This window comes from Pleurodeles waltl, chromosome 7 (genome assembly GCF_031143425.1).
Source record: "Pleurodeles waltl isolate 20211129_DDA chromosome 7, aPleWal1.hap1.20221129, whole genome shotgun sequence".
In the NCBI taxonomy this organism is placed as follows: Eukaryota; Metazoa; Chordata; class Amphibia; order Caudata; family Salamandridae; genus Pleurodeles; species Pleurodeles waltl.
The window spans coordinates 45,453,267-45,741,624 of NC_090446.1; the positions used below are offsets into that span (position 1 = coordinate 45,453,267).

Below are 288,358 nucleotides of genomic sequence, written 5' to 3' on the forward strand. Positions count from 1 at the left end.
GACTTCCTAAATTCATAGCAACTTACATTACTGGTGGTGAATTAAAAATTAAAACATCATTCAGAAAGGTATTTGGTTTTGATTGAGAACTGACTTCTTTAGCTGTTTGAAAGGGTGATAGACTGGACTTGTGAACACTATGCTCTTCAAAAATAGGACATTATTTTGGTTTTGCCACTCCTTCAACGGCTTTAATGCTATTATTTGACTTTAACTTTTTACTCGATTTCCTCAGCATTCTTAATCTTCTTTTACTCATATTTGGCTAAAAACCTTCCATTTGCTCACTGGTGCTGGCTCATTTTTAATTGCATCTGGTACATTCACAGTGGGAGCTATTTCAGAAGTTGGAAACAGTTTGCAGAGAGAGGGCACTTTTTAAAGACGCTTTGCTAGCTGATTTCGACAGATCATTGCTGTCCCTTCCATTCAACTGTTTAATTTCCTTAACAGGGGATGAGTTAAAGAGGAAAAACAACTGTTACTGCTGTTATCCAGAAGCTGTACAGGGGTTACTGCAACAGCATTGTTGATACCCTGAAAGGACTCCTTTTTATTCTGTTTAATATTCACGTTTTAAAAAACTGCGATTTATTGAGGCAACAGTTGTAGAAAGCCAACAAAATCATAAACTCAAGACAAGACTATGGCCCTCATTACAACCCCAACAGCATACACACAAACAGATGCAACAACATTACACATCCACCCCGTACCCCTCAGGAATAATGCAAGAACAAAAGGAAGTGATTGAAGTGAGTGTAATAAGATAAAATACTAGAAATATGTCCTCAAAAATCAAATCAGTATTTACATATATACAAATGGAGGGACACTGCCCAGTCCATAATGTCCGTGGGCCACTGGGCCACATCACATAAGTCAAGGCCCCACCTCACTTCTGCATCAACATGGAGAGAACACTGCTGGGGCATCAGGTCGAAAATACACAGGCACCTCAGGGGGACAGGGAATGGGGGGCACCTCAGCCGGAAGATGGTACACCACCACTTGTCCTGGAGGGGGCAACATGCCCTGTGCTCTGTCCTGGGGAGTGCAAGGCCGCAGTCTCTCTAGTGGGTGGTTTGCCCACTGCTTGGTCCTGGGGAGTGCAAAGCCACAGTCTCTCAAGTGGGTGGTTTGCCCACTGTTTGCTCCTGGGGAGTGCAAAGCCACAGTCTCTCTAGTGGGCGGTTTGTCCACTGCTTGGTCCTGGGGAGTGCAAAGCCACAGTCTCTCAAGTGGGTGGTTTGCCCACTGGTTCTGGAGGGGGCCTTGTGCCCAGTGTGCTTCATCCTGGCAAGGAAGGGTGAGTGGCTGCCTTCTTCCACTGGTTCTGGAGGGGGCTTTGTGCCTTGTGATGCAGCACATGAGAAGTGAAAGGTCACAGTCAGACACCTGGGTGTCAGACCAACACAATTTGCAGTGGTCAGGATGCATTACAGTCCATGGAGGCAGGACTACACACTGCCCGCCGGCGGCGACAGCTGCTCAGTGGTGGCAGTGCGAGTGCTGGTGTCAGTGATGCCAGTGGTGGGGGGAGGCTCCAGCCCTTTCCCTGCAGCCTCGGACGGCTGCCCACTGGGGCTGCTGCTGCTGGCAGTGGTGTTGGTGGCGGTGCTGGTGTTGGTGCTGCCAGTGGTGGGGGGAGGCTCCAGCCCTTCCCCTGCAACCTCGGACGGGTGAATCGCCATGGTTGGTGTTGGGGGCTCAGATTTAGTCCCATCACCAGGCCTCCTGTCTTTCCTGCCTGCAGGGGCAGGCCCTTGCCATCTGGTGGTGCCTCCTTCTCCTTGCCATCTGGTGGTGCGTGGTGGTGCCTCCTTGCCCTTGCCATCTGGTGGTGCCTCCTTGCCCTTGACCTTGCCAGCTGGTGGTGCCTCCTTGCCCTTCCCCTTGTAAGCTGGTGGTGCCTCCTTGCCCCTGCCAGCTGGTGGCACATCCCTTGCCCTTCCCCTTGGCAGCTGGTGGTACATCCTTGCCCTTCCCCTTGGCAACTGGTGCCGACAAACTGCCAGTGCTGATGGGTGTTTCCTTGAAGCCTCTCACACCTGCAGTAGCTGCCGAAACTACTGCGGCAGCGGACTGGGTGGCTGAGGTGCGAGCCTGGGTTCTGCCCACTCTGGCCCGACGTGAAGGATGGAGGGAAGTTGGGAGGGGTAGGAAAGAGGTCAACAGCGGAGAGGAAAAGCTTAGGGACACTGGGGCGGGAAGAGGGTGAAGGTTTGGGAGTGGAGGAAGAGGGAGTGGTAGTTGGAGGTGTCTGTCTGCTGTGTTTGGGTGCAGGTGCGTGGGCTGGATGCTGTTGTGAGGTGGATGGCTGTTGGGTGTCTGAGTGCTTGCGTTTGTGTACTTTGGGATGAGGGGCACAGACACAGTGCGAGAGGACACAGGGGACGTGTGCATGGATGTGGAGGTGGTGACTGCAAGTGAAGGGCGTGTAGTGATAGGCGTGATGGTGATGGAGGTAGTGGGTGTGTATGTAGTGCATGCAGGTGTGAGCAGAGATGCTACTGGGAGGGGGTGGATGACAAGGAGGAGGGGGACACAGTGGAGGCAGTGGATCTTGGTGTGTCTGCATCTGGATGGTGTTTGTGTGAGTGCCTGTGGGATGATGTGTGGTGCTTGTGTTTGCCTGAGCCACTCCTGTGTGTTGTCTTGGGTGCACGCTGGTCTGAAGGTGTGCTTGGGATAGGTTGGGGTTCAGGGGAATGAGACTGGGCAGAGGAAGTTGGAGGGGGGAGGCTAGAGACCGGAACAATGGCTGCCATTAGGGAGGAGGCCATAGACTGGCATGATCTCTGTTGGGCCACCATGCCAGAGTGAATGCCCTCCAGGAATGCATTTGTTTGTTGCAAATTCCCTGCCAGCCCCTGATTGGCATTCACTATGGTTGACTGCCCAACAGCCTCCTCACTCAGAGCAGCAGGGCTAACTGGGGCAGGGCCTGAGGTGCCTGGGGCGAAGGAGGAGCCCACCCTCCTGGGTGAGCGGGCACGGGAAACTCGCTGAGGGGCTGCTGAGAGGGCGGTGCTGGTACGGTGTGGCGGCTGTACCTGTAGTTGGGGTGGCCACAGAGCTGTCTGCCACCACTAGGGAGCTTCCATCGGAGGAGGTATCACTCTCAGAACTGTCCCCTCCTGTCTCTGCCGTGGTGCTCCCCTCACAGTCCGTCCCACTGGTGCCCTCACCGTCAATGGATTCGGCCTCATGGGCCCTGTGGGATGCAGCTGCCTCCGTCGCCGGTGCCTCTGCTCCTCCGCCAGATGATGCTAATGCACATAAGGGCAGGATGAAAAAAACAAAAAGGGGGGGGAAGAGACAGAGGATACACTTGGTCAATGGCAGCAACACCACCACCATTGGCATACACAACACACAGAGAACAGACCTACGCACTAGGCAATGCACTATCAGTCACAATGCTAGTCACCATGCCAAGGACAGTAATACCTAATGCCAATTGCAGCATACCCGAGACCCAAAGAGCCCTGCCCAGTAGTAGATGCCCACCAGCTTGGTTGGAGGTGAGGTTTATCAGACCCTGACCAACATGGAACCTGCCCTGCAATGTCCGGCCTGGCCTAGGGGCACCAACAGGCCCACATCCCCCACCCGGAGACCACCCCACCACGTGCAAGTAGTATATTGGGAAACTGTACTCACCCCCTTGTGGCTGCTGTGATGCCCTCAAGCGCCCATCCAGCTCCGGAGAGGCCACCGCCAGTATGCAGAACATCAGGGGGGTCAGGGTTTGACAGGCACCCCTTCCTCGTTGGGAGGCCACCCCCAGCTGGGCCTCCGCCGTCTTCTGTGCCCAGCATCTCCGGTCCTCCCACCATTTGAGACAGTGGGCGCTCCGTCTGCCGTAGACCCCCAGGGTCCGCACATCCTTGCCGATGGTACGCCATATACCCTTTTTCTGATGGGCTCTGACCTGCAGAGGAAATACACATAGCAAAAAGGGGATCAGTCATACCGTCCGGCCTGTTACACTAATGGCCCACAATATCCCTACCATTCCCTTACGCACATACATTGCCCACCATACATGCAGCACGCTGCCCAGGTCCCTTCAACCCCCCCTTACACGAGGCCCTCACATACAGCACTCCATGCATTCATGCCCCATGCATCGTGCTCACAGTGTACTAACCTGTTGGTCTGGAGGCCCATACAGCATTCGCTACCATCCACCAGTCTATCCAACTCCGCAACGGTGAAGGCATTGGCCCTTTCCCCAGTCACACTAGCCAGGTTCGGTTCCAGACACAGGTCACAGCAGCACATGCAGTGTAGGTCCTCTCCTGTTGAAGGTCAGGTAGCAAGTGAGAGAACAGATAGAAAATGGCAGTAAGGTCTGCGGCGATGCGTACCGTCACAGCCACCACACATCACAATTTGCTACTGTAACCCATAGAGCCCAATGACAACCAATGAGGAGTTGCACGGCGGTACTCGACCGCCTCCCGCAACAACGCACAACATCAGTGGCATTACCTCATTCCCACATGTCCATCCACACAGGACAGGCGGGCGCCATTTGGGGGGGGGGGGGTGGTGGGGGGGCAGGCCATGGCACCTAACTGCGTCACAGCACACATAGGCACTATTTGGGCCTATATAACAACATACTGTTTCTGTCACAACATGCAATGCACTGTACATTTTGGAAATGTTGAATACTGACCAGATGCTCATCGTTTTGCTCCCTAGATTACAACCGCTGGGAATGGGACATATCATTGGGGCAATTGATTGTACACATATTGCATCTGTACCCCCTGGAGAAATTAACAGGTGTTCAGAAATCAAAAGAGCTTTCACTCGATGAATGTGCAGATAGTGCCCCTGGTGGACCAGTACATCTCCCATGTCAATACAAAGTATCCTGGGTCTGTGCATGATGCTTTTATCCTGAGGAATAGCAGCATCCCATATGTGATGGCTCAACTCCAGAGGCACAGGGTGTGGCTAATAGTTAAGCCCATGTTCCCCACCCAGTATATGTTGGTGTATAGGTATAGGGTTGGCCCTAAGGATTAGTGTCTGGCTAACAGGTATGCTTCGGTATTTGCAGGTGACTCTGGTTACCCCAACCTCTCGTGGCTACTGACCCCAGTGAGGAATCCCAGGACAATGGCAGAGGAGCGTTACAATGAGGCACATGGGCAAACAAGAAGAATTTTAGAGCGAACCTTCAGCCTTCTGAAGGACAGGTTTCAGTGCCTCCATCTAACAGGTGGTTACCTTTGCTACTCACCCAAGAAGGTGTGCCAGATCATCGTGGCATGTTGCATGTTGCATGTTGCACAACCTTGCCTTACGTCGCCAGGTGCCTTTTCTGCAGGAGGATGAGGCTAGAGATGAGCGTGTGTCAGCGGTGGAGCCTGTGGACAGTGATGAAGATGAGGCAGAGGAGGGGGACAATAGAACATCAATCATGCTACAGTACTTCCAGTGACACACAGGTAAGAAATTGTAACCTCACCTTGCATTGCAGTTTTGTATTGTATATTTTCACTGGCAAGCTGATATTCCCACTACTATGGCCACTTACTGTACCCTTTGACATGTCTATTTACACATATCTGTGCCCCACTCTGGCTCCTGGTGTATTGGCTGCAGCAAAATACAGGTCATACCTATGTATACATTACTGTACAGTTGAATTGCAATGTCTACAGATTGTTAAACGAACGCATAGTTCAAACACTTGACAGACTCAATACTTGTATTTTTTACAAGGAGGTTTATGTGCTAATAAGTGAATGGGGTATTGCTATAGGCTGAGGGGGGGGGGGGGCATGGGGGGGGGAGGAGAGTCCAGGTAAGAGTTCCATTCTATTTGTATCACAGGTGCATTGTCCAAGGGGGCATGGGAAGTGGAGCAATGGCAGTTCAAGGTGGATAGGGTGACAGGGTGGGACACAAGGGTGACAATCAGGAGAGTCTTATTTCTTGGCGGGGGTCTTGGCAATATTCTCTGGCTTCTGCCTGGATCGCAAGTACCGTTTGCGGGGTGGTTCTGCTTCTGCAAGGGGTGGGGTGCTGGTGGCATATTGTTCCTGTGGCGGGCCTCCTGGTCACTAGCGTCAGCGGAGGTGGAGGCTGTTCATCGGTGTGGCTAGTGTCAGCGGCCCAGTGGTGTGCCACTGCCTCCCTCATGGTGTTGGTCATGTCTGCCAGCACCCCTGCAATGGTGACCAGGGTGGTGTTGATGTCCTTCAAGTCCTTCCTGATCCCCAGGTACTGTCCCTCCTGCAGCTGCTGGGTCTCCTGCAACTTGGCCAGTATCTGGCCCATCCTCTCCTGGGAATGGTGGAATGCTCCCAGGATGTTGGTGAGTGCCTCGTGGAGAGTCGGTTCCCTGGGCCTGTCCTCCCCCTGTCGCAGAGCAGTCCTCCCAGCTTCCCTGTTGTACTGTGACTCTGTCCCCTGAACCGTGTTCCCACTGCCACTGACCCCAGGTCCCTGATCGTCCTGTGTTTGTGGTGTGGCCTGGGGTCTGTGTAGCGGTGGACACACTTCTGATTTACGTCTCCTGGGACAGAGGTATGGGTCCGCTGGGTGGGTGCTGTGCTGGTGTTTCCTGAGGGGGAGGCTCTGTGGTGGTATGGGACTGTGCCTGGGTAACCAACTGTCTGAAGGTCCCTGATGGGCCAGGTTGGTCATCCTGATCCAGGAGTGCAGAGCTGCTGTCATCACTGTGGGCCTCTTCTGTGGGGGGACTTGATGTTGCTGGCACCTCCTCTCCGGTGACGTTGTGTGGGGGACTTGTGGGGATGTAAATGCAGTGTTATTGTTTCTGCCTGTGACATATTGTGCATGGGTGTGTTGCCCTGTAAGGTTGTGATTGCCCTGGCAGCTTAGGCTTGTGTGAGAGGTGATTTGGTTGGCTAGGTGATTGTCTCAAGTTTGCATGCTTTGGTGATGGGTGTCCATGCATTGGTGTTGCATGCAGGGCTTGGTAGTGGGAGGGGTGGGTTGTGATGGTGGGGTGTATGTGAGGTGGTGGAGTGATGGGAGTGAGGGTGCGGGTGGGGGTATGTGATGACATGCAGGTAGGGGGGTGATAGTAATAGAGATTTGACTTACCGCAGTCCAGTCCTCCTGCTACTCCTGCCGGGCCCTCAGGATGCAGTACTGCCAAGACTTGCTCCTCCCATATTGTTAGTTGTGGGGGAGGAGGTGGGGGTCCACTGCCATTCCTCTGTACTGCTATCTGATGTCTTGCAACCACGGAACGCACCTTCCCTCGTAGGTCGTTCCACCTCTTCCTGTCATCCCTTATTCTGGGGTGCTGTCCCACGGCGTTGACCCTGTCCATGATTCTCCACCATAGCTCCATCTTCCTAGCGATGGATGTCTGCTGCACCTGTGATCCAAATAGCTGTGGCTCTACCCGGATGATTTCCTCCACCATGACCCTTAGCTCCTCCTCTGAGAACCTAGGGTGTCTTTGTGGTGCCATGGGTGTTGTGTGAGTGATGTGTGTGAGGGTGTGTGGGGTGATGTGTTGGGGTGTGTGCTGTGAGGTGTGTGGATGATGTATGGGTGATGGTGTTCTGTGGCTCAGGTTGTGTGGGTGCCCTTGCTGTATCTCTCTCTAGAGTCGTAAAGGGTTGTGGGCAATGTGTGTGTGTTTTATAGTGGTGTGGGTGTGTATTGGTGTCAGGTGTGTTATTCCAATTGTCCAATGTAGGGTTGTTTTGTATGTGTGTGTGTATTTTGAGCAAAGCGGTATGTACCGCCAATGGTTTACCACGGTTGAATGTCCGCTGCGGTGATTCGTGGGTCATAATGGTGTGGGCATAGTTCTGTTGGCGTAACAGTGTGGGTTTTGCTACTGCCATTTTATCACTGACCTTTGGGCTTTCTGACTTATGTGTGTGTCTGTATAGTGACGGATTGCTATGTGTGTGTCATAATATGGGTAGCGGTAAACCGCTGCGGCGGCGGTATGTTGGCGGCAGTCAGCATGGCAGTAAGCGGGACTTACCGCCAATGTCATAATGAGGGCCTATGAACCTTAGTCTCAAGGAAAGATGAAGTATTAGCCACAGACAAGAATTCTTTGAAATCATTGTGCATTGATTTGATCTCCTTTGAAGTATTTGAAACTACAGTTTACATACACACATTTTTTACTTCTACTTCATGAAAACCTGTTTGAGAGGAGACCTAGAGCATCAAATAACATTATTACTTACTCAACCTGCTGGTCTACTGAAATTTGTTGACTACTGAAACCCTGCACAAAGAGTGTCCTTTGCCCTCTAGTATAATAGCCCTTTTTTAGTTCAGCTTCTGGAATAACTCTGGATCCTGTCTTGTGCAGTGTTGCTGTACAGTCTTTTTCTTTCTGATACAATTATATATTTATATCTCAAACAATGTCATCATATTATACTTCTAGATTCAATGTGTTTCTAGTTTCCTATAGTTTGTACCAATATTAAAGGGTTAGTCTATTCCGGGTGACGTTACTGTCCTCATCATGGTGAGCGAAAGAAAAGGTACTTCCTCAGATCATCATGGTGGGTTTGCATCAACCTCCCTTGGCCACTTCTCTGATTCGCCTTTTGTTTCCATGAATATTCCACACACCTCTAACACCTCTCCTCACCCCTGGACTTGGATGTGAAAGACAAAACACAGGGCGTCATCCCAGATTTGCAATTTGCTCTCTCATGTACCTTAAAAAGGCCTTTCTAAAGGTTTGCCCTCTTTTATGATTGGCCCCTTTAGGGATTCCACCTTTTCCCCTCATTTTTTGCCTTTTGCTGTACCATATATTTTTGCTGGATTTAAAACTCTATGCACTTTACTCTTGCTAACCAGCAGTAAAATGCATGTGCTCCCCCTATGGATTGGCCTATTCCTAGCTGGCATTTATAACTTGCCTATAGTTCCCTAGTATAGCTCACAAAGTGAATCTAGGGCCTGAGAATTGAATGTCACCAGTGGACTTCAGTATCTGTTGTGCCATCTACTAAAGTGGAAGTGCAACCATGGCCTCAGGCCTACCCTGTGTAACCTGGCTATTGCAGTGTAGCAACTGCAAAGCAACCTGTCAAAATAAACTCTTTCCAAAAATCCTTTCAAACATTAACATGCCACCCCTGTTTAAACCTTGTAGCCTACAAGACATGGTGCATGGTATTTAAAAGTAGAATTTAATGTTAGCATGTACTTATTGTGACTAGCAAAAGACTATTTTTACAGAGGCAGGTCTACCTGTCCTTTGTAGAAAACAGAGTACAGATTAAAACCCTATTACTGTACACTAGGAAAGGGAAAAGCTAAAAAGATAATTAAACAATAATGTTTAACAGGTATTTAAAACCCAATTCAATGGTGAATTTTGATTTTTAGTAACCATTAAGGAAGAGTAACTCTTAGAAAGTTACATTTTCCCTGCCAGAGGTTTGTGGAGGAATTTATAGCCACAATATTATCCATACTCGAACAACCTGCATTTGATCTCCAACTTCCAGCTGGTGTTTTAGCATTTGAATAGGTGTGATTGAGGTGTGAAATTCTTCCCAGTAGCTACACAACAGATTACAGTGATAGACAGGTTGATGCGAATAAGCAGAGAGGACTTCTCTGAGCAATTTACTAATGAAGTATAGAGTACATATTTATGTATTAGAGAAAACACCTGTGTTTCATTCCCTTTCCAATTCAATCTTGGGTGGTAATTGTGCACCTGCAAAATACCAGTATCACTTGGTATGGTGCTGTGTGAGCAATTACCGCACTATTCTGCATTTCAACCCTTGTAATGAGAAATAACAAGCTAATAACATGTTGTTAGAAATGGGGTCTCTAGTTGGCACCCTTGTCCAAGTAGGGAAGTCAATCCTAGTCAGCGTAAGTCACACACAATCCAAATTATCCTGTGCCCAGCTTCTGGTAGCTTGGTACTGAACAGTCAGGCTTAACTTAGAAAGCAATGTGCAAAGTATTTGTATAATAAATCATACAGTAACACAGTGAAAACACCACAAAAATACACCCCACCGTTTTAGAAAAATATAGATTTATCTGGTTAAATGAAGGTCAAAATGATAAAGATTCAATAAGCACAAGTTGAGATATCACTTTTGCGAGATTAAAAAAGTCTTAAAACTTAGAAATTAATAGTTGTCTCTTGTTTGCACGAAATACCTGGTTTACGTCAAAAATAACATGCAGAGACCGCAGAGGAGGAGATGCGTGGAAAAAAGGGTGTGCGTCGGATTTTCCTGCGCTGCACAGACAATGCGTTGTTTCTTTCCACACTGCAAGGGGCTTTTTGTCGATTTCCGGAGTTTGAAATGTAAGTGTCAGGCCCTTTTCCCTCCCAGGCCAGGAAGACCCTTTCAGTATGCAGAGGAATGCAGGTGTGACTGAGTATCCTGTGTTTGTGGTTGTCTGGGTGAAATGCACAAGGGAGCTGTCAACCAGCCCAGCGCAGATGTGGAGTGGAGACAGTAAGGCACAAATGAAATTTAAGTGCAGAGAAATGCTCACTTTCTTAAAGTGCCATTTCTAAAATAGTAATATAAAATCCAACCTCACCAATTAGCAGGATTTTCTATTCCCATTCTGGCCATACTAAATATGACCTGGTTACCCCTTTCTGAACAGAATCTACCACTCAAAAAGTATAAGAAGGTAGCCCTAATACTATCCTATGAAAGGAGCAGGCCCCACAGTAGTGGAAAACGAATTTAAGAGTTTTCCACCACCAGGACATATAACACACACATGTACATGTCCTGCCTTTTATCTACATAGCACCCTGCCCTATGGGTTATCTAGGGCCTAACTTAGGGGTGACACATATGTAGAAAAAGGGAGATTAAGGCCTGGCAAGTACTTGCAAATGCAAAGTCGCAGTGGCAGTGAAACTGCACACACAGACCTGGCAATGGCAGACCTGAGACACGGTTAAGGGCTATTTACGTGGGTGGCACAACCAGTGTTGCAGCCCCACTAGTAGCATTCAATTTACAGGCCCTGGACACAGGTAGTGCACTTTACTGAGGACTTATAAGTAAATCAAATATGCCAATTGGGTATGAACCAATGTTGCCATGTTTAAGGGAGAGAGCATATACACTTTAGCTCTGGTTAGCAGTGGTAAAATGCACAGAGTCCTAAAACCAGCAATAACAGTGTCAGAAAAGTGTAGGGAGGCAGGCAAAAAGTTGAGGGATGACCACCCTAAGGCTGTCAGGTCTAATGCATGTGTTTTCCTCATCTGTGGTGCGCAAACTTAAAGTGTGCACACACTGGCTGCATGATTTGTGTACCTGGTATAAATCATGCTGGAAAAAATTCCGGGTGCTAATATGTGCAGAATCTAAATTATTTGAACCTGGATTTGAGTGGGTCCTAGAATAAAGGGTTTGCTCTTCATTGAAATTCAGTCACATGTCATACCAGGTACTGAAAGATTAGAAGTCTTAAGCACAGTCAGTCACATCAATATCACCACAGTAACAACATGTTAAAAGGTGCATTTAAAAAGGCTTTAGACTTGGGCCAACTTTGTCTCACCCAAGCACCCTCATATAAGTGACAAATGCTGATACAGCATCACTGCATTACATGATAAAATGTAGTGAAGTGTTGATTTTATGGGTTGAGTATATATTTTTAAGTTACCCAACCTAAGGGTTTAATAGCAATCTCTTTTTGCAGGCCCCTCCAAAATGTGATTATAACCATTTTAACCCACTCCTGATTCAACGCCTTGAATTACGTCCACATCCTTTATCAAGCAGTACCACAGTCAACCAGTATAAATCGTACGTACCCTATAGGCGTTAGTTTGAAGACCGTCTGCTTGAAGAGCTGGATCTGTCCATGACATGCACCTTTTGAATTTCTTCAGAACCCAAGTAACTTGCTTCAGAATCCCTCTCTTGATGAGCAGCTGCAGAAGTGATCTCTGCTGGGCTGCATTCCGGGGGGGTCTCCAAAATGTTCTTTAACAAGTGCTACTTCTGATTGATGAGAACAGATCTGAGCTACTAATGATTTTGTCTATTGTTGCAGTAATGACCACATCAGAGCTAATTACAATGGTGACCACATGTTGCAGAATTACCAGTGGTGACCTTCTAGCTATCACAATATTAAGATGATGCTAAAATATCGTATCCAGAATACTGACTAATAAAATATCATGAAGGTACACATACAGCTATAGATTTAATATTCTAAACTCCACATCTGCGTACCTTCAAGATGTATATATCTTCAAGCTAAACCAGTGTGGAGTTAAGAATGTAAATAAAACTCAAGTAAAACATATAAGATTACCTATATTTGCTTACCTTCATGAAAGTATGGTAGTCTATATTCTGAATACTATGCTTTGGCTGGGCAATATTCAAAATTTGATATTGTAGTAGAACACCAACCGCCCTAACGCATAGGATGGTGTTACTAACAGCAATGTCAGAAAACGTTTTATCAAAATAAAATCCTTCCACATGACTATTAAGGTAACAGTCAGAGCAGTAAGTGATCTCAGACACAAGGGAATTATTAAAAGCTGTACATCTTGGCAAATCAGTATGAACTATCGTTCAAAGAGCAGCCTAAAATATTTTGGATTTTCATTTTGCTTTCAAACATCAGCATAAACATTTCTATAAATAAATGGTCTTCTATCAAATATGTACTTACCATTACCACACCACACTCAAAGAAAATCTTATCTTTGTCTCCAAATAATGTCATTTTTGCTTCAAAAATCAGATTTCATGCATGATCTCTAAATGTCAGCACATGATTACGCATCACATAGATTCTACCCCACCTGTCCACGTTTTATCCTCATGTGCCAGCTGTGCCCACAATGTCAAAGATGCATACCGTATTCCAAGACTGCCCATTGTTCTGTCAGAGCCACTCTGGTGAACTCCATCCGGTCACAACTTGCCCTCCACTCTATCATTCTGCACCCTGTTGTCATCCTCATTTGAAGATAAGAAATCATCCATTAAGGTGAACAACAGATATCCTCTGCAGATGGCTGAACCTGTAACCCAGGTCTATTTCCTAATCTCTTACTTGGAGGGTCCACCACCTTTCAGACTGACTGTTATCAAGTGTCTAGGACACAAGGGACCTGCTTTCCTGCTAACTTCAACCTTTACTTTCTACCATCTCACTTTCTTCTCTCTTTACCTCATCCTACACTCTCTCCACCTGTTTCCCTGCTGTGCCACTCCCTTTCTCCACTTTACCCTCAGATTTCCCTCACCTCACCCTCCTCTCATTCCACTTTATCCTACTTTCACTCTCTCCTAATCTTGTCACATTCTCACTGTGCGTCAACTTCCTCTCATTCTACTTGACTTTTCTATTTCCACTTCACCAGACCAAACAGATGACTCATTCATTAGGAAATTGATAGAATGGATTTAGCACGGATAATTTAACTATTCAAATTGTGAAGCAGCACTTCTCCTCTCAAGAGAGTTTCAGGATGTAAATCTGATGCATTCTCCCATAAACTATTACAAAATACAAGGAAAATGGATGATATTCTTACCATGCCCAGAACATCTTGTACAATCGAATACCAAGCAGAGGTCATGGGTCATCACAAACTCAAGAACCCAATAGATGGATATTTTTATTGATTACAGAAGCCTAGAGAGACTGTCCAGACCAGACCTAAAAAGTAGGTTTTAGGGACTCTCACAACGTTGTAAAACTTGTCTTGAATTATGATGATACCATGTCCTGCATTTATCGACTACTGAACAATCCCACTGCTAACGAGAAACTTCATGGGGATATAAGAATGTTGACACATTGGCTATAATCATGTCCAGACTTGGTGTGATTCTGTAAGGAAGTGTTGAAGAAAACTGAGAGGCCACCGGCTCAAGAGACGCGGAATGCCCACAGATAATACTCTGTGCAGCCCTTCAGAGTCAATCTACCCATAATGCTCAAAAAATGAAAATCATAACCCATATGCTCTTAGCAGTGAAACAATACATATTTGCAATGAAGTGGCTTTCCTCAATCACCACTCAGAGGTCATACGGCTGGAGAAATTATGGTGAACACTGGCATTGGAAAAATTTTTGAAAACAGAACAGGTAAGAGAGGGGTTTTAGAAAAAACTAGTGCCCCACCTCGACTACCTATGTGAGGAATTCAAAGAACTGCACTGTCCAATAAGGCTGTACGTTCTGATTATCAGGAAAACTGTTGTCTGGATTACTAGTAAGGAACAAAGAGAGAAGATGCCTCTTTCTAGCTGCAGTGAGGATGGAGCTTATAGTCTCACTGGTAAGTGAGCATTAACCTCTCGGGTGCCCAGGACGTAACCGTTACGTGTTGCTATGGGCCCTCAGGTGGAGCGCTAGCGCCCCCTCCGATGGCCAAGCACCCGCCTCCCCTGGGTAGGGATGGAAGGGAAATCGCTTCCCTAATTGTTATTAGGCCAATCTGCCCCCTGGGGGGTAGGAAACCTCTAGACGCAAGGGATCATTTATCTTTTGTTTTCTGTTTTTTAGACATGGGGAGCGAACCCTTAGGCAAGGGTCGCTCTCCATGTGGGCGGGTGGGGGTGGGGGGAGGGGGGTGTGGGCTTAACAAAATGTCTTTAGGCCATTAGGCAGATCGTCCTATTTTTATTAGGCCAATCTGCCACCAAGCAGACAGCAGGGATTTGTTTTTGTCAATTTCACGGAGGGGGAGCGACCCCTTAGGTAAGGGTTGCTCCCCTGGGGGGGTAAAATCTTTTTTGGCCATTTCTGCCCCCCCCCACCCACCCCTGGGGGCGGATCGGTCTATTTTTACTAGGCCAAACCACTAGACACCAGGGATTTTCTTTTGTCAATTGCATGCAAGGGGAGCGACCCCTTAGGCAAGGGTCACTCCCCTGGGGAGCAAATTTGTTTTAGGCCGTTTATGCCACCCCTTGGTGGCAGAAACCAATAGGCATCAGGGATTTTCTTTTTTTTTTTTTAACAGATGGGGAGTGCCCCTTAGGCAAGGGTCGCTGCCCTGGGGGACAATTATATTTTAGGCCATTTCTATTCCCTTTGGGGGCAGATAGGCCTATTTTTGTAGGCCAATCTGCCCCCAAGGGGCACCAGGGATTTATTTTTTGCGACAATTTCACGCAAGGGGACCGACTCCTTCGGCAAGGGTCGCTCCCCATGGGGTCACATTACTGTTGGCCATATCTGCCTCCCTTGGGAGCAGATCAGCGTATTTTTGGAAGGCCTATCTGCCCCTAAGGGGGGCAGAAAGCCCATCAGAGACCAGGGAAGATTTTTGTTTTAAAAAAAAGGGGGTGGGGGTAATCACACATTTTCCCCACATTTTTGTGATGGAACCTTCTGGAATAGGCAGGAATCCACAAAATTCCTACCACCCAGCATTGTTGCACCTATACCGATAAATATTCTGCCCCACTTGTCAGCCTAAAAATGTTTTTTTTCAAACTACCCTTTTGGACCCGCTTTGGTTCCCCCTCAATTTCAACATTGTTTTGGCTCTTCCCTGTCACAGGCACTTGGCCCACCTACATAAGTGAGGTATAATTTTTTACGGGATACTGAGGGGCACATTGGGTGGTAGGAAATGTGTCCCGGTGGGGTGATCCCACACAGAAATGTGGAGAATATTTGATTTTGTAGCTAAGTTTGAGGTTTGCTGAGGATTCTGGATAAGAAAACACTGAGGGATCCACACAAGTCCCACCTCTCTGGACTCCCTCGGGTGTCTAGTTTTCAGAAATGTTTGGGTTTGGTAGGTTTCCCTATATGGCTGCTGAGCCCAGGACCAAAAACGCAGGTGCTCCCCTCCCCCGCAAAAAGAGGTAGTTTTGTATTTGATAATATTGATGTGTCCACGTAGTGTTTTGGGGCATTTCCTTTTGTGGTTACTAGGCCTTCCCACACAAGTGAGGTACTTATTGGGAGTCTTAGGGGAATGCTGGGTGGAAGGAAATTTGTGGCTCCTCTCAGATTCCAGAACTTTCTGAAACCGAAATGTGAGGAAAAAGTGTTTTTTGGCCAAATTTTAAGGTTTGCAAAGGATTCTGGGTAACAGAACCTGGTGAGAGCCCCACAAGTCACTCCATCCTGGATTCCCCTAGGGGTCTAGTTTTAAAAAAATGCACAGGTTTGGTAGGATTTCTTTCGGTGATGGCTGAGCTAGAGGCCAAAATCCACAGATAGGCACTTTGCAAAAAACACATCAGATTGCATTGTAAAAATGTGATGTGTCAAAGTTGTGTTTCCTTTTGCAGGCACTAGGCATACCCACACAAGTGAGGTACCATTTTTATTGAGAGACTTGGGGGAACACAGAATAGAAGAACAAGCGTTATTGCCCCTTGTCTTTCCCTACATTTTTTCCTTCCAAATGTAAGACAGTGTGTAAAAAAGACGTCTATTTGAGAAATGCACTGTAATTCACATGCTAATATGGGGACACCTTGTCTTGTGCCCATTTTGGAAATACAAAGGTCTCCTCTATACTTATTTTTCACTCTTTATATTTCAGCAAATGAATGGCTGTATACCTGGTATAGAATGAAAACCCATTGCAAGGTGCAGCTCATTTATTGGCTCTGGGTACCTAGGGTTCTTGATGAACCTACACGCCCTGTATATCTCAGCAACCAGAAGAGTTCAGCAGACGTAACAGTGTACTACTTTCAAAAATCTGGCATCGCAGGAAAAGGTTACAAAGTAAACCGTGGAGAAAAATGGTTGTTTTTTTCACCTCAATTTCAATATTTTTTTTATTTCAGCTGTTATCTTCTGTAGGAAAACTTGTAGGATCTACACAAATGACCAGTTGCTGAATTCAGAATTTTGTCTACTCTTCAGAAATGTTTAGCTGTCCAGGATCAAGCATTGATTTCATACCTATTTCTGTCACTAACTGGAAGGAGGCTGAAAGCACATAAAATAGTAAAAATGGGGTATGTCCCAGTAAAATGCCAAAATTGTGTTAAAAATGGGGTTTTCTGATTAAGGTCTGCCTGAAAGTTGGGAACACAGTGATTTTAGCACTTTTAACTCTTTATTGATGCCATTTTCAGAGAAAAAAACACAAGCTTTCTTTTCCCATTTAAAAAAAACAAAAAACGAATTTTGTGCTGTATTTTGGCTAATTTCTTGGTCTCCTTCAGGGGAACCCACAAACTCTGGGTACCTCTAGAATCCCTACGATGTTGAAAAAAAACGATTCAAATTTGGCGTGGGTAGCTTATGTGACCAAAAAAGGCCTGGCACCTGAGGGGGAAATTGCCTGGCAGCGAAGGGATTAATTTGATAAGAAGAGACTTATTATCACTATTACAGTGAAACTCTGAGGGAGAGGCAGGAGTGAAGAGTCTCAGGCATGTGAAAAGGGGGTGGGGAGGGAAGGTGGGTGCTGAATGGCAACTGGAAATAAATGGAGAACAAAAACAACCAGGGAAGAAAAACTAGGAAAAATATCATCTAAAAAAGCCATTAAAAGGTCAGGAGTCCATAAAATATGGAGAGAGCAACAAAAAGAGATCTTTCCAAATCTGATTTTGAAAAGTCAAGAAAGCCCCCAAAGCTCCGCCTAACCTTTAATGATCGTTGCTCCAAAAGAAACAAAACATGAACTAAGGTGTTAACTGGCATGACTATAGGGCACATGGCTAAGATGGCAGCCAAGTGAGTTCCATTTAAGCAAGCTCTTTCTGGACCGCTTGTACTTTGACATCCTGAGGACTAGGACCTTCTCCCTCAGGAGTGTCACTGTGTGAGGGACCATCCTGAACACTCCGAAAGCCTGGAGGAGGCACACAGGGTGCTGTGAAGCTAGCAAATCTGCAACAGCATGGTCTGTACGTCTTTCAGGGCTGTGATACATGGCTTGTGCCGGACATTGCCGGGTGAAGGACTTTGACACCGAAGCCTCGTACAGAGGATGCGCAGCAGAGGAATTGCAGGGCTCCTCCTGGTGCATCATGCTTGGAAAGGGGGTGGACTGATCAGTGCCAAGTTGCTCAAGACTGGTGTCTTGGAAACCTGGGACGGGGCATCGAGGGATCAACAACCGATGGACTACTTTTCAACAGGGACATCGTTTGCAGACGATGTGGGTGCCAGAGCTTCTGGTGGCCCAGTAATAACTGAAAAGCATGGGTTTGTGCTACTAAGTCAAAAAAGGAACTGAGGCAAGCTGAGCTGGATTGCTTTGATGGATCTTGTCACTAGTTGATGAGGTTGTGGGTGGAGACTCCCCCAGGAGGAGCTGAGGGCGCTGCAATCACTAAGACGAGTCACAACCGTTAACTTTAAACTGAATTATGCACAAGCTCTGCTCAGTGACCAGGGACCCATGGAGATCATTTCCAGTCTAATTGTACACGAACTCTGAAGTTACTGCCTGCGGAGCAGAGTTTGGGGCTCAGCCAGCTCATGCTAGTGTTGACAGCACTGACCCCCTTGATTCTAGCTCACCATTTCTAACTGATCTAAGTCAAGTTTCAGCTGACCAAGGACAGGGGGCCCCTAAACTCATTACAGATTAATATTTTCTGAAGGATAAAAGCAAAAGTAAGAACACACACAGAAGTACAAAGGGGGTCACAAAAGGAGATCCTCCCTGCAGCGTGCAAGAGTGAAACACATAAGAAATTTATCGACTTTTACATTGAGGAAACCTAAAAGAACAACAAGCTAAGTAGGGCAAGCTCTAGTCTAATGACAGAAATTACTTCATGACTTGAATTATGTGAACACGAATTGGGATTGGCACAGCGATAACCTTGCTAAAACAGCCTTGGGAGAATAAAACAGTGGCGACTTTTTTTAAGGAAAATATTCTGATGACTGGTGCAAGTTCCTCTTTTATCCATGACTATACTCTCCCAGATATATCAGTAGTTTTTAAAGAAACAGATCTCCTTGGCAGTTGCAACATTGAAGTCACTGCAAACAACCAGATGGTTAGCCAGAGGAGTAGTCTATCTCCTGGTACCTAAACGTCCCTATGAGAACTATAGCCATCTGTAGGAAGTTGGCTCTGTATATACTATTTCAAAGTAAGAAATAGAGTGCACAGTGTCTAAGATAGTGGCAAAGGTAGATAATTCTAATGCTCTATTTTGTGGTAGTGTGGTCGAGCAGTAGGCTTATTAGAGGGTAGTGTTAAGCATTTGTTGTACACACACAGCCAATAAATGAGGAACACACACTCAAAGACTTACTCCAGGCCAATAGTTTTTTATATTGAAAAATATATTTTCTTAGTTTATTTTAAGAACCACAGGTTCAAGATTTACGTCAAACACTTTAAATGTAAGGTACTTCACTTAGATACTTTAGGAACTTTGAATGAAAACAATATCATGTACAGTCTTTGTAAAAATGGCAATAAGTTATTTTCAAAGTGGACACTGCAAAAATCAACAGTTCCTGGGGGAGGTAAGTAAAGGTTAGATTAGGAGGTAAGTAAAACACTTACAAGTCTCCGTTCTGGGGCATAGGCAGAAAACCGTTGGGGGTTCAAGACAACCCCAAAGTTACCACACCAGCAGCTCAGGGCCGGTCAGGTGCAGAGGTCAAAGAGGTGCCCAAAAGACATAGACACCTATGGAGAACAGGGGGTGCTCTCGTTCCAGTCTGCCAGCAGATAAGTACCTGCGTCCTCGGGGGGCAGATCAGGGGTTTTTTGTACAGCACTGCGGGGGGGGATGGGGTGGGGGGAACACAAGTAGGCACACAAAACACACCCTCAGTGGCACAGTGGCGGCCGGGTGCAGTGTGTAAAGCAGGCGTCGGGTTTCAGGTAGGAAACAATGGAGGAACCCAGGGGTCACTCTAGTGGTGCAGGCAAGCACAGGGGGGGCTTCTCGGGACAGCCACCACCTGGGCAAGGTAGAGGGTCGCCTGGGGGTCACTCCTGCATTGAAGTTCGGTTCCTTCAGGTCCTGGGGGCTGCGGGTGCAGTGTTGGTTCCAGGCGTCGGGTCCCTTGTGACAGGCAGTCGTAGTCAGGGGGAACCTCTGGATTCTCTCTGCAGGCGTCGCTGTGGGAGCTCAGGGGGGTCGTCTCTGGTTACTCACGGGCTCGCAGTCGCCGGGGAGTCCTCCCTGAGGTGTTGGTTCTCTGAATCTCGAGCCGGGGGTGTTGGGTGCAGAGTGAGAAGTCTCACGCCTCCGGCAGGAAACGTGCAGTCTTTGGAAGTTTCTTCTTTGTTGCAAAGAAGTAGCTGGTTTTGAACAGGGCCACTGTTCACGGGAGTTTTTTGGTCCTTTAGTCCAGGGCAGTCCTCTGAGGCTTCAGAGGTCGCTGGTCCCTGTCAGATGCGTCGCTGGAGCAGGTTTTCGAAGTTGGAGACAGGCCAGTAGGGCTGGGGCCAAAGCAGTTGTTGTCTTCCTCCTTCTCTGCAGGCTTGTAGGTCAGCAGTCCTTCTTGTTTTTTCAGGTTGCAGGAATCTAGTTTCCTAGGTTCTGGGGTTCCCCTAAATACTGAATTTAGGGGGGTGTTTAGGTCTGGGAGGGCAGTAGCCAATGGCTACTGTCCTTGACGGTGGCTCTTTGTGCCTCCTCCCTGAAGGGAGGGGGACACATCCCTAATCCTATTGTGGGAATCCTCCAAAATCAAGATGGAGGATTTCTAAAAGCAGGGGTCACCTCAGCTCAGGACACCTTAGGGGCTGTCCTGACTGATGGGTGACTCCTTGTTTTTATCATTATCTCCCCTGGACTTGCCACCAAAAGTGGGGGCTGTGTCCAGGGGGCAGGCATCTCTACTAGCTGGAGTGCCCTGGGGCATTATAACACAAAGCTTGAGCCTTTGAGGCTCACTGCTAGGTGTTACAGTTCCTGCAGGGGGGAGGTGTTAAGCATCTCCACCGTGCTTGCTTTGTTTCTGGCCTCAGAGGGCACAAAGGCCCTCACCTTAGGGGGTCAGAAACTCGTCTCTCGGCAGCAGGCTGGCACAGACCAGTCAGTCCTGCACTGAAGGATTGGGTAAAATACAGGGGGCTTCTCTAAGATGCCCACTGTGTGCATTTTTAAATAAATCCAACACTGGCATCAGTGTGAGTTTATTATTCTGAGAAGTTTGATACCAAACTTCCCAGTATTTAGTGTTGCCATTATGGAGCTGTGGAGTTCGTTTGTGACAGACTCCCAGACCATATACTTAATATGGCCACACTGTACTTACAATTTCTAAGAATAGACTTATACATTGTAGGGGCATATTGCTCATACTGCTATGCCCTCACCTGTGGTATAGTGCACCCTGCTTAAGGCTGTAAGGCCTGCTAGAGGGGTGACTTACCTATGTCACAGGCACTATTTTGTAGGCATGGCATCCTGAGGATGCCATGTCGACTTTGCCTTTTACTCCCCACGGACACGCACAATCTACAATGGCAGTGTGCATGTGTTAGGTGAGGGGTCCCTTAGGGTGGCACAACATATGCTGCAGCCCTTAGGGACCTTCCCTGGTCACAGGGCCCTTGGTACCACTGGCACCTTTTAGAAGGGACTTATCTGTGTGCCAGGGGTGTGCCAATTGTGGAAACAATGGCACATTTTAGCTGAAAGAACACTGGTGCTGGGGCCTGGTTAGCAGGGTCCCAGCACACTTTTCAGTCAAGTCAGTATCAGTATCAGGCAAAACGTTGGGGGTAACTGCACAGGGAGCCATTTTCCTACACTAGCCAAAAAAGAGAGGAAATTCTACTGCCCGATAGCTTGACTGCATTACAGAGGGTACTGAGCTCTATATTGGCCCTTCTCGAGAAATCAATAACAGGAATAGATCACAATTCATCTCTACTAATGCCAATCTTGTGTGCTTTAACCAGTACAGCAAATAAAGCAAGCAATTGCAATGCAATGGGTCTCGCATCTGCTTGAGGTAGAGCTATTAGCGTTGTAAACTCCTAACCGGTCTTTTCTTGCCACATAAATTGAAAATGAAAAGTAAAGCAGTTTCACATAAGCAAGCTGATTCAAAGCGCCATGGCCGCCATGAGCATCAGCCTGAAGAGACACACAAAAGGAAAAACAAGTTTGCTCACAGTCAAACGTATCAGCAAAAGAGCAATTAGCCATGTAACAGAGGTGATGACCAAGGTGGTAAGTAAACCTCCCCAAGGAGGGACAAACCGAAAGCATTTACCAATGTCATCAAAGGATTTTTGAAGGGCAGCCTACTAACGAGTGATAGTGATGAGCGTGCAGTGGGCGTGGTTAAAAGCCCAGATACATCCTAACACGTCAGAAAGGCAGCACTTATGCTCGACCTAAAAAGGAGCCGGCCATATGAGAAAGCGAGAGAGGTGTCCACTCTGCCTTTGAACGAAATTAGTAAGGATACTTTTTCCATTACAAATGCAAGACCACAAGTTCTAGCACCCGATGAGCTACTTATTCGCGAGTTGGGACAACTTAGATTTCTGGATTAGCAAGAGACAGTATGGGCGGGTGCACTCTATGGAGATCCATCCATCACAGTGTGTAAGTCCCTGGTTAATTCATAATGAATGGCCCAGCAGGCTCTTCATAACTGTTAGATTTATACTGGCACTCACATCATTATATACTACGTTCACAAGACACACTGTAGCCTTATCTCCATCCACTACACATGGCTTTGTTTATCTGTGGCAGGGGGTGAACGAACTGACTGGCACAAAACATGGGATTCAGAAGTCCCTTGGCAGAGCAGTGCAGCCACCTAAGGGGTGGACACACCATGCACAATGTGTAATTATTTACCTTTTTTTTGTATAAAATCAATGAGGTTTCATGTTATGACTGCCATGTATGAAAGTGTTGGCTAAGATTTAAGAACAGCTGCTTGCTGGTAGGTAAAAATGCGCATGTAGGGAGAGTTTTTTCTTTTTTGAAATTTAGAATCAACAAAAGGTATCTAAATAAAACAAATGCACCTTAGGAACTGGTACAGGGTGTGCCACTGCTGCAGGTTTCGCCACTTCATGCCATCGAAAATACTCACTGGTTCTACCAATTAACTCAGTGGCACTCATTTTATCAAATGGGGAGGGATGAAAAGCTGAGAAAAATAACCAAGATTTTAACATGCTATTTACACACTGTAAAATCACACAGTTTGGGGAATTACCCGCTTAAATGTTTTACCTGCCCTGGAACCTGCGTCCGAAAGTCTTAACGAAGACACCTGTATCAGGCGCACAGGGCTACACATATTTTACTGGGGTTTGAGCTGGGAGCTTTCACAAAGTACTGATCTATGCAGTGGCGTATCACATCTCTGAACTACACAGATGATATTCGTCTAAGGAGGCATTGCAGATAAAATGTGAAAACCATGCCTGCTCCTTGGAAGACACACATCCCTCCCACAATGAGTGTTCCGGAGCGCATGGTCTGTGCCCATAAATCCTTTGGCGTTTCCACCATACAGTGCATCCAAAAAATACAAGCATTTGCAATGCAACGGGGCTCTCATTTGTTCGAGTTAGAGCTATTAGCGTTGTAAACTCCTAACCTGACTTTTTTTGCCACATAAATTGAAAGGCAAAAAACAAGGGCGATTGTGCTACGTAAAACCCAGCGCAATCGCACTGCGTGGAAAATAAAAAGATAAAGTAGTGCAGAAACCAGGCTGGAAACATGGAGCCTGGTACGTTTTCAGTAGTTGGTCTGTGCGCTCGAGGCGGGCTAAACACCAGAAAAGGCATGACGTATGCATGCATACCTTTTACTAATGAAATCAAGCATATTTTAAAAGGCAAGCCCACAAACCACTGAAGGTGTTGGGTGTGACATAGGCGTGGCTAAAAGCCCAAAGAGAGATTACAACAGGCACGGAGCGCTTGTGTGCTCAACCCTAGCAAAGATTTTGCAGAACGAGAATCTGTTTTATGCTGAACCCTCTGAATGACAAGGTGAAATCAGAGTTAGCTGTACATTGGCAACACAGACCATAGCAATTTATTTGGCTCATTCCTCATGCAATACAGAAATGTCAAACTTTAATGAGGTGCAACATTCTGAAATGGGAGAAGCTCCAGATGAACTGGAAAAAGCTGACAACAGAAAGTGCCATGAGCCAAGTGCTGCAAACAATTACTGTAAGCCTGGCATGACAATAGAGAAGGGGGACATACTGGCTATGGTGACATGTGGGTGAAGGTGGCAAGAAAAAGAAAATCGGCCAACAGAACCACGTGAAGAAAACCCAACACTATCTACTCACTTAAGGGTTTGTTCAAAGAGCCAATGTCAGACAATGGCAATACTGAAGAACTACTCTGGCTACCTGAACAATGAGACAAATCAGAGGAACACGGGCATATATCCAATCTTTACAGAGGAAAGCCCAGTTTGTAGCAATAATCAAGCAACAGTAACCTCTACAATGCCAAGGAAGATGAGCAGGAAGAAAAGAGAGTTGTAAAAGTGTTATATATTATGTATAAATAAAAGAGCCCGGAGATGCCACAAAGGCTTTGAAGTCCTGCAAGATACAGCTTCAGTGAAGGCCAGCCTCCCTCAACAAGCATAAAAACGAGCTACATTGGTAACTGATCAGATTAATACAACAACTGGAATTGCACAGCCAAATAATCCAGCCGCTCCAGTATTCACCCAGATCTATAATCTCTTGGCAAACGCCCAGACCAACATACCAAATGAAATAGTAAATGCACGGGTTTATAATCCACGAGTACCTTTTCCGAGCACAAGGATGTAAGAGCCACCGCAGACTATTCATAATACAAAGGATGGACGGTATTTACCAGGAAGTAGTCCAAACATCGATAACTTGCTAAAATTGTATTGCTCTCACCCGATGTACAATCCTCGTGGCCTCTGAACAGGACAAGGTTGTTAAGCTTGTTTGAATCAATACCATTGCTGAGAACTATTACCAGTGAGGATATAAAAAGTGTGGAGCCAAATCTTATGGCATGTGATTGGCTACCACAAAGGGCAAGAGTGGACTTCTACTCACACAGGATCTGCCAACTGATCCTCAGGAGTGTAGGTCACTTTCAGATCTTGGGACTGGATGTGGTACTTCACAAGCCCTGTCCTCCTGCGTAGCAGCCTGGCAAGCAGTGTACAGCCGGCAATGAATTAAAGCAGAGTGAGCCTTCTGCAAATGCACTGCTGTACAAAAAGGAATCCTTAAATAAAAATATGAACTCAAGGAGAGATGATACCAGATTGGTTAAGATAACCTATCCCCCTACAACTAAGAGTAGAGAAATTCATTATGAAGAACTGGATCTGGCTGCCTGCTCTTCTGGATAGTACAAAAAGTAAGAAAACACCCTTGCCGTCCATGAATTATATTTAACAGTCCGACACCCAACGTCATGCAACACTGGGCATGCAAATCTATGCATATTATCATGAAACTTCGCTGGCCTGGCAGGCAATGTGGACGATCTAGATTCAGTAGGGTTTATCAATGGGGGAGATATATGTTGTTCCAAGGAGACATGGGCACATGCAAAAGTGGTCTTAGACAGGGAAACGGATTACCACATTACATCAAAGAAATAAAAGAGTGGATGCTCAATGGCTGGGCTAGCAATGCATATTTCAACTGAACTACAGGTATCAGCACACCTCCTCCCAGTCAACGTCCTCCCATGGACCACCCAACACGTACAGTAAACAAGAGAATATACATCCTGAATGTGTATATACCACCTGGCATAATAGCAAGGTCAACTGGCCACTTTTGGCACTGAAGAGCATCATTAGTAATGCCCACAATGATAAAGAGCCTCGGACGGGTAATGTGCTGATGGTGTGAGGCAATCTCAACAACTGGCCTCTAGCTAGTGGCTTGGTGAGCTGGTATAAAGAAAAGGATGAAGGCTGGGAAGTACCAAGTCCAATTATCCCAGAAGAAAGAACAATCAAAGAAGGGGATAGTTTTACCTTTGTTTTATTTTGTTGAGTACAGGCATGCGCTTTCTGGATGGGCACACACAGTCTGACAGCCCAGCAAACTGCTCCTATGGACAGAGGTGCACGGAAAGTCTACTGGACTACGTGCTTATTAACATCGAGGAGTGGCACAGAATGACTGTTCTGAAGATCAGCCCCAGAACAGAATGTGATCATGTCTCCCTACTTGGAGATATATTAGTAGGGAGCACAAAGATGACATCTATTCACAACAAGAACTTACTCTAACCAATGGCTCTGCAAAAATCTATCAATGTAAGGTCAGTATGATGGTCTTGACCAATATTTGAGACTACCTTCATGAACGTCATAACATCTGATTTAAGCTAGAGAGCATGCTATGAGCTAGGTTTGGAATCATCAACCCTTGAAGCCTACGATGAAACAATCCTCTGGACTAAAATGCGCAGCTCTCCTTGGGCTTGACAATGCATAAAACTTCTGTATCAGACGCACTCTTCCTGGATCTAAGAAGAACATACAAAACAACTGCTCATGCAAAAAAGCAGAGGTCATGCAAAAGCATGAAACATCCTACTAATTACAATGAGAAAATTACACCAAGCAGTTTTGGAAGATGGTGTAGTTCGAGTGTAATGAGAGTGGTCAAAAGGTCAAACATTTTAACGTGGCCAATATGAGGCTGCCCATTTTACAAAACTGTATACTCCAGAACCTGATTCTTTTGAGAGAGCACATTAAGTTCCTGATGTTGGTAGTACCAAAAGTTTACACCTTCTTCGCCCTAAGGTAGTGAGATCTATAAGGCAGTAAAAGTCTAAGAAAGCGCATACCTCTGATATGCTCCCTGTGGAGCAGACCCAGACTTCTGGGCTGGCATCTTGGTAAAGGATTATAATGCTGCGCTCTGGTTAGGTTGCATCTCACAATTCAGGCATTCTGCTATATTGCCCCCCTTGCATAAGAAAGCTAGCCGTACTGATCCCGCAAACTACAGACCCATACCTCAGATAGGGCGGGAAAATGTTTGGACGGACACTCATTTGCAGGGTTAGGCTCTTGCTTAAAAAGTGATTTATAAACGATGTTGCTGCTTCCCTGATGGAAATGGGCATAGACTGCCCTGAGCTACTGGGTGAGAAGGTACCAATGTTGCTATTTGTGGATGACACAGTATTGCTATATGTAACTGAATACTCCATCCATTCTATGATCGATACATTTCTTGGGTCTTATAGAGCAAAATGTCTACTTATTATTGTGCAGAAAACGAAGGTCATAGTGATGAAAACAGGGTTGCACTTGAGATCTTTTAAGATTGATGGAGAATCATTAGGAAAGGTTGATCAGTTTGACTACCAGGGCTTGTGTTTTTATCGCTCACTCAGCTGGAAGCCCCTTAAGGAGAAACCCCCAGTCAAACTCAGGGCATGCTGTAATGCGGTTTTAGATTTTGCCAAAAATATAAGCTGCTAGCTGTCACCTTGAAGGTCTATAATCAAAAGGCTGTTGCAGCTGCTCCCAATGGCACAGAGATTTGGGGCTATAACAAAGCCAGACACAGTGCTTGATTTGAGCCTGTGGTTTTCGGTGGGGGGCATTAGCACCTGTTTTTGGGGACCTCCACTTAATTTTCTGCATCAGGCATTTATTGCGAGCAAAAGACACATATGGGAATGATGGAGGAAAAGAAAGATGGAACAGCGTCACAAAGGGAGAAAGCAGAAAGCTGCAGGAGTGAGCTTAAGGTGCAGGGAGTGGCTGTAAATGGATTATAGAGGCCCGAGATGGCTTCAGGATCGCGCTGTCTCAGTATTCTGTGCTTGCACATTTAGGAAAATGATGGAGCATGATGCTGCGCCAAAATTTGCAGTGCAGCACTCCGTCATTTTCACAACGCAGGGATGCGCGTATTTAATTGAACAAGGCGCACCGTTTGTTGTCCCAGGCGCTGGCGCTAAATTTAGCTGTCAACGCAGGCATCCTTGCACCATCGTGCAAGGATGTGTGCTTTGAGGGGTGTGATTGTTTATGCGAGGGAAGGTGTCTGGCATAGCTGGGGAAACATGTAAGCAAAGTACTTGATGAGTTAGGCCGGAGCTATCTCTGGCGGGACCCTAGTCGAATAAACTGTGAGCGCATTGCAGCTGTCAAGGAGCCATAATGGTACATAAAATGTATGGCTGCTAGTAGCAACATGAACACTCTAACTGCTAACACATATGGGCAAACCTCATTTTTAGATTTGATACACCTGGGACAGAAATGCACATTAGAGTCAGGTTTAGGGTAGGAATATTTCCAACTAGAGTGTCCTGTTCCAAATGGGTGCCAGACTTCTCCCAAGATACATATGCACTTTACGGGGCGAGGATACAATAGTACTATTTTTGCTCAAACACTGCCAGCAAAACAGAACTGGCTCCGCCCTTTGTTTAATGATTGTGAATAAGGTCTTATCATGATGCCTTATCACTGTGCAGGACAGATGGCACTGGGATAGTTTGCACTGTCGCCTCTTGCACATGGTCTGCAACTTTTTACATGAGAAAGGAACAAAGAGGCCTGATTTTATTTATAGATCCGATTCATGGAGCGTTTTATGTACTACGAATATAATGAACTTTCTGTAGGGTTTTATCGTTCTTATTGTGATTTTTATTTAGCTATACTTCGTACTTATCTCTGAATTTTGCTCGTTTACTCTTGATAGTTTTAACTTTCTTTATCCGGCTGCACTTTGTGTTTGTATGTTAAGGCTATATGCTAAAACACTTATAATAAAAAAATTAAAAAGTGCAACACAAAATCCAATTAATTAAAATGGGGTATACGTCCAAAATACAATTCAAATTTGTATTTCTGGCCACGGCATTAGCATGATGACATATAGCCCAACACTGGAAAGACCCTACTAATCCTGATATACAAATTTGGTACAAGAAATGTTGGACATGTATGCATTTGAAAAGTGGCAGGCGGGGATTATTCAATGCTATTATGTTTGTCACAGGACTACACATTGACAGCAACAGATAAAATGAGACATATTCCTGCATATTAATAAATGGACAATGATGATTAGGATTATTTAAGAATTTTTCACTTGATCTCAGTAACTATACAGCATAGAGACAAACAAAAAATTAAAAAAATGGTTGAGAAATAGCACAATCGTGAATTTAAGTAGCTTTAGCACTATAATTGGCTTTAAATTCCAAATACAGACAGAAAGGCTAATTCCTTCATTTTTAAAAAATTGAGTATCTAGTTCTCAGATCCAATGCGCACGCAGAGATAGTCGGTGCTTTGAAACATCAGTAAGTATCTCGGATTCCAAACAAGTACCAACAGGACTGAGATACACAGGGTACAAGGCTGGAAAACAAATCACAAATGGGCTACAAAAGTGTAGAATACTCATTTATTCCCAAAGGAAACATTTTTATCGATTTGCTATGTGAGTCACAACTGAGATATTTTAATAACTTGCACAACAGTAAAATGAAACTGAACATGAAATAACAGAAAAACCTCCTAAAACCTAAATAGACATTTAAACTATGGATTTTAGAGACATTTTTTTAGCACGAGCTCTGATAGTTGAAACACTTTATTCACAGCGCCCCAAAACACATTTCTGAATAAATAGTTTACTTTTTCGACACGCCCTATACGTTTCTCTAAAACATGAGGCACGAAATAATAGTCAACAAATGAACAGAAAACTTCCTGTTTTCTTCTACTGAAGCAGTTCTTCAGCATTCTACATTTCCTGATCCCACCTGTGCACTCCCTCTTTCACCCTTCCACCACTTCAACGCATGCTTTCAACATTCACTCCGTTTCAGTGGGCGTCTGAACCCCATCTATTCCGGTCTCCCTTTTGGGCTTCTCTTGCAAATGTTTCTGATTCCATGGTGGGACCAGTCCCAGGACAGGCTTAAAAACCCTTTCCAGGTGTGACCTAAAGATGTCCCTATCACCTTCTCTTACTCGTACTGGTACATCACGTGTCAATTCCGGGGCCCTCATTTAGAGTGAGCTGGGAAATGGCCTGTCTATTCTCTCCCCGCCCCACCACCCCCACTCCAAGAATTACAGCTGGCAGGGTGCCAGTAATTCCGGTGATGGACACCATCCACCGCTTGAGTTTGACCTTGATGGTCTAATTCGAAGTCAGGAGTTACCTGGGAAATTGGTGATTCCGGGTAAGATTTCCACAGTAACAGCTCATTTTGGCCCACACTTTCACGAGGAAATTTTTGCTGCTTTCTGCAGCTGAAATCTCCAGGTGATAATAATCAAATCTTCTGTGTAATACCTGTTACTGGCCCCATCAGAATTAAGAAGCCACTGGCAATGCAGGTGCAAGAAGCACAACACAATCACTTGTGCCTTTTCTCACAATAAGTATCTCGTTCTGCACCATTTAGTGATTATTTCACAGTGTAAGAGCTATCCTCACTCATATTGCATTTACCAAGGGTTCATACTGGTGACTCCTACAATGCCAGATCCTTTGCACATTAACACAATCAGCCCACATTACCTTTACTAAAACTGCATTACAATTAGACATTGCATGGCACCCTTTTACAACACATTTAGGTTATGTATGCAATTTAATTTTACAAACAACGTACATTCAAAGGTTTTTGCTGGTGTGAAATCAACCATAACATGTAACAAATAATATAAAGAAAGATATAAGATACACCTAAATGTAAAAAGAATTGATTCAGGAAAGCAGTAGTGAAACTTGAAAGCCAGCATAAATACAAAGAGTTTAAGTAAACAAACAACCTTGCCAACTGCCTTCTCTCCCAGGGGAGTGAAGAAGGCTTCTGGTCAAGTTGTGCAGAAAATCCTAAATTATCAATTTATTATCATTTTACAATTGTTTTGGGAAAACTCTTCGTGCATATCCACGGGTGCTGTGATTTGCAGTCCAAATAGGTGATGTTGTAAACATTCACAGCGGCACAAGCTTTGGATACCTTCTTATTGTCCTTCTTAAATGTTGGACTAGGAAGAAAACAGAAGTTAAAGATTTGTTTATCATTCTTTAGAAATAATTTTCCATTCTGCCAAAACCTCCATAAATTAAAATACTCCCATACTTTCTGTTATTTTCAGCTCATTTGGGAACTGCTGTGATTAATAAGAAACAAGGTAGTTCATGCTCCCAAAATCAAAAACCGACTTCTTTGGCTTTCCTTTCCCCTTCAAATCACTGTAATCCTTAAAAAAATTGCTCAACCAGAAAGACATAGCTGCACCAGCTGGCTGACACCTGCAGTAAGGAATAGTTTCTTACCTGTGACTCCAGTTCTTACATAGGGGTATTTCCATGATAGTCATAAGCGTAGAATAGTTCTGCCCACCTGCGGGGACCCCGGAGCACTTTTTCCAATGTAACTTCTTAAGTGTTGATGATCGCCTTACTTCCAGGAAGGCCTGCAAAGTCACTTAAGAATGCCAATATGCAGCCTAAAGGAAAGGCTTCGGTGTCTGAAATTCTTCATCTTGTTTGCTTTAAAAGGGACAAATAGCTAGGGCGCATGCATTCAAATGCATGAAGAAGTTAAACATTTTAGCAGAAAAACCTTTTTGTAATGCAAAATAAAAATGAAGGAGTACAGGGCAGTGTAGCCCATAGGCTATAAATGAAGGAAAAGGAGACTCTGGGGGTCATTCTGACCCTGGCGGTCATCGACCGCCAGGGCCAACGACCACGGAAGCACCGCCAACAGGCTGGCGGTGCTTCCTGGGCCATTTTGACCGCGGCGGTAAAGCCGCGGTCAGAAAAGGGGAACCAGCGGTTTCCCGCCGGTTTTCCCCTGGCCCAGGGAATCCTCCATGGCGGCGCTGCTTGCAGTGCCGCCATGGGGATTCCGACCCCCTTCCCGCCACCCTGTTCCTGGCGGTTTTTACCGCCAGGAACAGGATGGCGGGAACGGGAGTCGTGGGGCCCCTGGGGGCCCCTGCACTGCCCATGCCCCTGTATGGGCAGTGCAGGGGCCCCCTAACAGGGCCCTGCAAAGATTTTCAGTGTCTGCTTTGCAGACACTGAAAATCGCGACGGGTGCCACTGCACCCGTCGCACCCCTGCAAATCCGCCGGCTCCATTCGGAGCCGGCTTCTTCTTTGCAGGGGCTTTCCCGCTGGGCCGGCGGGCGATCTTTTGGAGATTGCCCGCCGGCCCAGCGGGAAAGTTGTAATGACCCCCGCGGTTATTTGACCGCAGTGAGGTCTTTTGGCGGCTTCCGCCTGGCGGGCCGGGGTCGGAATGACCCCCTCTGTCTTTAAGAACTGCTAGTCCTCCAGTATCCCATCATGCCTAAAGAGAGGTAATTACCACAGTTCTTTTTGTAGGCAGCCCTAGCTGAGCTAATGATATACCTGAGATATTATTGTGTCTACTCCTCAAGGGAGGGGGGGAGGGTTGCTTATGACTATCATGGAAATACCCCTACGAGAGAACTGGAGTTACAGTTAAGAAACTATTCCCTCTCTCATAGATTTCCATTTATAGTCATAAGCGTAGAACAGAATAGCAAGCCCATCCCCCAGACGGGGAGGGTGGAGTAGACAGAACAATAATGAAAATGTGCTATCATCACAGCAGTCGTGGCAGACTTGCCTCTGGTAGAGTGTGATCTTGGTCTGCCAGCTGGGGTTTTGTTAGCTAGCTGGTAGCAAAACAGCATACAGGAGACAATCCACCTAGAGATTGATCGTTTGGAGGTGGCCATGCCGGTGCAAACCGTCCCATAATTAACAAACAATTTTTGAGATTTTTGAAAAGATTTGGATTTATCTAAGTAGAATTTAAAAATCCTCTTTACGTCTAGAGAGTCGAGAGCCCTCTCAGCTGGAGTAGATGGGTTTTGAAAGAAAGTTGGCAAGGAAATCGACTGGTTGACATGAAAGTCAGAGATAACCTTATGCAGGAATTTAGGATGTGTTTGCATCACTACTTTGGAGGAGTGGAATACTGTGTAAGGTTCGTGAGCACAGAGAGAATGAATCTCGCTAACACTACATGTTGGTGTAATTGCCACAAGGAAAGCAGTTTTCCAAGTAAGTTGTTGGAGAGATGATTTGTGAATGGGATCAAATGGATGTTGCATGAGGCGGGAAAAGACCACATTAAGCTCTCATAATGGAGAAGGGTGCCTAACTGGATGAAAAACCTTCTTTAACCCCTCTAGGAAATCTTTTATGACTGGTATACTAAAGAAAGAGGTTTGCAAAGGACCTTTTTTGTATGCAGTCAGAGCTGCCAGATGGACTATAATAGAAGAGAATTGCAGACCAAATTTAGCCAGGTATAACAAATATGGTAGAATGGCATTCTCCTGGCAAGACGTAGGGTCTATCTTTTTGGAGGAACACAAGATGCAGAATCTCTTCCATTTGAAGGCATATGCCGTTCGGGTGGATGGCCGTTTTACCTCTTTTAGGGTCTCCATACAATCCTGTGGAAGATGTAAGTGCCCATACTGTACTAGCTCAGGAGCGATGCTGCCAAACTCAAGGAGAGGATGGTGTGGTGTCTCATTTGTCCTCTGAATTTCGTCAGGAGGTCTAGCTTGCATGGGAGCCTGAGATGTGGTCAGAACAACCAGTGAAGGAAGTTCAGGAACCACAACCACCATCTGGTGCAATGAGGATCATTCTGGCTGATGTTGTTGAGTTTGATTAGGACTGCTGGTATCAGGGGAATTGGTGGAATGGCATAGAGAAATTTGTTGGACCAGTCTATCCACAGAGCATTTCCCAACAATTCTGGATGATAAAATCTGGCAACAAAGCTGCATCATTTTCTGTCTTCAGCTGTGGCAAAGAGGTCGATACGAAGGTGTGCCCCACAAACGGAAGATATCTTGAAGTCTTCGTTCAGTACCCACTTGTGGTTCTTTCTAGAACCCTGCTGAGAGCATCCGCTTGGACATTTTGAACGCCTGGAAGGTGAGTTGCTGCTATTTTCAAATTCCTGGCAAGGAGCCATGGCCATATCATCTGGGCCTCTTGAGACAAGACTCTGGATTCGGCCCTCCCGCTTGTTCAGGTAGTAGATGGTGGTTGTATTGTCCGCCTGGACAAGCAGGGTGTCTGTGTTGAATGATGGGAGCAACACTATCAGATCTAGGTGCACTGCACAGAGCTCGAAGAGATTGATGTGATTTGATGTCTACCTTGGAGACCAGAGGCCTTGCAGGTGATCCATAGGAGTTCTCCCTTCCGAGGAAAGAGGCATCCGTCAAGATGGTCGGCATTGGAGCCTGTGGACGAAATGCCATCCCTTGTAGGACATTGGTTGGAGAGCACCACCAACTGAGGGATCTGATTGAATGGGTTGATAGAATGATCCTCCTTTCCAGTTTCCCGACAGTTGATTCCATTGGTCCTCTAGGCACTCCTGGAGAGGCTGCATGTGTAAGCGAGCGTTTGGAGCCCAAAAGATGCAGGAGGCCATGGAGCCTAGAAGTGAGGAGGCTGTGCGCACTGTTGGGTGATGCATTGTTTTAAGCGCACTACACTGCTGGAGAATAGATAAGCATAGTTCCTCAGAAGGACACACTTTTCCCTGCAGATGGCTATGGTAGCTCCAAAGTAGTGAACCTTCTGGACGGGTGTTGTCGTGGGCATGAGAAAGCTGACATAAAGCCCTAGCTGATAAAGGAGATTGAATGTCCTTTTTAAGTGCAGCTGGGCTTCTGGAAAGGTGGATGCCTTGATTAGCCAGTTGACCAGATACAGGAAGACAAAGATTTGGTGCCTCCGAAGATATGCTGCCACCACAGCCATGCACTTGGAGAAAGTTTTGGGTGCTGACTTGAGACCAAATGGTAGGACGGTATATTGGGAGTGTTGTTGTCCTACAACAAATCTCAGTAACTTTCGATGTTTTTTCACGATGGGGATATGAAAGTAGGCATCGTGTAGGTCGACTGGTCAAAGCCAGTCCCCTTGGTGAATCTGGGGATATATTTGGTGTAAGGCCAGCATCCTGAACCTTTCCTGTTGGATCTATTTTTTGGCAACCTTTAGGTCTAGGATGGGTCTGAACTCTTTTTTGTCCTTTTTTGGGACGAGGAAGTACCATGAGTCCATGCCTTTTCCCCGCTGGTTATGGGGAACAGGTTCTACTGCTTTCTTTTTCAGCATGATGGAGACTTCCACCTTTCGAAGGTAGAGATGAGAAGTGGTTCACATTGGCGGAATACTCAGTGATGGGGTGGAAAATTTGAGACAATACCCATTCTGCACAATGTTCAAGACCCAGGTGTCTGTTGTAATTCATGGCACTCTGCCAGGTAATTGGTGACGTTTCCCCCACAGGAGTGGTTAACGGACGCGGGGAAGAACGTTTTCAGGGTTTTGAGGCTGGCTGTTGTTGAGTACCCTGAATGGGCTGGTGTGCCGCCGTCCTCTTTGTTGCTTCCACTGAGGCTGGTAGGTTCTTTGGAAATGCTGCTGTGATCTTTCAGGCAGCCACTGAGCGGTTTGAACCCTCTATGAAGTATAGCGACGCTGGAAGGACAGAAGGATCTTCGTTGCTCTTTAGATTTTTCAAGGCCTACTGCTTTCAATGTGTCTACTTTAGCCTTTAATCTTGCCATTTCATCGTCGGCATGAGAGCCGAACAGCGTGGATCCTGAGAATGGCCAGTTCTAAATGCGCTACTAAGCGTCCGGTTTCAGGGACATTAGAAGCATCCAGGCCTGCCTCCTTAAGGTTATCCCATGGCTGTATGCGTGTGCTGAGAGGAAGGACGAGTCCGCGCTGCACTAATTATTTAGTTAGAGACCATGGTACCTTCTTGGACGACCTCCAAAAAATCCTGCTTCTGATCTCTCGGAAGGTGGTCAGCAAAATGGAGTAGGGAGTCCCACAGAACCCTATCGTATTTGCCCAAAAGGGCCTTTGCGCTTGCTGCCTTCATGGATGTTGCCACCGAACTACAGTCTTTGTGGCCTGTCGGATCCACCTTTCTACTCTCTTTATCAGGAGGAGAGGTAGCAGACGAAGATGCGGAATGAGATTTGCAGGCAGCCAGGATTACAACCGAATCAGGAGGAGGATCAGAACGCAGAAACAAAGGCCCATATTTATACTTCTTTAGGGCCGAATTTGCATCGTTTTTCTATGCAAAATCAGCACTAACTTACAAAATACAATTGTATTTTGTAAGTTTGTGCTGCTTTTGCGGCAAAAAATGACACAAATGTGGCGCTAAAAAAGTATAAATATGGGCCAAAGTGTCTTGTTCTGGAGGCCGATACTTTTTTAGTAGCCTGGAAGGTGCAGATTTAGTTGTGACCGGCGTAAGAAAGACTTCCATGGCGGGTTCCAGAAGGCCCAGCATTAGAAGTAGCAAAGGTCTGGAGGCTATGCGCTGCTGGAGTGTTTCGAGTATGACTGAAGCGGATGGATTTGGAACAGTCATAGGAATGTTTAGTGTTGCTGCATCTCAAACTAAAACTTCCTGAAAGGTGTTGATATCGTCCACCGGCGAGGTACGAGGTTGAGGTGAGTCTGATAGTGTGGGTAAATAGCTTCTGGTGGACAATGAAGAATCTCTGCGGTGGCGTCGGTAGGAATGCAATCTTGATCTTTGTCACAGTCTGTGATGGGAGTGTCTTGACCATGTTGATGAACGGCCAGATGCATGTTGGCCATGACGGGAAAGGTGGTGCGATCTTGAGTGCGGACTGGGAGCTGGTGCGGTGCTAGGCACTTGCGGCACCGGGAGGTGGCGGTACAGGTGCTGCGAGAACCAGAGAGCTGGCAGCACCGGAGACAGACTTTGAGGTGGAGGCTGAGGAGATGGCATTACAGCCGGTGGAGGATAGGTGCTGGTGGGAGGTGGAGAAAGCGATGAAAGAAGGAGCACCAGCGAAGGAGAAACATCTCTGGAATGCTGAGACTCTGATGAGGAATAGATCCTTCTTTGTTTTGCAAATTTCTACCTCCTCGATGTCGATGGACTCTTTGACATCCGTCTCTCTCTCCGTTGTCTAGGAATCAACGTTGAGTGGAACCTCGTCGTCGAACTGTGACAATGGTGCTTCCTTCGCCTCAATGGCAAGTCCAATGACGTTGACACACTCCTCAACGTTGTATGCCGAGTAGCAGGAGCCCTCGATGTCGTGTGGCGTTTTGACGTCGAGCGGCGACGTTTGTGTGACGTCAAGCCAGTCTTCGACGGTGAACATGGCCCAAACCTCCTCTTAACGTCAATCTCCTCACGTCGACCGGGACCAAAAGCATTTTCTCCAGAAAAACGCCTCTCAGACCTTCCACATCCACTAGAGGGTGAGGGAAGATCTCCGGTGGAAGACTGACTTTCCCCTCCCTCACTGACTTCTTGCTGGCGTCGTCTCTCTGCTCTCCATTGAAGGCGAATCTGCTCCCCGTCCCGCAGGGTACACCTGGAAAATGACTTGCAGATGTTACAGGAGGCAGGAAGGTGTGAAGATGGCAGGCATATGAAACAGACATCATGAGTCTGTTTTGGCCTTTTTCTGCCACATCGTGGGCATTAGACAGAGAAGGAGAAGGAATTTCTTTCAGGGAAAAATGCCTTCATTCCTGTCAGAAAAAGACACAAATCAAGAAAGAAAGTCAAAAGACGTTGAGTGAAACTTGTCACAGAGGTTTTCACTCAGTTTTTGAAGAAAACACCTAAAAAGGTTGAGCTCAATGCTCCAGGGTCCTGTCAGCAGGAGTCGGAAAAAAGAATTGAAGTAACTGCCTCTCCTTAGGCATGACGAAATACTAGAGGACTAGCTGTTCTTAAAGACAAAGCCTCCTTTTAATGGCAACCTATGGGCTACGCTGCCCTGCACTCGTTTATCCTTATTTTGCAATACAGAAAGGTTTGTGAAGGATTTTTTCAGCTAAATTTTTCAACTTATTCATGCATTTGAATGCATGTGCCTTAGCTATTTGTCCTTTTTAAAGCAAGCAAAATGAAGAATTTCAGACGCTGTAGCCTATTGACATTCTTAAGTGGCTTTGCAGGCCTTCCGGAAGTATGGCAAACATCAACACTTAGGAAGTTATATTGAAAAAAGTGCTCCGGCATCCCCGTAAGCGGGCGGAACTATTCTACGCTTATAACTATACATGGAAATACCCTACAAGAGAACAACATCTCTGTTATACACCCAGAACAAACTATAGGGTTTGTATTTTAATGAGCAAATGAACCAAACAGATTTCAGTCCAACCCATGAACAATGCTCAAACTCGTCTGACCACATCATTATCATATCAATATTGTCGCTGATTAGGCTTAACATTATTGTGCTCTTGCTGTTTTGTTTGCTCTGGACACTTTACTACTGCTAAAGTGTAAGTGTTCCCTCTATAAATTGATTGTGTACATTGGCTTATCCATGATTGGCTTATCTGATTTACTAGTAAGTCCCTAGTAGAGTGCACTAGAGGTGCCCAGGACCTGTAAATCAAATGCTACTAGTGGGCCTGCAGCACTGGTTGTGCACCCACATTAGTGGCCCTGTAAACCTGGCTCAGACCTATCACTGCATTGTCTGTGTGTGCAGTTTTAAACTGCCAATTTTACTTGGCAAGTGTATCCACTTGCCAGGCCTAAACCTTCCCATTTTATACATGTAAGGCACGCCTAAGGTAGGCCCTAAATAGCCCCATGGGCAGGGTGCAGTGTATGTTAAAGGTGGGACATGTACTTATGTGTTTTATATGTCCCGACAATGAAATACTGCCAAATTCGATTTTCACTGTTGCAAGGCCTACCTCTCATAGGTTAACACGGGGGATGCCTTTATATATGATTAAAGCGCAGATTCCCTTTGGGAGCAGATAGACATGTGGAGTTTGAGGTCTCTGAACTCACAATTTAAAAATACATCTTTTAGTGAAGTTGGTTTTTAGATTGTGTGTTTGAGAATGCCACTTTTAGAAAGTAGGCATTTTCTTGCTTAAACCATTTTGTGACTCTGCTTGTTTATGGATTCCCTGTCTAGGTCAGTTTGAGAGTTGGGCTGTTGGCACCCCTCCTCTAGACAGTGACACAAAGGGAGTCTTGAGTGTAGCCTGCATATCCTGATGGGCCATCTGGGCTGAGGGGAGGAGTGGTCACTTACACCTGAAAGGACTGTGGTCAAAAGTTTACCTTAGGACATAGTTGTTTTTCTGGAGATTTGCATCAGCGAGACCAAGTCGCCAGTCCAATCCGACCTCCTGGAACCCTTCCTCGGATATGCATCATTGGAGCCCTCGGTGGAGATTTATACCTTCGGACTTGGACGATTTTTCGAGACTAAAATCCCATGACCGGGGGTAACCTGAATCGTGATCCGACGTCCTTGGAGCCCTCTTCGGATACACTACCTGGGAGGTCCCGGTCAACTTTCTACGTTCGGACTTAAATCACTTTTTCAGGGATTTCCTTCACCGGGACAAACCTGCAAGTCAGGCCGGGTCAGGGATTGAGGCAAGCCGGCTAGAGCTGTCGCAGTGGGTCGGTCCCTTTATGGAGCTTTTTTTTTTTTCAAAAGTTCTCCAAACTTCTGGATCTTCTTCCAGATGTTCTTTTAAGGTTCTTTTGAGGTCCACAGCTCACCCCAAGGTTCCAGAAGCTCTGAGATGCTCCTTGAGGGTGCGGCTTACAGCTCCCAGAATGCAACTGACGCAAACTTCAAAATGGCCACTCGACAGTGGTCAGCTGGTCAGTTTCTTCAGGAGTTGGTGCAGGGGATTCTGGTTAGCAATTCTTCACCTGTAGCAAACAGGGAGTCCCTCCTTGAACCAGTTGAAGCCAGTCAAAGTCCTTTGTGTGGTGAAAGCCCAAGTGTGCAGCTTGTGCAATCCTCCAGAGTGAAGTGTCCAGGTGCAGGTTTGGGGTCCAGCAGGGCAGTCCTTCTTCTCCTGTAGTTCATCCTTGTTGGAATCTGCCAATTTTACCCTTGCTCCTGGGTGAAAAACAGGGGGTGGGGGGTTCCTGGTTCTCCAATCAGGTGCAGGGCCCTTCCCCCTGTGATGACCACTTCCTAGGAAGTGTGGCAAAAATCAATCTCAGGGAGCAACATTCCTCAAACATCCATCATGGCTGAAAGTGATTTTTGGAGGTTAGACCTGGCTGAGCCCACCCACTGGTGTGGCTAAAAAGTTTAAACACACCCTTCTCCTGCCCTCTCCTAATCTAATCAGGGGGCACCTAATTGTCTGGGTTTGCAGGATGTGAAGACCAGTTTGGCAGCCCTCCCCACTTCCTGCCTCTCGATCTGCTGAGGGAAGTTCTCCTCTCGCAGGCACATTTCTTTGGGCTCAGCCCAGGCTACTTCACACCTCATCAAGGCAGCCTGGCCAGACTGCCAGAGGCTGGTCAATCAGAGCAGAGCACTACAGGGCTGAAGTTGGCAACTTTTTAGGTAGAGTTTAAAATTATTTATCTGAACAAGTTATATTAAATCCAACAATTGTATGTTGTGGGATTTATTATAACAAATAATTTGATACCAAACTTAATGTATCTGACACTTAAGGGGACTTTGTAAATTAAAATAAAATCTTCCCATTCTAGTATATAGAGGTAATTCACTACAATGAGGGAAAACTAATTTGGCTGTTTTACCTCACCAGGGCGTATACAACTATTTTTATAAGGTCCCTGCTTATAGTTACATGGCACCCAGCCATAGGGGCACATATAGGACACCTTAGGGGTGACCTATATGTAAAAATAAAGTAGTTTAAGACTTTGGAACTACTTTTAATTCCAAAGTCGAATATGCATTTAACTTTAATTTAAAAGCAGCCAGCAAGGCAGGCCTGCCTTTAAAATTGCACTGGGCACCCTAGCAGTGCACCTATAGGTGCACCACCTATGCTGGGGTCCCTAAACCTACATGCCCTACCATATTCTAGGGACTTACAGGTAGTTTGACAATTATAATTAGCCTAATTTGCATATCTATTTTATACAGAGTACAGGCCCTGGGACTGGTTAGCAGTACGGAGGGCACCATCAGAGTCAGGAAAACACCAGCAAATGGGGTAAAAAAGTTAGGGGGCCTCTGCAATCAGCCCCGTTTTCTCACAGCTGGGTTAGCCTGCAGTAGCTGCTTCTGCCTGAGAGAGGTGAGAGAGGGCAAAGACTGACTTTAGTATGACTTCCCACTGGTGAAGAATCTCCAAGGGCTTGAACCAAGCTTGCCTCCTGTTGTTGAAGTCTCAGGGACAACAAAGACTTCTCTCTGCCAGCACTTGGGCTTTCTGCTGAGAGTCCTGCCAGCCAAGTGGTGCCCTAACCTGTCTCTGGGCCCTTGAATGGAGCAGCTGGTGGAAAAGGACAGAAATCCACGCAAAGACCGCCGTGCAAGGAAACTTTTGACGCACCACCCGCCTTGCGACTGAAACGACATGCCACCGTCCTCATAGCTAAAATCGACGCTCCACCTGTGTTGCAGCTGGGAAATTGACGCAACGCGGCTGGAGAAACGATACACAACACCCGCAGCGGCTGATGTTAATGACGCAAGCCCCCGCGCAGCACGGTTTCTTGAACCCTGCAACCAGATTTCAACGCAACATTGCTGGGTGCGGAAAATCAACAGAAAGCCTGCCTGGACCTGATGCCCATCTGGATCGACGCATCGCTCTCTTGAGGGAGAGAAGAAACGACGCACACTGACCTGACCAGAGGAGGAATGACACATGCTCTCGCTTGCGAGTGAGAAATCGACGCATCGCTGGCCTTTTCCGACACACACTCGCCTGTGTGGCTTTATTTTTACACTGCACAGGTACTTTTGTCCGCTAAGAGCGTTCTCACTGTTTTCTAAAGGATTTAAGACTCTTTTGCTTTTTAAATTCACAACTTGACTTGTGTATGCTGGATTTTTGTCATTGTAGTCTTGATTTGTTTAGATAAATATTTTATATTTTTCTAAACCTGTGTTGTGCCATTCTGTAGTGTTTTCACTGAGTTACTGTGTGTTTTGGTACAAATACTTTACACATCACTTCTGAAGTTAAGCCTGCCTGCTTGTGCCAAGCTACCAAGCGGGTGAGCGGGGTTAACTGAGGGTGATTCTCCTTCACCCTGACTAGAGTGAGGGTCCTTGCTTGGACAGGGGGTAACCTGACTGCCAACCAAAGACCCCATTTCTAACAAGCCTTAAACAGAGGAATTCTTACAGACCACAATATTCGATCAGCTTCTGTGTGACCACTATGTCTCAACACATACACACAAACACGGAAACCTTTCTCCTCATTTGCACCCTGCTGACTCATTGTGCCCAAACCAACAAGCCCACTTAATGACTCCCTGTTCTACATGCCTAGGGTGAAGTTGGGACTCCTGCAGATTTGGAGTATGGACTGAGCTGGAATTGCACAGATGCCAGCCTCCTTTTGTACATTGCAATAATGCTAACCATTACCTCTCCTGATTTAACAACCCAAGAACTTCATTTACCATAGCATAGTATGCCACAAACATGCATTATACAAACAATAAAAATTTGAACATGATGTAAGAATATAAATGTATAAGAAAACACGATAAAAGGTTTGCAAGGTACACACAGATTTTCAAAGATCTGTTCAAGAAGGAAAATGTCACTTACCCAGTGTACATCTGTTCGTGGCATTAGTCGCTGTAGATTCACATGCTGTGCATAGTCCGCCGTCTGGTGTTGGGTCGGAGTGTTACAAGTTGTTTTTCTTCGAAGAAGTCTTTTCGAGTCACGAGACCGAGGGACTCCTCCTCTTTGTTTCCATTGCGCATGGGCGTCGACTCCATCTTCGATTGTTTTCCCCGCAGAGGGTGAGGTAGGAGTTGTGTATGTTAGTAATAGTGCCCATGCAATGGAATGAATAAGAATGTACAGAATAAAGGTTAAGGTAATATATTTACAAATGTACAAATGTTGAATACTACTTCCAAACGGCTACAGGCTCCCGGGGAGGCAGGTGGGCGCATGTGAATCTGCAGCGACTAATGCCACGAACAGATGTACACTGGGTAAGTGACATTTTCCGTTCGGTGGCATGTGTACCTGCAGATACACATGCTGTGCATAGACTAGTAAGCAGTTATCTCCCCAAAAGCGGTGGTTCAGCCTGTAGGAGTGGAAGTAGTTTGAAATAAAGTTCTTAGTACAGCTTGACCTACTGTGGCTTGTTGTGCAGATAGCACGTCTACACAGTAGTGCTTAGTAAATGTGTGAGGCGTAGACCATGTTGCTGCCTTACATATTTCGTTCATTGGAATATTTCCTAAGAAGGCCATGGTAGCGCCTTTCTTTCTGGTTGAGTGTGCCTTTGGTGTAATGGGCAGCTCTCTTTTTGCTTTAAGGTAGCAGGTTTGGATGCACTTAACTATCCATCTGGCTATACCTTGTTTTGATATTGGGTTTCCTGTATGAGGTTTTTGGAATGCAATAAATAGTTGTTTTCCTAATTAGTTTTGTTCTGTCAATGTAGTACATTAGTGCTCTTTTAATGTCTAATGTATGTAGCGCCCTTTCAGCTATTGAGTCTGGCTGTGGAAAGAACACTGGTAGTTCTACTGTTTGATTTAAGTGGAACGGTGAGATTACTTTTGGTAAAAATTTTGGATTGGTTCTTAGAACTACCTTATTTTTGTGTATTTGAATAAATGGTTCTTGTATAGTAAACGCCTGAATTTCACTTACTCTTCTTAGAGATGTAATGGCAATGAGAAATGCAACCTTCCACGTTAGGTATTGTATTTCGCAAGAATGCATGGGTTCGAAAGGTGGACCCATGAGTCTTGTTAAGACAATGTTGAGGTTCCATGAAGGAACAGGTGATGTTCTTGGTGGTATAATTCTCTTTAGGCCTTCCATAAACGCTTTAATGACAGGAATTCTAAACAGTGAGGCTGAATGGGTAATCTGTAGGTATGCAGATATTGCTGCGAGATGTATCTTTATGGAAGAGAAGGCCAGATTTGATTTCTGCAAATGTAGTAAGTATCCTACTACGTCCTTTGGAGATGCATGTAATGGTTGAACTTGATTATTATGGCAGTAGCAAACAAATCTTTTCCATTTGCTTGCATAGCAGTGTCTAGTGGATGGCCTTCTAGCTTGTTTTATGATCTCCATACATTCTTGTGTGAGGTTTAAGTGTCCAAACTCTAGGATTTCAGGAGCCAGATTGCTAGATTCAGCGATGCTGGGTTTGGATGCCTGATCTGTTGTTTGTGCTGTGTTAACAGATCTGGTCTGTTGGGTAGTTTGATATGAGGCACTACTGACAGGTCTACTAGTGTCGTATACCAAGGTTGTCTTGCCCATGTAGGTGCTATTAGTATGAGTTTGAGTTTGTTTTGACTCAATCTGTTTACTAGATATGGAAGGAGAGGGAGAGGGGGAAAAGCGTACGCAAATATCCCTGACCAATTCATCCATAGAGCATTGCCTTGAGACTGCCGGTGTGGGAACCTGGATGCGAAGTTTTGGCATTTTGCGTTCTCTTTTGTTGCAAATAGGTCTATTTGAGGTGTTCCCCAAATTTGGAAATAAGTGTTTAGAATTTGGGGGTGAATCTCCCATTCGTGTACCTGTTGATGATCTCGAGAGAGATTGTCTGCTAGTTGATTCTGGATCCCTGGAATAAACTGTGCTATTAGGCGAATGTGGTTGTGAATCGCCCACTGCCATATCTTTTGTGCTAGGAGACACAGCTGTGTTGAGTGTGTTCCCCCCTGTTTGTTTAGATAATACATTGTTGTCATGTTGTCTGTTTTGACAAGAATGTATTTGTGGATTATGATGGGTTGAAATGTTTTCAACGCTAGGAATACTGCTAACAATTCGAGGTGATTTATATGAAGCTTTCTTTGATGTACGTCCCATTGTCCTTGGATGCTGTGTTGATTGAGGTGTGCTCCCCACCCTGTCATGGAAGCATCTGTTGTTATCACGTATTGTGGCACTGGGTCTTGGAAAGGCCGCCCTTTGTTTAAATTTATACTGTTCCACCATAGAAGCGAGATGTATGTTTGGCGGTCTATCAACACCAGATCTAGAAGGTGACCCTGTGCATGTGACCACTGTGATGCTAGGCACTGTTGTAAGGGCCTCATGTGCAGTCTTGCGTTTGGGACAATGGCTATGCATGAGGACATCATGCCTAGGAGTTTTAACACCATCTTTGCATGTATCTTTTGTGTCGGATACATGGCCTGTAAAACTTTGTAAAAATGTTGAACCCTTTGTGGACTTGGAGTGGCTATCCCTTTTGTTGTGTTGATTGTCGCTCCTAAGTATTGCTGTGTTTGGCACGGCAGAATGTGTGATTTTGTATAGTTGATGGAGAAACACAGTTTGTAGAGGGTTTGTATGACATAATCTGTGTGTTGAGAACACCTTGTTAGGGAGGTGGTCTTGATTAGCCAATCGTCTAAGTAGGGGAACACGTGTATTTGCTGTCTTCTGATATGTGCAGCTACTACTGCTAGGCAGTTTGTAAAGACTCTTGGTGCGGTTGTTATACCGAACGGCAACACTTTGAATTGGTAATGTATTCCCTTGAATACGAACCTTAGGTATTTCCTGTGTGAGGGATGTACCGGTATGTGGAAATACGCGTCTTTTAGATCTAAGGTTGTCATGTAGTCTTGTTGTTTCATCAGTGGTAATACGTCTTGTAGCGTGACCATGTGAAAGTGTTCCGATTTGATGTAGGTGTTTAGTGTTCTGAGATCTAAGATTGGTCTCAGTGTTTTGTCTTTTTTTGGTATTAGAAAGTACAGTGAGTAAACTCCTGTGTTCATTTGTGTAGCTGGTACGAATTCTATTGCGTCCTTTTGCAGTAATGCTTGAACTTCCAGTTCTAGAAGGTCTAAATGCTGTTTTGACATATTCTGTGTTTTTGGTGGGACATTTGGAGGGAGTTGGAGAAATTCTATGCAATAACCATGTCGGATAATTGCTAAGACCCAAGTGTCTGTTGTTATCTCCTCCCAAGATTTGTAGAACTGGCTTAGTCTTCCCCCCACTGGTGTTGTGTGAAGGGGTTGAGTGACTTGTAAGTCACTGTTTTGTCTGAGGGGTCTTTGAACTTTGAAATTTTGCCCGGTTTCTAGGGAATTGTCCCCCTCTGTATTGGCCCCGAAAGCCTCCCCTTTGGTACTGTCCCTGATAGGTAGACGGTGTTGTTTGTGAGGTACTGGCTTGTGTGGCTTGACCTCGAAACCCCCCTCTGAAGGTTGTTTTACGAAAGTTCCCGAAAGTGCCTCTGCCCTGCGGGGAATAGAGTGCGCCCATGGCCTTGGCTGTGTCCGTGTCTTTTTTTTTAATTTCTCAATTGCCGTGTCAACTTCGGGTCCAAACAATTGTTGTTCATTGAACGGCATATTGAGCACTGCCTGTTGTATCTCAGGCTTGAAGCCGGATGTGCGCAACCATGCATGCCTCCTTATGGTTACCGCGGTATTGATTGTTCTTGCAGCTGTATCCGCTGCATCCATAGAGGAACGTATTTGGTTGTTGGAGATATTTTGTCCCTCCTCAACCACTTGTTTTGCCCGTTTCTGGAGTTCTTTGGGTAGATGCTCGATGAGATGCTGCATCTCGTCCCAATGGGCTCTGTCATAACGCGCTAGGAGCGCCTGCGAGTTAGCGATGCGCCACTGGTTTGCAGCTTGTACTGCAACCCTTTTGCCAGCTGCGTCGAACTTGCGGCTCTCTTTGTCCGGTGGTGGTGCGTCGCCTGATGTGTGCGAGTTGGCCCTTTTACGAGCTGCTCCTACTACAACTGAATCTGGTGGCAGTTGTGATGTGATAAAAGCAGGGTCCGTGGGTGGTGCTTTATAGTTCTTCTCCACCCTTGGAGTTATCGCTCTGCTTTTGACAGGTTCTTTAAAGATCTGTTTTGCGTGCCTTAGCATTCCTGGGAGCATAGGAAGGCTTTGGTAATTGCTATGGGTGGAGGAGAGGGTGTTGAAAAGGAAGTCATCCTCGACAGGCTCTGAGTGTAACAACACGTTATGGAACTCTGCTGCCCTAGCTATCACCTGTGCATACGCTGTACTGTCCTCAGGTGGTGAGGGCTTGGTAGGGTACGCCTCAGGGCTATTGTCTGATACTGGGGCGTCATAGAGATCCCACGAGTGGAAACTGATTTTGTTTCGCCAGGGTGGGTGCTATATGGCTTTGGAGTCATTATCAGACATCACTTCTGGCATCAGCCAAAGCGAGAACCCCCTACCTACGACATTAGAGATTTGACGCTTCCGGATCCAGTCTGACACTGGGATTGTTCTACAGGTGAGGAATCTGTGATACAGGTCAGGAATCAGCAGGTTGATAGATAGGTACCGGCACCGGTGTTAAGTCACTTTTTCTTCTTTCATTTTCCTTACTTGGTAATTCACTGTGCTTTTTCAATGCAGAGATTGTTGATATTCTTCTTTTTTTAAAGGTATTCCTGTTTTTTTTTCTCCCTCTGCAAAATAGTAAGTAGGACTGTGAGGTGTTGAAGAAATGTAATTTGGTTTCTTGCCAAAAAAATTATATTTTCTGAAAAATGTACTACTAAGTTATTTTCAATGTATTTTTTGGAAATGTTCCTGTATTTTTTCTATACGTTGAAGGAAAAACGTTTGGTTTTCCCTTATTGGTAGTAGTACCAGTTGAATTTTAAATGAAAAAGGAATCATTTAGCAAGGTAGTTTTTTTCTTTTGCCATGTATTGTAAACAAAGGTGTGTTTTTAATTCTTTCATACCTTTCAATAGTTGTGATCAAGCAGGTAGCGGCATCTCTGATATTTCTCTTCGGTGCTCTGATCAGAGAACGCTTTATTCGTCTCAGTGCAAAATCCATATAAGCACGCATATAGATTCATACTCAAAACATAAAACATAGCTTAAACAGTTCATAAAACGTATCAGATAATCATTAAAAAACAGTGCATAAAATCACTTACTACATAAAAATTACAGTATAATCTGTATTCTATCCAAGTTGTGCTCTGCACAGTTTGACTGCCTATCTCAAACCCACAGCCATGCTAAGTATGCACATGTGCAATAAAAGCAAGGTAACATGAAATACACTTACGTTAATTCTCATGATATTCGTGCACTGCTATACCTTCACTTACCAATAATTCTCCTGCTTCTGACTACAGAAGCGAGAAAGCTATGCACGGTGTGGCACACAAGATTGGTTTGGCATAGCTGTAGATACTCTAGTGCTTTTTTATAGCTTTGTATGTTTAAGCTGCGCAATAAAGGTCTCAAAATACCGCTACATTGGTCCCTTTATAGTTCACAAAAGAAAAACAAGTGGAGTTGTGACTACTGTGACAAGGAGTCACAAGGACACGGGGACAAGTCCTTGCTTTTGTATACTCTAGAGGGGTAAGATACTAAAAGATGGGATAGAATCTTTGGTTACATGATGTGTTAAGTAAATAGCTTTCAATAGCTGCGGTAGTACTTAATGGAAGATAGAATTCTACAGACTTCTTGATTTCAACCTCCCATCTCTTTTCAATTAGCACCTTTTCTAGTTCACTTTTCACCTTAATTTTGTCGGACTCGGGAATCACTGATGGTTGGCGATACAGATTTCTTCTTTCAATCAAGTATCAATTTTCTCTTATGTAAGATACCCATACCATTTTGGAGACTTTCAAGTTTAAGACAATCTGTGATTACAGGATGTGTTAGGGCCACTTCCATGCTACATCATATAGACAGCCATAACAGAACAGGTGCCAACCTCCGTTTATCTCACAAATACTGCAGGTCAATACCTTGCAAATACATTTGTCTTTGCAAGGTTGCAGTTGTAGGATGTTGCCATAACCCCACACACACCCTTGTTCTATAGGTAACAAATTAGTACAGGTCTGGATTTATATATTGTGGTGGTAGCTGGCGGGGGTATAGATCCTAGTTTTGATGCAAACTTGAAAACAGTGGCTGTCGCTTGCTCATGCTGATTTGCTCACACATTCTTCAAGTGCCTCCAAGTAATCTTATTGTCAAACAGGATCCCCAAATATGAGAAGGTGGTCACACATTTAGGAGTGTTCCATTCATGTGAAAGCAAGTTAGTCTGCTTTTGGGGCACCCACAAACCATAGCATATGTTTTGGTTTTATTTGTAGTAAGTCCCAGATCGGACATAAAACTAACAAATGCGTCTAGGGGTTTTTGGAGCCCCAGACCCCTTCTGCCCATAAGTACACAATCATATTGTTTTCATTTACTGAGTGCTCAAGCTGGTCCAGTAAGAGTTTCCCCAGTATCTTGGCAGAAGAATCGATCAAAGAGGTCATTGTAGCACATGAGATCACTCTCCTCACTACCGATGCCTGGGCGTCATGGTATTGCCTTGTAGAGGATTTTTAGCAGTTCACTGTTTTATCTGTCAATTGTTGTGCTCCGAATAGTTTGGTTACCATATTGGAGTGCAGGTTTCTCCAGCAGCTCAATCGCAAACTGCCAGTAGCTTGCAGGCACTCTGAGTAGCCTGCAGCCTGTCAGTTGGATTTGTGGCTTTGCAGATTCCCTGTCTTCCAGACCTGCACTGCAGTGCTGAATTTGAGCCGGTGGTTTCCAGTGCGGGGCACCTGCACCTATTTTTGAGGGCTGGTACTTAGTTTTCTGCATCAGGCATTTGCTGCCTGCAAAAGACACATACGGGGAAGGCAGAGGAAGAGAAAAACGAAAAAGCGACACAAACTGAGAAAGCAGAAAGCTGCAAGAGTGAGTTGAAGGGCATGGAGTGGCTGCAAATGGATTAAAGAGGACCGAGATGTCTTTAGGATTATGCTGCTTCAGCATTCAGTGCTCACACATTTAAATGCAGCAGCTGCGTGTTTCAAAGGAGACCTTTGGGCACCGGCACGTTTTTATTTACAAATTAAGCACTGCTGCACTGCAATACAGTGTGTACCCGGATCTTCGAGGCCAGGAATCTCACAGTGCAGGAGCAGCAGGCAGCACACTATTGTCGAAAATGTTATGTTATTAAGAAGCCTTAAAAATGCATTGGCTTTGAGGACCTGCTTGAAAACGATCACCATGAAAAAATAGCTATTTTATGATTTTTTTGACTTCACAGTTTGTTATGGCAGTTCCACTATGATTAAATTTGTCGTTTTAGTCTTCTTTCTCTTTAATGCATGCTTTCTGTTTCCTTTCATTCTCTCTTTCTTCCTCCTTTTTAGCCTTATCTCCATTTACTTCCTTCCTTCAAGGTTTCAGTTTTTTCAGTTTTTTTCTATTTCTATTTCTTTCTCTTTCACTTCTATTTCTTTTCACAACCTTTGTCTCATCTCCATTCTCTTTCTTTATCTCATTTTATTTCTTTCTCTCACCACCATTCCTTATTTTTCCATTTAATTTTCATCTTTCTTCTTTTCTGTTTCTTTATTCTTTCTCATATTGTATTTCCTACCTTTATTCTGACTTTTTCCTCCCTTTCATGTTTCCCACTTTCTCTTTGCTAGTCCGTTTCTCTAAATTTCTTTCTTCTTCTTTCACTTCTTTCTTCTTCTTTCACTTCTTTCACTTCTTTCACTTCTTTCTTTCTTTCTTTCTTTCTTTCACTTCTTTCTTTCTTTCTTTCTTTCTTTCTTTCTTTCTTTCTTTCTGTTTCTCACTTCCTGCCTTCCTATATCCCCTCCTTGTATCTTCATGTCCTCCATTCGCGAAACCCCTCCTTCCTTCTTCCCTCCTGACCTTCCATTCCACCTTCCTCTTTCTCCATTCAATCCTTGCTTTCTATCTATTTCTCCCTGCTCTTTCTTTCCTTCCTTTCTTTCATGGGGTTTAGCTTTTTTACAGCACTCTTCAGTGACTTCAGCGATCTATATGTTCGGTGGCATGTGTAGCTGCAGATACACATGCTGTGCATAGTCCGCCGTCTGGTGTTGGGTCGGAGTGTTACAAGTTGTTTTTCTTCGAAGAAGTCTTTTCGAGTCACGAGACCGAGGGACTCCTCCTCTTTGTTTCCATTGCGCATGGGCGTCGACTCCATCTTCGATTGTTTTTTTTCCGCCATCGGGTTCGGACGTGTTCCTTTTCGCTCCGTGTTTCGGGACGGAAAAAATAGTCAGAACTTCGGAAAACTACGTCGGTATTGTTTCGCTCGGTATCGGGTTAGATAGAATCGACACCGAATCGTGAAGAGCTCCGGAAGCCCTTCGGGGTAATTTCGATCCCCCGTCGGGGCCTGGTCGGCCCGACCGCGTGTAACATCGAGGCTGATGGAACGGACCCCTTTCCGATTCTGTCCTAAATGCCACAATAGATATCCATATACAGACCAACATTTGGTCTGTAACTTGTGCCTGTCGCCCGAGCACAAGGAAGACACGTGTGAGGCCTGTCGAGCGTTTCGGTCGAGGAAAACGCTCCGTGACCGAAGAGCCAGAAGATTGCAGATGGCGTCCGCGCCGACAGAACGACGAGGGTTCGAGGAACAGGGAGAAGAAGAAGAAGCCTTCTCCATCCATGAATCGGACTCTGAAGAATTCGACGTCGAGGAAACCGTGAGTAAAACGTCGAAGCAAGCACCACACGGAAAAACAAGGGCCAGGGGACGCCACTGCCGGCAGGCCATGGCACAACCCATAAAGTAGGTGACCGTCCATCGGCACCGAAAAAGGCCGAACTGGTGCCGAGGTTGTCCGACTCGGGTTGAGACACAAGCAAGCAGCACTCTCGGGACCGAGAAAGTGCTGCTGAAAAAAGTCGGCACCGAGACAGCGAAACCCAGGCTGCTCGGCCCAGAGACAGCAGCACCGAGGATGGTCGACGCTGAGAAAGTTCGACGCCGAGAAAGTTCGACACCGAAAAAGAGAAAATTCTCCTCGGAGCCGAAAACAACCAAAGAGACAGTTTCGGTGCCAAAACGCCCAGCAACCGAACCAACAGCCAGTTCGTACTCAGAGGAACAATCACTGTCCTCCCAAATGCGCAAACATAGGTTTGAAGAAGAGTTACAAACCACAGATGTAGACCATACCCAAAAACGGATCTTCATACAAAGTGGTACAGGGAAGATCAGCACTCTTCCCCCAATCAGGAGAAAAAGGAAACTTGATTTCCAAACTCATGAAAAGACACCACAAGCAAAAGTGGTAAAGAAGGTAACTCCACCACCCTCTCCACCACAAATAACTCATACATCACCGGCACAGACTCCGTCACATTCACCGGCTCATACCACCATGAGCCAAGATGACCAAGATGCGAGTGGAGTGGAGAGACTCACCGAAAGGATGATGCAGTACCAAAAATGAATTGGGATCTTATTAACTTTCTCTATACCACATGCATTAAACTAGGAGGCGGGCGGAACTGCAGGAATATGCCATATGACCCAGTGACTTCAACTGAATCTTAGACAGTAACTAGGACTAGCACCCACGAAACAAGTCACTAAACCTCAAATGACCAACTCATTGGTTCAAGTAATGCAGAACCTGGAGATGCTTGATAGCTGGCGAATGTTACATCCTCAAACATGTGAAGATACATGTCATTCATTGACCCACTCTACATACAGCCGTCTTGATAGGATCCTTATCATAGGCCTCGACCTCAGGACATTACGGGAGGCAGAACACTTGGGTAGATATATGTCTGATCATGCTCCGGTGTTAATCTCCTTGGGTTGGGGAGGAGACTCATAACATTCATCTATTGTCAGCATCTGTACCACTTACAGATATCTGGTTAATCAAAGATTGCATCCAAAATCATATGCTGTATGATATTGACACCTTCTCCACACACTTGTTGTGTTGCTGTCTAAAAATGCATAAATAAAGATAAAAATAAATAAATATGCCAATTAGGTGATGGAGGTGAATTTGGAGACCAGAGAGGCGTTGAACGGCACCACAGGCTCTGGAGACTAAAAATTGAGAGAGGCCGTAGTGAGTGCAGGATGGGACCAAAAACGATGAGAGACTGAAGGGTCAAGGCCAAAAGATTATCATATTCCTAGGCATGTGGGAGCAGGTATGGGGTTCTGCCGGGGTTTAGACTGAGGCGAAGGGATTGAACTCAGGATCCACTGGTCCTTCACAGGTGGGATTTCCAAGAAAACTAAATGTATGTACCATTCAGGGATCTCGTTTTTAGTTTTGTTTTGTGCATCTACTATATTCGGAATTGAAGAGCAGATACTGTGTAAGAGCCAACATGATTCAATGTGATCATAGTCCCACGACAGTGGAGTAACTGTACCACAAATACTAATAAAATAATTGACAAAATATATATTTGCCAATTAGGAGTTTGTCAATTTCCACACTTTTTAGATGGTCAAAGAACATTCACTGGATCCTGGTTAGCAGGGTCCCGGGACACAGTCACAAAAATCCAGCAACATCAGGCCGACAAATTGACCTTGCAAAAAGAGGCAATTTCTCACAGGTCACCTGACTCTGAACTATAGGTGAGGAGCAACTGAGCCATTCCCTTGGCAGTTATATTCTAAGTGGATGAACCTGGAACGGCCATCTGCATTAGCCTGGCCAGTTCCAGGTTTCTGCTCCACTGTTATCATGCCCTGGCGGGAAATGGACAAGCTCAAAAGCTTTAGGTAAAATTCTTTCATCTGTATGTGCCATCAGAGAGGTCTATGGTATGTTTAAACTCAGAAGTGAGTCCCAAACAGGTAGGGACTTACTTTCTTTTGTGACCAACTACACCAAAGGCCTCTCTCTAAGTCACCTGCTGATAAAGGGGTTAGGGTCATCCTGACCCTCATCATTCAGCTTTGATAATACTGACCTAATACCATGTTCTGACGCATCTGTGTGGCCCACAAACTTTCATAATCAGGTGTCTTTAGGGCGTGCCTAATGCAGTGCACAACGCCCCCTACAGGGGGTCAAAGGCTTTCTGACACACCTAAGTCCTGGTGCCTTTCTTGAGCTGTTTCTTAGAAGTAAGCTCTGTCAAGGAGGCCACAATTGGGCCATGTCCCTTGACAAACCTGCTGTATTACCATTTGACCTAGGATAGCTCTGACCTGCGACTAGGTTTTGGGAGGCTTCCTAGTCATGATTATCTATATCTTGGGCCGGAGAGACTGCACATGGCTCCTGCCAACTAGGTGGTTCATATATATTACAAGTCCCTGCCCTATCTGGCACTTGCTGGCTTTGATAGGCAGCCCCACCTGGTGTAGGTCCTAATGCACTTCCCTGAGGTGGGTCAGGTACACCTGCCAGGTGGGGCTAAAGACAATAATGTCATCCAGATATGCCATTGGTCTAGCGCCCAGATAATTCCTTGATGGTGTAGAGCCCAGATAATTCCTTTTTGACCAGTTTCTGAAAGGAGGCAGGGGAATTCTTCAATTCAAAAGGCATTACATGGAATTGGAAGCGGACCTGAGGAATTGCAAATCCTGATCTTTTCTTGCTTCCTTCAGTTAGGTCAATCTGCCAGCACCCTGAGATTAAGTTAAAGCTACTGAAATATCTAACATCCCCTAATCAATAAATTAGCTCATCAGCTCGGGAATGGGGGTATACGTCAGTCTTGGAGAAGGCACTGAGGCTTGTGTAGTCCATACAGAACAGTACTTCTTGGGTCCCCCTATGGGGGCGTTCCATATGTGCCAGTACCACTGGGCTGCACAAAGAATTACTGGAAGGTTCAATCAACTTCAGCAATCCCATCATGGCCATTTACACCTGGCCTTTACCTTTAATATACAACCTGTAGATTTGATTTTTGACAGGTAAATTGCACCATGTCAGAGTAGTGATCCTTGCACAAGGTAGGTGCAGGTGAAAGGTAGAACAGTCCAGAAAACTGGCCCCTTAATTGATAACATTCTCTCAGTTGCTATCTGTCAGTGAAGAGGAAAGCATTTCTCCCATCACTGAACCATCCTCTGTATCGCGGGATAGGAAATCTGAGATAGGTTCACTTTCCTCCTCCTTCCTTGCATCATTGACCATCACTATTGTCATGTACGCTGGGTCAAAGTGGGGCTTCAGGCGGTAACATGGATCACCCCTGGTGGTGTGTGTGTAGGTACCAAGGTGCTTCAAGTCATTCATCTTCTCCAGTACTGCATAGGGCCCAATCCACTTTTCCCAGAGGGGCCTGGGAGCCTCAGGCTCCATAATCAATGCCTTTTTGCTGGGCTGGCATTGCACTAGGGTGGCCTTTTGGTCATACTAGTGCTTGATCAGCTCCAGGCTGCCCCTCATCATGTACTCAGCAATGTGGGAGCCCAGGCCAAGCACATAGTTCATTATGTTCTGCTTGGGTTCCCAGCTTGCGTTCCTTGAGAGATTTCTCCCACCCTTATTGGACAACACTTAAGGGATCTCTTACAGGATGCCCATACTTGTAGGCCATAGGTAAATGAAAAGGAATGGTAACATGACTTTCCACTTCTGTTTCTCAGATAAACCCCATAATCACGCAATTTAGAATCTTGTTCAATCTCTCCTCAAGCCCATTGGATTTGGGGTGATAAGGGGTATTGAATTTATAATTCATCCCACACTCATCCCACATAACCTTCAAATACACAGGTATGGATTTTATCTCCCTATCTGAGATGAGCTCTTTGGGAAACCCTGCACTGGTAAAGATATGAATGTCATGGACACCACAGACGCAGTAACCATCCTATGGGTATAGCTTCAGGGCACTTAGTGATCTGGCCTATCACTACCAAAAAGGGACCTGTTCTTCTCACAGTAAAGACTTCTTCTGGGCTGTGGAGGGTTTGAGGCAGGATTCCCATGCCCTTCCACTTCACTGTGGCCACTGACAAGGGCTACTGTTTCAGGCTCCAGGATCACTTGACTTACCTGATAGGCTGCTTGGGTCCTTGTGGCCAAGCACACCAACTTAGGCTGATGCAGGATTTCAGCATGGGTCTTCCTTTCCCCCTCTGCCCAAGCTATAGCTTCTAGGTCGTTTCCCCGTCACTCCCAGTTTCCCAGTCACTCCACTGGTATGGCAGTACTCACAGCTACCTTCCTACAGCCAGTAACCCCTCTCTACTACAAAGTGAACATTGCCATGGGATGGATTCTCACATCACGATTAGCATTTCTATGGAGAGCATGCCGGATGATCTACTCCAGGGGCACCAGCTGGTCCACCACTATGGTCATGCTGGCTTCTGTAGTCCTCAAAGAGGTGACCATTGCTATGGGATGGATTCTCAGTGTTAGCATTGACTTTCCTATAGACAGCATATGAGAGGATCTACTCTGGGGGCACCAGCTGGTACCACTATGGTCATGCTGGCTGCTGTATCCCTCAAAAACCCAACCTTGGTCCTGTTGATCATTTGACATCAGCTGCACTTCAACATTCTTGGAGTTAAGGTGGCCAGGGCTTCAACATCCTCCCCACTTACAGAGACTAAGACTCCTACTTACATTTTGTCAAAACCATTGTTTTTAGTATTACTTTAGATACATGCTTATTGTAAAACAAATGTATCAATCCAACATACCTAATGCCAAAGTTCATACAGTCTAACAACTGCTAAATGCACGGTATCCCTGAAGAGAAGTGCAAACTTCTTCTTTGAGTCTATTACATGAGCCAGTCTCCTCAGGTTTTGTTCTGCCTTTTGTTTGTTTCAAAAGCACATTATTCTTCGTGTACCAGACCAGTTTTTTTTTGGCTCAATCAAAAACCAACTCCTCCACCCTTGCGGCCTATAAACCTTTGTACATCCGATGGAACAGAGTATGATCCACTAATTTAACATAACAGAGTTCCACTAATTTAACATAACAGAGGGGCTCACAAACTTGGGACATCCCTCCCTATGGACTTAACTTTTCTGTTTTAACCAGTGTGAACTATTCATTCCTAAACATGCACCGGTGAAAAATCTCAAGGAAACATTACACTGGTTGCAGGAAACAACTCTTTTTAAGCATCCAACCCACATGCAAATAGGCACAGATACACATTACTGCAAATGGAAGGAGATATGCAAAGTTCGATTGAAGTGGCTGAAAAGAGTGTACTACTTACAACACTGAATTTCCATCCTTGCCGTCCACCCACTTCCATCTTTCTCCCCTAAAATGCAGTCCAATCCAGTATCTTCTTGGACCTGCCAGAGTTTTAACCATGTCCTAAAATTGGGGAAAGGTTAGACTATCATAAAAGTACAGGTTGTATCGAGCACTCAGCAAAAAGACATCAGTTGTGCAGGAACATAGTTCAACTGGAAGGTGCTTGCTAAATACACAACATAATGAGGGATCTAGCGCGCCATACAGATAACTTGATGCATAACTGATTATCAAACTATGCTTACTTCAGTACCTGATGGTTAAACAAACACTTTAGAAAAAACAAACTTCTATAAAAAAGAATTCACACATACACAAGTTTTCCATAACCAAATCAACTAATATTCACAGCAATCTTATGTGAAATAAGGTGTCTAGCGGGTGGTACTACAGTGAAAGCAAAACACTGTCTCTCTGCTGAACGAAGACACTACTTTTTTATAACTTAGAAGTGTTCTACTGAAAGACACAAAAAGCACGCATATTCATTTAAAAGGCTTGGTTTGAGCTATTTGCAGTTTTTACACCCCCTTACACAACTCCAGTTACTTAGGCAATCTGGAATATCCAGAGGGTTTTCATAAGCTCTCCATTTCACTACATATTCCCCAGGGCCAGATTTTTTTTTTGAAGCACATACTAGGTGTGTAATGTCTGCGCTTTGACTGCCTACCCTCTCCTGCATGTATGACCGCCTGCTGGAACCAAAAGAACCAAGTGTATGGGCATGTGTTACAAGCAGGATGTAGGAGGCCATAAGGCCCAAAAGCCTCAGGGTAAGTGTCACCAAAATCCTAGATAGAGACTGAAACATTAGTATGATAACCTGAATGTGTCCAGAATGGCTGCGATGAAATGGAGCACCTGAGAAGTCAGGAGCTGCGGCTGCTGGGGTGGTAGACTGGCCTGACCTCTGGCTACTTGTTCCATTTGGTCTGTGGAAACCCCATCCCTAGCCACAAAACGGCTGGGAAGCCCGTTGGCATGGTGTTTGGGTGGGTACGAAATGTGGTTAGCAACCCCTTACATGGCCACAAAAGTGGCAGAAGGCGGACTGGAGTTGGTGAAGGGCCATGGAGAGGCCTAAGGACCTGGCTGTGGCGCTGCTATCCTTAAAGCGCTCAAGGGCAGGGTCCACCTTCTCACCAAAACGAGAAGAGTCATCAAAGGACATGTCCATGATCAAGGCTTGGCTGAAAAGCCAGTGTTCTCAGCAGGTGTGCCACCTAAGGGCCACAGACCATGAAATTGCTGTCTGTCATGTCCAGTGCCTATCCTATGGTGAGCTTTGCTGTCTCTCTCTTGTCAGCAACAGCTTGGGTGAGTATTGTTCAGCCACCTCCGAGACCATAGGCAGCACTTGTGCAACCAAATCCCAGATCATATGGGCATATCGGCCCAAGAAGCATCAATCCAGCCGACCACAGTGCTAGGCTGGCAGAAGAGAACGTCCTCTTTCCAAAGGTATCCAAGCCTCTTGGTTTGCCTATTTGTGGAGTGGTAGGGAATGGGCAGGATTCATCCTAATGGTGGAGGCTTAGACAACCAAGCTCTCCGGTATGGGGTGCTGGGTAAGGAAACTGGGGTCCCCAGGAGTGGGGTGATGGTGGTGGGCAGTTGTCCTGTGCACAGGAACCACTATTGGGCATGAATCTGGTGCTGATAAGGGCTTCATTAAAGGGGAGTAAGGGTTCAGATGGGGCAACTCCCAGCTGAAGCACCTATTTCAAGACATTCATCTTCACTGCTACTGAGGATAACTGAAGGTCCAAGACCTCAGCCACCCTATGCACCACCATAGTGAATGAGACATCTTTCTTCCTGCAAAAACAACAAGTGATGGACGGAATGCTGAACATTGTCAAACATTCACCCCCAGTCACAGATCTGGGTTTAATCCATCGTTTTTTTGCTGCCCATGCCATTCCAGTTTGGACCCAGCCATATGCAAATCAGTCTTGACCCTGTTCCCCATGGGAACAGTCCAGCCCGAACTGCTAGGCCAGGTCTTCCCTGGACTGGAAACAAGCATCCTGGGACCGGTTTCGGGATGCTTGTTTCCGGTCCAGGGAGGACCTGGCCTGGCAGTTCGGGCTGGACTGTTCCCATGAGGGACAGGGTCAAGACTGATTTGCATATGGCTGGGTCCAAACTGGGGTGGCATGGTGAACAAAAGAACGATGGATTAAACCCAGATCTGTGACTGGGGGTGAGTGTTTGCATTGTCAGCACTCCGTCCATCATCCTTTTGTGTTGTTAACATTTTTCTTCCTGGCCATGGTAGGGGGAGAGACCGAGCTGGTGTCTGGTGAGTTGTCTTAACCCACTGGCATCTGCCAGTTTCTCATACCAGTCGTCCTCAGTATTGTGTCAGTGATGCCAGTATCCATAAGGGTCCTCAGACCCCTCCCATTTATATTCTTGTCCAGGCCTGTCAAATGTAAAAGGCACTGGCTCCAACCCGGAATGCATGGTCCCGGTTGGCACCGTCATCGGAGGACGCCCGACTGGCTCCGTATAGTAGTCAGGAATGACGATAGGGATGACGCCGCCATGGGGTGTTGGCAGTGCTGGGAGGGTTGGCACTGGAGCAGGAAGGTCTCAGTCACGCAGGCAGCACCGCTCTAGATCCAGCACTGGACCCAGGGGCCAAAGTGGTGCTGATGGCACACCTGCTGACAGGGATCCAGTGGGGGCCCCTCCCAAACTTGTGGGGCCAGGCTGCACAAATATGAGGTGCATGGCCTCATAACATTCTTTCAGTTAGGTGGGGGTCACTCCAGCTCAAGGAAAGTCAGGGAAGCGTGGAGTGAGCCCTGTCTCTGGCTCTGCCAAAGTGCAGGCCCAGAGTACTGACGCTCCCCTGTTTGTCCAAAGATTGACACGAACACAGTGAAGTCAAAGATCTCTGCAACTTCTTGCGGTGGGACTTACCTGATGATTTCGAATCAGATGACAACCGCAGGGTGCTGCTCCGCAAGCAGTCCCGGGCCCTTCCACGTGACTTGGGTTCTTCAACATTGTGGGGTCATCTGACGTTGGTCGTGCGAGGAGCTTTACAGAATGCTCCCTCAGAGCCTTTGGATGCATGGCGTGGCAGGTCTTCGAGTCCTGTTCACTCTCCCAGCACCACAGACAAACCAAGTATGGGGCTGTCATGGACATCTGTCTGTGACGGGTACCACATGGTTTGAAACCAGTAGGTTTCTTTGGGGACATCCATGTAACCCAGGGGAGAAATCTCTTGAAAAAAGCTTCACAAGTAGAAAAGAAAAGTCAAAAGGTGACTGAGGTCAGCTCTTCATGGATCAGTGCCATCTTGCATGGAAAGTAAAGATCTGACATCAGCACGCCGGGGTGGCTCCTATATAGGCACCATGCATGTCACTTCCAGCATGGATGTTGCTAACGCAGAGCCAAACAAAGCTATCTATCACACACTGGGGAGCTGCTTGAAAACTTCCAGATCCAGTCTAAGGTAAGGGATCTGCAGTTACAAGTCTTTATCAGACTCATTTTTTTCAAAGAGCTTTGTTTCACTAATATTCTATCATTATTAATGTGGCACAGGGTGATGCACAATTGGCGAACATGGTCGTGAACTGAGAGAGAATATATAGGGCCATATTTATACTTTTCGACGCACAACTGCGCCAACGCAGTTGTGCGTCAAAAAATTTAACGCCATTCTGAAGCGCCATGCGGGCGCCGTATTTATTCAATGACGTTAGCCGGCGTTAGCCGGCGCTGCGGAGTGGTGTGCGTAAAAAAAAATGACTTACACCAGGCAGCGCTGCCGTAGGGGAAAATGGAGTTTGGGCGTCAAAAAATGGGGCAAGTCAGGCTGAGGCAAATTTTTCACCTCAACCCGATTTGCGTCATTATTTTTCACTCCCAACCCCCATTGAAATGACTCCTGTCTTAGCAAAGATAGGAGTCATGCCCCCTTGCCCAATGACCATGCCCAGGGGACTTATGTCCCCTGGGCATGGTCATTGGGCATAGTGGCATGTAGGGGGGCACAAATCAGGCCCCCCTATGCCAACCAAAAAAAAAAAAAAATACCTACCTGAACTTACCTTAAGTTTCCTGGGATGGGTCCCTCAATCCTTGGGTGTCCTCCTGGGGTGGGCAAGGGTGGCAGGGGGTGTCCCTGGGGGCATGGGAGGGCACCTCTGGGCTCCTTCCGAGCCCACAGGTCCCTTAACGCCTGCCCTGAGCAGGCGTTAAAAAATGACGCTAACGAGGGTAGACGTCATTTTTTTTGACCCGCCCACTCCTGGGCGTCATTTTTGCCCGGGAGTATAAATACGACGCACATGCCTCTGAGTCATTTTTTTGTAGGGAACGCCTCCCTTGCATATCATTAACGCAAGGAAGGTGTCCACGCTAAAAAATTACGCAAACTCCACGAACTTTGACGCTCGACACGTCTAACGCCAAAGTATAAATATGGAGTTAGTTTTGCGTAAAAAAAAACGACGCAAATCCGGCGCAAACAGAGTATAAATATGCCCCATAGTGTTTGATTTCCTGCATGACATCTCCAGCGTTTTTGGCCCATCGTATTTCCATATGCTTAGAATTTTAAATATACAGAGGTCTCAGAATGCCTATTTTTATTAGCTCAAAGGCAGAAAACTCTGTCTAAAGGAATGAAAAGAGACAAGATAAATGTCGGCGAATGGGTGAAAAATTTAACAAAATACACCAACAATTTGCATAGTTTTGTTTTACTGAACATACAAACTTCCTCTTTATGGCAAAGACATTTTTCCAGCAAAAACTAATAAAAATAAATGAAGCAAGGCACCTGCCCAATTGCAAAGCCAGAAATTCTACTTCCCACCTTAAATAACACATTTATTACACTGGTATCTTGGAGATCTATTTAGAAATAGCCATAAATCAAACCGGAACGAATCAAATACAGGGTTAATACAGTGCTATCAGATAAGTATACTGACATTAGGTTTGGATTTGCGCAGACTAGACATTTCACCCGGGAATTCTCATATGACAGCAAAATATAGTGAATTAAAAACAGAACCAACTAATCGGGTAATGAAAATGTCACTTACCCAGTGTACATCTGTTCGTGGCATCAGTCGCTGTAGATTCGCATGTTTTGCATAGCTCGCCATCTGGTGTTGGGTCGGAGTGTTACAAGTTGTTTTTCTTCGAAGAAGTCTTTCGAGTCACGGGACCGAGTGACTCCTCCTTTTGTCTCCATTGCGCATGGGCGTCGACTCCATCTTCGATTGTTTTTCCCCGCAGAGGGTGAGGTAGGAGTTGTATTGTAGTAATAGTGGCCATGCAATGGAGTGACTAAGTATGTACCTATTTAAGGTTAAAATAATATATATACAAATAGTTGAAGGTACCTTCCGAACTGCTACAGGCTCCCGGGGAGGCGGGTGGGCACATGCGAATCTACAGCGACTGATGCCACGAACAGATGTACACTGGGTAAGTGACATTTTCAGTTCAATGGCATCTGTCGCTGTAGATACGCATGTTTTGCATAGACTAATAAGCAGTTATCTCCCCAAAGCGGTGGCTCAGCCTGTAGGAGTGGGAGTAGTCTGAAACAATGTTCTTAATACGGCTTAACCTACTGTGGCTTGTTGTGCGGATAACACGTCTACACAGTAGTGCTTGGTGAATGTGTGAGGCGTAGACCATGTGGCTGCCTTACATATTAATTGCATTGGGATGTTTCCTAGAAAGGCCATGGTAGCACCTTTCTTTCTGGTTGAGTGTGCCCTTGGTGTAATGGGCAGTTGTCGTTTAGCTTTAAGGTAGCAGATTTGGATGCATTTAACTATCCATCTGGCTATACCTTGTTTTGATATTGGGTTTCCTGCATGAGGTTTTTGGAATGCAATAAATAGCTGTTTAGTTTTCCTGATGCTCTATGTTCTGTCAATGTAATACATTAATGCTCTTTTGACATCTAAAGTATGTAGTGCCCTCTCAGCTACGGAATCTGGCTGTGGGAAGAACACTGGAAGTTCCACTGTTTGATTTAGATGGAACGGTGAAATAACTTTGGGTAGAAATTTAGGATTAGTCCTTAGGACGACCTTATTTTTGTGTAGTTGTATAAAAGGTTCTTGTATTGTAAACGCCTGAATCTCGCTTACTCTTCTTAGAGAAGTAATGGCGATGAGAAATGCAACCTTCCATGTTAGGAACTGTATTTCGCAGGAGTGCATGGGTTCAAAAGGTGGACCCATAAGTCTAGTTAAGACAACATTTAGGTTCCATGAAGGAACAGGTGGTGTTTCTTGGTGGAATAATTCTTTTAAGGCCCTCCATGAATGCTTTAATGACTGGTATCCTATATAGGGAAGTTGAATAGGTAGGCTGCAGGTATGCAGATATTGCTGCAAGGTGTATTTTAATGGAAGAGAAAGCCAGGTTAGATTTTTGTAAGTGAAGCAAGTAACCCACTACATGTTTTGGGGTTGCGTGTAATGGTTGGATTTGATTAATATGGCAGTAGCAAACAAACCTCTTCCATTTACTGGCATAGCAGTGCCTGGTGGATGGCCTTCTGGCTTGCTTTATGACTTCCATACATTCTTGGGTAAGTTGTAAGTGTCCGAATTCTAGGATTTCAGGAGCCAGATTGCTAGATTCAGCGATGCTGGATCTGGGTGTCTGATCGTTTGGTTGTGTTGTGTTAACAGATCCGGCCTGTTGGGCAGTTTGATGTGGGGTACTACTGATAGGTCTAGCAGCGTTGTGTACCAGGGTTGCCTTGCCCAAGTTGGTGCTATTAATATGAGTTTGAGTTTGTTTTGACTGAGTTTGTTTACTAGATAAGGAAGGAGAGGGAGAGGAGGAAAAGCGTAGGCAAATATCCCTGACCAGTTGATCCATAGGGCATTGCCGTGGGACTGCCTGTGTGGGTATCTGGATGCGAAGTTTTGGCATTTTGCGTTCTCTTTTGTCGCAAACAAGTCTATTTGAGGTGTTCCCCAGAGCGTGAAGTAAGTGTTCAGAAATTGGGGGTGAATCTCCCATTCGTGGACCTGTTGGTGATCTCGAGAGAGATTGTCTGCGAGTTGATTCTGAATTCCTGGGATAAATTGTGCTATTAGGCGAATTTGGTTGTGAATTGCCCAACGCCATATCTTTTGTGCCAGCAGGCTCAATTGCGTTGAGTGCGTCCCCCCTTGTTTGTTTAGATAATACATTGTTGTCATGTTGTCTGTTTTGACGAGAATGTATTTGTGAACTATTATTGGTTGAAAAGCCTTTAGTGCTTGAAAAACTGCTAGCAGTTCTAGGTGATTTATATGCAGTTTTGTTTGATGTACGTTCCATTGTCCTTGTATGCTGTGTTGATCGAGGTGTGCTCCCCACCCTGTCATGGAAGCATCTGTTGTTATTACGTATTGTGGCACTGGGTCTTGGAAAGGCCGCCCTTTGTTTAAATTTATATTGTTCCACCATAGAAGCGAGAGGTAAGTTTGGCGGTCTATTAACACCAGATCTGTAAGGTGACCCTGTGCTTGTGACCACTGTGATGCTAGGCACTGTTGTAAGGGCCTCATGTGCAGTCTTGCGTTTGGGACAATGGCTATGCATGAAGACATCATGCCTAGGAGTTGTAATATCATCTTTGCTTGTATTTTTTGTGTTGGATACATGCGTTGTATGATGTTGTTGAAATTTTGAATTCTTTGTGGACTTGGAGTGGCTACTCCTATTGTTGTGTTTATTATGGCTCCTAGGTATTGTTGTACCTTGCGTGGCAGAATGTTGGATTTTGCGAAGTTGACTGTGAACCCTAGTTTGTAGAGGGTTTGTATGATTTGATTTGTGTGGTGTGAGCACGTTATTAACGAATGGGTCTTGATTAGCCAGTCGTCTAGATACGGGAATACATGTATTTGCTGCCTTCTGATGTGTGCAGCGACTACTGCTAGACATTTGGTAAAGACTCTTGGTGCTGTTGTTAAACCGAAAGGCAGTACCTTGAATTGGTAGTGTATTCCTTTGAATACAAACCTTAGGTATTTCCTGTGCGATGGATGTATTGGTATATGGAAATACGCGTCTTTGAGGTCTAATGTTGTCATGTAGTCGTGTAGTTTCAGCAATGGTAACACTTCTTGTAGTGTGACCATGTGAAAGTGGTCTGATTTGATGAATGTCTTTAGTATTCTTAGGTCTAGGATTGGTCTTAGCGTTTTGTCCTTCTTTGGTATTAAGAAGTACAGTGAATAAACTCCTGTGTTTATTTGTGTGTTTGGTACTAACTCGATTGCGTTCTTTTGCAATAGTGCTTGAACTTCTATCTCCAGGAGCTCGGAATGATGTTTTGATAAATTTTGTGCTCTTGGTGGTATGTTTGGAGGGAATTGTAGAAATTCTATGCAATAACCATTTTGGATAATTGCTAGAACCCAAGTGTCTGTAGTGATTTCCTCCCATGCTTTGTAATAATGACCTATTCTTCCCCCCACTGGTGTTGTGTGGAGGGGGTGAGTGACATGTGAGTCACTGCTTAGTTGTAGGGGTTTTGGGGCTTTGAAATTTTCCCCTATTCCTAGGGAATTGCCCTCCTCTATATTGGCCCCGAAAGCCTCCCCTGTACTGTCCCTGGTAATTGGATGGTGTTGCCTGTGAGGTGCTGGCTTGTGTGGCCTGACCCCGAAACCCCCCTCTAAAGGGTGTTTTGCGGAAGGTGCTGTAATTTCCTCTGCTCTGCGGGGAGTAGAGTGCGCCCATGGCTTTAGCAGTGTCCGTGTCCTTTTTAAGTTTCTCAATCGCCGTGTCCACTTCTGGACCGAACAGTTCTTTTTCGTTGAATGGCATATTGAGAACTGCCTGCTGAATCTCTGGTTTAAACCCAGACGTTCGTAGCCATGCATGCCTTCCGATGGTCACAGATGTATTTATTGTTCTTGCAGCTGTGTCTGCTGCGTCCATGGAGGAGCGTATCTGGTTGTTTGAAATGTTCTGTCATTCCTCAACCACTAGCTTTGCCCTCTTTTGTAGGTCTTTGGGTAGATGTTCAATGAGATGTTGCATCTCATCCCAATGGTCTCTGTCATAGCGCGCAAGTAGTGCCTGTGAGTTAGCGATGCGCCACTGGTTTGCAGCTTGTGCTGCGACTCTCTTTCCAGCTGCATCGAACTTACGGCTTTCCTTATCTGGGGGTGGTGCATCCCCAGATGTGTGGGAGTTGGCCCTTTTCCTAGCTGCTCCTACAACGACAGAATCTGGTGGCAGCTGTGAAGTTATGAAAATAGGGTCTGTAGGAGGCGCTTTATACTTTTTTTCCACCCTTGGTGTGATTGCCCTACTTTTGACCGGCTCCTTAAAGATGTCTTTTGCGTGCCGAAGCATACCAGGGAGCATAGGCAGGCTTTGGTAGGAGCTGTGGGTGGCGGAGAGGGTGTTGAATAGAAAGTCATCCTCGACTTGTTCTGAGTGGAGGCTTACATTGTGGAATTGTGCTGCTCTAGCCACCACCTGAGAATATGCAGTACTGTCTTCTGGTGGTGATGGCTTTGTAGGGTATGCCTCCGGACTGTTATCTGACACAGGGGCGTCGTACAAGTCCCATGCGTCCTGATCCTGGTCACCTTGGCTCATGGTGGTGTGAGCCGGGGAATGTGATGGAGTTTGTGCTGGTGAGACGTGAATTATAGGTGGAGGAGAGGGTGGCGGAGTAACCTTTTTCACCATTTTTGTTTGTGGTGTTTGGTCAGTTTGAAATTCCAGTCTTCTCTTTCTCCTAATAGGGGGAAGGGTGCTTATCTTTCCTGTCCCCTGCTGTATAAAAATACGTTTCTGCGTATGGTCTACATCGGTGGATTGCAGGTCTTCCTCAAACCTATGCTTTCGCATTTGGGAGGTGATTGATTGCTCTTCTGTATAAGAGCCTGAAACTGGGTCGGTTGCAGGTTGTTTTGGCACCGAAATCCTGTCTGTATCTTTTTTCGGCTCCGAGGTGACTTTTTTCTTTTTCGGAGTCGAAACATCTCGGCGTCGATCTTCATCGGTGCCGCTGTCTCGGCGTCGAGCCGTGTCTACACCGCTATCTCGGTGTCGATGTATGTCTCCAGCACTTTCTCGGTCCCGAGAAGGCTGCGTGCCGGTGTCTCGACCGGAGTCGGACGGTCTCGGCACTGTTTGGCCCTTTTTCGGTGCCGACGGTCGGTCACCGAATTTATGGGTGGAGCCATGGCCTGGTGGCAGTGGCGTCCCCTGGGCCTTGACAATCTTCTTATGAGTGGTTTTCGACGTCTTACTCACGGTTCGTGGATCGTCGAATTCCTCGGAGTCCGATTCGTGTATCGAAAAGGTTTCTTCCTCTTCCTGTACCTCGAACTCTCGGTGGGCTGTCGGCGTGGACGCCATTTGAAGTCTTCTGGCTCGACGGTCTCGGAGTGTTTTTCGGGACCGGAACGCACGACAGGCCTCGCAAGTGTCTTCACTGTGCTCAGGTGACAGGCACAGGTTACAGACCAAGTGTTGGTCTGTATAGGGGTATTTTTTGTGGCATCTGGGACAGAAACGGAACGGGGTCCGTTCCATCGGCGTTCTTCTACACGCGGTCGGGCCGAGCAGGCCCCGACGGGGGATCGAAAACTACCCCGAAGGGCTCCGGAACTCTTCGATCTTCGATGCGGTGTTGACTCCAACTACGCCGATCCCGAACGCAACAATACCGACGAAAATCTTCCGAAATGTAGCTGTTTTTCTGTTCCGAAACTCGGAGCGACAGGAACACGTCCGAACCCGATGGCGGAAAAAAAACAATCGAAGATGGAGTCGACGCCCATGCGCAATGGAGACAAAAGGAGGAGTCACTCGGTCCCGTGACTCGAAAGACTTCTTCGAAGAAAAACAACTTGTAACACTCCGAGCCAACACCAGATGGCGAGCTATGCAAAACATGCGTATCTACAGCGACAGATGCCATCGAACATACATTTATCAAAATAAGAAAAACAGCAAACGAGAACATATTTTAAATGTCGTACCAGTGCCTCTGTATCATGGAAAATTGCTAGGGATGCATTCAAGTATTTGCAGTTTGCCAAGCTGGACTCCCAATTCAAGAAGTCGGAAAAGAAGAAGAAACAGTGTTTCCTGAACGATATCCACTTTTCAGGACATGTCTTGTTTGCTGTAGAAAAACGTGACAACATTAAATATTAAAGTTCTCTACTTAAAGCTCCCATTGCTTGCTAATACTGGCAACATCGTATAGCTTACATATGCACTTATTTGTACAAAGCAGACGTTTCTGGCTGGGTAGCGAAGTAAAGTGCTGAATTTAATGAAGGATGTAACTATCAGATGGCATAGCGATACAACTCACCTTTGAGCCTTTAATCACTAAAGACCCTTTAATTTGCCACCATAGGAAAATGTGCATTTTATCGCAAGACTGAAGGCTCCCTTACGCTGTATCTTACACTAACTGCTGCCAGAAAAGTGGGAGTCACAGGTTTATGATGAGAAGTTCTGAACAAAGACAGCAGGAAAACAGCAGATTTAGGAATGTCTTTTCACCCCAGCCCAAAATGCCTTAAAGGCCAATGCAGCCCTAGAGGATTAAACAATAAAAACAACTGTGCTAACTGTCAAAGCCATAACTCATTTAACCTGTCCCACCAGGGTAAGAGCAGCAACCGGGCATATTGTTTTTTAATAACAAAATATGAAATCAACAACTGAGAAGACATTGTCAAATTAGCTGTTTTTACCATACGTTCTGTAAGAATCTGCACAACACACAATTTTAGGTGTTAAGGAAAATTATCTATCTAGCTAGCTAGCTAGCTATCTAGCTACAGATCCACAGATAAAAACAAAGGTTAAAGTAACCTTATATTTTGGTATGATACAAAGATCTGTTTTTTTTTCTTGTTTTTTTTAAACCCTTAGAAATTCACTGAAAAGCCAAAGGTTGAAGGTAAAGTTAGGTGAATATGTCAGTGACAACTTTAACATTTTGAGCTAAAAAAAAGCCACAGAAATTCACAGTTATATTTAGCAGAGCTGGTCTCCGCCATACACTGCTTATGACCTCATGTATTGCATCACTTATGACATGTTCTACGACAACATTTATGACATCACTGATGACATCTCACATGACATCACTGATGACATCACTGATCATCCAAGCTTCTTTTGCATACATTGCTCTATAAACTAGTAATGCATTAAAGGGCTGAAAGTAAGTACACAATAGCTCAGAATATTATGAAACATCAGTGATGCCTCACAGATACAACTCCCTTAGGTGTAGCAAGCATACGTTACATGCAACATTGAACCTATACCATACACTACATAGGTAGCCTAGTTTACAACAACACTGCTAGCTTTTATCTGTATCAAACCCCTCACAGTCACCAAACGTACACTGAGAAATGAAGCTGATATGAGTAAAAAGGAATGGTTCCTTCCCTGTAATCCTAGTTCTCTCTCCAGGGAATCTCCATTAAAGTCATATCCGCTGAACAGTCCTGTCTACGTGCGGGGATACCGGAGTACTTTTCCATAATACACCCTAAGTGTGTAGATGTTCGCTTTTCTTCAGGAAAGGCCTGTAACAATACTTAAGACAATAACATTGTGCAGCCTATAAAGAAGGCTAAAATGGCCAACTTCTTCAGATTGCTTTTAAAAAAGAGTAATAAAACCTATGTATATGTAAAGCCAAGGACTTTGGTAGAATGCTTAAATCTCTTTCACAAACCCTTTTTTTTAAAAGAGATAGATAAAGGAAGAAAGGAAAGTGTAGCCCTATAGACTGCCATTATGTGAATGTAAAAACAACGTCTGCGCCTTTAAGGAGCCAGAGACTACCAATATCCCATCATGCCCAGGAGGTGACAGTTGTTTCAATCTTTTTTCATGAGATGTGGCAGTATCAGAAAGGTGCAATAATCGCCTCTGTCATCTCCACTGGGGAGGTGGGAGGGTTGCTTATGACCTCAATGGAGATTTCACTGACAGAGAAATGGGATTACAGGCAAGAAACCATTCCTTCTCTCTCAGGGGATCTCCACTGATTAGAGTGGCAAGCCCATCTCCACCAAGGACAGTAGTAAGGACAGAGTGAATGAACAATCAACTAAATTAGGCAAATAAGTTTCTCAGGGGGACCGGACCTACTTGAGCATCTGCTCTAACATCTGAATCCAAGCAGTAATGTTTAATAAACATGTGTACAGATCTCCCGGTCGCTGCTTTACAGATTTCAGCTATAGGGACATCTCTCATTAAAGCGGCAGTTGGCGGCGGCAGGAGGGGAGAGGGGGGAATCGCGGAGGGGGGAGGAAACTGGCATAGCTGGAAGCCCCCTCAATAGCCACCAAAGGAGTGAAAGGCAGATTAGAAAGACGGGGGCCGCCGCGAGGCCGAAGGACCTTGCCGTAGCCCGATAGTGCTTGAAGTGCATGAGCACCAAATGTGCCTTGGCTCCGAAGAGGTGGGTGCCATCAAAGGGCAAATTCATGAGGAAAGCTTTGACACACTGAAAAGTCAGACGTCCTCAGCCAGGCGTGGCACCTCAGGGCCACTGTCATAGAAACTGCTCTGCCTAGCAAGTCAGTCTTGTCAAAGTCTGCAACAAATTGTGAAGTTTGCTGCATCTCTCTCAACGGCAATAGCCTTAGAGAGTACAGTCCGGGCTTCCTCCAGAACCTGTAGCAGAACTTCGTCAACCGTGTCCCACAGAGTGTGGGACTAGTAGCCCAAAAGGCATGCAGTGTTCATGGACCGCAATGTCAGGCTGGTGGAAGAAAACATCTCCTTCCCAAATTAATACAGCCTCTTGCATTCCCTATCCGGGGGGAGCAGTAGGGAAAGCACCTTCGGAAGTTTAGGCATGGACCACCAAGCTCTCAAGAATAGGGTGTTGCGGTAGGAAGGCTGGGTCTCCAGGTGTGATCGAGGCAGGCAATTGTCCTATTCACAGGAGACCCTGTGCTGGGTTTTGACCTGGTACCCAAAAGGATGTCCGTGAGGGCATCAATGAATGGGAATAGGGGTTTAGATGTAGAGGCTCCCAGTTGCAGCATTTCTCTCGAGATTAGTATTAACTGCCACCATGGGTAGCTGGAGATCTAGGATCTCAGCTGCCCTCTGCACCACCATTACGTAGGGCATTCCTTCCTCCATAGCAATGGTAGGGGGAGAAAAAGTACCAGTGTCTGGAGAGGTATCCAGTCCACTCGCTTCATTTAGATTCTGACGCCAGTCCATTTCTTCCTCATAGGGCTGGTATTCTAAATTGTTCAGCAACCCCTCCCAGTCTTCCCTGAAGCCTATCCTAACAAAATAGGACTCAGACTTCCCCACCACCATCAGAGTTGAACAACACCCATTCGGCTCTCTGTCAGAGATGACTACAGGGATGGCGCTGCCTGTGGGGTCAGCAGGCGCCGGGAGCATCTGCATTGGGACCTGCGTCAGGGAAGGTTGCACTGTTATGACCGGAGCCAGACCAGATCCAGGATTGGATCCTCAGGGGCCCATCAGCGCTGAGGCCAAGGCTACCACTGCAGAAGACCCCTTCACAACCCGTGGGGCTTGAAGGCGCACCGACGCAGTGGGACTGCCCAAAAATAAGCAAAAAGAACAGATGATGGACAGAATGCTGAAGAATGTAAACATTCACCCCCAGTCACAAAGATCTGGGGTTAATCCATTTTTTTTTTTATCCCACCACGCCACCCCAGTTTGGACCCAGCCATATTCAAATCAGTCTTGACCCTGTTCCCCATATGAACAGTCTGGCCCGGACTGCCAGGCCAGGTCCTCCCAGAATTGGAAACAAGCATCCTGAGACCAGTTTCAGGGCATCACCCTTCGTCAGCCAGGCAAGCTTTAATCCAGTGGCGCAGTGAGCATGAGACCCATGTCTGGGCATACCCTTCCCACTTAGGGCCACAAAAGCAAAAAGAACAGATGATGGACGAAATGCTGAACAATGCAAACATTTACCCCCAGTCACAAAGATCTGGGTTTAATCCATCATTTTTTGCCCACCACAACACCCTGTCAACATATATGTTTGTTTGCTTTGTCACCCAAAAATAAGGCGCATGGCCTTACAGAACCTTTAAGTGGGGCAGAGGTCGCTCTGGCTCCCAGAAAATGGGGTAGGCGCAGAGCCAACCCAGGCACAGGTTCTGAGGAATGAGGCCTAGAATGACGATGCTGGCTGATGGACGAGAAGCTGAAGACCGCTTTGACTTCTTACTCTTCTTCGTGTACCTTAACTTACTCAATTGTCCCAAGGACTTGCAAAGGGACGAATATGACTTCAGGCTCTGGAACTGGTTCCAAGACCTTCTCCTCAACCGGGACATCGACCTGCTTGGACTAGCATGCTGGGCCACCATCCGCTTTAGGGACCGCTCTCTCAAAGCCTTCTGAAACATTGCCCAGCAATCAGAGAACGACGTTGGGTCGTAGTGGCTCTCCAAACACCACAGACAGACAAGGTGCAGATAAGTCACCAACATCGTCCGGTGAAAGGCTCTACAGAGCTTAAAGGCTGTCTTGCATGATGACGTCTTCAACACACCAGAAGGTAAACCTAAAAAATGGCCGAAAAATAGTCCAGTCAAAGAATGACTGTGGGTTAGCTCTTATCTCGGATAAGAGCTGGCTGGCGCAGAAAGAAAATAACTGATGTCAGTGAGCCTGGGTGGTGCCTATATAGTTACTGGGATGTTATTTCCGGCGCAGACAACAATGGACACGAAGCCAATCAACGCCACCTACCGTCTTGCAGGGTTACTGCTCAAGCAAAATCTTCCTGATTCAGTCGGACGCATAGAAAGAATTCAAAGGTAAGAAACCTGCAGCTGGAAGTCCCTACCAGACAGCAATAAATATGACCTACCATTGGACCAGTAAGTCCCATAATGTTTAGTAGAACAAATCAGTAGTTAACTTTTTATTTAGTAATCTTAACAATAATAATATTAATGTTTAGTGTTTCCTAAAACATACGGATCATCTACAGCACAATGAAACATTGTTGGTAGCACTCTGATTCATAAGCCATGCTGCTCTCTATTTGCTAACTTACCTTCCAAAATGTTTGGGTTTACAAATGGAAGTAAAGCTGCTTTTGCATCCTGAACACCTTCTGTGGGCAGAAACACACTGTTAGGAGTCTGGAATAAATAGGGTTTCTGAAAGCAATACCACGCCAAGTGCATAATTATAACATTTTTAAACATTGTAAGCTCTTTAATCCCCCAGATCACATTGCTGCTTCCAACAACTAAATAAACACATCGCTGGGTATTGAAGTCTGGTCAAAAAGTTTTTGGATTCATCAAATTATTGTTAAATAATACAAAATAGTTAGCTTGTATCACCCTATGCTTGAACTCATTTTTACAGTAGTTGTTAGAATGAAAAGTGCACACAGAGAAACAGTCTTACAGAAATGCAGTGTATCAACACCTCAAAAAGTTGCCCATGGTGAGCTAAAGCAAAAGGATTTATAGTGAGGCAAATGAAATGTATGACTATGCCCCCAACCAGTGACCAAAGAAGCTACTGTTAGTGCGTGGATTCTGGAAGATAGGACTGGTTCACTTTGAAACCGCCACTGAATTGGTGAACAAGTTACTTACCTCTGGTAGTGCTCTTTTTGGTAGAGACTTTGACCTGATTTAAATCTTGGCAGTAACGGTCCTGCCATCAACTTCGACTAAAAACCCGTCCGCCACCCTGCCGGTCTGCCATCCATATTTAGATTGGTGGTCCCACCGATGAAAGCCTGCACTCGAACCGCTGTCTTTGCCAAGAAACACCCCCGCGTAGATGGCAGGAGAGGGAAAAGTGGCTGATGGCGGCACCCCAGACACCTTTCCCGCCATGAAGATTTGGATGTGCCTTACCACCAAGAACAAAATGGCGGTCTGCCCTCCATGTTTGAGTTGAAGGATTGGGGGGAGGGGTGAAAACTCATCCTTTCTCCAGATTCCACCCAGACTTCGAATGGAATGGCTGGACAGCACCTGTCTAGGAAGCTGGCCTAGTGTGTGGTGGGTACCCTAAGTACTTACACTTGATACCATGTCCTGTTATCCCCTATTAGTGTAGTGTAGGCAGGTCTAAAAGCCAGGCACTCTAGAGGTAGCTGTGGATTAACAGCCAAGGCTTATCTAGGAGGCATGCAAAGCTCATGCAATACCACTGTAGTCATACAGCACTCACACACATGAAAGAAACTACACAGTATTACAAAAATAAAGGTACTTTATTATGATAACACAATACCAAAAATACTGTAGAGGCAATACTACCTTAGAAAGGGAGTAAACACTATATTATTATATATATATGTATATATATATAAGGAAAATGTCACTTACCCAGTGTACATCTGTTCGTGGCATGCAGTGCTGCAGATTTCTATGCCTATCTCTAATTGCTAGTGTGTTTATGTTTATATATATATATATATATATATATATATATATATATATATATATATATATATGTTCCATGGCATGTGTCGCTGCAGATACACATGCTATGCACATCCCTTCCGATATCTAGTGTTGGGCTCGGAGTGTTACAAGTTGTTTTTCTTCAAATAAGTCTTTTCGGAGTCACAGGATCGAGAGACTCCTCCTCTCGGTTCCATTGCGCATGGGCATCGACTCCACTGTTAGATTGTTTTCCCGCAGAGGTTGAAGAAAGGAGTGATAGAGTATAGAAATATAAAGAGATGTCCATGCAAATATAAATGTATATACATATGTACAAATGTTAGAAACTTAAACGACTACAGGCTTCCGCGGAGGAGGAAGGGTGCATCTGAATCTGCAGCACTACATGCCACAAACAGATGTAAACTGGGTAAGTGACATTTTCCGTTAGATGGCATGTGTAGCTGCAGATACACATGCTATGCATAGACTACAAAGTAGTTAGTCCTCCCAAAAAGCGGTGGCTAGCCTGTAGGAGTTGAAGTTGTTTGGAATAAAGGGGGTCATTCTGACCTCGGCGGTAAAAGCCGCTTACCGCCGGTCAGAAGGCCACCACAATACCGCCGCGGCTGCGGTCAGCCGCCACGGACATTCTGACCCACAACTGCAAAACCTCCAAAAATCCGCCCTCCACTGCAGTCCGCCACATCAGCGGCCAGCGGTAAACTGGAGAAGACCAAACCTCCACCGCCACGCCAACAGAAATACGCCCATCCCATTATGACCCGCAAATCCACGCGGCGGTCATTCAACCGCGGTATTCCATTGGCGGTACACACCGCCGCGGTCAAAATACACACACCTTTACAAACCCCTACCACATTGGACAATTTGAAAGGCACACACCTGAAACACATACACACACCACTCCCACACATCCAATACCATATAAAACACACACCCACATCACCCACAAACCCCTACCAACAAAAACCAGAGACGAAGGAGAGAGAGACACATCAGAGAATAGAGAGCCAGACACACAGAGGCACACCACAACATCACACACACCACATAGAAGCACAAAGCACCACACACCAACACACACATCATCACATACACCACCCCACACCTCATACACACCACCCCATGGCACCACAAAGGCACCCACGCTTTTCGGACCAAGAACTCCGGGTCATGGTAGAGGAAATCATAAGAGTGGAACCCCAGCTCTTCGGCTCACAGGGTCAGCACACCACCATAGCAAGGAAGGCGGAGCTCTGGCAGCGGATCGTGGACAGGGTCAACGCGGTGGGACAGCATCCCAGAAATCGAGAGGACATCCGCAAACGATGGAACGACCTACGGGGGAAGGTGCGCTCGATGGTCTCGCGACACAACATCGCAGTGCAGAAGACTGGCGGGGGACCCCCACCCACTCCACCCGAATTCACAACATGGGAGCAAGAGGTACTAAACATCCTGCATCCTGATGGCCTCGCTGGATTACACGGAGGAATGGACTCTGGTAAGTACAAGGCCAACCACTTCACCCCCCCCCAGCATGCTAACCCTCACCCCCAACCCCCCAGCACACATCCTCCCTGAGAATGTCTCTCCAGCACAACCCACCCAACACCAACCCCTGCATGCCATCCCCAAACTATGGACACCCATCACCTAAGCATGACCACTGCACATACCCATCCCCCCCCCCCCACAAAACACCCTCACAACACCTCCCCCAAGGGAATGCCAGCACTGGGGGACAAGGGCACCCATAAAACGCAAGCTAATGCACACACAGAAACAATAACCATACCCTCTTAACCCATGCAGGACCCGAACGACAACACACCGGTCAGGAGGGACCAGAAATGTCCATCCCACCCCCGGAACAGGCCCCTAGTGATGACAGCAGCTCTGTCGACCTGGAACCTGACGACCAGCCCGGACCATCGGGGACCTCTGGGCAGTCGGTTCCCCTCACCCAGACACAGGCCACTGCAGACCCAACCCCCTCTGAGAACAACAGCACAGCTCCCACCCAGCGGGCCCATGTCTCTGTCTCTAGGACAGGTCAAGCAGCGGTGTGTCTACCACTACAGGGCCCCCAGGGTAACCCACCAACCCAACAACAACAGGGACCTGGGGGCAGTGGGAGTGGGCACACCGTCCAGGGGACAGAGGCCCAGGGAAACAGGGCAACTCGGAGGGCTGCTGTCCGACAGGGGGGGGAGGAGAGGCCCAGGGAACCCACTCTCCAAGAGGCCCTCACCACCATCATGGCAGCCTACCACCACTCACAAGAGACGATGGCGATGGTACTGGCCAGGTTCCAGGAGATCCAGGCACAGCAGGAGCAACGCTACATGGGGTTCAGCGACCAACTCACCAACATCTCAACCGCTATTGGGAGCATAGTCCAGGCCCTGAACCGTATAGAGGACATGTTTCGGGACCATGTGGCATCACACAGGGCCCCTGTCACTAGCCAGGAACAGGAACAGCCAACCACCTCCGCCGGCGCTAGTGGACAGGAGGCCCCACCACAACGACAGCCCACCAGAACCCCACCTCCTGCTGAACAACAACCACCCCGCAAAAGGAGCCTGAGATAAAAAAAAACGACAGAGTAGGATGTCAAGACCCCCGCCAGCATCACATACCCCCTGAAGTCCTCCCACTGTTCCACATTGCCACCCTGTCAAACCTTGAACTGCCCCTGCTCCATCCTGCCACAGGCATATGGACAATGCACCTGTGAGACTGAGAACTGGACTCTGCCATGGACATTACTCCACCCCCACCCATCACTGTTTCACTATCATGTACCAATATCTATGCACTAATAATAAATCACACATTGCACTGAAATCAATCAGGACTCAGCCTGTCTTATTTACTAATGTATGACACATTACATATCAATTACGTATTTTTAACATTGTGAATTACACATACCGAGGTAACTTAGCATTAGTCCATGGGCCAACCAAGCCGAGGTCACGCAGTGGCTCATACAGCACAGAAAAGGGAAGGGAAAATCAAACATCATGTTTATAGTTCTGGGGGGAAATCGACAAAGTTGAGATGCAGGAGGCTTTCAGGAAATGTAAAATGGCATGGGTGATTATTACCTGTGTGCTACTGGAAATACTGTTCTATTACTCTGTCCCTGTTGTCTGTGTCGTCCTCTGAGTCTTCCTCCTCTTCACTCTCCGCAGGCTCCACAGCTGCTTCAACACCACCATCTGCACCATCCTCCTGCAGGAAAGTAACCTGACGTCGCAATGCCAGATTGTGAAGCATACAGCAGGCCACGATGATGTGGCACACCTTCTTTGGTGAGTACATCAGGGATCCCCCTGTCATATGCAGGCACCTAAACCTGGCCTTCAGGAGGCCAAAGGTCCTTTCGATGATCCTCCTAGTTCGCCCATGGGCCTCATTGTACCGTTCCTCTGCCCTGGTCCGGGGATTCCTCACTGGGGTCAGTAGCCAAGGCAGGTTGGGGTAACCAGAGTCACCTATTAGCCACACACGTTGTCTCTGTAGCTGCTCCATCACATAGGGGATGCTGCTATTTCGCATAACATACGCGTCATGCACTGACCCTGGGAACTTGGCATTTACATGGGAGATGTACTGGTCAGCCAAACAGACCACCTGGACATTCATCGAATGATAACTTTTTCTGTTTCTGTACACCTGCTCATCGTCTTTTGGGGGTACCAAAGCCACATGGGTCCCATCAATGGCACCAATGATGTTGGGGATATGTCCAAGGGCATAGAAATCACCCTTCACTGTAGGCAAGTCACCCTCCTCTGGGAAAATGATGTAGCTCCGCATGAGTTTCATCAGGGCAGACAACACTCTGCTTAAAACCTTAGAAAACATAAGCTGAGACATCCCTGATGACATGGCCACTGTTGTCTGAAAAGACCCACTTGCCAAAAAATGGAGGACTGACAAAACCTGCACCAGAGGGGGAATCCCTGTGGGTTGGCGGATGGGGGACATCAGGGCTGGCTCCAGCTGGGCACACAGTTCATGGATAGTGGCACGGTCAAGTCTGTATCGAAGTATTATATGGCGTTCTTCCATTGTCGACAGGTCCACCAGCGGTCGGTACACGCGAGGATTCGTCCTTCTCCTCGCAAGTCCCAGCGGACGGTGCCTAGGAAGGACAACATGGAGCACAGAGTCAGGCAAACCACAGGTACGTACAGACAGCTTGCACAGTTAAAGAATGGCAATGGGTTGAAAGGCGTGTATGTGTGGCAATGCAAGGCCTATGCCTGTGTGTCGCAGTCAAAATTAAGCCATGTAGGCCCTTGAAATGGCGGCTGCCTGACCTGTGAAGTGGGACAATGGGATGTGAGGTCAATGCGCTGGCGGGGCACACCGTGGCGGTAGGCGGTCGAAGACCGAGGCGCAAAGCCGCATTGGTTAACATTGAACCCTATGGGTTTCAGGAGCCAATGACGATGTGCGCCGGCGGTCGCGGTACGCACCGCCGCGGGCGTGACCGCCATTTCCTAGCTGATTGATCACTCGAGACCTGATCATCCACAGGAGAGGACCTATACTGCAAGTGCTGCTGTGACCTCGGTCTGGAAGTGACAATGGCTGCTGCGACTGGGGAAAGGGCCCCTGCCTTCACGTCTGAAGAGTTGGAGAAGCTCGTGGATGGGGTCCTCCCCCAGTATGCGCTACTCTACGGTCCTCCAGACCAACAAGTGAGTACACCGGGTGCACATGGAATGGGCTATGCCTGTGTGGATTGGGGTGGATGTAAGTTGGTGGGGTGGGGGGCGAATGAGGAGTGCAACGCACGACAGATGAGAGCATGTGCCATATGGCAAAGTTGGTGGGGGGGGGCCAATCACATCTAACATGCAGGTCATTGATGATTTCCTCCTTTCCACCCTGTACATGTCAAATAGGTCAGCGCCCATCAGAAGATCGAGATTTGGCGTGCCATCGCCAAGGAAGTCCGGAACTTGGGGGTCCACAACAGACGGGGCACCCACTGCCGCAAGAGGTGGGAGGACATCCGCCGCGGAACAAGGAAGACCGCAGAAACACTGCTGGGGATGGCCTCCCAACCTAAGAGGGGTGCCAGTCGCACCATGACCCCCCTGATGTCCCGGATCCTGGCGGTGGCCTACCCTGAATTGGATGGGCGCTTTAAGACATCACAGCAGACACAAGGGGGTGAGTATCAGCACATTCTCCTATCTTTCTGCGCAGTGGAGGCGTCTGGGTGGGGGAGGAGGGCTGTGGGTGACATTAGGCCAGGGCGCTTTCTGTAGTGTAGTCCTCTCCCTTAGGCATGGCCCTGTGCCCCCGGCCCCCACCTCTGTAGGGTGACAAGTACAGCCATTGATGGTCCAGCATCACCCATGTGCGCGTTTGACGTCTCTTGGCCTGTTGTCCTAGTCAGTAGTACTGAGTAGTGTACCCCAAATGCGCGTCTTAGTGCATGAGGCTCCTGTGTCTGTCCTCTCCGCCAACGGTGTTGACATTGCATGCACTCAACCTGGTCTTCTTTTTTCTCCCCCCACCCTTTCTCTTCATCTTCTTGTGCATGTGTGCATTAGCATCATCAGGCGGAGGAGATTTGGCATCGGAGCACGAGGGAGCTGCAGGACACAAGGCCCCGGTGGGCCCAGGAACAGACACCGAGGGCACCAGTGATCCGGAGGGCGAGGGGAGCACCACGACGGGGACCGCTGGTGAGTGCAGCGACAGCGACACGTCCTCGGATGGGAGCTCCCTAGCGGTGGCGGCAACATCCGGGCCCCCCGCCTCTACAGGTACAGCCGCCACCCAGCGCACCAGCACCGCCCTCCCAGCAGCCCCTCAGCCTACGCTCCGTGCCCGCTCGCCCAGGAAGGCGCGCGTCTCCTTCGCCCCAGGCACCTCAGCCCCTGCCCCTGTTGCCCCTGCTGCCCTCAGTGCGGAGCTCATTGACCTGGTGAGGAAGCTCATTGTTGGGCAGACGACCCTTTTGAATGCCATCCAGGGTGTGCAAAGGGAGGTGCAACAGAGCAATGCGTACCTGGAGGGCATTCATTCGGGTCAGGCTGCCCATCAACGAGCGTTCACTGCTCTGGCCTCAGCACTGACGGCAGCCATTGTCCCTGTCTCCAGTCTCCCTCTTCTAACTGCCTCCAGCCTTTCTCTGTCTCCTGTTCCTCTGCCTATCCCATCCACACCATCAGACCAGCCTGCACACACCTCAACACCCAAGAGCAGCTCATCCAGACACAAGCACCACAGATCCCACAAACACTCACCCAAGCAACACCCAGATGCAGACATTCCAGCAGTCACAACCACCTCTGTGTCCCCCTCCTCCTCGTCTCCCTCCTCCCTCCCTGTGACGTCTACACTCACACCTGCATGCACCCCAACATCAGCCAGTGCTTCCATCACCACCTCACCCTCCAGTACAGTCCACACTCGTGCAGTCACCACGCCCACTGCCATTTACACGTCCCCTGTGTCCTCTCCCACTGTGTCTGTCACCCCCTCTTCCAAGACACACAAACGCAGGCAGACACCCACCCAACAGCCATCCACCTCACGTCAGCCTACAGCACCAGCACCTTCACCCAATGACAGCACACCTGACTCTCCTACAACCACATCCTCTTCCTCCACTCCCATCACCACTTCTCCTACCCTTTACCTTGGACCTAAAAAGCTTTTCCTGGCTAATCTTGACCTCTTTCCCTCCGATGAGCTCCCCCCTCCATCTGCAAAGAGTCCCAAGAGCACCGCAGCCACCACCAGCCCAGCTTCGAGTGTCACTGTTGTGCATGGGTTCTGGAGTCCACCCTTTGCCAGCAGTGACACATCGATCAGCAGCAAGGACACGTCCAGCCCCCCCCCCCCCCCCCCCCCGGCAAGAGGACCCGCAAAAACAAGGGCCGCCGTGCGAGGACTGACAGGGCTGCCCCCAAGGAGCAATGTGCGGCCACTTCACCAGCCACACCATCTAGGGGAGGCAAGGGCCCGAGAGCCCCATCAAAGGAGCGGAAGGGCAGCAGGAGCGCGGAGAAGGTGGACCCCACATGTCACATCCCAGCTGGGAAGGAGGACACTAAAGAGGCCAGGAGTCCGTCCCCGAAGGGTCCAGAAACGTCACGGTCCGAGGGCGACTGAGCAGGGAGTCCAGGCCAGGTCTGGCTCCCTTGACCTGCTGGATGAGCACCGCTGAACAGGGCCCGCCGTGGAGAAGAGCACCGCTGAACAGGGCCCGCGGTGCAGAAGAGCACCGCTGAACAGGGCCCGCCGTGGAGAAGAGCACCGCTGAACAGGGCCCGCCGTGCAGAAGAGCACCGCTGAACAGGGCCCCGCCGTGAAGATAGGCACCGCTGAAGAGGGCCCCGCCATGCAGAAGAGCACCGCTGAACAGGGCCCGCCGTGGAGAAGAGCACCGCTGAACAGGGCCCGCCGTGGAGAAGAGCACCGCTGAACAGGGCCCGCCGTGAAGATAGGCACCGCTGAACAGGGCCCGCCGTGGAGAAGAGCACCGCTGAACAGGGCCCGCCGTGGAGAAGAGCACCGCTGAACAGGGCCCGCCGTGGAGAAGAGCACCGCTGAACAGGGCCCGCCGTGGAGAAGAGCACCACTGAACAGGGCCCCGCCGTGAAGATAGGCACCGCTGAAGAGGGCCCCGCCATCTCAAGGACCGCTCCGCTGGGCACCGCCATCTCAAGCACCGCTCCGCTGGGCCCTTCATCTCAAGCACCGCTCCGCTGGGCACCGCCGTCTCAAGCACCGCTCCGCTGGGCCCTTCATCTCAAGCACCGCTCCGCTGGGCACCGCCGTCTCCAGCACCGCTCCGCTGGGCCCTTCATCTCAAGCACCGCTCTGCTGGGCACCACCGTCTCAAGCACCGCTCCGCTGGGCCCTTCATCTCAAGCACCGCTCCGCTGGGCACCGCCGTCTCAAGCACCGCTCCGCTGGGCACCGCCGTCTCAAGCACCGCCGTCTCCAGCACCGCTCCGCTGGGCCCTTCATCTCAAGCACCGCTCCGCTGGGCACCGCCGTCTCAAGCACCGCTCCGCTGGGCACCGCCGTCTCAAGCACCGCTCCGCTGGGCACCGCCGTCTCAAGCACCGCTCTGCTGGGCACCGCCGTCTCAAGCACCGCTCCGCTGGGCCCTTCATCTCAAGCACCGCTCCGCTGGGCCCTTCATCTCAAGCACCGCTCTGCTGGGCCCTTCATCTCAAGCACCGCTCCGCTGGGCACCGCCGTCTCAAGCACCGCTCCGCTGGGCCCTTCATCTCAAGCACCGCTCCGCTGGGCACCGCCGTCTCAAGCACCGCTCCGCTGGGCCCTTCATCTCAAGCACCGCTCCGCTGGGCACCGCCGTCTCAAGCACCGCTCCGCTGGGCCCTTCATCTCAAGCACCGCTCCGCTGGGCCCTTCATCTCAAGCACCGCTCCGCTGGGCACCGCCGTCTCAAGCACCGCTCCGCTGGGCCCTTCATCTCAAGCACCGCTCCGCTGGGCCCTTCATCTCAAGCACCGCTCCGCTGGGCCCTTCATCTCAAGCACCGCTCCGCTGGGCACCGCCGTCTCAAGCACCGCTCCGCTGGGCCCTTCATCTCAAGCACCGCTCCGCTGGGCCCTTCATCTCAAGCACCGCTCCGCTGGGCACCGCCGTCTCAAGCACCGCTCCGCTGGGCACCGCCGTCTCAAGCACCGCTCCGCTGGGCACCGCCGTCTCAAGCACCGCTCCGCTGGGCACCGCCGTCTCAAGCACCGCTCCGCTGGGCCCTTCATCTCAAGCACCGCTCCGCTGGGCCCTTCATCTCAAGCACCGCTCCGCTGGGCACCGCCGTCTCAAGCACCGCTCCGCTGGGCACCGCCGTCTCAAGCACCGCTCCGCTGGGCCCTTCATCTCAAACACCGCTCCGCTGGGCCCTTCATCTCAAGCACCGCTCCGCTGGGCCCTTCATCTCAAGCACCGCTCCGCTGGGCACCGCCGTCTCAAGCACCGCTCCGCTGGGCCCTTCATCTCAAGCACCGCTCGGCTGGGCACCGCCGTCTCAAGCACCGCTCCGCTGGGCACCGCCGTCTCAAGCACCGCTCCGCTGGGCCCTTCATCTCAAGCACCGCTCCGCTGGGCACCGCCGTCTCAAGCACCGCTCCGCTGGGCCCTTCATCTCAAGCACCGCTCCGCTGGGCCCTTCATCTCAAGCACCGCTCCGCAGGGCCCGCCGTCTCAAGCACCGCTCCGCAGGGCACCGCCGTCTCAAGCACCGCTCCGCTGGGCCCTTCTTCTCAAGCACCGCTCCGCTGGGCACCGCCGTCTCAAGCACTGTTTATGGTTCACTGTGCCCACCATGCCTCCTCCTTGACCAGTGGAGACTGTCATCCACCTGATGGACTGTGGCTTTGCACTCCCCAGGATGGTACAGTGGGCAGCCCACCCACTGTAGAAACATTGAGAGACTGTGGCTTTGCACTCCCCAGGATGGTACAGTGGGCAGCCCACCCACTGTAGAGACATTGAGAGACTGTGGCTTTGCACTCCCCAGGATGGTACAGTGGGCATGGTGGCTCCTCGTGGATCTGGCGTCGTGGACTCATGTGGCTGTGGTGCCCCCCCCTTCCCTTCCCCCTGAGGTGCCTGTAGTTTTTACATCTGATGCCCCTGCAGTGTTCTCTCCAAAGGACTCAGGTCTCCTGTGTGGGCTTTGCCCTTGTTTCTCAAAACTTTGGCCCACGGACATGATGAATTCGTAGGATGTGCAGGACTTGTTACTTCAGTTATACACTGATGTGTATATCATTTGTTTTCTTGTAAATATCTTTCATGGTTGTACGATAATTTTCAAGAGCTTTTTGGTACATAAATATTTATTCCAAATTTGATTATGTCATAGCATTTTTCAGGGGTGTTTGGGTGGTGTCACTGTGACTTGTTGCTCTACATTGGTGTGTACATAGTTGGGGGGGGGGGGGGGGTCGCATATGTGTGTGCCCGTAACCTTTCGTCCTCCCCCCTCCCGTGTGTCGTAGGTGCAGTACTCACCGTTGTCGTCTGCGCCGGACTTCGTACTCGTGGTAGATGAGAAGGTAGACGAGAGCAGGTAGGATGTTTAATTCGGGTTCCATGCTGTCCTCCTTCCTCCTGGAGTGCGTAGTGGTGTGCGTTTTCCCGTTCGTAGTCTGTTTCCGCCGTGTTTTTATCGGCGGTGCTCCCGCCCCGGAAAAGGTGGCGGATTGGTGAGTTGTGATAGTGTGGGCGGTACATTGTCTGCCGCCTGGCTGTTGGCGGTGACCGCCGCGCTGTTTGTTTGTACCGCCGTGGCGGTCGGAGTGTTAAAGTGGCTGTCTGTGTTGGCGGTTCCCGCCAGGGTCAGAATTCCATTGTTTTGACCGCCAGCCTGTTGGCGGGTTGGCCACCGCTTTAGCACCGACCGCCAGGGTTAGAATCACCCCCAAAGTCTTTAATACAGTTTGGCCTACAGTGGCTTGTTGCTGTGAGAACACATCAACACAGTAGTGTTTTGTAAATGTATGAGGGGTTGACCATTTAGCTGCTTTGCATATATCAACCATTGGTATGTTTCCTAAAAAAACAATTGTTGCACCTTTCTTTCTTGTAGAATGTGCTTTAGGAGTGATCAAAAGATGTCTCTTTGCTTTAATATAACATGTTTGTATATATCTAACAATCCATCTTGCTAAACCTTGTTTTGATATAGGATTGCGTGTATGTGGTTGTTGGAAAGCAACAAAAAGTTGCTTTGCTTTCCTAAAATCTTTAGTTCTGTCTATGCAGTACATAAGAGCTCTTTTGAGATCTAATGTATGAAGAGCTCCTTCTGCCACAGAATCTGGCTGAGGAAAGAAGACTGGCAATTCCACTGTTTGACTGATGTGAAAAGGAGTAACTACTTTTGGTAGAAATTTGGGATTTGTTCTTAGTACAACCTTATGTTTGTGCACTTGGAAGAAAGGTTCTTCAAGAGTGAATGCTTGTATTTCACTAACTCTTCTTAAAGAAGCAATAGCCACAAGGAAGGCGACCTTCCATGTTAAAAATTGAATTTGGCAAGAGTGCATGGGTTCGAAAGGTGGTCCCATGAGTCTGGTAAGTACAATATTTAAATTCCATGATGGAACAGGTGGTGTTCTCGGTGGAATGATGCGTTTTAATCCTCCCATGAAGACTTTGATAACAGGAACTCTGAATAGAGAAGTATGTTGAATAGTTTGTAAGAATGCAGATATTGCAATAAAGTGTATTTTGATGGATGAAAATGCCAAATTAGATTTTTGTAAATGAAGTAAATAGCATACAATATCTTGTATAGATGCTCTAAGTGGATCTATGGTTTTAGATTGACAATAGTAGACAAATCTTTTCCACTTGTTCGCATAGCACTGTCTAGTAGTAGGTTTTTGCGCTTGTTTAATTACTTCCATACATTCTGATGGAAGATTTAAATAACCAAATTCTGTGACTTCAGGAGCCAAACGTCTAGATTGAGAGCATTGGCGTTTGGATGTCTGATTTGACCTTTGTTTTGTGTTAACAAATCTGATCTGTTTGGGAGTTTGGAGTGAGGTACTTCAGATAGGTCTAATAGTGTTTTGTACCAATGCTGACGTGCCCATGTTGGTGCTATGGGTCTCATGTTGAGTGATGTTTGACGTAATTTGTTGACTAGAGATGGAAGGAATGGGAGAGTGGGGAAAACGTAAGCAAACATCCCTGACCAATTGATCCATAGAGCATTGCCCATGGATAGGGGATGTGGGTGTCTGGATGCAAAGTTTTGCCATTTTGCGTTTTCGTTTGTTGCGAATAGATCTATGTCTGGTGTTCCCCACCTTTGAAAGTAAATTTGAAGTACTTGGGAGTGAATCTCCCATTTGTGTGTTTGTTGGTGATTTCTGCTGAGGAGATCTGCCAACTGATTGTCTATTCCTGGAATGTATTATATAAGTAGATGACTTTGTTTGTGAATTGCCCATTTCCAAATTGTTTGGGCTAGAAGGGACAGCTGAGATAAATGTGTCCTTCCCTGTTTGTTGAGATAATACATGGTTGTTATGTTGTCCTTTTTTATGAGAACATTCTTCTGTTTGAGAAGAGGTTGAAATACTTTTAGGGCAAGGAACACAGCTAATAATTCTAAGTGGTTTATGTGTAGCTGTTTCTGTTTGACATCTCATTGACCTTGAATGGTTTGACTGTTTAAGAGAGCTCCCCAACTGATCACTGATGCATCTGTTATAATTATTGTCTGAGGCACAGGGTCTTGAAACGACCGCCCCTTCATTAAATTGCTGCAATTCCACCATTGAAGGAACATATGTGTTTGGCGGTCCATCAACACTAGATCTTGAAGTTTACAGTGTGCTTGTGACCATTGTTGTGCAAGGCACTGCTGTAAAGGGCCTCATGTTTAATCTTGCATGTGGGACTATTGCTATGCAAGATGCCATCATTCCTAGAATCTTCATGATAAATCTTACAGTGTATTTTTGATTTGGCTGTATGAGTGATATGAAATTTTGGAAAGCTTGTATCCTTTGTATATTTGAATACGCTAGAGCTAGTTGAGTATTTAGGATAGCACCTAGATACGGTTGTACTTGTGCTGGTTGATATTTGGATACGCTAGAGCTAGTTGAGTATTTAGGATAGCACCTAGATACGGTTGTACTTGTGCTGGTTGAAGGTGTAACTTTTGGTAGTTTATAGAAAACCCTAGTGTGTGCAGAGTTTCTATCATGTAACGAGTATGTTTTTGGCATTGTGTAAGATTGCTTGATTTATTAGCCAATTGTCTAGGTATGGAAAGACATGGATGTGTTGTCTTCTTAAGTATGCTGCTACTACTGCTAGACACTTTGTGAACAGCCTTGGAGCTGTTGTTATGCCAAATGGCAACTCTTTGAACTGGTAGTGTTTTCCTGCTATGATAAACCTGAGGTATTTTCTGTGAGCTGGGTGGATGGGTATGTGGAAATACGCATCTTTGAGGTCTAGAGCATCTTGCAGAGTTAACATGTGAAAATGCTCTGACAAGATGTATAGATTGAGGGGCCTGAGGTCTAATATGGACCTGAGGGTGCCCTCTTGTTGGGGAATTAGAAACTATAGTGAGCATACTCCTGTTCCTTGTTGGGATTGTGGAACTAATTATATTGCTTGTTTGAACAGTAGAGATTGTACCTCTTGTTGTAACAGAACTGTATGTTCGGGGGACAACTTGTGATATCTTGGTGGAATGTTTGGAGGGGTTGTTATCAATTCTAGGCAATAGCCACTGTGGATAATTGATAATATCTAGTTGTATGTGGTGATATTTTGCCAATGAGAGTGGAACTGCTGTAGCCTTTCCCCCACAGGAAATGTGTGGAGTGGAAGGGAGGGAAGGAAGTCACTGTTCAGGTTGTGTTGTTTGTTTAGATGTTTGGAATTTACCTCTATTTCTAAAGTATTGGCCTCTATATGATCCTATAAACCCACCTCGTTGATACTGGGTTTGTTGTGGTTGCTTTGTTTGGGAGGTGGAAGCCTCTGTGGATTGTGGTTTAAAACCTCCTCAAAACTGTGGCCTGCGAAATGAACCTCTATATGGGGTGGTGTACAAAGCACCCATTGCTTTCACAGTATCTGAGTCCTTTCTCATTTTTCAATAGTGGTGTCCACTTCTGGGCCAAAGAGGTGCTTTTTTATCAAAAGGCATGTTAAGTATACCCTGTTGAATTTTTGGTTTAAAACCAGAGGAGCACAGCCATGCAGGTCTTCTGTTTCAGCAGCATCAAGGGCAGGTCTTATTTGATTATTACTAATCGCTTGCCCCTCTTCTACTACCTGCTGTGCCCTCTTTTGGTGTTCTTTTGGGAGATGCTGTATATTATCCTGCATTTCATCCCAAAGGGCCCTATCATGGCGGGCTAGAAGTGCCTGAGAATTTGCAATTCTCCACTGATTTGCTGTCTGTGTAGCAACTCTTTTTCCCGCTGCGTCACATTTTCTGCTTTCCTTATCAGGAGGAGGTGCATCTCCTGAAGACTGGCTATTTGCCCTCTTTCTTGCTGCACTGACTACCACTGAATCTGGAGGGACCTGGTGAATAATGTAATCTGGGTCAGAAAGTGCAGGTTTATACTTTTTATTAATTCTAAGTGTGATAATCCTAGATTTTACAGGATCGCTAAAAATTTGGTCTGCGTGTTTTACCATGCCTGGTAACATAGGGAGACCCTGGTACTTGGAATGTGTAGAAGATAGTGTATTAAATAAGAAATCTTCTTCCAAGGGCTCTGAATGCATGTTACCCCATAATAAGCTGCTGCCCTGGATATGACCTGGTTGTATGCAGTGGTATCTTCTGGTGGAGATGGTTTTGATGAGTAAGTATCTGGGTCATTATCTGGAATGGGATCAGGGTCATAAAGATCCCATGGGTCTGCTGTAGCTCCCTGTGAATATAATGAATGTGTTGGAGAAGGCATTGGTGGTGGGCTGGTGTGATGTGAGACAGATAATTGTGGAGAATGAGGAGGAGAAGTATGAAGAGGTATTGGCTTCTCCTTTAGTTTTTGCACCTTTGCTGGTGGCTGTACACAGTCCAGTTCCTCTTGGAAAGCCAGCTTTCTTTTTGTTTTTAAAGGAGGTGCAGTGACAATTCTTCCTGTCTCTTTATGGGTGTGTATTCTGGATTGTCTCTCATCCATGACTTGTAAAATGGGCTCAATGTCAGGCTCCTCCTCAGTGGTTTTATGGGTTTCTCTCAATTGTTTTGAAAGTCCTTGTTCCTCTGTATATGAGGATTTTTTCGGCTCCGAAGTTCGTTGTTATTTTAGGTCCTGAAAAAGTAGTGGAAGGTCTCGGCTCTGAAGCCGACTGCCGAATTTTCGACTTCGAAGAATGGGCTTTTTTACTGGAGTCCTTAACAGACCCTTTGCAAGATTTACTCGACTCCGAAGTAGACAGAGGAGTGGCCTTTTCCAGCGCCGACCTTGAAGGATGGTCGTCAACAGTCTTTTTTTTGGGCCGAACCATGGCCTTCCAGCAGTAGTGTACCCAAGGCCTTTAAATGTCTTTTGTGCAGGGGTGTAGGGGCAGAGGTATTCACATACTGTCCAGCTGTGATGGGTCTGTCATCCTCCAATTCCTGTTCAGAGTCTGTGTCTCGGATTGGGACTGCTGTCTGCGCCTGCTCTTCTTCAGCGACGTCGAGATGTTCACTGCTTTTTGACGCCATTTCGAGTCTTCTAGCTCTGCGATCTCTGAGACTCTTCTTTGAACAAAATGATCAACAGGCCTCACAATTTTCCTCCAGATGGTCTGGAAAAATGCACAAATTTCAAACTATGTGCTGGTCTGTATAGGGGTACTTCACGTGGCACCGAGGGCAGAATCGGAATGGAGTCCGATCCATCAGGCTTTCCAAGTGGTAGGCCCGAATAGGCCCGAGTTGGGTGCACGACCCCCGAAGGGAGAAAATGAAGGTTCCGACGGTACTACCGGTTCGATGCTAGATGGAACACACAATCAAAACAACACTGACATATAAGAAGGTTTTCTAAGGTTTTCTGAATCGAAATCTCAGAGCGAGAGGAAACACGTCCAAACCCGACAGCGGAAAGAAAACCATCTAACAATGGAGCCAATGCCCATGCGCAATGGAACCGGGAGGAGGAGTCACTCGATCCCGTGACTCAGAAAAGAGTTAATTGAAGAAAAACAACTTGCAACACTCCGAGCCCAACACTAGATGTCGGAAGGGATGTGCATAGCATGTGTATCTGCAGCTACACATGCCATTGAACATATATATATATATAAACACACTAGCAATTAGAGATAGGCATAGAAACCAGTGTAAAACCCAATAGTGAATAGTGACCCTGGGGGGAGCCCAAACCATATACTAAAAATATGAAATGCGAATATGGGACCCCCACTCAGGTAAGTGAAATGTGTAGAGGGGAGCTGGGGGTGCCAGGAAACTACAGAGGTAAGCACTACAACACCCCCCAGTGACCAGGAAGGAAGGAGTAAAACTGTGGATTTTACCCAAACTACCCACAAAGAAGAAATACAAGACCCAGAAGAGACTGCAAGACCCCAGCGGCGGATTCCTGTGAAGGAAGATCTGTGGAGAGAGGGGACCAGGTCCAGAAGGCACAACAGAACCACACTGAAGATGCAGGAGTTGGTCACCAGTGCACACAGGATGGCCGGGTAGAAGATTACAGACTGGGTTGCGTGTCCGTATTCCTCAAACAAACCTTGGCAAAGGCAATCTTCGCAGGTTGGAGAAAAGTGGAACTGCCGGGCACCAGCAAGGTGCAGGAGGACTAAACCCGGGAGGCGGAGTCACAGGGGGGCCCTCAGCGATCAAGTGAGCCCACAGAAGCCCAGGCAGTACCCACAGGAGTCCCATAGGACAAGGACAGAGAAGGTGCAGGAAGGAGCCCACGCAGTACTGCAAAGGAGATCCCACGCCGCAGGAGAACTACGCAGAGGGCTGTGCTTGCCAGGAAGGAATGCTGGGGGCTGGAGCTGCATGCTGCCTGAAGATTCTTTGGAGGAGATGCAAACAAGCTTTGGCAACTGCAAGAGACGCGGTGCAAGGGAGTACTGTCATACGTGGGAAGGCAAAGGCTTACTTCCACCCAAGTTGGACAGCTGGTAAAGAAGACCAAGGGGATCACTCCAGACCACCACCCATGATGCAGGATCCACGCGGCTCAGCAGGAGAGAGGACCCACGCAGCCGGTCATCATTGTAGAAGGTGCCTGCGGATGCAGGGGAGTGACTCCTTCACTCCAAGGGAGATTCCTTCTTCCTTCCTGTGTAGGTTGAAGAGTTGCTGTGTTCGGAGGATGCAAAGCAGAGGAAATGTTGCAGAGCTGGCAGGAGTCTTGGAAACAATGTTGCAGAAGAGTCTTCCTCGTGGAACTGCAGCTTTGTCGGTCCCTGGGGGGGGTCAAGTCGCAGTTCCAGTAGCCAGAAGTTGAAGTGGAAGTTGCAGAGGAGTCCTGCTGGAATCTTTTAAGTCAAATCTGAGGACCGACCCCAGAGGAAGACCCTAAATAGCCCTGAAAGGGGAACTGATCACCTAACCAGGTAAGCACCTATCAGGAGTGGGCTCTGACGTCACCTGCCTGGCCTGGCCACTCAGATGCTCTGAGAGTTCCCTGCCAAGCTTGGAATCAAAATGGCAGAACCCAGGGACCCTCTGGGCACCACCCTTGGGGAGGTGATGGACAGGGGAGTGGTCCCTCCACTTTCCATTGTCCAGTTTCGAGCCAGAGAAGGGACTGGGGGCCCCTTAACAGGTGTGGACTGGTTTATGCACGGAGGGCACCAAGGGCCATATGTATCATTCTTTACAATAGCGATTACGTAATTGCGATGTTTTGCGAATTACAATTAAGTAATCGCTATTGGAATGTATGAAACTCCAGGAGTTTCACACTGCGATTCGCAAGGGCTCACAAATGGACCTACCTCATTAATATGCAATTTGCGAGCCATTGCAAATGGCTACAATCACAGGGATGGTGGCCTGCCGGGCTCAGCAGACCACGATGTCTGTGATTGCTTTTCAATAAAGCAATCTTTTTTTCTTTAAATGCAGCCAGTTTTCCTTAAAGGAAAATGGGATGCGTTTAAAAATGTAAAATGAAAAGTTTCCTTTTTATTTTTTAAGAGTAGGCAGTGGTCCGAATGCATTCACAAAGGGGAAGGGGTTCCTTGCAGTTACCATCAATTTGAAATTGGTGGTAACTGCGATTGTTTGCGACCACATTCACGGTCACTAAACAATCATACATACCTCTGTGATACGGTATTAGGAAGGGACGCCCTTGACACGCCCCTTCCTAATACCGAATTGGTATGTAGTCGCAAATACAATTTGCGATTCGGTAACAAGTTACCGAATCGCAAAGTGGACTTGTTACATACCAAAATGCCTTTTTGTGATCGCAAACTGCCCAAAAATGTTTGATACACCTGGCCTCAAATGTGCCCTTCAAACCAAAACCAGTGGCTTGGAAAGGCTACCCCTCCCAAGCCAGGCACACCTATTTCCAAAGGGAGAGGGTGTTACCTCCCTCTCCAAAAGGCAAAAACCTGTCTGACGGGTGGCAGCAGCTTGGTCTGCCCGGAAAACCCTGTAAGACTGGCAGTATCAATGCTAGGGGTCCTCTAAGGAGCCTTACAGAGTGCATGGAATCATACTTCCAATCCTTGCAACAGTATTGGGGGTATGATTCTGGCATGTTTGTTACCATTATATATCTGGACATAGCTAGTGACCTATGTCCAATGCACGCATAAAATGGCATCCCTGCACTCACGAAGTCCAGGAAAATGGAGCTGGAGTTCGTGAGGGCACCTCTGCTAGTGCAGGGGTGCCCTCACACACAGGTATTTGCACCCTGCACCTCTGGGCTAGGAGGGCCTGCTATAGGGGTGTCTTACAGTGACCTGGTGCAGTGACCTGGTAGTGAAAGGGTGCATGCACCCTTTCACGCAGGCTGTTGTGGCAGGCCTGCTGAACAGTCTGCATAGGCTCTCTAGGGGTGGCATAATACATGCTATAGCCCATAGGGAACCCCTGATACCCCAATGCCCTGGGGCACCAGTATGCCAAATGTGGGATGAAATACAGACTTTGGGAGAGAGACAGAGAGAGAGAGAGAGAAAGAGAGAGAAAGAGAGAGAAAGAGAGAGAAAGAGAGAGAAAGAGAGAGAGAGAGAGAGAGAGAGAGAGAGAGAGAGAGAGAGAGAGAGAGAGAGAGAGAGAGAGAGAGAGAGAGAGAGAGAGAGAGAGAGAGCATAATCACTGGGGTCCTGGTTAGCAGGATCCCAGTGAACACAGTCAAACATACTGACATCAGGCAGAAAAAGGGGGTAACCAAACGAAGGACAAGAAGGCTAATCTTGCCCTGATGAGTCTTGATTGTCTAAGTGGAAATATCTGGAGAGTCCATCTGCATTAGATGGTTACTCCCATGTCTATGTTCCACTGTATAATCCATCTCCTGTAGGAAAAAGGGAGCACCTCAACAACTTGGGGTTTTCTCCTTTCATTTGTTTTAACCATGAGAGAGGTTTGTGGTCTGTTTGTACAATGAAGTGAGTACCAAAGAGATATGGTCTCAACTTCTTCAAGGCCCAGACCACAGCAAAGGAATCCCTCTCTATGGCTGACCAATGCTTTTCTCTGGGGCTCAACCTCCTGCTTACAAAAGCTACAGGTTGATCCTGGCCCTCTGTATTAAGTTGTGAGAGAACTGCCCCAACCCCTACCTCTGAAGAATCAGTCTGTACTATGAACGTCTTGGAGTAGTTAGGGCTTTTTAGAACAGGTGCAGAACACATGGCTTGTTTGAGATCCTCAAAAGTTTTTTGACAGCTGACTGTCCATAAGACTTTTTTTGGCATCTTTTTGGGTGAGGTCATTAAGAGGGGCTACACTGGAGCCATAGTTCTTAATGAACCTTCTGTAGTACCCAGTGAGGCCCCAGAAGGATCTTACCTGGGTTTGTGTGGTAGGGGGAGTCCAATCCAAAATGGTTTGGATATTCCCCAGTAGTGGCTGAATCTGTTCTCCACCTACCAGGTGGCCCAGATAAACCATTTTCCCTTGCCCTATCTGGCATTTTGAAGCCTTGATAGTGAGGCCTGCCTTTTGCAGGGCCTCCAAAACATGCCATAGGTGGACTGGGTGATCATCCCAGGTGGAGCTAAAGACAGCTATATCATCTAAATATGCTGCACTATAGGCTTCCTAACCTTGGATGACTGTTTTCACCAGCCTCTGGAATGTGGCAGGTGCATGTTTCAAACCAAAGGGCAATATTGTGAATTGGTGGTGCCCTCCAATGGTTGAAAATGCTGGACCCACACTTTCTGCCTTGGCTGGTAAACAGTCAGAACAGCCTTCTGGTCATGCCACTGCTTTTGCAGTTCCTGGCTGGCTGAAGGTTTTTAGTTGCCTTTTTCATGTACTCAGCCATCAGTGAATTGAGGCCAAGTACATAGTCCACTATGTCCTGTTTAGGGGGCTTGAGAGGTTGCTCCCAGTCCTCCTTTACAAGAGCAAGAGGACCCCTAACAGGGTGCCCGAACAGAAGCTCAAAGGGGCTGTAGCCCACTCCCTTCTGAGGGACCTTCCTATAGGCAAAAAGGAGGCTGGCAGTAAGACATCCTATCTCCTCCTGAGTTTTTCAGAGAGTCCCATTATCATGCTTTGAGAGTTTTGTTAAATCTCTCAACCAACCCATTTGTTTTGGGATGGTAAGGGGTGGTGAACTTGTAAGTTACACTACACTCTTTCCACATAGCTTTTAAGTATGCAGACGTGAAGTTGCTACCTCTGTCTGATACTACCTCTTTTGGGAGGCCCACTCTGGAGAAAATACCCAGGAGGGCTTTGGCCACTGCAGGAGCTGTAGTAGTCCTTAGAGGTATGGCTTCTGGATACCTGGTGGCATGTTCCACCACCACCAGTATAAATCTGTTTCCAGAAGCTGTGGGAGGATCTAGGGGGCCACCAATGTCAACCCTTACCCTCTCAAAGGGTACCCCAACCACTGGCAGTGGAATTAAGGGGGACTTTCGGGTGCCACCTGTCTTGCCACTAGACAGGTGACACAGGAGCAACAAAACTCCTTTGTGTCTTCAGACATATGGGGCCTGTAAAAGTGAGGGTTCTGGTCTGTCCCAAGTCCTGCTTTGCCCCAGGTGACCAGCTAGGGGAATGTCATGTGTCAGTGTTAACAACAATTTTCTGTATCGCAGAGGACTACCAATCTTCTGGTGGGACCAGGTTTGGGTTCCCTTGGCTCTGAATACAAGAGGTTGTCTTCCCAGTACACCTTGTGGGTGCCGCTGACATCCCCTGTCTCCTGTTGGAGAGCTTGCTGTCTCAAACCCTCTATTGTGGGATAAGTCTTTTGAGTCACACTTAACTCCTCCCTGGCAGGCCCCCCTGCACCTAAGAGCTCAGCTGTGTCAGCTTTGAGTTCTTCAGGTGTAGGTTCTGTCCAGGGAATGGATTCCCCCTGCTCAAAGGGGGAATCCTCAGTGTGGAGGGTGGGGTAGAGGACAATTTCTTACTCTTCCTACCCTTGCTTTGAGGAAGTTCTTGGGCCATTATTTCAGGCTCCAAGTTTCCCTGTTCTTTTTGCTTTCTGGCCTGAGCCCTTGTCAAAGCAAAAATATGCCCTGGAATGCCCACAGCATTGCTGCATGTTCTTCCAACTCCACTTCAGCCCTTGCTGAAGTTTCCAAGTCGTTCCATAGTAGACACTCTGCGGGTAGGTCTGTGGACACGACAGCTTTTTTAGGACCAGTAACACCCTCACCACCCTACCAGCTGAGATCAATAACTGCCATGGAGTGGCTCACAGGGTTGTTGTTGGCGTCAGTCACTTGGTACTGGTGACCAAGTAGGTGTTGCTCAGGAGACACCAGTTTTTCAGCCACCATGGTGAAACTGGCACCTGTATCCCTGTAGGCTTCTGCCTTAACACCATTTATCAAGGGCTGCTTACTGTACTTACCTATGTTAAGGGGACAGGCAGCAAGGATGGCAAAGTCAATGCCCCCATCAGAGACTAAAACAGCCTCAGTTGTTTTCCTAACTAGTCCAGCCCCCATCTACACATCCCAGAGTTAGCCCTGCTACACTCTTGGATTGGTTATTAATATTATTCCCACCACTACTGTCATTGCTAGGGGCACTAGAGGTAGGAGTAGGGGTTGTAGTGGTGGGAGGCTTGGTGTTTTATTTAGGACAGGAGCTTTCTCCTGGCCTATGACATTTGTTTCTACACAAACAACACCAAGGCTTTTTCACCTAATTGTTAGAGGAAGAGGTTTTAGACCCACCCCAGAGAATTTTGTGGGCCTGATGAAGACTCTTTTGTATCTTTATCCCCACCTTTGTCATGTGACTTACTTGCTTCCTTTTTCTTGTCTTTGTCACCCCTGTATGAGCTTTTCTGCTCACCCTAGTTCTGACCTTTTGTCTGCCTTCTTACCCAATTCCTGGGAATTGGCCATATCGGAGTTCACTAGATACCGGTGCAACAAATCAGACACACAATTATTAAGTATATGCTCTCTCAGAATAAGGTTGTATAAGCCCTCATAATCAGACACTTTGCTGCCATGTAACCAGCCTTCCAAAGCTTTAAAACACAGTCCCCAAAGTCTACCCAATCTTGTGGGGACTCTTTTCTGGTCTCCGTGAAGTTTATCCTGTACTGTTCAGTGGTGAGACCACAACCAACTAAGAGTGCAGACTTAAGGATATTGTAGTTATCTGCATCCTCTTCTCCGACAGTAAGAAGTCTATCCCTCCCCTTGTCAGAGAAAGACAACCAGAGGATAGCAGCCCACTGCCTTTGAGGGACCCTCTGAATTTTACAGCCCTCTCAAGTGCAGCAAACAACTTTTAAATATCACCCCCTACCTTGTAGGAGGAAAGAACTTTGTGCAAAGTCCTTCCTGACCCTGTGTTCCCCGCAACATTAGCTGCTGCCACTATGGGGTGTTAGCCCCAACCCCTGCCTTTCCCTCTCAACTGCCTAGGCCTCCCTATCTAGGGCTAACTGTTGCTGCTGCAGCCTCAGCCTGACCTCCTCCAGTCTCAGCTTCCTGAGTTACCTATCTAGAGAATCCTCTCCTGGAGTTGAGCAGTTTGTCCCCTCTGTCACTGAGCTGGCATGAGAGTTGGCAGAGGGGGATCTGCCTATAGGTTGACTAAACATCTCAACTAGTCCCCTGGGCACAAAGGGAGCCCTACTGGTATGATTACCCCTTGCACTTCCTGAAGTGCTCCCAGTGGTACTAGTGGGTCTGCTATGGACTTTGTGACCCTCTGAAGAACACTGCTGACCCCTCCCAATATGTAAATCTTCTTTTTCTAGCACTGGGGTTTAGAATATCCTCCTTCTTCCTCCTCCTCCTGGCTACCAGTTTTGTCCTGGTCATCCTGGAAGAGCAGGCCCAAGAGCAGACCCTGTAACTTCTTCTTCCTAGCAACACACACCTCTCTCAGTTCCCTGAAGGATAGATCCCCATAGGGGGAATCCATGGCCTGAGATGTGTATGTGCTAGGATGGTATAGGGTGTACCTAACCTACCTAACTTCTAGTCTCTCTAAAAGAGGTTTGGAGCAAGGTCTATGCCTAGACCCCTAACTTACCCAAACCTTAGTCACCAGGAGCCAGATGTACTAAAATTCCAAACTTCGACCCGCAAATTGCGAGTCAGACTGACTCGCAATTTGCGAGTCGCAATTCAGAATGTAGGATGGTGTCCCCGACACCATCTGCGACTCGCAAGGGGGTCGCAAAGGCCCACCTCATTAATATTAATGAGGTGGGTCCCAATTTGCGACCCCCTTGAGACTCACGGCACTCCCAGGGATGGGGGCCTGCTGGAGACAGCAGACCACCATGTCAGTGACTGCTTTTAAATAAAGCAGTTTTTTTTTTTTTTTTAATGCAGCCCTTTTTCCTTAAAGGAAAACGAGATGCATTACAAAACTAAAAAATGAAACGTTTTCGTTTCATTTTCTCAGAGCAGGCAGTGGTCCTATCTCTAATTGCTAGTGTGTGTATATATATACACACACACTAGCAATTAGAGATAGGCATAGAAAAAGTGAACAGTGACCCTAGGGGGAGCCGAAACCATATACTAAAAAAATGGAATGCAAATATGGAACTCCCACCAGGTAAGTGGAATGTGTAGAAGGGAGCTGGGGTACCAGGAAACCACAGAGGTAAGCACCACAACACACTTCAACAACCAGGAAGGAATGAGTAAACCAGTGGATTTTCCCCAAACTACTCACAAAGAAGAAAAGAGAAGAACCTGCCATTGCTGCTGCCACCGACCCACGGAGAAAACACAACACCCCTTCACCAGACTCGAAGGTATGGATGCCACATTGCCAGGGTACGTTGGGTGGGCATTGCACAGGAGGTTGGGGCCCTTGCAGGCATATACATGTCATAGTAATTTTATTTCATCACTGTGACATGCATATGTTGGGGACACAACTGTCACACATGGCTGGGAAAACACCAGTAAAACATGCATATCTCACACAAACAGAACTGTCATTGTGGTTTCATCATTCATTGTAAAATGAATGACAGCATCACAATGACGGTACACTTACACTGGACAATGGTGTCCATGTGTGCGCATTGCAAGGGGACCTGTAAGGGTAGGTTTGTGCTTTCTGTTGTGTATGTGACTAAGTATGTGTATGAATGTATGTGTGGATTGTCTGAGATGGAGGGAGCTGGCGTGGGTGGTGTGGTTTTGTCTGTATCTGTGTCACCTGCATGTGAGACTGCTGTTGTTGTATATGTTATGTCAACATGTGTCACATTCGGGTGAGTGGTGTTGGTGTGTTGCGGACGTTGTTTTGATGTGTGTAGTTGTGCTTGTGTGTGAGTGTGTTTGTGTAGCTGTCTGTGAAGTTGTGTTGGCTGTTGTGGTTGTGTCGTGTGTGGGTACAGTGTATATGCTGTATGTTGTGTCATGGATGTACGGCAATGGGCGTTTTCGGCATGTACGGGGTGTGTTGCACTTGAATTGCAATGGGTTATTGTGCATATGTGCAGTGTTCTGTAGGGCAGGGGGACACATGGTTAAGAGACAGTGTGTGTGTCACTTACCTCTCCTCCATAGTCCCTGCCATTTTACGAAGTCCATTGGGATCCGCCACCATCTTCCTTCATGAGCAATCTGTCGCCAGTCAATCCGCTTGCAGAACTGTAACATCTATATAAGTTGGGAAGAACACAGTTGGCCTGACGGTCTTTTTGGGTACGCGGCTTGGTGGTGCAACCGCCAAAATTTAAATCAAGCCCTTTATCTAGCCACAGAAGGGCTGCTTAATACAATTGTAGTAATCTAGGGCCAAAATGTGATTAGTCATGGCCTAAAATTCCACAGGGAAGCCGTCTGTGCTGGGCGCCTTACCCCTGACCATCTGTAGGATTGTCAGTTGGATCTCCTTGATATCCAGTGGTGTTTTTAATTCTGGGCACTGAAGGGGGGGGGGTGAATGTCGGTAAATGGAGGGCATCCAAATATGTCTCATTGTGGAGTACATCTACTGCCTCAAGGGCAGTGTATAACATGCAGTATGCGCTGTAGTACTCCCAGAATGTGTGATTGATTTCTCTATGTGCGTTTGCAATATGGCCCTATGAACTGTGGGTACTGCCATCATGATCTACGTACTTCAGAACGAAGCAGACCGGGAAAGAGGCTCCCTTCTTATGTTTACAGGTTAAGTCCAGTTAGCTCTTGGGCTAGCTGGGTAACAGAAAAAGGGTCAGAGACAGAGCACTTCTCGAGCTCTTGGACTATAAGGATGTCAATTCTCATTCTAACTGGATGACCTTCCTACAGACCTAGGTTGCCTTGATGGCCAGATCACAAAGAACCACTTTTGAAGCCTACCCCTCGACGGGAGTGGCAGTGTCTGTGTTTTTGTGAAAATAATTGTCCACAGCTTCCCCAAAAGTCGCACAATATGCTGGGTCCCGAAGCACTATAGATGTGAATTGCCAAATGTGTATAGATGAGACAGCTTCCAACCACCCCTATAGCGTGAAGAGTAAGGTGCTGTGCTCCACCAAAGTGTGTCCCAGGCACTCTGTCCTCTTTGCCTTAGGGACCAGAATATGATGTCTATTCCATTATGAATTCCATAAAGCCTGGAATAATGGGAGTATTCCCTGTCAGTCAGTTGGCCAAGGCGCCATATGTTAGAGACCTGCATGTTGGAGGCCCAGTGCTGGAGGTGCCTAATAGTCACAAAGGACTTGGGACAGGAGGGCCGGACCTATTCAGGTCAAGTTTAGGTACACTGTTGAAGTATCTGCAGCAGAAGCATGGCGCATGTGTGTTGGTCAGCAATGCATGTGTCAATTTATCAAAGAATGCCCCCGTGATTGGTGTTGGGGGCCTACAGTCAATAGTGATGACTGATCGAAAAGGCCTCAAAAACCACATAGCAGCTATCTAGATTGACCACAGAGTGCTGTAGTGTAAACAGTACCTTTGTGTGACCCATATCAGGAAACCACCCCTCGCCTCGTCCTGGCGTAACTGGAATATGTGGTTCCAGCTACGGTGCTTTGCCATTGTTTGAGTTCCTAGTAAAGTGAACTACATGTGCCAGGGCCTGTAAATTAAAAGCTACTGGTGGGTTTTCCACACAGACTTAACCTCCCACTCAAGTAGCCCTTTAACCATGCATCAGGCCTGCTGCTGCAGAGCCTGTATGTGCAGCTTTACACTGCCATGTCGACCTGGCAAAGTAGCGCTTTTGCCAAGCTCAAAGCTTTCCTTTTATAAATATACGTCACCCCTAAGCTAAGCCCCGGTCAACCCAGAGGGCAGGGTGCAATGTATTTAAAAGCCAGGACATGCACTTTTACATTTTATATGCTCTGGTAGTGAAAAACTCCCAAAGAAGTTTTACACTACAGCATGGCCCATGTCTCCTGTAGGATAACATTGGGATTACCTTGTTACATCTTCTAAGTGCAATTCACAATCGTTTCACGTTTGGTGTCTCTAGAATCACAATTTAAACTCACAACTTATGGTAAAGTCAGAATTGAAATTGCAATTCTGAAAAAGCCACTTTTAGAAAGCTTACATTTTCTTTCTATAGCCATTTGGTGCCTGCTGCCTGTCTCTGATCACTTGTCTGGGATGGGCGACAGCTGAGCTTGGTGTATTCCCGCTAGGCAGCCACACACAGTGGGAGTTTACGTGTGACCTGATGAGCCTTGATGGGCCATCCAGGAAGGACGGGAGAAAGGAGCTGGCCACAGCCTCACTTACACTTTCATAGGCTGTCACCTGTCTCCACACAAAGAGCTTCATAATCCACTGTAATGAGTCTGGAGCCAGGGCAGGAAGAGGCCCCACTTTAAAGGTCCAACTGGGTATAAGTACTGGACTTCTGACACCACCAACTCAGTACACTTCTGGACCTGTGAAGGCTCTGTCAGGAAGGATTACTGTGCTGCTGTAGGACTGCCACTCTGATGTGCTGTTGCTTTGCTGGACTCCTGCCTTGCTGTGCTGCCCTGCTGTTACCCTGTCTGGGTGAAAAGGACTGGACCTGCATAACTTGAACCCAGAGTGACTCCAAGGACAAGCTGGCTGACCTCCTGATCTGAAGTCTCAGGGACATAAAAGACTTCAAACAACCCTGGTCCTGCACATGGGTTCTGCCATCTGTGAGTCTACCTTGCCAAGTGGTGCCACTCCAGTACTGAACCCTCGGTGCAGCAGGAACCGACACCCGAACTCCGCTGCAACTCGGAACCGAGGCATTACTGCTGTTGCTTGTAGAAAATCGACGCATCACCTCTACTGTGTGGGTCAAAATCGACGCAAGGCTCCGCAACCAGGATTTAAGGTACCTTGTTTGGCAGGCTTAACGGGGTCCTAGTAGCTGGGCTGTGCTACAAAGCAATCAGCCTGAACTTTTGACTTTGTTCCAGTATGACGCGACCAGATATCTCCAGTTGTTGCTTTTTGCTACCGAGAGCTGTTTTACAGTTTATTCTTTAACAATTTGTAACTCAAGTTCTACTTATTCGATTTTTGACATTTTGGTCTTGATATATTTATTAAAATCAGAGTTATTTTTCTAACCTTGTGTGGAATCTCTCTGTGTTGTGTTTTCACTGTTTTACTGTTTGAAGTCTTACACAAATACTTTCCATACTGCCTCTAAGTTACGCCTGCTCCATGCCAAGCTAACAGGGGATTGAGCACAGGTTAATTTGGGGCTACTTGTGCCTTACCCTGAGTAGGATTGTGGTTGCTGCTTGACCAGGGCCACACACCCAGTCACCCAACAATCGTATTTCTAACAAGGGTCAATGTTTAAAAGTTTAAAGATGGCTTCCCCTTCACCTGTTTAAAAGTGTCTATTCCTTCTGCTCACATGTATTTTAATCCCATATTTATTGCCTCTTTATGACACAGGTCTCGGTTTGTTCTCTGTAAGAGACAACTATTTTTGAGATATCACTCTCAGAAAAGCCCATTTACAAGTAATCTGGTTGGAGCAAGGCACTCAACATTTTAAGGAAACATGGAGGCTAAATATGGGATTTTTTGAGACCCAGCAAACAAGGCAGGACTGGGAACGCCAATGTTTCGTACTCATCTTGTGGGCCGACGGCCAAGGAGAATTAGGAGAAGTCGAAGCACCTTTAGACTTCTTGTGCCTCTTTCCAGAGTGTTCTGAGGACTTCAAATGGGACGAAAACGACTTGGGACTCCTGAAGCCGGACCGACACATCCGAGGAGTCGTGCAACACTGTGTCATCTGCCGGGCAGCTAGCAGCTTCAGAAACTGCTCCTTCAAAGCCTTTGGCGCCATGGCCCTGCAGTCCGGGCACAACTTGAAGTACTGGTCGCGCTCAAGGCACTGTAAATATACAAAATAAGGGTCTGTAACCGATATGGCGCGGTGACAGACACCACACAATCTAAAATCTGTCTTTCTAGAAGACATCCTCGACACACTTGAAACTTACTTCAACAAAACGCCCAAAACATACTGTCAAAGAACTACAGGGGTAGCTCTTCCCAGATCGGTGCTAACTCGAGGGGAAAGAAAAGAACTGATGCCCACGTGCCGAGGTGGTACCTACATAGGTGACCACGACATCACTACAGTGCATATGATGCTGACGACGATGCGCAGAACCGAATAAAGCCACCCAATGGCACACATGGGTACTGCTCAAGAAACATTTTCCAAATCCAGTATAATGCCTGTGGAAAATCTAAAGTAAGGAATCTGCATCTAGATAGCTCTATCAGATACTTTACACATTGCCTCTAAGTAAAGCCTGACTGCTCTTTGCCAAACTACCAGAGGGTGAGCAGAGGTTAATTTAGGGTTTGCTTGACACTTAGCCTTACTACGATTGTGGTTGCTAATTTACCAAGGTTGACACACCAACCAATCAACAACCTAATTTCTAACAGTAGCAAAATACAGTGTGTGGATTGTCAAACGAAACAAACTTGTTAAGAATCAAATCCTGGAACGGGAACACCCCAACTCCCACTCCCTGGGTGGACCGCCAACAGGCAGCCAACCATTTGCAGCATGTGGCATAAATTTGTGCCTCCCTGCAATTGTGGGGAGGCACTAAGGGAGATGTTGCTGTGGCCGAAGAAGTACCCAGTTTGATGCAGAGTGGAGAGCACCATCTGCTTCCATAAAGGTCAACCTCCCAGTGAAATGTGTGAATTAGGTACGGGTGTGCCATGTTTGCGAGGGCCTCCATTTATGGGCATAATTCTAACTGTGCAAGGGTATTCCACTGTTGCTTGTGGGTTCAGGAGCAGAAAGAGTGTCACCAGCTGAACAGTATACAGTCTGATGTCACTGGTGTGATGTCTTAGTCTACTCCTAACATCCGGCCCACCACATCGTAGGACGTGGGTGGTTCTTCAGATTAGTTGGTGCGGTGGAGGATGCAGGAGACTGACTAAGGTGTTCAATCTCTGCCACTACTTGAGCTTTTTGCATTGCTGCTTGCACCTTGGTCAGGCCAGCATATTGCTTCATGGTCCTGTGGTACATAGTCAGAGCCTGAGTCCAACTGTCTCCGCAATCTCCCTTGGTGTAGGGTCTCTATTCCCCAGTAGGGACCTCTCCCCTGTCCTCCACCCAAGCATGGCCCTCCTCCAGCGTGGAGAAGAACAGGGTGGTGTCTCCCTGGATGACCTTGGGTTTGGCAGGATAAATAAGGGCATAGCACAGGCCCAGGTAGCACAATTCTTGCTTCACTCCATAGTAGGATGCTTTCTGTCTCTGGACCTCAACAGTGTAATCAGGATAATTGTTGACGCTGCTGTTCTCTATTTCCCAGAGACTTGTAGAGAGTGCCACCTGGAGGATGTGAACCCGATCTCTGTAATTAAAGAGTCAAGCTACCATAGGTCTTGGTGGCGACACGGGGCTAGTCATGGCCTGGTACCTTAAGTGCATGCTCCACAGAAAAGTACATGGATTGGCATCTCCCAAAACCAAATCCTATGTTATTCCCCAGCAACTCGTAATAGGGGGTATTTATTGCACTTGATAAATAAAGTAATCCATGGAATTGTTATTTATCGTGTGCGATAAATACCACATATACTCGTAATCAAGGCTAAAGTGTCTAAACTGTACCCTGGATGACAGAAAGAGACCCACCTTTTACATACCAAATCATATTGGCTACCTTCCCAAATAGCTCAAACTATGTACATGTTAAAAACGTACACAGAATCCCCAATGTGGAACTTAACTGAACAACATATTTTCAGGACTAAAGTATCTTGCCCTATTCTACACAGATCTCTTAGACTTCTCACAATGCCAGTCCTATATTAAGTACCACACAACACACTTGGAAAAGAACCCACACTCTGCTGTGGGCATTTGACTTGGTTCACTTACACACACCCATCTAAAGGAACGAGTGACTGCATATGGGAGGCTTTATGGGCTGGGTGTAGAGGTGGATTGGTTCCTTTGGAAATACAAGTGAATACAACATCTGGAAGATTTGTTACACAATGAGGCCATAATGCCATTTACCACACTAACATGGAAAAAGGAGTTACCTCCATCAAAGAATTACGCCCTAGAGTCAAACTAGCTCTTACAATACACCCTGGAATGAAAGGAACACAAAGGCTTTACCATATCAGGGCTATTCTCCACATTGATTGCTTTCCTTTTTCCCAACCAATGACAAAATCTCCCCGCCGATGATGGGATGTGGGCAGTGGGGATGAGGGATGGCTTTCCATTGTAGAAAACCTAAGTAAACACTGCATTATCTGGTAGAGACTGGATCTAGCAGTAGATTCCTTACTTTAGAATCTTCCCCCACATGCGAGACTGGATCCGGAAGCTTTTCCATAGCACATCAGTGTGTCGGTAAAGGGCGTCTCGTGACTCTGTATTGATGTTGTCCGTCGGATGTGAGGCCAGCAGAGTCCATATAATCCCCTCGCCAACACGCTGACATCAGTTTCTTCTGTGACTATTTTCTGGGCTCAAAACGTGAAGCCACATATAGGAACTGCCTATTGAAACAGTGTGCTAGAACAAAAAGACACTATTGTGTCAAATAATCCCAGAATTTTTAATTTAAGGTGTAGATTTCCATAGTGACATCTCTGAGACCAAAGAGGACTCAGTTTGCACAGCGGGGATCATTAAAGAATATGCAGCTAGATTCTGTCGCTACCAGATAATGTGTTACCGAAGGTAAGTAACTGGTTCATCTGATAGAGACATCTAGATGCAGATTCCTTACTTTAAAATCAAATGGAGGAGGGAATGGGAACTGAGACCTCTCACAAAAGTCTCTAAGTGTAACCAAACCGGTTTTGAACAAAAGAAAAAGACCGGACAATTAAAATAAATTAGGTGAGTAAAAATGAAATCTACCAAACAAACACCTGTGTAAGGGAACACAGGTAAATAAAAACAGTAAAACATTAAAAACATTGGACTAAGCTCAGCCATGTTAGCATATCAAATGTGTGTCAAAAGGGATCCTACAATATTGAGAGTCTCTAGCCAGCAGAAAAACGGTCTAGTATTAGAGAACTAGACCATGTATTCATAGGAATACCTATGAGGAATCCCATACTCTTTACCAATCAAAAGAAAGAGCGAGCTAGTACAAGAGAAACAGACAGTGATTCATATGAATGCCTATGAGTAATTAAACCTCTTTATTAAAAAGAACTATGTAAAAGGCCACAATTAGAAAAACTTATAAAAATTATAAGAGCAGGGAGATGTAGTCACAGAACAAAACTGGTCTAGATGAATTTGAAAAGACCGGGCATTCATAATAATGTAGGTGTCCTAACATATTACCATATTAAGACTCGATGAAGAAACCCATATAGATAGTCACAAACTTTCAAAAACATGGAATAAAGAAAATTATGGTAAAATGTGTTAAATGCAAAGTAACAGAATGAATATAAAACTATTCATTCTCCAAATGGGAAACAAACCCAGGCACAAAGACTCCAGCAGTGTTGTGGAAGGACCACAGCAATGATATCAAAGATATAAAGAATCATGAGCAAAAACACCAGCCATGACCGTAGGACAGTACTGCCAAGAGAGGTAGTTAATATAATTTTATTTTGTAGAACTAGTTTGCATGTTCTATCCGGTTGAAACACAGAATAGCATAACATGCTATTGAGCAATACCTCTTGTAATGTAGCTGTACATCAGACCTACACTATAAGACACACATTGAAAACATACAATTACCCACTTAAAAAAGAAGCTAAACACAAAAGAAGTTACCATTTGCCACATAATGAAAATGTCACTTACCCAGTGTACATCTGTTCGTGGCATTAGTCGCTGCAGATTCACATGTTTGGCACAGTCCGCTGCCTGGTGTTGGGCTCGGAGTATTACAAGTTGTTTTTCTTCGAAGAAGTCTTTTTTGGTCACAGGACCGAAGGACTCCTCCCTCTTCGGCTCCATTGCGCATGGGCGTCGACTCCATCTTAGATTGTTTTCCCCGCAGAGGGTGAGGATGGAGTTGTTTGCTATAAATAGTGCCCATGCAATGGAGTGAATATGTATGTACGTTAAGAGTTTATAATAATTATTTACAAATGTACAAATGCTTAAGATTTAAGATCTACTTCTAAACGGCTACAGGCTTCCCGGGGAGGCGGGAGGGTACATGTGAATCTGCAGCGACTAATGCCACGAACAGATGTACACTGGGTAAGTGACATTTTCAGTTCGATGGCATATGTTGCTGCAGATACACATGTTTGGCATAGACTATAAAGCAGTTACCTCCCCTAAAAGCGGTGGTTTAGCCTGTAGGAGTTGAAGTAGTTTGGAATAATGTTCTTAGTACAGCTTGGCCCACTGTAGCTTGTTGTGCATTTAGTACGTCTACACAGTAGTGTTTAGTAAACGTATGAGGCGTAGACCAGGTTGCAGCCTTACATATTTCGCTCATAGGAATGTTTCCTAGAAAGGCCATTGTAGCACCTTTCTTTCTGGTTGAGTGTGCCTTTGGTGTAATAGGCAATTCTCTATTGGCTTTAAGATAGCATGTTTGAATACATCTGACTATCCATCTAGCAATGCCTTGTTTAGAGATTGGATTTCCTATGTGTGGTTTTTGAAAAGCTATGAACAGTTGTTTTGTTTTCCTGATTAGCTTTGTTCTGTCAATGTAGTACATTAGTGCTCTTTTGATGTCTAATGTATGTAGTGCCCTTTCAGCCACGGAATTTGGTTGTGGGAAGAACACTGGCAATTCTACTGTTTGATTTAAATGGAATGGTGAGATTACTTTTGGCAGAAATTTTGGATTTGTTCTTAGAACTATTTTATTTTTGTGTATTTGAATAAATGGTTCTTGTATGGTAAATGCCTGTATTTCACTTACTCTTCTGAGGGATGTGATTGCAATGAGAAATGCGACTTTCCAGGTTAGATATTGCATTTCACAGGAATGCATGGGTTCGAAAGGTGGACCCATGAGTCTTGTTAAGACGATGTTAAGGTTCCATGAAGGAACTGGTGGTGTTCTTGGTGGTATAATTCTTTTTAGCCCTTCCATGAATCCTTTAAAAACTGGTATTCTAAATAGAGACGATGAATGAGTAGTTTGTAGGTAAGCAGATATTGCTGCGAGGTGTATTTTTATAGATGAAAAAGCGAGATTCGCTTTTTGCAAATGTAGTAAGTATCCTACTATGTCCTTTGTAGAGGCATGTAATGGTTGTATTTGATTGGTATGGCAGTAGTAAACAAATCTTTTCCACTTAGATGCATAGCAGTGTCTAGTGGAAGATTTTCTAGCTTGTTTTATGACCTCCATGCATTCTTGTGTGAGGTCTAAGTGTCCGAATTCTAGGATTTCAGGAGCCAAATTGCCAGATTCAATGATGCTGGGTTTGGATGCCTGATCTGTTGTTTGTGTTGTGTTAACAGATCTGGTCTGTTGGGTAGTTTGACATGCAGTACTAGTGAAAGGTCTAGTAGAGTTGTATACCAAGGTTGTCTTGCCCATGTGGGTGCTATCAGTATGAGTTTGAGTTGGTTTTGACTCAACTTGTTTACTAGATATGGAAGGAGAGGGAGAGGGGGAAAAGCGTATGCAAATATCCCTGACCAACTCATCCATAGAGCATTGCCTTGTGATTCGCGGTGTGGGTACCTGGATGCGAAGTTTTGGCATTTTGAGTTTTCTTTTGTTGCGAACAAATCTATCTGGGGTGTTCCCCAAATTTGAAAGTACTTGTTCAGAACTTGGGGGTGAATTTCCCATTCGTGGACTTGTTGGTGGTTTCGCGAAAGGTTGTCTGCTAGTTGGTTTTGTATTCCTGGAATAAATTGTGCTATTAGGCGAATGTTTTTGTGAATCGCCCACTGCCATATTTTTTGTGTTAGGAGGCACAATTGTGTTGAGTGTGTTCCTCCTTGTTTGTTTAAATAATACATTGTTGTCATGTTGTCTGTTTTGACAAGAATGTATTTGTGTGTTATTATGGGTTGAAAGGCTTTTAACGCTAGAAATACTGCTAACAGTTCTAGGTAATTGATATGAAATTTTGTTTGGTGTATTTCCCATTGTCCTTGAATGCTGTGGTGATTGAGGTGTGCTCCCCACCCTGTCATGGAAGCATCTGTTGTTATAACGTATTGAGGCACTGGGTCCTGAAATGTCCGCCCTTTGTTTACATTTTTGCTGTTCCACCATAGAAGCGAGAGGTATGTTTGGCAGTTTACCAACACCAGATCTTGAAGTTGACCCTGTGCCTGTGACCATTGTGATGCTAGGCACTGTTGTAAGGGTCGCATGTGTAGTCTTGCGTTTGGGACAATGGCTATGCATGATGACATCATGCCTAGAAGTTTTAGCACAAATTTTGCTTGTATCTTTTGGTTTGGAAACATAGCACTTATTACCTTGTGGAATGCCTGCACTCTTTGTGGACTTGGAGTGGCAATTCCCTTTGATGTGTTGATGGTTGCTCCTAGATATTGTTGTGTCTGACACGGTTCTAGGTGTGATTTTGTATAGTTGATGGAAAACCCCAGTTTGTGAAGGGTTTGTATGACATATGTGGTGTCGTTTGCGCATTTTTTTACTGTGTTGGTCTTGATTAGCCAATCGTCTAGGTAAGGGAACACATGTATCTGTTGTCTCCTGATGTGTGCTGCTACTACTGCTAGACATTTTGTGAACACTCTTGGTGCAGTTGTAATTCCGAATGGCAACACTTTGAATTGGTAATGTATTCCTTTGAATACGAACCTTAGGTACTTTCTGTGAGAAGGGTGTATTGGTATATGAAAGTACGCATCCTTTAGGTCTAATGTGGTCATGTAATCTTGCTGTTTGAGCAGTGGAATGATGTCTTGTAGTGTGACCATGTGAAAATGGTCCGATATGATGTAGGTATTTAGTGTCCTGAGATCTAATATTGGTCTTAATGTTTTGTCTTTTTTTGGAATTAGAAAGTACAGGGAGTAAACTCCTGTGTTTTTTTGTTGTACTGGTACTAACTCTATTGCATCCTTTTGCAGTAGTGCTTGAACTTCTAGTCCTAAAAGTTCTAAATGTTGTGGTGACATTTTGCGTGTTTTGGGAGGGATGTTTGGTGGGAATTTGTGGAATTCTATGCAATAGCCATGTTGGATTATTGCTAATACCCAATTGTCTGTTGTAATCTGTTGCCAAGATTGGTAGAATTGGCTTAGTCTTCCCCCCACTGGTGTTGAGTGAAGGGGTTGCGTGACTTGAAAGTCACTGTTTAGGTGGAGGTGTTTTTGGAGTCTGGAATCTTCCCCTACTCCTTGGGAATTGACCCCCTCTATATCCCCTGAAACCTCCCCTTTGGAATGAACCCTGATATGGTGTGGTTCTTGTTTGTTGGCTGGTGGTGTCTGTGGGTTGGCCACGAAACCCCCCTCTAAATGGAGTTTTTCTAAAAGAGCCTCTGCTGTGCGGGGAGTAGAGTGCGCCCATGGCTTTGGCCGTGTCTGTGTCCTTTTTAAGTTTTTCAATGGCTGTGTCCACTTCAGGGCCAAAAAGTTGTTTTTCGTTGAAGGGCATATTAAGGACAGCCTGCTGGATTTCAGGTTTGAAGCCTGAAGTGCGGAGCCAAGCGTGTCTCCTTATGGTGACAGCAGTGTTGACTGTTCTCGCTGCAGTATCGGCTGCGTCCAGTGAAGAGCGGATTTGATTGTTTGAGATCGTTTGTCCCTCTTCAACTATTTGCTGCGCCCTTTTTTGGTATTCTTGGGGAAGATGGTCTACGAGAAGTTGCATCTCATCCCAGTGTGCGCGGTCATATCTGGCCAGCAGCGCTTGAGAATTTGCGATGCGCCACTGGTTGGCTGCCTGTGATGCTACTCTTTTTCCTGCCGCATCAAATTTTCTGCTTTCTTTGTCCGGAGGTGGGGCGTCGCCAGATGTATGGGAATTTGCTCTTTTGCGAGCTGCCCCTACTACTACGGAGTCAGGTGGTAACTGCGAAGTAATAAACACTGGGTCTGTGGGTGGTGGTTTGTATTTTTTATCCACCCTTGGGGTGATGGCTCTTGATTTTACGGGCTCTTCAAAAATTTGTTTTGCGTGCCGTAACATCCCTGGTAGCATTGGGAGACATTGATATTGGCTATGTGTAGCCGAGAGGGTGTTAAATAAAAAATCATCCTCTATAGGATCGGAATGCAGTTGGACATTGTGGAATTCTGCAGCCCTAGCCACCAGTTGCGAGTATGAGGTACTGTCCTCTGGCGGTGACGGCTTTGTGGGGTATGAATCTGGATCATTGTCCGGCACTGGGGTGTCGTATAGGTCCCAAGCGTCTTGATCCTGATTATCTTGACTTATGGTAGTTTGCGCTGGTGAGTGCATTTGTGGCGGTGTTTGTGCCGGCGATGCCTGTTGTGGTGGAGAGGGCGGAGGCGTGACTTTTTTAACCACTTTGGCTTGTGGTTGTGCGTCATCCTTGAGGAGACCGATCCTTCTTTTCCTCATTATTGGGGGAAGGGTTGATATCTTCCCTGTGTCTTGCTGGATGTACAGTCTCTTTTGTGTGTAGTCTGATTCTACACTTTGGAGCTCTTGTCCAAATCTGTGCATCTGGCCACTTATTCCTTGTTCCTCTGTGTAGGATGAAGGTGTGGAAATTTTCGGCGCCGAGAGAGAATCTTTTTTCGGCTTCGGCACCGACAGAATTTTTGTTCCTTTCGGCATGGAGTCTCGGTGCCGATGTTTTTCGGTGCCGGTATCTTGTTTTTGTCTCTCGGAGCCGCTATCTCGGCTCCGAGGTTGCTCCATGGCGGTCCCTCGACCGGAGTCGGGTGTCTTCGCTATGGGCGTGCCCTTTTTCGGCGCCTTCGACAGGTCGCCTGTTTTATGGGTCGAGCCATGGCCTGTTGGCAGTGGCGTCCCCTGGGCTTTCGTTTTCTCGATGGTTTTACTTTTCGACGTCTTACTCACAGTTTGTTGCTGTTGTTTGACGTCGGAGTCTCCGGATTCTGAGTCCGGAACCGAGAATGTTTCCTCTTCGTCGTCGAAACGTTGTTTTGTCGGCGTGGACGCCATTTGTAGACGCCTGGCTCTTCGGTCCCGGAGTGTTTTTCTGGACCGGAAGGCTCGACAGGCCTCACAGGTATCCTCCTTGTGCTCGGGGGACAAGCACAAGTTACAGACCAAGTGCTGATCTGTATAAGGATACTTACTGTGACATTTTGGGCAGAAACGGAACGGGGTCCGTTCCATCGGCTTCGATGTCGCACGCGGTCGGGCCGACCAGGCCCCGATGGGGGAATCGAAGCTACCCCAAAGTCTTCCGATGATCGGTGTCGATGTACCTAACTATCCCGATACCGAACGGAACAATACCGACGCTTTCTTCCGAGATTCTGACTAACTTTCCGAACCGAAACACGGAGCGAAAAGGAATACGTCCGAACCCGACAGCGGAAAAAAAACAATCTAAGATGGAGTCGACGCCCATGCGCAATGGAGCCGAAGAGGGAGGAGTCCTTCGGTCCCGTGACCAAAAAAGACTTCTTCGAAGAAAAACAACTTGTAATACTCCGAGCCCAACACCAGGCAGCGGACTGTGCCAAACATGTGTATCTGCAGCAACATATGCCATCGAACTATGGTTTTCCCTAGGAAAAGTAGAGATGACAAAAACATCTTCAATCAACTTTTTTTATATATAAAGATATACCTAATGACATAGGAATATACCAACAAACACACAATTGCCCATGTAGTAACCAACAAAATATATATTTATATTATTTATTTATTTATCTTTAAAAAAAAAAAAAAAAGAGCTGAATAAATCAGCAAATAGGAAAAAGGGGAAATTGAACAAGTGCCAGAAACCAAGGTGAGGATGTGATTCTGATACTGAATAAGTCTCATCTACAGAGTAACTATAAAGTTGTTAGTGACACAAAAACTGAAAATTTACAAGATTCTTGAATAAAAAGCATCTGTCTGAGTTTTGTATATTCTGTTTTATGACAGTGCCTATTAAATTGTGAACCCAACCTACAGCAAGTAGAGTTATATTACGATGAAAACCGTTATAGCTAGAGATGATAAAAATAGCTATATTTTTAACAACAGTCTCAAATTGTAAACCCAACCTACAACAAGTAGAGTCAGGTCACAAAGAAAACAGTTTTGCCTAGATGAGGAATTAACCCCTAAATGCACACAGATATAAATATCTTCAAAGAGAAGAAACAGTACCACCAAAAAGGGTAAAACCCTTTCAAAAAGAAGATTTTAAGTACAAGTTACTTACCTTTGGTAACAATTTATCTGGTAGAGACACTTTCTAGTTACAGATTCCTTACCTTAGAATTTTCACCAGCGTCAGACTAGATCTGGACATTTTTCTTCAAGCAATACCCTTGCACATCATCAGGTGGCGTTGGTCGACTCCGTGGGATGACGATGGGAGCTGTATATAGATGCTGCCTCTGCGTGGTCAGTTTCTTTTCATGACTTTCCATGCCAAAGCGCAGAGCCATGAAGAACACGGAAAATGGTGTGCCAGAGCTATGGCCCTCAATGGGGAATCCCTGTCCCTAGAAATCAGTTCGCAAGCGGGGAGGATGGGTGGGTCTGTAAGGAAACTGCAACTGGAATATGTCTCTACCAGATAAATTGTTACCGAAGGTAAGTAACTTGTTCATCTGATAGAGACTTCTAGTTGCTGATTCCTTATCTTAGAATAGATACCGAAGCAATGCCATCCTCGGTGGTGTGCTGCAAACCAAGATCATGCTACAAAGTCCTGTGGGACCGAACGACCAAAGTAGCCGTCTCTGCAGACCTGACTGTCCATGCAGTAATGCTTTGTAAACGTGTGCAGGAATGCCCACGTTGCTGCCTGGCAGATATCCAGGACAGGATCTCTGTGTGCTAACGCTGTGGTTGCAGCAGTTGCTCTGGTGGATGAGCGTGCAAGCCCTCAGGGGGTTGCTTCTTTGCCAAAGCGTAGCACATTTCGATGCGAAGTAGTACCCATCGTGAGATGGTACGCTTTTGCACCGCTTTCCCTTTCTTTGACCCCACATATCCAACAAAGAGTTGATCATCCACCCGGAAATCTTTAGTACGATTGAGGTAGAACGCCAACACTCTTTTTGGATCCAGGGGGTGGAGTCTCTACTCTTCATGAGAAGGATGTGGAGGTGCGTAAAAAGTAGGCAAAGTGATGGGCTGGCCTACATGAAAAGGCGTAACTACTTTGGGAAGGAATGAGGTCCTTGTGCGTAATAGCACTTTGTCAGGGTGCACAGACAAAATTGGGGGCTTTGAAGAAAGAGCCAGAGGCTCACTCACTCTGTGAGCAGAAGTGATGGTGTAGGAAGTTGACTCTGTATGTGCTATTTCAAAGTAAGGAATAGCATGCACAGAGTCCAAGGGTTCCCCTTAGAGGTAAAATAGTGGTAAAAATAGATAATACTAATGCTCTATTTTGTGGTAGTGTGGTCGAGCAGTAGGCTTATCCAAGGAGTAGTGTTAAGCATTTGTTGTACATACACATAGACAATAAATGAGGTACACACACTCAGAGACAAATCCAGCCAATAGGTTTTGTTATAGAAAAATATCTTTTCTTAGTTTATTTTAAGAACCACAGGTTCAAATTTAACATGTAATATCTTGTTTGAAAGGTATTGCAGGTAAGTACATTAGGAACTTTAAATCATAAAAATTGCAGGTATACTTTTCAAGTTATTGACAAATAGCTGTTTTAAAAGTGGACACAGTGCAATTTTCACAGTTCCTAGGGGAGGTAAGTTTTGGTTAGTTTTACCAGGTAAGTAAGACACTTACAGGGTTCAGTTCTTGGTCCAAGGTAGCCCACCGTTGGGGGTTCAGAGCAACCCCAAAGTTACCACACCAGCAGCTCAGGGCCGGTCAGGTGCAGAGTTCAAAGTGGTGCCCAAAACACATAGGCTAGAATGGAGAGAAGGGGGTGCCCCGGTTCCGGTCTGCTTGCAGGTAAGTACCCGCGTCTTCGGAGGGCAGACCAGGGGGGTTTTGTAGGGCACCGGGGGGGACACAAGCCCACACAGAAATTTCACCCTCAGCAGCGTAGAAGTGCAGTAGGGTGCAGTGTAGAAACAAGCGTTGGGTTCGCAATGTTAGTCTATGAGAGATCTCGGGATCTCTTCAGCGCTGCAGGCAGGCAAGGGGGGGATTCCTCGGGGAAACCTCCACTTGGGCAAGGGAGAGGGACTCCTGGGGGTCACTTCTCCAGTGAAAGTTCGGTCCTTCAGGTCCTGGGGGCTGCGGGTGCAGGGTCTCTCCCAGGCGTCGGGACTTTGGATTCAAAGAGTCGCGGTCAGGGGAAGCCTCGGGATTCCCTCTGCAGGCGGCGCTGTGGGGGCTCAGGGGGGACAGGTTTTGGTACTCACAGTATCAGAGTAGTCCTGGGGTCCCTCCTGAGGTGTTGGATCTCCACCAGCCGAGTCGGGGTCGCCGGGTGCAGTGTTGCAAGTCTCACGCTTCTTGCGGGGAGCTTGCAGGGTTCTTTCAAAGCTGCTGGAAACAAAGTTGCAGCCTTTCTTGGAGCAGGTCCGCTGTCCTCGGGAGTTTCTTGTCTTTTCGAAGCAGGGGCCGTCCTCAGAGGATGTCGAGGTCGCTGGTCCCTTTGGAAGGCGTCGCTGGAGCAGGATCTTTGGAAGGCAGGAGACAGGCCGGTGAGTTTCTGGAGCCAAGGCAGTTGTCGTCTTCTGGTCTTCCTCTGCAGGGGTTTTCAGCTAGGCAGTCCTTCTTCTTGTAGTTGCAGGAATCTAATTTTCTAGGTTCAGGGAAGCCTTTAAATACTAAATTTAAGGGCGTGTTTAGGTCTGGGGGGTTAGTAGCCAATGGCTACTAGCCCTGAGGGTGGGTACACCCTCTTTGTGCCTCCTCCCAAGGGGAGGGGGTCACAATCCTAACCCTATTGGGGGAATCCTCCATCTGCAAGATGGAGGATTTCTAAAAGTTAGAGTCACCTCAGCTCAGGACACCTTAGGGGCTGTCCTGACTGGCCAGTGACTCCTCCTTGTTGCTTTCTTTGTTCCCTCCAGCCTTGCCGCCAAAAGTGGGGGCCGTGGCCGGAGGGGGCGGGCAACTCCACTAAGCTGGAGTGCCCTGCTGGGCTGTGACAAAGGGGTGAGCCTTTGAGGCTCACCGCCAGGTGTTACAGCTCCTGCCTGGGGGAGGTGTTAGCATCTCCACCCAGTGCAGGCTTTGTTACTGGCCTCAGAGTGACAAAGGCACTCTCCCCATGGGGCCAGCAACATGTCTCTAGTGTGGCAGGCTGCTGGAACTAGTCAGCCTACACAGACAGTCGGTTAAGTTTCAGGGGGCACCTCTAAGGTGCCCTCTGGGGTGTATTTTGCAATAAAATGTACACTGGCATCAGTGTGCATTTATTGTGCTGAGAAGTTTGATACCAAACTTCCCAGTTTTCAGTGTAGCCATTATGGTGCTGTGGAGTTCGTGTTTGACAGACTCCCAGACCATATACTCTTATGGCTATCCTGCACTTACAATGTCTAAGGTTTTGTTTAGACACTGTAGGGGTACCATGCTCATGCACTGGTACCCTCACCTATGGTATAGTGCACCCTGCCTTAGGGCTGTAAGGCCTGCTAGAGGGGTGTCTTACCTATACTGCATAGGCAGTGAGAGGCTGGCATGGCACCCTGAGGGGAGTGCCATGTCGACTTACTCGTTTTGTCCTCACTAGCACACACAAGCTGGCAAGCAGTGTGTCTGTGCTGAGTGAGAGGTCTCCAGGGTGGCATAAGACATGCTGCAGCCCTTAGAGACCTTCCTTGGCATCAGGGCCCTTGGTACTAGAAGTACCAGTTACAAGGGACTTATCTGGATGCCAGGGTCTGCCAATTGTGGATACAAAAGTACAGGTTAGGGAAAGAACACTGGTGCTGGGGCCTGGTTAGCAGGCCTCAGCACACTTTCAATTGTAAACATAGCATCAGCAAAGGCAAAAAGTCAGGGGGCAACCATGCCAAGGAGGCATTTCCTTACACAACCCCCCCCCCCAAACGAAAGAGGATGAGACTAACCTTTCCCAAGAGAGTCTTCATTTTCTAAGTGGAAGAACCTGGAAAGGCCATCTGCATTGGCATGGGCAGTCCCAGGTCTGTGTTCCACTATAAAGTCCATTCCCTGTAGGGAGATGGACCACCTCAACAGTTTAGGATTTTCACCTTTCATTTGCATCAGCCATTTGAGAGGTCTGTGGTCAGTTTGAACTAGGAAGTGAGTCCCAAAGAGGTATGGTCTCAGCTTCTTCAGGGACCAAACCACAGCAAAGGCCTCCCTCTCAATGGCACTCCAACGCTGCTCCCTGGGGAGTAACCTCCTGCTAATGAAAGCAACAGGCTGGTCAAGGCCATCATCATTTGTTTGGGACAAAACTGCCCCTATCCCATGTTCAGAGGCATCAGTCTGCACAATGAACTGCTTAGAGTAATCTGGAGCTTTTAGAACTGGTGCTGAGCACATTGCTTGTTTCAGGGTGTCAAAGGCCTGTTGGCATTCCACAGTCCAGTTCACTTTCTTGGGCATTTTCTTGGAGGTGAGTTCAGTGAGGGCTGTCACAATGGATCCATATCCCTTCACAAACCTCCTGTAATACCCAGTCAAGCCAAGGAATGCCCTGACTTGAGTCTGGGTTTTTGGAGCTACCCAGTCCAGAATAGTCTGGATCTTGGGTTGGAGTGGCTGCACTTGGCCTCCACCTACAAGGTGGCCCAAGTAAACCACAGTTCCCTGCCCTATCTGGCATTTGGATGCCTTGATAGAGAGGCCTGCAGATTGCAGAGCCTTCAAAACCTTCTTCAGGTGGACCAGGTGATCCTGCCAGGTGGAGCTAAAGACAGCAATATCATCAAGATAAGCTGTGCTAAAGGACTCCAAGCCAGCAAGGACTTGATTCACCAACCTTTGGAAGGTGGCAGGGGCATTCTTTAAACCAAAGGGCATAACAGTAAACTGATAATGCCCATCAGGTGTGGAGAATGCTGTTTTCTCTTTTGCTCCAGGTGCCATTTTTATTTGCCAGTACCCTGCTGTCAAGTCAAAGGTACTTAAGAATTTGGCCGCACCTAATTTGTCTATGAGCTCATCAGCTCTTGGAATTGGATGAGCATCTGTCTTGGTGACAGAATTGAGCCCTCTGTAGTCCACACAAAACCTCATCTCTTTCTTTCCATCTTTGGTGTGAGGTTTGGGGACTAAGACCACTGGGCTAGCCCAGGGGCTGTCAGAGCGCTCAATTACTCCCAATTCCAGCATCTTGTGGACTTCCACCTTGATGCTTTCCTTAACATGGTCAGACTGTCTAAAGATTTTGTTTTTGACAGGCATGCTGTCTCCTGTGTCCACATCATGGGTACACAGGTGTGTCTGACCAGGGGTTAAGGAGAAGAGTTCAGGAAACTGTTGTAGGACTCTCCTACAATCAGCTTGCTGTTGGCCAGAGAGGGTGTCTGAGTAGATCACTCCATCTACTGTGCCATCTTTTGGGTCTGATGACAGAAGATCAGGGAGAGGTTCACTCTCTGCCTCCTGATCCTCATCTGTTACCATCAACAGATTCACATCAGCCCTGTCATGGAAGAGCTTAAGGCGGTTCACATGGATCACCCTCTTGGGGCTCCTGCTTGTGCCCAGGTCCACCAGGTAGGTGACCTGACTCTTCCTTTCTAGCACTGGGTAAGGGCCACTCCATTTGTCCTGGAGTGCCCTGGGAGCCACAGGCTCCAGAACCCAGACTTTCTGCCCTGGTTGGAACTCAACCAGTGCAGCCTTTTGGTCATACCAAAACTTCTGGAGCTGTTGGCTGGCCTCAAGGTTTTTGCTTGCCTTTTCCATGTACTCTGCCATTCTAGAGCGAAGGCCAAGTACATAGTCCACTATGTCCTGTTTAGGCTCATGGAGAGGTCTCTCCCAGCCTTCTTTAACAAGGGCAAGTGGTCCCCTTACAGGATGACCAAACAGAAGTTCAAAGGGTGAGAATCCTACTCCCTTCTGTGGCACCTCTCTGTAAGCGAAAAGCAGACATGGCAAGAGGACATCCCATCTCCTTTTGAGTTTTTCTGGGAGCCCCATGATCATGCCTTTTAATGTCTTGTTGAATCTCTCAACCAAGCCATTAGTTTGTGGATGGTATGGTGTAGTGAATTTATAAGTCACTCCACACTCATTCCACATGTGCTTTAGGTATGCTGACATGAAGTTGGTACCTCTGTCAGACACCACCTCCTTAGGGAAACCCACTCTGGTAAAGATACCAATGAGGGCCTTGGCTACTGCAGGGGCAGTAGTCGACCTAAGGGGAATAGCTTCAGGATACCTGGTAGCATGATCCACTACTACCAGGATATACATATTTCCTGAGGCTGTGGGAGGTTCTAGTGGACCAACTATGTCCACACCCACTCTTTCAAAGGGGACCCCCACCACTGGAAGTGGAATGAGGGGGGCCTTTGGATGCCCACCTGTCTTACCACTGGCTTGACAGGTGGGGCAGGAGAGGCAAAACTCCTTAACCATGTTGGACATATTGGGCCAGTAGAAGTGGTTGACTAACCTCTCCCACGTCTTGGTTTGTCCCAAATGTCCAGCAAGGGGAATGTCATGGGCCAATGTTAGGATGAACTCTCTGAACAGCTGAGGCACTACCACTCTCCTAGTGGCACCAGGTTTGGGGTCTCTGGCCTCAGTGTACAGGAGTCCATCTTCCCAATAGACCCTATGTGTTCCATTTTTCTTGCCTTTGGACTCTTCAGCAGCTTGCTGCCTTAGGCCTTCAAGAGAGGGACAGGTTTCTTGTCCCTTACACAGCTCCTCCCTTGAGGGTCCCCCTGGGCCTAAGAGCTCAACCTGATAAGGTTCAAGCTCCAAAGGCTCAGTTCCCTCAGAGGGCAGAACTTCTTCCTGAGAAGAGAGGTTCCCTTTCTTTTGCTGTGTTGCAGTTGGTTTCCCAACTGACTTTCCTGTTCTCTTGGTAGGCTGGGCCATTTTTCCAGACTCCAGCTCTACTTTTTCACCCTGTGCCTTGCATTGTGCTCTTGTTTTCACACACACCAGTTCAGGGATACCCAGCATTGCTGCATGGGTTTTTAGTTCTACCTCAGCCCATGCTGAGGACTCCAGGTCATTTCCAAGCAGACAGTCCGCTGGGATATTTGAGGAGACCACCACCTGTTTCAGGCCATTGACCCCTCCCCATTCTAAAGTAACCATTGCCATGGGATGTACTTTTCTCTGATTGTCAGCGTTGGTGACTGTGTAAGTTTTTCCAGTCAGGTATTGGCCAGGGGAAACCAGTTTCTCTGTCACCATGGTGACACTGGCACCTGTATCCCTCAGGCCCTCTATTCTAGTCCCATTAATTAAGAGTTGCTGTCTGTATTTTTGCATGTTAGGCGGCCAGACAGCTAGTGTGGCTAAATCCACCCCACCCTCAGAAACTAGAGTAGCTTCAGTGTGGACCCTGATTTGCTCTGGGCACACTGTTGATCCCACTTGGAGACTAGCCATACCAGTGTTACCTGGATGGGAGTTTGGAGTGGAACCTTTCTTGGGACAGGCCTTGTCTCCAGTTTGGTGTCCATGCTGTTTACAGCTATGACACCAGGCCTTTTTGGGATCAAAGTTTTTACCCTTGTACCCATTGTTTTGTGAAGAGGCTCTGGGCCCACCCTCCTGTGCAGGTTTTTGGGGGCCTGTAGAAGACTCTTTACTATTTTTAGTTTTGGTTGTCTCATCACCCTTCCCCTGGGGATTCTTTGTGACCCCTTTCTTTTGGTCACCCCCTGTTGAAGTCTTGGACACCCATGTCTTGACCCAATGGTCCGCCTTCTTTCCCAATTCTTGGGGAGAAATTGGTCCTAGGTCTACCAGATGCTGATGCAGTTTATCATTGAAACAATTACTTAACAGGTGTTCTTTCACAAATAAATTGTACAGCCCATCATAATTACTTACACCACTGCCTTGAATCCAACCATCTAGTGTTTTCACTGAGTAGTCTACAAAGTCAACCCAGGTCTGGCTCGAGGATTTTTGAGCCCCCCTGAATCTAATCCTATACTCCTCAGTGGAGAATCCAAAGCCCTCAATCAGGGTACCCTTCATGAGGTCATAAGATTCTGCATCTTGTCCAGAGAGTGTGAGGAGTCTATCCCTACACTTTCCTGTGAACATTTCCCAAAGGAGAGCACCCCAGTGAGATCTGTTCACTTTTCTGGTTACACAAGCCCTCTCAAAAGCTGTGAACCATTTGGTGATGTCATCACCATCTTCATATTTAGTTACAATCCCTTTAGGGATTTTCAACATGTCAGGAGAATCTCTGACCCTATTTATGTTGCTGCCACCATTGATGGGTCCTAGGCCCATCTCTTGTCTTTCCCTCTCTATGGCTAGGATCTGTCTTTCCAAAGCCAATCTTTTGGCCATCCAGGCTAACTGGATGTCCTCTTCACTGGGGCTATCCTCAGTGATTTCAGAGGTGTTGGTCTCTCCTGTGAGGGAACCAGCATCTCTGACTATTATTTTTGGAGTCAGGGTTTGAGGGACCCTGTTCTCCCTAGATAGGATTGGTAGGGGGGAATTTTCCTCCAAGTCACTATCCTCTTCCTCTGAGTTGCCACCCTCAGAGGGGTTGGCCTTTTCAAACTCTGCCAAAAGCTCCTGGAGCTGTATTTTGGTAGGTTTGGGGCCCATTGTTATTTTCTTCAGTTTACAGAGTGACCTTAGCTCCCTCATCTTAAGATGGAGGTAAGGTGTGGTGTCGAGTTCCACCACAGTCACATCTGTGCTAGACATTTTGCTTCTAAAAGTTGGAATACTTTTTTTAAGAATCTACAACTGGTTCTAGAATCTAATTCAAACTTTTACAAACTTTTAAACTCTAAAAGAAATGCTAAACAGGATCTAACACAAGGCCCTAGCAGGTCTTTTAAGAATTTAGAAAACTTTTCAAATTGCAAAAATCAATTTCTAATGACAATTTTGGAATTTGTTGTGTGATCAGGTATTGGCTGAGTAGTCCAGCAAATGCAAAGTCTTGTACCCCACCGCTGATCCACCAATGTAGGAAGTTGACTCTGTATGTGCTATTTCAAAGTAAGGAATAGCATGCACAGAGTCCAAGGGTTCCCCTTAGAGGTAAAATAGTGGTAAAAATAGATAATACTAATGCTCTATTTTGTGGTAGTGTGGTCGAGCAGTAGGCTTATCCAAGGAGTAGTGTTAAGCATCTGTTGTACATACACATAGACAATAAATGAGGTACACACACTCAGAGACAAATCCAGCCAATAGGTTTTGTTATAGAAAAATATCTTTTCTTAGTTTATTTTAAGAACCACAGGTTCAAATTTAACATGTAATATCTTGTCTGAAAGGTATTGCAGGTAAGTACATTAGGAACTTTAAATCATAAAAATTGCAGGTATACTTTTCAAGTTATTGACAAATAGCTGTTTTAAAAGTGGACACTCAGTGCAATTTTCACAGTTCCTAGGGGAGGTAAGTTTTGGTTAGTTTTACCAGGTAAGTAAGACACTTACAGGGTTCAGTTCTTGGTCCAAGGTAGCCCACCGTTGGGGGTTCAGAGCAACCCCAAAGTTACCACACCAGCAGCTCAGGGCCGGTCAGGTGCAGAGTTCAAAGTGGTGCCCAAAACACATAGGCTAGAATGGAGAGAAGGGGGTGCCCCGGTTCCGGTCTACTTGCAGGTAAGTACCCGCGTCTTCGGAGGGCAGACCAGGGGGGTTTTGTAGGGCACCGGGGGGGACACAAGCCCACACAGAAATTTCACCCTCAGCAGCGCGGGGGCGGCCGGGTGCAGTGTAGAAACAAGCGTCGGGTTCGCAATGTTAGTCTATGAGAGATCTCGGGATCTCTTCAGCGCTGCAGGCAGGCAAGGGGGGGATTCCTCGGGGAAACCTCCACTTGGGCAAGGGAGAGGGACTCCTGGGGGTCACTTCTCCAGTGAAAGTTCGGTCCTTCAGGTCCTGGGGGCTGCGGGTGCAGGGTCTCTCCCAGGCGTCGGGACTTTGGATTCAAAGAGTCGCGGTCAGGGGAAGCCTCGGGATTCTGCAAGATGGAGGATTTCTAAAAGTTAGAGTCACCTCAGCTCAGGACACCTTAGGGGCTGTCCTGACTGGCCAGTGACTCCTCCTTGTTGCTTTCTTTGTTCCCTCCAGCCTTGCCGCCAAAAGTGGGGGCCGTGGCCGGAGGGGGCGGGCAACTCCACTAAGCTGGAGTGCCCTGCTGGGCTGTGACAAAGGGGTGAGCCTTTGAGGCTCACCGCCAGGTGTTACAGCTCCTGCCTGGGGGAGGTGTTAGCATCTCCACCCAGTGCAGGCTTTGTTACTGGCCTCAGAGTGACAAAGGCACTCTCCCCATGGGGCCAGCAACATGTCTCTAGTGTGGCAGGCTGCTGGAACTAGTCAGCCTACACAGACAGTCGGTTAAGTTTCAGGGGGCACCTCTAAGGTGCCCTCTGGGGTGTATTTTGCAATAAAATGTACACTGGCATCAGTGTGCATTTATTGTGCTGAGAAGTTTGATACCAAACTTCCCAGTTTTCAGTGTAGCCATTATGGTGCTGTGGAGTTCGTGTTTGACAGACTCCCAGACCATATACTCTTATGGCTATCCTGCACTTACAATGTCTAAGGTTTTGTTTAGACACTGTAGGGGTACCATGCTCATGCACTGGTACCCTCACCTATGGTATAGTGCACCCTGCCTTAGGGCTGTAAGGCCTGCTAGAGGGGTGTCTTACCTATACTGCATAGGCAGTGAGAGGCTGGCATGGCACCCTGAGGGGAGTGCCATGTCGACTTACTCGTTTTGTCCTCACTAGCACACACAAGCTGGCAAGCAGTGTGTCTGTGCTGAGTGAGAGGTCTCCAGGGTGGCATAAGACATGCTGCAGCCCTTAGAGACCTTCCTTGGCATCAGGGCCCTTGGTACTAGAAGTACCAGTTACAAGGGACTTATCCGGATGCCAGGGTCTGCCAATTGTGGATACAAAAGTACAGGTTAGGGAAAGAACACTGGTGCTGGGGCCTGGTTAGCAGGCCTCAGCACACTTTCAATTGTAAACATAGCATCAGCAAAGGCAAAAAGTCAGGGGGCAACCATGCCAAGGAGGCATTTCCTTACAGATGGCAACAAGAAAAACTGTTTTGAAAGTAAGGAGCCGTAAGGGACAACTGTGTAACGGCTCAAAAGGAGCACACATCAAGTAAGTAAAGACAAGACTGAGGCCCCACTGAGGCTTGATAAACGGAGTGGGAGGAAACAAATGGGTGAGTCCCTTAAGGAATCTATCAAAAATAGGAGATTTAAAAATGGAAAGTTAATCAGGAAATCTAAGAAAAGCTGAGATAGCCGATATGTAACCTTTAAAGGTGTCCAAAGCAGAGCACTGCTGGGATAAAGAAAGGATGAAAAAGAGGACCTCAGAGAGAGGAGCAGAGAGGGGGATCAACAGACTTGTTGGTACACCATGCCACAGATTTATGCCAACAATAGGTGTATATCGTTTTGGTGGCGGGACGCCTAGATGCCAAGACATCACAAAGTTCGGGTGGGAGATCAAAAGCCATCAACTGCTGCCACTAAATCTCTACACATGAAGGTGAAGATTGGACAGGTTCGGGTGGAGATCTGTTCCCTTTTGCTGCGACAGAAGATCCTCCCGAAGGGGCAGTCCTACTGGAGGATCTGTGGCCATGCTCAGTAGCTCTGGATACCAACCTTTCCGTGCCCAGTCCGGAGCCACCAGGATTACTTGGGCCTGGTCATTCTTGATCTTTTTCGGAACTCTGGACAGAAGTGGTATAGGCGAAAAGGAGGCCAGAGTTCCACTCAAGACGAAAAGCGTCGCCGAGCGAGTGCCGCCTTGGAAACTCCAACGTGCAAAACAGCTGACATTGCGCGTTCTCTGCAGAGGCAAACAGATCTAACCTAGGCTCTCCCCACTGCTGAAGGAACCCTTGCACCACCTCCTGATGGAGGTGCCATTCATAAATATGCATTGACAGCTGAGTTTGTTTGCTCTGATGTACAGAAAGCCCGCCTGATGTGCCAGCTATGTACAGAGGTGCAGAGCCTCCTAACAAGGGTCCAGGACCCTACTCCATGTTTGGTGCAGTACCACATGGCGGTTGTGTTGTTCGTGAACATCTGCACCACTTTCCCTTTGAGAGAGGGAAGCTCCAAAAGAGTGATGTGGAGTCCAGACTCCGCTGGAGACCAGAGACCTCTGATCTCCACCTCTCCCATGTGGCCGCCCTATTGCAGGAGTGATGCGCCTGCTACTAATGTCAGATCTGGTTGGGGAAGGGAGAGGGATCTGCCGTTGACCCAATCCTGATTCAAAAGCCACCACTGCAGATTTTTCGCTGTCCGCTCGGATACTTGAACCATGTTGGAGAGGTTCCCCTGATGCTGCGCCCACTGGAACTTCAAGTCCCACTGCAGAGCCTGCATATGCCATCTGGCATGTGTCACTAGCAGAATGCAAGAAGCCATGAGGCGCAGCAGCCTCAGAGTCATTCTCACCGAAACCCAGGATAGAGGCTAAAATATCGGAATCATAGCCTGAGTATCCTGGTCCGGCTTTTCGGGAGGATAGGCCCGAAACTGCACTGTGTCCAGAGCAGCTCAGATGAAGAGGAGTGTCTGAGAGGGAGTCAGGTGTGACTTCGGCACGTTTATAGTGAACCCCAGCGTGTGGAGGAGGTTTGCCGTAGCCTGAAGGTGGGAGACAACTATCTGTCTTAGAGACTCACAATTTGCTAGTCGCAAAACTGAATGTACAACAGTGTCAATGACACTGTCTGCGATTCGCAATGGGGTCGCAAATGACCTACCTCATGAATATTCACTCATCTGGGTCATAGTTGCCCTGGGGAGTAAAACACGGGGTTGACTCAGGCCTTGATTCCTCAGGCGAGGATTGGTGAGATGCCAAACGCGGCAAAGTCAGTAACTTTCTCGGCTTCGCCCGCTTACGTTGGGACTTATCTAATGACATCAAAGGAGAAGGACATCTACGAGAATGACTACTGTAAACAGACCTCAGTACGTCAAGGAGATCTCGACCGACGTGAAGAACGGGGCTGTTCAGACATCCGTGCCGCTAAAAGCTTCATATGGCGCTCCCGTAGACGTCAACAAGAGTTGCGCTGTACTGCGTCATGGTGCTCGCCCAGGCACCACACACAGAGTGGGGGTCTGTAGCCGACATTTGTCGCCTACAGGAACAATAGGGTTTGAACTCTGAAGACATGAAAAAGCACACTGTTCCCTCGACAGAAACGTAGAAGCAGGCTGAAAAATTGACTCTCCAACAGTTTAATGGATCTCCGTTGTAGGTGCATAAAAAAGAAACTGACATCGGCGTTATATGGACTCTGCTGACATCACATTCAGTGGCTGACGTTAATGGGGAGTTGTGCAACGCCCTCTACCGACACACTGCCGTGCTATGGAAAAGTTTCAGGATCCAGGCTGGCGCCTGGTGAAAGATTCTAAAGTAAGTAATCAGTGGCTAGATGTCGCTATCAGATATCCTTTCACCAGTGGCAACAGACCCCAGCTAAACTCCACAAAGCACATATGGCATATACTTTTATGTGCTGGTGATATTCCAGACTGTGACATACTGCATGTTTTAAAACACTGCACTGCACTACTAGCGCACAATGTGGGATTTGATCAAGACTGAGTTGTGGGTGGTCACCGCACTTACAAGTAGACTCTCATGCTAAGGCTTAGTTCTCCACAGTCTCAGCGGTTATATATAAATTGAATAAATGGCTGCTAATATTTGAGGATGTCAGAGATACATTTTTAAAGTAACTTTTGTTTTGAAATGTTGTTTCTTCGAAGTAATATTTTTTAAATAAATGAGGTCAAGGTATGGCTTAGATAACAGAGATGAAGAACTCCCACCCACGGAACTAGGACTACCTACTTTCCTGATCAAGCTCAGAATTGCTGCACGGTGTAGGAAAGTGCCCTCTTTTTGGCATGGTCACCCCCACTTTTTGCCTGCTGTCAGTATGCTTTGACTGCTTTCACTAGAATCCTGCTAACCAGGACCCCAGTAATTGTGCTCTCTCCCTCTAAAATGTGGTCGCCTAGGACTTTGCACACCCCACAACTGGCATACTGGTACCCCCTTATAACTCCCTAGTTTATGGTACTTAGATACCAAGGGCACTGGGGCACCAGGGGATCCCCATGGGCTGCAGCATGTGTTGTGCCACCCATGCAAGCCCTTGCAAAATGTGTCTGCAGGCCAGCCAACGCAGCCTGCATGAAAAGGTGCATACGCCCTTTCACAACAGGACACTGCACCAGGTCACGCTAAGTCACCCTATGGTAGGCCCTCATAGCCCAGAGGGCAGGGTGCAGGTCCCTGTGTGTGAGGACACCCCTGCATGAGCAGATGTGCCCCTACAAACTCCAGCTCCATTACACAGGACTTTGTAAGTATGGGGAAGCCATTTTACCCATGTACTGGACATAGGTCCAGTCACTACGTGTTTCCAGCTACATAATGGTAACTCCGAACCTGGGCAAGTTTGGTACCTAACATGTCAAAATCATACCCAAATACTGTTGCCAGTATTGGTTGTATGCTTCTATACAGTTAGAGGACCTCCAGTATTGCTCGTACCAGTCTTTTGGGGGTTTCTGAGCAACCCGCGATGCTGCTAGCCCTCAGACAGGTTTCTGCCTTTCTGCTGGTTGACCAGCTCAGGCAGAGGAAGGCAGATGAAAGGTTTCCTGTGGGAGAGGGATGTAACACCCCCTCCATTGGAAATAGGTATTACAAGGCTTGGGAGGGGTAGCCTTCCCAAGCCACTGGTTTGCTTTGAAGGGCACCTTTGGTGCCCTCCTAGCCTAAACCGGGTTGCACCAGTCCAGGGACCCTCATTCCTTGCTCTGGCACAAAAGTGGACAAAGAAAGGCGAGTGACCACTCCTCTGTCCATTATCACCCCAGGGGTGGTGCCCAAAGCTCCCTCAGGTGGCCCCCTGAATTCTGCCATCTTGAATCTAAGATGGGCAGAGGCCCCTTGGAGCATCTGAGTGGCCAGGTCAAGCATGTGATGTCACAGCCCTCTCCTGATAGGTGGTCATCTTGCAGGTGACCAAACCCACTTTTAGGGCTATTTAGGGTCTCCCTTCTTGGGTGGGTCCTCAGATTTGACGTGCAAGATTCCAGGACTCCTCTGCATCCTTTACTTCATTGTTCCGGCTATTGGAACAGCACCTGGACTCTTCAGGAACCAACAATCTGCAACTTCAGCAACGTCTCCGCTTTGCAACATTGTTTCTCTGGCTCCTTCCAGCAAAATTTCCCTGGCTGTGCATCCTCTGAGGTCAACATGACTCCAGCCTGCACCATGAAGTGAGAAGGAATCTCCCCAGGAGTGAAGGAGTCACTCCTCTGCATCTGCAGGCACCAACTGCAACGATGACCGGCTGCGTGGATCTGCTCTTCTCCGGAACTGTGTGGATCCTGCATCACAGGTGGTGGTCTGAAGTGGTCCCCTTGGTTCTCTCTGCCAGCTGTCCAACTTGGGAGATGGTAAGTGCTTGCCTCTCCTTGCAGGACAGTACCCCTGTGCACTGTGACTCTTACAGCCACCAAGGCTTGCTTGCTCCTGCTCCAAGGGATCTTCAGGCTCTGTGTAGCCCTGGCCCCCAGCACTTCTTCTTGCCAAGGATAGTTTACTCTCTGCTGCTCCAGTGACAGGACTCTTCTTCAGGTATGCTGACTGGGCCTCACTGCGGCTTGCTGTGCCTGCTGCCAGTGGGTTGCAACTGCTTCTGGTGACTCTCCCGACTGCTGAGGGTCACCTCGGACTCCCCTCCTTGGGTCGAGTCCCCTGGACCTTGCTGGTCCTCTTCAGCGCTGCAAAACATCCTTATCTTCTTTTGCATTTGCCAAGGCTTGCTGGTGATCTCTGGCACCACTGACCCACTGCAACCCAACAGCCGACATGGAACACCACATGCATCACTTCAGGGACTCCTCTTCATTTCCTACGCTGTGCAGCTGGTGGTCTTCTTTCCCCGTCGACCTGGTCCTGCATCCACAGCAGGGTGGGTAGTGGCTCCTGCTCCAACAGACACTCCATCCCCTTCCTTTGCATGTGCTCTTCTGACAGAATCTGCTTTTGAGTTCTTCCAGTCTGGTCTAGGTCTCGCACAATCCTTTTCCTAAGTTCTCCTGTTGGTTTTGGGGAAAACCAGGTACTTCCCTCTGCTTTCCTGGTCGCTGTGGGTCACCCTGGTACTCACCTCTTGGGGTTCCTAGTTCCTCCAGCTCCCCTCTAACGATGCCATATCCTTGGGTGGGGAACTGTATGTCGCATTCCACTTTTTTAGTATATGATTTGGCCCTCCCCTAGGGCCTACACTATTCTCTAATACTTTTGCCAATGCTTGCAATTTTTATGCTTCTTACTGATTGCTATTGTGTTTATAATTAATGTGTTTATTTACCTCCAGTTGGAGGGACTGCCTAATAGTATTCTAGTGTTTGTGTTACCATAATAAATTACCTTTATTTTTGTAACACTGTGTAGTTCTTTCATGTGTGATAGTGCTGTGTGACTATAGAGGCATTGCAAAATCTTTGCATGTCTCCTAGATAGGTCTTGGCTGCTCATCCTCGGCTACCTCTAGAGAGCCCTGGCTTCCTACACAATGCCTACACTTCACTAATAGGGGATACCTGGACCTGGTATAGGGTGATAATACCATAGGTGTCCACCACACTCCAGGCCAGCTGCCTACACATGGGATATGTGGCATGACTAACAGAGGATGTCAAACTTGCCCTTTGGTGTACTAGATTCATTTAGGGGTGTGCGAAGAGCAACGTTAACAATTAAATGAGAGCAGATGTTGTGCATATGTATGGTTACATTTCTCTATGGACTTTGTGACAGCTATTTTGATCTGTTTATGTCCACATTTTTGTTAACTTTTATGGAAATTCCCTACATTATGGATACTAATTTTACAGTTTATTATATATGCCTGAGAAATGGTGAAATGGGAAACATCAATAAATAATGGAAATACAATAAATGACATATGGCAACTGTATATGCCCTTTCTTTTTGTGTAGCTCAAGTTTTGATAGAAGTAGCGATCTGGTTTAGAATCAGTTACTTACTAAGGGACATTGCCTTGTTTAAGACTGGTCTTTTGACCTCAAGTGCTAACTGGCACCAGTGTACTCTGTTCTCATGTTTCTTATGTTACCTTCATTCTTTGTGCGCTGCGGAGAGGCTAAAGATTGTATGAGCATGTAATCAAAATCATATATGCCCCATTGGCATGTACTATGAGTAACTCACATTGCCCTCTGCCTCATTTCCAGAGCTCTCAATCATGCCCCATTAAGAACACCCTCCCACAACCTGAACAACTGGAAGTATGACAAAATATACAAAGAAAAGTGAAATGAAGCAAAGAAAGTTTACAAATGTTAACAAGGTCTTTACGTAAAAGAACAAGTTACTTACCTTCGGTGGATACAGTAGCTAACTGTGGATTCCTCACCTTATGAATTCTACCAATGCGCCTGCATTAGACGGAAATTATCTTCCTAGCTCTTCACGTCGACGTGGACGTCACATTAGCACAGCTCCACACGCAACTCCGTCTGATGTCATCAGAGCCATAAGAAGTCCTCGCCGGCGTGCTGACGTCAGTTTCACTGTTTTTTTACTGTGTGCCTTCGAGGCGAACAGGTGAATACCAACCTCACAAGCACAACATGTGCCAATCACCCCCAAAAAATGTGTATATATATATATATATATACACATATATATATATATATATATATATACATATACACATATATATATCCAGGTCCCCCAGATGAGCTTCCCACCCTAGAGTGGAAGCATCCGTTATAACCGTGGTCACCAGAGGTGGAAGACAAAACGGCCTTCCTTGAGAAAGGCTGCCGCCTATAGTCCACCATCGCAGATCCACTGCAGCCTCTCTGGAGATCGTTACTGACTCCTTGAGATCCCCTTTGTGTTGAAACCACTGCCAATGGAGACACCACTGGAGAACCTTCATGTGCCAAAGTGCTTGAGTGACCAACAGAATGCAGAAAGCGAACAGACCGAGCAGATGTAGGACCCTGAAGACTGGAACAGCCGCTCCCTTTTGAAACATTGGAATCATCGCATGAATGTCCTGAATCCTCTGTGGAGGAGGATACGCCTGATTCAATGTTGTGTCCAGTACTGCCCGTATGAGCAGGAAGCGCTGAGAGGGCTCCAGGTGATACTTGGGCACATTTACCGTAAAGCCCAGGTTGAACAACAACTGGGTTGTCAACTGCAAATGATGCAGCACAAGCTTTGGAGACCTGGCTTTGATCGGCCAATCGTCCAGATAAGGGAATACAGATATTCCCTTCCTTCTGAGGTCCGCTTCAACCATTGCCATCAACTTTGTGAAGACTCGAGGTGCAGAAGTAATACCAAAAGGAAGGACCGCAACCTGGTAGTGTTGCAACCCTACCATGAACCGGAGATACTTCCTGTGCGACTTCAGAATAGGGATATGAAAATAAGCATCCTGTAAGTCGATAGACACCATCCAGTTTTCCTTGTTCAACGCAAGAAGCACCTGTGCTAGGGTCAGCATTTTGAATTTTTCCAGTTCGAGAAACCAATTAAAAATCCTCAGATCCAGGATAGGCCTCAAACGACTATCCTTCTTGGGAATAAGGAAATAACATCCCTGACCCTTTTTCCTGCTCCGGAACCAACTCCACTGCACCTTTTAACAAAAGGGCATGCACCTCCTACTCAAGCAACAGGAGATGCTCTTCCATGTAAAATGAATGATGGGGAGGGAAAGGGGGAGGAAACTCCCGAAAAGGAAGGGCATAACCTTTTCCCACTATGCTCAGCACCCAAGAGTCTGATGTAATTAACTCCCATTTGGGGAGAAAAGGAAACAGCCTTGCCCCTATGGGTAGAACATGCTGGTATATGGAGTGAAAACTAGGGCTGCTTTCCTGGTTGGACTCTCCCAGAGGATGAGTATGAAGCGGAAGGCTGCTGTGCGGCTCCTCGCATCCTAACTCTCCCAGTGCCCCTATAGGACCTGTAGGGAGAGTTGGCAGGCTTTTGGACATTGGATTGTAGTCTTCCACGAAAAGATGACCCACGGCCAAATCCTCTGAATCTCCGAAAAGATCCGAAGGGCGCAGAAGATGAAGCCTGAAAGCCCAAAGATTTTGCAGTAGCCCTGCTATCTTTAAATCTTTCAAAGGCTGAGTCCGCCTTAGCCCCAAACAGTCTCCCGCCATCAAAAGGGAGATCCATCAACATAGCCAAAACATAAGAGGAGAAATCAGACCCTCTGAGCCAAGCATACCTTCAAGTTGCAACAGAAGTGCCCATGCCCCTAGCAACTGAGTCTGCAGTGTACAGACCTGAATGATTACCTCCTTTGCTGCCGCTTGTCTGTACTGCAAGAGTTCACTAAAGTGCCGCTGCACATCCTGGGGCAAAATTAGAACAACTGCTTTTTCTGTGTCCAATAAGGCATAAATATATCTCCCCAGCACACAGTAGCATTCAGAGATTTTAAGGCCATCCTGCATGAAAAGAAGCACTTCTTAGAAGTCTGCTCCATACGTTTCGATTCCCTATCAGATGGAGTCGCAGGAAATGATCCTGGAGCCGACCGTGCAGAACAAGAGGCTTACACCACCAAGCTCTCAGGTGTTGGATACTGGGACAGGAACTGGGGATCACCTGGAACAACCCTGCAACTTCTAGCCACAGTCTTAGAAACCGCTGGTGTCATGACTGGTTTCCTCCGTATATTCAATATGGGCTGTGTGAGGGCATCATTAAAAGGGAGGAGAGGCTCAGACGAAGAAGCTGATGGATGTAAAACCCCAGTCAAAATATTTGTTTTCAACTATGATGCAGGAAGTGGTAAGTCCAAAAATTCAGCTGCCTTCCTCATCACCCCATGGTAAGTAGTTGCTTCTGCCATGAGTTCACCTCCAAGGGATAAAAGCTCCTACTCAGGGGCCGTATCTAACCCACTAGCAGAACCTAGACCTAAAAATCTCCTGCAGGCTCCGGAATTTCTCCTTCATCCAATAGCTGTTCTTGATACTCTTGCTCCTCCAAAAGTCTCAAGGCCCTCCTTCTCGACCTCAGTCTGGACTCCAAACGCGGCGTTGACAGAGAGTTAACTGACATCGAAGACGCAGGCTTCAAAGTATAAGGTAGCACTGGTGGAGGAGGAAAGGGAGGTGAATCCACACTGCGCACTGATGGGGATCCATCTGGTGCCGGTATTGACTGCGTCGGCGCTGATGGTGCCATCATTCGGAGTAGAGGTGGTGACATCATCGGTGCCAAGCCAGTACCTTCACAAGGATTCGCTGGAAAAAAGGGCGCAAACAGGGCCTGCTTATACAGCACCGGCAACCCCAGGGTGAATGCCAACGGACCTGTGGGACCAGCAGGTGCACCATAGGGGACCCTCGCTCTGTTAAATATGCTAAACATAGCATGGAGGAATGATAAAGGTTCCGCTCCCGGAGCTGGTAAGGCAGGAAACCCTTGTTCCCCTGGAGGTGTCTGAGCTGAATCCGTTGCTCGAACACCAGACTCCTGACCATGAGAGGATGCAGGAGAAAAATCAGACATTGGGCTTGTTGGGGACTCAGAGATCTCAATCACGGTCGCTGCAGGAGAAGCCTGCGGGCTCTTAGGCTGAGGAGACACTGTGGAGCTGACCTCCCAGGCTGTGTGGCACCATCTCGGAGGAGACCGACACCGATCTCTGGATGAACGGCATTGTGACTCATGCTGTCGGTGTCGCTTCTTATGAGACCTCAAGGATCTATGCGACGAATTATCCCTTGTCTTCGATCTTCGGAGACCTCTCTCTTCTTTTTTAGCTTTTGCCAAGAGAAGCTTAGCCTCTCTCTCCTTCAAAGCCTTCGGGACTCAGGCACCAAAGGCAATTTCCATGCAGATCCGTCACCGACATGTGTCCTCTGCACTTGCTACAAGGTTTAAATCCGGATTTTTTAATTGGAGACATTGTAACACTACAAAACAGTTCCCTCGAAACAGTTTACTATGAAGAGGGAGAAAAAAAACGTTAGCAATGAAGGCATGGAAAAAAGGGAACTGACGTCAGCACGCTGGCAAGGACTTCTTATGGCTCCGGTGACGTCAGAGGGAGTCGCTTGCGGAGACCTGCTATTGTGACGTCTTCGTTGACGTGAAGAGCTCGGAAGAAAATTTCCATTAAATCCTGCCGCATTGTGAGAATTCATAAGGTAAAGAATCCACAGTAGGTAGTTGTATCCACCAGAATACGCAATGTATAAACAGTGTCATACAGTTTGCACTATTACTAATAAAAACTTGAGAAAGTCTCTACGCTCTACTTCTTAACAAACACCCAAAACTAAATGGCACTGACAATGTTTGTTCTGATCATTGAAGGGCATGCCTTAATGGAACAGGGGCACTATCACAAGAAAGATCAAGACGAACAACTTAACACAGATGGCGAAGGGGCACGTAGCAAGAGAAGAGCTGAACAGCATTAGTAAATATGGTATTAGGCCTCATGGTGTACTGGTGGTACCAACTCATACACCTTTGCACTGGGGTGCAATACGACCAGCCCAGCAAATGTGATTTTACAACTTGCAGGCACTGCAACTGCAATATACTTTTGTACATCAGGCCCTGAGTGTCTAGAGAGACCACTAATAAAGGCTAACGCTCTGCAGCATGCATCAGGAGAGTGACAACAGAAGTATGAAGTGCTTCTGAAAGTGAATGTAATTGCTTTTTTGAAAACAGTAGAACCTTATGGCTTTGCCAATACTTGTTAGTAATGCAGCCTAAGACCATGAAGCCATTTTCGAATATTTTAATGATACAAAAGCACTCCCATCCTATAATCACTCACCGTAATATCTGGCTGCGGGATTTGGTTCAGTAAAGTGCACACCCGCTGCAAGATAAAATAAAATGAGTTGTTAGGCGCTAGATGGAAACATGATTTGCAATAGTAATGTCAGAGTAATAAATACTTAAACACAAAAAGGCCAACGTTTTGTTATGTATGATGGCTGACCTTCAGTTTTTCAATTCCCAGTCGAACAGTGCCAAAATAATTAGTGCTAACCTGAATGTGGTTGTATGCAAGCTGACCAGCAGCAGCAGGCAGTCATTAATTCTGGTGAAACTTCAATTAAGGTTTATGAACCCGTGATGACCTACACTGGGAACACTGACTCCCTCACAATTAACAGTAGATGCTCATGTTTATCTATAGATATGCAAGAAACATGCTTCCACTGTTACTGTTGCCACAGCACAAAAAGAGACAAATAATAGGTTACCTTTTTTGGAAATAACGCTTCCAAGTGAGATTCTATCTACCTTTCACCTTCTGAATACCAGAAGCACCAGATTCAACAAGAAAAACTCTTGCAATAGCATCTGAGCATCAGTGATTCCATCTATCTCAGTCATGCTCCAGTCGTACCCCTGGCATCACAAACAAGCACTGTCAAATCCAGTAGAACTCGCCTATGCATATGATATTTACATTGTCAATTTGTTTTGGTCATGTTGTACAGCAGAGCGGCTGCTACGCAGCATGGCTGAAGGAAAACAATACTATAATACGGACAGTGCTGGCCACGTCATTGCACTTTTTTCTTTACTTTCAGCTATGCTGCACCACAGCTGCGGTACAAAATGTGTAATCAATATCTTAAAGTCAATAGCTTTTGCATAGGTTAGAGACCTATTGGGATTTCCAACGCTTGTACATCTCTCTCTCTCTATCTCTCTCTCTCTCTCTATATATATTTACTTACAAAAAACAAAGGTTACAGGGACGTTGGAGTTAGTATCATATTTTAACTGTACCAAACCACAGAAATTCACCTGTTAGAGTCATCTCAAGTAACAATAACTTGTGCCCTAAGATAAATATAACTTGCACACTTGCCATTCACTTCTAATTACCCCACAAATGACAGCACTCATGACATCTTTGATAACATCAATGTAATATTTGCAGGTCAAAGTTTACGAAAAAACTGTGCATGGCAGGAGCGCAAGGTATAGTTACCTTAGGGCACAAGTAATGGTTACTTGAGATAACTAACTAACAGGTGAGACTCTGTGGTTTTCTACATTTAAAATTTTCAGTGAAAAAAAAAAAAAAAAAAAAAAAAGAAATATATATATATATATATATATATATATATATATGCCCTACTGGCGGTCACCAGTAGGTAGTTATAGATAAGACATAATTCCCACAGACAAAGCATCTTTTGTTTTGCCAATAACTTTGGCGCAACTTCACAAGTCTTTGCAAAATTTTCAAAACTTGCATGCTAATCGGTTCAGCTGGTGTCTTGAAAGTTTTGTGATGACTCATCAAGCGGAGGCCAAAACACATATCCCCTGTGCAAATTCCCATAGGGGTTTTGAACACAACAGCTCGAACTGCAGGACGGAATTACACCAAATTTGGCAGAAAGGTTGTAGGAAGCTGGCCTGGCTTGTAGTGGGTACCAGAGGTACCTACACCTTGTGCCAGGTCCAGTTATCCCTTATTAGTGTAGAAGAGGTGTTTCTAGCAGCTTAGGCCGATAGAAGGTAGCTATGGCAAAGCAGCTTAGGCTGAACTAGGAGACATGTGAAGGTCCTACTATACCACTGGTGTCATATGCACAATATCATAAGAAAACACAATACACAGAAGTACAAAAAATAAAGGTTCTTTATTTTTATGAAAATATGTCAAAAGTATCTCAGTGAGTACCCTCAGTATGAGGATAAGATATATACACAAGATATATGTACACAAACCAAAATTATGCAGGTAATAGCAAGAAAAGTAATGCAAGCAGTGTAGAATTACAGTAGATTGCAATAGGAGCACATAGGTATAGGGGCAACACAAACCATATACTCCAAAAGTGGAATGCGAACCACGAATGGACCCCAAACCTATGTGAGCTTGTAGAGGATCGCTGGGACTGTAAGAAAACAGTGAGGGTTAGAAAAATAGCCCACCCCAAGACCCTGAAAAGTAGGTGTAAAGTGCACAGAAGTCGTGATAGGGGGATTCTGCAGGAAGAACAAACACCAGCAATGCAACAACAGTGGATTTCCGGACCTGATTACCTGTAAGACAAGGGGACCAAGTCCAATAGTCGCGACAGTGTTGAGAGTGGGCAAGAGCCCAGGAAATGCCAGCTGAGGGTGCAAGGAAGCTGCCACCGGATGGAAGAAGCTTGGAGTTCTGCAAGAAAGAAGAGAGCTAGGGACTTCTCCTTTGGAAGACGGATGTCCCACGTCGCGATGAAGCTTGCAAAGGTGTTCCCACGCAGAAAGACCGCAAACAAGCCTTGCTAGCTGCAAGGGTCGCGGTAGAGGTTTTTGGGTGCTGCTGTGGCCCAGGAGGGACCAGGAAGTCGCCACTTGGAGGAGGAGACAGAGGGGCGCCCAGCAACTCAGGGAGCCCTCACAGAAGCAGGCAGCACCCGCAGAAGTACCTGAACAGGCACTTGGAAGAAGAGTGAACCGGAGTCCACGCAAAGTCACAAAAGGGAGTCCCACGCCACCGGAGGACAACTCAGAAGGTTGTGCACTGCAGGTTAGAGTGTCAGGGACCCAGGCTTGGCTGTGCATGAAAGAAATCCTGGAAGAGTGCACAGGAGCTGGAGCAGCTGCAAATCACGCGGTACCCAGCAATGCAGTCTAGCGTGGGGAGGCAAGGACTTACCTCCACCAAACTTGGACTGAAGAGTCACTGGACTGTGGGAGTCACTTGGACAGAGTTGCTGAGTTCCAGGGACCACGCTCGTTGGGCTGAGAGGGGACCCAGAGGACCAGTGATGCAGTCTTTTGGTGCCTGCGGTTGCAGTGGGAAGATTCTGTCGACCCACGGGAGATTTCTTCAGGAGATGCAGAGGAACTCTGATGAGCTCTTTCATTCGTTCCAAAGCAGAGACCCTAAATAGCCAGAAAAGGAGGTTTGGCTACCTAGGAAGGAGGAATGGCTACCAAGAGAGGTAAGAGCCTATCAGAAGGAGCCTCTGACGTCACCTGCTGGCACTGGCCACTCAGAGCAGTCCAGTGTGCCACAGACACCTCTGTTTCCAAGATGGCAGAGGTATCGGACACACTGGAGGAGTTCTGGGCACCTCCCCTGGGAGGTGCAGGTCAGGGGAGTGGTCACTCCCCTTTCCTTTGTCCAGTTTCGCGCCAGAGCAGGGCTGGGGGATCCCTGAACCGTTGTAGACTGGCTTATGCAGAGATGGGCACCATCTGTGCCATCAAAGCATTTCCAGAGGCTGGGGAAGGCTACTTCTCCCCAGCCTTCACACCTATTTCCAAAGGGAGAGGGTGTTACACCCTCTCTCAGAGGAAGTCCTTTGTTCTGCCTTCCTGGGCCAAGGCTGCCTGGACCCCAGGAGGGCAGAAACCTGTCTGAGGGGTTGGCAGTAGCAGCAGCTGCAGTGGAGACCCCGGAAAGGTAATTTGTCAGTACCCGGGTTCTGTGCTAGAGACCCGGGGGATCATGGAATTGGCATTGGGGTGACAATTCCATGATCTTAGACATGTTACATGGCCATGTTCGGAGTTACCATTGTGACCCTGTACATAGGTAGTGACCTATGTATAATGCACGTGTGTAATGGTGTCCCCGCACTCACAAAGTCTGGGGAATTTGCTCTGAACGATTTGGGGGCACCTTGGCTAGTGCCAGGGTTCCCACACACTAAGTAATTTGCACCCAACCTTCACCAGGTGAAGGTTAGACATATAGGTGACTTATAAGTTACTTAAGTGCAGTGGTAAATGGCTGTGAAATAACATGGACGTTATTTCACGCAGGCTGCAATGGCAGGCCTGTGTAAGAATTGTCAGAGCTCCCTATGGGTGGCAAAAGAAATGCTGCAGCCCATAGGGATCTCCTGGAACCCCAATACTCTGGGTACCTCAGTACCATATACTAGGGAATTATATGGGTGTACCAGTATGCCAATATGAATTGGTAAATTTAGTCACTAGCCTGTTAGTGACAAATTTGGAAGTAAAGAGAGAGCATAACCACTGAGTTTCTGGTTAGCAGAGCCTTAGTGAGACAGTTAGGCATCCACACAGGGAACACATATAGGCCACAAACTTATGAGCACTGGGGTCCTGGCTAGCAGGGTCCCAGTGACACATAACAAACATACTGACAACATAGGCTTTTCACTATGAGCACTGGGCCCTGGCTAGCAGGATCCCAGTGAGACAGTGAAAACACCCTGACATATACTCACAAACAGGCCAAAAGTAGGGGTAACAAGGCTAGAAAGCGGCTACTTTCTCACAAAGGTCCAGACAGATCTCTTTTGATTTGGTGCAAATCCATCCAGTAGTTTGAGATATTCAATAGAAAAATAAAGATATCCAGGGATGCAGACCCTCTGCAGATCGAAACCTCTCATGCTGAGATCTGATTGGCTGCCAACACTTAATCCAGGAAGACGAGCACCAAAACAAAAGTTTAACAAAAGTTTTTTAAAAAAGGAGAAGAGAGCAGGGTAGTAATTCCCTGACCCCTTGTACCTGGTGGTGTGACACCACCGGGGCAAAAAAGCATTTAAAAAAAAAAATTGCAGCGAAAATCGCAGAGGATCTTTTTTCAACTTGGCCCCAAAGTGGTCAGGACATGGGGGCAATTTCGAAATAAAAATTTAGGGAGGGGGTGCAGGTGACATAGATATCTTGACCCCTAGGACCGCCACCTCCCCATGGCAGGTCAAAAGCATATGTGGTGGAGTGGGGGGCGCAGTCCCCTCCAAAGGTTGCTCACAGCCCCAGACAACCACCAGCTCCCCAGGTCGGGCCTGAAAATTGAGAGCAGTGCTATGCCGAACCCCCCCCCCCCCCTCATGGGCATATTGGTGCCCCAGGGACCACCACCTCCCCAGGGCTACGGAAATATTTTGTGGGGGAGGGGGTTCCCGAGCCTGAATTGACCCCCGGGACCACCACCTCCCAGGGGCTGGCCCTAAAACAAAGGAAGGGGGTCGTGCGGCCCCTCTCTGGGAGCCATAATTGGCCCTTGGGACCATACCCTCCCACCCCCAGGGCTGGCTCCCTATGTCCTGAGGTGCCCACCCTTGGGACACAGTTGTTTGCTGTTGCTTGGCGGGACCTTTGACAGCTCACCCCAAGTCAGAGCAAACAGTAAGTCCACCCCCAGTGGACATTAGCAGGAAAACTGCTGCCGCTCGCTGGGAATTTACTTTATCTGTTTTGACAGCTGACAGGAAAACAAATAAAACAATTGCTCCCGCACACAGGAGTCACTTTTCTTGCAGCTCCCTGTATGCGTGACCAATGGGCCTGCAGGGGAATTGAGGCTCCACCACGCAATCCACAAAATTGCACACTGGGTGCCCTGAGTGGTCGGGCCATGGGGGACGGGGTCCCCGGGGTCAAAATCATCCCGGAGAGGGGGACCACGCAGTCCCCCTCCCCTTCCAATAACTGTCCGGGCCCTAGGAGATGGGGTTCCGGGGGCCAAAATAGGCCTGGGGAAGGACCGTGTGGTCCCCCTCCTCTTTCTTTTTTGGATTGGCCAGGCCCCGGGGGATGAGGTCCCCGTGGCCAAATGTAGCCCAGTGGGTGTGTGAATTACAGTTACCTAACAACACAAGTTAACTATAATTGTTGAATTTCTATGGTTTTGTGCATGTAAAATCTGAACCTACCAACAGTGTCCCTCTAACCTTTGCTTTTTTTTGTGAATTTACAATTATTATTTTTTTTAATTTCTAACTAGAACATCCCTATAACCTTTGGTTTTGTGCACACATTGGTTAGCCCATTAAATTTCAGGAATGACCATCTCGTGAGCCCACCATACGTCGAGTCGCTGAATAATATTTAATACAGATATAGGGAAGATAAGCTTTGCAAAACACTCTTTTATTCACAGTTTAGGAAACGCTCAAACAAAAGCCAAAAACGACTAGCAATGGCAACTATTGGTTTTGTGCTTATTGTTTTATTAGTCCGTCTAGTTTACTATTATTGTAATATTTCTCAGATCCATTTTTTTTGTTAACACAGCACTGTGTGGCCTTCTAGTTTGTGTCCTTCCCATGCAACATTCTTCTTTGACCAGAGAGCAGAATGGCCCCTGGGCAGTTTGTTTAATTCTAATGACCAAAAAAAAACATCCTACGATTCGGGGCAAATCACTTAGGCCCCAACTACAACCCTGGCAGTTGGTGGAATAGTGGAGGTATTACCGCCAACAGGCTGGCGGTACCTACAACCACTATTATGACATTGGCGGTTTGGCCAAAGCCAAACCGCGAATATACCACACCGACCGCCACAGTGGTAACAACCGTTGGGCTGGAGACTACAATCTCCAGCCCGGCGGCCGTCACTAGGCCGCCCATGGCATTATGACCTTGCCCACCGCCATGGTTTCAGTGGTTTCTGAACCGCTACTGAAACCATGGAGGTAGGCACTATCAGTGCCAGGGAATTCCTTCCCTGGCATTGATAGGGGTCTCCCCCACCCGTCTCCCGCTCCCCAGAGTCCTCACCCACACTCCCTCTCCCGACCCCCGGCACATTTACACACATACATGCACATACATACACACCCACACACACATTCACCCACGCATTCATACACACTCAAAACAACACTCACGAACATACAGCCAGGCACACACGCAATTACACGACACAACATGCACGTACACTCACACCCTCTCAGGCACACATGCATTACACACGCATCCACGCATTTACCCACAGTCACCCCCACCCCCACACACGCACACAACACTCCCAACCCCCTCTCCTGTCGGAGAACCCTGCTTGCAGGGGGTTCTCCGGCCGGAGACGGGACACGGCGCTGCGTCCGCTAGCAAAACACCGCCAGGCCATATCATGGAACATGATACGGTAGGCTGTGTTTTGCTGATGTGGCAGCAGTGCCACCCTACCGCCGCCATGACCGTCAACAGAATTCTGCCAGATTTCTGGCAGTATTCCGTCTACAGTCATAATGGCATGGACAGTCGGTAGCGATGGTATGTTGGCGGCCATTGCATTGGTAGTAGGCGGCATTTGCCACCAATCTCATAATGAGGGCCTTAATCTTCCCGTGCCTGAAAAAAAAACACACAAAATTAATGTGTCCTTTTGTAATGGAACAGGTGCTCATCAGCTCATGTAAAGTGTTCCAATACCTTTGGGTTGAGTTTGTGCTATAAAAAAAAATCCAAAGCAAATAAATAAAAAGCAACAATAAGAACAAAAAGGGGATACTGGACAAAAAGAAATGGGCAGCAACGTGACAATGATTGCGCTATAAGTGTTTTCCTGGAAATGCAGACTCATTTTTCAGGTATCCTGCTTTGTGCCCCTCTCTGCAGGAAACCAGGCATGAGGTGCCTCGGGGGTTGGTAACACCCCCACAGAGACCATGGGACATGGAGGTGGGGCCTTTTACAGACGAGCGAAATAACAGCAGAGCGGCGATATTATACATATGAATCCCACTGCCCGGATTAAATGAAGCCTCTGGTATGCATAGCTGCTTCTCAGACAGCAGAGCAGCTCCCATGCTCCTCACAATGTGAGGGACTTGTGTATTTAGGAAGCAGCGCTTTCTGTAAGCTACATCACTGAGGCTCGGCCAAAGGAGGGACGCATCTGTTTAATTTAGCAATACATAACCCCGGATCTCTGGCTCTCAGAGCAACATTTCTGAAAATGAGTACTCCTGTCTCCAAACTGAGTGGAAAGACACAGATTCTACAACTACCTGCGAGAGTTACCCTGGCGTGTCCGACAGATGTAGCTGGGCAGGGGCACAAGGCCCAAAGATGACTGTTTGGAGCTGCTGGCTGTGACCTGGAAGCATGCAGCAGTGCAACTCGGGGAGCTCGACCGATCCTGCCTATCTGCTACATGTATTATTACCCCTGTGTACATCCCCATCTGAACCTTTTCACTGGGTATTCTGACAGGAAGATGGAGATAAAGTAACTTCCACTGCTTTTTCACTGGGTGAAGAAACTTGTCATATTGGGCTTTGAGTAAGACGAGGCAGGGTGACTAATTTTCACACAGGCCCGTCTCACTGTAATGGCTGGCACCGTATTACAGCGTATAACTCAGTGTAGTGGAAAGGTGTGTATTCTGCTCAGTGTACAAGTATCACCCTTTGGTAAGTGCAGAATTTGTATGCATGACACTGTTGTACACCTGTTGTCTTTGGCCAGCAAATGCAAGCGCAGGTATAATTTTACAAGACACCCCCTGATGTCTTTTTCGGTCTTGCAGTTCCCAGATTGTGAACATTGCACACGGTTTGCACACACGCTTCCTGTACTAGTGAATGTGATGTGAACACACCTGAGCAATGATGCTAACAGATTCCATGTGTTCACAAACCACTAGACATCCTGAACCACTAAAAAAGACATGAACATATAAAGTGCACCAGGAGTGTATCATGCACCACTGACCTGCACTAACAGCTATAAGGAGAACACATAAGACAGCATTGTTCCCATGCATACCAATGGGTGTGCCCTCCCCCATAAATATGGACAACAGGAGGATGAGATGCTGTGCATAAAGATGCAACATTGATTAAAATAACAGAATCATTATTTTGATCGAAGCTTGTGGCTACCCAAAGGTATTGCAAGTGCTGCGTCGGGGCAAAAGCAATGAAAAACATTGAAGAGGGAAGGATTTTAGGGACGGGACAGGCACCCTCGGAAAACAGCATCTGACATTTTATCTCGGTCTTTGAATGCAAAGTAAATGTGACAAGATAATAACAAGATTTACAGGCCTGTTTACAGAAATAGAGCAGAGCTAAAAGGGAGTGAAAACAGGATTGGTCATATAAATTGCTTTTCAACAAAGAAAAATCTAGTTCCTAAAACAGATGCTAATATGGAGACCAGTGGATTGATACAGTACTTGGTCCTGCTCTCAGGGAGGGCTAAACACAGGATGTGGCATGACAAATGCATGCAGTGAACAAAAAGGGAGAAAGAATATAACAGCAACGATGAAGGCAGCAAATAGGAAGCCCATGAAGTATTTACAATTTATCTCTAAGAGACAGCGTCTAGCCGATACCTAAAAAGAGCTGCATACATTGCCCACCCTTGTCCCCAAAAGTCAGTTTATCTTTCATTTTCCATGCCCCAGATGTGAAGCTTGGCTCACAAAACTTTAGTTGATACAGACATTGAGTGCAATCTCACTTGAAAAACTATTTATTCCAGAATACAGGGCCGGTGCTGGCGGATCAAAATCAATGTTGCTGAGCCAGAGGGGGTGCCGATGGAGCAACATTCTTTGTGGCATTCAGCATAGGAGCAGAGGCATTGCAAGCGCTTGTGGTAGTGCAGTCAGATTGTGAGCGAGATCAGTTGGTGCTGGGAGAGGGTCTGGCAGCAGAGTTCTTGCTGGGGGCCACATGTTGATGGGGTCACAAAGGGTGCCAGAGGAAACAGGAGCAGAGTTGAAAATCTGCAACATGAGATTCTTAAAAGTTACTATCTGCTACCAACTCCATAATGGCTCTAGGTACTATAGATTAGGTATGAGTGTAGAAAGATGAAGCCAGAATTCAGTTTCACAAACACAGATTGTGAGACATCACCTGAGAGGTGGGAGAATCTATACAGCGAAAAGCTAGTTTTTGTGCTGTTTCTTCCGTATGGCTTTCAACTTATCCGAGAAGAGCAGCCTGGAACAGGATTGGCCTAATTTCTTGTATTGGGGAAAGTAAATCTTGGCCTCCTGCTCAGAGATAGCCCTTGGGAGCATCATGGAACTCTGGTCGTAAGACTGCAAGAGAAAATGTTATTAAATATGGAAACAAAAATTCAGGAAATATAAACCTAGAGGCCTAACCACGGTCAGAATCCACAGCAGAGATCAGAGAACAAAATCTGAAATTACCTTCTCAACCCATTGTCTGAAAACTACTTACTTATAAGGTGCCCACCCTTTACCAAGGCACCATGTGACCTAGCTAGAGCCAATTACAAATGTAAAATACAGGGTACCCTCCTCCATGCCCCTCCTAATAAAGATGGCCGAAGCCCATCAACCTTCCTGTTCCTTTGTCTGCTGTACAGACAACATGTATTTTGCAGCCTATTAAAAATGGGGTCTCTAGTTGGTTGTCAGTTTACACCCTGTTGAAGTAGGGACCGTCACTCTCATCAGGGTAAGGGAGATACCCAGCTCAGAAAACCTATGCTCACCCCCTATGTAGCTTAGCACCAGCAGTTAGGCTTATCTCAGAAGCAATGTAAAAGGCAATTGCACACAACACACAGTAATACAGTGAAAACACTACAAAAGGACACCACACCAGTTTTAGAAAAATAGCCAATATTTATCTGTGTAAAACAAGAATTAAGTTAAAAATACAGTTCCTTGAAATTGATAGCTCCGTCTGGGTCTATCACAGTGTCGTGAACAACAAATCCAATAGTTCAGTCCGACTGCGGCGTCGTGGGCCAGCTATGATGTCAGGAGGACCCACAAACAGTATCTTGGAAATGTAGGGTGTTGTGATCCTCGCGACGAGATCCAGAGTGCGTTGTTCGCAGGCATAAGCGAGCGTCAGTTCTCAAGGTCAGTGCAGGGGTCGTCGGGCCCTTGAAGACATACACGTTGCAGATCGAACTCCGGGCTGATGACAAAGTCAGGAGCGCTGACGTTGATGCCGTTGGGGCTGTGGTGCAAAGTGGGATGATGCGGGGGCGGTGCCCAAAGGTCGCGGCGCAGGCACCAGCTCGGTGATGGTGTCCTGCAGCGTCGGTGAGAAAAGGGTTGCGGTGTGAAGCAGGGTTGTGCGACGTGCAGTGTCTCCAGGTCGCGGTGCAGGCAGCGTCGTTGTTGTTGCTGAAGCACTGTCATCGGTAGGCCCAAGGCAGTGGTACGACGTGGGCAGGCTCAGTGTGGCGCCCACAGGTCACAGTGCAGAAAGGGGCGTCTGTTGATGATGCTCGAGTCGACGCGCTGGCATCAGTGGATCGGGGTTGCGTGTACCTCACGAGCTGTGTTCTCAGGCCACAGTGCAGGCAACGGCATCAGAGTAGAGCATGGTCGTCGGGGATACCAAGGCAGCGGAGTGAGCAAGGTGATGCAGAGTGCTGGGCCCACAGGCCACGTTGCAAGCAGTGACTCGGTGACGGCGTCAGGTGATGGAGTCAGTGAGACCAGGGGTGCGGTGCGAAGCGGGGCACGACTTCATGCAGCGTTGTGCCGATTTATGCTCTATTGCAGCACAAAACACACAATTTCTAGTGCTGTAGGCAGATGAATCTGAAGTCTTTGATATCCCTGAGACGTCTAACAGGAGGCAAGCTCTACTTCAAGCCCTTGGAGAAACTTCACAAGCAGGATACACAGCAAAGTCCAGTCTTTGTCCTGTTTAAGGCAGAAGCAGCAACTGCAGGACAACCCAGCAAAGCACACACAGCAAAGGGGCAGTACTCCTCCTCCAGCTCTTCTCCTTGACTGAGGTTCCTCCTGATCCAGAAGTGTTCTGAAAGTCTGGGGTTTTGGGTCCACTACTAATATTCAATTCTGCCTTTGAAGTAGGAAAACCTCAAAGGAAAGTCTCTGTTGTTCACAAGATCCTTCCTTGCCCAGGCCTGGCCCCAGACCGACTCCAGAGGTCGGAGACCTCAATGTGTGAAGACAGGCACAGCCCTTTCAGGTGCAGGTGTCAGCTCCTCCCTCCCCACTCTATCCCAGGAGACTCATAAGGATATGCAGGACACATCTCAGCTGCCTTTATGTCACTGTCTGTAGGGAATTCACAATCAGACCAACTGTCAGTCTGACCCAGACATGGATTCCACAGGCAGGCAGAGGCACAGAATGGTTAAGCAAGAAAATGTCCACTCTCTAAAAGTGGCCTTTTCAAACGGACAATCTAAACATTAACTGTACCAAATGATATATTTTTAAATTGTGAGTTCAGAGACCCCAAATTACAGATCTCTATCTGTTCCCAATGGAAAATTACACTCAAGAGGAATTAAAATGCAATCTCATATGTTAACCTACGGGAGAGATAGGCCTTGTAACCGTGAAACACGAATTTGGCAGTATTCCACTATCAGGATATGTAAAACACACCAGTACATGTCCTACCTTTTAGATATATGGCATCCAGCCCATGGGGCTACCTAGGGCCTACCTTAGGGGTGACTTACATATAGTAAAAAGGAATGTTTTGGCCTGGCACGTGGGTACACTTACCAGGTTGAATTGGCAGTGCAAAGCTACACACACACACACACACACACACACACACACACACATAGACACTGCAGTGGCAGGTCTGAGACATGTTTACAGGGCTACTCCTGTAAGTCGCACAATAGTGCTGCAGGCCCACTAGTAGCATTTAAGTTTCAAGTCCTGGGCCCACATAGTGCACTTTACTAGGTGCTCACCAGTAAATCAAATATGCGAATCATGGATAAACCAATCACCAATACACTTTACAGAGGGAGAACTTACACTTTAGCACTGATCTGCAGTGGTAAAGCGTGCTGAAACCAGCAAACAGATCTGGAAAAATAGGAGGAACAAGGCAAAATGTTTGGGGATAACCCTGCAAAAAGATCCATTTCCAACAGAGCCTTTCTGGAAATAATTAAGGTAAGCCCTTAAGGCCAGGGCAATTTGGCCTCATGGGACAATAATTTCCAGCACCTATTAGCACCTAATAGGTATGACACTGTGCAGGGCATACCTGTGTCAGGAATAAAGGGTTGAGGTTAGACTGGGTGCAGCCAGATTTTTATATGTGCTACCCTTTAAGTAGTAGATAGCATGGGACAGGGCCTCTATTTGATTCTGTCTCTAAACATTACAATGTCCTAGAACGCTCCTACTTGCAGTTAGAGTGCAGCCTTGTTTGATAGGAAACACAATGTGTTATTGTGCAGGCCACACATTGGATTGTATTTGTACCGATAACCCTAATTTACTATCAGAGTCTCCTCCAGGTGGCCACTTGATTCTGCCATCTTGAATCCAAGGTGGACAGAGGCCCCTGGGAGCATCTGAGTTGCCAGTTCAGGCAGGTGACGTCACAATCCCTCCTGATAGGTGGTCACCATGCAGGTGACCAAGCCCCCTTTTAGGGCTATTTAGGGTCTACCTCTTGAGTGGGTCGTCAGGTTCTACATGCAAGATTCCAGAAGGACTCCTCTGCATTGTTTACTTTACCTTCTGGCCACTGGAACCACAACTGGACTCTTCAGGAACCAAACAATCTGAATCTACAGCGAAGACTCCGCTTTGCAACACTGTTTCTCTGGCTCCTTCCAGCAACTGCAACATTTCCCTGGCTGTGCATCGTCTGAGGTTGACAAAACTCCAGCCTGCACCAAGAAGTGAAGGAGTCTCTCCCCTGCATCTGCAGACACCAATTGCAATGATAACCGGCTGCGTGGATCTGCTCTCTTCTGGAACTGTGCAGATCCTGCATCACAGGCGGTGGTTTGGAGTGGTCCCTTGGTCCTCTCTGCCAGCTGTCCAACTTGGAAGACAGTAAGCCCTTCCCTATCCTTGCAGGACACTACCCCTTTGCACCACAACTCTTGCAACTACCAAGGCTCGTTAGCTCCTTCTCAAAGGGATCCCCAGGCTTCGTGTAGCCCCAGCCCCCAGCACTTCTTCCTGCCAAGCACAGCCTCCTCTCTGCTGCTCCAGCAACATGGGACTCCTCTTCAGGTGTGTTAAGTGGGCCTCACTGCAACTACTGTGGCTTCTGCCAGTGGGTTGGCTGTAGGGGCTGCCTCCTCTCCTTGTGACTCTCCCCAGTGCTGAGGATCACCACGGCCTCCCCTCCTTGGGTCAAGTCCCCTTGGCCTTGCTGGTCCTCTTCAGCCTTGCAACTCGTTTTCTTCGTCTCTTGCATTTGCCTAGTCTTGTTCTTGGTCTTCCTGTACCACTGACCCACTGCAACCCAACTGCTGACGTGTGACATCACCTGCATCACTTTAGGGAATCCTCTTCAGCTCCTGTGCTGCACAGCAGGTCTTCTTTGTCCCCCATCGACCTGGTCCTGCATTCACAGAAGGGTGGGTAGTGGCTCCTGACACAACCCGACACTCCATCACAAACTGGACATGTCCTCCTGTTGGTTTTGGGAAAACCCAGGTACTTACCTCTGCTCTCCTGGTCACTGAGGGTCATCTGGTACTCACCTCTTGGAGTTCCTAGTTCCTCCAGCTCCCCTCTAACAATTCCACATCTCTGGGTGGGGGACTGTATCTCGCATTCCACTAATTTCGTATATGGTTTGGTCCTCCCCTAGGGCCTTCACTGTTTTCTAATACTTTTGCCAATGCTTGCTTTTTATGCTCATTACTGCTTGCTGTTGTGTATATACTCAGTGTGTTTACTTACCTCCAGTTGGGGAACTGCCTATTAGTATTCTAGTACTTGTGTTACCCTAATAAAGTACCTTTATTTTTGTAACATGGTGTGGTTCTTTCATGCGTGATAGTGCTGCATCACTACAGTGGTATTGCATAAGCTTTGCATGCCTCCTAGATAAGTCTTGGCTGCTCATCCACAGCTACCTCTAGAGACCCCTGACTTCCTAGACACTGCCTACACTTCATAACAGGGAATATTTGGACCTGGTATAAGGTGATACCACCATAGGTGCTCATCACACACCAGGCCAGCTTCCTACAATCGCCTTTAAAACTTACTATAAGCAAATCAAAATGAGAAAAAATGTGTATTTATCCACCCAAATAGCTGATTCCCATGGGGATCAAAAACTGATCCTCAAAATCACCAATTCTTTTCTGAAACCTTGGGCTCTGGATTGCCAGATCCCTCCTCCCCAAGTGCTTTGTAATCAAATCTCCTCTATTTTTTAGAAGATTAAGCTTATCCAATGTAGTTTTAACTCCCCCACTCCTTTATTGACAGTTCTAAATAATGACAAATGCTCTATTCGTGAAACTGAAACATTACATGCCTATCAAGAAACGTCTTTAGCCCAATCCAGCCAGGCCCATTTGAGCTGTAGGTCTAGATCACCCATTGATCCATGTCCGCTTCAGGTCCTTCATAAGGTGGTAGACATTGTCAACCCTCCGTTGAACAAGATTATGAATACTTCATCAGCCATTGTGCCTGCAGAGTGGAAGCTGACCATTGTCAAACCTCAAAGAGCAATAAGGATCGGGAGAGGACACAGTGAGATAAGTGGGGCTGGGGGGTAGTTTTTAGGAGTGATGGGTGGATTTACGACTTAGGGTGGGGGGGTCGGTAGTTTATTTTTGGGGGCGGTCCGGTAGTTTATCTTTTAGAGCTTAGGGTGGGGGGTCAAGGTAGTTTATTTTTTAGGTCTAAGGGTGGGTGAGGGACAGGGCAGTTTTTTTTTTTTAGGTGCAGGAGTGTGGGAGGTTGGGGTAGTTTATTTTTTAGAGGTGGGGAAGGTTTAAGAAAGGGCGGGAGAAAGGTAAAGAGGAAAGGAGGAAGGATCAGGAGAGGATGTGGTGAGGTAAGTGGGCTGGGGACAGGGATGGAGGGGGGTAGTTTTTAGCAGTGGGGGTGGATTTAGGGCTTAAGGGGTCTGGGGAGGTTGGGGTAGTTCATTTTTTAGGGGCAGAGTTGGGGGTCGTGGTAGTTTATTTTTTGGGACTTTCAGGTAGTTTAGTTATTGGGGTGGGGGAAGTTTTTAGGGCTCAGGGCAGGTGGTGGGTGTTGGGGTCATTTATTTTTTAGGGGGGTGGGGGATCGGGGTAGTTTATTTTTTAGGGCTTCAGGGTAGTTTAGTTATTAGGGGTGGGGGAAGATTTTAGAGCTCAGGCCAGGTGGGGGTGTTGGGGTGGTTTAGTGTTTAGAGGCGGGGAAAGATTTAAGGAAGGGCTGGAGAAGGGTAGGGATGAGAGGAGGAAGGATCGGTAGAGGATGCATTGAGGTAAGTGGGGCTGGGTTTGGGGGAGTAGTTTTTTAGCGGTGGGGTGGATTTAGGGCTTAGGGTGTGTAGAGATTCGGGGTAGTTTATTTTTTAGGGGCAGGGTGGCGGGGTTGGGGTAGTTAATTTTTTAGGGCTTAGGGTGGATGGGGAGGCAGGTAGTTTAGTTGTTAGGGGTGGAGGATGGTTTTAGGGCTCAGGGAGGGTGGGGTTCTGGGTAGTTTATTTTTTAAGGGCCAGGTGGGGGTCAGGGTAGTTTCTTTTTTAGGGCTTAGGGTGGGTGTGGGGGTTGGGGTAGTTTAGAGCTCATGGCTGGTGGAGGGTGTCGGGGTAGTTTAGTGTTTAGGGGTGGGGGAGCTTTTAGGACTAAGGGTGCATGGTGGTTCGGGGTAGTTTTTTTTATGTAAACAGGGGCCAGGGTTTTTGGGGGGAGGTTTTTAGGGGTGGGGATAGTTTTGGGCCTCAGCGGGTGAGGGGTGGTTGGGTTCGTTTTTTAGGGTATATAACACAACCATGCATGCTGTTTCAACATATTCCTTTACTAAGCATACTTTTACAATGAAATTAGTTGTAAAGGCATGCATGGTAAAGCATGCGTGGAAAAGATGCAGTTGTGGTTCCAACCGCGTTCTTAAGGCATGCGCGGCTCCCACATGTGTGGTTGCTTCATATAACAAGTACGTCGGGGTGCCACAGGGCTCCTCATTAAACCTGCTCTTTTTAAGATATATATATATATGGCCCCTCTCTTACACAGATGACATCCAGCTGATACTCTCCTTAGACACAACATCACTCGGACCAGAGTTGAATTTTGAAAATTGTCTGACTGTTGTTTATCAGTGGATGCAAGACAATCACCTAAAATGCAACACTGATAAAACGTCGATTATGTTGCTCGGGAAAGACAATGTTGTTAACCCAATTCAATGGTGGCCAGACTCTTCTCCTGCCCCTCCAGCCACCGCTGAGTTTGCTAAGAACTTGGGTATAACATTTTACTCCCAATTGACCCTTCGGCCACAGGCAGTAGTGGTTGCAGGTACATGCTTCAACCTGAAAAAATCTCTTAAGACATTTTTTGTCTTTCTACCCTGTATAGCAAGGAAAACAGTGGCCTATGTGCTTATTTCCTCTAGGCTGGAATACTGTAACAGCTTTTATGGTAGATTCTCAAAATAAACTTTAGGGAAATTACAGGTTGTCCAGCATGCAGCGGCCAGGTTGGTCCTTGGACTACCAAGGAGGTCATCTATGCTTTAAAACTCTTACACTGGCTTCCAGTTCATACGATGGTCCTATTAAAAATCTTGTTGCTGGCATTTAGAGCCTTCAAAGGAACAGGACCAAAGTTTTTAGCTTCTAAATTTACCCAGTACGCCACAAGCAGAACCCTTAGGCCGTCCTCTTTAAACCAGCTTAAATCTGTGGGATTCAGACTGCGGTGTATAGGAGACAAATCCTTCACAGTTTTAGGAACTAAGGCCTGGAATCACGTTCCTACCCAACTAAGATTTTTAGTTTCGAGCCCTTTTAGGAAACAGTTAAAAACCTGGATCTTTGGCATTCCTGATTCACTCTGCTATTCTTTGATTCTCTAAACCCCTAAACCACACTTGCTGCATATAAACATTTTTGACACTAGAGCCCCAGGACGCTCCTTTGGGAGTGACAGTTTGAGCTTTATAAATGCTTCATTACATTACATTACATTATTATTCAAGTGTTATATCCATTTTTGTAAGCAACTACAGCCTTTCCACTCTGCTTCAGCCTTCTGATCTGTTCTTGGGAGAGTTGTTTTTCATCAGGGAACGCATGCTCAGATACTCAGGTTTTCAGGTCTAAGCCTACCAGACAGCGCACCTGTCTGGTTTGCTAAAGACATTTTGGGGGCATTCACAAAGCTGCCCTGCGAATGCATTCTATCTGTCCCTTACTATTGGCTTTGTAACTCATATTTTCTTGCTTTATTTGTTTTAGGCTGTCCAGGGTGAGTTCATCCCTCCCAAGGAGCAATGCCTCTTCACACTAACTCCCCTTGAATGCTCCTTTCTGTAAACAGGCCTGTAAATCTTGTCCCATTTGCTGTGCATTCACAGATGGAGGTCAAATGTCAGGCACTGTCTTCTGAAGGAGCTTGGTATTCACTTTTCTTTATCGGACTTCAAAGTGAGAGGATTTATGTGACAATCTTGTTGGATATTAGGGGTAGGAAGCTTTTTTTCTAGCACACAACAACATTTAAATGAATTATGAAAGTGTTTCAGAATATAACAGAATTATGAACGCATAAATGAGGCAAATTGTTTGTTAATTCTGAAGTGTCTTGGAAACAAATACTTTAAGATGATCAAAACAAACCAATACACTAGTTGATGCCATTTCCACACAATATTGTTTTGTTTGCGCGCTGTATAGTTTTATTAGTAAAACTACATCTGTGCAAACGTAATGGTAATTTCAATTGAAAATGTGCTGTCTATAACAGCAGTGTACTACCATAACGTGCATACTCCACTCGCGAACCCACTCTACTATACACCATGCCACTCCTATCCACCGTACTCCACTCTGCACCACTACACTTTATGCCATTTCACTCTACGTCTCTCTACTCTATCCTATGCCAATGCAATCTACACCATTCTACTCTACACCACCTCAGTCTAGGCCAGTCCGATCTACTCTGCAACACTGCACTCTATGCCATTGCAGTCTGAAGCACTGCACTTTACTCTGTACCACTCAACTCTAAGCCCCTGCACTCTATGCTAATCTATTGTACCCCTCTATCTACTCTGCACGCTGCACTCTACCCTGCACCACTTCATGCCACTTCACTCTACTGTGAAACAATCTACTCTACACCACTGCACTCTACACAATTCTACTGCGCTCCACTCTGTGACAGTCCACTCTAGGCCACTCTACTCAAAACCACTGCACTCTATGCCAATGCACTGTGCACAACTGCACTCTATGTCACTGCACTACGCCACTGCACTCAACTCTGCACCACTATGCTCTATGCTAGTCTATGCCAATGCACTCTACGCCTCTCTGTACCACTGCACTTTACAACACTACTCTGCAACACTGCACTCTGCCACTGAACTCTACGCCACCCTAGTGTTCACTACTGCACTCCATGCCAATGCACTCTACGCCACTCTACTCTGCATCACTGCACTATGCCACTGCACTCTTCCTCACTCTACTGTATGCCACTGCACTTTACGCCACTCCACTCTGCACAACTCTACGCCACTGCACTCTCTGCCACTCTACACCACTGCACTCTGACAGTGCACTCAATGCCACTCTACTCTGTACCTCTACACTCTTCACCACTGCACCACTACACTTACTATGCACCACTCCAATCTACAGCATTTCACTGTACGCAGCTGAATTGTATACTGCTGACATCTACGCCACTGCACTCTGTCACTGTACATTGCAACACTCTAAACCAATGCACTCTACACCAGCCAACTGCACTCTACGCCACTCCATGGCACTACACTCTATTCTACCACCACTGCACTCTATCCTGCAACACTTTACTCAACGGTAGTCTACTCTAGACCACTGTACTCTACGCCACTCTGCACCACTGCACTCTACACTACTCTTCAACATGGCACTCTACACACTGAACTCTACTCAACTCTACTCTGCACTAATGCATTCTATGCCAATGCACTCTACACCACTACGCGCCACACCACTCTATCTGCATCATTCTACTCTGACACTGAACTCTGAAGCATTCCACTTTATGCCACTATATTCTACTATGCATCACTCCACTCTCCGTCACTGCACTCTGTGCCACTCTACTATGCACCTCTACACTCTACGCCACTGTACTCTATGCCACCCTACTGAACTCTGCACCCCTCCACTCTGCAACATTGCACTCTATTCCACTCTATTATGCAACACTGTAATCTCCGACACTGCCCTGTACACCACTGAATTTTACGCCGCTAGAATCTACACCACAGCACTCTACATCACTATACTCTATGCCAAATCCAAGAGTCCACTCTATGACACTGTAATTCTATGATGCTCCAATCTACTCCATTCTTCGCAATTCCACTCTACAACACTCCACACCACTCTCCTCTATGCCACTAACATTTAGCCATGCTGAACAGCAGGAACACTAGTGTACACCATTGCTAAAACACATTGGGAAAGCCTGTAGCTCATGTATATGTGAGACCTATTGGTTTTGCCAATGCCTGTTGAGTTCTCTCTGCATCCCCACTTTTTGGGTGGTCAGCTTCTTGTCTGTGCAGTATGTGTATTATTCGCAGCGGGATATCAAGTTGAAACGGTTTTCTTGAAAGAGGACTGCCTTTATTGGCTTATTTTGGAACTGCCACTGTTGGAAATCCACACAAGATGAAGCCTTTGATAGTTTGTGGCTTCGCACATAAAAACGGGGGTTCGAGACTACCCTAATTAAATTACATTCTTTCTATCAATCTTTTACATATTTCTTTCATATATTAGCATATTTTTAATAGTATATAGGTCAGACCGTACTCATTTCTGTGTTCTGCACCAAAAGCATTCTTCAGAGAGAAGCCATTACTCAGCAGTTTATGGTGGTGATGGAAAGAAGCACAAACAAGTTATGACTGCTCCCGTTTCTGCTGCTGGAGGGTTGGAGCTCTCAGAGTAACAATAGTACCAGTTAATTGCAAAGTTGCTATTCTCCTTTTTCACCAAATTCTTATGTTTTATTTATAACTTTTTCTTAATCAGTTTCCTCCTGGTCTTATACGGATTAGAGAAGGATGAAGTTCCGGTTCCTGAGACTTCCTATAAGATCAAATTTATCTAAAGCAGGAGCGTCTGGCAATGCTTTTAAGGGGCGGGGTGGCGATTCCTGGCAGGGAGCAGGGGGGCGGTTTAGGGGATTAGCGGATTAGAAAAAAACAAACAAAAAAAACACTTACCTTTCTTGCCGCAGCCGTCACCAGCCCATCGCTCCTCTGTTGTAGCTGCAGGCATAGGCTTCCAGCCTGTCCTGCAGCCAATCCGAACGCTGTTGTCCAGTTTGGCCGGATTGGCCAAAGCGCCCAGCCAGGGACCTCTGAGGCAGAGTGAAAGTCTCTGCTCTCTCTGGAGAGTGCCCAGTGTGTATCTGTCTTTGGCCAGCCAGAGATAGCCAGCCAAACAGACATGTGCGTCAAGGTGGAGTGTTGTCCACTCCCACTCCATCCCAGTCATAGCTTGTGGCCCTACCCCTTTTACTATAAAACAATAATAAACATAGTTTATTATTGTTTTATAGTAAACAGATTGCAGCTGCTGCAGGTGGGGGGGGGGGGTGAGAGGCGCTCCTCCACCACATCGGAGTATCCTTACCTGATACAAAGATCAGAGGTTTCTTCCATTTTACATATTTGGGCGATATTCTTTCATTCCTATGGAGGCTGTAATGCCATGCCCCAGAACAGGCCTGTTAATACAGTTACAGAATCACTCCCTGACTTGTTTGCCTATACACAAATAAGTTATGGTTTTACTTTTGAGGGAACAGAAGAACCCAGAAAAGGCTGACCCCCACATTTTGTGTCCTGTTTATATCCTTTGGCTAAGAGTGACACGAACATTCCTACAACCACTAAGATTGACCCTATGTTAGCTAACATTTCAGGCCGTTCTACAGAGATAGCTGAGAAGGTTCCATTTGCAGATTCTGTAGAGCACAAGGTAGAAGATTCTTGGAAAAATTGTAATTTGGGGTTAATTCTGGCCTTGAGAGCAGCGGTATAAGCTTCTCAATTGCTTGTGAAGGATTTCCACGCTTTGACTTCAGCCATACAAGAAGATGAGAAATGCTCTGAATTTTTTGGCAATATTGAGATAAAGGCAAAACTTTTTTCAGATGTTTCCTATGACATTAAAAGCCTCTGTTTTTTCTGTGGTCACTAATGTTGCTGTGAGATATCAAATTCAGCTTTTCCTTCTTTCTGCAGACCTTGCAACAAAGTGTATGAGATGCAAGGGTTCTACAGATTCTAGAAAGAGGCTATACACTGGAGTTAAAACAATTCCCCCCAGATTCCAGACCAATCCTTCTAAATCATTCAAAAGACCTAATAAAGATTAGTTAGATCAACATATGCACTTGTCAAACATTACAACAAAATACACCCGGAGGTTTGGCAAACGGTGAGTTACTGTGGGTTTGATATGGTTACTAACAACGAAAGAGGAGGAAATGGGACATTACAACAAGAAACAAAAGATAATATATGGGAGTGGACAAAACAGCCTTATGGTATCAACAATGATGAGGAACCAGGGATGTGGAATTCCTATCGCCTGACGCCTGGGACATATTGTTTGGTGTCAAGGGCAACAGGTTTTCTTGTTTATTTTGTCCTTGGGACATGTAGGTCCCACCCCCTGCAGCACAAACCCTTTGGCTGCTAGATTACAGAGAAGGAATATGTCTGCAGTTGAGATATATGTGTGTCCATATGTTAATACTGTTTGAACTTGTATTTATGGTTCATTAACTACAAGCCTTCATTTTTAAGGGTGAGAGCTGTAAATAAGCGTTTTAAGGTCACACTGTACTACTGACTATGGTTCCAGTAAAAAAAAAAGAAATAAAGACATACATATGTTTGAAAAGTTTAACAATTTGCGGCTAAGTATAATGGTCCCAGAATGCTCTCTGATTATATGCAAATGTTTGCAGAAGTTTGTAAGCAAGACTGATGATTCTTTGCTTTAAAAATAAAATGTTCAGAAAAAAACGCAAGGAGGGAAAAAAACGTTTCACTACTATGACATTTTAGGTGCTGTTTCTTTGAAGCGTTATTTAGTAAAATGTGTTGATGCATGCTAGCATTTCCAAAATATATTCCTAATGAAAAATCTGAGTAACCATTTTCAACAAGATTATGTGAAGCATGAAAATAAACAAGCACTGGCAAAGCCAACAGATCAGACATTTTTTGTGAGTCTTTTGGTTTCGTCAATGCGTGAAGTGTTTTTGTAACACTATTGTTGTGGGAGCTGCCAGGGCCTCATCACTGTAACAAACACTGGCAAAAAGAAAAAAGAGTTTTTGGTATCAAAAAGCACACATTGCCATCAGTGGCGTAACAAAAGCACCGCAGCCACCCTCCATGGCACACCCTCAGCACAGCACCTGCCCTGAGTGAGTCTGGAGGCAGGGGGTCTCCATGTATTTTGCAGGGGGAACCCTCCTGTTTTGTTACACCACTGATTGCCAGAATAGTTCCTGGCACTGAACAAAACTACTTTGTGTGCCAATATGCTCCTTGTGGAAGAGTAGAATGCGATTACTCACAGTAAAGCCAGCCGATAGAGAGAGAGAAATAGAAGCTTAATGAAAACTAAGGCCCTCATTACAACCCTGGCGGTCGGTGCTAAAGCGGCAGTAACACCACCAACAGGCCGGCGGTAAAAGAAAATGAGATCATGACCACGGTGGAAACCGCCAACATAGGAAGCCACTTTAACACTCCGACCGCCATGGCGGTAGCAACAAACACAGCGGCAGTCACCGCCAACAGACAGGCGGAAGACAATGTACCACCCACACTATTATGAGAGTCCAATCCGCTAGCTTTTCCGGGGCGGTACCAACAACATCAAAAGCATGGTGGAAACATTACATCGAAGGGAAACCACTCACCTTTTGACACTCCACGAAGAACCAGGACGCCATGGAGCCCGAACTGCAGATCCTCCCCCTGTTGGTGTATCTTCTCATACACCAGGAAGTAGAAAGAAGGCGGCGATGACGGCGAGTACTGCACCTAGCACACAGGGGAGGGGAGGGGGGAAAAGAGAGTGACACACACATGCGGCAAGCAACACCCCCACCCTCACCCACAACAACATACACACACACACATCCAAATACATTACTGATACACCAAGGTCACCCCCTGGAAGAACGCAAGGACAAAAGGAAATGAGCTAAACCAGTGTTATATTAGAACATTCAGATATAGCAAGAGAAAATCAAATAATCAGTATTTACAAAAGTTCACATTATAGACACAAGGCTGTACACTGTCCCTTGTAAATGCCTGTGGACCAGTGGCCCCAAAAAGCATGGGCGAACCCCACACATGGCACCTGCCTCAAAACAGAGAGAACACTGCAGGGGCATCAGGTCGAAAAAAACATAGGCACCTTAGGGGGAAGAGGGGGGGGGGCGCCTCAACCGGAAGATTGTACGACGCCACTGCCCCTCGAAGGGCCTCCATGCCCACAGCGATGTCCTGGGAAGTGCAAAGCCACAGTCTCTCAAGTGGGTGCACCCACTGCTTGGTCCTGGGGCGTGCAAAACCACAGTCTCTCAAGTCTCGCAAGTGGGTGGGTTGCCCACTGCCTGGTCCTGGGAAGTGCAAAGCCACAGTCTCTCAAGTCTCTCAAGTGGGTGGTTTACCCACTGTTTGGTCCTGGGGAATGCAAAGCCACAGTCTCTCAAGTCTCTCAAGTGGGTGGTTTGCCCACTGCTTGGTCCTGGGGAGTGCAAAGCCACAGTCTCTCAAGTCGGTGACATGTTCCACTGGTTCTGGAGGGGGCATTGTGTCCAGAGTGCTTGATCCTGCCAAGGTTAGGGGGAGTGGATGCATCTCTCCACTGGTTCTGGAGGGGGCATTGTGCCCAGAGTGCTTGATCCTGCCAAGGATAGGGGGAGTGGATGCATCTCTCCACTAGTTCGGAAGGGGGCACTGTGCCCGGTGATGCTGCACCTGGGGTGTGTCAGTTAACCTCCTGTCACCTGTGTGTCTGAGCCACAAGATGTACATGGAACAGATAGCATGATACTCCATGGAGGCAGAGCCACACTCCATCATGCGGCGACTTAGGTTGCCAACTGCTGGTCGTGCCAGTGCTGGTGTTGGTGCCTCAAGTGGCGTGTCCAGGGTCCAGGACGCCACCTGCAGCCGCGGACGGCTGCCCACTGGTGATGCTGCTGACGTCTGATATAGTGGTACCGGCTGGAAACGTGGTGGTGCAGATGGTGGTGCAGGTGGCGGTGGCTGCGGCGGAGATGCTGTCGGTGCTGGCCGTGGTGCAGGTGTCTGTTGTGGTGGAGGGATACACTATACTGTCTCCGGCAGCCTCGGATAGCTGATCCTTGGGGAGGATGCTGCAGACTGACGTTGTGTCAGCAGCGGTGCAGGTGGCGATCATTGCAGCGGTGGTGACTGTGGTACAGGTCTCTGGCATCCCTGAGGAAATGGTGGTCACCAGCCCCTCACCAGGAGGCATCGTGCCCCGAGGTAACTTGCCCTTTGTCTTGTGTCCCTTCCCCACCTTGGCAGTAGCTGCTGGGACCTTAGCACTGTCCTCTCCGTGTTTGGGTGAGGTCTTGCTGGGTGGGTGGTGTCACTTTCCCCTGCTGGAAGCCAGACCCTTTTTTGCCTTGGCAGGTGGCGGAATCGGGTGGTCCTTCACATCTGTAGGTGGCACACTGGCAGCTCTGACAGGTGCCCCCTTCGATCCACCCAGACTTGCACGGATCACAGCAGATGTGGTGGCTGAGGTGCTGGGCTGGGATCTAGACATCCTAGCCCTAGGGGACAGACAGGGAGGGGGGGAAGGTGTAGGGAAGAGGTTAAAGTTAGCTAGGAAAAGTTTTTTAGACACACTGGGACGGGAAGATGAAGGTGGTGTGTGAGTGGAGGAAGAGGTAGTGGTTGTAGGAGGTGTACATCTGATGAGTTTGAGTGAAGGTGCATGGGCTGGAAGCTGTTGTGAGGTGGATGGCTGTTGAGTGGGTGTGTGCCTGCGTTTGTGTACTTTGGGAGGAGGGCTCACAGACACACTGGGAGAGGACGCAGGTGACGTGTGCATGGTAGTGGGGGTTGTGATTGCACGTGAGCAGTGTGTTGTGATGGGCGTGCTGGTGATGGAGGCAGTGGCTGATGATGTAGTGCATGCAGGTGTGAGTGGAGACGAGACTGGGAGGGAGGTGGAGGACGTGGAGGAGGGGGACACAGTGGAGGAAGTGGATGTTGGTATGTGTGCATGGGTATGGTGCTTGTGTGAGTGCCTGTGTGATATGTGGCGCTTATGTTTTCCTGAGCCACTTTTGTCTGTTGATGTGTGTGCATGCTGGTCTGAAGGTGTGTTTGGGATAGGCTGAGGTAGAAGGGATTGGGCCGGGGTAGTGGAAGTAGGAGGTGGGAGGCTAGACACAAGGACAATGGCTGCCATCAGTGCTGAGGTCAGAGCCTGAAATGCTCTCTGTTGGGCAGCCACGCCAGAATGAATGCCCTCCAGGTATGCATTTGTTTGCTGCAAATGCCTCTCAACACCCTGGATGGGATTCAGAATGGTTGACTGCCCAACAGTGAGGGATCTCAGGAGGTCAATAGACTCCTCACTGAGGGCAACTGGGCTGACTGGGGCAGATCCTGAGGTGCCTAGGGCGAAGGAGATGCCCACCGTCCTGGGTGAGCGGGCACGGGAAACACACTGAGGGGCTGCTGGGAGGTCGGTGCTGTAACGGGGGTGGCGGCTGTACCTGTTGTTGGGGTGGGCACAGAGGTGTCCGCCACCTCCAGGGAGCTTCCATCAGAGGAGGAGTTGCTGTCGCTGGTATCTCCTCCTGTCCCCGTTGTGGAGCTCTCCTCGCCCTCCGTCCCACTGGTGCCTTCACCCTCCGTGAGTTCACCCTCATGGGCCATGTGGGATGCAGCTCCCTCCGTCGCCGGTGCCTCTGCTCCTCCGCCAGATGATGCTAATGCACACAATGACAGGGTGACAAAACAAGAAAGGGGGGGGGAGACAGAGGATACACATGCTAAATGCCAGCAACACCACTACAGTTGGCGAACACAACACACAGTGAGCTGCCCTATGCACTAGGTCTTGCCCAACCAGTCACTATGGTAGTCACCAGCCCATGGGGTACAATGCCTAACGCCAGCACATGCACAACTGACACCCACAGGACGCTGCACACTAGTAGCTGCCCAATGGTACCATTTCGCACTTCCTTGGCAATGGCATGCAAAATACCCTTCTTCTGGTGGGCGCTGACCTAGAGGGAAAGTACAGGAGGAAATGAAATTACTCACCTGTCCGGACCGTCATACTCATTGCCCACCAGTTCCTACCCATGCCCTGATGCACATACACTGCCCACCTCACATGCAGCATTCAGCCCACCCCCCAACATGTGCCTTACATCCACACCACTCCAAACAGGCATTGCCCACGCATCATGCTCACAGTGTACTCACCTGTTTGTCTGGAGGACCGTAGAGTAGCGTGTACTGGGGGAGAACCCCATCCACCAGTTTGTCCACCTCCTCCGCAGTGAAAGCAGGGGCCCTTTCCCCAGACACTGTAGCCATTTTAGCTTACAGACTCAGGTCACAGCAGCACTTGCAGTGTAGGTCCTTCCTGTTGATGGTCAGGTATCAAGTGAGTGAACAGATAGAAAATGGCGGTCACATCCGCGGCGGTGCGTACCGTCACTGCCGGCGTACATCACCATTGGCTCCTGGAACCCATAGGGCCCAATGATAACCAATGCGGAGTTGCGCGGCGGTCTTTGACCGCCTACCGCGACACTGCACAACGCCAGCGCAGTTACCTCATTTACCCTTGTCCCTCCCCACAAGTCAGGCAGCTGCCATTTCAGGGGTGCACATGGCATAGCACCTAACTGCGTCACAGCACATATTGGCACATATACGGACTCGCGATTTCACAAACGGATTCTCTGACATTACTTCAGATACAGTTGTGCTACTTATGTGGTAAATGCCCCTCTGCTCACCGATCTCCTCCATAGGCTACAACCGCTGGGGCAGATGATGAGATGGCGGCATCCTCCGGTGTACAGATCCCTGGTGGACCCGTCGACAATGGAAGATAAGACACATCATAATCACATACAGACTTGATCGTGCCACAATCCAAGAACAGTGTGCCCAATTGGAGCGAGACCTTACGTCAGCTATCCGCCAGCCAACAGGTATACCCCCTCTAGTACAGGTCCTGTCAGTGCTCCATTTCCTGGCAAGTGGGTCCTTCCGAACTACAGTGGCCATGGCATCTGGGATGTCTCTGCCAATGTTTTCTAACGTTTTGAGCAGGGTGTTGTGTGCCCTGCTGAAACACATGCGCAGCTACATCGTGTTCCCCCAGATGGATGATTTGGCCACAGTGAAAGCTGACTTCTATGCCCTGGGACATATCCCCAACATCATTGGTGCCATTGATGGTAGACATGTGGCATTTGTCCCCCGCAGAAATGAACAAGTGTACAGAAATAGAAAAAGCTACCATTCGATGAATGTGCAAATGGTGTGTTTGGCGGACCAGTACATCTCCTATGTGAATGCCAAGTATCCTGGCTCTGTGCATGACACCTATATCTTGAGGAATAGCAGTATCCCTTATGTGATGGGCCAACTCCAGAGGCCCCGGGTGTGGCTAATAGGTGAGCCCAAGGTCCCCACACAGTATGAGTAGGTGTCTGGATATGGGGTAGTCCCTGAGAGTTAGTGTGTGTCTAACAGGTATTACTCAAAATTTGCAGGTGACTCTGGTTACCCCAATCTCTCGTGGCTACTGACACCAGTGAGGAATGCCAGGACAAGGGCAGAGGAACGCTATAATGAAGCAGATGGGTGAACTAGGTGTATTATCGAGTGGACTACTCATCGAAGAAGGTGTGCCAAATAATTGTATCATGCTGTATGTTGTGCAACCTGGCATTGAGACGCCAGGTGCCTTTTCTGCTGGAGGATGAGCCTGGTGATGGTCTTGTGGCAGCGGTGGAGCCTGTGGACAGTGAGGAAGAGGAGGCAGAGGAAGAAGATATTGACAACAGAACTAACATCATCATGCAGTACTTCCAGTGACACACAGGTAAGAGACTGTAACTCCTGTTCACATTTCAGTATATTTTATTACATTGTACATGGCAGCCTCTTAACCTCTGTCTATGGACACTGACTGTTCCGTTTGGATTTCCTTTTTCCAGATCTGGGTACCCCATTCTGCCTTCTGCTATGTGTACTGCTGCCCAACACCTGTCATACATTGGTATGAGTAAATGAACATTTACATTGCAATTTGTTGCTACTGTTGTGATAATACATTTGTGAAAGATCAGACTGACTCAAAATTGTTTTTTGATTAAAGGGTGTGTATTTGGGTGCTAATGAGTATAGGGGTATGTGCAAAGGGCTGGGGTGATGGTGGAGGAAGGTCCATGGTAGAGTCCAGTCTCTTGGTATCACAGGTGCATTGTCCAATGGGGCATGGGAAAGGGAGCAATGGCAGTTCAAGGTGGACAGGGTGACATAGTGGGACAGAAGGGTGACAATCAGGAGGGTCCTATTTCCTGGCGGGGTCTTGGCAATGTTCTCTGTCTTCTGCCTGGATTGCAGGGACCGTTTGCGGGGTGGTTCTCCTTCTGCAGGGGGTGGGGTGCTGGTGGCCTGTTGGTCCTGTGGCGGGGCCTCCTGTCCACTAGCGCTGGTAAAGGTGAAAGGCTGTTCCTCGGGGGGCCCTTTGTTGACCCACTGCCTCCCTCATGGTCTTGCCCATATCAGCCAGCACCCCTGCTATGGTGACCAGGATGGTGTATATTTTGTTGAGGTCCTCCCTGATCACCATGTACTGTCCCTCCTGCAGCCGCTGGGTCTCCTGAAACTTCGCCAGTACCGTGCCCATGGTCTCCTGGGAATGGTGGTATGCTCCCATGATGTTGGAGTGCCTCATGGAGAGTGGGTTCCCTGGGCCTGTCCTCCCCATGTCGCACAGCAGTCCTCCCAGCTTCCTTGTTGCCCTGTGCCTCTGTCCCCTGAACCGTGTGCCACTGACCCCAGGTCCCTGATCGTCCTGGGTTAGTGGGGTTGCCTGGGGTCCCTGTACTAGTGGACAAACTGCAGATTGACATGTCCTGGGGACAGTGGCATGGGCCCGCTGGGTGGGTGCTGAGCTGGTGTTTCCTGAGGGGGGAGGTTCTGTGGTGGTCTGGGACTGTGGCAGGGGAACCGACTGTCCAGAGGTCCCAGATGGTCCAGGCTGGTCATCGTGATCCAGGCGTGCAGAGCTGCTGTCATCACTGTGGGCCTCTTCTGTGGGGGGACTGGATATAGCTGGCACCTCCTGTCCGGTGACGTTGGGTAGGGGTCCTGTTGGGATGCAAATTCATTTTTATTGTATCTGTGTGTGACATCTTGTGCAATGGGTGTGTTTCCCTGTATAAATGTGCTTGCACTGTCGCTTTGGCCTTGTGTGATTGCTGATTGGGTGGGCTGGGTGAGTCTATCTAGTGTGCATGCTGTGGTGATGGGTATCCATGCAGGTCTGTGATGGGTGTCCAAGCATTGGTGCTGCATGCACGGCTTGGTATTGGGATGGGTAGGTTGTGATAGTGGGGTATATGTGAGGTGTTAGAGTGATGGGTGTGAGGGTAGGGGTAGGAGTTTGCGATGGCATGCACGTAGGGTGGGAGGAAAAAGTAGTAAAGATTTGCCTTACCAGAGTCCAGTCCTCCTGCTACTCCTGCAAGGCCCCCAGGATGCATGATCGCCAAGACTTGCTCCTCCCATGTTGTTAGTTGTGGGGGAGGAGGTGGGGGTCCACCACCAGTCCTCTGTACAGCAATATGGTGTCTTGAAATCAAGGACCTTCCCCCGTAGGTCGTTCCACCTCTTCCTGATGTTATCCCTGGTTCTTGGATGCTGTCCCACGCCGTTGACCCTATCGACGATTCTCCGCCATAGCTCCATCGTCCTTGCAAAGGAGGTCTGCTGCACCTGTGATCTGAATAGCTGTGGCTCTACCCGGATGATTTCCTCCACCATGACCCTTAGCTCCTCCTCAGAAAACCTGGGGTGTCTTTGAGGTGCCATGATGTGGTGTGAGTGATGTGTGAGGTGATGTGTGGGGTGCTGTGTTGTGATGTATTATGTGATGTGCGTCGATAGTGTATGTGTGATGGTGTTCTGTGCCTCTGGGTGAAGGTGTGGTGTTTGCTTTTCTCTCAATGGTTGTTCTAATTAGGGTTCTGGGTATTGTGGATGTGTGTTTTATTGTGGTGAGGGTGTGGTGTGTGTATGTGTGTCAGATGTGTGAAGTTTGAATTATCCAATGTGGTTGTTTTTTCTATATGGATGTGTATTTTGAGCGCAGCGGTGTGCACCGCCAATGGTTTACCGCGGTTGTAAGATCGCTGCGGTGATTGGTGGGTTGTGATACTGTGGGCGTATTCCTGTTGGTGTGACGGTGTGGGTTTTGGTATCGCCAGTTTATCACTGACCTTTGGTGTGGCGGACTTGTGTGTGTGTCTGTATAGTGGCAGATTTCTCTGTGTGGGTCATAATACCCGTAGCGGAATGCCGCCGCGGTCACGGTATGCTGGCTGCCGTCGGCAGGGCGGTAAGCGGGATTTACCGTCAGGGTTGTAATGAGGGCCTAAATGTCTTTGTTAATGCCAGACCTAATTAGGGACCCAATTCCTAAAGTCAAAAAAATGTACTTATGGTATATGTCTTTGAATAAGTGCCTTTCATGAATTCACAAGTACTTACAGAAGTAGACAAGGAAATTGTACTCCTACAAAATATTTGTGAACTGTATTTTAGCACCAGCAAATATGCATGTGTAAATTTGTTCATGTGAAAATGTATGAGCATTTACAAGTTCACTTTCCCTCCAACCACTTTTTTCCCAACCCTGAAAGAACTTCTTCTTACGCCATTGTCAGGGGTAGATTTCCGACCTTTCTCTTTATGGGAAAAGATTAGAGAAGATCTGGTGAAAATCCTTAAAACATGCAAGTTAGCAGGTTTGCAGACTCAGAGGCATTCCAGCCCTGGAACTACTGCTTACTGCTTACTCCAGCCCCACTATGTAGATCTGTGGAAAGGTGGCAAAATAAGGAAATTGCTATAGTAGGGATTGAAATTGCAAATACTCAAGCCATACCATAGTAGTAGCCCTGGCATAATCAGAGAGGCTATTATCAGAGCTCTTACATAATGAGATTGCTGCCATAATTTGTCGCCACACTACATGGCACCAAAGGGACAAGATGTGTTTACAGGACAAGTAGATTTAAGAAGCAACCTGTCCCATGGACAAATAGATATTTTATTAAATTCCACACCCCTGGGAACTCTATGCCACTTGTGAGGGAACAAGGAATTACAAAACAAAAATATATTATTGAAAATAAGATACAAGACGTTAACAAGATCACAGTCTATGTGAACAGACCAAGGGTTCAGATACAGCATCTATTAATGATAGGTTGGGATGATCGCAATTGACTAACAATACATTATGTCCCATGGATTATTAATTATAATAGATTATTCATATGGGAAACACAACCTCAATGAAATGTGCATGTTGAACAATGTACCACTTAGGCAATAAGTTGAAGTGAGAATAGAGTTCTTGTTCACTCACTGGGAAAAATCCGATATGTGATTGAGAAAATTTACATTGCCACTTAGGCAATGAAAGGTTTGAAATAACTAGAGAGACAGTCAGTTCTCTGTTGGAGACACCATAAGTATGAGGTGCAGCAACTGATGTTCACATTCCTCACAATATACTGGAGAAGTAACAATAATTATGGCACAAACTCATTAGATACACTGATTATGTTTTCCTTTTAGAATTACCTATGACTATGTCACATTAAAAAAAAATGTGACCAACATCTCCCAACATGGGCAAGTATAAAAAGTTGACATTGAGAAAGGACTCAATAGCTATGACCAAGACAGCAAGGTTGACATTTATTTTCTATTTGGTCTCACATTATGGATCATTAAAGGATTCCCACTACACTACTATTAACCGAGCGCTGCGTTTTATTCACTAAAAAAATAAAGGTTACAGGGACGTTATAGTTAGGTTAAGGTCTTACAAGCACAAAACCATTGAAATTCAACAGTTATAGTTAAACTTATCTCAAGAAACTATAACTCGTGCCCTAAGGTAACTATAACTCGTGCCCCCACCATCCCTAGTTTTCTAATCAATAATTTTATGAAAATGCTGCAGTAATATTATGAATGATGTTATAGAAAATGTCATTATTGATGTAGTATGTGGGGTTAGTAGCTGTGCATGCCGAGGGTGTGAGTTATCGACCTCATATATGGAGGCAACCCAGGAGGGGGCAAGCAGCCTCCCTTGCCCCGGCCAATTATGGCCCTGGGACCCCATCACACGGGGCCCAGTCCATTACGAATATGGGAAGAGGGCCATGAGTCCCCCATTCAATCCCCTGGGGCCCTGCCACTTCATGGTGGAAGCCCTAGTGCCACCCATGGCACCCAGTGTGCGCTGCTGTTTTGCCGCCACCCCCTTCTCTCAACTTCTGCTTGACGAATAACCCAAAAATGTTCAAGACAACAGCTGAAGTGAGTGGCAAACTAGTTTGGAAAGTTTTGTGAAGACTCGTCAAACAGCACCAAAGTTATTAGAAAAACAAAAAATGCTTCTTCTAGGGAAGCTAGATTCTAACTATAACTATCTACTTGTGACCATGTAACTTTTATATACATTTATTCATATATTCAGCTTAACAACAATATGACAAGACTAAGAACAACATACAAATAAATTAGAAGCCCAAAGTAACAAAAGTGCACCAATAGGTGTATGTCCTTGCATTGGTTTAGATTTGCAATTTTTGGGAATTCACAAGAATGTACTGGAAAGTGAACTCCTTAAAAAAAAAAAAAACGTTGTATATTCCATTCACACGAACAGCTCTACAAGCGTACATTTGCTTGTGTGAAAATCTACTTAGTGACTGCAAAATATTTCACTTCTTCCATTGTCAGGAATAAATGTATAACCTTTTCCAGTGTAGGAAGAGAGTGGAGGGGATCTTGTGATAACTTTAAAGTAAGTTTGTGGATGTGCAAAAACTCACAAGGATTCCAGTTCTGGAGTTACGTCTTGCCTGTATGAGATTTACTGAAAGGTGGCAAAATCAGGGCTTTATTCGACTCAAAATTGTGAGAGGTATGCTGTCTACCCCAGTTGTTCCCAGTCTTTTGTTTATTGAGGACCCCCACTGATTCACTACTGGAAGCCAGGGACCCCAAGCAATTTGTACGATTTAAAATTCAAACATCAAAACAGTAATTCGCAAAAATACACAGACAAGTACAAACCAAGCAACAAACAATATGTTAACATTGTATCAGTACTGTTTTTTGGGAAAACAAAGAGGACACTAGCTAATAATAAGCATGACAATCTTATCAAACAGTAACACAGTGAAAACACCACAAAAAGATTCACCAGTCTCCACACCAGTTTAGAAAAATAGATCATATTTTTGTACATAAAACAAGACCAAAACAACACAAATCCAATAAAATAAAGTCAAGATATGAATTTTTAAAGATTAAAATTGTGAATAGTGCTTAGAAGCAGTAAGCGCCTATGGTGCTGGTACTCAAAATCCCAGCTACCATCTGAAGAGTGTAGACTGAAGAGAGCCCAGTCTGACCCAGCCCACATATCTTGCTTCAGCACATGTGCTTTCTTGCTTTTCCACACAGTGCACTCCTACATTGCACATTGGATAGACACACAGAGCCCTGCTCAACTGCTCATTTGTTACCAACAAAGAAAACATACTGAGCAACGCTACATTGCACATTGTCTTTTTGCATGACCACACAACACACTGCTACACTGTACGTTAGCTACATGCCTGGATACTCACAGCACTGCTATGTTACATATTGGCCACAAAGAGCATTGCTATAGTGCTTAGAACACATAAATACATCTAGAAACACAGTCCTGGGCTTCATCGCGTGGGCAGAGCCAAAAACCAGGAACGTCCAAACCGTTCAAATAGACTTTTAAAACTGCAAGTAAGAGGTGTAGATCCCAAGATTACTTCCCCATTACCTTTATTTTTTATATTTGTTATATAAATTGCACATGTGTACCAGGGAAATCTGGCCTGGCTTCTTAATGTCAGTGCTAACTAGAGCCTGAACAGTGCAGTGATGAGCAAAGGATGAGGTGGACAATGTCAACATGGAGAAAGGGCAGTTTAGAAGGATCAGGGTGTTTACAGAGCTAATAAGCCATGTTAGACATACCTGTATATCAACTTAAGCACAAAAATTGTATGAGTGGTGTGCCTGTAATTTGTAAGCCCATTGAGTACATTTTAAACACTAAGCGGCCTATTCATTAAGGTCTGTACACTCCGAGTCTAAGTGATATAAATTTATGTAAGGAGCTAGTTTAGATGGGCTTCTTCGTTTATGTCATAGAAGGTCGCTTCACCTGCTTGTACAAAAACAACAACAAAACGAATGTAAAGTTCAGATTTATCTGTACAAGAGGTTGCTACAAGTGCCCGTATACTTGAAAGAACCACAAACATGCAACACTTAGCTGTGCCTGTTCTTTTTAAGTGCTGGCAGTTCATTTCACTTGCTTCAATTATCTAAATATAACCTTAATGAAATACAAGCTGGACGTATGTACAGTAAGGTCACAAAGTTCACTTTAGAAGTGCCTTCACGTTTTAAGAGTGCTAGCCATGTTACATGTTCCCGTACAATGTACCTACGAGGAGGGCAGTGTACAAGTGCCTTGTCGGGCCTGGGGGACTTCACAGTGAGATAGTTAGACAAACTTATCCCCTCGCACAAAGCTTGAGTACATCCGTTTTATTCAATGACCAGCAAACCTGAATACATTTGGGTAATGCTGCAGAACTCATCATAGGCCTGGATTTGGTGGAGCCGGGCAGCCTACTTAGCACAGCGCACCTGGATGAAGACACAGCTTCATGCTAGTTTAGTATATGGCGCATAACCGTACCTGATGCCTTTTATTTACAGCTGCCGCATGCAGCGGGTGGGCGGGAATATTTTGAAGATGGCATTGTGGTTATCGAGAGCTCATCCCTCTCGCCCAGTTGGTAGTGGCTACTACACTATAAACACCAACACTGCTGTGCTAGCGCAAATAGGGTGCTTGAGCCCAGCGGACCTGCTGGGAATGTGTCACAGAACCACCAGAGATCCGCAGACCAAAGGTTGGTAAACGCTCGTCTACCCGATACACTCTATAGAATTTAGCAGATTGTACAAATTGTTCTAAGGACCCTTTTCTCTGTAATTAGAGCCTATTAGACAGACGGCCTTATCCTGAAGAGACCAGCCAAGCTAAACGTCAACACAACCCCACGGTTATCATTGATAAACCTATGAAACAAAGATGCAAAAATTGAAATTGGACTTTGTTGATGGACAACTGATGTTACATCTGTTATCATTTTTGGATATATGTAGATAAATCATACGCTTGTCACTTTTGTGCACTGTGCCACCTGCACTCATGTCTAATAACTATTGAATTTAGATGATATAATATAACATCACATCATTTAAAAGGAGTGGCCAGTGTGTGCATCTGTTACATTTTAGAAGAATTGGGTAAATACATGTATGTATATCTGCCATAAAGGAATCTCACTGAACCATTGTGATTTTCTCTTATAATATGAGCCTCCCCACAATCAGAGAGGCTATTATAAGAGAATACTTCCCCTATTTCTAACCTCACAGCATGGCACCAAAAGAGACAAGTGGACTGTTTTCCAGGACACGTAGATCTACGAAGCATACTTTTCAACAGATAAGTAGATATTTTATAAAACTCCACACTCCTGCATTGAGTTGTTGAGATGATGCTGGGAGAACCCATCCCTAATGGAAGAATATATCCCTTAACGGACAATAAGACAATACTAAAAAAAAAAACTGGCTAAAGGCTTTATTTATTGTATTTTATCTCACCTGCTGGTGTCCCTATGTATTTTGTGTCCAAAGTGATTTGGGGTATTGGCCCACGGGTGTGGAATTCCTATAGCCTGACGCCCAGGACATATTGTTTGGGCCCAAGGACAAGAAGTTTTCAAGGTTATTTTGTTCTTGGGACAAGTAGGCCCAACCCCTTGCAGGACAAACACTTTGGCTGCCAGTTTACAGGGAAGGGACTGTCTGCAGTTGAGGTAATATTTGTGTCAGTATGTTAATGCTTTTCAAACTTGTATTTATGGTTTCTTAATGCAAAGACTGAATAATTAGGTTGAGCAATCTATATAAACGTTGTAAGATCACACTGCACTACTAACAGTGGTTCCAGGAAAGAAATGTGTAAACACATTTTTGAAAAGATTAACAATATGAGGCTACATATAATGCTCCCAGAACGTTATCTGATTAGAAGCAAATGGTTGCAGAAGCTTGTAAGCAAGATTGTTGATACAAATGTTCAGAGAAAATGCAAGTAGGTAAAACATGTTTTGCTAAATTCTTCTGAAATTTTAGGTACTATTTCTTTTAAGAATCATTTAGTAAACTGTGGTAATGCATCTTAGTGTGTTCCAAAAATATTCATAATGGAAAATTCAGTGTAACCATTTTCACCAAGATTATGGGGAAACATGAAAATAAACAAGCACTGGCAAAACCAACTAATCTGACATCGACGGTCCGTCTTTTAGTTTTGTCAATGAGTATCTTCTTTTGATATGGCTTTTTTAACACTTTATTGTTGTGGGAGGTGCCAGGCCCTCCCCACTGTAACAAACACTGGCAAATAAACATTTTGGTCTCAAAAAGCAAGCATTGCCACAGTAGTTCCTGGCACTGAACAAAACTGCTTTGTGTGTCAATATGCTCCTTGTGGAAGAACAGAATGTGATCACTCATAGCAAAGCCAGCTGACAAATGAATAGAGAGAGAAATAGAATTTTAATAAAAGCAAAATGTCTTGGTTAACGCCAGACCTAACTGGAGGCCCAATTCTTAAAGAAAGTCACAAAAGTGCACCCATGCTATATGTGGCTTTCATGAACTCACAAGAATTTGAAGTAGATGAGGAAATCGTACTCCTAGAACATATTTGTGAACTGTATTTTAACAAGAGCAAATACGGATGTGTAGATTTGCTCATGCGAAAGTCTATTGAGTGTTTACAAGTCCACCTTCCCTGCAACCACTTTTTCATAACCCTGGAAGAACTTCTACTTCTAACCTTGTCAGAAGTAAACTTCCAACCTTTCTCGTATGGAAAAAGATTAAATAAGAGCTGGTGAAAATCCTTAAATCATGCATTTTAGTAGGTTTGCACAGACTCAAAAGCATTCCAGCCCTGGAACTACTGCTTACTGCTTCCTCCAGCCCCAGTTTGTAGATCTGCAGAAAAGTGGCAAAATAAAGAAATGGCTGTAGTACGGCTTGACATTGCTAGTATGCAAGCCCTACTATAGTATTAGCCCTGGCAAAATCAGAGAGGCTATTATCAGCCCTCTTACATATTGAGATTGCTGCAATAATTTGTCACTGCACTACATGGCACCAAGGGGTCAAGTATTTTTTTTTTACAGGCAAGTAGACTTATGAAGCAACCTGTGCCATGGACAAGTAGCTATTTTATTAGATTCCACACCTCTGTTGGCCATGCAACACTTACAGAGAACTAAATACAATTCTAATTAGGAGCCACAGTCAAACTTCTCATGTCAGTGCTGCTGAATCAGAGCATGTCAGCTAAGATTTTTACCAAACATGATCTGCAGGGTGCTTACAATCTGGTATGTATACATGAAGGGGACAAATGGAGAGATGCATTGAACTCACAATAGACCTCTTTTATTATTCTGTGTTGCAATTTGATTTTCGTCAATAACATTAGTGCATGAGGGTTGTTGAGGCGAGAAGAGAGGGAAGGGGAATGTGGGAAATTAAATCTAGTGCATGTTCATCTTAGCATATTGTTTAACTGGCAGAACAGTATAAATAAATGATTATAGCAGAATATTCTCACCTGTAACAACCAGCACAACTAAAATAAGGAAGCACGCAGCTGCATAACGAAATGGACGAAGGGCTACATGGCAGCAACAATATCTGCACTCTGTGGAAAAATAAAATGGGAAAGGTTAATTAAATAAAACATTTCTGAAGAAAAGTCAAAGACAAAGTCACTCAACATAGTGGCTACTGTACTGTAGGAGTGAGTTTCCCCTTTCCCCAGAGTCAGACAGGCTCAGGACAGACAGGTTAGAGAGCTTAAGTACACTTTCCCAACAAAACAAATCCCTGAGTTGAAGGCTGACTACCGGTCTGAGTCAATTATCATTCTAACTATCATACATATAGGATCAGAACTGAATGGTGGGTTGTATGGAACAAAGAAGACTTGGGACAACCATACCAGGAGTTACTTAGTATGTTCATTACCTTCCACTGACTGATAGTCAATTTCTCTTCACCTCTTGAGAAAATGTTATAGCACCAAAATCTGTCTAGGTTGGGAAGGGGTAAGGAGCATTACAGAAACCCACCAGATTATCCAAGCTAAATTTGTGAGCACGGCCTCATGTATCCCTTGTAGCTGATAGAGAGCTGACCAATGTGCATTGCTTGCAAAACCCTTGTGAATGAGACCAAATTACCACTTTCCAAAAAACATTGAGCAGGACATGTACTTAAGGGGTCTTGGACATCCATGTCCTCCAACAAAAAAATATGTTGTTTTTCTAACAGTCTGCCAAACAACAGGTAATCCACTGAGGATTGATGCCTACATGCCTCGTGATGAGCCACAGTAAGTGACAATGAGGCTATCTGAGTTTAAGGTTGTCAACCAACATAACTTCACATACAAAATCTATCAAATTCAAGGCAATAAAGAACTTTTACTATCCAAATAAGGATTCTGAAGCTTTGGGGAAAGCAAAGGCTGTTTTGGAAGACAACTTTATTTCAGTTAAACTTTAAGTATGTCGAGAGGCTACCTACTGCAACCCTTCCAGCGTAACTGCCATCAAAACAGTTTACCATGGTACCATGTGAACGACGTAGGTCTCTAAAGAGCCACAATTGTTAAGAGCTAACCTCAGCGCATTAAACTCAAATGCCAAACTGGGTAGTACTGTCTTCAAACAGCAAAATGGGGGTAAAATGAACCTCCAAATATCAATTAAACACTGCATTATGAAGCAAGAAAAGGTGCCTCTCACATTCCTTGTAAGCTCCGGCAGGAGTTAAATAAGTTCCCCCCAAAGTCATCTGTAACCCCTGAACTTGGCAGGTGAGAAATGAAAGAACGTAAAAGACAATGTATCTGGTTAGAATAAATCTGGAGGCAAAATTGTGCCATTTGCTTTTCCGCAGGTAACTCTTCTAACTTTATTAGGTACCTTAAATAAGGTGTGCTGCATATTGGAAAAAACTTTAGGTGTCTGTAGACAAATTTCCCAGAAACAAGATAGCCAAACTCTGCTCTGGCAATAAGTGGTGATCAATCCAGCTCAAAACAGTAGATTTTTCCTGCAGCAGAAGGGAAACCAGTTAATCTAGGAATATGCCTAATATGTTCTGGAACCAAAACAAGTTGGTCTATGCCTCTCATACAGAATGGTAAGCAATATCCTCTAGTTGGGGGATTTGTAAATCAGAAAGTAAAATTTCCTAGCTAACGTGAAGGAAAGTTTTAGTTCCATTAAGGTCACGGAGGCATGAATTATGCATTTCTTTTTTTTTTTTGTTCAGCAGCCTACAGAATTATAAACAACAAATTGAAAGACTAAATTTCCCACGAATCTTTAAACTCTAATGCCTAGGTCCACCAATGGCCTTGCTCACCCTAGTTTATAGACATTATCAAGGACAGGCACTTCCTCTTTTTTCATACGAAGTGCTATGCCATCCTCGTGTGATAAAAAATCCTGCTTCTGTTCCACCCCTTGTGAAAAAGTAAAGGAATGTGGTAACTTGCAACTTTCTAAAACCCTCCGAACCAACATCACAGTGTTCAAAGTTTAAACATCTATCATAACAGTTCTGAATATACAGTATTAATAAAATATCAAAAAATACTTATCTCCACAGAGAGTACCATCCAAGCATTTAGGATGGGTAAGTGAAGATGTGGAAGTATTGCAGACAGAGAAAATCCTCACATCTGTGTCCTTAATAGAACTGAAACTTTACGATAGCTAGAAGGTTTTACATTCTATGTCAGGACTTGAGGCTCAGATTATGCAAGTTTAAGCCTGGTTAACCACCAGTGAAGCCACACTCATTACAGGTTTGAAATAGAACACTTTAAAAGTAAAGGCTGAGAACAAGTTGAGATTACCATATAATTTTAAAGGCTTTGGAGGCATATCCGCGTACGGGGGCCTTGATAACCCGATCCCTCGCATCGCTCTAGACACCTAAGGGTGTTCATCTGCCACACTATCCCGAAAAGGAAAGTGACCTGCTGGGCCAAACCTTTCTCAGCTAACTCTGATAAGAAGTTAACTACCGTGACTACATATGACCGCACCAGATCAGACTCCTTCGCAACACACCTGAGTGACGATTTGTTCCAAGTGGACCTGTACTGCTCAACCGTTGAATCCGCCCAGGTTCTGTTAATAAAGTGAGAAGCTGGTTGTGATAATCCTGGGAGCTCCCAGCGTGACCTGTACTCCTCCATCCTACTAGTTGAAGTATCCCTTCCTGTACTAAGTGGTGCAAGTTGCCGTGAGCATCCCTCAGAAAGTTCAGAGTTTGGGGAAGAGGGATTAGAGAATCCACAGAAAGTTCCAGAAGAACTGAATACCAGGCGTGTTATCTCAACAGCTGTGTCACCAATACAACCTCTGCTCGTTGTCTCCTGGCAGTTAGTCTGCTGATCATCAAGAAAGATGAAAAGGCGTATCCCATTACGTGCCTCCAGTCCTGTAGAAACACACCCATGGCCTCTGCCAAGGGGTCCAGGTGCCAGCTGAAGAAGCACAGAAGTTGATGGACTAGTTGCGAGGCAAAAAGGTTGATCTGGCCCAGCCCCCAACTGTTCATCACACCCGGAAGAGAGGAGGATCCAACTGCCAGGCACTGGAGTTTGTTGGGTGCCTGTAATGCCAGTCCGCTGTCTGATTCAGTATTCTAGGAAGGTACTTGTCCATCACTGAGATCTTGTGAAGCAGGCAGTACTGCGAGAAGTCCTTTGACAAGTTTGCCAGTGCCTTAAAGTCTTCTGCCCAAGTGGGTTATATACTGCACCGCTGACACGTTGTCCATTTTCAGAATAGTGGAGCAAGATGCCTTGTTAGACTCCTTAAGGCAGGGGAACCAACCCAAGAGTTCCAAGTAAGTGATATGGACAATTTCTTCTTCGCCTCAACGCGGATCGCCTGTGATAGTATCCCCACAGTGGGCCCACTATCCTACTCATGATAGACCCCAGGCCCTGTAATAGTGAGATTGCAAGCTGGAGTTGTTCCTGAAGTCAAACCGGGTCCTGGTGCATTAAATCAATCAATCATAGAATCTGTAAAAAAACAGCATTATCACCCCTCTAAAGGTATCTGAGGGCTAAGGGTGCTGTGTCTCCATCAAAAAGCCACATCATAAGTCTCTTTTGAAAGGTGGAGGGGCAGGCTGTTACAGGACTTGGCAACTGTGTAGGAGTGTGCTCTGCTGCAGCTGCGATGGCTGCATGGAGGTGTGTGCAAAGTTCAGCGAGGCAGAGCATAGTTGTCTTGCTGGGACGTAGAAGCTCAGTCAAAAGCCTTGTCTGCAAGTGTGAGTATTGTGAATTGGTATCTCTTCCCGATGGGGAACCAGTGAAGATTCCTGAGGTGTGGAGTGATGTTTGAGCGTCTGGGGACATGTAGGATGAGTCTGCCTGTGGTGTTCTGTACAGTCTGGAGTCTTTTAAGTAACTGGGAGGATACTCCAGGGTAGAGAGTGTTGCCATAGTTGAAGCCTACGTGACCATCTTTCTGGTGTCGGTAGGGATCCATTTGCAGATTCGGCAGGAGGAGGCGACTGAGTTTACTTGTCGATTCATAAATAGTTGGCAGTTGAGGATGATGACGAGGTTTCGTGTGTGGTACAATGGAGAGGGCATTGGTCCAAGTTCTGCTGGCCACCAGCTGTAGTCCTATACGGAGGTGTTCTTCTTGAAGATCAGGACTTCTGTTTTGTTGTTTAGTTTGAGGCAGCTGTTTTTCATACATGTTGCTAGACTGGTCATGGTGTTGCGGTAGTTGGTTTTGTGTTGTGGGGGTCTTCGGTGACTGAGAGGAGTAGGTGAGTGCCGTTAGTGTAGGAGACTATATTGAGCCTGTAGGATCTGATGTCTGCAAGGGGGGTCATGTAGATGTTGAACAGGGTTGGGCTGAGGGAGGATCCTTGGGTACGCCGCAGGTGAAGTTATTGGGTGTAGAAGTGAAGGGAGGAAGGAGGATGCTCTGCATGTGACCTGAGAGGAAAGAGGCAACCCACTTAAGGGTGTTTTGTTAATTTCCTATGTTGTGGAGTCTTTTGAGGAGAGTGTGGTGCAAGACTGTATGGAATGCTGCAGAGAGGTCCAGAAGAATCAGAGCTGCTGATAGTTCTCAATCAATGAGGGTCCTGATGTCATCCGTTGTGGCGATCAGTGCAGTCTCCATGCTGTGCTTGGCTCAAAATCCTGATTGTGAGGTGTTGAGAGTGTGGTTTTGTTCAAGGTAGTCGGTGAGCTGTTGGTTTATGGCTTTCTTGAGCACTTTGGCTAGGAAGTGAAGGAGGTAGAACGATCTGTAGTATTTGAGGTCCCTGGGGTCGTCGGAGGTTTTCTATAGGAGGGGTCTGACCTCTGTGTGCTTCCATTTGTCTGGGAAGGTTAGTTCTGTGCTAATAGCGTTGGCTCCAAGGTTAAAAAGCCAGTGGGGGCAGAGGTCAGTGGGTGCCCCAGAGTGGATGGGTGGCATGATGGCTGCAGTTATCTGTGTGTTAATAGAGGACCAGGAGGTTATCATGTGGCTGGTGTTCGCTGCTTGAGAGATGCTGTCTACGCTGGGTTGGAGGGTTGGGGGCCGAAATTGTTATATATGGTGGCGATCTGGCTGTGGAAGAATTCTGAGAGGGTGTCACTGAGTTCCTGGGATGGGTGGATGGTGGTCTCTGTGGCTAATGGGTTAGAGAATTCCTTGATGATTCTGAAGAGTTCTTTTGTGTAATTGGCTGCGGTGTCGATGTGGGCAGTGATGGCTGCTCCTTTTGCTGCCTTGGTGTGGTGGTGGTAGTTGTTGAGGGCTGCCTTGTAGACAGATCTGTGGGACAGGTCCTTGGTCACACGCCATTGTTTCCCAAGTCTGTGGCAGTCGAGTTTCTGAGCTCCAGAGTGTATCATCTCGCTGGCTTGGAGGTATTGTTGGTTTTAGCTGGTTTCAGTGGGGCGAGTGTTGGCAGATCTGGTGATCCAGGTTTGAGGTCGAGGCCTGCTGTGGCTCGGGTTGTGCGATGCCTAGAGCACATGCCCTTGAGGGTCTAGGTTATTTTGCCCCAGCTTCAGTCAGGTGCACGAGGTGTTTGGAGGTGGTGTTCTGGGAATTGGAGATTGTAAAGTGGACGATGATGTGGTCGGTCAAGGTGAGTTCAGTCACATGTGAAACAGATTGTCACTAGAAGTGAAGATGGCATCCAGTGTGAGTCCAGCTTTGTGCGTGGGTTAGGTGACCAGCTGGGTGAGGCTGATGTTGTTGAGGTTCTCTATGAGGGAAGTGCAGTTGGTGTCGTTGGGGCTGTAAAGGTGGAAATTGAGATCACCGAGCAGGACTTAGTGGAGGGAGGTGATGGTAAGCGGGGTAATGAGGTTGGCGATGGAGTCACAGAAGGCTGCGCATAGTCCTGGGGGTCTGTATGAGAGGATTCTTTGCATCGCAGTATTGGCATCGGTCTGTGGTGGGAAGCTGAGGTGCTCTTTGAAGGGCATTGGGTCATTGTTGGTGATGGTTGTTAGAAATTGGGGTCTCTAGTTGGCAGAGGTATACACTCTTGTCCAAATAGGGACCACAATCCTAGTCAGGGTAAGTCACAACACAATCCAAATTATACTGTGCCCACTCTGTGGTAGACTGGTACTGAGCAGTCAGGTTTAACTGAGAAGGCAATGTGTAAGGCATTTGTGCAATAAATCATACAGTAACACAGTGAAAACACCACAAAGGTTTAGAAAAATAGAATATATTTATCTGAATATAATAAGGTCAAAACGACAATGATCCAATAAGCACAAGTCGAAATATCAATTTAAAAGGTTTAAAAGAGTCTCAATCCTTAGAAAACAATAGTTGTTTCTTTGTTACACACAGTACCAAGGGCGTGTCAAAAATAACGACGCACGTGGACCGCAGAGGAGGAGATGTGTGGAACAATAAGGAGTGCGTCAGATTTTCCGACATGGCACAGATGTTGCGTCATTTCTTTCCACTCTGCAAGGATTTGCGTCATTTTTCAGGTGCACGGTTTTGGGTCCTCACTGCGATGCAAGGATATTTTGACGCCAACAGGCGTTGCATTGTAATCCTTGATGCGTTGCATCGATCCATTAGGCGATGCATCAAATTTTCTATCGCAAGGCAGAGACAGCGTCTAATTTCCCTTTGGGAGTTGGGCTGCATCGTTCCGGTTGGTGGTGCGGCGATTTCCTAGCCGCGATGCAGGCTTTACATCAATTTCTGCAGATGTTGCATCAATTTTTGACGCACAAGGAGTTTCCTGAAAAGGTGTACTTTGTTGGCCCTGAGAACTTCAAAAACAGGGGGCAAGCCCAATCCAAGCCCTTGGAGAGCACTGCAGGAGGAAGGCAGAGTCCGTCCAGCAAAGTCAGAAGCTAGCAGGGCAGCAGGGCAACAAGCATGGTAGCAGTCCTTCTCAGCAAAGTAGTCCAGATGAGTCCTTTGGGCAGCCAGACAGTTCCTCTGACAGAGTGCAGGTGTAGGTCCAAAAGTGTCTGATTTGATGGGGTCAGAGACCCAGTTTATATACCCAAAAATGCCTTTGAAATGGGGGAACCTTCAAAGAGTGGTTTTGAACTGCACAAGGTCCCCTTTCAGCCCAGTCCTGTCTGCCAGGATCCCTGTGGGGGGTTATCAGTCCTTTGTGTGAGAGCAGGCCACTGGCCTTTGAAATGTAAGTGTGAGCCCCTCCATCCTTCCTGCCCAGGAAAACACATTCAGTATGCAGATGAACAAAGATGTAACTGAGTGTCCTGTGCTTGTGGTTGTCGGGGTGGAATGCACAAGGGGAGCTGTCAACCAGCACAGACCAGCCGTGGATTGGAGAAAGCCTGTAAGGCACAGATGGCAGTCAGTGCAGAGAAATGGCCAATTTTTAAAAGTGGCATTTCTAAAATAGTAATATTAAATCCAACTGCACAGAAGCATGATTTTCTATTACCATTCTGGCAATCAATCAATCAAGGAATTTGTAAAGCACACTACTCGCCCGTGAGGGTCTCAAGGTGCTGAGGTGTGGGGGTGGGTGGGTGCTGCTACTGCTCGAACAGCCAGGTCTTGAGAAGTCTCCTGAAGGTAAGGAGGTCTTTGGTCTGACGCAGGTGGGTGAGAAGAGTGTCCCACGCCTGGGTGGCAAGGTGCGAGAAAGATCTGCCGCTGGTTGTAGTTCTGCGGATGCGTGGGACCGTTGCGAGAGAGAGGCCGGCGAAGTGGAGTTGCCAGGTCGGGGTGCAGGAGTAGAGCCATCTGTTGAGGTACTTTGGTCCGGTGTTGTGCACTGCTTTGTGAGCGTGGGTGAGGAGTTTGAAGTTGATTCTCTTGTTGACGGGGAGCCAGTGCAGGTCTCTCAGATGGTCTGTGATGTGGCAGTGGCGGAGGATGTCCAGGATGAGGCGTGCAGAGGCGTTCTAGATGCTTGCCCGTGATTCCTGCTCAGAGGGCATTGCTGTATTCCAGTTTTCTGCTTACGAGGGCTTGGGTGACTGTTCTTCTGGTTTCGATGGGGATCCATTTGTAGATCTTTCGAAGCATGGGGTGGGTGTTGAAGTAGGAGGAGGAGATGGCATTGACTTGCTGGGTCATGGATAATGAGGAGTCCAAGATGAATTCAAATTTGGTGGGTGTCGGAGCGGATCCGAGAGTGGCAGACCGCCAGGAGTCATCCCATGCAGAGGGGGTGGGGCCGGAGATGAGGACTTCCGTCTTGTCGGAATTGGGTTTGAGGCCGCTGTTCTTCATCCATTCGGTGATGGCCTTCATTCCTTTGTGGAGGTTGGTCTTGGCGGAGTCCTTTGTGAGGGAGAGGATCAGCTGGGTGTCATTGGCGTATGAGACGATGTTGAGGTTGTGGGATAGGGCGATGTTAGTGAGCGATGTAGTCATTGAGGAGGGTCTGGCTTAGGGACGAACCTTGGGATATTGGTGGCTTTGGAGCGGAATGGGGAAGGCGGATTCTTTGGGTTCCACCGGTGAGAAAGGAGGTGACCCAGTCCTGGGCTCTGTCGCGGATTCCTGCATTGCTGAGGCGTGTGCATAGGGTGTGGTCGCAGACGGTGTCGAACGTGGCCAAGAGGTCCAAGAGGATGAGGGCCGCGGTTTCGCCGATATCGTTGGTGGCAGTGATGAGGGCAGTTTCGGTACTGTGGTTGCTGCGGAATCCGGATTGGGAAGGGTCCAGGGTGCAGTTCTCCTCAAGGAAGCAGTTTAGTTGTCTGTTGACAGCCTTCTCAATGACTGTTGCCGGGATAGAGGAGCAAGGAGATAGGCCGGCAATACTAAACATGACAGAGCCTCTCTTTCCAGGTCTGAGTCTACCACTCAAAAGTATAGTAGTTCTAATGTTGGTCTATGGGAGGAGAGGGCCTCACAGTAGTGGAAAACAAGTTTATGACTTTTCCACTACCGGTACATGTAAAACACTAAGTACATGTCCTGCCTTTTACCTACATAGCACCCTGCCGTTTTGGTTAACTAGAGCATACCTTAGGGGTGACGTACATGTACAAAAAGGGGAGTTTAAGGCTTGGCAAGTAATTTTAAATGCCAAGTCGAAGTGGCAGTGAAACTGCACAAACAGGCCTTGCAATGTCAGGCCTGAGACATGGTTAAAGGGCTACTTAAGTGGGAGACACAATCAGTGCTGCAGGCCCAAGAGCAGCATTTAATTTACAGTCCCTGTGCCCAAGTAGTGCACTTTACTAGGAACTTACAAGTAAATAAATATGTCAATTGGGTATGAGCTAATGTTACCTTGTTTTAGGGAAAGAGCACATGAACATTAGCACTGGTTAAAAGTGGTAAAGTGTCCAGAGTCCTAAAGCCAATAAAAATTAGATCAGAAAAAGAAGAGGAGGAAGGCAAAATGTTTGGGGTTAACTTTCAGAGAGGCCATTTTCCAACAATGGTGCATTGGATGATTTCCTTGAAGATGATGGTAATGCCCCCGCCATGTTTGTTGGTGCGGTCTCGGTTTATCATCTTGTAGCTGTCAGGGGTGGCCATGGCGATATCTGGGTTTGAGGAGGGCATTAGCCATGTTTCGGTGATGAAGGCAACATCCGGGTCATGAGTGGTGGTGGTGTCCCAGATTTCTATGGCCTGTTTGCATACAGGTGTGGGCGTTTAGCAGGATGCATTGGAGTGGTGCATGGTTGTTTGTAGTCTTCTATGTGGGAGCAGTGCGGGTGTTAGTGTGCGCAGGTAGGCCTGTGTTGCAGGAGAAGGGGCAGTGTAGGTGGGTGAAGGGTCCTTTGGTGGAGCGGGGGAGGCCGTGAAGCAGCTGCTGATGGGGTGACCGACGATCAGGGACTGAAGTTACTTGGTGGAGTAGCAGTGGGGTGTGGGAGTACCAGGAGCCTCAGCACTAGGCGCGGGGCGGTCCAGGCACAGAGGGGCACAGGTAGGCTTGCCTTTAGCATGCCAATGCTTGCTCGCGCTACGGCCTCCATTATATATCCTCAGAGGTAGGAGGGGTTGGGGTAGGAGGGCGGGAGCAGCAGTAGCGCAAAAGAGGCATTGACAGGGGAATCAGCAGACACAATCATGCTCAGGAATGCGAGTGGAGCTGCAGCAATCAAGCTCAGGATTGCTGCTGAGGTAGACAATGAGTCTGACCCCTTTTGCTCGAAGCCCTTCCATGGCTGGATGCAAATCCTTGGTGAAGCACATTGGTACAGAACAAGTCCAAATGTAAGTCATGTGAACACTGAGATCTGATGCCCCATTCGGGCTGAAGCAAATGCCAATGAGGAAGGAAAATCAAGACAGTTAGGTACGCATCCTTGAGGTCTAGCCGAACCAACCAGTCACGTGACTGGATGATATATCTGAGTAGGTGCATACCTTCCATTTTGAAATGATGGTAGACCACCCTTTTACTGAATTATTTTAAGTTATGACTCGGCGAAACGCCTTGCTCTTCTTCTCTACCAGAAATAAGGTGCTGTGGAAACCCCTGGGATGAAGAGACGCTGTGGTTATTGCCCCTTTCTCTAGAAGGGCACTTACCTCCTGATCTATCAACTGATTTGCCTAATGTGAGAAGGTCAAAGGTAATGCGCGGATGTTTTGGCATGGTGTTCTGTAGAACACTAGATGGAACCTCACCACCCTTTGGTGTACTGATGAATCGCCTGTTAGGGCCCTCCAGCTGTGCAAGAAAAAGCATAGTCTGCTCCCCCACCACTGCTTGGAAATAAAGGATACTGCTTACCGTTAATTCCTCTTGGTGCATTAGAGGCACCTCTGCTGCTTCTACCTAGTCCGGTACCGTGTGAGGGGAAGTAACCCCCTAATCTTGTCTGTTCCTGCCACTGCATGGAACGCAATGTTTGTAGTTTGTGGGGAGCTGTGCTGGGGGAATGGTCGGGAAAGTGCCCCTGCCTCTCCCGGCCCCTCCAAAAAGCTTCTAACCAGATATCTTGTGCACCGATTGTTACGCCTTGTCAAGAGAGGAAAATGTAGTCACAAACTTGGAGAGTTCTTTGATGAAGAGGTCCACACTCCGCCACCTCAGAGACAGGGAGCTCTCCCAGTCTGGGTTCAATTCTTATAGGGTGGTGACCTCCTGTGTTCAGTGAATAGAGCACAGTTTGTGTTACCCAGGAAGCACAGTGCTCACTAAGCCCATCCAGGGAGAATATATGGATTTAAGAGGTTTCTAGTTTCAGGCGCCTCCTCAAACATATCTAAACTTTTTGTGAGAGGTCCCAGGATACCCAATACCTTGTCTTGGTAGGACTTCCAAAAGTGATCAAGGCCTTTCTTCAAGTCCTTGATATATTTCAAAATAAAGGTGGCCACTTTAGGGTCAATTTTGGGGGCATGTGCTGCCTTCCTACTAGAGATCCCCTAGAACATTCTGCTTTGAGCCTTCCCTGAACCTCTTTATCCATAGATTTTCTGATGCGGCTGCTCACATACTGAGTCACCTTCACCACTGGGACTCAATCTAGGGAACTGGAGTGAAAAATGGCACTGGGATTCAACATGTCAGTGAAACCAACAAACTCTGTAGGGTCGGTGCCATCATTAGACTCAGTCCTGGGTCGTCTCGGTCTCCCTTCCAGGTCTCCATGGTCTGCTGGGGCCCGGTTTGTTCCCAGATACGATCATCAGAGTTGTACCCAGCATCATCTCCCGAAGGGAGGAAAACATCATCATTGGGTAATACCAGAAGTTTTGGCCTCCTGACTAACCTGGGCATCTGCCTAACTCTTCAAGAAGGCTTGACACAGCATCTTAAAATAATCAGAAGGTGGAGAATCTTGCTGCCCCTTACTTTTGCTACCAGATCTTCTCCAGGGTTCCTTTGAGCCCCCAGTGGGCCACAGATCCCTAGCCTCCCTATCATAGGGTAGGACACTGGATTTGGTCACCTGCAATATCAGTTGCCTAATAATGGGCTCTGAGGCAGAGGAAACGGCTATCTGAAAAGAAGCCAAAAGGAGGTCAATGAGCTCCTCATTGAAAGGTATAAATACCTGCTCCTCCTCCACCGCTTCTAGAGCCTGCTGTTGGGAATTTGCCACAGTACTGCAGAATTACCTGTTTATATTGGCAGAGGGGCCCAGGTGTGTTCGCCAAGGCTTGATGAGGGAAGTGTATGCCCAGAAAGATCAAAGCGGGCACTGGGGAGATTAATGTGGGAAACTCCACGTACTCTAAAGTTGCTGACTGGAGTTTGTAGAATAAACAACCTGAGGAGGGTACTGCGCACTTGAAGGCAATTAGCTCAAACCAGCCATCCTGATATTTCAGCAGAAGAGCAGACCAACAAGACACGCAGGCAGCCTGTGGAGAGTGTGTGCTCCCTCCAGTGGCCACGAACCATCATTGTGCCGATGTCAGGAACGCAATGGTTATCCCCCCCACCTCCTGGAAGCCACAAATGCAGCCCAAACCGGCCTGCCGGTGACCCCAGAACAACCGCTTCAAGCGGTTTTGATGGGAAAAAAGGGAGGGAACGCAGCAGGACTGTGCAGCCTTAGACAGGAAGAACAGAAAGTAGATTTTAGCTTTGCACTGTGGAAACCAGGCACAAGGTGTTTTTTAATTTTTGCTCGCCTCAAACATGTTTGAACTTGTTTTTTTTTTTTTTTTAAGATTTTATTCCAATTTTTTAATATAACAATAACAACAACATTATCGTAACGGTGCATAGATTAACTGTTCCCCCCTCCCTCCCCTCATGCTTCTAATTATGTAAAAATTATTCACTTTTGGCAGGTCTCGATTGTTGGTTGTTTCTGTCCTCGCTTGCAGAGCCATTAGGTTTCCTGTGTTGCGTTGGAGTCTGTATCTGAGTCCGTAGCGGTGCTGTTTGCTTCTTCGGAGAATGCATTTGGTGATTTTAATTTTTCCAGGATTAATTCCCGTTGGGATGCATCATCCCTTGGTCGGAGTTTGCGTATTGCCTCGCGAAGCAGTGATGTTCCTTCTGCTTCTGCCCACTTCACTAAAGAGTTTTGCCATCTGGATATTTGTGGGCCCGTTGGTGATTTCCAGTTTGTGGTTATTTCCCTTCTTGCTAGGATTAGAGCAAGGTCTATAAATTTGTTGGAGATTTTAAGAGCTATCGGGCGTGGAAAGTCCCCCAGCAGTGCCACTGCCGGGGATTTAATTAATAATCTATCAGTGCAGGCTGATGTTTTAGCAAAGGCCTCTTCCCAGAATGTGTTACGTTGGGGGCAGCTCCAGAGCATATGTATAAGGTTGGCTGCTGGCTCCGTGCATCTAGGACAGCTTGAGGAGTTTGTTCTGTAGATTTTGGAGATCATGTGGGGGTCATATAAGCCCTGTGAAAAATGTATAGGTTTATTACTTTGAACCTGGCATTTCTGGAAACTGGATAGATACGAGAGACGATCTGATCCCATTGTTTTTCATCCCAAGCGATATTTAAGTCCGATTGCCATTTGTCTTTAAGTTTTTCTAGGGGTAGGCATGTACTGGCATGTAGCGCTTTGTAGATTCTGGATACTACCCCTTTTAGGTCCCCAATGGAGCAAATAGTATTGCTGCTATTATGAGTGGGGGGTTCTAAGGTTCCAGTTCTCCAGGTTTTTTGAGCGATTTTAATAATGGCGTTGTGGGTAATGAATAAACCGGGGGGGAGGTTATATTGTGTTTGTAGCTCAGTGTATGTGAGGAGTTTCCCTTCGCCGTATAGGTCTCCTAGTTTATATTAGTTTGTTGAGGCCTGAAATACTTTGCTTCTTGTTGAGGCCTGAAATACTTTGCTTCCCTGAGACATGGATCATGCAGGACAGTGGGGCCTCCGGGGTGTAAGGGGTATTAATGCGGGAGCGTTTCAGATGTTGAGACCAACAGTGTCTAGCAGGCTCCCATTCTATCGGGAGCAGCTGTTTGGTTTTCCAGGGTTTCAGTAGTATGCCCTGTATCCTGTCTATGGGGCAGTTTAAGGGAAGGCGTAGCTCCGCCTCAATTTAAGGGCTACTTATTAATTTTGCGACCCATTGAAGTTGTCCTGCCCAGTAGTATAACTCCATATCTGGGGCGGCAAGACCACCCTCAGCTGTGGGTCTCTGGAGTGTTCTTAGTGCCATTCTATGTCTACTCGGACCCCAGATGAAGTTTGTAGACATGGACTCTATTTCTTTGAATACTGCTTTCGGGATTATGAGTGGGATAGTTGAGAAATAGTACAGCAGTCTGGGCAGCACTATAATTTTGAGAAGAGCTACTCTGCCTGTGACTGTTAGTGGAAATGTTTCCCAAAAGCGCATACTGGCTCTGATCCCTCTGAGTGCTCCTTGTATGTTTCCTTCTAGTAGGTCATTTACTGAGTGGTAAATTTTTACTCCTAAGTATTTGAATGTGTTAGGTGACCAGGGGAGGCCTTGTGTCATTTGGCTCCGGGGTCTCCTTGTGTAGTGGGAAAATGGCGGACTTTCTCCAGTTAATCTGCAGTCCGGAGGCAGTACCGTAACTGTCTATCATTCTCATGGCCCCAGGTAAATCTGATTCTAAGTTTTGTAGGAAGAGCAACATGTCATCTGCGTATAATGCAATGTGGTGGGTCCAATTATTTATTGGGATGCCCCTATAATGGAGGCCTGTTCTTGCCATATGCGCTAGGGGCTCTATTGCAATTGCGAAAAGAAGGGGGGATAATGGACATCCTTGTCTTGTGTCCCTGCCAATCTGAAATGAAGGGGAAATATAGTTGCCTGTTTTTACTCTTGCAGTAGGGTTGGTATATAATCGTTTGGTCCACCTTACAAATCCTCTGCCCAACCCCAACTTTAGCATAGCTTGTTCCAGATAGTCCCATCCTAAGCTGTCAAATGCCTTCTCAATATCTACTGAGATGATGCCGCTTGTGGTAAGTTCGGGGGCAAAGAGTGGAGTATTGATATGAGGCGTCTAATATTTTGGGATGTGCTACGATTGGGTCTGAAACCCGATTGGTCTTGGTGAATCAATGATGGCATATGGGGGAGTAATCTATCAGCTAAAATCCGGCTTAAAATTTTGTAATCTATATTGAGCATTGATAGGGGGCGATAAGAGCGGACGTCTGTGGCGGGTCTATCTGGTTTTAGCAGGGGGATCATAATAGCAGTGTTGGTGGATTGTGGGAGAGAGTTACTATTCCATGCTTCTGCATACAATGCGCAGAGGTGGGGGGCTAGTAGATCTTGATACTGGTGGTAGAATTCTAATGGAAGCCCATCCGCTCCTGGTACTTTACCCCTGGCCATGCTTTGGATTGCTGTTTTTATTTCCGCGATCGATATAGGCGTCGCTAGAGCCGAATTGTCTGCTATTGACAGATTGGGGGTAGTGAGGGACTGTAATTCACGTAACTGGGTGGGGGTCAGTGTTATAGTGGGGGGGGCATATAGGAGTGCATAGTACTCTTGGAAGACAGAGTTCATGTATTTTTGGGTGCAAACGTGTGTGCCCTGTGAGTTTTCGATTTCGACTATTACAGTTAGTTTTTTGGGGGGTTGCGCATGCCAGGCAAGTAAAGCGCTAGCTTTGTCCCCCTCTGAGTGTAGTCTGGTTACGTGTTGTTTATAATCGAAGCGGGCAAGTGTATTAGCAGCTACGTGAATTTTCGTCCTAGTAGCCGCTATTGCAGGGTGTAAGTCAGGTTGTGTGGGGCACTTTCTTTCCAGGTCTCTAAGAGAGTCTTCCAGTTGAAGAAGTTCCGCTTCGATTGACTTTCGGGCCCCTATATTTTCAGCAATGCATTTTCCCCGGATAACTATTTTAAAAGTTTCCCATTCAATGGATCTAGTAGATGCCGTACCCTCGTTGTGTTTGAAAAACTCACCGATAGCTGTATGTAAAGTATGTTTAAACGCTTCGTCTTCAAGCATTTCTGCTCTGAGGCGCCAAGTTGGGATTGTCGGTCTCTCTCTGCCCCAGGCCAATGAAGCTATCAGGGGGTTATGATCAGAAATCGTTCGGCTAAGATATTCTGCGGATACCACGACGCTCTGTATTTCAGGGGATAACAGGATGGTATTGAGTCTAACATGTAGATCATGTACAGGTGAGTAGTATGAGTAGTCCCTAGAGTGTGGGTTAAGTGTTCTCCAACAGTCTATTAATTGCCAGTGTTGCTGCCATTCTATGAGTTGCTTCGCCGTTTTCAGTGATTGGGACTGTGATACTGGGGGGTGCGATCTGTCCAGGGAGTTACTGGTGATGCAGTTAAAGTCCCCTCTGATTATATTTGTGCCAGCCAGGAGAGGACCTAATTCTAGCGATAACCTGTTGAGGAATTTACCTTGGTCATGGTTGGGGGCGTATACTCCTCCTATTGTCACTTCTCTGCCACCTAATCGTCCACTTGCTAATACGTATCTTCCCTCTTTATCGATAACCTTGTGGAGTATTTGGAAAGGGACCCCGGGACGGATCCACATAAGAACTCCCCTAGCATAGGCTGAGTAGTTAGTAGCAATTATTTGACCTCTCCATCTTTTGCTAAGGGCTTTAACTTCCTGCTCTGTCAGGTGAGTTTCTTGTAGTAGGGCTATGTGTATCCCCCTTCGCTAGAGGTAGTTGTGAATTTTGTATTGTTTGGACATATTATTTAGGCCTCTTACATTCCAGGTTACAATCTTATAGTGAGTAGTCATTATCTTGGTTAATCTTAGTTATGTTGGCAGAGTTACTCACAGGCTCTGCGGCAAGTGAGGCTAAGTTAGTCATCCTATATTTAGTTTGAGATCTGCCTTCTAAAGTGATTGTGTTTGCATGAATTGTCCCATTCCCAACTCTAATTCGAACTTTACCCGACTCCCTCTCCCAGGACCGGATGACAAAACTTTCCCCGTCCAAACCATATAAACTATCCTATTTCCTATTGGAGGTGGGAGGCGCGTCAGGGCCGAGAGCTTACACCCCGGGACGTTCTGGGGACCCGGCTGAGGTATATTTGCTGCCCGTGAGTGAGTGTTCGAGGTTTACTGTACACTGGAGGTTACCTAGAAGGTTAGCCTCTACAGGGGTTGTATATAGGGGGTGATCGCTTGGTAAATTGGGTGATCACTGACCGGTTCTTGCGGGTTTAGATGAGATCTTCCGCCGTTCTGGGGGTCATTTTTGGTAGACTGGTGCATGTGTCTTGGGAAGATATTGAAAGACTCCCGCCGCTTGAGTCATGGTCCGAGGCATCACCTGAGGTTTGCGAGCGGTGTGGGGTTCCTCTGTTCAAGGCCGCTACTGCATCTACTGCTTCGCACATTCCTTGTAGTGATTGGTGTCTGGAAGGTGCAGTTTCTAGTGCTCTTTTAGAAGATCTACCGCGTTTCCTGCCCGGGGCGCGGGATGGTCCACTCAGCTCGCTCAAGGACGTGATATTTAGGGTTTCTAGCCAATCTCCTACCAGCTGTGGGGTTGAGAAAAAGTGCGTCTTGCCCTCGTGTTCAACTCTCAGTTTAGCCGGGAAGAGCATTGCATATTTGATGCCTTTCTTGCATAGGGCTCGTTTATGGTTATTGTATGAAGCTCTCTGGGTTTGAGTTTCTTTGGTGAAGTCAGGGAATACCATGATACGCTGGTTGTCTAGAATGATTTCCCCTTTAATACGAGTTTGCGAGAGGATATAGTCCCTGTCTTTAAAGTGCAGTAGTTTTGCTACTATCGGGCGGGGTATGGATCCCGGGGGAGGTGGTCTGCCGGGGACTCAGTGTGCTCTTTCGATCGCAAAGAATGCCGAAAAGGCCTCCGGCGGGACTGTGTCTTTGAGCCAATTTTCTAGGAATGTCTCTGTGTTCAATGCCGAGAGTTCCATACCTTCCGGCATTCCAATTATTCTCAGGTTGCTCCTCCGGGATCGATTCTCGGCGTCCTCGGCTATGGATTCTAGGGTTTTGATCCTGGAAATTAAATCGGACGTTTCCAGAGTCAGTGTCTTTTGGGTAGACGTCACCGCGTTTAATGTTTTTTCTGTGGCCACCACTCTTTCTGTGAGTTTTCGATGATCATCTCTCAGCAGTGACAAGTCCACCGTTAGATTATCTATTTTTTGTTCGAGTGCTTCGCGAGATTCCCTTATGGCTTATAGGATTGTATCCAGGGTTGTTTCTTGTTGAATTGTTGTGCTCTGGGAAGCCGTGTGGAGAGATTGTCCGGGTGTCGTTTTCTTAGTTCGACAGGGCTGCTTAGGCCAGTGCGCGGCCAGCGTTAATGTTATTAGTTCCGACGACGGCGACAGTGGAGTGTGTACTTCTGGGAGGTGGTTGGGTCATTGGTTACTCACGGCAGTTGGTTGAGTACTCAGTTTGTTCCCCCGTTTCCATCTTTCCGATCTCTGGAAGGTTGGTCACTTGGGTTTACGGTATCTGGGCAGCAATCCCATTCTAGGCCGCGGATGGACTTCTTCTGTTGGGGTCCCAGTCGGTGCTGCAAGTTCGCGGCCGTGTCGGGATGGGGGCCCCCAATAAGTTGGTTTACGGTGATGTTACTAGTTCTGATTTTGGGGCCTGGTCGCTTCTGTGGGGATTCTGGAGTAGTCTCTCGGGGGCCCTTTGGGGAAGGGGGGTGTTTATGCCTCTAGGAGGTGCTAGGATCGTTGGTTACTCACTGCGCTTGAGTTGGTTGAGTGCTTAGTTTGCTCCCCCGTTTCCATTGGCGTCTCTCCGGCCTCCGGATGATTAGTTGCTTAGGTTTGTGGGATCTGGGTTGCCATCCCATTCTCGGCCGCGGAAGGACCCGTCCGCTCGTCCAGGGTCTTAGTCGATGCTGTATGCCCCCAGCCGCGTTGGGTCGGGAGATCCCAGTGGGCGCCGCCACCCACGGGAGCCTGTGCCCCCTCGCCGCTGTGTAAATTCCACCTTGGGTTTTCGGGCCTCCGGGCCCCGCACCGATTCGATCACGCTGCTGCTCCTCTCCTTTCTCCTAATGAGGCCTTATGGGTCGCCGCTTCCTCCCTGCATCAGTTTGGGGTGTCGGATTGTCGAGATTGCGTCTTATGGTCGAAGAGCTTAGTTATTTCTGCAAATCGGGGCACGGTTCCCCATGCGGCCGCCATCTTGGTTTTTCTGGAGCTCCGGGGTTCGATCGCATTTTCTTCTTTCTTAGTTGTTCGGGGATGCCGCCACTGCTCCGAATGTTGTACAGGGGACCGCCAGTGTTGGGATCGAGTTTGATGGGGTTTTCGGGGTTGGTTGATGGCTAGGATTCGGTCCGGGTCCCATTCTCGGCCCTGGAGAGCCGCTCTACACGTGCAGCTTCATCGGCTGCTGGCCACGCCCCCCCAGTTTGAACTTTGTACCCCATATATACCCAATATAAAAACACCTTGGTCATCGAAGCTGGTGCACAATTTGTCGAAGGGAAACAGGGCTCATTTGTTGAGAGGTTCCAATCTTTCTTGGGGAGTGAGGTGAGAAACGGGCACAGTCATGCACCTATTCCTTTGTCTTGATTGGCTCCGGGTCCTTTGTGCACTGCGACTCATACAGGAGGACATAATATTCCAGCAGGAGACACCGAACACGGGACCTATGCAGCAAAAGGATAAGCAGCAGCAGCGCCGAGTACACTGCAGGTGCCAGCCTCCTACACAGGAATAGGGGCCAACTAAGAATGACTTCGAAATTACCTTGCCTATAAAATGCACCGTGAAACTGAAAGCGTGGGCGTGTGCTCCTCCACATATAGAAAATAAATTGTGTGAACATCTGTGAATAAAAGGGGTAGCAAGACGTAGCCTGCGCTCCTAACCAGTGGCGGGACCGTCACTTATTTGCAAACAAAAAAGTAGTCCCAAAAAATACAATAAAATGCCCACTGCATATGTTTAGCAATAGTTGGGCGGTGTGCTAGGGGAGGGCTAAACCCGGGAAGAGGCATGACGTATGCATGCCCTTGGCAAATGGGGAGAACGCAAAATGGAGCGACAATGGTGCCAGCAAATGGCAAGCCTATGGGCAAGCTGATGCCCACGATAAAGATAGAGTGTGTCTTGGTTCGAGACAGCGCATGTGCACTGTCTAGAGCCGCGACGTAAAACAGGGCCTTTCTTTCATGATGTCTGTATGCTAGGGCGAGCAAGGCCATTGGTGGACTGGGACATTGGAGATTAAAGACTCATGAGAAATATAGTTCTTTCGAGCTGTTGTTTAAAAAATATGACCTAAGTACATTTAAGAGGTGACAAATTAAATAAACTGCCAGACTCAATATAAAAGGCACTTGTGTATATGACAGATATTTACTATGGAACAAACCACAATTTGGTCATATTGAAATTCGCTCTGCAATTAACGATTTATGTTGTCTCACTTGATTATTTACATTTTGTTTATACCTGGGCAAGTCTTTCTTTATTGAAGGTATATGGAGAACACAAAGTATTTGAATATTGGACATTGATATGAATTATTGGAACACAACATGTAAACCAAATTATATTTTGCTGATATTATTTCAGACATATTTCTCCGCTGCTTCTGACTCTGTTATAAGTAGCTGTTTTTACTATAATTTCCAGATGTTCTGAAATGCATAAATGTATTATTCTGGCCCTGAGAAGTTCCAAGTGAACAAAACACGCTGGTGTTAAATCCTTGTGCTACTGGCTACGAGCATTATTGTAAAATAATCTCTTTATACAATAAAGAAGATTGTTTGATTGTGTATTGAACTACTTTAATTGGGTTATAACGATATGTGTGGAAATGTAATTGAACCTCAATCGCCATCAGTAAATCATTTGCCTAATTTCAAACATGCAGGCCATTTAACCATAACAAAATAAAAATCTGCGTCTAAAAACAGGATTACTATCGGTAGCAAAAAGTTGTAAAGATACTCTAGACAAAAGTACAAGAAGGAGTCTACTATTTATTCTCATTGACTTCATAGGCACGAAGCTGGACTGATCGGGGTGTAATCGTTCCATAATTACCACAAATAAGCAAATGTCCAACAGTTTGACCAGCATATTTAGCTCTATGTTTAATAAAGAAATTGGACTATAGGAGGCACATTCACTATTAGATTTTCCACATTCTTAAATTATAGATATGGCCTTGTGCAGCCCCCATTGGCAACCAGTACTCCTCATTCACTGCTTTAAACATAATAAGCATACATCCCCTCACCTAAGCTACATAATATTTTAAATATATCAGCAGGGAAAGCAGCGGGCCCAGGCTTTCCTCCTGAACTTGGGTCACTGCTTTGGCTGCCTCTTTTTCTTTCAAGTTAGTTTCCAGCACTGCCATGTCTTCTGGGTCTAGAGTGGAGAGATTAAACGTTTCAGATAGTCCTCCAAAACAATCAATCGACTATCTGAGTTTGAAAGTATGTAATAAACCTCTTGGCTATGGTTTTGGCACCCAAGACTGTTAACATCAATGTCAAAGATATCCTAGATCCATCAGCTTTCCTCGTCTCATATAACGAGTCAAGCAACTCTCTTGCCTACCTTATTGTCCACATCTCGAAAGTGGTTTCATGGGTCTTTAACTAAGAAAAGCACTGCAGTCTTATCTTACAATTCCCACAGTATGAGCATCCAACCATCAGGCTGCCTACGCTTTCATATTTCTAGGACCATCAAGAAGTGGAAATGCTCTGAGAAATCCCTCATTTGGTATGTAGTGCCCTCAGCTCTAGGCAAGGTGTGGTGTGGGGAAAAATAATCTTGTAAAGAAAAAGAGTTGAGTGTGTTAAAATTGGAGGTCTGCCTCACACTTCATGCTCCTTTTTTATTTTATTGCCCAACTACACTTAAATGGCAAAGCTTCCCAGTTTCAACTGGCCGCTGTTTTGCTGATGACCAAGATAAAGCATCTCCCCGCCCCCATAATCTCTAATCCTTCACCAGACCAGAATCAGGGTTGCTTGTAGCAACTACAGCAACAGGGAATCTAATATTTCTAGGATGACTGTAGCATCGGATGATATATTCAGAAAACAGCACTATTCTTGCACCATCACACACATGCAAGAAAACTACATTACAGCCTTCAAGGGCCTACTTAACTCTTGTTCAGCATGAAGCTTCATTAACCAACACTGACATACGAGATAAGCCAGAGACATAACAAATGTGGGCATTTTGGAGGTTTCTACTCCTGCTAAAAGAGCAGCATTTGTCAATTAAATTCATATCTTGTAAAAGTGCCAAGTCAAAATTGTGCCTATGAAGCTTTTAGGGCACTGTCACATTCAATTGTTTATTTCTCAATCTGATAACGTTCTTTTTTTCTTTTGCACCATTTTCATGAAGCTTTGTAGGTATGCAGGACGATGCAGTGAAATGAACCAGTAGCAATGCCTAATGTAACAGCCACACTGATGAATCCAACAACTTCCATACTTCTCCATCTACACAGGAAGTGACATCACTGGATTTCCCATCATTCATTTACATAGGACGTGACATCATTGGATTTCCCATCATCCATCTGCACAGAATGCGATATCACTGGTTTCCAACTAAAACCCCCCCACATTTTTTTTTTCTAAACAGAAGGAGCCATGCAAGGGGACATCACTGTTTTTTTCCATCATCAATCTGCCCAGGAAGTTATAGCACTGGTTTCTTGTGAAAGCGGTCTATGAAAGAAGAAGCCATGGCAGAGGACTCATTTCCATATTTCATCTGCACAGGAACGACAACAAATGGTCCACCTCCTGTGCTGACTCCCTGGCCCCCTTCAAACACAGTAAATACAAGATCCAGACCTCTGGTCTGTTGATACACATTGAGGAACTCAGACTGATAAAACACCACTACAAACAACAGGAGCGCAAATGGAGAATGAGCCAGGACAACGCAGACAGGAGCATGTTTAAATCTACACAAAGACACAACCGCCAAATGCACCGTCCTGGAGGACCGCATCGATGCCAGCACCAACAGAAGCAAAGAAATCTTTGCCATTGAGAAAGATTTCACCTCAACGTCGGCCGCTTTGAACTTGATCACCGCCTTGCAGGACATCTCCAACAATCTATTTTATTCCATTCTATGCATTTCTAAAGCGCATGGCTACCCAGCTGGCGTACCAGTGCTGGGTTGACCACAATTAGACTTGCAGAGAAAGACCTATGCACTTAGCTAAAGAGCACTGTCTTTAGTTGTTTCCAGAAACTCATCTCATCCTTATTCATTCGAACGGTTACAGGTAGTGAGTTTCATGATTTAGGGGCCAAGCGGGAGAAAGATTGTCACCCCTCGTTGCTTTCTTTATCTTAGGGACTGTTAGCAACCCCATGGCAAAGGTTTGTAAAGATCTCCTTGGGCTATAAGGATATATCAAATGTTGTAGAATCTGAGGACCCTTATTATGCACTTTCCGATTCGCTATACATAGTGCCTTGAACTAAATCCTTTCTGGAAAAGGCAACCAGTGTAACAATGCCAGCCCATTGGAAATGTCATGGTGTTTGGGTAACTTCAGCAGTATTCCTGCAGCTACATTCTGTCCTACTTGTAGTTGTTTGATCACAAATTGTCGATGTAAGTATGCTCCTGTAGTCCAGTTTAGATAGCACTAATGTTTGCACCACTACTCTTCAGGTTGAATTTGAACGCTTTCCTAAGTGTTCTCAATAGCCTGAAGCAGCTTGAGGCTAGCTTCTTGGCTTGAACCTCCAGAGAGAGCTTGCTGTCAAGCCACATCCCCATCTTTTAACAGCAGGTTTGGGGATAAGATGATCACCTGAAGAGTTTGGCCTAGTTATTTAAGACCAGATAGTAGAATTATTGCAGACTACTAGCACTTTCTTTTGCCATTTAATGAAAGCCCATGTCCAGATACAACCTACAGTAGTGGGCGGACGGTAGAGATTAAATAGTGTAGGGTTTAAAGGTGGACCCTGTGGCACCCCACACTTTAAGGGGAATTATTTCAAATATTAAGGTTCCTTAAAGATCTGGAAACTTCTATTTTTCGCAAAGGAGGCAAAGCCCACCTCTTCTAGTTTTCTTAACAGGATGGGGTGAAATATGGTAACGTCACACTAAGATCCAGTAACATAACTGCAGCTGATCCGCCTTGATTAAATATTTTGTCATCTCTTCCATAGCTACAAATACAGCAGTTTCCGTACAGTATCCTGGACGAAACCCTGTCTGGGTTGGATGTAGTATATTATTATTTTCCAAGAATAGAGAAAGATGTCTGTTTATATATTACATTTTACTTAAACCCGGAAGCAAAGATATTAGTCTATAATTTTCTGTCACAGAATGGTCTAATGGGGATTTTTGTTTTTTAACAGGGTCTTACCACTGCACGTTTCAAAGAGGGCGGCACCAAGCCACACATCAGTGATAAATTGAAAATATCCATCAGAACTAGGCACATTGTATTTCCTCCTTTCATCAAAATGTCAAAAAGAGACAGAGACAGCCAGGAACCAGATTTTACAGTTTTCATAATGACTTCAATGTCTTCTTTTCAAATTTTCGGGAAGGCCACGACTTCCTTGTTGGACAGGCAGCCCTAGCGAGGGCCATTCTCATTGACAATACAGTTCTGGGAGGTCTCATTGAACTGTTAATTGCACTAGGCATTCTCTGCCAAGGTGGCATGGATATCAATAACTTTTTCCAAGAAGTAACCCGCCATGTAGTTACATCTCAAAGTCCCAGACTTTTTCATGGCAAGTTTCACAAGCATGTTTACTAATTTAAACGCCTTTGAGAAGTCTGATGCACCATCAATCCTCGTAGTAAGGTGGGTGGCTGGAGCTTCTCTCATCAGGTACTGGTATTTCTTTACTGCGTTCTTATAGTTTGATTTGTTTGTGGCATCATAACATTTTCTCCACTTTCTTGCTAGTCTTTTGCATTTTTTTTTTTAGTTCTGATATTTCCGAATAGAACCAGGGAGCACATCTCTGCAAAGTGCTGGTATTATACAGTCTCAAAGGAATGACTATATCAAGTGAGCCTTTATTGAACTTTGAGATCACATCAGACATGTCACCGTTAGTTTCAAGGAAAGAATGTAAAAGGGTGGTTTACCAGCTGTTTATAGTCAACTCAGACCAGCATTGCCCATATTTTGTTGAGTAATTCTCTCATTCTTCAGCCAACTAAACCACCCAATAGACCTCGCCAAATGCCTCTCCATCTTATCCCAAAAAACAATGCTAACTACATGGCCTGTCATCACTCCAGAAGAAACCTCCGCCACCATGAAGCCAATCACTCAGGAGCCCAATTGGAGCCCATCAGCGCCATGCTTACACCCATCCTGAATGCCATCACTTTTTCCTTGACCTTCTTAGATGCTTGGAAACACACAACTCTCCTCCCATTTTTGAGGAAACCCTCTGCAGAACCTCCAATGGTTGTCAACTACAGACCAATTCTCCTGCTACCATTCCCAGCCTAGGTCCTAGAGAAAATCATCAACAGACACTTCACTGAAAACCTCAATAACCACCAACTCATCAACACCTCTCAGTCCAGCTTCTGAAACTGCCCTCATCGCTGCCACAGATGAAATCAACATTATTTTGGATTGAGGAGACATGGCGGATACCAACCTCCCGGCCCTCTCCTCAGCATTTGACCGTCTCCCACCCCACCCCATCATCATCCAACACCTACATCACATCAGAATCCAAGGACACACATTCCAATGGATCTCCTTCTTCCTGACTGGATGGACCCCGTAAGTTAGACTCGCACTGTACACCTTAGATGCCTGTGACCTCATCTGGGGAGGTCTGCAAGAACCCTCCCTGACCACGACACTCTTCAATGTAAACATGATCCCTCTAGACAGCATACTCCACACTCCACTCCCACAACATCCTCTCTTACGCAGACAACAGGGAACTCATTCTCTCCCTTGCAGACAAGACAACAAGTACCTGGATCAAGTTGAATGCCTGAAATCACCCCTGGATGAAGACCAACTGTCTAAAACTGAACACCCACAAGACCACAATTGTGATCTTTGGGAACATCACATCACCAGGCCCTACCAGAATTCCCACTTGTGGCCTTGCATGTCATTGGACAGCCACACAGGCCATTTACTTTAACCTAGAATGGAGTAGTGATACTTCCTCCTCCTCTTTTATTGGAGCTGCAAATGCATCGTCACCACAAACCCAGGGGGATTTATGAAATCCCAGCTAAATGCCATGGGTTTTGAAAATTTCCGTGTAACATCCTCACGTGGGTTGCCTTGCTGCACTGTACTTAGCAGGCAGGCCTCTGGCTTCCCCACAGAAGAAGAGTACTGTTACAATAAAACAATCTAATTTGCTACTCTTGGCCCGTATCATCTGGATTAATATATAAATCCATAATGGTAGAGGAGTAACTGCTGAAACTGCAATTCCTTTTTGGCAGCTAAGGTTGGAGGGGCTGGTGTAGGGGAGTCAATGAAGGGGTCTGTACGATCAGGGCTCTGCATCTGAATCCGACCCTGCTTGCCTCCTTCATGCCAACTCCCTGACTCAGATAAAGTGGACATGCTGTATGTAGACTGACGTGCCTCTCCTTTTTCAATTTCACAAAACCAGTTCCCATACTTTTTGCTGAAAACTACCAACTAATGGGGACCTTGAGGTGCCTCTTGGTGAAAGTTAAAGGGGGGGGTGCTCTTAGCTGTGAAGCAGAGAGAGGGGCAGCAATGTAAAGACTCAACAGCCCTTCTCACCAGGCTCCCACCTATCTGAAAGATATCTCAATGGGTGCAGTTTGTTCATTTTCAAGTGTAAAAGTTGATTGGGTCCAAGCATAGCCTTTAATTTTTAGCGTCACTTGAAGGTTCACAGTGACAAAGAATTATTCTTTTTGAGAGGTAATGTAAAGGTGTTTTCATACGAGTCATTTTAATGGCTTATAAAAATGTTAGGTATAGTGATTATCTAATACTAAACTGTGTCCTTTGAAATGACGTGTTCCAGCCTAAACACAAAATCATTTTGTGGCAGCCTATTGAATACTGAGTGTAATACAATTTTAAAATGACTTTCATATTCACAGTGCTGTCATATGCTTGGACCTCACAGCACTATAAATATGTCACCAGTCTGCACTGTGCCAAACAGGATTCATTATTGTGACTCTCCGGTGGTAAGAGTGTATTTCTCACTGATTTAATTGGCACTCATTTTCCTCCATTTAAGGTGCCTGCACTACTTTAATGCAGTTACATGACGGTGAAAAATTCAACAAAGTATAGAATATTTTACTCTTCTTAGTTGTGTCTCTAACCATGCCAACATGATGCTCAAGATCACAAGAGCCATACTTTTCTTATGCTCTTCAACTTTGAAGACAGCCAGGAAGTGTGACAAATAAACATGTATTGTAGTTCCAAGACATCTTCATTTACAAATAATTAGCGAGGCATTTGCCCCCCCCCTCCCAAACTGCTCCCTCTCCTGGAAAACACAGCTGCCGCCAACCCCACCCCCCCACCACGGTATGAGCATCCAAAGGTTTGAACACCTCTTCGCTAGTAAAACACAAATTTTATGAGGAATGAAGGAAAGGGGGAAGATGTACTGATAGGTTTTCATGTCTCTAAGAGAGGTGTACAGATCTGAATTTGTAGGGTGCAGTAGTTAAAACCCTGGAGGTATTAGACACAATTCTGGTCACCCATATTCTATGCAGTATGGGCCTATACTCCTCTAACACTCTGCGACTTCACCCCAACTGTAGCAGCAACCTGCCTTAAGACTCCACCCGAAGATGTGATAAGCCAGGTCGCACAAGAAACAATGCTGTATGTTTCCTTAATGTTATAAGGCCCCCAACGGCGAAAAGCCCTGCTTTGAACCATCTAATCCCGGGCAACTGCCTGATGCCAAACTTGAGATACCAAGTCCAATAATGAATGTCATTAAGGAGTGGAATGAAGCATAGTAAAGTGTAGAGGTAAGTTGTGAGCTCGGACCGCGCGCATACACTGCACAGCAGCAACCCCTACTAACTTGGCCAAAGCTTGCTCTTTCTTGCCTTTATACGTACGAATCCTTGAAACCCAGAGGAAGAGCACCTGGGAGGCACTTTGAATGAGCGCTCGCTGGGGTGGCGGCCGCTTCGCTATGGCATGTTCTGAAAGACCGTGCTAGCTGTATGTCCTCTATCAGCTTGGGCGACTTTGCCTCTAGCTGCTCAGTCAGGGTGCGCACCTCGTTCTGCACGGCCGCCCGACTCGCTAGGGATAAGGTGCCCTTGTCCTTCAGCACCTCTTCCACGTGGGCGCTGAGTCGCCCGGCCTTCGTGTAGTAGTTCTTCCACTCGGAGTCCGGGATATCCGTGGAGGGCCTTATGCTAGAAAGGTACTTCTGCAGCCCCTGAAGCCTGCCCTGGGCCCGCCCGTCCTCCACCAGGAGGGTCCCAAGATGGCGGAAGAGGAAGTCCAGGTACTTCTGCTGGTCCTTCATCCAGCTGTGAACATAGTGGTACTCCTCCTGCCAGAGGCACCGGGGCATGCAGCTCTGCAGGCAGGCGGTCATGCTCCTGGGCTCGGGCCCCCAGAGCTGCCTCAGGGCGTTCAGGCCGTACTGCATGTCCAGGGCCGTCTTCACCAGCAGCTGCACGTGCGTCAGGAAGAGCAGGGCCGTGGTGTCCTTCTGGAGAGATCCCATCCCGCCTCCCCGGCCCTGGCACCTCGGCGGCCGCCGGCAGCACCGACACCTGCGGCCTTTCTTGTGCATCAACACCAGACCCATGCGCCGGCCGTCGTCGTCGTCGCGAGGCAGTGCGGGCGACGTCACACGCAACGCGCGACTCGCGACGTCGCGCGCCGCCCTGCGTGGCACGTCACGCGCAGACCGCGTGCCGAGAGGAAGCCCCGGGAGCGGCCGGAAGCTGGTCAAAGCAGCGACCGCATTCGGGTCTAGAGAAGGAATTAAAACACAAAAAAGCAAAACCAGTCGGTGCCATTTTTTTCTTTATTAGGCTGAAATGGGCTGAGGGAGTTTTTATATTTAGTGATCAGTTCTTCACAAATTTTCGGTGGTGATATTGAATGGTAATCATAGTGAGTGCAGACCCTCTGTCCTAATTTCCACGCTGTGATTGTGCAGTTTATTTCCCCCCATGGATTTCCAGCTCTGCTAGGCATCACAGGTTCCAGTAATGCATTCTGAGAATTCTTTCACATTTCTGCAATGTCACAGGCTGCTCGTGCCCCTCAGCACTTTTAAAAGTACATTCCTGTGCCTCGGCTGTATTCCCACGTGAGCCAATGAGGAAGTCTGACAGGGCTGTTATGATTCTAACCAGTGCTGGCTTTAGGGTGGTGCGACCAGTGCAGCCGCACCGGGTGCTGACCTGGATTGGAGTGGGGGAGAGATCAGCTTTATGTCCAGTGCAGTTTTGACTCGCCCTCAAGTAGCACAGAGGGGTAATATGCCTCCTGTAAAGACTAGAACTATATTTGATGTGGCTAGCTGAGTGGATTAGTAAAGTCAGCCTTTACAAGCGCTTTAAAACAAATGAAATATATATGTATACTACTGCTAAAGCCGGCCCTGACTCTAACCGCTTACAATTGTAAACTGGGTGGGTGAAGGACGCACCCAGTCAGCCTTAATACACACACTATAGATATAGCCGACACCACGCTGGATATCTCTTTCCGAGGAGTGACCACAAGCGGTCGCTCCTCCATTTATATCCTCGGGCCACGCCAGGCTCTCGAGATGCATATTGTGCTACACTCTAGTGTAGAGGCGATCTACATTCTGTCCAACTTTTATTAAGAGAGAACATTCAATGTTTATTTGGTGAACACAAAGTCTCTGACTTGAAGCCAGATTGGGACAAAGACCGTTTTTCTGGCTTCAACCACCTCCATCAGCCTTGCCAAGTACCACACATCAGGAGTTAGACTAATGCATTTTAATGCCGGTGTCCACATTACCGCATTCATATCCATTAGTCATGCATATGTAGCTCCCTGACACCCTTTGTGGATTATGAGAGGCTCGGAAAACTACCTAGAGTGCAGCACTGCCGCTCTCTCTGCGTAGAAATGTAGGTTTTCAACACCCGGCCTAAAGGCCTCATTGTCATGGTAATATGGAGCACAGGGATACATTGTTTCTGTGCTCTGCGCAAAAACAGATTGTGCTCCATCTGTAAGCCCTGCTGGCTCAGCCTCTCTGAGACCCATGTGTGGTTGCTGGATCTTTCAGCGGAGGCGGGGCTGCTAATTTTGTGGTGGGCTACGACCAACTCCACCCCTGCCAGTAAGGACCCAGGGAACAGCAGGATGGGACAGTTTACTGCCAGCCTGTCCTGTATTTCTTTTCCTTGGCAGCCTCCAAATGACTCAGCCAGGAGCAGTCCAAGGTGGGAACCTGGTGAGCTCAGTACATCTGTGAGAATGATGAAGTCTTAAGTTGGAAAGTTGGTTCTAATTGTATGCTAGCCCATTTTTACTGGTTACCGATTTGACTACAAGCTGCACACTTTCAAGCTTTGTGGCCAGTTAGTGCTATATTAATATAACTTTGCAGTGTTCAGTGCAGCTCTGTGAGTTGAATCTGTTTTTTCAAACCAGCCTTATATAATAATGTCATAATTGCCCCAGCGCACTTCCTACTACATGTAAGAACATTGCCAAATTACAGGAAACAAAAAATGCAGCATTACTTTACAAATAGAAAAAACATGATTTCCTTTCAGAAACTGATTTCTGTAAGTGTTAATAAAAGTCTTACCGCAGCCAGTTAACTTTACAGGACAGGGAGTAGTTCAAACTACAGAGCATTGGGTGCAGGGCAAGGCAGCACTATTAGTGCTGTGCAGGGTTCAGCTTTTAAGGGAGATCAAATACAACGGGCAGTATGGAGCTGCACCTGGCGCTGAGCAGGGGGGTGGTGCTGTGGAAAGCATTCTCTGCAGAGTTCCATTGCATGTCCAGCAGTTTTCAGGCAACAGTAAAAATATCCAAGGAAGAATGAAATAACTATGGTAATTAATGTTCCGACTGAAGAGAGATCCGAGTTTTAGTATCTCCAGATTCATTAAGTGCCTGCTGCAGAATAGGTAACATGCAGATGGAACTGTAATTTATCTGGATAGTGCAGTGAGTTACTGCTTTTGTCACAGGGATACTTTTGATTCTTGCAGTTCATTAGCTGCAATCACCTAATAAAGCACTGACCAATAAACTGTCATCAAAGAGCTCAGCTGCATGTGAGCTGCATGGTATAGATTAGAACGTTATGTTTTCCCCAAGTATTTAATAATCCTAATGTTGCTAAAAGGGGTTTGTTTGGGTAGATGTGAATTCCTATTAGCAAAGCCAACCCCAACTAATGGGGTTGGTATTAAATCCTGCGGGTTGTGCTTCTCCAGTCAAACACTCAATGCATTGCCCACTGTTATGGATGATGTGATCCCTACATCTTGTAATCCTCTTTGTGTTATGTACGATTTCTTAGACCGATTTCCACATGTATGATTCATTGTCTCTGCATAATGTGTGTGTGAAGTAATGTGTTCTAACACTTTACGCTGGTAGGATTAGTGCTATTAAACAAATGAAATGGATGTGAGAGGGGGGCTATTGAGAGATGAGGGGCACAGGTGGAGCGTGAAAGTCAGGGAATCCGTGGGCAAAGTGGTTATTGTAGCACCTGGCTCCACCAGTGCTAATGCCAGACTTAAGAGAGTGAGTCAGTAATGTCTGTTATTGTGCTGGTTGAGACTGATAGCTAACTAATGTGGTAGTACTATAAAGACAGAGGAAAGGAGCTGGATTTCTGAATGAAATCATGACAGTGTCACACATAGGCAATCTCAAACCTTGGCAGCTATGCATCCATCCTGACTGCCATCGTGCATGGTGGCAACAGGAGACTGTCCTGCAGCCCCTTGAGAAGCGTGCAATTACACACAGCCATGGGGGTGTTCATTATTTTTTTTACCCTAATGTGGCCCAACAAGGCCGAAATCGCAGCGCCAAATTTACAAAGCGGCTTAATGAATCAATTGTACCACTTTGTAACCCTTTGCACTACATTATGCCTGCGCCCCTATTGGGGGGCCGAAAAAATGGGGCAAAGAAATATAAGAGATTTGTTTGTGTCATTTCTTTCGGCACTTTTAATGCCTGGTCAGAGCAGGCGTTAAAATGGGGGCTCCCGTTGGTTCCAATGGGCCTCTGGGTGCTTTGCAAGATTACCATCAGAATTTTTGCCGCTAATCCTTCAAAACGTCGAACTAGCCTTAAAAATTCTGATGCTAGTTCCCTAACTACCGCCATGGTGCGCCGTATATTAAATACGGTGCACACATGGTGGCGTTAAAGGCAGCACCACTTTTCATAAATCTGCCCCTTAATATAAGTCATGGCAATGGCATAAGTGGGATGTAGAAAATCCGAGAAGTCGTAGTAGCAGAAAAGGGGAACAATATTATAATTAGGTGCCTGGGTGACCAGCAGCAAATAAAAGTCTGGTCTGTAATATACATGGGGGCATATTTTCAAGAAAATGGCACATTGGTTCCGATGCACTACTATTCTTGCATCACCCCTGCTCCACCTATCAACACCACGATTGCACTGTAATGACAATATGGCGCACCATGGCGATTGTTAGGACAATAGTGTCAACATTTTTGACACTATTGTGGCGCTTTGCTGCACTAGCGTCAAACATTTTGATGCTAGTGCAGCAAAGCACAGGGAAGCCCATTGATTAAAATGGTTACGTCATTTTAACGCCTGCTCTGAGCAGGCATTAAAAATGATGGAAAAGGTGGAGCAGTGAAATGTTGTAAATTTCACTGCACCATTTTTCAGGCCTTCCTGCGTCTGAAACAACCCCCCTTGCATACATTATGTCTGGCACAGGCATAATTTGGCACAAGGCTTTACAAAGTGGGGTAATGCAAGCATTGCGCCACTTTGTAAATACGGGGCCGGAGAAAGGCATCCTTAATGCCCCCTTAGCGTAAAAAAAATACACTAGGGTGATTCAAGGTGGTGCTAGGGGCTTGTAAATATGCCCCATGGTTTTAATGTGCTTAGCAAAGCGCCCACATACAAGCGTATTAGGGAGATCGTAAATTGGGTGGTTTAATGTTGAATGCCAGGCCCTACGAAGTGATTTAAATAGACTGATGTGAAAAACTTGTTAAAATGACATTGAAAAATTCAAGCAAGAATTTAGACTCATGAAAAAGGCATGCCAAGCAGTCCTTTCTCAAAACATGAAAAGCACCTATGTGGCAAATTGGAATGAAATGCAGGATGCCACTGCTCAGAGTAATTCTAGACTTTTCTGGCATCTGGTAAACAAATAACCTACAGTTTCGCCACTGTTTATTTCTGTGTTATGTAAAATGCTCGATGTTAAAGGTAAAAATGATTGTAGGAACATCTAAGGAGAGCATATTAGTTGAACACAGGTATAGGAGGTTGGTAAAATATAAAAGATAATCTCTAACTTGAAACTGCCACAGGCGAGTGGGTATGATTGGCTTCCTGCAGTCCTTTATAAATCAAACCCTATGTGGTGGGCCAGTGCCCTAAGCCCTTTTTGGGTCTGGCGTTAGCCGATACCTTTTGAATTTAGTAAAATAATATGTATAATATACTTATAGGGGCTTTCTGCCACACCTCTCCATCCATTGGTCTGTTGTTGTGTCATTCACATTTTGCTTCCACTTACTACAGCATGTATGGGACAGTGGGTCAGCCTACTCAAGGCACTGGTTAACTTCATTTTGAGTGACTGCATTTTGCTGTTTTACAAGGGGGTCACCCACCCACAAGTTAGTTCCCGTTAGTGCCAGTGTTTTGTTTTTACTTTATTGGTACTTTAGTGTTGCCTGGTGTACTAGCAGGACACCTTTGAAAAGAGCACAGGGCACATTCCAGCTTAATCAGTTTCTGCCTCATGCCAATGCTGTTGTAAATTCCTTTTGCAATGGCCTGTATTTTATTATCTGCCTGCTGCAATTTCAAGCATACCAAATTGTGTTCCTGGACTAGGTTTCATCAATGGCTCGTTAATTAACCAAGCCCAGGAAGAAAGCCAAACTTTATTGTATTTAATTTGCAGCACACTTGTGACACTTTTAATTTAAACAAAGGTGGGGTGTAATATGGGTTTTAGAATCTAACGTTTTATACTGTGAACCCTCTGTCATTCATCCTTTCCACAATTGCCATTCTTTACTTTTACCCTTTTCTTTCATTTTACCCTTTTCTTTTCTTCTTTTTTTCCTTCTTTCTTGCCTTCTTTTCTTCTTTTTCCTTCTTCTTCTCCTTCCTCAATTCCTATTAACACTCTTCCATTTTTTCTTCTTTCTTTTTGTCTTCTTTCCTTTTTTGTCCCTCTTTCATTCTTTATGTCTGTTCTTTCTTTTTAACTTTCTTTTTTGCCTTCTTTCCTTCTTTCTTTTTTGTGTAATTTCTTTCCTTTTTGTCTTTTGCTCTTTCATTTTTTGTTCTATTTTGCCTTTTCTTCTTTCTTTCCTTTTGTCTTCTTTTGTTCCTTCCTTCTTTCTTTATGTGTTGCCTTAGTTCATTTTCCTTTCCTTTCTTTTTCACTTTTCCTTTTTTCATCCCTTCTTTCTCTTTTTCTCCATTCTTTCATTTTTTGATTCATTTTCTTTCTTGCCAGCTTTTTTGTCTTCTTTCCTTGCCTCCTTCCTTCTTTTTTTGCTGCCTTAACTTTTTTCTTTCCTTCTGTCCTTCCTTCACTTGCCTTCTTTTCCTCTCTTTTTATTTCTGTTTCTTTGTTCAATTTCTTTCTATATTTCTTTCTTTCTTTCTTTCTTTCTTTCTTTCTTTCTTTCTTTCTTTGTCTCTTGCCTTTCCTTTTATTCATATCCTCTTTCATGTTTTGCCTTGCTTCCTTTTTCTTTCCTTCTTTCTCCCCTTCTTTCATTGTTTTTTTCTTCTTTTTTGATTTTCTGCCTTCTTTTCTTTTTTCTTTCCTTCTTCCTTCCTTTTTTGCCTTTCTGCCACTTTGCTTTCCCACTTCCTTTTTGTTTTTCTCCCTTCCTTCTTGCCTTCCGTCCTTCCTTCTTGACTGCCATATCCTTTCTTTTTTGCTTATCTTCTTTCCTTTTTGCTTGTCTTCTTCACATTTGTACCTTCCTTCATTTCTTTCTTTCTTTCTTCCCTTCCTTCTTGCCTTTTCTCTTTCTTGTCCTCTTTCACAAAGGCAAGTGGGTGGCAGCCAATGGCAGTTGATTTTTGTAGTTCTGTGTTAACCACGAACTTTTGATGTTACTTATATGGATTTTCAGTCCGATTAGTCTATGATTGTGTCATTCATATTTTGCTTTCATCCACTCCAGCATGCATTGAGGGGCAGTGTGTCAGCCCACTTCAGCCAATGACTGACTTCACTATGAGTTAGGGCACACTTCCCTTTCGCAACAAGAATATCCACACACAAAGTAGTTTCCTTCTGTGTCAGGGTGTACTATGGTAATGTTAATTTTTTTAAACCCAAAAAATTTTTTTTGCCATTAGCCCAGTGCTTAATTTGTGCTTGTTGTTTCCGGTGCTGAGCACCGGCACTTATCTTTGAGGGCCGGGGCTTATTCTTCTGTCTCTAGCATTTGATGCGAGAAAAACACATACATGGAAAAGACGGAAGAAGGGAAAATGAAAAAGCGTCATGAAGGGAGAAAGTAGAAAGCTGCAAGAGTGAGCTGAATGGGCAGGGAGTGGCTTTATATGGATTGAAGAGGCCCGAGTTGGCTTCAGGATTACACTGCCTCAGTATTCTGTGTTCCCACATTTAATTGCAGCAGCCGCATGTTTAAGGGAAGCGCTTTGGGCACCGGCACATTTTTATTTACAAATGAAGCACTGCTTTAGCCAATATTTTTTCTGAGATTTGATGAAGGTCCGGTAGCTTCCTGAGCAAAACAGTTTTACAAAAACCATGACTGAACAAAACAAGATTTTCCAAAAGTCTTGCAGCCAATGCCAGGCTTATTAGCTCTCCCATTGCTTGTTTTAAATGAGTCTCAAATGCAGGGATAATCCCCGTTTTCCTGGTGAGGGGACGTAATCAAGCCCACTCGCTAGAAAGGTTCCAGTGATGATCCAGCTAACTTTCAGTTGATTTCCCTGTTTGATGTGTCTTCTAAAATCCATGCACAAACTCTATTGGTATCTGTTGAGGTTTGGACATTTGAGTGTGGGATGATTTCGAAAGAACAGGGTGGCCCTCTGCCAAAGTATTCCACAATTGACCACTGTTTCATATTTTGGGGTGCCGTAAGAAGGGCAGCAATTATGGTGGGAAAACTATGCTACTGTTTTGTTAAACTCAGGCAGTGTTCTTCTGCGTTAATTATGGTATTTAATATGAAATATTAGTCAGATGGAATATTGATAAAGACATGTTGCTTATGATACAGTAACTGCACAAAACACTGGGTAAAGGTAGACCAGAATGGGCTAGGTATTCTAACTGACAACATTCTTGTAAACAATGGTCTAAGACAGGTATGTTTTCTAGGACCCTTGCTCTTTAATCTTTTGATCACTGACCTTGCTGAAGCCCTAAGAAATACTAACTCTTTCTCCCCGAAGTTAGGAGGACATACACTCTGTCTCATGTATGTGAACGATGTAGTGTTAATGGATTACACCCCATTAGGGCATAGATTGCGAGTCCTCCATTGTTATTGCGAGACAAACTCCCTTAATAAATATGTTGATAAAACAAAGTCCATGATATTCACCAATAGGCTGAAGAAACACACTTGGTTCCTAAATAAAATATCTTTAGAGCAGGCAGTGAGTATAAATACCTAAGAACAACTTTAAACTGGAATAGAAAGTGGGATAGGCATATGGTAAATATCAAAAATGTACTTTTATGGACAGTAAATGCTCTGAAAAGATTTGACCCGAGGTATGGTGGTCTATCTAGTGATCCGCTAATAGAGACAGTGGCAGGGAAGCTAATTCTGCAGGTTCTTTATGGATCTTAGCAAGTTGCATTGGACCAGCATATCAACTGGAATCTCAAGAGAGTGTTTATAAACTCTCCTGGATCTAATAAACAGTTCAATGCTGCAGGCACTAAGGCTAGAGTTAGTCCTTTATTCATGGACCCTGCTCACCAAATCAAATCACTAAGGTTCGTCAATCGCCTTACTCGAGGCTGCAACAAAGAGAAACTTCCTTGACTGCTGATGCAGGATAAAATGTCATCAACAAGCAAATTCTTACAATTTGTTTTATCACCAGTGAAAGAAATGGATCTAGGACCTGATATACTTGAGGCAGATAGCACTATGACAACAAGTATACTCAAGAGAATACTCTGTGAAGAAGTAAAGGCTTGCTCAGTACCAGGTGACAAACTAAGGGCCTCATTATGAGTTTGGTGGAGGGGAATACTCCATCACAAACGTGATGGATATCCTGCCCGCCATGTTACAAGTTCCATTATATCCTATGGAAATTGTAATACGGCGGACAGGCTATCCGTCATGTTTGTGATGGAGTAATACCCTCTGCCAAACTCATAATGAGGCCCTAAATCTTGCATCAAAAAACTATGTTCCCCTTTTATTTAGTATCTGGGAACAGGTGTGTCTTTTCTATACACATCCCAGGTAAGTGACTGAGAAATATTATCTTCCAACTCCAGATATGTATCAACCCCAGCTGGAGAATTTCCGGCTACAAAAAAATTATCTTGAAAAACAATGGACATGATTTTTGTGATCAAGTATTCTGTTACTCATTTATTTTTTGATTATGATATGTATTTTAATATTACATTCTTATGTTGTGTGGAGATGTAGCTGTATATGCACATTTCTATAAGTTATGTTTCTTGGAAATAATAAACCTTTATGTTACTTCTTCACTCTCCACTTTCACATGCTTAATGTGGGAAATGGCCATGGTTAGTGATATAAATGCTTCCCATAAAGTATCTGACAACTGTATAAAAGGGGTAGTTACTTCATAATACTCAGACACGTCATCTCACGGAGAGCTTACCCAATTATCATCCAAAAGCCACCACGTATCAAGCTACCAACCACCACTGCCCCCACTGCCCGGTTTGGCCATACAGAGTAGCAGAGTGAGTGATTGGATATCCCCCCAGAGACCAATTCTATTACCACTATGTCTTTGACATTGGCCACTGCTAGCTCGCCTGGTCCTTAGTAAGTAAACTTACAAGGGGACGAGTATAGGTCGATTAACCTTTTGAACCGCATGGAGTATCCTAGTCATGCAGTGACTACTGAATCGATAGCTAACACCAATAATCAAGGAACATTCTATGAAAAACAACTTTAAACCATCTTACTCAAGAATAACCAATACACAGGAAATAAATGAAAATTTTTTATTTCCCTATTGATTACAATTCTAGATCATCCGTTAGTTCAATCTTTATTCAAATCAACTTTTTATTAATTCATTAGTAGAAGACATTATTTCTTAAAGAAGACATATGTGACAATGCAATACCATAAGCTATGAATACCAGCATTAATAATGTAATCCAGCAATTAGGTTTGTCAGTCATTTGTCACTGTCAACGTCACCCCTAACAGCCTATCTAACCAAGATTAGCATTAGCATGGGGGTCTTCATGCGAAAAACAATTTAGAGAAAACATCAATTTAGAAAATTCTACCTAAGTGACAATCTCTATAAACAGAGCAGTTGCTACCTAGAAAAAAAGGCATAAAATCGTCAGTCACATTTTCATAGCTACCTATCCAGGATGGATCAGCAACAAGTCAGTCTTCGTCTTCAGGTCATCAATTAGTCAGCTACGGATCAGGCTCACTGAGTTTGAACCCAAAAGCAGCACCTCGGACAGGGTCTCCTGACGTCATCAGTTTTCTTCCTGCAATTCTCTATATCTCACCCCTTGTCATTACTTTTTATTAGAGTCTCCCAGTCCATCCCACTAAGTGCTAATTGGTCAGTCAGTCGGCAGATATGGCTTTAACCTATAGTTTTTGTTTACCAAATCTGATAATTTTCATATGTCCCAAGTCACAAGAAGCGGATTGGTTCTTCATAAGATGCCCTCATCACCCGGCTCATCAGGTATAAAAATTGTTGCATATGGCTCCCCAGTCAGTGCCCCTATTGTTCAAGTCTGGGGAAAGTACATTTAGCCCACACTACACATAATTGTATCAAATTGTCTTCATCATCTCCTGTCTGCCGGGCATTGCAGAAAATTCTAGCTAAGTAACTTGAACTTCGAACGGGTCAAGGTTGCATACAGCGGTTTCCAGTCCTTTACAAGGCGTCTGATTTTTCCATGTTTCGAGTGTGCGAGGCCCAGTGGAACTAGGCCTTTAGTTCAGCTAACTTAATACTATAAATTAATGTAAAACATAGGTTATACATTTCATTATGGCATATTATTAAATTGTTCTCATATATTTTCATTATTGCGTACAATTTCAGTCGTTTTAGTACACCTGGTGATCATACCCCAAGCGCACATTTTTCAACATGCATATTATTTTTCCACAATTAATTTCTCTATGCATTTCTCATTAGTAATAATATATAATTCATTAATAATTTCCTTAATTAGCATATCTGCTTCAACACCACTGTGATGAGGAAGTAATCTGGGGCCTTATGTACGAAATTTCCATTTGCAAAAAGTGGTAGCAAATTGAGCACAAACTATTTGCAAATGGAAAGGAATTTTGCTAACCAACCTATGTGCTAATGAATAAGTTCACCAAATTCTAAATTGTAGTGGGATGCAATCATACCTAACTTCAATATTCATGAGCTAGGTCTCAAATTGTGACCCATTATGATTTGCTACCATCACAGGCATTGTGGCCTGTTGGTGTCAGCAGCCTTTGATTGCTTTTAAGTAAAACAACCTTTTCTGTTTTTTAAACACATTCCATTTTCCGGGGTGCATGGGATAACTAACTACTCTGAAAAAAATTCACAAAGAAGAAAAGGTCCCTTGCTGACCCCTTACTGTTTGTGAATGGGGTACTACCTCATTTGAGGTGTTGGTAATCTATTTTTGCAAACCATTGATACCTACTTTAAGGAATCACAAATAGGATGGGACACGCCAAACATGCTCCTTCCGATTCGGGATATATTCAGGAAACCGCATAATCGATGATCCTGTCAATGAGGACTTGCAGTGTGAAGTCCAGCATTGAGGGTGTGTCACACAGTCGAGGCTATGCATTGTTAACAAGGAGCTGCAAGACTGTGATGTGGAGTCTGACATCATTGAGGCTGCTGTCTACGAAGGGTGCAAGGGCCTGCACCAAGGATGCATCACAAAGCCGTGCTCTTATGATGGGCTGCGATGCAATGCAGGTCTTTGCAAAGGGTACAATACATGCAGCAGCAATGGGTCGGCTCTGCTTCGGTCTGCGCCGTGCAGCACAGGACATGCTTTGGTTCCATGGATCACAGAGGCTGGAAGAGCACCTTAAGCCCACTTCAAAGGGTCCAAGACTGGGATGGCATCACTTTGCATGGTGGGCTCAGAGTTGGCAGAGTCTAGGTGCAGTTGCAAGGTTTTGGAAGCCTGCTGTGCCCATGAGGGCTCAGATCTGAAGGCCTGCAAACTAGCCCCTGGAGTCACTCTGGGTTTCTGGGTTTAAGAGATGCAGGTCCTGTACTTTTCACCCAGGGAAGAGGGCAGCAGGTCAGCATAGCAGGGAAGCAGCCCTTCAGAGCAGCAGTCCAGCAGAGTGGCAGCCCTTGCAGCAGCACACCAGGCCTTCATCCTAGCAGAGTATCAACAGGCACAGAAGTGTACTGAAGAGTTTGTGCCTGAGGTCAGTATTTATATTCAGTTGTGCCTTTGAAGTGGGGAGAAGCTTCTGAAGGTAGGCCTTTCAAGCGCACAAGTTCCCTGCCTTCCTGGCCCAAGAATAACTACAGGGGGTATGCAGCCCTTTTTGATGAGGCAGGACACGGCCTATTCAAGTGTACGTGGGGTGGGACCAACTCCTCCCTCCCAGTGATGGCCCATCCAGGTACACCTGAGCTCTCTATTGTGTGTGGTTGTCTAAGAAGAATACACAAAGCCCACCTGACACCTACACCCAGTCATATTACCCAGAGAGAGGCTGCAGGTGGCAAGTGGCTAAAGCAGGAAAATACCAACTTTCTAAAAGTGCCATTTTCAAAATTATAATTAAAAATTGGACTTCACCATAAGTCAAGATTTTTCTTTACAAATCCAAAGACACCAAACATGGACTGATGACTTGTTCCAATTTGGTAATAATATTTATTATTTGATGTAAAATGTAGCTCCAGTGTTATCCTGGGAGAGGTAGGCCTTGCACTAGTGAAAATGAATTTAAGAGTTTTTCACTACCAGGACATGTAAATCTCAAAAGTGCATGTCTGACTTTTTTTAATACATTGCACTCTGCCCTCTGAGCTGCCCAGTGCTTACCCTGGGGTGACTTATATGTATTACAAAGTTTTGAACCTTGCAAAAGGATTATTTTGCCTGGTCGAAATGGCAGGCTAACATACACACACACAATCTGCAGTGGCCGGCCTGAGACATGTTTAAAGTGCTACTTCGGTGCATAACTCAATCAGTGCATCAGTCCCTCTAGTAGCATTTAATTTACAGGCCCATGGTACACATAGTGGCACTTTACTAGGGATGCCAAAGTAAATAAAATATGCCAATTGGATACCAGACATTCTTATCATATTTTAAGGAGAGAGCAGAAGCACTTTAGCACTTGTTAGCAGTGGCAAAGTGTGCAGAGTCAAAACAAAGTAAGTAAAACAGAGGCGGTTTGAAGGCAAAAAGTTAAGGGGAAGCCACACCCAAGATGCCAGGTCTAACACTTAGAGTTTGTGGATTGGAGCCTTTGCTACTGAATAATAGCTTTTTTACATCAGGCCCCTAGTTTTGACATAGTTTTATGGGCATTGGAGAGAAAAGTGCCCATGTTCCCCAGATACCAGGCGCGCCACACCTCTATTTGGCCCAGAGAGAGTGATCATTACAGCAGTTACTGTGTTTAGAGTCCCCCCAGTCGGCCTGGTGCATATGTAAAACTGTCTCTGCATCACCTCACTGAAGTCACCAAAGACCACAAGAGTGCCCGGCCGGCCGGGGTGCCATATCTCTAACTGTCTCTGCATCACCACATTCAAGTCACCACAGTGCCTGTATATGCCAGCCGTGATCTCAAGGAGTGCTGCTGTCAGGACTTACTAAGCATTGTCCAGGAGAGTGGAAGGGGTGTACACAATAAGCAAAGTCCAATTAATTCCATTGAGTCAGCCGACACAAGTATATACCATCCCGAAGTGACTCTATGTACATGAACCACTATGATTTATGGATGAGCAGTGAACCCTTCAAAAGGAGGACATGAAACCAGCATGATGTATATGTGAGGAACCGAATCTACTCAGGCATTGACAGAGCTTCCTGCAGTAAGAGCATGCCTAGGGAGTTGTGCCTTGTGTACTGCATTTTTGCGCTGGGCTTAATCTTATTTTTGAACCCGTTGAAGTTCTACATCAGTCTTTTGTAGGCACAGGAAGTGCTGTGACCAGTGCTCAGTCCAATCTAGACTGGTTGATGTGACACACCTTGAACTTCTCTTGGCTCTCTTGTGACGATAATCATAACTAGCTCAGTTCTCAGCTTGAGGCGGTAAAGAAACAACAATAGAACTTCAAAACTGTTTTATATGCACAGTTTGTGGTGAGGGACCAGATCAGGACCTGGAGAGAACATTTCTATGAGCACATTTCAGGCGAAGCAACTGGGGAGACACTCTGAGACTATGCACACCTTGGATGTAAAGCAGTAGCATTAGTTGTATTAGAAATACATTATTAGAAGGACAGTCAGTAATCATGTTTAATCTAAATTGTAATTTCAGATACTTCTATGTAAATACTGTGATGTTTTGTCCTGTCTATTCACCTTCTCCTGCTTATACCTGTTCCTTATAATTTGGCTCCAAGATAATAAGTATGCATCTTTGATCCCTCCATCACAAGGCTGATGATCCATGTTTGCTATGTGTAACTTCCCCACAGCAGTAAAGTGGCACATGTTGCTTCTACCATATTTAGATTGCCATTGACATCAATGTACTCTTATTACAAGGGCCTTGCCACTGAAATCTACTCCCTCTTATTACGCTGCCGGGGCATCGCCATCTTCTTAGGACTGGTAAACCTTGTGTTGCCTTGTACTATCACTTTTTTGGTTGACTCAGCCCAATCTTCTACTTCAGCCATCACTTCCTTACTACTGTACATAGATTTACATTGCAGAAAACACATGCAGCTTGTCAAATGAAGACTACTGAGTGATACAGTACACAAGTATTACATGTAGCCGCAGCCATGCTTTGGTCATTTTGTTGATTTTATTTGACTAAAAATAGAGAAACTAGCTTTGTTACCCTTGGAACACTTGGTAATCTGGGAAGTGAACCAGTAGGGTTGTGTTTGTCCTAAAACAAGTAAAGTAACTTACTGTTTTGTATGGTTTGTGGCGGGAATCCTATTTTGTTGATATTATTCCCAGCTAGCCAAAGGGTTATCCACTGAAGTTGATGCTAGATAATATTGTTCCATATCTAGGGTCCTGAAGCCTCCTTTGCCCACGGCAGCATTTAATTTCGACAATACAGCACGTCTCCTACCATTTCCCCAAGGCTGTCTAATTCTTTCAATATTGTTGAGGGAACCAGCGCTTCATTCCTCTTATACTTCCAGTGGCCTTTCCAATAGTCCAGTAGAGTGCATAACCTTATGGATGAAGTTTGTGGAACAGATTCTAAGGGTTTGTAATTTTTGTGGATTACTTTCTAAAAACAAATAAGCACTATAGAATTTCTAATCCCTAAAGATAATTTCCTGAAACAAACAAGTCTTATAGTTTTCATAATCTCTGTGGATAACCTCTTGTGAAATAAGTGCTATAAAGTTTATAATTCCTTTGGATGTCTACTCGTGACACAAAAAATGAGAGTTTATTCATTGCAAAATACATCTCAAGTTCTCACATGGTGCTGTTGTCTTCTCTGAAGAACTGAGAATAGGATTCCACAAACAGGTTCAAGCTGCAGACCCTCAGTATCACGATTGCTGGACAAAGAGGCTACAGACCATAAGGAACATATGCTCTGTGCTTCAAAATGGATGCAAACTTTGACAAGTCTTGTGAGAACCCTGCGGGCTACTGGAACATGTAGTCTTTCTTGTCTTCACGTAGGTGTTCCATGCAACGTGACCTTTTAAGATGTGAGGATTCATTCAGGCAGCACTCAGATCGTGCGCGCCCTGCCATTCTCTACTGTTTCTGAAGATATGCACGCTCATAAGCCTCAGGAAAATGTGTTGAGTTGGATGAGTAGGCAGTAGGAAGCATGTCCTATGCTGCATTGTGACATTCAACAAGAAAAGTGATTTGTTTTTTTTGATGAACACATATATGCCTACACACCGGTCTAGCTATCAAGAATGAGTGCCCCTAAGTATTCTTCAAAACAACGTTTGTACTGTAAACAGTTACAGTTTAATAGTCTACTTGGTATAACACTCCTGACCCATAAAAAATGTCCAGCTAACAGACCCATAAAAAATGTCCAGCTAACAAGTATTATGTCCGATGGGTGGGTAATCCCATAACTTCATAAGAGCTTGAAAGAAAAATAAATCACCTTTAACTGAAATACCACTAACAATATGTTGAGCATTTACCAATTAAATTCACTGTTGCAAAAAAATGTAAACTAATAACCATTACTCAATAAGAGACCTGTAAACAATACGTAAAGAATACGAAAACTGCCAAAATATAACTAACAAGGTGTAACAAAAATAACAAAAAAGTCAAAACATAGCCAAATCAATCATAACCTTTTGTATCTCCTCAGTGAATAGATTTGAAGGTTCAGATGTGTAACTCAGTTACAGTTTATAGTGACAAATGATTGTTTCCATAATGTCATATTTCAAGGAATGAGTGCTAAAGCAATATACTCCAAATCTGATAAAATAGGGATCAGTGAATAGAATTGTTCAGCAAAGACAGAAGAAAATAACATATAGTTATCCAAAAGGGGCAGAGATTTCATAAAAGGTATGCTGGTGTGTTCATAAAACAGGTAGATATCATGGTTTAAGAGGAAGAAAACTGGAAGAAGACCTCTGAGCAAATAGGGATACTCAAGTAACCCCTGTATAACGTCCAAAAAAAACCAATGGAATGTAAGTTTATACCGAGAATACAGGATCACGTAATCGGGAGTTGGTGCACACAGGTGAGTATCCCTTTTTGCTCATCAGTCTTCTTCCAGTTTTCTTCCTCTTAAACCACAATATCTTTAAATAAACTGCACTGTTTGAATCACCTATCTTTTCAAAAGGAAGGATCTCTGGAATTCGGAGCTTTAAAATAATGTTGGTGTTTTTTACATCAAAAGAGCCCATGGATGGATTGGGGTTTTGTTTGATTCGTATTAGTAAAGAGCTCTAAACACAACCCAGAGGAAAATACCTTGGAAAATACACACACTGGACAAGATTCAAGGTGCAAACCATAAAATCTTATTTAAAAACTTGGAATCAATGCAGAAGGCAAACACATAATGGAACTGGTTTTAATTTTCTATACAACTGTAAACCTGTCATGTCAATGGAAATAAGGAATATAAAATATTACATGTTATTAAAAGTGCAGAGCAAATACGATGTTGAGCTAATTGAATTTTGTATAATTTAATAAGCAGTGGAGGACAAAGTTCAACTCTGCAGAGCACAGTTTGGGAGGAGAAACAAGCTGTTGTCAGTTTTTAAAAGCTACATGCAGCTGAAAGGTATACACTGAAAACACAAGTTGGCCTAAAGTCTCACTCATATCAAGCTTATAGAACATCATCATATTAAACACAATAAAAACGTGAAGTTTCTCTTCTGGACGACAGAGGATTTGGAAGACTGCATGCTGCAGTAATTTGTAGATTTTCGGCATTCTCGAAGTTGCAGAGTGGGATGATTGTCATATATTTGTGATGTTCAACAAGCATTCTCTAGTCTTAACAATTGGGCCGTTGACTACTAGATACAGAAAGCTCATCAATTCCCGGTCTCAAGATCTTGTGACAGCCAATCTGTCTCTTAACGTAGGACAATCTTGATTTATATTGGTAACTTTTTTTCAGACAACTTCTGTATCAAACTGCCAGTCTTAATTGATCTGGCTAATTTGGAGAAATGGCAATCTGTGGTCAATTATATGTTTGGCAAGTCGCTGTCACACTGTCACTGTTGCAGTTGTGAAATCCTAGCACCAAAGCCAGCAACCTTCCGCCATGAAGCAGGGGTGCCTGCTTTGTGGTCAAGTTACTTTTTGTGCAGGAAAGTACTCCTTCCTGCACAATACTATCCTTAGAAGCGTATTCCTCTTTGTATGTGTGGTGCTGTATGCAGCATACATGCAAAGATGCATAGATGTAGTACCAAGGAGAAGTGAAGATATTTCTCCTTGTTATGCCACCCTTGGGTAGGCACACCATTTTGGCAAAAACTCAGTTTTATAGACTTTAGTGAATTTGAGTTTGCATCAGAATACACTGGTGGATGCACAGGAACGGCCATGGTCCACCTATGTAACAGGTCCCTGAGGCAAGGTAACGTAAGGAATCCCAGAGAGCTGTCTTACATTACATTGTATATACTTATCCACACCAATTAACTTTGTTTGGCTCAGTAAATCACATATTTAAATAACTAACAATATCCCAATATCCTAAAACTTTTCAAAATAATAATGAAAAGTGATATTTTTGTGATAACTTACAAAGTAACTGGCCCCTGACATAACACACTGCTATCATTCAAAGCTCACTTTTCAATAATATAAAACTAACAGCACAGTAATCATTCCATAATAACCATTATTTGCCTTCAAAATTTAACACTAAGGGGATTATTTAGAATTTGGCAATGTATTATAAGTCTATGGCACTTGTAAAATGGCAGATGGGATACCTGTCACATTTGTGTTGGATTAACCTGTCTGTGAAAGTCTAAGGGGATAAATCAGAGGTTTACTGCCTTTTTTTGTAATAAGAGCTTCTTATTGTCAATGAAACTCCTCCCAATTATTAGCGTTGTAATAGTGGCCACATCAGACAAGATTACATTAGTAGCCACTCCATGCAAGATAACCAGCAGTGTTGCCAGCAATAATGTAAAAAAGATGTTACTAATTTCGAATGCTTTTAAATTGCTGGTACATAACAGTCAAAGCCGCAATGTACCAAGGTAATAAGCCTCCCCAACGTTGCATGATTTATAAAATATTAGGTGCAAATAGACAAGCATAAAATGTGTATTTGTAAAGAGCACAGTCATCCTCAAGAGTATCTTACTGTTACCCAGCTCAGTGGTTGGAATGGTTGAATGATAAATTCAATCGGAAATTCAACCACTTTCCTCAAACTTTAGCTTAAGAGTTCTGGGAGTAGACACATTTTCTTCTCGAATACAGAATTTTCAATTTTGGTATATATTTAACTTAATTAAGTAAAAGCTTCTAATATAGGAGGCTAGGATGCACACAGGAGAACTACTTACAGCAACCTGGAAAGCAACCAGTAGCTCTACTAGTTGGAGAAGCCTTTTCTAAATCATTTAAACTACAGTTCTGTCTTTTGCAACACTTGCAATTTAAACCTTCTTTAAAAATTAACTAAAGAAATAAAAATAATGCATTTCTGCTAACACAATTACTCTTCCACTACTCTTTCTATTGTTCAGCTTTCTACTACTCTACAATTACATTACACTATGAAATTAAATAAATGTGTATGTAAGTAATTCTTACTTTATAAAGTGGCAACTTGATTTGCTTTTCATTCCCATTTTTATTATCTATTAGAATTTAAATACATTGTGCAACTAGATAAAACTATGACACACAATCCTTCTTTTTCAACAGTTTTACCAGTGAAACCTTAATTACATGCCACATAAAAAATCAGCTAGATCTATAGCCGTTGGCAGTGCTTGTGTGGTGTAGTTTGATCTATACTGGACGATGGCAGTCAGACAGGCACTGGATGCACAGTCTCTTGGAGTCAGGATGTGCAGCTGGAATCAGAGGAAACATTCACAATGCATTTTCCTCCTATTTCTACTATAAATCACAATTGCATTGATCTTGAAGAAAGAAAGTAACATTCAATAAAATTGTAAGTGTTTGTGTATTTTCTTGGTTGCAGGCATACGTTTTTACAGCTGTGAATATCATGCAAATTTCTCTTTAAAACACTTCTGTTTGCCTGTGTTGGCTTGTGGTGGAATTAAGGCAAAGTGATCAAAAGCCCTTTGCCAAGATTACAAAATCGATAAACCTGAGAAGCAAGAGTTAGAAATCAGGCATTGTCATTTTGATGTCAACAAAATAGTCACAATCCTTGCCTTTCCAGATAATTGCACCTCTTTTTGTTCTTTTTTAATATGCACCTCAAGGCTGTTTAGATAAGGTAGTGCAACAATTGCATTCTGTAGTCCTGTATTATATTCCTTTCATAAAAGTGACAACCATTATGTTTGTCTGATAGTCATTTCACAGGGGCTGCTGTTAAAACAAAACAGAATTTACAACTACAGGCTGACATTAAGGGTAGCAAGCAGTGGTGCTGTGAGCCACTTTTGGTGCTATCCAGTGGTGTCCACCACAGGGAGTCAGTAGCAGATCAGTGTTTGGCAACAACAATTATGATCACAAACCATTGATACATTCCATTGTGAATAGTTAATAGGGGGACACTCCCACTTTTTTCCCCACAACCTATCAATTTCCTAGGGACTCAAATGTACTTTGTGAGTTAGAATGACATTTCCATCTTGTTCTCTTTGTACACTGTGAGTCCTTGTTTTGTAGTTGCAAAGCTTGCATCTGTGCTGATTGCTGGATTTTTAAAAGCAGGACATGCCTGTATATCAGGCCAGGTGTCTTGAGGGTTTTTAAAACACTCTTGAACTTTGATGTAATCAGAGTGTTCTTCATTGTAGAGCATCTTTAGACACAAGGTAATCAGAGGCATTGTAGGGTAAGAAAAAAGTATCAGTGACAGGAAGACCAAAAGTCTAACTTTACTGCTTTTCGGTATTCACAAAGGTAGAGTTAGACTACAAGTCTAACTTAGACCAAAAGTCTCACTTTACTACTTTTTTGTATTCACAAAGGTAAAGTTAGATGAAAAGTCTAACTTTACTACTTGTCAGTACTCACAAAAACTTTTGGTCTAACTTTACCTTTGTGAATTGGGCCTTCATTGTTTGATCTGACAGACCTGTGTGGTTTGATTTGAAACCGGTCTACTTGATATGACAATTTCCAGTGGCTTCATGGTAGGAAAGATAATAAGGGACTGCTTCCTAGAGCCCCTGCTTCTTATACTGCTGCCACCTGAAAGAGGATGAGTCTCTACTGATCTCTGATAACTTCTGGTATGACATTGCAGCTTGCGTGTGTAGAGACCTGCACTGTATCTGAGCTCAAAAACTTGTTAGACAGATTCTAAAAACATTATTAACAATCCATAATGTACTACCCACAGATGTGCCGTGGACAGCTGCACATATAACTTGCTTACTAGAGCAAATGGACATAGGTTAGTAACTATGACTGAGTGAACCTAATGTCAGTGTGTGTACAATTACCAAGATAAGCAAGTGAAAAACCAAAGGACACCTTTAGGAATCAAAAGCAAAACATTGAAATGCACTTCCATTGTGTGTGCTGTTAAAAAGCAATGACAATCTGCAACTGGGAACCCACCAAACAAGGGTGATCAAACTATGGCCCTCATTATGACTTAGGCGGTCTTTCCTTAAGACCGCCGAAGCCACGGGTGCCAGGAGACCGGCAATGCTGGCGGTCTTTCACCCTCCAAATTATGGGTACTGCTGGATTTCTGCCACACTTTTGGGTGGAAACCCAGCAGTACCCATGCTGGCAGCCAGGAGGCGCCTGGGCGGTGCTACCACCTGCACTGCCCCGCCAGAGGGATGCCGCCAGCCGTATTAAGGCCATTAGTAAGGCCTGGCAGGGTGCTGCCGACGGTAACAGTGCCCCTTCCCGTTCCCTGCTGGATGACCTCCTCGCCGAACAAGGTAAGTCGGGCGTTCGACAGGGGAGGAGGGTGAGGATTGTTGTGTGTAAGTTTGTGGTGTCTGCATGTGTGTATGAATGTGTGACCGTGTATGAATGTGTCTGTTAGTGTTGTGGTGTATGCTTGGTTGTATGTATGTGAGGGAATGCGTGTATGAATGTTGCAGTGAGTACGTGTCTGAATGTCAGTGTGTATGCGTGTGAGCATGTTGCTGGGGATGTGTTTCTGAATGTGTGTGAGTATGTATGAGTGAATGCGTGTATGGATGTGTGTGAGTGGATGTGTGTCTGGAAGTGGAGGTGAATGGGTGTATGCATGGTGCATGTGTGCATGTATGCGGGGAGGAGGGCACTGTGACTGTAGAGGGGTTGGGGGGATTAGGTGATTACTGGGGGAGGTGTGGGAGCCGTCTACAGGTGACAGGGAAGAAATTCCCTGTCACCGGTAGCCCTACTGCCATGGTTTTCGTGGCTGTGCTACCGTCGCGGAAAACATGGTGGTAGACTGGCTCATAATGCCACTGGCGGTCATGTGTGGACCGCCAGGTCAGAGATGAACATCTCCGGTCCGGCAGTTCATACAGCCATGGTGGTATGAGTGGTGATGTGGCGGGTTGGCAGCGACCAACCCGCCACAATCATAATGTGGTGGTATACACCGCCAGCCTGTTGGCGGTGATACCGCCACTGGCAGCGACCAACCTGCCACAATCATAATGTGGTGGTATACACCGCCAGCCTGTTGGCGGTAATACCGCCACATTAACCCTGGCAATCAAAAGACCACCATGGTGAAAAGGAGGCCCTATGTGCCTTTGTCAAGCATTAAAAAAAGTATTGGAAATAATTACACTATTTTCAGTTTCTTTTTGTTGTGAATATGGGGGGGGGGTATTCTGTATAATTGTAAATATCAGTGTTGTTAGTGTTTATTCTTTTTGTTTCCCACGTGATCACAAGAATGATGTTTTCCCAATGCTTACAAAGACATTTGCTTTAATTCGTTCCTTCCCTCATTCATTCATACAGTCTTTCCTGCTAATAACTCCCTTCTTTGTACCCTTTCATTGAATTTGCCCCTTCAAATAACTTTTCATTGTTTCTCTTAACTCTCTGCCTAATTTCCTAGCAGTCAAATCCTTCTTTCTAGCAGTCTAGTTCCTTCCCAGGACAAGGATGAGCATAAATGGGGATACGTTTGTGTTGCATTAAAATATGATTGTAGCAGATAAACTGTTAATGGTGGGTATTTAAAACATCTTCCTGCTCTTCTGTTCATCAGACAAATGGCAAAGATTTGCTCAAAGATGTAGGATGTGAGATATTTACATATATATAGTGGTGTGCTCTGTGATTAGTTATTGCAATTCACTGTAAGCCAGTCCTGTTCTTTGATTTGAGATACCAAGAATGAAATGGACTTATACATTTTTTTAACTGTCTGATCCGGGCCTTTCCCTTACTTTACCTGGTCATAGGGGAGAAGTATGCTAAGAAATTATTATATGTGTACTATTAGCTATTGGGGAATTGCTGACATCAAACTGGGCAGCTGAATGCAGAAGCAGCTTCATTACCTGCAGGATGCCTTTGGTTATTTGCATGTGCAGTTCACAATGGGAATCAAGTTTATTTTACATTGTAGGGTTACGTCTGTGGGAATTTGTGTTTTTTTAAGGCCTCTAACAATTGATTGATTTTTGCCTAGCACATGGATGGGTATTTGTTTTTAAAGCCACTAGGGACTGTGACAGTTTCAACTTTGTATTATCTGCAGTGTGCATTATTATAGTGCATTTCACATCTTGTGAGAAAGAAAGAGAACACTTAATATGTTTCTATTAGATGCACTCACAGTGTTTCTACAATTGAGTTTGCCAAGTATGAAGCAAAACGTTCCAGGCTTTGTTTGACATGGAGGCAGTAGGAATGAAAGTTAAACTTATTGATTCTGGGGTTGTATCCACGCCATTGTGAAGGCTCAGAGCGGGTCCATCCACCTGTTTTTGTTTACGTTTCACTATCTGCAGCACATACTATGAAACTTGTAGCTGTACTGTCTACATCTTATACACTGACTCACACATTTTCTGAGCTAATGTTTGCACTGAACACAGTGGTTTCACCAAAACCAGCTCATAGACCTCTTTCTAACGCAGACAGGGACTGGACATATTCATGATACAGGCCGTGATCCTTTTGTATGCAATGATCACCATATAAACATAAGAATAGGAGTGTTGGGTGTTGTGTTTTATGGGTGGGACATTGATTCTGGAGGCATCCATATGTGCAGTGTTATGTTGCCAGTCATGATAACTGAGTTTTCAGAAAGCAAAGTTTTCAAACACTTTTAAGGAAGGAGGATGGAACCATGGAGGTGCTCTTTGCCCTGGACTGGCACATAGCTCAGATTGCAGGTTACAGCAAGGCATAGTGAACAGTGATCTGAAGCCATACGATGTGAACCATACTTTCAAAACGAGAGTGGGACTATGTCCTGGGGTCAAGGAACCTTGCAGATGCTCACAATGGATAGTAAGTGACTTACATGGCCCACATTGGTTATAGTGGGAGCAGCCATCACAGAAAAGTGTTTATAGGTAGGGTCTGCACTTATGCAGTGTGACATCAGTGGTGACCAAAGCAGTAAAAGTGCAGCAAAATTCAGAGTTTTCCATTTTCTACTAAAAACACATATTCCCTTTGGTGGTGTTTTGTCAGTGATAATCGGTTTTAACTGGAAACCCTAGAAATGATAGTGCTGATGATTAGCAAGTTGTTTTTAATATGTCACTTGGTATTGTTTGTTTCAACCCTGTGCCAGCAGCCAAAATCTGACAGACCCTTTCTAATCCCTTAATTGTTAGTGGTGTGTAGTACTTCCTGCATTGGCAAAGCTAAAATGGCTGGCTTTTACTCAACGTGCTTCTTCACTGCTTGGTGATGTTGTGTACATGCCATTCTAGTTGGGTGAGTTGGTGAATTAAAGAGGTGGAAACACATTTGCATGCCTGAGTGCATGGATGATACAGGAACGATTGCTTGGTTGGTAGCACAGATTCACCCACTCATGAACTCATTTGTCCATTCACTCACTCACCCATCCATAATAATACCCACACTAAGTCACTGCTCAATGAAGAAGCACATTTGGTTATAAGCCTGATGTTTTGCCTTTTCTAGTGTTTACTTGGATATGACGGAAGTCTACACGACTTTTGTAAAGAATTATCCTGAGACGATGTTTTATGAAGAGATTAGTAAAAATGGAGTTGCCTTTAATAGTTATATGACTCCCCAAGCTGGGCCTCAATATATCTTGTATCACTTTAAAGAATTCTAGAAAAGCTGAAGGACACTCCATGCATTTTCCTAACTAAGGCTCAACCCCACTCCTGCATCTAAAATAATCCTAAAGTGACAGACTGCCACAGGCAAACTTGCAGAGTACAGAGCCCAGTGCATGTACTCTCAGCAGCTTTCACAACCACGCAGGTGACCTGCATCCCTGGTGCCAGGTGGTTTTCCCTGATTTGATAATAAACAGTACATGCCATGCACAGAAGTAGAAGAAGAGTACTGTGTCTGGGCCTCCCTACTTCGTGAATGAATGGGCATGACATAACAAAGAACAAATAGAAAACAAAGAAACCTATCCTCCGGTACAAGCTACATTTCCTAGAATGGTTAATAATTATGTGGACTCAGAAATAATGGGTGAAATTCTGCTTGCTTTCCTCCTGAGCCTGGGGATTAGTCCACTGACTTTTAGCATTTGCTCTGTGAAGATGGCAGAATTCTGCAAGGGAGTGGTGTGGTGTCAGATATTGGTGTAGGGAGAGGGTGGGCATCTGCAGTCTTGGCAGGGTGTGATCTACCTGGAAGAAATGCTATCTTCAACCCTGTGCTGCTGCTGGAGGTCTGGCAGAGGCTGTGTCCGTGATCTTAGCTTCTGACACCTGCTCTTTGGTTTCACCTGTGGCATACCCACGCCCAGTAAGGCTGGACGTGCACCCAGTAAATCTGGATGTCATAACACAAGGCAACTGTAAGCCCCAAGGATGCCATGTTGCCAGACTCATAATAAGGTCAGAAGTCCTACCTCAGGGTGCCATATTAAAGGAAGAAGAAAAGATAGATATGCTGAGCACTCCATCATGCCAACGTTGGATTATGGGAATCATTCACTTTTTGCCGCAGCAACAAGACAGCTTGCATGGACACTAAGACAGAAAACAGGATTGTGGTCTGTTCCTTCATCTACTGAAGTGCTATCCTTTTCCTATTGAACCTTTTGTATGTTAGTTCACCCTAATAGGGACTGAGACACGGATGTAGACATTTTGACTTTTGGAAACTCCTGGGAGGAATCTCTACCTTTACTGAAGTCAGGCCCTTTCCTTTCTGCCCCCTATAGCCCATTCTCTGTGCTCTTACACCTAGTAAGATTACTTTTGTTCTTCAGTTGTGGGTAAATTAGAAAACATCTATCTGTCTGGTAAGGGAAAAGTTCTCAGTGTGAACACCATGTTGTTTGATCTTTCGTACATATGTTATACTTGTCTGACAGAGGTGGATCAGGAGTATGTGAAGGAACATGGAGAGGTCTAAGATGGTTTGAGGAATGCTCATGCCTGAGCGGGTTTGGCAAGGGTTTACTGATTGACATTACAACTGATGTGCAAGCGTAAATAGGGGCAGTACTGATGTAGGAGTACTGCCTCTCAGGAGGTCACCATGGTGGTTGCATCTAGTATGTGAAAGGGTGCCACACTTAAAGATTCAGATATTGAAAAGGATTTTGATAAACAACTTTATTGAGATTTGGAAACATAGATAGTCGTGTCACATCCAGATAGTCTGGCGGGCGGAGGCGCATAGGCGGTTCACCAACGGCACCACCCACCCCGCCAAAAGGACTCCACCAGTACTATTACGAGCAGTAATACAGCCTGCCGGTGTCCTGATGGCGGGGCCCTGCCAGCGGTGGAAGCGTCCGTTCCCGTTCCCTGCCGGACAATCTCCTTACCAGACAAGGTAAGTTGATCATCTGACAGGGGAGGAGGTTGGGAGGGTGGGAGTGTTGTGTGTGCGTGTTTAAGTAGGTGTTTGTCTGCGTGTTTGTATGAGTGTATGTATGCGTGTTTGCATGTGTGTATGCATGCACGTATGCATGCTTGTATGTGTGTGTTTATGCGTATGTGTACGCGAGTATGAATGTTGAGGTGAATGTGTGTATGAGGGCTGAAGTGAATGAATGTATGAATGTTCAAGTGCATGCGTGTATGAGTGTTGCAGTGAATGTGTCTATGGCTGCATGTGAGTGAATGCATGTATGTCAGTGTTGTTGAATGAGTGTATGCGGGGTGCGTGTGAATGTCTGTGAGCGTGTGCAGGTATGTAAGGGGGAGGCGGGTGCTGTACCTGGATGGGGCTGGGAGGTGCTGTACCTGGAGGAGGTTGGGGGAGGGGTGCGCTGTACCTGGAGAATCAGTGAGGGTTAGGGGAGAGGCTGATTGGGGGAGTATTATGCTTGCTGGGGGGGAGTCGTCTGCAAGTGACAGAGAAGAAATTCCCTGCCACATGTAACCTTTCTGCCAGGGTTTTTGTGGCAGTGCTATCGCCGCGGAAACACTGGTGGAAAGCCAGCTCAAAATACCGGCAGCGGTCTTCAGTGGACTGCTGAGTCAGAGATGCTCATCTCCGGGCCGGCATGTCCAACCGCCCTGGTGGTATGAGTGAGGATGTGGCGGGTTGGCAGAGGCCAACCTACCACAGTCATAATGTGCCAGCCTTTTGGAGTGAAACCGCCCCGTGGCCCTGGCAGTCAGAAGACCGTCAGGGTCATAGTGCGGGCCAAAATACTGAAAATAGTCCACTCTATGAAACAGGTATAGCTAGGGGCCTGTTTTAGAGGTGGACTTTGTGAGTGATTCTGCAAAAAATCTGCAGCAACTCTGGTCTTGAAGCTCCGTATTTGGAGTTGCCTCCATGGCAGGCTTGTACTAGTGTGGAAATCTTTATCTCTACCTTTGGGTCCATCAAGATACAATGACATCTCTTCTAAAAATGGTGGAAGCACAGTTACTTAGCATCCTTGGAAAGGTTAAGTAAATGAAACAAGAGGCAGGGAAATTGTGGTGAACTTTCCAAAAAAGATAACTATGGTGTCCTTTAGGTGTACTAAGACAGCCCCAGCATGTTAGAGAGATGAGATATGTGTGTAATGATATTTGGCCCGCACAAATGGTGGTAGACATTCTACAGTGTCTTGCTCATGTCTGAAGTGGCATGGTGGTCAGGAAAACCGAAAGGCTGGCTAAAAGACTACTGTAGTCAGTGGCTGAAAAGAAGTCAAGCACTACACCTATGACTTTTTTGTAGTCCTCAATACATCACCCTAATTGTAAGTGGTATGCCCAGACTTGGGGCTTATGCTCCCCGTGCCTTCTGGTCTTGCTTTACCAGTGGTTGGGATTATTTCAGGCAATCCACCCATATTTTTCATTAGTCATAACTTTCACTGCCATCATTTAAACCATTTGGTTCAAAAGCTAGATATTTGTGCCTCATTCTGATTATTATTCCTAGATTGCTTTTGGTGCTTCTGGAATCACTAATTTCTGCACTGTTTCATCCTGGACTATGGAGGCATATATATGAGCCCCTTACACTACTAGAGCATCACTTTTTGTGACGCTCTTTGAATGGCCTTGTATAAATAGAGTAAGGCAAGGCAGTGCAAGTCACTGCGTTGCACCAGAGAGGCATTCCACGGGCGTTGTGGTGGGTGTTCCCATGCAACAGCCATGGATTTTGACCCTTCCAGATTTGCAAAGCCATGTAAACCTGGGCATGCACTAAAACCTTACGCCTCCCAAGGTGAGGCGTAACAAGGAGAAATATTTTTTATTTCTCCTCATTTTTTCCTCTTTCCATGTGGGCTGCAGACCACATGGAAAGAGGAAGTGTCTCTCAGAATTGTTTTTGTGCAGGAAAGTGCCCCATCCTGCACAGAAGAAATCCTGCCAACAACACAGACATCCCTACACCATGGTGCAAGGGTGGCTGCATTGCTGCTAGGCTGCCGAAACAGCGCCAGCACAGAGGGAAATGGCAGGAATGCTCCCTTGCTGCGCTTCCCCATGCCAAATCCCGTAAATTAATGCCTTGGGATTGCTTTTAATGGAAGACATCTGAAGTGTTCAGCTGTTCTGTTTTGGTCTGGAATCTATGGCCCTCATTACAACCCTGGCGGTCCAAGACCGCCAGGGCTGTTTTGGGTGAAGCACTGCCAACAGGCTGGCGGTGCTTCAGAGGGGATTACGACCGCGGCGGCAGCGCCACGGTCGCACCGCCGGGGCCAGTGGTTTCCCGCCAAATTTTCCCAGGCGGTGATAATCCGCCAGGGCAGCGCTGCTTACAGCGCTGCCCAGGGGATTACGAGTCCCCGACCGCCAGCCTTTTCCTGGCGGTTTGAAAAGGCTGGCGGTACAGTGTGTCGTGGGGCACCTGGGGGCCCCTGCACTGCCCATGCCACTGGGCAGTGCAGGGGCCCTCTGACAGGGCCCGATGCACCTTTTCACTGTCTGCTATGCAGACAGTGAAAAGCACGACGGGTGCAACTGCACCCGTCGCACGGCCGCAACACCGCCGGCTCCTATGTTGCGGCTCAGATCCCCGCTGGGCCGCGGGCGGAAACCAGGTTTCCGTCCGCCGGGCCCAGCGGGGATCTCATAATGACCGCGGCGGGGTGTGGCTGCATTGGCGGCCGCCCGGCGGTCAGATCTTGGCGGGCGGCGGTCATAATGAGGGCCTATATCTGCTGATATTTTACACTCTATAACTTTGACAGAAATAAAGAGATAATAAGATGGAAAAAGTAAATACTCCTCTACAGATGTCTAGGACTCTTCTGTTGCTACCTAGTGAAGAGATAGAGACCAGTGCTTAATTTGTGCTTGTTGTTGCCGGTGCTGAGCACCGGCACTTATTTTTGAGGGCTGGGGCCTATTCTTCTGCCTCAAGCATTTGCTGCGAGCAAAAGACACATATGGGAAAGACGGAGAAAGGGAAAAACGAAAAAGCGTCAAAAAGAGAGAAAGCAGAAAGCTGCTAGAGTGAGCTGAAGGTAATCCATAAACACAGGTGGTACAATAGTAGGGACAGATCCGAATGTTGAATTACTCACAACGAGCTTCTAAATTGGTGAGCTGAAGGGGCAGGAAGTGGCTTTAAAATGGATTGAAGAGGCCAGAGATGGCTTCAGGGTTACACTGCCTCAGTATTCCGTGTTCCCACATTTAAATGCAGCAGCCGGGTGTTTAAGAGAAGGGCTTTGGGCACCGGCATATTTTTATTTATAAATTAAGCACTGCCTGCATTACTTCTGTTGAAATGGCCTCTAAACATAGAGTATCTAGACCGTCACACTCATCATTTCAACAATACTGTGACGCGATTCATATCTGTTTTGTAAAGTACAATACATTCCAAAACCTTAAAACTTTCTAGGTAGAAGGTACCAAAAAATGTAAAAGATATTTGACTTTCCCATCCTTGGTTATTGAGTGATGTGTTTCACCCATAACTTGGAAAATTAATAATATTTAAGTAAATGAAGTAATAATAGGGGAAGTATCAGTACTGTTGAAATGAGGAGATAGCGAGACCTCCATGGCTTAGGTTTTAAGCTTCTTTGAAGACTACTGTATCACTGTAAGAAATTACTGGTTGAGGGGTGTCGAACTCTACTCAAGCAGAAAACACATACTTTGTCAGGGTGAATTTACAAGCAGTCCCTAAACATACCTGTTCTCAACACTCCAGCACCTTAAGTATCCTCAGAGCTATGTCATAGGCAGAAAACTATATGTCCATTCCATCTTCCAGTACACAATTGGGCTCCAGATCCTTAGAGATGCAGACTTTCTTATCTCTCTCAGGCTCTGCAGGTATGCTGCCACCATAGCTGCTGGACTCTGAGGCTTGTCCACCTTTGAACTCCAGCTCCCTCAGGCTTATCTCATGCTCCAACAGCATCTTCTTTTCTGCCAAGGCTCTCCTATACCCAGCCTTGTCCTTAGCCTTCCTTTCTTGTGCCTGCAAGTTCATATTGGCCGATTGAAGCTTGAGCTCTTTTTCTGCCCTCCTGTCCTACAACTCTTCTGGGGACAACCTCTTTGAAGACACACTGCTCTGTGCCCTCACACTGGACTCTCTTTCAGTATGCAGAAGGCCTCCCTCCTCTGGTAGCTCTGGCTAAGTGCCCACAGCCAGGCCCTTCTCCACTCCTAAATGACGCCTCTCATCATCTGGATCTCCCTCATTAAGATCCTCCTCTGGACTGGATTCCATCCTTGTGACTTCCTCTTGTGCACAGAGGGCTATTTGAAGGTCCAACTTTATGATCTTGTTTCCTGCAAGCAGCCCACTCTCCCCGCAGTTTCTACTGCTCAGCCCTGCTGAGACTGTCCACATTCACCATCTTCATCTCCATGGTACAAGACAAAGAGGTAGGGAATTTAAATTTAGAAAAAGGAAAAACAGCTCATCAGAAAACTAGTTACAATTTAAAAAAAGGGTTTAATTGTTCTTAGATTACTTATCTGAGATTTTCAGTGCAACACAAAATCACTAAATGACACTGCACAAACACAAGTCCAAATTCTCACAGCTGAACTCTAAACTCAACCCGTCTACCTGCTCCAAATTGAAAGTTACCACTTATTAAATGTTAGAAGGGAATCCAATATTAGTCAATGGGAGAGGTAGGCTTTGCAGTAGTGAAAACAAATGTGTTTTTCCCTACCAGGACATGTAAAACGTAACAGTACATGTCCGAACTTTTAGATACAATGCACCCTGTCCTATGGCCTATTTAGGGTTTACCTTAGGGTTGACATTTATGTATTACAAAGGAAAGTTTAGGTCTGGCAAGAGGTGTCTATACACAGGCTGCAATGGAAGTCCTGAGCCATGTTTTACAAGGCTACTTAAGTGAGTGGCATAATCAGAGCTGCAGCATTTAATGTACAGGCCCGGGGTTCAGGTGGTACCACTTTATTAAGGACAATACTAGTAAATTAAATGTACCAATTGGGTACAAGTCAATTTTTCCATGTTTAGAGGAGAGAGCACAAGCACTTTAGCACTGATTATCAGTGGTATTGTGCACAGAGTCCTAATGGAACAAATCCGAGATCACCCAGAATAGGAGGAGTGAATGCAAAAAGTTTGAGTGAAGACCACCTTAAGGCTAACAGGTCTAACAGATATGATCTGTAGCTGGTCAGTTCTTCCCCCTCCTTCAAGCGTTCCTCCATCTGCATCTCCCTTTTCTTCTCTCCCCTCCCAGTCTCTGTTAGGCCTTTATCACCATTTCTGTTTACTAACCTATCCCCTATAGGCTTTCATTTTTTCTATTCCTTAGTTACAATTTTTTCACAGATACAAGAATTATTAAACGTGATCAGAAGAACTGTACAAGGTTTGATGACAAGGATGTCTTCATTTTGACCATGTACCCAGCAGACAGAAGCAGACGAGTACATTAGGGGACGGGAACCAGGGCTGAAAGGACAACTGGGATAAAACGTTAACCATGTATTTGGGCTATCAGTTTCTCCTGATCACAAACATCTGTGACTTTTACTAGTAGCGGTATTCTTTTAGTGATTGCCTAACATTCTCCTGTGCCTTAGCATACACCCCCAAATCATTGTTTCATAAACATAAATTAGTGAAATTTGAGTGAACTGCCAAGGAAGGTATTAAATGTAAGCATTCATCTTTAATTGGTTCTATCTGGGCGGAAGGAATTGTGGATAGAAAATTGTGTACATACGAGCAATTGTAGTGATATAATTCTGAAATGGTCATTGTCTGCGATTACTGTTTGAAATCCCTTATTCCATTGTCTGTTTTTCTTTTCATACCTCATCACGTGATAGTCCTGCAAATGGACTCTATTCTGCGGGGTAGAAAACGTCGTCATCCACTGCGTCCTCATAACTTGGCGGAGGTGTCTGCGTTTCCTCCCGAGGTGGCCCCTCTGCTGGTTCTATAGGCTCCTGCGTGCTACAGGGAGGCCTGAGTGGCTTGTGGGACTTCAAGATCTTGAGTACCAGGGAGGGGCCTGTCATGGAGTCCTGAGCATCTCTAATGTCTTCCGATGTAGTCTCCCCTCTACCACATGATGGGACCAGCTGCGAGGCAGATCCCGCGGCGCATGGCGTTTCAGGCACACTTATTACTGCACTGTATGGAGGTGGCTTATCATCAAGAACTCCAGTAGTCCAGATGCTGGACAATGTACAGTCCATGGGTCCAACAACGTCCTCATATGTTGGTACATCATAAACAGCAGTATCCCTAGAATGAGAAAGAAACTGAATGTAAACATTAAGAACAATAAAGTGCACCTAAGAAGTAATCAAGTAGACCCATAAGGAGAACACTATGATGTAAATGCAGTGGCACTGTGGGGTAGACAAAACTAGAGGCTACTTAACTCTGACTGTTTCATTTACTCAGTTAAAGAATATTGATACTAACAACACTGATTGCATACTTCAGTTAGAGTCTTTGTGCTAAGTGCAGTTTATGAATATTTGTACCATTGGCTAGCAGGTATCTTTTTTTGTATACTTTTGCAGTTGCAGGATTCAATTAATATAAACATATCAGCAAGGATATGGAATTTATTAATGTGTAATTTTTCCATCCCCCAGAGCATGAAATGTGACCATCAGTTGGTTGATTCAATGCAAGCAGCATGTTTGGTCACTCAGTACAGGTATGCGGGGAATTCTAAATGCCTTCATTATCCCCTTTCTGCCATCTTCAGTTTGTGAAATAGAGCAGAAAGCCTTTTGGTGTATTGCATAGGATGACTTTTCCCCTAAAATGTTGCATAGAAGGTGCAGAGAGCTTGCAGAGTGTGTACAGGGAGTGCAGAATTATTAGGCAAATGAGTATTTTGACCACATCATCCTCTTTATGCATGTTGTCTTACTCCAAGCTGTATAGGCTCGAAAGCCTACTACCAATTAAGCATATTAGGTGATGTGCATCTCTGTAATGAGAAGGGGTGTGGTCTAATGACATCAACACCCTATATCAGGTGTGCATAATTATTAGGCAACTTCCTTTCCTTTGGCAAAATGGGTCAAAAGAAGGACTTGACAGGCTCAGAAAAGTCAAAAATAGTGAGATATCTTGCAGAGGGATGCAGCACTCTTAAAATTGCAAAGCTTCTGAAGCGTGATCATCGAACAATCAAGCGTTGCATTCAAAATAGTCAACAGGGTCGCAAGAAGCGTGTGGAAAAACCAAGGCGCAAAATAACTGCCCATGAACTGAGAAAAGTCAAGCGTGCAGCTGCCACGATGCCACTTGCCACCAGTTTGGCCATATTTCAGAGCTGCAACATCACTGGAGTGCCCAAAAGCACAAGGTGTGCAATACTCAGAGACATGGCCAAGGTAAGAAAGGCTGAAAGACGACCACCACTGAACAAGACACACAAGCTGAAACGTCAAGACTGGCCCAAGAAATATCTCAAGACTGATTTTTCTAAGGTTTTATGGACTGATGAAATGAGAGTGAGTCTTGATGGGCCAGATGGATGGGCCCGTGGCTGGATTGGTAAAGGGCAGAGAGCTCCAGTCCGACTCAGACGCCAGCAAGGTGGAGGTGGAGTACTGGTTTGGGCTGGTATCATCAAAGATGAGCTTGTGGGGCCTTTTCGGGTTGAGGATGGAGTCAAGCTCAACTCCCAGTCCTACTGCCAGTTCCTGGAAGACACCTTCTTCAAGCAGTGGTACAGGAAGAAGTCTGCATCCTTCAAGAAAAACATGATTTTCATGCAGGACAATGCTCCATCACACGCGTCCAAGTACTCCACAGCGTGGCTGGCAAGAAAGGGTATAAAAGAAGGAAATCTAATGACATGGCCTCCTTGTTCACCTGATCTGAACCCCATTGAGAACCTGTGGTCCATCATCAAATGTGAGATTTACAAGGAGAGAAAACAGTACACCTCTCTGAACAGTGTCTGGGAGGCTGTGGTTGCTGCTGCACGCAATGTTGATGGTGAACAGATCAAAACACTGACAGAATCCATGGATGGCAGGCTTTTGAGTGTCCTTGCAAAGAAAGGTGGCTATATTGGTCACTGATTTGTTTTTGTTTTGTTTTTGAATGTCAGAAATGTATATTTGTGAATGTTGAGATGTTATATTGGTTTCACTGGTAATAATAAATAATTGAAATGGGTATATATTTTTTTTTGTTGAGTTGCCTAATAATTATGCACAGTAATAGTCACCTGCACACAGAGATATCCCCCTAACATAGCTAAAACTAAAAACAAACTAAAAACTACTTCCAAAAATATTCAGCTTTGATATTAATGAGTTTTTTGGGTTCATTGAGAACATGGTTGTTGTTCAATAATAAAATTAATCCTCAAAAATACAACTTGCCTAATAATTCTGCACTCCCTGTATCGAAAATGCACTCTTGTCTCCATCAATGCTTAGCAAAAGGCTAATGTAGGCCACAAGTGCAGTAGCAAATGGCAATGCTTGTGAAAAGAGGAATTAGGCAATGGCTTGTTTTTGTTTGAAAATAAAACAGTTTCCCAAGTTTATGCTGAATATATAAATAAGTGTCCGGAGCAAATGTTTGTTAAAAAAGATGTTATAGAAATAGTTATGACATAAAATTTGCTACATATAAAAAGGCTTTAGCAAATGTCATTGTGCAGTTTGGTGAGAGAATATTTCCTAAATAAATTAGTCATTTATTACCAATTCTGACAAGAAATTAAAATGAAACTATTAGATAAAATGTGGATACAAGACTATCCAAGGTGTTTTGTAACAGAAACATTAACACATGTCAGAATGAAGGGCTGCTTTAAGTGTGCTGTGATTGCTGAGGGAGATTAGAAAATGTATATTTACAAATTAAATAGTCCTTATCAATTTAAATATGAATAGACTTAAATTCACAATGGCATAACAGCACATTAAGCAATTAAGACATACAAATCTAATAAATAACAATGTTAAAAAAATATCCAAAACAAGGTCACATCTCATGCTATTTACACATGTTAGCATCATGAGTCCTCCAGAGATTTTCTGATTTGCAAGGCATGCGTATGTATGATGAAACAATTACATAAATGTTGAGCGCGTGCAATTGTTGCAAAAAAGCAGTGCAACTTTAGTGTCTAAAATTGTGCTTTCTTAAGACAAGCTTAAGAAAAAGTGTTATTGGCACAATAAAAAAAGGTATAATATTGTGGGTTCGAGAAAAACAAATTAGAAAACGCTGAGCGGTCAGATTTCCTTAAAAAAGCATTCCATTTTGTGTTTCCATTAGACATGGGCAGTAGAACCCTTCCATATTAATAGCTATGTTACATTTCACATGCCTGTGGTCTGTGCCAACTCAAGGAGGGTTGGGGGGACGCGTAGCTATTGATATTTCAACTCTGCTATAGGGACAATTCTATACATATCAGACTGGTAGGCCATACTATCACAGTCTCAGACAAGAAGCTTCCAGTGGCACAAGCCTAGTATGCATTCATTTCTGTAACAACATTTGTGATGCAGGGAGAAATTGAGTGATTGGCAGGCTGGACACATTTTTAAGGCCATTTAATAAGATAGGGTGTGATCTATATATGCTTTGGGGTGGGAATTTCAACGCACACCTTTGTTAATTCCCATCCAGGGGAATCTGTGACTTTTCCGGTGCAGAGGGAAATGAGCAAATAGATTTCATTTATGAAGGATACAGAAATATAGTTCTTATCAAACAAATCTGAGATCCTTTGAGTTTGAAATCAATGAGGGTTGTAATGTTTTGCTTTATGTGTAATTTGATTAGAAATCCCAAAAATGCAAGTGATAGGGCAGTGTATTACAACTGGAATGTGTTTCATTAGGAAAAATGAAATCTAGTCTTATCACTCGTTGAGTATGAGGTGGTGTTTGATAAAGTTCACTGTCCTACTTTAGAAGAAACTGTGGGGATTTGTGGGAGGGCTACTTTCCTTAATCATTGCGATGCATTCTAAAATCTTTTTAAACCTAATGATGGGATGCGACAAGGGTTTATCTCAGAAATGGGTTATGCCAGTGTTGCCTCATCCTCCCCTGCTTTCTCCCATTACATTTCTGATTTCCCAGATGTATTACAAGCTCTAAGGATTTTCCTACCAAGATTTGGCTCAGTGGATTAGCCAATGCTAATGCATGCATTTACTTGGTTAATTTGAAGCTAACCAACATAGGTTTAAAGAGGAGACTTGACCAGGATTCTAGACAGACCTCCTTCCCTTTAATTGCTCAAAAACTAGAATAGTCTCTCTCTCTCTCTCTCTCTCTCTCTCTCTCTCTCTCTCTCTCTCTCTCTCTTCTAGTGTCACTTTATATTGATTATTAATCAACAATGAAAGAGGTAAATTTCTCAAAAAAGCATATGAAGCCGAGACACTTCTCATTTTAATGTATAGTCTAATCATGACGAATTGCTTTGAAATAAATTGACTTTTCTACCCTATTGACCACATGGGAATGTTATGAACACTGATTCACTGAAGATGGCCACTCACCTACTGAGGCATCAAGCTCCTCCTTTGAGCACATTGCTTTAGCCCTCTCTTTGATAACACACTATGGTGTTGGGCTAGCAGTAAATATGGTTACAGTATTATTGTATATTTTCCAAGCCCTGAGGCTGTCCAGGCAATCAAGCACCTGACAAAAGACATGTTAGCTAGATCAGCTGAACTGATGAAATGGCAGAATGGGTTGTATTCCAGACAATGTTTTCTGCACTGTTTCGACTTAAGTATAATTGTGTTTCGTCCATGTGCATGTGATATACAAAGTCACGAGGCCACGATATTTTTGCAATGGAGAAAATATACAGGTTTAGGTGAGAAGAATGTTCTTTAAGGAATGCCTTGTAATTCTGGATATTGGATGTTTGCAGTGTCTTCACCAGATCCCTTTAAACTACTTTCTCTTGGACTGTAGTCCTTGATCATTTTTGGTATAAAGACATTCAGAACTAAAATTACAGGCAGGTACAATTGAGTGAATTAGAGCTTCTATAGGGAGGGGGTGTTATTCAGTGTTTTGAGTGAGATATTGGAGGAGTAAGCAAGACAGAAAGTCAGAGGAAGCTGCCTAGAGACAACGTGATAGACAGGGACAGAGAGACACTACACACTCTATGCCAGCTTGGCTATTATTAACAACAGAAAGACAGTGCAGGACTGAGTACTTAGATGCTTACCAGTCTGTGTTCTCCTCTACAGGCCTGCTTCTCTGTGTCACATGATTCTCTGTTTGGTTCATTGTTGTTGGCAAGCAAAGTCTCTTAAAGCACCGTTCTACGATGCTCAAGCTAGTCAGCAAATACAGCAAGAGTACTGCAGATCCAGAAGCTGTACAGATGACACCGGAAGCAATTGTCTGGAATCTGAATGCCAGCAAGAACACTCCGATCGCACCCATGAAAGCACCAAGGATCAACAGCCATTTCCGAATCCTATTCCATGTAATGTCAACATTAGAGGCTTCACAACTGAACATGATGGAGTTTCCTACGAAGTAGATCACATGACTGCCAGAGGATCTGTGGAAAGCAGCATGAAAACAAAAAAAGAGGATGTTGATGTACTCTTCATATATTTTCTATTATGTATTCCCCTTTTGCATTATGCATGGTCATTTATGACAGTTAATGACTTAAATACAAATGTGCATTGTCATTGTTAAAATATTTGTTTCAGTTTTTTCTGACAATTCAGCTCACTCAGGGGTTTCCGGTGCGGGGCACTGGCACTTAATTTTGAGGGCCGCAACTTATTTTTCTGCCTCAAGCATTTACTCTGAGCAAAAGAAGCATATGAGAAAGACGGAGGAAGAGAAAAAAAAAAGCTTCACAAAGGGAGAAAGCAGGTAGCTGCAAGAGTGAGCTGAAGGGGCAGGGAGTTGCTGTGAATGGATTAAAGAGGCCCAAGCTGGCTTTAGGATTACACAAACTTTTAGGATTACGAGTACTCCGTGCTCGCACTTTTAATTGCGGCAGCCGCATTGTAATTGCGGCGGCCGCATGTTTCAAAGGATAGTTTTGGGCTCCGGCACATTTTTATACACAAATTAAGCACTGAGCTCACTTGAATATATTGTTTAATGTTTGTTCTAGCATTGCCTAATATCATGAATTTCTAGTTGTTTACAAATAGTCAACAATATTTCATAGAATCTGATATCTTGACTTCTCAGGTATTGTAGTATACTTGTTTTACAGAACATGAGTAGGTGAAGCCCTAGAGATGCTTTTATATTGATTGTTTTAAAAAATAATCAACAATGTTCAGAGAGAGTATATAAGCTTCATTGAAGTATTGTATTAAAGATAGAAAGGAACTTTAATAAAAAATGGCACCCTGAGGGTTGTGCAGACAAGACGATTCACTATAAATACTGTTCTTTGCTGAAGATTATACAAAAAGGCACATTGAGTCTTCCGGCAGGCTCATCTCTTTGCCTGAGCACAGTAAAGCCGCTGTTGTGCAGAAACAGAAACCACAGCTGCCTCCTTACTGAACACTAGTTCTTTTGTTCTAAAAAAGGTATGTGGGTGTTAGCAAGACCATCTAAAATCTAATACTAAGCCCCTCTTTGAACTAAGGTCAGCCTAGTTTGCTAAGGGAAGGGAGATGATGAGGATGTGGTTTTAATTAGTAGAAGATAATGATCAATTAAAATAGCATAACCAGGCTTCAGTTGACATGACTAGACAAAATCAGCCTGTATTGATATTTCTTTTACAGTGACAGAAAGAAATGTGCTTTTAAAAACACATGAATGATCTTTCTACATGCAAGTTTCTCTTCTGTGTCTTCCCATTTCATAAAAACAAACAAAAATATTATTAACGTCTTGGGGCTGGAATGTATTAGCTTGTGTTACTTGCAAAGGAAATAAAGTGCGGAATGGTTTTGTATTTGCAACAAATCCAAGATTCTTCACCTGATTGTGCTCTAAGACTCATTCCTCAGTTGTACTGTGTATCGTTTTATTTGCTTTTCAAATGTCATGTTATGTCCTTCATGATATGCACACCTTATTATAATTAATTATGCAAGACAGTAAGAGCTTCTAAATGTTTCTTTTTTATTGTATCACATTTTCTTACAATTATACTGGTTATATATGCATGTCACTTTATTAAAGCAGGCCTATTATGTCAGATCTCACCATATATGTATGGCTTTCTTTGTCTGAAACCTATAAATATGCCCGTTTGGGGAGATGTGCCAGACATTTTGTTTATTTCCATGAAGGCAAATCCAGGTCAGTCGGTCTGTTCTTTGACCTTTCCTGATTTCTGAACTGTGCAGACAGTGCATTAGTTTGTCTATTGATTTATACTTCGACTTTGCTTTATTTCTTAACTGAGCAGATTTATGTTTGTCCTCTTGCTGAATTATACTTTGGTTCTGGCTATTTATTTGCTTTGGAGGTAGACCTTCCATCAATCCTGTATTATTTGTGTTATTTGAGGCATTATTGGTGCAATTTTGACTAACTAACGACTCTCAGTCTTCAGTAATGATTATTCAATTTGAAATAACCTTTATGGTTTAGAAGTTGTATTTTGTACTGTGAAGTTTTCTTTTATTTGCACAAGAGCCATTGTCTTACGAAACTCACATGGCCCCAGGAATGCATCTCAGACCTTTTGATTTATTCATTAAAAGCCTTGACAGAGTTTGGGGGTGTAACGTTGGCAAATTGTGCTAATTAAGTTGTGTAATTTGCATAATTAATGAACTTACATGATTAGTGTATATTTTGCCTCAAACATTGTCAAAAGGTAGCGTGTCCTGAAATAATTTCTATTAATGTTGGTGAACCCATCGGTGTTGTTGGGAGTTTAATTACATGAGTAATGATTGGGCTTTCCGTAATGAGTTGTCTTGCTCAGAGTGTGTTTTCTTGCAACACATGAATTGGAGGGAAATCATTTGCTTTGTCGCACTGCACAGTGTGTTATGTCAGTGGCGCTTTATGTTTTGCGCTTGTGCCAAAATCTGTATTGCCTTGCAGTGTGTTGCATGAATTGCTAATGCTGTTTAAATTGTACTTTGAATGAGGAGATTTTGTGATTTTATGTAATCAATTTCCAAAGTCTTTGGATTTATGCATAAGGCTTACAGAGTTATGGAAATCAAAGATCGCAAGATAATATTATTATATATATTATATTTAATAAAGCCATGTGGCGCCACACAAGGTTATAGATTATAGTTTTATGAAATCCTTAATAGTCTAGTTGCATATGGGAACAGATCCTGAGTAGTGGTGTTTATTCTATATACAAGGATAGAGCCTCTACCTCTAAGTTAGGTCTCCTGTGGTGTGGTGCCTATCTTTGTTTGTTTGGAAGCACTCAAGGTGATAACTGTTTTCATGCTGAGATTGATTGGCCTTCCTGTATTCTGGTAGGCAGAGAAAGGTTTTATTTGTTTTGGTTTTTAACATTATGTATTGTGTTTCATGGCTCATTTTGAAATTGTATTGTGACTGACTGTGTTGGTATTACATGTATTGTGAAGTTAGGATGATATTATAATGGGTGAATTTTGGGATAAATCCTCAGTTCCTACCCGTGGAGGAGAGGCTATGCCCTCGGTTTGTAGCCCAGCCCTAGAGATGCTCCTCAACTCAGGGTAATAGAATATAATTACTGCTGATGACAAATTACAATTTATTTTGAATGGTGCCTGTGAAGCCAAAAAGATTGGGAATCTGAAGACATTTGAAGTGTGTCTTGTTTAGGGTGAGGCTGCAGCGTAGACCTGTGCAGTTCAAAGCCCTGAATGAGTGCAACTACATGGCAAGAAAGCACATAGTAAGATATAAAAATAATAAATTGCTAAATCTGCTAGCAAATGGCTGGATGTGAGATTGCATTTATGGAAGAAGTTGTGGCTTAAGGAAATGACAGAAACAGTGGGCACTTTCACTGTGCTTATTGATGAATCAGACAAAAAGAAAACAAAAGATGACAAAAATAAAACAAAGATGACAAAAAGAATGAGTCGATAAAGAATTAGAGTGACTGAGGGAGAAGATGAGTTTATGGACAGATTGTTAACTGACGTGAGGCCACCTCCATATAACCAGCCTCACGTGCAGGTGGAAGAGAAAAGAGCAGGAGAGGTGAGCTTGAGGAGAGATGAAGTAGAAACGTGTTTGTCTTTACAAAGTAAGACATTTGTGATCTGCATCCTTTCATTTGTTCCTCTCTTCCTATTGAGGCTGGGCTTTTGAGAGTGGGATGGGACATTTTATAATTATGGAACATGCTCTCTGAGATTTTGCCATTACACTAAGCACCCCTAGATCTTTGTAAATCATGCAAGAACAATTCCATGGGCACTTAAGCTCCTCTTGATGAACACACAGAGTCTAAAGTCCACTAACAAAAGATGCCAGGTCGGAAGATTTTTGCTTCAATACAACCCTATTATATTTCATCTAGAAACACCAGCGAATGTGTCATCCAAAATACCTGCACCAATACTCAGCCTCCTCTCTCTATAAGACTGTGGGAGTCGCTATCCTATGTAAATCCCACATAGGACAGAAGCCTCTTTCAGCCGGCAGAGATACAGATGTTTCACCGACCCTTATGATGATTAATCTATATGCTCCTAATAACTCCAAAGACGCATATACATGCTCCTTAATAAGACAGCTATTACTGGATGTCAAGGGGATGTTTGTAGGAGTGGAGGGACTTCAACCTGGCATGGGGTCCAGTCAGGGCCGGAAGGGGCATATATTACAGGTGAAAAGGGTGAAGCTAGTGCTCCCCAAGAAGAAAATCACAGAACCAGGGCAAATTGAGGCCTAGCGTTTTTGCACCTTGACATTTGGGACTACTCTTTCTTCTCACCTGTACAGCCCTCCTATTCTCACATAGATTACGCAGTCATTTCTTGTCCCCTTCTACATGTAATATCTTGCATGATTCAGAACGGAACCTTTCAGACTCCTCAAGGACTCCAAATCACTCCAGTTGAAAAGTCAATAGCAGGACCTTTACCGCCAACATCTAAATCAGGCCTTAGTTTTGGGGATTCATCAGCCGCAGAACTTTAAAAAAATGTGATAACATTATACAACTTATCTTACAACCCGTTGTGAATTATTTTAACTATAGTGATGACATACTGGTCTTTGGAACTACACATAAGGAGCACAATAGGGCCCTCACAAAAGTGTGTTAATTACTCAATGATGCAGGTTTAACTTTAAACGCAGACAAATGTAAGTTCAATAAGCCAAAATTGAAATTCTTTGGCCATATCTTTTCTGATGGAGGCATGACGCCTGATGATGCAAAATTCCAAGCTTTTACTAATGTTGAACCCCCACAAGATGTTTCAATTATATATTCTTTTTTTGGACTGGCCAGCTACTGCTCATGATACATAAAGGTCTTTGCCGGTGTCAGTACAACATTACAAGAGTTAACAAAGAGAAATGTTTCTTTTAAATGGTCAAGAGAATGTGAGAAGAGTTTCAAGAGCATCAAACACGCCATCGAAAATGCTATGGAAATGGCATAATTCAATTCAAAGCTGCACACTGAGATTGTGATTGCTGCAAACCCCGTTGGATTAGACGCTACAATTGCACAGCATAGAGGATGCCCAAATGCAAGACAACATATTATGGCCTATGCTTTGTCTCAAACAGAACTTTCTAACTCACAGCCTGAAAAGGAAAGTTTAGCCGAGGTATGGGCTTGTGAACATTTCCATGTGTTCCTGTACAGAAAGCCTTTTACACTGGTGACTGATCATCAAGCTTTGCTGACCACCTTCGGCGATCCAAAAGCTAAGATACCTCCTCGAATTGAACAATGGGGACTACAATTGCAAGAATACGATTGTACAATTGTGCATTGACCTGGAAAAGCTAAATATCCTGCTGACTACTTTTCAAAAGTTCCTATTCAAGGTCATGGTTCTCCATCCCAAACGGCTGAGGCCAACATCAATTTCATTGTCAAGCCAAGTACACCAGCTGCTGTATCGTTAGCTCAGATTATCACTGCTAAGAAAAAGAAAGACAATTGCAATAGTCAAAATAAAAGAAACAACCCATTCTCTATCCCAACTAACCTATAAACATGAAAACACTGTAGGGAAAAAAGAAAGAGGGGGATGAGCAACAACAAAGATAAGAGAGGTTTATGTTTTACTGAGGGTAGATGGGGGGAATAATTCACGTGTGATCAGGTATTGGCTGAGTAGTCCAGCAAATGCAAAGTCTTGTACCACAACGCTGATCCACCAATGTAGGAAGTTGGCTCTGTATGTACTATTTCAAAGTAAGAAATAGCATGCACAGAGTCCAAGGGTACCCCTTAGAGGTAAGATAGTGGCAAAAAGAGATAATTCTAATGCTCTATTTTGTGGTAGTGTGGTCGAGCGGCAGGCTTATCAGAGGGTAGTGTTAAGCATTTGTTGTACACACACAGGCAATAAATGAGGAAACACACTCAAAGACAATTCCAGGCCAATAGGTTTTTATATAGAAAAATATATTTTCTTAGCTTATTTTAAGAACCACAGGTTCAAGATTTACAATCAATACTTCAAATGAAAGGTATTTCACTCAGGTATCATAGGAACTTTGAATCAGCAAAATAGCATATACAGTTTTGGCAAAAATGGCAATAAGCTATTTTAAAACTAGACACTGCAATTTTCAACAGTTCCTGGGGGAGGTAAGTTTTGGTTAGTTTTGCAGGTAAGTAAAACACCTACAGGGTTCAAAGTTGGGTTCAAGGTAGCCCACTGTTGGGAGTTCAGGGCAACCCCAAAGTTACCACACCAGCAGCTCAGGGCCGGTCAGGTGCAGAGGTCAAAGTGGTGCCCAAAACGCATAGGCTTCAATGGAGAAGGGGGTGCCCCGGTTCCAGTCAGCCCGCAGGTAAGTACCCGTGACTTCGGAGGGCAGACCAGGGGGGTTTTGTAGGGCACCGGGGGGGGACACAAGTCAGCACAGAAAGTACACCCTCAGCTGCACGGGGGCAGCCTGGTGCAGTGTGCAAACAGGCATCGGGTTCGCAATAGGTTTCAATGGGAGACCCAGGGGTCTCTTCAGCGAAGCAGGCAAGCAAGGGGGGGGGCTCCTCGGGGTACCCACCAACCGGGCAAGGGATAGGGCCACCTGGGGGTCGCTTCTGCACTGGAGGTCGGATCCTTCAGGTCCTGGGGGCTGCGGGTGCAGTGTATTTACCAGGCGTTGGTTCTTTGAAGCAGGCAGTCGCGGTCAGGGGGAGCCTCTGGATTCCCTCTGCAGGCGTCGCTGTGGGGGCTCAGGGGGTCAACTCTGGCTACTCAGGGGCTCGCAGTCGCCGGGGAGTCCTCCCTGTAGTGTTGTTTCTCTGCAGGTCGAGCCGGGGGCGTCGGGTGCAGAGTGGAAAGTCTCACGCTTCTGGCGGGAACCGTGCAGTCCTTTAAAAGTTGTTTCTTTGTTGCAAGTTGTAGTTTCTTTGGAACAGGTCCGCTGTCCTCTGGAGTTCTTGGTCCTTTTAGATGCAGGGTAGTCCTCTGAGGCTTCAGAGGTTGCTGGACACTGGGGGACGCGTCGCTGTTGCAGTTTTGCTTGAAGTGGGGAGACAGGCTGGTAGGGCTGGGGCCAAAGCAGTTGGTGTCTCCGTCTTCTCTGAAGCGCTTCAGGTCAGCAGTCCTTCTTCGTCTTCAGGTTGCAGGAATCTATCTTGCTTGGTTCTGGGGGCACCTAAATACTCAATTTAGGGGGGTGTTTAGGTCTGGGGGTTAGTAGCCAATGGCTACTAGCCCTAAGGGTGGCTACACCCTCTTTGTGCCTCCTCCCTGAGGGGAGGGGGAACATCCCTAATCCTATTGGGGGAATCCTCCATCTGCAAGATGGAGGATTTCTAAAAGTCAGAGTCACCTCAGCTCAGGACACCTTAGGGGTTGTCCTGACTGGCCAGTGATTCCTCCTTGTTTTTCTCATTATCTCCTCCGGCCTTGCCGCCAAAAGTGGGGCCGTGGCCGGAGGGGGCGGGCATCTCCACTAGTTAGAATGCCCTGTGGCGCTGTAACAAATGGGGTGAGCCTTTGAGGCTCACCGCCAGGTGTTACAGTTCCTGCAGGGGGAGGTGAGAAGCACCTCCACCAAGTACAGGCTTTGTTACTAGCCACAGAGTGACAAAGGCACTCTCCCCATGTGGCCAGCAACATGTCTGGTGTGTGGCAGGCTGGCAAAACTAGTCAGCCCACACTGGAAGTCGGGTATGTTTTCAGGGGGCATCTCTAAGATGCCCTCTGGGGTGTATTTCACAATAAAATGTACACTGGCATCAGTGTGCATTTATTGTGCTGAGTTGGCAAGTTTTCAGTGTTGCCATTATGGTGCTGTGGAGTTTGTGTATGACAGACTCCCAGACCATATATGCTTATGGCTATCCTGCACTTACAATGTCTAAGGTTTTGTTTAGACACTGTAGGGGCATAGTGCTCATGCACCTATGCCCTCACCTATTGTATAGTGCACCCTGCCTTAGGGCTGTAAGGCCTGCTAGAGGGGTGACTTATCTATGCCGTAGGTAGTGTGAGGTTGGCATGGCACCCTGAGAGGAGTGCCATGTCGACTTAGCCATTTTCTCCCCACCGGCACACACAAGCTGGCAAGCAGTGTGTCTGTGCTGAGTGAGGGGTCCCCAGGGTGGCATAAGACATGCTGCAGCCCTTAGAGACCTTCCCTGTCATCAGGGCCCTTGGTACCAGGGGTACCAGTTACAAGGGACTTACCTGGATGCCAGGGTGTGCCAATTGTGGAAACAAAGGTACAGTGTTAGGGAAAGAACACTGGTGCTGGGGCCTGGTTAGCAGGCCTCAGCACACTTTCAAATCATAACTTGGCATCAGCAAAGGCAAAACGTCAGGCGGTAACCATGCCAAGGAGGCATTTCCTCACACTCACCTTTTGTGAAAGAAGGCATGTGAGGCAAGAAAATTGAGACTTTATAAAATTTATGCCTGGACTATTTCAATTGTGATAGCAAATATGTTTTAATCAGTATTTAATCTGTAAATAAAAATGTGCCTTAGCCCAAAGCTCCTCTGAAACATGCAGCTGCTGCAATTAAATGCACAAGCAAAGAATACTGAGGCAGAGTAATCCTAAAGCCATCTCGGGCAACATTTATTCCATTTACAGCCACTCTCTGCCCCTTCAGCTCACTCTTGCAGCTTTCTGCTTTCTCCCTTTGTGACTCTTTTTCGTTTTCTCTTCCTACTTCTTTCCCATGGGTGTCTTTTTCCCACAGTAAATGCCTGATGCAGAAATATAAGTGCTAGACTCTAAAATATCCCGCACCGGAAACCATCAGCTCAAATTAAGCACTGGTTTTAATCATTTGCTATTAATATTAAATTTAAATTTGTTTTTAAAAAAAAACTTGCACGACACAGGCCTATTAATTCTTTGGATTATTATGAAGCACACAAACTGATAGACTAAAACCGTGGCTGTTTACACAGTCATTCCTAATTCCCCCCCCACCCCCCTCCTGGTTAGATAGTGAAAAAGACACAATTGGAGTGCAGAGGACCTCACGCTGTAGACAGCAGCGCTCTGGTCTGTGCTGCATAGTGTGTAAAGTCTCTGCATTTTCTCATTAGAGTTCATAGAAATATATTTGCACGCTGGTATTAAGATAGGCACACCATTCTGTGCCCATCAACACCTTTTTGTAATAAAACTTGTCAGCGCTTAAGTTAGGGGTAGTGCAACTTGTATTCACCTCCTACAATGCAATAGTCTTATCGCAAGTCTACATAGCTACCATCTGGGTAAGCGCCAACATGACTTACAGTACAAGGAAGTAATTCACATTTTAGGTGACTTGCCATATGATAACTATTCATTTTCAATCCAGATCACACCGATGGTCGCATTATGGATATGGACCACTGTCTCACTCTGCCCATTTTAAGTCTGTGTGCGCGGCGCAGTCTCGGACAGTGCACTGTGTTGCAGCAAATGCATTGTTCCCATTGGAGGTGCAAACCTGCCCCTGCACTGGAAACTCTGCATTAGTGAAAGCCCAACCGCAGTAGCGGCTTGTGTCTAAAAAAAAGTGGTGGGGCTCCTCTGCTGCCAGTGCACAGGCTCCCAGACTCCCCTACGCCAATCCACACGCTACTCTCATGCTGGTAATACTATTACCCAGCATGAGAGTAGCGCATTGATTGGTGTGAGTGGGCTGGTTTTGCACTTCCAGGGGGACTGGGAGCCTGTGCCTAATATTCTCCACCCAGCAATGCAGCTGGGGTTGGAGAGAACTCAGTGCGCATGTTGGTTTGGCGATCCTAAGATGGCTGGCTAAACCAACATGTGCACCGACAGCAGTGACCACCACTCCTCCTTCAGTGCTGTCATCACCGTGGCCTCGCCCCTAACACTTGTCTAGTGAAGAGAAAAAAATGATAATAAAATAGTTTTTTTTTCATGTTTCCATGCTGGCTGGGGGATACACTCCTCAGCCATAACGGAGGAGACGCTGCTGCCCAACCGGCTATTGGAAGCTGGCAGTCCTTGACTAATTGAGGAGGCAGTAGAGAGGAATGCAATGCAAAAGTTGCCACAGATCCCACTGCAGGCAGATGCAGTGAGGGTCTACACCTCCCTGCACACTTGTATTAAGATAGGCACACATGCTCAGGGTGGTCCCTGCTGCACCCCTTCCTTCCTTCCTAGGAACACTAAAATGTGGTGCAGTGACTGCTTCCGTTCTCTGTGGTGTACTGTCAATATTCATAGTGTCGATCTCTTTGCCCATTTGTAATATGGCACAGGTGGAAAAGCAAATGAGAGAGTGCCCCCTTGAAATCATGTCAGCCCACATTTAATGCTGTACAGAGGGATGCATGCAACCATCTGCTGCCTCTTATCTAATACCATAGTACCACCGAGTGTAGATAAAGCAGTTGCAAACGCCCCTTATGCCACCTGGTTGCTTTCTATTCATCAGCCTCATGTGGTTCACACTGTGAGATCAAGAAGCTGCTGTTCAAAAAACAATAACCCATTTTGTGAATGAAAAAGTACAATTAGATACCAGTCCTGGCTTGGGAACCAGAATCAGCCCTGGCAAAAATGTTCAAATAAGCCCACACTACAGGAGGCCATGGCTAGAATGGTGCCTTGGGATCTTTTATGCTTGGGGCATCACAACCCATTGAGCTCAAAAAGAAGCTTCCTGGCCTTCAGCCTCCTGAGAAAATACTTGAGAGGTAGACTGGTCAGGCCAACCCCAGTGCTTAATTTGCGGCTGTGGTTTCCGGTGCCCGGCTTTGGAATTTGTCAACACCCGCACCTATGATAGCCAGCCACATGGTGGCACTGTTTTCCTAATTTTGTGATGAAGACAAGAACAGTTGTGTAATAGTTCTGTATACATAAAAAATTATTAATACCTGACACCCAAAGCATAAAAGAATAGCTTAGGCAGCAGGTTTTAGTAATTTGTATTGTATAAAAAATCTAAATTGCCATTGGCAGTGCTGACCTTGGCAATGGGTGGTGCAAGCTGCAATGGTCTCCGGACCAGGGGCCTGACACCTTTTTCTTTACAAATTAAGTACTAGCAACCCACACAGACTCTGCACACTCCTGAAGAGTCACCAAAGCTCAAATCAAGCAGACCTGACCCGGGCGAACAGAAATTACCCCGGAGGAGAGAATCATCAACCCAAGGCCCCGCCTGACCAAAATGACATTGAACCAGGAAGAGATTAGAATAAATGGGTCAGGTATGATGGAAGGTCATTCTGATAATTTCCTGCACCCTCCCTTGGTATTTCGATAAGTTTACTGTATGATGGACTTGCGTCACAATGTCATTCTCTTCCTCCAGCTTCTTTTTTAAAGCACGGTCTTGGACAACAGCGAGAATCACCATGGCATGGGCCCAAGGAAGGAGCGGACTGCAGCCCTCAGGGTCAAGGCAATGCACCCTGACTGCACTTGTATGCCAGAATATTGTCTATGGAAACACAGTCTGACATAAATATTGTTTACTTAATATTGTGCACAAAAATATTGCCCCTATTGAGTATATATTTTTTGTTATTAACACGAAATTTAGGCCACAGTGTTTATGTCAGGTAATATTCTGACAATGATACTCTGGTATCATACCCTGACTGCCCCTTCACTGAGCAACCTGCTGCCAGGAAGGAGCAGGTTGCTAAAGGTAATAGAGTGGAAATAGCTGGTTGGGAAGCAAGACCCAAATTTATAAGGATTTTATATCGGGGTTTCATTAGTGAGTCACTTTTTTGACACAGCCTTGATGAAAAGTCCTTTGTGGCATTTACAAATGACAATTTGCATTATTTTGTAAGAAAACGTTCCATCCAGGGCCGGCTTTAGGACTGGTGGTGCCCTGTGCGACAGTTTATTGTGGCAACCCCAACCCATGACCTCCTCGATTTCACTAACTACCACCCAGCCAATGTGCCCCTCATCTCTCCATCGCTCCCCTTTCACGTACATTCATGTGTTTTAAAGCACGTGTAAAGGCTGGCTTTACTAATCCACTCAGCTAGCCACATAAAATATAGGGGCATATTTAAGAGCCCCTAGCGCAATTCTAATGGCACATTAGTGTCATTTTTTTGTGCTAATGTGCCGTTAGAAGGCCAAAAATGCCGTGCCATATTTACAAAGTGGCGCAATGCATGCATTGCACAACTTTGTATCCCTTTATGCTACATTATGCCTGCGCCAGGCATAATGTATACAAAGGTGGCATTTCCCCATTAGAAGGGGCCAAAGAAATGGCGCAAGGAAATCTGACAGATTTCTTTGTGTCATTGTTTTCCGGCACTTTTAACGCCTGCTCAGAGCAGCCGTTAAAAGGAGGCGTTTGTTGGTTACAAATGGCCTCTGGGTGCTTTGCAGGATTAGTGTCAAAAACATTTTATGCTAATCCTGCAAAGAGCCAGACTAGCGTAAAAAATTCTGACCCTAGCCCTCTAACTACCACCATTGTGCGCTGTATTTTAAATATGACGCATACATGGTGGGGTTAGGGGGCACTAACGGGTGCAAGAAAAGTGGCACTGCACTGTGTGCAGCTCCACTTTTCTTAAATATGCCCCATAGTTCTGTTTTTTTGCAGCAGGCATATTAACCCTCTATGCTACTTTATTTTTGAGTCAGTGCTGCCACCAGGCAAAGCTCCCATATCTCTCTCTATCAGGAACATTAACCACAAGAGGTATCTTGACATTTTAATTGTTTCTTGAAGGCTAAACACACAAGGAACGTTTCTGCAGGTGCTTTTAAATCTCAAGTTTAGGAAGTTATTGATAAACACAGCGCCCCTCTGAGGTCAGCGCCCGGTGCGATCGCACTGCTCGCACTGCCCAAAATGTGGCGCGCGGGTGTTCTGGTGCATCCACACACTGATTTTGATTGAAAGCCATATTCACAGAAATATGAAGAAATGGGTTTGTGCCAAAATGGTGTGCCTAATGAGAAGCATCTTTATTTTACCTCGTAATTTATTCTTTGCACGTACTCTAAGAGGAAAAAGCCTCCAAGGAGAGAGGATGGTTTTTGTGCAGACCACCCTGACCATAACACAGGCCCCCTTACACAATGGCACAAAGGTGCCTGCTCTGTTGTTAGACAGCAAAAAGTGCACCAGCACAAGGAGAGAGAAGAACTGAAGATACGGTGCAGTTCTGCTCTCTCTCCATCACGCAACAGTGTGTAGCAACTTCCTTAGCCGTGCCATATGAAATGTTAGTAAATCTGGGCCCGAGTGGATAGCCACTCAAGCCCATGGACAAACCAAGGATTAATGACCCCTAAAGGAGTCTTGGGAGGGAATGGCCATACTGTCAGCACACCTAGGGCCTCATTTACGAGGCTCTAGCTGCGTACTGAGCCACCGGAGCTTCATTTTTTTTTAATGCTCCAGCGGTGCAACGTGTCAGCCCATATATAGAAGGCCACTCAAAGCTACCGTGCATGGCTTTTCATGGCCTTGTAAATATGGACCCTTTTTACGTATAACACTGCATGAAAGGGGCATTCCATGGGTGTTGCGTGTTGGCTTCCCATGCAACACACATGGAACCTCAAGGAATCTGACACATTCCCAGATTTACAAGTCTGAGAATGCGTCAGAGTCCTACGCCACCTCAGGGGTGGCGTAAGAATGATACAACATTGAGAAATATCTTATCAGAATGCCGCACACACAGAAAGAGGAAAACACCTCTTGTGATTGTTTTTGTGCTGGAGGGTGTCCCTTCCTTTTCTTGCAGGAAGGGGCCCTTCCTATACAAAATTAATCATCCCTACAATGCAGGCACTCTTGCACCATAGTGCAAGGGTCCATGTGTTGGCTCATGGCAGCAATTTGTGCACCACCGCAGGGGGAGAGGACAGAAATACGCTGTTTCTTGTAGATACAGTGCATTTTTGCCCTTTACCGGTGGCGCAGGGAGGCACAGCCAGGCACTTGCTGCGCCCCCCTGCACCACAGGCCTTGTAAATGAGGCCCGTAGAGCACACCATCTATGAGAGACACACAAGGCTGATGGCCGGAGAGAAGTCTCTAACATATTCTCACAGTGTGGGCTTCTACATGAGTTCTGCATTTCCTTAATTACTAGACCTGCACTGAAGCTTAAGTTTGTGAATTACACATCCTGCTGACTTATAGGCTGAGCTGAAAGGCTCTAACTACAAGCACCTTCTGCATCAATTTATCTAGGTAGAGAAGGCTGGATTTCTGGCACAGCTGCACCAGGGGCAGCTCCTCCATTTGGGCGGGGGAGCGCCGCCCCCCCTGCCAGCAGCGGCAGCTGCAAAACCTTTAAAGGAAAAGGATAATGAACAGTGTTTATTATCCTTTTCTTTTAAAGGGTTGGGGTCATGGGGGTGAGAACAGCGTGAGGGGGGAGTGCTAAGCACTCCCCCTCACTGCGCATAGATGTTTGGCCAGCCATCTCGGGCCGCCTAAACATACATGCGCAGTGGGCCCGGCAACATGGTTGCCGGGCTGGAGAGAGCCTGCACAGTGCTTTGAGTGTGACGGAGGAGAAGAGCGGCGCAGCATGGAGGAGAGCAAGCTACGTTTAAAAAAATATATTTTACACCCCGCGACCCACTCCTGAGCTGCACGTTTTGTATGAGGATGCTTTCTCATGTTCACACGTCGCATTTTTGACTGAACTGCGGCATTCAAAGATCTTAAACGAACACACGTGAGGAGATGGGAGTGCTGTCTCTGATACTGCTTTTATGACTTGTTATATGTGGACTTCCATCAGTGGACAGAGTTTAGACGTTTTGCAGTAACCCGGTCAGAGTTGGCCCAGAAGGAGCTGATCAGCAATATGGGAGCCATAAAGAGGAATGTGTTGTGAAAGAAATAAAATAATGCACATGAACTTAGTTCTGATGCAATAATCATAATCCAGGGTGGGCAGCAAAGCAACAGAATTTTGGAAAAAGTACTTATCACAATGGTAATAAAGAATTGGGTGCAATAGATGTAAACATGTATTATTTGTAGAAATGTATCAGTCTATTTCCTGTCTAGAATAATTGGTCTGTGTATGCATTTTTTATTTCATCAACGCCGGCTTCCTAATATTATTATAATATCTGCATCACGTCAGCTGTTTTAGGTGTAACCACCAAAATCTGAATCTTCTATACCTGTACGTACTAAGTGCCTAAATGTTGTGGGTATTGTGTCCTGTTTGTCTTATTACAAGTGCATTATATCCTGTGGCTTTATCCGAAGTACGTTGTAATACATGGGATTCTGTAATCCCTAAATAAACGCCAGTCGCTAATTTCTTTATAATCTAATCAGGTTGTGGTGCACTCTGTCACCAGATATAAAGATAAGAGCCAGAACTCAACTATTATAAGGTTATTACAATTGAGCTCTAATTTCGTAATGCCTGCCGCCAGAGACAGCAGCCGGGGTGAAAGGCAGGTCAGGTCGCGGAGCATAATTGAAGCACCTGTTTAAAGCAAGAAATAGAACTTTGCTTTTTTTTTCTTCTGCTCTATTTTAATAACTTACAATAACAAGCAGAGTGAATATGTTTATATTTTGAACTCTTTAGATAGAAAAAAGGTAAATAAATTCCACACGTTCCGAGCCGCTACAGCTTTTTTTCTTTCTTAACTAACATATTGAACTGTTTGTAATATCTGTCTGGAAATAGTCAAAAAGTAGTGTAAGTGTTTCATTCGGATTACCCTGGTGATGGTGTGATAACACGTGGGAAAATACTGATACTGCAGGATTTGTTTTTGCCTGGTTATGCGATTGCCGCATATTCACAAGTACTGTATGCAGGAATGGGGGAATGTGTGAAAAGGCATGTTTAACCTCATTCCGAGATGCAAAACCCTGAATATTCCATTTTATCCTTTCACAAATTTTTCTTGGCAGCTGAAATTTCTGCCGAGAAAACTACTGGGCTTGTGTGGTATTTTCCTGCAAATTGTAATCCCGATTAGGGTGCTTCCTCCTTTTTGCATCTGAAATAGGAATATTGGGCCAGATGAGAATGAAAGTGAGAATGTACTTTATTTCTTATAATGTAAAATATTGTCTGGGATCAACTCCTGAGGTCAGGCAGGCCTTCAGCGAAGGAGTACGCCCCCACCAGGTTGCATTTTATATTACGGCCCATCGCATACACCAATGGAGTGGTTTGAATGGGTAGAGAAAATAGTAATCCATTCTAAGTCAGAATTGTAGGAGACATTAACATATGGACATAAACACAAGAATATTCAGCCAGCATTAGGGTAATTAACTCACTCCATCCACTAGGTCTTCCCCAGTTAGTTACTGGCTCTACACATTGAGCTGCCATACTCTAGACTTCATTCTTTCCACCATAAGAAGGAGAAACGTTCTTGATGCTACTGAACTTCCTTGGACAGACCATGTTTTGGTCCTAATCGACATGGATGCAATGCAAACAAGTAATGATGACCATAAAGCCCTTTTAACATAGATAAATGCCTGAAATGGGACCAGAGCACCCACAGATAAAATAAGAATTGCTGGCACCCACAATGGGTGCTGGCTGAGGAGCTCCCAGGGCTTGCAGGGCCAACCCCCCTACTATATGTTAACTGTGGGTGTTCTGGGTGGGACCGTGACACACCCAAAAATAACTTTACAAAAAATCAGGAACTACACATCTATTATTAACTGTTCCCCACCCTCTGGCAGATTTACATATTGTGTCCTCTGTTTTGGTGCCCCAATCTGACCAGGGGTACAACCAACATGTTACAAAAGTGTTGAGGGGGACTGCAGGGAGCACAGCAACCCCCAACAAGAAGCATAAGACTCCTATCATTACATGCATGACCCAAGAGAGATTTCCATCATTTTAAAAGCACTCTGAAACGGAGCTGTATGCTTTTCAGTCAGAGTGCGGGGACCTCTTGTGGTCGGTTCTACGGCTGCTTTTTGTGATTGTGTGTTAAAAAAAGACTCCTGCACATCTATAGGGCCAGATTTACTAACCTTTTGTGCTGGGTTTGCATCACATAAATGACACAATCCTACACAAAGCATTTTTTGCTTGTTTTACATTCCAGAGCAAAACATGTTTTGTGCAAGAACGTTGCAGAAAAGTAACGCAAAGCAGCACGAAGCTGCATCAGAGGAGTACTACATGGCTACACATGGGTGCTCCCATGAAACCACTCATGCTTTTTGAAGTAAACCCTACCTACTAACAAAAGCAGACATAGTTTTGTCCCATAAATAACGTCAATTTGAAGCAGGCGTTAAAACGGGAAAGGCGTTTAATTCTCTTAACTTGTACAACACACATACAAAGTAGGAAAACGTATACAGTCTGTCTAGGCATTGTATTTTGAAAGGGTACCCTTGCAGTACAAAACCTATGCTAGACTCACATACACACCCTTGCACTACGGTGCAAAGGTGTGTGACTGGCGCTCAGCAGCCTGATTGTGCGCCGGCTCTAGGGAGCAGGGAGGAGAGTGCCATATCTGTGTAGGTATGCCACTTTCCTCCTCCCTCCCTGTCATACAACGAGGCGCAGTAACTTCAGGTGCCGTGCTTCCTTGTGTGACAGGTAGGTAGATCTGGCCATTGAGTTGTTTGGAATAAAAATGCTTTATTTTCAATCTTTTTGAACAAATAAATATTATACATTACCCTGTGTGTATCTACGGGGATTAGTTTGGAATATGGCTATCGATAAATTGCTGTGGTGAGTTTTTGACAAAGTCGGTAGGCCTGCTTTATATAGATTAGTGTTCTGGCTCTTTGACAAAGACAGTAGATCTGCCTTACTTAAAATTACATCTATTTAAATTGTTAGAGTAAAATAAACACAAACAAATCACTGAAAAAACAAAGGTTAAAGTGACGATATAGTTAGGTCTGTTTATTTTAATTTACTGTTACTGTTTATTTTACTTTACATTAAAAAACGCTAAAAAAGTCACTGAAAAACACAGTAATCAAAATGATGTCATAGTTTGGTGACAAGTAACATTTTAGACTTTTAAAACCCCTGAAATTCACCAGTTATAGTTAACTGAAGTACCCATAACTTGTGCCCTCGTGATCTTACATATTACATCACATATGACATGTTAACATCACTCATGGCATCGCAAATGACATTAATGACATCACTGGGCATGACAATGGTGCATGCTAAAGGAATATAACTTAAAGTTAACTTAAAGTGTATTAGTGCAAAACATATCCTTCCTTAGATGCCTGAACTTATTATATTGAAACTTGAATAAAGTAATGAAACATGGACGGCTCGTCCATTAATTAATCATTTGAACCATTTGTTAAATCAAACAAACAATTTTATGCGAGAAATTCCGGAATAAGTCATGCCCAAGTGGGCTTTGATAACCAATTACTAAACTTGTTTATACTAACACCACTTCCCATCAAAACCAGAATCCTCTAAAAATAAATACAGTGATAAACTTAATTTCCAATATTCCAATACTCCCACTAATGATGTGTGGCATATAATGTATTAATTGCCACATATCGTTAATGAAACAAAGTCCTCATGCCCCAATAGGCCATTCCTCATGTCATCCTGTCCCTTCTCAACATTATATTATATGACACCAGCACAACAAATGAACAGTTAATTACACCAACCTTTGATATCTAATTTCATAAAGCTCAGTGCCCTATCTTAATTAAAAACATTAAAACTAAAATAAAAGTGTGCTTGGTTAGGGGTTGAATCCCTCTCTTCCTTGCAGAATCTTCTAAATGTATTGCAATGAAGGCCGTGGTATTGAGCTCTATTATGTATGCAGATTCCAATTTTCTAAAGCTTGTCTCCCTATCCCGCTCTCTGTTGTTTCTGGATACAGAATCAATTACGAAATACCTCAGTTCTTCAGCATATCCGTTATGTTTTTCTTCAAAGTGTACACACATACACAAACACACACACACAAACCACACACGCACAGTATTACAATACTATGGTGGTCATTCTGACCCTGGCGGTCTTTGACCGCCAGGGCGGAGGACCGCGGGAGCACCGCCGACAGGCCGGCGGTGCTCCAATGGGGATTCCGACCGCGGCGGTAAAGCCGCGGTCGGACCGGCACCACTGGCGGGGTCCCGCCAGTGTACCGCCGCCCCATTGAATCCTCCGCGGCGGCGCAGCTTGCTGCACCGCCGCGGGGATTCCGACCCCCCCTACCGCCATCCAGATCCCGGCGGTCGGACCGCCGAGATCCGGATGGCGGTAGGGGGGGTCGCGGGGCCCCTGGGGGCCCCTGCAGTGCCCATGCCACTGGCATGGGCATTGCAGGGGCCCCCGTAAGAGGGCCCCTACATGTATTTCACTGTCTGCTGCGCAGACAGTGAAATACGCGACGGGTGCAACTGCACCCGTCGCACAGCTTCCACTCTGCCGGCTCGATTCCGAGCCGGCTTCATCGTGGAAGCCTCTTTCCCGCTGGGCTGGCTGGCGGTCTGAAGGCGACCGCCCGCCAGCCCAGCGGGAAAGTCAGAATTACCGCCGCGGTCTTTCGACCGCGGAACGGTAACCTGACGGCGGGACTTTGGCGGGCGGCCTCCGCCGCCCGTCAAGGTCAGAATGAGGGCCTATATGCATATATGTGTTTGTGTGTATTTACTTTACAAAAGAAAAAAAACCTTTGAAATTCACCAAAAAAACAAAGGTTGAAGAGCATTATGGATAGGTGAAGTGTCAGTTAAAATACACTGTTTTAAACAAAAAAAACAGTGAAATTCACCAGTTATAGTTATCTCAAGTAACTGTAACTTGTGCAGTGTTGTCATCAATGATGCCATTTTAGATGCTGAGATGATGTTATCAGTGATGTCATAGAACATGTCATGATGATGTAATATAGGAAGCGATTAGCGGTTCATGGCTGGGGCACAAGTTATAGAGGACTGTGACCAGGTCCTGCGTCCAACCGTCACCTTCTGCCATGCGTGGCATGGGGACAGCCGCAAGGCCTGGCCTAAAGTCCATCTCACACAGCCTTTTGTAATATATTGTTTTGCTCTACTAGGTGTCCGTGAGAAAAACACACATGACACCCCTCTCACATGCTCCAGGGGGTCAGGGTACCCCTTTGATGCCTCTGTATACTTCTTTTTTTAATTTTTCAGGACACAGGGACTGAGTCCCTGTGTCATGAAATGGCACCTGCAACATTTATTTTGATGCTGCGGGCAGCCAATCAAAGCATACCACCTGGCAGCCTTCGTGGGAGCCTCTCGCTTCTGCGGGAGTACGACCGACAACCGACGGAGAAAAAAAAACCTCATCCAATCAGATGGCTCCATTTTGAATTTGTGTGAGTGCGAGACTCTTGTGAACTCAAATGCCCAGATATACAAATATTTTTTAAACTTAATTTCTCAAAAACTACTCAACACATTTACATCTTCTCACAAAAAAAACACTTTCTGGATCAAGATCTAGCTTCCTGCCAAATATAGTCTCCCATTCCTAAAAAGGTCTATGCAAAATGCAGGAGCAAAATTGGTTGTTGGACCCCCTTTTTTCTCAGTCCCAGCTTCATGATTCACCTTGAAACTTTCCCAGAAGGAGATGAGGTGAAGGAAATTTTTTGGAACGTTTCATGAAGATTCGTCGAATGCCCCAAGGTTATTAGCTAACCAAGGAATGCTCTTCCTATGGAAACTCAGAAGTAACTGCTGTAACTACCCACCGGCGTCTGCCAATGGGTTACCTGAATGCGGGATGGGGAGCAGGTTGAGCAGCACTGACTGGAGAGTGGGGAGGGTGTATGGCAAAAGTGAGGGGTAAGGGACACTGGGGGGCTGAAAAGAGAGTGCACGTCTGTAGAGGAAAAGAAGGAGAGAGTAATAAAAACATATGCACCCCAATGCAGTGGTTACCAAACTGTTGTCCGGGGACCCCTGGGGGTCTGCAAAGCCTCCTCAGGGGGTCCACGACGGCTTAGAAAATTACATAGTATTAACAGATTAGGTCCCCAGCTTTCAGTAATGACTCATTGGGGGGGTCACCAGATTCCACTAAGGATTCAGTTGGGGTCCCTGGGTTCCAGTAATGATAAAGTTGGGGTCCACAGAAGTCAAAAGGTTGGGAACCACTGTTCCAATTGAATACTTAAACCTAAATTGAAATGTTCTGGAAGGATAAAACTCAAACAGTCAGAACTGTGAGGGACCCAAATGTTCCTTGACAGGAGAAACACAATGATAGAGAAGAAAGCTTTGAATCATGAGCAGCTACCTGAGATAGATAACAAAGTCACCCAATCGTAAGCAAGGGGCAGATCCAAAGCCCACTTTTCGTGTGAGTAATGTACTGGAAACAATAATCCTTTAAAACAAACTGCTAGTGCTCACTATAGCTAAGACCTGAAAAAAGAGAGAGAAGCTAGATGGATAAACAGTGAGACAGAAAAAAGAAAAGCAAAATAGAACAGAGCAAGAAAAGAGAAAGAGAAAGGAAAGGGGGAGAACATGTGACAGTAAGAATGAAAAGAAAAAAGATAGTAAATGTGAGAAAGAGAGAGAAAAGAAAAGAAAATAGGGACAGTGACAAAGAGAAAAAGAAAGGGGAGGAAAGAGAGAGCTGGGTGAGGAAGAGCGAATAGAAAAGGTAGAATACAAGAAAGAAATTCAGGACAAAAAGAGGAACAAGAGTGATGGTGAGGTAGAAAAACATTTGAGAAATGAGAAATCAAAGAGACAGGGAAGCCCAAAGAGCGAAGGAAAACAAGACAGAGGTGAGAAGAGAGAAAAGGAAGAACACCATGGAAAAGGTGGGAAAGAGAGAAGAAATACTGAGAGAAGGAAATAGAAAAGGAAAGGAAGGAAGAAGGCAAGAAAGGAAAAGAGAAGAGGCAGAATGGGTAACAGTACCAGAAATGGGAGAAGTAGACGGTGAGGAAGAGAGGTGGAATGAAGCGATGGGAGAGCGAGGGAAAGTCTACAGGTAATGGAAGGAGGGACAGAGAAGTGAAACACAAGCAAGAGGAGTAGAACTAGACAGAGATGAGGAATACAGGAATGAGAGAATTGAGATGGAGAGAATGTGTAAAGAGACAAAGGAAACAGGCAGACCGGGAGGTAGAATAACTCTAGAAGAAGAGGGTGAAAGGGAAAGAGGGAAGATGAGAAAGAGCCAAAGAAAGACAAGAAGGGGAGGGAGAAGGTAAGAATGAAGACTTCAGAAAATAGATGTACTTTACAGGCATGTAGATAGTGGAGAGACAACTGGTCTGCTGCAGTTCACTCACCTGTAAACAGCGGAGTGGTTTACTGCAGTTCACGCACCTGTAGACAGCGGTGTGGTCTGCTGCAGTTCACGCACCTGTAGACAGCGGTGTGGTCTGCTGTAGTTCACGCACCTGTAGACAGCGGTGTGGTCTGCTGTAGTTCACGCACCTGTAGAAGCGGTGTGGTCTGCTGCAGTTCACGCACCTGTAGACAGCGGTGTGGTCTGCTGTAGTTCACGCACCTGTAGACAGCGGTGTGGTCTGTTGCAGTTCACGCACCTGTAGAAGCGGTGTGGTCTGCTGCAGTTCACGCACCTGTAGACAGCGGTGTGGTCTGCTGCAGCTCTCGCACCTGTAGACAGCGGTGTCTTGTGGTCTGCTGCAGTTCACGCACCTGTAGACAGCGGTGTGGTCTGCTGTAGTTCACGCACCTGTAGACAGCGGTGTGCTCTGTTGCAGTTCACGCACCTGTAGAAGCGGTGTGGTCTGCTGCAGTTCACGCACCTGTAGACAGCGGTGTGGTCTGCTGCAGCTCTCGCACCTGTAGACAGCGGTGTCTTGTGGTCTGCTGCAGTTCACGCACCTGTAGACAGCGGTGTGGTTTGCTGCAGCTCACGCACCTGTAGACAGCGGTGTCTTATGGTCTGCTGCAGCACACACACCTAAAGACAGCGGTGTCTTGTGGTCTGCTACAGCTCACGCACCTGTACACAGTCGTGTGGTCTGCTGCAGCTCACGCACCTGTAGACAGCGGTGTATTGTGGTCTGCTGCAATTCACGCACCTGTAGACAGCGGTGTGGTCTGCTGCAGCTCACGCACTTGTAGACAGCGGTGTCTTGTGGTCTGCTGCAGCTCACGCACCTGTAGACAGCGGTGTCTTGTGGTCTGCTGCAGCTCACGCACCTGTAGACAGTGGTGTGGTCTGCTGCAGTTCACGCACCTGTAGACAGCTATGTGGTCTGCTGCAGCTCACGCACTTGTAGACAGCGGTGTCTTGTGGTCTGCTGCAGCTCACGCACCTGTAGACAGCGGTGTCTTGTGGTCTGCTGCAGCTCACGCACCTGTAGACAGTGGTGTGGTCTGCTGCAGTTCACGCACCTGTAGACAGCTATGTGGTCTGCTTCAGCTCACGCACTTGTAGACAGCGGTGTCTTGTGGTCTGCTGCAGCTCACGCACCTGTAGACAGCGGTGTCTTGTGGTCTGCTGCAGCTCACGCACCTGTAGACAGCGGTGTCTTGTGGTCTGCTGCAGTTCTCTGGAAACTGTCCTCTCTGTAATCGCTTCTCTTTCCTTTTTTCCTCTTCTTCTCCTCTCTGACCTTTTACTGCAGTTTCTTTCCCTTGCACTTCCTTCACCTACTCTCTGCCCTTTCCCTGCAGCTTCTTTCCCTTGCACTCCCTTCACCTCCTCCCTACCCTTTCCCTGCAGTTTCTTTTCCTTGCACTCCCTTCACCTCCTCTCTGTCCTTTCCCTGCAGTTTCTTTCCCTTGCACCCCCTTCTCCTCCTCTCTGCCCTTCCCCTGCAGTTTCTTTCCCTTGCACCCCCTTCTCCTCCTCTCTGCCCTTCCCCTGCAGTTTCTTTCCCTTGCACTCCCTGCTCCCCCTGTCCGTCCGTGTCCTGCACCCTGTAGTGTGACTCTCCTCTGTCCTTCTGCTCCCCTGTGGCTGTCAGACCAAGTCCACCTTCCTTCCCGGGCAGGGACGCCCCCACCTCCCAGGGCGGCCTCTCTTCCTCCCAGTCACGGGAACATGTCCAAAGTCCCGGTCATTAGACGGCATCCATGATAAAAGGGCTTCTTCGGCTGCACTTTGTGGACTTGTGTAAGCACAGTGCTTGGTGGGGCGCCAAGAAGCCTGCCTGCCCGGTCACCTGGTTTACTGCTTTGTACCAGGCGGTTAATGTTTACCAGGCTCAGCTGCGGGCTCACAAACATGCCAGAGGGATCAGGGCGATCCCGGCGCCCTAGGCCGGATCCCATCACAGACACCAGCTTCTGGGGCGCGTGTACCCACTGGGGGAGCACAGCGCTACGAGGAAAGTTACTACCACCTCCGCAGCAGACGCATCTTGTCAAACCTGGAAGGCCTCCCTCGAGACATCAAAATCAAAGCACTATCTCACCAAAGGGGCCTAGAGGCGGGAATGCCCCAAAATTACCAGGAACAGCCAAGCCCGATCCGAGCCATGGAACTAGCTTGGCCCTGTGTGAGCCGGGTCACCTAAGGACCTCCCTGTGTGAGCCGGGTCACATAAGGACCCCCGTGTGAGCCGGGTCACCTAAGGACCACCGTGTGAGCCGGGTCACCTAAGGATCCAATTTGTGAGTCAGGTCACCTAAGGACCACCGTGTGAGCCGGGTCACCTAAGGATCCAATTTGTGAGTCAGGTCACCTAAGGACCACCGTGTGAGCTGGGTCACCTAATATCCCACCGTTTGAGCTGGGTCACCTATAGACCCACCGTGTGAGCCGGGTCACCTAAGGACCCACCGTGTGAGCCGGGTCACCTAAGGACCCACTGTGTGAGCTGGGTCACCTAACGACCCACGGTGTGAGCCGGGTTACCTAATGACTGACCGTGTGAGCTGGGTCACCTAACGACCCACTGTGTGAGCCGGGTCATCTAAGGACCCACTGTGTGAGCCGGGTCACCTAATGTCCCACTAAGTGAGCCGGGTCACCTAATGACCCACCGTGTGAGCTGGGTCACCTAATGTCCCACTAAGTGAGCCGGGTCACCTAATGACCCACCGTGTGAGCCGGGTCACCTAAGGACCCACCGTGTGAGCCGGGTCACCTAAGGACCCACCGTGTGAGCCGGGTCACCTAATGTTCCACTAAGTGAGCCGGGTCACCTAATGACCCACCGTGTGAGCCGGGTCACCTAAGGACCCACGGTGTGAGCCGGGTCACCTAATGACCCACCGTGTGAGCCGTGTCACCTAAGGACCCACCGTGTGAGCCGGGTCACCTAAGGACCCACGGTGTGAGCTGGGTCACCTAATGACCCACCGTGTGAACCGGGTCACCTAATGACCCACCGTGTTAGCCGGGTCACCTAATGTCCCACTAAGTGAGCCGGGTCACCTAATGACCCACCGTGTGAGCTGGGTCACCTAATGTCCCACTAAGTGAGCTGGGTCACCTAATGAACCACCGTGTGAGCTGGGTCACCTAAGGACCCACCGTGTGAGCCGGGTCGCCTAATGTCCCACTAAGTGAGCCGGGTCACCTAATGACCCACCGTGTGAGCCGGGTCACCTAAGGACCCACGTGTGAGCTGGGTCACCTAATGACCCACTGTGTGAGCTGGGTCACCTAAGGACCCACCGTGTGAGCTGGGTCACCTAAGGACTCACGGTGTGAGCTGGGTCACCTAATGACCCACTGTGTGAGCCAGGTCACCTCAGGAACCACTGTGTGAGCAGGGTCACCTAATGACCCACCGTGTGAGCTGGGTCACCTAAGGACCCACGGTGTGAGCTGGGTCACCTAATGACCCACTGTGTGAGCCAGGTCACCTAAGGAACCACTGTGTGAGCAGGGTCACCTAATGACCCACTGAGTGAGCTGGGTCACCTAACGACCCACCGTGTGAGACGGGTCACCCAATGACCCACTAAGTGAGCCGGGTCACCTAATGACCCACTGTGCAAGCCAGGTTACCTAATGACCCTCCGTGTTAGCTGGGTTACCTAATGACCCACTGTGTGAGCTGGGTCACTTAATGACCCGTGTGAGCTGGGTCACCTAATATCCCACCATGTCAGCTGGGTTGCCTAATGACCCACCGTGTGAGCTGGGTCACCTAATGACCCACCGTGTGAGCTGGGTCACCTAATTCCCACCATGTGAGCTGGGTTACCTGATGACCCACCTTGTGAGCTGGGTCACCTGATGACCCACCGTGTGAGCTGGGTCACCTAATATCCCACCATGTGAGCTGGGTTACCTAATGACCGACCGTGTGAGCTGGGTCACCTAATATTCCACTGTGAGCTGAGTCGCCGTGAGCTGGGTTACCTAACGGCACACCGTGTGAGCTGGGTCACCTAATGTCCCACTGTGTGAGCTGAGTCGCCTAATGGCCCACCGTGTGAGCTGTGCCACCTAACGACCGGGTCAGCAACGGCATGAAGGAATATCACAAGAGTCCTAAAAAGCAAAACATAGTTATCTTTCGAAATATTTAAGAGTATTTAAGTGTTTCAAAGTAATTCAAAAGGTAACTACTGCATTCAAAGGCAGTTGTTAAAAATGGTTATGTTGTTAAGGTGCGCGTGCACCTAAATTTATTCCCTCAAGATACATCTACTGAAGAATGCCTGACGTGGATGACCAATCAGACATTTACATATTTGCTGTGCACTGCATAGTCAATAATTTGATTATGGACGCAGCAAGCATGGTGTGTTCAATCGCGCGCGCATTGCACAACCTACCGAGCTGCATCGCTTCTAAGGCTCTCAGTCTGTGCCCCACCATAGACCAGATTCCGTGTAGGGGTCACAAAAAGTGCTCTCACGTTTCACAGCTTTCGGTAACTCAAATCTGCTGGAATTTATGGTGGGAATGTGCGGCACAGGTCAGCAGGTTCACCTCGAAACGGAGGAAAACGCGGGTTATTCCTGCATGATTTCTCGTTCAGAAGGGTGGATACTGGAATGGAGAGGTAATACCACAAACATGAAATACCACACCCTGTGGTACCAGCATTCGCCGGGTGCGCTGCTACCTCACAGAACACTGGGGCAGACGGAATAGGGGACTCATTTACCACATTTTTGCTTTTTAGGAAAATAAGTCACAGTGATCTTGGGTGTTTTTCCCAGGATCACACATGTGGGTCATGGGTGAAGTGGGGACATGAGCCCACGATTCCTATGTAAAAAGTCTGGAATTCAGGCCTCTATATTATCAATACCCTAGGGGCACCGAATTATGTATAGTTGTCTTTCAACTAAATGTTCACCATGGTGGTTTTTAGGAGCCCATTTAGATCTGTTTTTCAAGTTCTCTCTGTTTTTTACTGTCTGACCCACAATTTTAGATCCATCATGGATTGTACTTTATCCCTAGGACTGAAACCCGTGACCTACATTGTATACTTTGTGCAATAAAATGTGAGCCCAGGATTACAAGGTCCAGTTCCACGTGTCTTCCTTATTCCAGGGAAAATAATCCACATCCATTTACCACCTGCTTGAACCGGGTGGTAAATGAGTGCAGGGCCTTTGTATCTACCCTTGGGGCCCAGTGTGAAAGATACGGCACATTTCTGGTGCCCTTCGGCAGCCTAGCGCACACGCAGGCACCCATGCACCACTGTGCAAGGAGGCCTGCGTCACAGGCAGGATTGTTTCTATGCAGAAAGGACACCTTCCTGCACAAAAATAATCCATGGAGCCTTTTGCCTCTTTCTATGTGTGCTGCAGAATGCAGCACACATAGAAAGAGGAAAAAAACGAGGAGATATTTCTGCTCATTGCGCCTCCCCAGGGGAGGCATAAGATTTTGACACATTCCCAGGTTTACAATGTCTTGCGAATCTGGGGCAGCATCAAATCCAATGGGTGTTGTGTGGGAAAACCCACCACAATGCCCATGGAAGGCCTGTCTGCTGCAGTGTAAGGCAACACTGCGACTTGAGCTGCAGTACCTTCCACCATATCTACAAGGCCAGGAAGAGCCATGCAAAGTGGCTTTGCGTGGCCTTGTAGATATGGGCTTGCACAATGCACCAACAGTGCGTCACAAGAAGTGTTGCATCGGCTGTGTTCGGTATTTTATAAATAAGCGCCAGGGTTTTGTGTACAAAACGAACGCTACTTGAATTCAGGCGTTAAAAGGATAAATGTTCTAATTTCTCCCATCTTTTCCGGCTTTGCATGTGTGATGCATTGTACAGCACATATACAATGTAGAACAAGTTTTAAAAGTTATCTAGGCATAGTGTTTTGTACTGGCTTCCAGTACAAATCCTGTGCTAGACTCACACACACACACCCTTTCACTATTGCACAAAGTTATGTACGTGGTGTCGGCACAAAAAGTATTTGCAGGTGCTAAAAAGGGGAGACGAGAGTGCCCTATCTGTAGACATGGTGCTCTCCTGCTCGGTCCCTCTCATTCAACGCGGTGCAATGCAGCGTTTTTGGCTGCAGCACTGTGTTGGCCGCGTTGGGTGGCTGATTGGTAAATCTTGCCTCTAGTGTTTGTGCCGTGAGCAGATTGTTGGGGTAGAAGACTGAATAAGTGAGTGAAGAGCTGGGGGGCATCTGAAGCCCCCCCATTGTGTAGAAGGGTGGACAGGTGCCAGGCACATCAACCACCTGCTCTTATAAGCTCCACCACACACGAGTCCGCGATTTCTTAATTCCCGGTCCGGGAACACTGAGGTACCCTGAATGGAGGCAGTGGTATTCCCTCTTTGGATTCCACTCTAGGGACCTAAAAGAGCTAGAGCCCAGGGTACTAACTGTGCCATTGGAGCTGGTGACCTTCAGCTGACACAGATCTCTGGAGTAGGTGCACCAACCCTTGGTAGCTCTCAGTGGTTTTGGGATCTGTGGCTTGAGGCTACATGCACATCTGTGCAATGTGTAGATCCACCTACTGTCCTATGCTACTGTAGTTGAAACCTATGACCTGCAGTTTACACATAGATCTCTGCTACAGGCATATTAAGCCACTGGCATCTCATTCATATTGTAATCTTGTATCTGTAGAGCTTGTCATCATCATCCGATCTATGTTCAGAATTTAGTTTGAGTCTGTCTGTCCTGTGCTCCACATGTCTGTCCTGGCAGAGATATTTATGTGTAATCACAAGAAGGCTTCTCACTAAATACTGGCGTTATCAGTGCTTGTTTAGATTACATTAAATAATATTTGCTTATGTCACTGTGTTTTGGGATAGCAAATGCAAAAGCCATAAGCTGCTGAAACTGCAGAAATGAGAACATAGACATAAACTATCAGGCAGGCTGCAGCAGCCCTCTGCAGAATAGATGCCTTTGACCCACTCAGAGGGTTTCTATAGGCTCATTGGCTGTTCCAGGATTTCCTGCCTGTTACCCTCACCATCCTCAGCCTGCCAGGGAGGCAGGTGCCTTCTCTCTGACCTGGACCAAAGGAGCTCAGCCAGGGTCCAGACATCAGGGTGTAAGACAATACAAGTACAGAGGCCCAGGGTTTCTCAGGAGCTGATGAATGCCAGGGTTGCCCAGTACCAATACAGGCCAGTGTGTATGGCTCCTCATGCCTCCCCTGCCATCACCCTAGGCTCTGCTTCTCTTTACTCACTCTTCCAGGTTATATTTCATTGTCCCTCCTCTGATGACGCTCGTCATCACACAAACCTTTCCCTTTGACCTTTCACTTTAATTTGTCACCTTACGCATGATGCACATTTCAACATCTTGTCCCTTATGTGAACTTTCCCAAATTTCATTAAGCATTTTCTCTCTCTTATTTTCTTCATTCTTCCTGGTTCTTTTTGTCCAATTTCTTTTAATTTTATCATTAATTTTGCATGCTCCCCATAATCCTAATAGACAGGCCATAACAATTAATAGACCCCCTAAATTCTTTGCAAGTACACCATTCCAAATATTGCTAAACCAGCTCCCTACTCTGGCAATTCCTTTTCCAAATTTCTCCCACACTCCAGGTTCCTTCAAATCCTTTAAATCTCTAGTTACGTTAGTAAGTATACCTCTAATCTTTTTACTATTGTCTGGTATAAATGAGCAACAATGACGCTCGTTGAGCATCTTGCAGACTTCGCCACTCTTTGCTAAAAGAATGTCTAAAGCAAGCCGATTTTGAAGAGTCAGAGCTCTTTCTGCAGCAAGTTCAGTATCCATCAGGAGTATGGCCCCTGTAAAATTTGTCAGTATATTATCCACAATAGTAGACAACCTTTGAATCTTCCGGGAGTTTAAGATAACCCCTACCGAAGGAATTATAGCTCCAAATATGTCTCCAATGACAGCAGCCGCTGTCTCTCGTTTTTGTCTAGCATGTTGTAATTCAGAAGTTTTAGGTATTTGCTTTAAGTCATCAATCTGGTAAATCTTTGGGAAAACTATTCCCAAATAACATGTCCCATACCATCCCTTAGGGAGACGGTACTAAGCATTAGGTCCACAGATGTAATAGATCCCAGGGATCGCTGGATCCTGTCCATTTAACATAAATGTCCATTTACTCTGAAAAAAAAACACATGTCTGCATTCACTCGTTCCCACAAATAAAGTGTCTTGCTCAGATTTTGGCCTATATATACAAAGCCTCCCTACATGCAGTGCATCTATAGCTAATTTGCCTTGCGTCTTGATTGCGGTGTAAGCATAGTCGTTTGCATATGTGCGTTTTTCTAATCTTTCTCTAATCTTTCCTTCAATGCTTTGCGTCTATCATGAGTGTGATCTAAAAAGCTTTTCTCTACAGGTGTCAATAAGCATGTCAGATTGTTGCGGTGTGCATAGGCTGTCCCAAATGTAAGTGTCGGTTCAAAGAAGCCTCTAACTAATTTTATACTATGCTCCTTAGCCAGTCTGTTCAGAAACTCAATCACAGGCACAAAATAAAACACAACATCCAGATTGGAATAAAAGTATTGCACATGCTCTTGATCATAGAATCTGGTTAATAGCAAACTACAGCTTATCCCGTAAGTAAGCGGAAGGCTATGATAGGTGACCCCTTCTTGTACTGACGAAGGAATCTTTGTATACCCATAACAGTTTCTCGCATCCATTGTCTCAATATACTCATTCAGCAAGCGATAGAAGACATTAGTAGAAAGTTCCCCCTTTGAATTAGTTCCCTCATGCAAGTGTTTTGCATCCTGCTCAAACTTTTCCCACAGTGTTAATGTTGTAGTCTCAGGTTTTGAAGAATTGTTAGTCACTTTCTTATCCAACCACGGCATTCCCACAATCACTCCCACAATTATTATTGCACACACAATACCTATTATAAGACTCAACCAACCACACACCTTACCCTTCTTGTAACTACCTCTATTATAAGCCATGTCTGTAAAGAATCAGATAGCAAACCAACAATCAACTTGAGGGTGATACAAAACCCCTTTTTTTTTTTTCTTTTCTTTGATGCAAAAGTCTCTTTTTCTCCGCGTATATTTACAGCGTTTCTCTCACTCCAGGACCCCTTTGTCAAATCAGGTTAGCAGCTTGTCATAATCAGATTTCTTAAAGTCAAATCAGGTTATCAGTGTCTCATCCGGTAATTTATAAGTCTCTTTTCTTTAGATTTCAGCTTTCGATTTTTAACAAAATCTTTTTCTTTGAGTTACTTCAGGTACTGTAGTATTGGCCTGGTACTTCTCGATCAAAACAGAACGCTAAGAATTCTTGTTGCCATTCAGATGTTGTTGCATATGCCCACTCAGGACCTGCGTACCTTCTATTTGCGGTTCTCTTTCTTTTCAATCTGCGTTCACCTTGCAATTCTCCTTCACTCAGATCTTCTATTCGGGATGTGTCAGTGTCTTCTGTTATTGTTTCACCTGGTATGCTTCTTGTTTTTACAGCCTGTTTCTCTGGCCAGTTATCTCCTTTACGCGTCTTCTTCCGATTTATTTTTTCAAGACGCTGAACAGCACCCTCCTCTTGTATTATGGTGTTTTCTCTTGATGGACCTGCAACTGGCTCAAGGGATGCCGGATTACTTTGGTCTCTTTCTATTATTTCCCCTTCTTCTTCGTCTGGATCTGTAACGGGTTCAAGTTCTAACCCGTATCCGTCTATTTCTGGGAGAACCTCTCCTTGATTTAGTTCTGCTGCTGCCTCTACTGTCACCTCTCTCGAACTCATTCACTGTTTGAGGGACTAGGCTGTTCTCAGTGGGCTCTTCTGCAGTTTCAGTTCTCTCTTGGCTGTTCTCTAGCCCTGAGACTTCCCTCTCTGGAACTGTTGTGCCGGAAACTTCAAGTTCCTCATCAGTTGGGAACGTTACCTTCTTTGTGTGACTGGCATGTATCCAATTTGGAACGCCTGCACATTTCACAGCAGTGGTTGTTTTCAAAATTACTTGATATGGCCCCTTCCAGCGCGGCCCCAAACACGACTTTCTCACGTGCTTCTTGACAACCACCCAGTCACCAGCTTGTAGGGTGTGACCTGGATCTCCGATTGGTGGCAATGTGTTAGCTCTACCTGGTGAGAGAAAGAGCGAATCACATCAGCCAAACCTTTACAGTAGTCCAACACCATATCATCCGTGATATTCACTAGAGCATTTGCAGGTACTGCGGGTAACCTCATAGCTCTACCCATGAGGATCTCATGGGGTGATAGTCCTGTCTTCTTATCAGGGGTGTTCCTCATTGACATCAGCACTAAGGGTAATGCATCTGGACATTTCATATTGGTAGCTGCGCACATCTTTGCCATTCTTGATTTCAGAGTACCATTCATTTGCTCTACTAATCCTGATGCTTCAGGGCGGTAGCTACAGTGCAGCTTCTTTTCAATGTCTAACGTGGCACACAAGAGTTTAATCAGCTCATTGTCAAAGTGTCTGCCCCTATCTGATTCTATAGAGACCGGAAACCCGAACCTGGGTATCAGTTCCCTAAGCAGCAGCTTTGCAACTGTGAGACTGTCATTTCTACGTGTGGGGTAAGCTTCAGTCCAGTGACTGAAAACACACACAATCACCAACACGTATTTCAATCCTCCGCAAACAGGCATTTCAATAAAATCCATTTGCAGCTTGCTAAATGGACCACCAGCTCTCCCTATGTGGCTCAAAGTTACCACAGTCACTTTTCCGGCATTCATCTGTTGACAGATGATGCACCTGTGACAAGTAACCTCTGCGGCGTGTCTGAACTTTGGGTTGAACCAATCGATTTTGAATGACCTGATCATTGCATCTCTCCCGATGTGTGCCTGTCCATGGTAGAGCCTAGCTAACTGTGACAGAAGACTGTTTGGCAAAACTAATTTCCCCTCCTCTGAGACCCTCAAGTCGTCAGCCCTCTGTACACATTGCATTCTTTGCCAGGAGCGTTTTTCCTCTTTGCTAGCACGACCCTGCAGTGTCTTTAACTCATCTAGGGTATCAACCACTCTTAATGCAAGGTTTAAGCATGTGTCATTTTCAGTTTTCGGCATCAATTCCCATTGATCCTTAAACGATATACAGTTCAATGGGCAAAACCTTGCGACTTGATCTGCATAGCCGTTTCCCATGGACACAAAGTCTTGCGACTTAACGTGAGCATTGCATTTCACCACGGCAATTTCAAGAGGTAACTGAATCGCATGTAACAAATCCTTAATTTGTTCACCATTTTTCACAGGAGAACCAGAAGAGTTCATGAAACCTCTCTGCGACCACAATTGGCCAAAATCATGTACGATTCCAAATCCGTACCTGCTGTCAGTATAGATAGTGACTCTCAGATTTTCAGCTGCGTGGCATACCTTAGTAAGGGCAATTAGCTCTACCACTTGTGCGGAATATACTTTCTCAAGCCAGGAAGCTTCAATGATACCAGCTATGGTACATACAGCGTAACCGGCTCTCAGCATTCCGACTGAGTCTCTGAAACAGGATCCGTCAAGAAACATAATGCAGTCATTTTCTTTTAACTGGGTATCTTGAATATCAGGTCGTGGCTTGGTACATAATTCTGTTACCTCAAGACAATTGTGCTCAACTTCCTCTTCATTATTAACCTCAGTATTCTCAGCAGGAAGTAGAGTTGCCGGGTTCAACACAGTACATTGTTTCAGGGAAACATTAGGTGACCCCAGTATCATTGTCTCATATTTGGTAAGACGAGCATTTGTCATGTGCTGAGTTTTGGTTTGAGTCAACAAAATTTCAACTGAATGCGGAACCATTACTGTTAGGGAATGTCCCATCACTATGCCTTCCCAATGCGTGAGGCTCAGACCAACTGCTGCAACTGCACGCAAGCAACCCGGTAAGGCTGCTGCGATGGGGTCCAAGGTAGCTAAAAAATATGCTACAGGGCGATTTGCACCTCCATGGACCTGTGTTAAGACAGACAAAGAACAAGCATCACGTTCATGACAAAACAGTAGAAAAGGCTTTGTGTAATCAGGCATACCCAAAGCTGGTGCCCTGCACATGCACTCTCTCAATTCCATGAATGACTCAAGCTATTCCTTAGACAAAGCTATGGTATACGGCTCATCCTTGATCTCTTTGCCTGTCAGCTTTATCAATGGCTTTGAGATAATCGAGAAGTTGGGTATCCACTGGCGGCAGTAGCCCACCATTCCCAAAAACATCCTGACATCTCTCTTTGTTGTTGGGGGGTTCATTTGCAAAATGGCTGTTATTCTTTCTTTCGATATTCTCCTGGACCCTCTTTCAATTAAGTGTCCTAAGTATTTCACTTCTTTCTGACAGTACTGCAACTTCTTTGGCGACACTTTATGTCCATTCTTTCCCAAATGATTCAGTAAAGCAATTGTGTCATACTTACAGTCATCCCTTGTCCTGGATGCAATTAGCAAATCGTCAATGTACTGCACTAGAGTCGAATTAAAAGGCAGTACTAAGGATTCTAAGTCCTTTTTCAATATCTGATTGAAGATGGACGGTGATTCAGAAAACCCTTGAGGAATTCTGCACCAACTGTACACCTTGTCCAAATATTTGAAACTGAATAAAAACTGGATGTCCTCATGAAGAGGTATCGAAAACAAAGCCTGTGACAGATCTACAACGGTGAACCATTCAGCATCGCACGGAACCTGAAACATAATTACTGCTGGATTGGGTACTATGGGGCAGCATTTGACCACAATCTCGTTTATCTTCCTCAAATCCTGCACAATTCAAACCTTCCCACAGGGCTTTTTCAGACCCATTATCGGTGAATTACATGGGCTGCTCAACACTTCCTTCAGGATTCCCTGTTTCAAAAAGTCAGCAATTATTTGTGACACTTGAATAAGAACATCTTGTGCCATGTGATATTGTGGCACCTGGGGAAACACTGCATATGGCTTCACTTGTACTTTAACTGGTTCTACTCCTTTTATCAGTCCCACTTCCTTTCCTGTCAAATCCCACACTTTCTCGGTCACTGTCCCTTGTAACTCGGCAGGTAAGTCGATCACTGTAAGCACCGGGAACAATGTAATCAAGGGGTAATCTTAATTCGTAGTTCCTGTCTCTAACTCTGAGAACTGACCATCATCCCCTTCATCATCACTGTTTGTCTGCACTTCCATTCCATCATTGGAACAGGTTATCGAACATTTTGTGTTGCACAGTAAGTCTCTTCCCAGTAGGGATACCGGACTCGAATCGCAGACTACAAACTTCTGCAGTCCCTGGAAGTTGCCGATCTCAACCTGAACTGGATCTGTAATTGGATTTGTTAAGTACTGGTTTGCTACTCCGACCACACTTATGGTACGCCCTGAAAGTGGTAATTTCGGAACCTCTGCACTTCTGACTGTAGAGCTCTGGTATCAACCAAGAATGAAACCTTGTGACCCATTACCTTTCCTTCTACATAGGGTCCCCTCTGATCTACTTCTAGGGACGCTGCAAGCCTGCACTCTTCGCTATCTGAGCTGTCATGTGACCACTCCTCATTCATTCCATCTTCACCACGCAATGGGAATTGCTGTACTGTGTTATTTTGACTCATCACTTGACCCATGACCTGCTGAGGAAGCATCACCTGTTGCTGTCCCATCTGAGCCATTGGTAATTGCATTTGCTCTCTAGGTACCATGGGAAACTGCTGTTGCACTTGCTGCATCTGCACTGGTTGAACGTGCGGTATTTGCATTTGCTGCATGGGCTGTAACCCTTGCATCTGAACCATGTTATTTTGGAAGTTTGAATTTTGATTTCTCAATTTTGGACCTCTCACATTTTGTAATGTACCGACATTAGTGCTTTGTTGAATGACACCATCCTGCACCACATTCGGGCATTCCCGCTTCCAATGCCCCATGCCCCCGCACGCGTGACATGGGGACATCCTTTTCATCCCTTGTGCATCATTTTGAACCACAACAGTATTTAAGTCTGGACAGCGGTTCACAAAACCTCAACCTCGACCTCTCGGTTGTGCCTGAAACACACCGTTCACTTGCGGTTGCTGCTGTATCATCTGTTGAACTCCATTTCCCTGTATTCCTGCCTGTGCAGCCCTTATCTGCATCACCATCACTTTCTCCTTTAACTTTTTCTGCTTCAGCTCAATTTCGTCACTACAGTATTTCGCATACTGCAACACCTCATCAATCGGCTTCGCTTGCCAACAAATCAAATGATTCTTAATCATCTGGCTAACCTCTGGTCTCAGACCTTCAACAAATCTGAACACGAGATGGTTCATGTCTTTCGGCTCAATGGTCTCAGTACCACTATAATGTTTAAATGCCTTCAACAACCTCTCATAGTAAGCATGAATTGATTCTTTGACCTCCTGCGAGGTCCGGTCGATTTTCTGCCAATCAGTCACCTTCGGCGACACTTTCTGCTTCAAAAACTCAATTTCCTTGTGATAGTACTTCATCACTTCCTCAGAGGGAGCTCCGGTCACCTTATCCCTTGCCGGCTCCTTCGTCGGCCAGTCTACCCCTCTCTTGCACTCAAGCCACAAATCAGGCGGAACAATGATCTCAAACAAAGTATTCAAGTCTTCCCAGAGACACTTTGCAAGCTTCACAAACCTATCTGTTTGTTGATACCACTTGATCGGTTTCTCTCTCAACCTGGGATAATCATTTGTAACTGATAGGATGTCTCCTCTGGACCACGGCACATGAATTAAAACTCCACCAGCTGTTTCCCTCATTGGTAGTATTTTTACCGAATCCGTATCGGGTGAAGCTTTAGCATGACTCGACCCCGGACTGTCACCTTTTTCTTTATCTCTTTTCTTTGCCCATCTGCCTTCCCACTTTTCTAACGCTCCCCAGATTTGTGCACTCTGAAGTATTTCCTTCAGATGCGCTTTCATTCCAGCAGACCTCATATGCTCAAAGTCTTTTGAGTCAAAGTCTAGCCTGTAACTTCTTTTCAAATGTTTAATGTTCTCAATATCAATGTTGTACTTGTCTGACAAGTTCGCTAATCTCTGATGTACCTTGCCTACCTCTTTAGTAATCTTAGGACACAGGTATCTCAGTTCTGCTTCTGTGTATGATTCTAATCTGTTTACCCCCATTGTTCCGTCCACTAGTTCAGCGGCTTCCACACCCAGTCTCACAAAGTTCAGGTACTCATCTTTCCCTATCCTCTCCGGTTCTATTGCAGTCACTGTAGTCTTCTGCGAAGCATAGGTCTTCTCTAACCACTCATCCAACTGTTGTACTGTAAAACCTTGCAATGAAATGTTCCCTGCATGCATCATTGGCGATTGTGAAGCGTTCATACTTATTGTCTGCGGTGTTAGCACCCCTAGCCCTGCCTGTCTTATTGCCTCCAAGGGTGCTTCAACTGGGCTAAGGTCTATCAAAGACCCTGGGTTTTCAATCGCTCGTTCTCCTGGGGCCATTAACTGAGGGGTTCCTATGGACCCTCCTCATATTGCATCTTTGGTCATTACTCCCTGATCACATACGCCAGATTTACCTTGTGCATATAATGGCACTGATGGACCAACAGTAATTAGTAACGATATTGCTACAGGTGTCTGACCCGGTCCCAAACTCCGTGGAGCAGTAACTCCATAGGTCTGTTCGAATGTACCCGGGATAGGTACTAATGGAGGGCCAGCTACTGGGTTGTATCCTGGTATCAGCTGTGGCTGTGGCTGTGGCTGAGAAAGTAATTTCGGAGTTGACTCAATCTGTACTAACCTCGATTTTGCATATATCGGGTCTGGCGGCACTATCAGGTTTGTAGTAGTCTCTAGTACTGGGACGTCTGGATGGATTCTCTGTATCTGCGGTGGAGGTTGCAACTGTGTCTGTATGTCTGGCGCAGTGGGTACACTGACACCATTCTGTATCAAATCTGTATCACTAGTCTGTGCTGTATCAGTAACTCCCTTCTCCTGCGTCTGGTTCCCAGGATCTGTACTAGTGCTCAGGACACTGTCGCTTGCTGCATAAGGTGGCGGGCGATCATGTGATATACGATCCATGAATTCTTCATCGTCTGAATCGTCTTCCTCTTCCCAAGGTCTCTTAGTTTCCTTAGGCTTACTAGAGTCTTTGTCTGTTTTACAAGTGGCTTTCTTTCCCTGCGTCTCGTCTCCCTGTGTCATTGCTGGGAACAATTTCAATCCATCAACTATTCCCCGTCTCCAAATTTTGTTCTCATTATACCAGCTGGCTTCTGCATAAGATTTTTCTGCCCTTTTTAGCCTTCGTTGGAATCTTTCTTGTCTATGTTTAAGAGCCATTAAGTCCCAAATCGCAAAAGCCTCACACTGAGCTGGCCTCGGAGGTGGTTTTTGTGTACTTAACATCCACCTTAGATTCTCTAGCACCTTCGTATTGAACGTCCCATATTCTGGGAACGCTAAACATCCCTCTTTCTCTGTTAATTTGCGCCACTGTTTCATCCATAAACAAGGCGCAACACACTTTTCCTCCATAACTATGTACGCTGGAGTACCCTCAGGCGGTGTAGGCTACCCATCAGTCGCCGTAAAGTATGCGTCTCCTTTCAGAGAACTCTTAAAAGCCTTAACAAAATTCATTTTTGCATTTTCTCTTATTTGTATTTAATCAGAAAGCGACTTAGTTCCCAGGACACTCTTCACCCACCTTTCTCAACCTATTGCCTCTCACGGACGGCAGCCAATCCGTGCGTGACCCCTCTCGACAACTGACCTGTCTCAGCGCGGCCCCACTGACGTCACACTCACACACTGCAGCTGACAAAGACTTGCGGCTCATCCGTCCCTCACTGGATTCACACAAAACTAATGCAAAATTACTGCGAGAACCTTAACACCAACACAAATCTGCCGGTTCACTACAGGAAGGGTAACACATTCGCTTCCGAATTTTACAGAGATTTCACTTGAAGCCTCGGCCGCTACTCTCTGCTTCTCAATTCCCGCATACGCAAGCAGAATTTGACCCGCAAATCCTACTCTCGACTTGTCAATGGTTCGTTCTAGTGCACTTTAGAACTTGCCAAATCTCCATCGAAGGTTCACACATACATTTTGACTCAAACTCGACTTGTCAACTATGCCCGATTGACCTATTAAACCGCACAGATTACAACATAAACCCAAGTGTCTCCTACACTTGTCAATATACTCCGGAGTCTTAGACCACGACGGGTACGTACATGAACAACCAACCAAGTGGATAATTTTTTGAGCCCAAAGCGCCACACTCATATGAAGTACGCCGACTTCCCTACTCTCATACTGCAGAGTACTCCTACTCCTACTAAAACAACATTTACCGGGCCTAGATACACTCAATTTTCACAATCACCTGCGAAAAGGCATAAGCTGAGCAAGCGCAAAACCCTATACTACACACACTATGACACCGAGAACATTCCCAACTCACTTAGGCAGGCTCCGAGATCCCGGGAAAGTCATGGTGAATTTAGAAACACATCGGCCCGTATTTATACTTTTTGACGCTAAACTGCGCTAACGCAGTTTAGCGTCAACAATTTTTGCGCCGGCTAACGCCATTCTGAAGCGCCATGCGGGCGCCGTATTTATTGAATGGCGTTAGCCGGCGCAAGCAGACCGGCGCTGCCTGGTGTGCGTGGAAAAAAAACACGTACACCAGGCAGCGCCGGCGTTGGGAAAAATGGCGCTAGGGCGTCTTAAAAATGGTGCAAGTCAGGTTGACGCAAAAAATCGCCTCCACCCGATTTGCGCCATTTTTAACGACGCCCAGACGCCATTTACATGACTCCTGTCTTAGTAAAGACAGGAGTCATGCCCCCTTGCCCAATGGCCATGCCCAGGGGACTTATGTCCCCTGGGCATGGTCATTGGGCATTGTGGCATGTAGGGGGGCACAAATCAGGCCCCCCTATGCCAACATTTTGTTTTAAAAATTATACTTACCTGAACTTACCTGAATGTCCCTGGGGTGGGTCCCTCCAGCCTTGGGTGTCCTCCTGGGGTGGGCAAGGGTGGCAAGGGGGGTCCCTGGGGGCATGGGAGGGCAGCTGTGGGCTCATTTTGAGCCCACAGGTCCCTTAACGCCTGCCCTGACCCAGGCGTTAAAAAGAGGCGCAAATGCGGGTTTTTTTGCCCCGCCCACTCCCGGGCGTGATTTTTGCCCGGGAGTATAAATACGACGCATTTGCGTCGCAGTCATTTTTCTAGACGGGAACGCCTACCTTGCATCTCATTAACGCAAGGAAGGCGTTCACGCAAAAAAATGACTCTCATTCCTCATACTTTGGCGCTAGACGCGTCTAACGCCAAAGTATAAATATGGCGTTAGTTTTGCGCCGAATTTGCGTCGAAAAAAACGACGCAAATTCGGCGCAAACGGAGTATAAATATGCCCCATCATACCTCCAATTTGCATTATCACAGAAAAACAGTCTAAACAATGATTCTCCGCCCTAGGGCCCCAAAGGGCCAAACCGTCGCTCTGCTACCAGAACTGTTAACGCACCCCTTTATGATAATTTATTTCACATCAGGACTCGTTTTTGGACAATGAATCTCTTGACCCAGTTGAGGGACACCGTAGGACAAGATAGCTAATCAATATATCAATCAATACATCAATAATGTCATCAATATTTATCACAACAATGCATTTTACCTTAGTCAAAGTCATTAATCAATTCAAATGACGCTACCATGACCTTTCAGCCATGAATAACCACACCTTGTTTAGTAGAATTTTAAGAATTTTATTCCCTATAGAAGCATATGCATTAATCTCAACACCAAGAAACATAATAGCATAGTCACAATATGGCAACTTTGATATGATTTCATAAACGCGAGAATCACAAACATCAGAACATAACACGGCGTGAACATAGATCAAGTTTAGCAGAGAGTGAATATCGTGTCAGTTCAACAAAGCATAGTCTCGGTCATCTGTCTATTTGCGTCAGTTTAGGTGAACACCTGTCCTAACCACTGATTAGCATTAGCATGTTGGGCTTCATGCAAAACAATTTAGAACACCAATTTGGAAAACATTTAGCTAAGGTCTCTGTCAAAAGTGAGCAGTTGGTACCTAGAAAGGAAAAGCAAACAGACAAATTACAAATACATTGTCATAATTACCCTCCTAGGATTAGGTCAGTGCACAGGTTCAGTCTTCGTCTTCAGGGCATCAGCAAATTGCCATCAGTCAGAACTCAGGAAAAGGATAAAAGGGGCACCTCCCTCATAAGGAGGAAAAGTGTAAATGGGCAAACTAAGGATGAGGATGGTTTTAATAAAATCTCAAATCACCAAACAGAGTGACAGAGTTTCTGGATAAAATCAATAGCATTCCCTAACCCACCTTCCTGACCTCTCTGTGACATGGGTTTTTATCCGTTTTTCGTAGTACATTCCCCCAAAATTCTATTGGACATTTACTATACCCCACTATCTTTAACCTATCAGAAAATACATTAGGTAATCCTAATCTTCACCCCATATTGATTTACAAGTTTTTGATTGGTCTTCATAATTGACCTCTTCAGAGGTGGCACATCCGGTGACTTCACTTCCTTGTAATTCTTTGCACATCTTTTGGTCAGCAGTTCTATCGTCTTCTTCAGTTTGAAGAACTACATATGTTTCAATTCATTTATAACTTTTAATCCATGGCACAGAACATGCACCTGGGAACGGATTTAACATGGTTACATTCATCGTCCAAGTTAGAAGGAAAAGAACAAGCGGGTCATGGCTCCCTGTGAGTCAGCACACTGAAAAATAGAAAAATGCATTTAATATGAGAGCCAGGCAGCTAAACTCCGGCTCATGCTAACTTAAGGCCTATGGGGTTTTCAATACAGATTCAATAACGCAAAGGTTAATATAAGCTCATTTAAACGTAACATAAACATTTTGGTCATCATTATTAGTTTTGTATATATTGGTGGCCACTCTTCGTGGTCACAATTCAAGTGCACGTTTAAGCAAAATTGCTATTACTACAGTTTCTATGCGGCATCATCACACATTAATACATAAACATTTCATGTTAATATAGATTATATAAGCTACGCTCTCTGAGTTTCACCAAACCTAGTCATGTTTGGTATCAAACATGTTGGAATCATAGAACTACACTGATTTCAGTGCTAGTAGCATGATACCATGTACTCCGGGGGTTCCCTGCCTGTACAGCCTTGCAGGGTGTACATGCCAGCCCGTGCTGCAGCCGACCCCAGACACTGTTCTCCCCTCCTGCCGCTGAGCCTAACTTGGGCAGGGGAAGGCTGAATAAAGGATTTCCTTTAGAGAAGAGGTGTGACTACCTCACCTCTAGAAACATGTGTCTCTGGGATGGGGTGGGGGTGGCTCTGAGCGCCACCAGACTCCTTTGAAGGGCACATTTAGTGCCCTCCATGCATAAACTGGATTATTACAGTGCAGGAGCCCCAGGCTCCTGCTCTGGCGCGAAACTACACAAAGGACAGGGGAGAGACCACCCCTCTTTCCAGCTCCTCCCCTATGGAGGTGCCCATAGCTCTACCAGGTGGCCACTTGAGTCTGCCATCTTGGAGATAAGATGAGCAGAGGCCCCTGAGAGCATCTGAGGGGTTAGGCCAGCTAGGTGACGTCCCTGAGCCCCACCCCCCCAAAAGGTGGGTCACTGCAGAAAGTGTGCAACCCCCTTCCTGGGTTACTTAAGGGCTCCCCTGAGGGTGGGACTCTAGATATGTCTGTGGATTTGTCTCTGGAATCATCTGAAGACTGCAAGACACTTCTGCAATCTGGACCCGAACCGCTGATTGTCTTTGCTGGGAAGTGAGAACAAGACTGTAACCAGTAGGAGGATTCCTACTGCAACTGTGTTTCCAGGTTCTCCAAGAATTATGCAACCTCCGTGGCTGTGCATCCTCCAGAGTCACAAGGGCTCTGTCTGCACTAGGAAGGCAAGAAGGAATCTCCCTTGGAGTGAAGGAGTCAACCCTGCATCCACAGGCACCTCAGTGACGACGACCGGTTTGTGGATCCCCCAGTACCTTCGACTCTTCAAGGCTCTACAACACAGCTGGTGGTTCTGTAGCTCTCCAGAGTTCTGACCTGTCTTCTTTGCAGCTGTGAAGACTGCGATCCCTTGTTGGAGCTGCTTGGCTAGAACCCCCGTGCACTGCGTCTGTCATTGCCAAGGTTCTTCAGTCCGAAGCCCTCCCAGCTCCAATAAGCCCCAACCTCCAACACTCTCCAGCTCCAAGAACGATGTCCTCTCTGCAAATCCTGCAACTTGGGCATCCCTCTTTGCTGTGCTTCCAAGGCCTTCCTGTGATTCCCTGTGCCTGCTGCCAGAGAGTCCTCCTGGGGGCTCCAATGATTCCTCCTAGATTTCCTACTTGCTGAGGGCTGGCCTCGACTTACCTGCAAAGGTTGACTCGCTTGGACCTTGCTGCTCCCCAAATCCTGTAACACTCTGTACAATGTTTTCTTGCATTTGCCAAGGTGGATGGTGGCCCTGCGATCCCTCTGCAATCCAATGACTGACAAGGGGCAGCTCGTGGATAACTCTTTGGAACTTCCTGCATTGCTGTGACTCCACAGCTGCACCTTCTCGACAACCGTACATCAGGAAAGCCTTTCCAAGAAGAGTAGGAATTGCCATCTTGCACCACCTGGGCACCTCCGGGTGGTCTGGACTCTGTCCTCTCTTTTCTTAGGTCCTCTTCTTCTGTAATCCATGCCTGGGTTCCACAGACCTGGTCCACAGACAACAATAGCAGCTGGAAAACCAAAGCCCCAATTGACTTCAACGGGAGGTTTTGACACATCTTCCTCCCTATGTACCTGAGCTCCCATGTGTAGGTACTCTACTTCTCTGGGTATCCACAGGTGGGGGCAATCTTGAACCTCCCTTGTCCTAACGGGTTTCCTCAGGATCCTCCGGGAAGGGTTCTACAACTCAAAAGCTCCAACCATGACTTTCCCATATTATCTTATGGATACCTAACTCTGGGTTACTGCACACGGCCGCCTGGGGGATCTCATCTATTTACCTTTGGTGATCCAGTGCTTCCCCAGTCCTGAGGGTTCTTGGGTGGTAGTTTGGGTTGGTAGTGATTCTGGCATTCCATTTTCTGCAAGCTATCTGAGGTGCCCCATCGAGGAGAGATGTCGAAAGTGGCCTGCGGCTTACCATGACTCATGCTGTCAATAGTCCATGGAGAAAACTTGGAACAGCATCATGCCCCACACTCCAGAACCATGGATAACTTACCTATATATATCACAAGCCAACCAGCACTGGTGACTCGGGAGCTGTAATCCTGTTCAGACCCTCCCATGCAGTTAGCCTGGAGGAGCAAACTGCACACTCTTTTCTGTCTACTTGTCATTGCAAAGTAATGATGGTTGAGCCCATATTTAATAAATAATTCATTGATCAACAAATGTTCAGTCATTCCTGCCACACAATAAAACACTCTAAGGACTGAAATGTTCCCCTGGGAGGCCATGCTGTTGGTCTTTGGAACTCATGAAGCTCATATCAATGATGACAGATCAGGTCAATGCACTTATTTGTAACACATTAGAGAAAGTGCGCTTTTCATGCAGGGATCTCATTGGTTTGTGGTCATGAGATGTTTAGGTCTAGGTTACAGAGAGCTTTAGTTGTTCCAATAACGCATGTCAACAATTCTTCAAAGAAGTCAATAAGAAATCCAGAGAGAGTGGCCTCTTCCGGCTATTGGCTTTCATATGTTTTTACATGGTTCTCCGTTGCTTGGAAGGACTGCCCATTAAGGCCATGGCATTTAGAGGATGGATGAATGTATATATTTTCTCACTGACTAAACAAAGGTTAAAGTGACCTGATGATTAAAAAAAACTCTAAATTTCACAAATTATATTTAGCTCATCACTTTAACTTCTGCCAGGCAGAGTGATGTCATCAATGATGTCATTTCATCTTCCATCAGTGATTTCATCAATGAATTGATACACCATATGAGTGTTGTAATATGTGAGGTCATAACCAGTGCAAGTTATAGTTACTTGAGTAAGCTATAACTTCGACAATACAGTATTTTGTTGTGTAAAATGTTATGTTTTAACTGACATTATCACATAACTATAACATCACTTTAGCCTTTGTCTTTTTCCGTGAATTTCTATTTTTTTTTAACATGAAGTAAGATATTTTTTATCATACCTATCTCTTCCAACTCCCACCCAGCAGGGCCTTGGCCTTTTGCTGTGTACGGCATGAGGCTGACACTCAACTCTGTGGGTACACAACCCCTGCAATGAATGGCCTTTAACCCCTAGCAATTGGCTACCCCCATTGCTGGCCAACCCGGTCATGTAACATTAACGGGGACACACCCAACTTTTTTTTGTCTTTTTTTCTTTGGTCCCATGGTAAAATTATAATAGTTTCATTGTACTCCCACAAACATTCACAGGGGCCCGCTGAGTACAGCAAGTCTGCATCTATTGCAAAAACATTTTTTTTCCACTTTAACCCCAGGTGGTTTCCACTAGGATCCCCACAGTAGGGCCAGGGGGACAAGCTTTATGAGTCTTAAAATGACAGCTGTAACATTTCTTTTCATGTTATGGCCAGCCAATCACGACTCTTAGTGTTGTGGGACTGGTCCCAGTCCTGTAGGACTAGCCAATCAGAATGTTTCATTTGTCATTTTTTCCCTCTGTACTGTCTGGGTGGATATTTTTATATTTTGAAGCTTAATTTCTATCAAACTGCTAAACAGATTTTTACCAAATCACAACAACATTATTTTCTGGATAGATGGTGTGCTGCACCCTCTCACCTCTATATCGAGAAACAATAGGTGGTACACTGGGGAGGTTGGTTTATAGAATACCCACATGGTCAAGCAATAGCATAGCAAAATGTAAGATGCAAAAGATGCTGAAGGGGCCCCCACACTCATGTCAGAAGGGGCTGAGGGGGCCCTTTCGAGTATGGGTAAGCCTGGGGGACCCCCGCACCGAGGGTGCTGCAAGGGCGTCTGGCAGTCCCCTGTGGTCAAAGGACAAAAAGAGAAGGCACAGCACGTCCACCTCTCAATTAGAAGAAAAGACAATGGATAGCTTGTAAAGTCAAGACCAAGTGGTTTGCAGTATGCAACCACCTGGTAAGCTCAAGCAATGAGTCCGGTGCAAGTCACTGTGTTGCCTTACACTGCTTCAGAGAGGTGTATAATGGGCATTGTGGTGGTTGTTACCACGCAACACCCATTTCTAGATTTACAAGAATCTGTTAAGCTGGGAATGCCTAAAAAAAGTACACCTCCCATGTTGTGATGAGGAGAAATATATTGTGTTGTTTCCTCTTTCTATGTGTGCTACATCCGGAAGCACACATAGAAAGAGGAAAATGCCTCAGGGGGTTGTTTTTGTGCAGGACGGTGTCCCAACCTGCACAAAAACGATCCTGCCTACAATGCATACACCCTTGCACCATGGTGCAGGGGTGCCTGTGTTGGCGATAGACAGCGATTAGTGCACCAGCGCAGGCAGAAAGGACAGAAATACACCGTATCTTGTAAATACAGTGCATTTCTGCCCTCTCCCTGTGGCGCAGGGCACCACAGCAAGGTAACTTGCTGCACTGCTGTGTGCCACGGGGCTTGTAAATATGCCCCACAGTTTGGTGGCGAGGCCTGTGGGGACAAAGGCATGGGTCTGGACAGCTGTCACAGTAGTTGTAGTCACTGGTGCTTTGGAGCTGTGGGCTCGGGTGCTGCTTTACCAGGAGAGCTACCACCAGGCGAGTCAGGTCATAAGGGTAAACTAAACCCAGACTCCTAAATGAGGTGCTGCAGGCAAGAGAAGGCCTACTAGAGCTTCACATGTTCAGGGAACAGAGGGAGGATCCAGGAAGGAGATCAGGCTTAGGGACTGACAGCTTCATGTCACCTCACTAAGGGACTGAGCAGCAAGGTCGAGCAGTTTGTGTGACTCTTACATGCAGGTGGAGCTGGAAAGACCTGCTGCCAGAGTATAGGGTTGTCAATAATGAAGTGTGGGAAAGAAGGGTAATGCAGGATGTGTGATGTGGCCGGTGTGAAATGGAGCATGATTCCAATGAAGTCCTCGCTCATCT

General features: G+C 46.0%; 2 protein-coding genes across 2 annotated transcripts; both read right to left on the bottom strand.

Moving 5' to 3' along the window:
- Nucleotides 1-29,332: 29,332 nt before the first annotated feature.
- Nucleotides 29,333-202,845, bottom strand: LOC138303598 (uncharacterized). The gene is made up of 7 exons (XM_069242884.1): nucleotides 202,096-202,845; nucleotides 174,166-174,255; nucleotides 135,175-135,219; nucleotides 73,091-73,150; nucleotides 68,013-68,158; nucleotides 56,960-57,063; nucleotides 29,333-30,949 (listed from the first exon to the last, which is right to left on the bottom strand). Exons 1-7 carry the CDS (start codon nucleotides 202,772-202,774, stop codon nucleotides 30,811-30,813), a joined length of 1,263 nt encoding a protein of 420 aa, XP_069098985.1. The 5' UTR covers nucleotides 202,775-202,845; the 3' UTR covers nucleotides 29,333-30,810.
- A 30,941-nt stretch (nucleotides 202,846-233,786) lies between these two features.
- LOC138303599 (uncharacterized) lies at nucleotides 233,787-264,938 on the bottom strand. Its single transcript, XM_069242885.1, has 4 exons — nucleotides 264,366-264,938; nucleotides 263,498-264,323; nucleotides 240,533-240,874; nucleotides 233,787-235,582 (listed from the first exon to the last, which is right to left on the bottom strand). Exons 3-4 carry the CDS (start codon nucleotides 240,829-240,831, stop codon nucleotides 235,177-235,179), a joined length of 705 nt encoding a protein of 234 aa, XP_069098986.1. The 5' UTR covers nucleotides 240,832-240,874; nucleotides 263,498-264,323; nucleotides 264,366-264,938; the 3' UTR covers nucleotides 233,787-235,176.
- Between the last annotated feature and the right edge of the window lie 23,420 nt (nucleotides 264,939-288,358).

Bases quoted from the DNA above. Each gene is read 5' to 3' on its own strand.
- LOC138303598 (XM_069242884.1), bottom strand. From the start codon at position 202,774: ATGGGTCTGGTGTTGATGCACAAGAAAGGCCGCAGGTGTCGGTGCTGC. The intron at 174,256-202,095 runs GTGCTCTTCCTC...ATTTTTCCACAG, and splicing joins TCATTCAAAGTGCCTCCCAG to AGTGCAGATATTGTTGCTGC. The intron at 30,950-56,959 runs GTAAGTAGTACA...TTTTCTTCCTAG, and splicing joins AAGGATGGAAATTCAGTGTT to TCCAACATTTAAGAAGGACA.
- LOC138303599 (XM_069242885.1), bottom strand. From the start codon at position 240,831: ATGTTCAGTTGTGAAGCCTCTAATGTTGACATTACATGGAATAGGATT. The intron at 235,583-240,532 runs GTAAGCATCTAA...TTCTCATTCTAG, and splicing joins GTAGAGGAGAACACAGACTG to GGATACTGCTGTTTATGATG.